The 232,370-nt window shown below is 42.7% G+C and overlaps 3 protein-coding genes across 3 annotated transcripts; 2 read left to right on the top strand and 1 right to left on the bottom strand.

The window, feature by feature from the left end:
- Nucleotides 1-97,611: 97,611 nt before the first annotated feature.
- Nucleotides 97,612-196,142, top strand: asic4a (acid-sensing (proton-gated) ion channel family member 4a). Its single transcript, XM_062457425.1, has 10 exons — nucleotides 97,612-98,659; nucleotides 174,992-175,136; nucleotides 175,743-175,870; nucleotides 187,737-187,890; nucleotides 188,727-188,780; nucleotides 190,156-190,309; nucleotides 191,146-191,237; nucleotides 191,892-191,971; nucleotides 192,773-192,874; nucleotides 193,350-196,142. Exons 1-10 carry the CDS (start codon nucleotides 98,084-98,086, stop codon nucleotides 193,470-193,472), a joined length of 1,608 nt encoding a protein of 535 aa, XP_062313409.1. The 5' UTR covers nucleotides 97,612-98,083; the 3' UTR covers nucleotides 193,473-196,142.
- An 874-nt stretch (nucleotides 196,143-197,016) lies between these two features.
- Nucleotides 197,017-232,048, bottom strand: chpfa (chondroitin polymerizing factor a). The gene is made up of 4 exons (XM_062457406.1): nucleotides 231,569-232,048; nucleotides 229,351-229,915; nucleotides 200,835-201,017; nucleotides 197,017-200,419 (listed from the first exon to the last, which is right to left on the bottom strand). Exons 1-4 carry the CDS (start codon nucleotides 231,856-231,858, stop codon nucleotides 199,157-199,159), a joined length of 2,301 nt encoding a protein of 766 aa, XP_062313390.1. The 5' UTR covers nucleotides 231,859-232,048; the 3' UTR covers nucleotides 197,017-199,156.
- On the top strand, nucleotides 210,384-211,896 carry LOC134016942 (E3 SUMO-protein ligase ZBED1-like). Its single transcript, XM_062456187.1, has 3 exons — nucleotides 210,384-210,456; nucleotides 210,736-211,331; nucleotides 211,444-211,896. The coding sequence occupies exons 1-3, from the start codon at nucleotides 210,384-210,386 to the stop codon at nucleotides 211,894-211,896; spliced, it is 1,122 nt and encodes a 373-aa protein (XP_062312171.1).
- Nucleotides 232,049-232,370: the final 322 nt, after the last annotated feature.

Below are 232,370 nucleotides of genomic sequence, written 5' to 3' on the forward strand. Positions count from 1 at the left end.
ATGCAGAAGGCATTACGCATATAGCATAGTGCATGCAGTTCCAATTGAGTTCCAGGGATGTATGTAGTCATAGTATATGTATACAATAAAGAATTATAAACAAATATAGTTTTGAACTAGAGAGGATACAATTTCTGTGGAAATTGTAGGGTGTGCTTGCTTGCGTCGGTTGCAGATGGGTCCATTTAATAAACAAGCTGAACCCCCTTTGAAACAAGCTATTCTAACCACGTTGTCACTGGCAGTATTTTTCAGATGGAATTGCGATTCAAACAGTACTAGTACCCAACTGCTGACTGAAAATATGCCCCCAAACACGTAGCCTAAATAATATTTATTTAGGGGGAATAGCTAATTCAAAAAAGGTTTGCTTGAAGCGATCATTGTCAGTAACAAAGCCAAAAGCGACTTTTTGGTCTCAGTCTGGAGCCCTGGAGAAGCTGAATTGAGAGAGTAAGATCAATTCACGTTTGTAAACGTTGTTTTGGTTCGCACCACATTGCATTAGGGACAAACGCTAGCGGCTAGCCTAATAACGTGCTTTCAAATACGATGATGCAGGTACAAGCCAACCTTACTGGTTCCATCTAAATAGGCCTAATGAAACGTAATAATAAATAAATAAATAATAACATTCATAGTTTACCCACCTCTAATTTGACCACTACACCACTGGCTACGAGCAAGCTACTGTAGCCTAGTGCTAGCTGCTGTTGCTAGCCAAACTACACTGGGGGGATTGTTTGAATGCGACGGAAATTAAAAACTTTCTTTTGACATAAAGTTTAGGCTGTGGCATTGAAGACAGCGATGCACCACACAAGCTTGAGTTACATTACATTTACATTTAGTCATTTGGCAGACGCTCTTATCCAGAGCGACTTACAGTTAGTACAGGGACATTCCCCGAGGGTAGGGTGAAGTGCCTTGCCCAAGGACACAACGTCATTTTGCACGGCCGGGAATCGAACCGGCGACCTTCTGATTACTAGCCCGATTCTCTAACCGCTCAGCCACCTGACTCCTGAGTTTAAATACATTATTTATTGTGACATTACTTACTGTACATGCAAGTCTTGAATTGCTTAAATGTATAATGCTGCTAGTACACCACGGCACGATACGATACTTGCTGTGCAACAGCAGAGAATGTCTAATATCCTGTAATGAAATGATGTTGTGTTGGTAATGGTTTGACGTGATTATTGTAGGGGGGAGGGATCTAAGGGAAGAGCTGGGGGTGTTAATTATTGAGCGACACCTGGTCAGTGATAATCAGCGAGGGAACAGGGATAAAGGACCAGGACAGCAACAGGTGAGCGGTCTGGGAAGCGGCGCTAGATTGCTCACGTCGAGCTGCACTCAAGGAGACAGGGTGGGTGCTGTCGCACGCTGTTTAGAGCTGCTGGCGGTGAAGATAGGCTAGTGGGGTGACTGATAGCTAAGGCGGGGAAAATAGGAGTGCATTTGCTGCTTCTCAGCTAGAGGTTTCCCGCTGACGTCACTCGCGGGGACCTACGAGCGCTGGATCGGTGGCTGCGGTCTCTCCCCTTACCGGCCAGTGCCCAAACTCAGACCCCGGGGGAGGGTCTTGTCACTCGGGCGAGTTAAGTTTTTAACCCTTACTTCTGTGTGTGTGTGTGTGTGTGCGTGTGTGTGGTTTTAACCGAACGGCAGTACCAGTTTATGATCCGGGGAGGGAGGGTGAACGAGGGGCGGTGGCTTCAGGTGTAACCCGGCTGGCGTCTTGTGTGCCTATTGCAGTGCCGTGAGTGTGTGCGGTGCCCTACGGGGGTGGTGTGTGGAAACCTATTGGTTGCGGTGGTTTGCAGTGTTGTGTGACCGGCCTGAGTTCAACGGGGCCTTGGGGGTAGTCGGTTAGTTGGGTGGCATATCGAAGCTTTCTGGGGCCTTTAGTAGTCTGTCCCTATCCGGCATAACTGGTAGTAGCCGCATGAATTTGACTACTTGTATAAACCCTGAATAAAGACTGAACCTTTTCCAAGGCCGTGGTGCAGCTTCTGTTTGTGCGCATTCTCCTGGCCGAAATTATCTGGCTACATTCTAGGTTTATTACATTGGTGGCAGCGGTGGGATTCTCTGAATTTCCATAATTGAATTGACCTAGACACTGTTGTAAAAATGTCAGTCGGGGAAGAGAATGCGCAAAATAGGGAGCCTAGAGCTACAGCTAGGCCAGTGTTCATGCCAGAGACATTTACTGGCGTAGGCCGTGAGTGGTCTGACTGGTCAGAACAGTTCGATCTGGCGGCAGATGTCAATAATTGGGATGAGCCCTTGAAGTTAAAATTTATGTCTCTGCTACTTTCTGGGCGTGCCAGAGACATTTATAGTGGTTTGCCTAGTGATGCCAAAGAGAACTATGCATTGTTGAAAGCAGCTATGGCAAGATGCTTTGAGCCCTGTGACAGTAATGACTGGAGTAGGGCTAGCTTCACGGCCCGACGCCGTATGCATAACGAGACAGCTAGGGAATTTGGTAATGCTCTACGGCGTCTTGCCACTAAAGCTTACCCCACAGCCGATAACCATACCCAGGATATGTTGGCGAGAGATCAGTTCCTTACCCATTTTGCTACTGGTGACTTTCGTATTAGCCTGCGCAGTGCAAAACCTACAACGTTAGAAAATGCTATTGATCTTGCTTCTGAAATGGAGCTTCTTAGGAATCTGGAGCAAACCCATCTGATGCCCGATGCTAAAGTTAGGGGAGTGGCGGAGCACAAACCGAAAAATGAGGAACAAATGGAAGTGCTGCTAGGGGTGGTGGAACAATTGAGGCAGGAAGTAAAACATCTTCGTACAGCAGTGACTAATCTCCAACAGTCTAGTAAAAATTCCACTTCAACGATGTTTTCTAGGGAGTCAGGACGCGATTCCCGGAACAATGTTGAACCACAAGGTCCCTTTACTCAAGCAAGGGGGGCGGGTGATGGCTGTTGGGAGTGTGGGTGTACCAGACACATAAAACGAAACTGCCCATATTTGCAGGGAAACGACAGGGGGCAGGTATCGTAGGCCCACTGCCTGCCCCCAGGCGCATCAGTACATATGCGGCCTCTGCAAGCGACAATGGTGGCTCCGGATACATCACAGCGAGAATAGGTGCGTCAGGCTCCTTCTTTTGGTAGATAGTGGAGCTACATTATCCGTCATCCCAAAACAACTTTGGCTCAAAATCACTAAGGGGGGGTCAGAACTGTCTGGACATCATGGCGATGTTGCTGCGGCTAATGGGGGGAGGATGAGGATCTTGGGGAAATGGCAAACAGTCTGCCAGTTTGATTCATTGGCATTAGTTGCTGAGTTTTTGGTGGCTGATGTGCCTTCCGAGGATATTCTCTTGGGTTTTGACTTTTTGAGTAAATATGGGATGATAGTGGATTTTGGTAAAAATGAGTGCCGAATAATGGGTAAAATGTTGCCCCTGATCGTCCCGGCAGATATGGATAAACCCCGGACCGTGATCATCCCCGAGGACACAGTAATTCCTCCACGTAGTGAGATAATCATTGCGGGCAAGGTGGATAAATCCTTCGGGCCCAGCTGTGAGGGTATGTTGGAACCATCGGACACATTCTCAAACCAATATGACGTAATGGTAGCTCGGGTGGTCTGTAGAGTGGAAATGGGGAAGCTGCCAATTAGAGTCATTAATGTAACCAAGGATAGGATGAGGATGAGGATTGCTTAAATGAGCCATGGACTGTGGACAAGCTCATAACTCATTTTGGGTTGCACCAGAAAAGTTTAGCCCCATCTGACTTAACAGATATCCGTGACTTGTTACAGAGGAATATACCTGTGTTTAGTGAGGGGGAGGGTGACTTGGGGAGGACTCACCTTACCCTACACCAGATTGATACAGGGGATGCAAAGCCTGTGAAGTTGCCGCCCCGTTGTGTTCCCATCCATCTACAGCAAGAGGTGGCTGACCATTTAAAACAAATGTTGGCAAATGACATTATTCAGCCCTCTCATAGTCCGTGGGCCGCACCAGTGGTTCTGGTACGCAAGTGCGGGGGCGGCCTCCGGTTTTGTGTTGATTATCGCAAACTAAATGATTTGACCCGGAAGGATGCGTATCCATTGCCACGTATTGACGATGCCCTTGACAGTCTGAATAAAGCCTGCTGGTTCTCTACACTTGATTTAGCCAGTGGTTACTGGCAAGTAGAGATGGATCCGAAAGATAGACCGAAGACCGCATTTACCACCCGGCAAGGGTTGTTTGAATTTAATGTCCTCAGTTTTGGCCTTTGTAATAGTCCTAGTACATTTCAGCGACTAATGGATCTGGTGCTGGCAGACCTTCAGTGGACCACCTGTCTGGTGTACCTGGACGATATTATTATTTTTGGGCGTACATTTCAGGAGCACTTAGGCCGCCTGGACGTGGTTTTAACCAAGCTACGCCAGGCTAACCTTAAAGTTAAGCCCACAAAGTGTAAATTGTTTGCAAGTCAGGTACAGTACTTGGGGCATATAATTTCATCCGAGGGTGTGAAAGCAGATCCGGAAAAAGTAGAGGCGGTGCGTCAGTGGCCGGTGCCGAAAAATCAGACAGAGGTGAGGAGCTTTGTGGGCTTGGCCTCTTTATAGGAGGTTCGTGCAGGGGTTTGCGGAGATTGCTCGCCCTCTGCACCAGCTCACTGAGAAAGGCAGGCGCTTTAAATGGACAGAGGTGTGCCAAACAGCCTTTGAACAACTGAAACTGAGTTTGATGTCAGCCCCGGTTCTCGCATACCCAGATCCCTCCAAAACATTTGTTCTGGATACGGATGCTAGCGATGCAGGTATTGTGGCTGTGTTGTCACAAGAAGAGGGGGTGTGTGAACATGTGATTGCATACGCCAGTAGGGCTCTAACAAAACAGGAGAGAAAATATGCAACAACAAAGAAGGAGTTGTTGAGTGGTTACTTTCATCAAGCACTTTAAACACTATTTGCTGGGTAAGGAGTTTGTCCTGCGGACAGATCATAACTCCTTGAGGTGGCTGCATAATATCCAAGGGCTGGAGGGACAATTAGCCAGGTGGGTGGAGCAGCTTGCTAGCTTCCAGTATAAAATTGTACACCGTCCTGGACGAGGGCATACCAATGCGGATGCCCTCTCTAGGCTGCCTGCTTACCTGTTAACTTCAGTGGTCTCTCAGCCAGCCGTACAGACACAAGGGGGGCCAGTGATAGCGGCGGTACAAAACATAACTCCTAATGCAAACACGGGGTGGGAAGGGGATAAATTGGCTCAGGCTCAGAGAGAGGATGCCGAGCTACAGAAGATCATTGCTGTAAAGTCTGAGGGAACAAATTGTTTGCAACCACCGGCTGATCTGCAGAAGTATGCACCGGTGTGGGCTCAGATACAAATGCAGGGACCCCGATTGGTGAGGTTTCCCCCATCAAATTCAGATGCCGCAAACCAGGTCCAGATTGTTATTCCCAGCCCTATGGTACCAAAAGTCTTAAAACAGTTGCATAACGATGCTACTGGTGGGCACCTGGGAATACAAAAATTACAAGCAAAAGTAAAGGACCGTTTCTATTGGCCGGGTTGGTTTGGGGATGTGAAACAGTGGTGTCGGGAGTGTAGGGACTGTGGGTCACGAAAAGCTGCGGGAAAACAGTGGCGTGCATCGCTTCAAGCGGTGGTAACGTCAAGGCCGTATGAGCGTGTAGCATTGGACATCTTAGGACCCCTCCCTGGAACCCCCAGAGAAAACAAATACATTGTAGTTATTGGGGACTACTTCTCAAAATGGACTGAGGCGTTTCCTATTCCTAATCAGGAAGCTGAAACGGTGGCGAAATTGTTGGTCGAACAGTGGGTGTGCCGCTTTGGAGCCCCCCGCACCATTCATACTGATCAGGGCCGTAACTTTGAATCTAGGTTGTTTAGAGAAGTGTGCCAGTTGCTGAGCATTCATAAGACCAGAACTTCACCTTATCACCCTCAATCGGACGGAATGATTGAGAGGTTTAACAGAACACTGGGGTCAATGTTGTCTCTCTTTGTAGATAATAACCAATCTAACTGGGATATCCTGTTGCCTTATGTGATGATGGCTTATAGGAGCAGCGTTCACTCGAGTACAGGGTTTACACCATACAAAGTTGTTTTTGGGAAAGAAATAGTCCTGCCGGTGGACGTTATGCTTGACCTTGGCAATGGGGAAAAATGCTCTTCGGCGTCAGAATATGTGGTTAGATTGTTGGAGACACTGTCTACAGTGGTAGATGCGGTAAAAACCCATCAGTTAAGAGCCTCCAGGAAGCAGAAGGAAGATTATGATTTCAGAGCACAGTTCCAGTATTATTCCGAAGGGGAATTGGTATGGGTCCGTGGTACAGCTAGGAAAAAGGGGCTTTGTCCGAAATTACAACGAAGGTTTAAAGGTCCTTATAAGATCATGGAAAGGATAACGGAGGTTCTGTATAGACTAACGCCAGTGGAGGGGGGGGGCAGAAACGGTGGTGCACTTCTACAGACTCAAACCATGTCTTTCTTCTGTGACAGAGGCTACCAACCAAGGGTGTGCAGCGAGACCACTGACAGCTGCCATAATCCCTAATGAGACCTGTCCGCGATCTCCATCCTCTACGACTGGTCGAGAGGGCGAGGTGGTAGTGCCAGGAGCCAGAGCCGGGGTGCCCCCAGCCAGACCTACAGAGGGGCCAAGCAGTGGTGCGGGGAGCTGCGCTGTCTCAGTTGAATTACAACGGCAAGGGGACCGGCACGCTCAAGCTACACAGGACCAAGGTGATCAAGAACCTTTACACACGGGGACCATGCAGACACCCACGACTAACCAGACTGCGACGGAGGAGACGCGCCAAGGCGTACCTCTACTCGAAGCGACACGCCATGGGCGACCAAGGAGGCCGCCAGGATGGTCTCGGGACTATGAGATGTTTTGATTGAGACTCGAGGGCGAGTCTGCTTTATGGACGGGGGGAGTGTAATGAAATGATGTTGTGTTGGTAATGGTTTGACGTGATTATTGTAGGGGGGAGGGATCTAAGGGAAGAGCTGGGGGTGTTAATTAATGAGCGACACCTGGTCAGTGATAATCAGCGAGGGAACAGGGATAAAGGACCAGGACAGCAACAGGTGAGCGGTCTGGGAAGCGGCGCTAGATTGCTCACGTCGAGCTGCACTCAAGGAGACAGGGTGGGTGCCGTTCGCACGCTGTTTAGAGCTGCCGGCGGTGAAGATAGGCTAGTGGGGTGACTGATAGCTAAGGCGGGGAAAATAGGAGTGCATTTGCTGCTTCTCAGCTAGAGGTTTCCCGCTGACGTCACTCGCGGGGACCTACGAGCGCTGGATCGGTGGCTGCGGTCTCTCCCCTTACCGGCCAGTGCCCAAACTCAGACCCCGGGGGAGGGTCTTGTCACTCGCGAGTTGCGAGTTACGTTTTTAACCCTTACTTCTGTGTGTGTGTGGTTTTAACCGAACGGCAGTACCAGTTTATGATCCGGGGTGGGAGGGTGAACGAGGGGCGGTGGCTTCAGGTGTAACCCGGCTGGCGTCTTGTGTGCCTATTGCAGTGCCGTGAGAGTGTGTGCGGTGCCCTACGGGGGTGGTGTGTGGAAACCTATTGGTTGCGGTGGTTTGCAGTGTTGTGTGACCTGCCTGAGTTCAACGGGGCCTTGGGGGTAGTCGGTTAGTTGGGTGGCATATCGAAGCTTTCTGGGGCCTTTAGTAGTCTGTCCCTATCCGGCATAACTGGTAGTAGCCGCATGAATTTGACTACTTGTATAAACCCTGAATAAAGACTGAACCTTTTCCAAGGCCGTGGTGCAGCTTCAGTTTGTGCGCATTCTCCTGGCCGAAATTATCTGGCTACATTCTAGGTTTATTACAATCCCTTGTGTTATCTTTGGGTCATTGTGACCCACCGTCGTATTGCGACAACTTTAACGCATACAAAAACAAAGTGAAGCATTTTCTTTTAACCGTTGGGCTGTCTCAGACCCCCCACATTGCGAAGTTTAAAAGAAAATTATTTTTATTTGTTTTTGTATTGGGTAAAATTGGGTAAACACAACGATGGTTTGTTATGAACCTTTGGGTCATGTGACCCGAAGGCAGCACAAGGAATATAGAGAGAACTGCCCCTCTCGGGAAACTTCCGGGTTCTGAACTGGTTGCAGTTCCACCCTAGTTCCATATGAGGGCGCTAACGGTCGAGTGCAGAATGACTGGAGGTCTATGGAGCTATACCCTTCAAAATCCACTTTTCTCAGGATATAATTTTTTTTTCTAGTAATTTGAATTTTGAATCCGAAAGGGGAGGCAAAACAAATACACACTGCTGGGTGTTAGATTTTTTTGAAGTTGCCTTTCTGTTCTAAAAAGCCTTTTTAAATGTCATTGACGTCATACACATCGTACGACCAGAGATATTGTTTTACGGCAAGCTCTGGTCACTTCCTTTTTTCTCTCGAGCTATCGACAACACAGCTGACAGGTTAGGCTCTCCTTGTCAATACACATGCTAGAAAGAGTTTTGGGTTGCTAATGTTGCTAATGCTCTGACATTCTGATTCTGCTTCGGATGCCATCAAGCGGGATCTCTGGTCGTAGTCAGTCCTTCACTAACCAATCAGCATTCATTAGCAGAATGCTAGCGTGTTATGGGCAACAACGACTCACCCAGTAAGAAATAGAAAGGACATAAGTGCTCGTTCATTCAATTTTCGACCTATAATCCATGTTTTACATATAAAAACTACAATAAAATCAGAGATTTCTCAACGACAATCAGGTGAAAGAGACAAATTTAGCCGTTTAGCTCCATAGACTCCCATTCATTCTGCACTCGACCGTGATCACTCCCAGTGGAACTCTGGTGGAACTGCAACAAAATTCGGTACAATGGGGCTTAATAGGGAGTGGCCAGGCTCTCCTTAAACAGGGTCTGGCAACAGTCTCTATGCACGTCGTATCTAATGCGTCGTTGCTAACGTGGGCCGACTTTGTGACGTAGGCTAGCACTGAGTACCCTTCGTTGACATAAGGCACTTTTTTGCCACAAAAACTTAATTTAAACTTAAACCATGCAACGGAACATAAATAAAAATACAAGCAACTCAATCGCTACCAAGACGAAACTTTTGACACCTACGCTGTCTATGTAGTCCAAATATTGACTGAGGCTTAGGGGTGGGTAAAAAAGAATAAGAATATATATGTGAGAGAACAAAGGTTGTGCCCACACCCAATAATAAGAATAGGTAGAAAGAAAGGTAGAAACACTTAAGGTGGCTTCGCCGCTTCGCGGCTTGGCCACCAATAAGTCATATCATTCCAACGAACTTATTTTTACTATAAATGTTTCTTTATGTTGAAAACAAAAAAGTCCTCTAAAATGTTCAGTAAATGAATGCAACGACCAACAAAAAACATTAAATCCCTTTTGCTGCCAGCAAAGATTTACGTCTAGATGCAGTACATAGGCTACAAATGTAGAATTGATACAGAATAATTCATTGAACAGAATATTTTAACTTCAACATGGTTTAAATCTTAAAGATCTTGTAAAGCAAATTCCATGATTTGCTTCTGAGTACATTATATACGTGTGAAATAAGTTCCTGAAAGCATGTGCAAAGCGCAAAAACTTTGTCGCACTGAAATGTGGAGTTAGACCGTTGAACAGTTTCTCTTCCGTTTTCAGCTCAAGTTTTGTATAGGCGGAGCTAAAACCCGACCGATCTACGTCACAGCGACCTATCTACGTCAGATCACAGACTATTGCATTCTGTTACTCAGCTGGTACGATGCAAAGACAAAGTAATTAATACATAAAACACTCAGAGACTGCAGGTAGGTCTGCAGGTAGGTCTGTTCTGATATCTGCAATTGATTTAGCTAGTGTTGCTGTTGTTGCTAAATTCAACAAATTAGAAGGGGCAGATATTCAGCTCCTTCAGGCGACACGCCCCCCCCCAGTCTCAAGCAGAGAAGACTGCTGATTTTATCGCGATTTCAAAGCCTAATTTAACATACTTGTCTGTGGGTTTTTTTCATTCGAATTTGGATGGGTAGTTAACAACACATTCTTCTGTGGTGTGATGAACTTAAAACTTATTTTCAATTTCACTTTACAGGATCTTTAAAGGAGTTAAATGAAAATTGTGTTTTGATTCCAATTATAGATTCAGTCTGTGTTTGTCAGTTAGTAAAGCTTCCTGACGCAGGTGAACAAGACTCCTGCTCTTAGCCCGCAGTGTTACTTTACCTCCTTAAGGTGGACGATGTGTGCAGAAATGTGTTCTTTTAAATTTCCGTATGTAGCCTAAAAGTGCTTCTGCAAATGCTCGTCTTCTTCTCTCTCTCTAACCTTCTCTCTCTCTAACCTTCTGGCCTGTAGAAGAGTAATTGGTCTCTGGATTAATCTTCTTTGGTGGTCATGCTGTGCTCATCAAGCAAGCCTAATTGACATATGGTAAATGCTGAATCACTCATTCACACACGAGGACCCCACTAAACCTTTTCTTCTACTTGTTAGGATGGACATCTGGATGTGCATGTGATGGTGGGCTCCTTTGCCTTTGTATAATTAACTCTAGAAACGGAATAGTACATTTTTATTTAGGTATTTTAGGCACTGTCACACCAGTTCAATTCAAGGCATCAGCACAAAGAAAAAGTACTCCTGAAACGCTCCATATTTGTGCAATATACAGTATCACAATTGTGGGCATTCATATTTGTCCTTGTGAAGGGCCAAACTACAATTTAATGATCCCAGAATGAATAAAATATCGACCTTTTATGAATGCCTATATTAACCATATTTCTATAGCTAGGTAGGCCTACTTTCCACACATCATAAACAATAATGATTCTTTCTTGGGATAGCTGTAGAGATCCACAGCTAATATAACTCCCACACCCATGTGAGCTTAAGAATTCCAGGAGGATTTTGCAGATAATGAATAAGATGGAGGTCCATCGTCTCTCCAGCCTACTGGCAGTCTTTGAGTTTTTAGGACAGATGTATTGCGTGTTTGCTTTAGCCCACTGGTAAAGAGCATAATGAATACATTTACGATGTTGTCATGCAGGGGGAGCGTTCCCGTGTCTAGCACGGCACGTATCCATGGCAACCCTAATGCTGCAGGTACAGCCAGATCACTGGTGGTAATTGCTTCAAACGGATGCATACTTTTACCAAATTGACCTTTATCAGAACCTTGAGCTGTATTAATCTTCCGTTTTGTCTCCATTTAGTCTGACGCCACACAGACTTGCCCTGATTTATGAAGGCGTCTGGAAGAAAGCGTGCACCAGACAGCAGCTTTTCAAACCGGCATGTGAATGGCGTCATTTCAACCTGTATGTCAGGTAGACTGAAAAATGCATCCCATCAGACAGTCTCTGATGCCTGGCTGGAGTGCAGTGGTCATTATGAAAGAGTCTCTGGGCCCAGAGCTTGATGCTGCAGAGGCTGTGGGGTGTGCATTGCCCTTAGATCATAATGACCAAAATATCATATCACCTTCTACAAACCCCATATTTTTACCGTTATGCACAACACTCATTCCTAAAAGTTTCAGTGTTTACTGTTTATCTTTACTGACTGTCATTCAACATAGGTAAAACTGTTCTCTGAGTTTGGGCAGCTTCCTGTTCTAAGGGACAGGACCACCTAATGGTACAGTGCTCCACAGTGTTCATCCTCTCAGAGCACCTATATTATCTCTGTGTTCCTGCTGCCTAAGGTATCAACGGGCAATTTTGCAGTATCAAAACAGCTTTTTGTCATCTTCTGATGTGCAATTACTTTTTTCCCCCGTTCACCAGAAGCAAAGTCCACTATTCTAATTTCTCTTGTACACTGGATATACTTTATCTCTAATACTTTCCACTAAGGTCAGTATGCTCTTGTTTGAAGATATATTTGTCTGAACATTAAGTGCGTCATCACAATGACTTTAGTCATAATAAATTGAAATAATTATTGCTTGCTATAGTGTGTAGTCCGGGTGTCCCCCTGACCCCACCTGTCATATGCTAAAATCTGGAGTTGCCGGATGGGGTCTCTACTTGAGGGGTCTCACACCTCATTGTGTAACTTACTGTAGCATTGCTAGTCATATGTTGATTGTGACGCAGCCTGACTCTGAGCTTTGTCAACAAACGAGGGAGACGGACGAGGGATGACCAAAATAATAGGTATTTATTATAACACTAAGTTAACGAATAGCGGAAGTCAATATCCCAGTGAAAAACAGCCGTCTGCAACCGGGAAGGGATCTCTCCCGAACTGGAAGAGTAGGCTTGATATAACCAGACCGGGCACAGGTGTGGCTCATCAGGCCTGATGACCCATCACTCCAACAGGACACCTGAAAGACAACCAGCAATAAAGAGAGAAGACACCTAGTGGAGGGGAGGGTCGTCACATGATAAGTAAGGGTCAAGATGTGGTGTGATTGGTTGTTCTTGTGTATATAGGGAAATGTGAAGCATTGTTCTGTGGATTCTTGATCTCCTGAGACCTTCTCCTCAGCTCTGGCTTGTCCTTCTCCTTCCTCACCTCTTGCTTTCTCTCTCTGGTTTACAATAATCATGGTAGAGTAGGTAAAAGTTAACCTTCATTTTGTGACATGTTTGCCTGATTTCATTCATTTCCAATGTTGTTAAATGTATATTTCATTTAACCTTACTTTGACCATTCTTGCTCTGATTTAACCCATAGAATAAAATAATTCTATTTGTATTGGCATTATTTGGTTAATGTTAATACACTGTTCAGTTTCCCATCTTCCTTTAAACCATAGGGGAATTCGTTTTGGTTGTTTGGCCAACATTTAACCCCCTACAAGTGTAAGAATCATTTCATTTCTGAATAACAAAAAGCATGTCTCTTCACCTTTACAAGTTAATGATTTGATATTCTTGTTGAGGGGATTTCAGTGAGGACTATATGAGTCAAAATGAAGATTTCCTTTTTCTAAAACATTAACTACAGACCCTCCAGCACCATTTGTGTTGTCTTTGTAAATAATTCAATTCTAGTCCTGGTTTCTGATCACAGCTAGGAGAGGCACATTATCTCTGTGTCTGTCCCACAAGCACCATTAGGGTGAGGGCCCCAGCTTCATTTCCAGTTTTTTATCTTTCACTGTGACCCTAAAGCTGTTTGCTAACCAGAGGAGTAGAGGGTATTCAATTAGCTGAAATGACTGGCTAATAGCGTTTAATGAGCTGTGTTTTGGCATGATGATGTCTTCCTGCGCTTGTTTGCAGAGCGAGGTGATCTGACACCGTCTGTTTGCGTTGTGTTTGTTGTGTTGTGCGTGTTTGTGATGTTTGCTGTGTATTTGTGGGGTCCTGTGTGTGGTATGTGTTTGTGGGCTTATGTGTATGTGTGTTTGAGGTTTTGTGTAGGTGTGTGGGTTGTGTGTTTGTGAGGATGTGTGTGATCATGGAGATGACAGGCTTAATTGTGAGAGATCTACGGTGTCAGGACCTCCCTGAGGGCCAGCAGCTCTCAGCCAGGCTCAGGGAGAGGAAGTCTGCAGCTAGACACAGGCTGTCTCACATCAGCTGTGGAGGAAGAATCTGCTAATATGGTTCTAGCAACACTGGCCCAAATGGACTACTTATTCTCCAAAATGAGCAGAAGTCCCACACAGTGACTCTGCAGGGTTAGCAAGCAGCTTTCTGCTCCACACTGGAAACTAGGGAAAGATCTAAGGATATTGCTGGTCTGTTCTGAAGAGTGTACCACATTAGTTCAGGGTACTGAATTGCATTACTTTTGACAGTGAAATTAATTCCTTTTGGGTTTGATGTCTCGGCGGTTAGTTACTTCGATAGTGTTGTTGACCTAAATGTTCCAACCTCTGGATAAGGTTTTGTAATGATTTTAGTGGTTGTTATCCTTACAAGGAGCCTTGTGAATTTATTTAACATTTCTTATCACTGTTAACTTATTTCTTTAATCTTTTGCCAGTGTGACACCAATTAATCCATCAATTGCCTAGACTTGTTTCCCAGTTATTTTATTTGTCAATACTTCTTACACCGTCGTAGCTACTCAGTTCTTAACCCTTGTGCTGCCTTCGGGTCACATGACCCAAAGGTTCATAATGAAGCATCGTTGTGTTTACCCAATACAAAAACAAATAAAAATTATTTTATTTTAACCTTTGCAATGTGGGGGGTCTGAGACAGCCCAACGGTTAAAAGAAAATGCTTCACTTTGTTTTTGTATGCGGTAAAGTTGACGCAATACGACGGTTGGTCACAATGACTGATGGGTCAGAATGACCCGAAGATAGCACAAGGGTTTTTGTATGCGGTAAAGTTGACGCAATACGACGGTGGGTCACAATGACTGATGGGTCAGAATGACCCGAAGATAGCACAAGGGTTAAGTGCATCGGACGTCCGGTGTTAGGGAGTGTAATCTGTGTAAGAAATGTATGGCCCCAAAATCAGATACCTGCTCACTTATTGTATGCGCTGTATCTATAGGTGGCACTAGTGACTTTAGTGAGTCTTTGGGGGAAAAAAGCTCTAAACTTGAGAAAGTTCCATCTGAAAGTGTGTTTACAAAAAACCTTTGTCTCACACTTCTCCATTTGTATTTTAGCAAGCAAAGTGACTGTGTTTGTCATGCTATTATTGGTACTGGTATATATAAATGTTACAGGAATGTCTGTGTTTTGCTTTAAATTAATTTTCAGAGCCATGGTGAACTTTGGATTTAATAAGCCATTATCACGTAATCTGTATTATGGTTAGGTGCTATAACTACTCCACTAGGCACACTAACAAAGGGAAGGCCTAATGACGTTTGCGTTACTTATTGTGTGTCTTGCAGTTGGTTTCATATATAGCCATGTTAAATTGATTTTCTTTTTTTTAAATTAAACCTACTGAACTGTCATTTTAACAATAATCATTGGATTATTTTGGTTCATTGGTCTCTCACTCAATCATTGGTTTATTTATATGGTTCTCCTCCTCCCTTGTGTGTGGACTGGAAGGAGACCCACATAAGGAAGGCCCATGCATGTGCCTTTGTTGATATTTAAGAGTTTAGTGTGCTGCTGAAGTAATGGACTGCTCGTGGCTTCACATCTAAACCCATTACTTTCCTGAGCTCTCTCTCTCTCCACACCCCACATGAGTGAACAACTCACTTCTGTAAAGGGAGACCTTGCAGTTTTAATGCTGCGATGTGTCAAATGTAATTACGATGCACTATACTGTACGTGTTGATTCTTTCTCCCCTCGCACCCCGTATTCACTTAAGACGTTAATAATTAATGTTCTGCGGTAATGAGAGCAATTTACTTTTAAATGTGGTGAAATACAAAGGATGCCACCAACTGCTTTTAAACAATTTCAACATGTTGAATATTTCACAATGTGAGGGAGCCGCATGTTCAGGGCTGGGCCGTGCGGGAGATGCACAGATGGGGCAGGCCTTGGGCAGTCTGGATTGGTTCATGTTGGGGTGTGGTGCCAACACTGCTGCTCTAATGAGGTCCACACACCCAACAGGAGAGAGGGAGGGGAAATGGACATGTCTAGAATAACCCATCACTCCCATGTCAGACATATGACATCAGACTCCTAGTCATAAAACCCAAGCTCTGTTTCAGCAGGTGCAAACACGCACGCACACACGCACATACACACACACACACCCAAACCAGCAAGCCTCAATAATAGATTTGAGGCTTCGTCCCTGTAATTCTAGTTGACGGACACTAATCACATTGAGTGACTCCTGCAACTATATCTCTCTCTTATCTGCACAGAATACTGCCCTGCATGGCGAACACCATTACAGCACCCTCCGCTGCCGCCGTCATCATTACTGCCGCCATGGAGACAGGAGGGCGGACAAGGTCTCACCCAAACACATCAGCAAGTCTGAGTCGTCCAGCCCCGGCCTGCTGTAAGGCTGCCAGCCCCGGAGGTCAGCCACGATAAGGGGGAGGAGGCAGAGCCAGACAGAATATTCTGCATCACAAGATAGGACAGTTTCAGGAAATCTATGTATCTAGGTGGTTAATGCCAAGTGGGGGGGCGGGGGGGTTTGGGGGGTGGTCAGTATATAAAGAGGAATGGATGGTTGAAACATTCAGGGGAAGAGAGTAAAGGAGGGAGGGAGAGAATGGGTACAGTAGGTGCTGTGTGAAATGTGTACGTGTGTGTTCCCCGGCGGGGGGGCTGTGGTGGGCAAGCTTCCATGCCTGAGCCCCCATGCTACTGATTCTGATCCTGCAACCCCCCAAACCCCTCTGACCTGGACGCCTGCTGTGCGATGAGATTAGCTGAGGTGCAGCCTAAGATCAGGGCCACGCTGGGGCTTGCGCTTCATCAAACAGGCCTGGTGGAGCTGGAGCTGGCATGAGCAGGGCGTGCTGGACCAAGGCGGCGCCAGACTTAGGCGCAGGTATCAGAGCCTGCGGCGTGACTAAAGACACCTGTCTGGACCTCATCCTCCCGCCACGAGGCCCAGCTGGCTGCTGACCCCGTGCTTTCAAATATTATAATAGTAAAAGGTTTAGAGTGAGCTCAGAGCAACTCAGCAACTAGTTATATGAAGGGAGGGTGGAGGAGAAGCGAGAGGGGGGGGAGAGGACAAGAAAAAGAGGAAGATGGGGACAGAAAAGTCTGCAATGGGCACAATTGTTTATTTCCCTGTGCCCGCCCCCTGATGTGAATCTGCTCCATTCTCTTTAGGGGGCTGAGAGCCCAACAAGCTCTGCAGAAGATGGATTGGCAGACTCCTGGTGGATTCTGGAAACAAACTAATGTGGAGTTCAGGCTTCCTTTGAGAACTGTGTGGTGTATTTCAGACATAAATATCAGCACGCTATGTGTCAATACGTGCTCCTGGTGTATGTTTAGTTTGAGACGGATGTTCAGTTTATTTAGTGGAATGAACTGTGGAACTAATAGGTTTTTCATACTTATTGATTCTTGTGGTCACACATATTCTCTCATTCATTTTGTGAAACTGTGTTCATCGATAACTTTCATGGGCAGTTCAAAACAGGCATTATTCATGTAATGCGTAAACATCAAACTTCCTTTCTTGTGTAGAGCTGTCATCTCTATTTTTACACATAATGTTGATTGTTGGTAGAAAAAAAGACTCGGCATCCTTAATTTTAGTTGCTTCTGTGAAGGTTCTATTTTCATCATCACCCTTAGGTGATGTAATTTACAGTATGAACAAAACAATGTTTGTCTTCCACTCCACTTGTCATATTACTAACCTCAGACCTGACTCTACCATAGATGTTTATCCTTCTTTATTTCCAACTGCGGGAGAAGGCTGTTTTTTACCCTTTTTTACCAGTGCTCTCCCGAGATGTGGACAAAGGAAACCAAATGCTGCTGTATGGCCAATACTAAATATTTAAACACACAATTATATTGGATTACCCTAACTTATTAAATAAGAAAAGTAATGTGATACTTGTTTGAATTAGAAATGCCTCCATTGCTGTGTCCAGTCATGACGTTGCTTCAGTGGATCTTGATAAAGTAGCCTCAGGGTCTGCAGTAAAGACGTGTTCAGGCAGCCAGACCGTAACAGGCTGGAGATGGGAGCTAGCAATACAGGCCATTTACTGCGCCAGTATTTACTGCCAGAGAGTATAACATGAAATGGAGGTAGGTTATGAAAAAGTCATGGAGGTTGCAGAGTGTTGAAACTGTAAGTAACGGAAAGTACTGACTATACATTTTCACTCAAGTAAAAGTAAAGAAGTATGGACTCTGACATATCTTAAGTAAAAAATAGCCATTACTACTACCTGTTTTAGTGTCACGATGGAAACTGGACCTCACATAGGGTTGCCAACTTTGTCACTATGAAATATGGGACAAAAGGTGACCTGCCGCAGCAGTGTGGGTAAGGTTTTGTGTGAATATAGGCCTACAGTGTATTGTTTTAAGACATTTGTACGATATTTGGTGATTTGGCGTATTAACTTACCGCATACTGATGCGCAGTGGCGATTCTACACGGGTGCCTACAGGGGCCAGTGCCCCTGTAAAAATGTCCCTGGACCACCCTGTGGCCCCCCCCTGAGCTGACTGAATAATATATATTTTGTAATTATGAATTAATTAATTTGGGCACTTATGTTAATGTTAATGATATTTAATGTTTAAATATCATTTGTTTCCGTTTTTTATGTGCCCCTCTGATTAACCCTTGTGTTATCTTCGGGTCATTCTGACCCATCAGTCATTGTTACCCACCGTCGAATTGCAACAACTTTACCGCATACAAAAACAAAGTGAAGCATTTTCTTTTAACCGTTGGGCTGTCTCAGACCCCCCACATTGCAAAGGTTAAAAGAAAATTATTTTTATTTGTTTTTGTATTGGGTAAAATTGGGTAAACACAACGATGGTTCGTTATGAACCTTTGGGTCATGTGACCCGAAGGCAGCACAAGGGTTAAACACTTGCCCCACCAGTAAAATGTGTCTAGAACCGCCACTGCGTGTGAAGCATAGACTTATATTTACATTTAGCAGACGCTCTTATCCAGAGCGACTTACAGTAAGTACAGGGACATTCCCCCCTAGGCAGGTAGGGTGAAGTACACAATGTCAATTTGAAATGGCCGGGAATCGAACCCACAAACTTCTGATTACTAGCCCGATTCCCTAACCTCTCAGCCACCTGAGTCCTGACTTATATACAGTAGACACAGCAAGCCTGCTCTTTAAAGATGGCGTCCCCATTCATTTCTATGGAAACTGCTCAGTGGCGTAGTGAGGCAAGCGAGAGTGCGAAACGGACCGTGCCATCTTTCCAGTTCTGGCTCGTCCGGTCTTGTGCAGAACAGTGGCTCGCCTTGCTCTGAGTTCCGAGACTCGTGCACGCTTGCAACTAGCTGTACACGTCATACCTGTCGCGAGCGTGTGAGCTAAGGCATTGCAGTAGAGTCAGAAAACTTGCAGAATGGAGTACAAGTCCAATTAAGAATCAGATACATGCACTATAGAGAGCATACTGGCTGGTTGCATCACAGTGTGGTACGGGAGCTGCACAGACAGGGACCGCAAGGCCCTACGAAGTGTGGTCCGGTCTGCTGAGTTCATCATCGGCAGGAAGCTCCCAGCCCTACAGGACACCTACCACACACAATGCCTCAAGAAAGCTGGCAGGATTCTAAGAGACTGTTACCACCCATCCTTCAATCTTTTTACCCTGTTGCCTTCTGGCAGGCGATACCGAAGCATTCGGTCTTGCACACGCAGACTGGACAACAGTTTATTTCCAAGGGCCATCAGGCTTCTGAATGGACATTGATATGAACACTGATACATTTCTCACTAGTCACTTTACACACTGTCACTTTCAGCTACTGGTTGCATTATCAGCAATATTGCACTATTGTACTTCACTTGTCTTAGGTTAGCATAGGTTTATAAGGTTAGTATAGGTTATTTCAGCTACTGGTTGCACTATCATCAATATTGCACTATTGTACTTCACTTGTCTTAGGTTAGTATAGGTGTATAAGGTTAGTATAGGTTATTATGTGTATTATGTGTATTTAGAGGTTTAGTATACTGTATTGAATATTGTATATTATTTGTATATTAGGTTTACTATATTTTAGCTTATCATAGATGTAATCTATGCTCTGTGTACTTATATGTTATGTTATGCCAGCTATGCTTTGCGTTGTCTTGTACTAAGAATTTCAGTGTCCAGTCTGACCCTGTGTTGTTTGTGCATCTGACAATAAAAGACTTGAACTTGAACTACATGATGCGAACTCAATCAAAATCAATGCTATGACTGTATAGTATTCCTTTCACTTGGTTTTTAGTAATATAAGCCTATTCTAGATGGAACATACATTCTACATGACTCAGACTCACCAAATATACGTTGTTCGTTTTGCTTCGTGTTTTTAGTGTAACTGCTTAAGTATTGTGTTGGATTAAAGAAACTGTAAACTTGAATATCTGGCTCCGTCGTTGTTCTAGCTCGGCAAAGAAAGCCAAGTTAAATAAGCCTTTATGTTACTATTATAATGATGATGAGTGTTGCTTTACTATTACTAGCTTAGTTATTTTTAATGCCATCATTGTGGTGTTAACTGACATAACGTTGCATAACCATAACAATATTGTTGTTATCAGACATGATTTATTAATCTTCGTCTTTGCTCCAGAAAAACATGTCAACAATCTATAACGACGCCTTAACATGCCACGATATCACTAATTACATTAGGCTATAATGACATTTGTCATGCCATGAACATAATAACGTTCATAAATATTTTTTAAAATATGCTTTAAAATAACGAAAATAAACTCTACAAACAACCGTCATGTATGTGTGCAACCATTTGTAAAACTGGCTACAGCAAGGCAGGGAACTGTAGATTATGAAGCCCTTTCTCCTTCTGCTCATTCAGCTCAGGTAAATCATCCATCCATCCATTTTCATCTGCTTAGTCCGGGGTCGGGTCGCGGTGGCAGCAGGCCCAGCAGGCTAACCCAGACTTGAGGGTTGGAATGTAGACTGACCAGTAAATTGAGAGCTTCGCCTTATGGCTCAGCTTCCTCTTCACCAAGACGGTCCGGTGCAGCACCTGTTTTACTGCTGTAGCCGCATTGATCCGCCTGTCAATCTCCCGCTCCATCTTACCCTCACTCATGAACAAGACCCGGAGATACTTGAACTCCTTCGCTTGGGGTAGGCACTCTGTCCCCACCTGGAGGAAGCAATCCACTGGTTTCCGGCAGAGCACCATGGCCTCAGATCTGGAGGTGCTGACTCTCATCCCCACTGCTTCACACTCGGCTGCAAAACGTCCCAGTGAATGCTGGAGGTCATGGTCCGAGGAAGCCAGCAGGACCACATCATCTGCAAATAGCAGAGAGACCCCCAAACCTGATGTTCTCCACACCACGGCTGCGCCTAGATATTGTCGTGGCTAGCTTCCGCTAAAACCAGGTTGCATCTTAAGAAAGGCTCGGGAGAGGCTGAGTTCAAGTTCAGATGCAAAGTCTTGTTTATTGACATCAACAAACAAGGGACACATTCGCTAGGATGCTCTGCCATGAGCCAACCCCCACTAATACATGAATTCAGCAGTCATTTATACCCCAGAGGACATCCCATAGTTCGTACATTGAACCCTAGCCTGTGTGGGTTAGTTCCCTGTTATTGATCTAATCAGTGTATGTCAGTTTGCCTCGGTCCCAGAAGACCCTCTCTTATCAGTCCTGACGTACAAAGCTTGGTTTTCCTTAGTTAATATCTCACTTATCTAATATCAGCATGACCCACTCAGGATCCTTCAATGGAAGATTTGTCTTTGTATGCTAATTGTCTCTTTACTCAAATATGTAATGTTCTCATGGTGACCTCTGATGCACGATCATTTCTCTTACATGATCGTGCAATCAATAGTGCTATTTAGTTTTTTATGCTTAGTGGCCTATATTTTAAGATAAACTCGTTCAATTGGTAGTTTTCCATCTAGTTCCTCAGATAGACCAAAATGGGGTGTTTCATACAGTTTTTGGCCCACAACAATATCCTGTCCATGAAAGTCACGAACAGGACCAGTGATAAAGGGCAGCCCTGGCGGAGGCCAACACCCACCGGGAACGTGTCTGACTTAATGCCAAGAATACGAACACAGCTCTTACTGCAGGCGTACAGAGACCAGATAGCCTGTTGCAACAAGTCCGGCACGTCATACTCACGCAGCACCCCCCACACAAACCCCTGAGGGACCCGGTCGAAAGCCTTCTCCAAGTCCACAAAGCACATGTAGACTGGTTCTGCAAACGCCGGTCCACTGTTCTACGACCAGGACAGAATCCGCACTGTTCGTCTTGAATTTGAGGTTCGACAAGCGGTCGGAGCCTCCTTTCCAGCAACCCGGCATAAGCTTTCCCCGGGAGGCTGAGTAGTGTGATACCACGATAGTTCAAGCACACTCTCCGGTCCCCCTTTTAGAAAATGGGAATCACCACCCCGGTCTGCCAGTCCACGGGCACTGTTCCCGACCCCCACGCAACATTGAAAAGGCGTGTCAGCCAAGACAGCCCAACAATTTGCCTTCAGCATCTCAGGACGGATCTCATCCCGGCGCCTTGCCACCAAGGAGCTTTTTGACTACCTCAGGGGCCTCTGCCAGGGATATGGGTGCAACCACCCCAAAGTCTTCAGGCGCTGCCCCCTCTCCAGGGGACATGTTGGTCGGGTTTAGGAGTTCCTCAAAGTGCTCTTTCCACCGTCCGACGATATCCCCCCTCTGGGTCAGCAGCTCCCCGCCCCCACTGGGAACAGCCTGGGGTAGGCCTTGCTTTCCCTTCCTGAGCCGTCGGATGGTTTGCCAGAACCTCCTTGAGGCCAACTGAAAGTCCTTCTCCATGGCCTCCCCGAACTCCTCCCATACCCGAGCTTTAGCATCCACGACCACCGCAGCTGCAGCCCTTCTGGCCTGCCGGTACCTGTCAGCTGCTTCAGGAGACCCCTGGGCCAACCAAGCCCGAAAGGCCTCCTTCTTCAGCTTGACGGCTTCTCTCATCCCCGCCCAATTGCCCGATCATTCTCAAGTGTCGGGAACTCGGGATCATTACTGCTGCTGTTGTATCGTCAGTGGTTAGATAAGTGTAGCAGTCAATAAATGTGACAATGGAGGTCATGTATGGGGACAAATTAATTAGGCCCAATATAAAGGATGTCCTGGCTAATACGGGACAGTTGGCAACCCTAACCTCACATCAGTGTGCGAATTATACAATGACAATCGGGGGGGTCAACTTTCTTCTCCAGGGCGTAAAGGGAACCCATTAAAGCGCAGGCGTGTGCTTCTATCATTAACATTCTTGTGAATGTTATTAATTTCCATTACAAATACAATCGTGACAAAAATATTATAGATCTAAATTATATTCTTTATTTCTTTTGGTATTAGCTAGCTAACTTACCTTTCTTGCACTTTCTCACTACGCGGTAGCTACACTGATTCAACCAGCTTCTGTATTGCACACTGGTCACTCACGCGTAGTGTTTCTGGAGTTGTATTGTGCACTTGTCACTTGCACGCTGTGTTTATGTGTGTGATATTCCCTGCCATAAAGTCAACATTTCTGTGTATCGCCAACCTGTTATTGAATTAATATGGTAAATATATTGTAATATTTACGATTACAGGTAAGAACGATATATAACTGTATCGACCCCCGATCTGTTGTTTTTACCTCTTTTGGGGGGGTCCAAGTCTTCATTAGGGGGGTCAGACCCCCCCAAACCCCCCTGTAATTCACAAACTGCCTCACATAATACATTAGGCTACAATACAAAAATACACTATTGACGCAGCACATTCACCATGGAATCCTTTTTGACGCTGACAATTTAGAACATCTCCCTCATATGGCCATGGTTGATCTCGAGTGTCTATTCTCAGTCATGTCAACATCGCTAACTCCCTCTGTCTCATCCAGAACGTTAGCCATTCTTCTTGTTGTCTTCTGCCTTGCTCCATGGTAGCTTCATAGACTAGCTTACGTTTGTTGCGCGTGATAGCAAGGAAATGAAAAAAGGCACGCAATGACAAATAATTATATTTATCATGCCACCAACAGATTAATACTAAAGTAACAAGCCTGGTTTGAAAATGCAAGAAGTAGAAAGTACATATATTTGTATAAAAAAATGTAAGGAGTGAAAGTAAAAAGTTGTAAAACAATGTATAGTGAAGTAGCCTAAAGTAGGCTACCAATACCAGAAAAATCTACTTAAGTAGGCCTTCCCATCTCTGCCGTATTTGTACAATTTGTACAATGGATATTTAATTATGATAATTCAATAGCAAATAGCCCTACAGTAATATTTTGAGATTGTAGATGTGTGTCTACATGTACAGAATCTTGAAGGTCTAAAAAGCTGTGTTACCTAAAGAACAGATTTTTCTGCTAGGCTCATGAAGTTAACTACCAACTTACTTCATCTTCTAAACGTCATTCTAGAACAGATTTTCCCAGTCAAAGCATTACTCAGTAAAAAGGACAATATTAAACGCTTCACTAACCTAAATGTCACCTCAGAACCAGTCAAATCTATATTAGATGACTTCACATAGCAATTACAAACTACAAAATGGTGCTCTGTCATATTCGACTTATTAGCTGCATGCAGTTGGGTTATTGTAAAGACACTGCTCATGTATATACGTATTTACTCTGATTGCAGTGGATGTACATGTGAATAGTTTTTGACATGCTGCCAGAGGGAGGAGTTACACTCCTGCATTGGTTATTCATGTCATTCCATCGCTGGGAGCTCCAGATGTTTTACATATGGGCTGCGAACACAAAACGCCCCTCCTTCTCTCCAAACCTTCAGTCTCGGTATTCTTTCTCATACATCTCCATCCATTCTGCTGTCCGGCCATTGGTCTGACAGCCAGGTCGGCACCAGCATCCGATTCCGATAACGGTCCAACCCTCGACCTCTGACCCATTGTCACCTTGACACGTGTTTACACTGCTCAAGTGTGGGGGAGTGGAGGAGCTGTCTGTCAGCGCTGCTCCGTCTGTAATCACAGCCTTCTTCACAGTCCTCCCCTTCCTCCTATGATTGATGGTAGGCTTCTCATTAACGCCAACGATGGCAGCCCAAGGCCTCCCAGTCAGATTCTTTCCTTCTTCCCTGCAAACCTCCACCCCACCTTCCCTCCACACCTCCTTCCCTATATCCCTCCACCTTTTCACCCCTCCACCCCTCCTCCCCCTACCTCTCCACCCCTTCTTCCCTCCACACATTCTTCCCTCCACCTCTGCACACCTCTATCCTTCCTCCCCCTGCTCCTCCACCCCCCCTTCCTCCTTCCCTCCACCCCTCCGTCCCTTATTTCTCCACCGCTCCTCCCTCCATGTGGGGTATGGAGAGAATCAGACCCCCAGAGTCTCTGCTTTGTTCTTCTGTCTGAAAACAGCGAAGATTATAAACAGAGAAAGAGGAGCAATGGGGAGAGAGAGGTGGAGAGGGAGAGGGAGGGTGGGGGCATAGGAGAGTTGGGTGGGTGTGAATGATTTATTAGTGCAGCCAGACACTTAATAATTACTTAACACACACACACACACATAGATCACCTTTACAGTATTCCTGTCAGGCAGGGAGCGCTGCGATGGAAATGACGTGTGATTGATGGCAGGAAGTGTGGGCACGGCCCTGCGGGGATGGAGGTGCAAGGTCTTCCTTATAAAAACATCAATCAGAGGCCAGGGCCTGTGAAGCCAGTGAGGTGGAACACAAGAGGTACCCCTCGCCCCACACACTGTGAACAAGACCTGTCCCTGGGGTGTCAGTGGGGGGCGGGGGGATCTGCCTTCTAATGAAGACACTGACAGACCACGCTGGTGCTCTACCTGCCTGTACACACCCCAGCAGGGGCTTGTAGTCACCTCAGCGTACCAGAGGAGCTTCTGCAGTCTTGAAGAGATGAACAACTTAGTTATGTAGGTTTTCACGTCCTACTGAAGGCTGTTCAGTCCTGCTTCGGTCTGTAAGGTGGCCCTCGACTTCATGGTTACCAGGAGCTGTTAACTTCTTCCTTGTTTCTTCAAGCGTATTCATCTTTTAGGTGATTTCCTGCTATGGCTGTTGGTTAGAGGATAGTGCTGGCCAGACAAACCTATAGAATAGCCCACTCTCTTTCTCTCTCTCTTTCTCACTCTCTGTTTTGCTCACCCCCCCCCCCCCCCCCCACACACACACACTCTTCATTTCACAGTCCTTTGATAATTAATTCAAATGGTTTAGGTTGTTGAGTCATGCTGTATTATCTCACACGACCATGCTGCCTTAACCAAAGCTTTACTGACTCTCACGCCAGGGATCACAAACAGTAGGGAATGAATCTGACATTAAAGCAAGGCTGAAACCATGCGTCCTAGGCACGTTGATAGTGTCACGCATGGCCTCCTGGTCCAAACTTTGTTTACGGAGAAGAAGGAAAAACATTTTCTGAGCCCCCATATTAGCAGAGCTTGTATCTGTGGCTGTGTCTGTGCTGGAGAGTTTTTCTTTGTTGCTTCACTCTGAGACCTCATATTCTTGCCTTTTGCTTAGATCTCAGACTTGTTTTCTCAGCAATGTTTTGTAATTTGTTAAACCAACTCTTGCTTGAGGAATTGTGAACACAGGCAATCTTAATTAATGTTTGTTTACATACAGTCATCATTTGACAGCAGAGAGGAATCGTATGGTGGGGCTATGTATCATGCACCACACAACCACACATTAGTCAAATGAATTATCTCACCTGCTGAATATACAGTTGTTTTGCCATTTAGAATCTTGTGTTTGTTTGTTTTTTTCCTCTCAACAGATGCACCTCCAGTAGAGACAGGGAACGTTGAAATGCAGACCTCAATTTATCTTTTTTTTGTATCATATTATGGTGCAGGTGACAGGAAGGGGTGGGGTGAGGGAGGAGGGAGGGAAGGAAGTGAAGGGAGGAAGAGTGTTGAGGGATGAAGGCTGAACCGTGAAAATGAACGTTCTTGTTTTAATTAACTTCAAGTTAAAATGGCGTGAAATTGAAAATGATTATCGCCAAAGTAAATATTCCTAATGAGGATATAAAGAGTGTGAGTGAATGATTTGATAACCATTGTTTATTTGGAGCTGTGAGGTACCTGGGCCAGATTTCAAATGAGGAATTAATCTATTTGCCAGAAACTGAAACTCAACCAATTGAAGGAAATCAGTGGGAGACAGCTTAGCTGTATTTGGCACAAAGCAAAGTAACATGGTATTGGCAAATGATTTATTTCCTTAATAAGTAAACTTATTTACAGTTTACTACTCAGTATAGTTTTCTAGTTTACCAAACATGAGTGAACATACTCAGTTAACATACTGAGTAGAGAATATTTCTCATAAAATATGTCCTTGTGTTATTGTTAGAATTGGTTGTCTCAAAGGGAGATTATATTAAAGGTGATGACTACATTTGGTAGGAACATTTAATTTGTTCAGAACACAGATTGTGACTAAACTTCTGAATTGATCAAATAATAGCACGACACTTGAATGGATTAATAAAATTGAATTGACCATTTCCACCATGCTAGTCCAGCAGACCAGAATGAGACTAGATGACAGGAAGGATTACACCAAGGGGTGATGAATGGGCCTGTCATATTAAGGACAATTAGATCATGCTCATTGGCCCTCCTGTTTAATCCCACTGATTGCATCAGAAGTGATGATGCCAACCCAAACATATGCTTGTTTTCTTTTTATGTCTGGTGGGCCCACAGACGTGTCCCCTCTTTGGTGGTTTCACTTTTTTAAACAGTGAATGCATGTATTTATTTGTTGGTAATTTTTAAGTTTTAGACTGCTCTTCTAAATTACGTAGGGATTCTATAAATGCATAGTCATGGTATTTACTGTTCATTCAAACACGAATATCAGAATATAATATCCATCATCCCTGTTTTTTTTCTTCTGTTTGGTATAAATTCTCTCAATTTTTGGGCGAGCCAGGGTGGCCTTCATTGTTTTCGTAGATATTTATGCCCTCTCCATCTGCAAAGAATCTCTTCTGTGGGTTCAAGAAGGGTGTCAGAGTACATGTGGAAAGTTCTCACCAGCGCTGGTTTCCTATAGATAGGACTGCAAACTTGCCATCAATCCTCTTTGCATGTTCTAACATCACACTCATCATATTGTTAGATCAGTTTTTTGTCCAGTGTTTTAGAACTTTACATCTTTGGAAGAAAAATATGTTTCCATTGACATCCTCAGCACAAAACACTCCATCCCACTCCAGTCTCCTTACCTTTTACTGAAGAGTCCTCGGTCTTTGAACTTGTTGGTTCTTGTAATGTTTTAAAAAGCTGTTATCTGGGAACAGATGAATGAAATAATCCCTGGATAGAATCAACACGGACGTGGTGAAATACATTTTGCCTGAGCTCTAAATGACAGAGTATTTATTAATGATCTGAAGGAGAAGCTCTTAGATGGAATCATCAAGGACCAGCAGAATGCTACCTTAGAGACCAGTGGGCAGGAGGACGCAACACTGTCAGATTGGAGCTCCGCTGTATAATCTAGTCCAATCAAGCCCTCAGTCTTTAGTATTATCTCTGAAGGTGGTTGTACGTTAGACTCCATCAAGAGAGGGAAAAATCCACAGTGTTGGCTAAATAAACAGTTTGTTGAGCACTTTGGTTCGATTTTGGTTAATGGGTGTGCTTTCAGGAACGAATAGGACCTTTTTTGTCCAACTTTCTCTCGTAAACAGGAATTAATATTGAGCAAATATGTGAAGTTTGACGAACAAAACAACCAACACTATGGAATGACGACTGTCCAATGACAGCAATTGAGTTATTTCCTCCTTTTCTGCTGTTGTTAGTTGTGCTCAAACCATCACTTCTGCCATCTGCTTCTCTGTTGTTGAACTTCACTCTGCGCCATAATTACGGTTCTAAACGGACTGCTTGTTGCTTTGTCTTTGATTGGGGTTTGTTGACTCAATACAAGTTATCCTTCGGCTACGGAGAAATTAGTGGCTTGCTTTTCTCACTGAGGACTGTTTGACTGCTGGAAGCTGTGTGTGTATCTCTGGTGTTCCTTTTACCATGTTCTCCATGGTAGCGAAAACAGAAAACAACACACTCCAATTCCCAACAGCCCCTTTGTAACAGGACGGTGCCAGATTCAGATGGAGGGCAGACGTGTACAGTGTGGCTTAATGAAATACAACTTGGTAACAGCCACATGTGGGGGGATTTGAGCATGTGCATCAGTTCATAATGCTGCAATCTGAAATGATGTACTGTAATTGAATGAAATAGGGACTCTTGGACTTGTGTCTGTGTACTGTAAGTTTCATGCCAGAATTCTCTCTTATTCTCTTCTGCCAGTGTTTTAAGTGATGTGTTGACTCAGCCAAGATATACATTCTCCAGGGACATTAAGGACTAAATACACAATTATCTTCAAATAGCCAGTAGAATTAAGCATGGATTTCCAAATTGGGCACAGTTGATGGTAACAACAAAGAGAAAAAAAAAAGGTTTGATTTTCTGCTAAATTCTTCTTTTGCAATAAGTATGTGTTTAATTGTGAGAAGGTCTGGCCATACCCAACCTTTACAGATTTCAATTTCCCCAAACTAGCCTTTCGACTTTGAACCTTTCGTTTGAAATAATCTGCTTAGGGCTGCAGTTGAATAGGGGTGAAGCCTAATTTTGCTATGATTTCTATCAGAGAAAAACTTCTTCAATAACAACAACAACTTCTTCCACACTTGTAATTATTTCTGTACAATTTGAGGGTTCTCTGCAATGAGGGAATACTTTTGTGAAGCTAAGAAAAGCTGACTGCTTAACCTGTTTTGTGTCCATACAAGAAGAGAAGCAGGTTTTACATAACGCTATTTCTTTCATCGTGCATATCCTTACCTAAAAATAGTTTTTTTTCATGCAAATGTATTGTGATTATGTACAATAAATGGAAGTTTATTTTCATGGTTAGAGGTTCCTCAAGCTGGCTTCAATGTGTGCAGTAAGACTTGTGGGAGTAATAAGGCTTGGATGTCCCTGTTTTTATTGCTGCCCTTCCCATTCAGCACTGCCTTCCCTCCCCCAGGTGTCAGATTTATGTTCACCTGGCAACCTTACCCACCAACCGGACGGAGATGTGACACACGGAAACACACCACCCTTCCTCTTCTCGGTCTAATCTGTCACATGCACGCAATAACTTGTATACACTTACACACCCTCTCTCTCGCCCCTTCTATCTTTCTTTCTTCACACACACTTTTAGGCCATTTGGGGAAAGGCACATTTGTCCCTGTGTGTTGTGCTTAGGGTTAGTCCTAGTGACATTTTTAACTCTAGTTTTTGGCTTTTGAAAGCCATCATCCATAGCTTTCTTTCTGCTGTGGTAAGATAAATTAACATGTCCCTCCACTCTTCGACCACTCAGGTTTCACACGTATCAAAAATGTAAACAGTGACGATTGTAAAATTTAGAATTGAAAGTATAATTTGATCTGACAAAAGGTTTGGAGTGAAAGGCATAGCCAATTATTCCACTGTGATCGGATGAGGTGTTGCTGCCCCTGGTGGTCATTCTGCTCACCAGGACCTTGGCGACCCCAAAGCCAGCTGGTTGCCTGGCCCCAGCTGTGGCTTCTTGGAAATCTGGAGCATTTCTCCAGGTCAAGAACTTACTATTCACAGACGCTGCTTCACTCATCACGACAGGGCTCAGAACAGCAGCACAGAGCTTTGGGGAGTAAAAGGTTATTTTGGATTTAACTGCCTGTTGAAGGCAGTTGCTTGATTTGATTTCAGTTGGAATGAAAATCTGAAATATTTTATTCCATGTTCTCCAAGTTTCTAACCTTTAAAACAACCTATGGATCCAAGCTGTGGTAAACTCGTACACACACCTCCCATCCCAAAGCTTCAATACCTCTTTATCTTATGTGCAAAACCGTATAGCTGCACTTCAGACAAGACCCAGCATAACAACTACCAAAATATCTTTAACATACTACGCATTCAGTAGGTTTTTGCAGTCATTTAAATGCAGCTTAATTTGGGAGAGACAAAATAAGGGATGGATTTACATAACTAACTGTATTTTAACACTCGCTGGTTCCAACCACTCCACCTCTAATTGTTTGCCAACGTGTCATTGTAGGATTATTGTCCTTTTGTGATTCTAATAAATGTTTCCCCAGCTGCTTTAATCACCACAGCTGCTATGTCAACACTCACCATTCACAGAGCAGCACTGTGCCTGCATGGTTGGAAGCTCTGTATGACCGGTTTAAGCTACAAAATTATACACCTTTCCCAAAAGCAATGTTTTTCCCATTTGCAGTCTTCATAAAATTTTGAATGAGTCCACCCAAACCAATTGGTGCGGTTGCAGCTGCTGATGTGTCAAAAATCAATGCTTCCAGAAACATTGTGAGGAAAGAAATCAATTATTGTTAAAGCACTGGGCTGTACCCTCCAGTAATCGATGTATGAGATGTATTACATCGCAGACACTCTTTACCACACTGAGAACCTGTTATTTTTATATGACTGAGACAGAGAACGGAGGCGGAGATCCTGGCCTTCCAGACTGTTACGTGAACCGTGGCGTTGCTGAAGTGGTTCTTCTAGCTACGATGCTGGCTGGCTTCTCTCAGTGCTAACATAATGTGTGGTCATGGCCTTCACCGCATTTCCAGACCTTGAAAGTCTCTGTGTCTCAAGGTGCTGAGAGAACAACAGCAGGGCCAATTGTTAGTTATGTTGTTGTAGTACTCTAATGGGTGAATGTATCACTTTCTCTCTTTCCCTCTCTCCCTCACTGTCTCCCTCACTTTTGCTTTCTCTTCCTCTCCCCTTTCCCATCTCTCTGTTGCTACCTATATATCTATTCTCTGTCTCTCTTTTCCTCGCTCTCTGTCTCGCTTTTCTTCTTGAAAAGAGAGATTAAAAACTGTTTCCATGCAGGTATTTCTGCATGGTGCACAGGTAAATGTACTGTAGTGTTGTTGGGAGACTGGAATTATTTCAACTGGCCATGAAAGACATATTACAAATAAAATCTAACTTTATTTATATAGCGCATAGAAGGCAACACAATGCACTTGTCACAAGGCCTTTCATTGGTGGCAATGATCAATTGCATCCTTCATAGTATGTTTTGAAAATCCAGTGGACACGATCAGGTTCTGTCACCATGTTGAACCTGTTTTTGCTCTCTCTGGCTGCCAGACTGCAGTGATTTATTATGTTGTCTAACATAACTAAACCAACATGCAAAAAATTATGGCTTCATTTTTGCTACAGTAAGGAGCTTAATTTGCTTGAGCCATGACATTTTTTTGTTCGCTGCCAATTGCTTTTTGATTTCAACAGCAATTTCTTACAATGTTACTTTTTTCTGCATCAGTAGGTAATTGTGTTTTTTCAACTGTTCATTTTGCCATTACGTGGTTTTAAGACTTCTGCTCTGCAGTCATAGTCAGTCACCTTTACATCACTAGCTGTTCCAGGTTAAGTTGTGAAACCTGCAGATTGTACTGATGAGGAGTGCCTGGTATTCTGCAGACGCCGTTCTTCGCTGTGCTGCACAGAGCATCTGCATTCCAGCCAAACACGAGTGTCCCAGTAAGCATGTTTTAGTCATAAAAAGGTATTTTTGTTGAGTAGCAAGCAGCATGATAAGAGAGGAGCTGTAGTCGTCTCCTGGATAGAGACATGGACTCAGAGCAGAGTCGGACTGGGACCGAAAATCAGCCCGGGACATTGAAACACAGACCGGCCCGCCCCCCCCTCCACTTTCTCCCTCACTTTCTTTTTCCATACTTGTCTCTGTTTCTGCATTTGCTATTTGATGTTGCAAAAGAACAATAATCAGTAAACTATATTCAAATATAGCTGCAAGCAGCAATGGGGTGGCCAAGCAGGTCAGATGACCCAGAAGAAACTTTCGACATCCTCAGAAGAGTGTTCCAAGTACATGCAGCAAGTTTGGCGTGAATCCATCAAAGATTTGCTGAGATACAACACAACTTTCTGTTTGGCGGCTCTGCTGCCGATTTCGATTGGCTGTACCGGACAAACGGTTTCGAAAATCTAAAATCATTTTGATAGTTTGTGTGAGGATTGCATTGACTATAGCTTGTAGCTTGACTACAGGTAACTAGCGACTGCGGTGTACCTGGCTTCCTTTGCAGTGGCTTACAGTCTCGCTAAACAGAGAATCAGAGACATGACAATCTCGTCGGCTTTGGCTGGATTCAAACCTCTGACGTTGCCGTTGCCAGGACACCAACTTATCCTAGTGAGCGATTCTCAGTGCTGCAAATCAAAGTTCAGTTACTGGGTAAAAATATAAGCAGTTTTTCCTGTGGCAAGCGGTTGTCCGATTTGGCCCAAGTTTAAACAGCTGTAATTCAGTCCTATGTTGACATGTCAAGGTGATTGTGGTCTGAAGATAATCTGTCCCAAATTTTGTGAATATTTGATACATTTTGTAGGAGGAGTGAACAAAAACGTTTCATTAATTCATTCAACATGGCGGCATCAATTCGGCTGGTATCACAAGCTAACATGTGTCAGACACGGGATCGACCCCCTAGAGGTTAGAGGACACATATCTACAAAGCACAATAAATCTGACTCTTCTTGAGTATAGATCCCCTGAGAATGAAACATGATCATTACCATTATACAGCTACTGTGGCATACCTGGCTTCACTAAACAAATAAACCAGTATCATGACATGCTTGATGACTGTGTTCGAACCTATGACCTTGCACATGAGAGGAACCCGTCTTATCCCAGTGAGCTATTCTCACTGCAGAGAAATGCTGTGTTCAGTTACTGTATAAAAAAAAGTAAGCAGTTTCTCCTGTGGGAAGCATTTTCAGATTTGACCCAAGTATAAAAAGCTGTAATTCAGTCCTATTTTGACATTTCAAGGTGATTGTGGTCTGAAAATGATTTGATTACATGTCCATGAAAATAGGAGCAACGGCGAACGAGGAGTTTGTTTTTATGAAAATTCCAAATGGCCGACGCCCAAAATGGCAGACACGGGACAGTGTGATATATTTCGACTTAGTATGCCACGTAGAATCAGAAGAGACCAATCTTGTGATTTATGACAAATCTGTTCAGAAGTTATGATGCAAGAAATCCGATGCACTGGCTAGATGTAGCATCACTATATCGACAAAGCACAATAAATCTGACTGAGCATAAATCCCCTGAGAATGAAACATTATCGTGACCATTATGATTATACTGCTCGACAGCTACTGTCGCATACCTGGCATCACTAAACAGATAAACCAGTATCATGACATGCTTGAGACTTTGGCTGGATTCGAACCTACGACCTTGCACTTCAAAGGAGCCCGTCTTATCCCAGTGAGCCATTTTCAGCACTGGGAATCGCTGTGTACAGTTACTGTATACAAAAAGTAAGCCGTTTCTCCTGTGGCACGCGTGGTCAGATTTGGCCCAAATTGTTGCCCCAACAGCTGTAATTCAGTCATATTTTGACATGTCAAGGTGATTGTGGTCTGAAGATAATCTGTGCCAAATCTGGTGAATATTGGATACATTGTGTAGGTGTAAGGAAAAAAGTTTCATTCATTCAAAATGGCGGCCTCATCAATTCGTCTGGTATCATGCGTTAACATGCGTCAGACACGGGATCTCCTAAGATATCACGAGACATAGGAATCACTTAAATACGACAAACAAATCAACAGTTATTGGTCAAAACACAGTTTTGCCTATTGTAGCGCCCCCTAGAGCTCAAAAGCCCTGCCTTTTTCGGACCTCTTAATAACAGGGTCATGAATCCATACACCAAGTTTGGAGTCAATGCATCAAAGATTCACTAAGATATGACCTCACTTAATAATCTCTGCTGAATTTGGTGAAGATTGGACAACATGTGTAGGAGGAGTAGAGAAAAAAAGTTTTTCAATTATTTCAAAATGGCGGCCGCATCAATTCGGCTATTATCACAAATTATGAGTCACACACGGGATGTCCCAAGATATCATGAGACAAAGGAATCACTTAATAAAGGCAAACAAATCAATAGTTATTGGCCAAAACACATTTTTGCTTCCTGAGGCCACACCCAGTGATCGCATGACACCAAATTGTGTGGACATCCTCAGAAGAGGGTTCCGAGTCATCATACCAAGATTGGTGTTGACATCTAAGATTTGCTGAGATTTGATCCAAATTCCTGTTTGGTTGCTTTGTTGCCAATTTTGATTGGCTGTACCGGACAAACGGTTTTGAAAATCAAATAGAAAAGTAATACCTGAGTGAGGGTTGCTCTGACCATGATGTATGCCAATTCTGGGGAAGATTGTAAAAAAATTGTAGGAGGAATTCAAACAGTACCATCTGCTAACTGAAAATATGCCCCCAAAAACGTAAATAAGCTTGACATTTATGTAGTGGAAAATCGCTCATTCATAAAAAGCTCACTGGTAGCGATCATTGTCAGTAACGCAAAATGCGATATAGCCCTGTGTGTAGAAGCTGCCCCGTAAATTCTACTACTACAGTACAGTACTAGACTACTGCTGTGTTCGTCTTGGTAGCGATTGCGTTGGTTGAATTCGATTCAACGTTCCGTTGTACGGTTTAGGCTGAAATTAATTATTTTCATGAACAGATTGACAAAGTTTATGCTGTGGCAATGAAGTTCAGGTTAGTAGTTAGATAGACTTTTGATTTAAGTAAGGGGAGTGCCGAACATGTTCTGTCGCCGTTTGACTTCCTAAACAGCTGTGTACTGTAGATGTTTTTGTAGTGTGTCTCGCGTAAGCTACAGCGTTGTAGTGAGCTACACTGGTTTGAAACCACAGGTAATGGTAATTTCACCAACAAATCGTTTACTAATGTCAGAATAAATCCTACAACGAAAATGTATATGTGAGGAATGTTTATTTTAACGATTGAAAACAGATACATCATAGACCACTGTAGTATGTGTTGCCCGGGCAAGACAATGACAAGACTAATGTCATGATGCTAATACTTCAGTGAAATAGTAGACTACTGTTTCCGAAAGTAGATGTACTTCCTTAATAATATCAGCTTATATTGTACATTACACATCACAATTGTGTGTCATATCACAAAGTAAAATGAGTAAATAGTTATCACCCTGGCCTCTTTGCTTGTGGCGTTTCTGCAGCTGCCTTGCAGTAAAGCTATAGTTAGCCTAGCTATCCCTTAACAGATGCGAAACGAATGTTCTGCCAAAGGTAGTCACGCGTGTTTTCGTGACGTTAGTGACGTTAGTAACGTCAGTGACTGTGGCTAGCAAATTAGCTGCCTTGCAGTAAAGCTATAGTTAGCCTAGCTATCCCCCAAGTTAACAGATACGAAACGAATGTTCTGCCAAAGGTAGTCACGCGTGTTTTAGTGACGTAGTGACGTTAGTAACGTCAGTGACTGTGGCTAGCAAATTAGCCACCGTTAGCTTCACTTTTCGCCAACAAAAACTTAACTTGAGCCTAAACCATGCAACGGAACGTAAATCCCAATAGAAGCAACTCAATCGCTACCAAGACGAAACTTTTGACACCTAGGTTGTCTATGTAGGCCAAATATTGACTGAGTTTTAGGGGGGCAAAAATAAATAAAAAAATAAATAATAATAATATATATGTGAGAGAACAAAGGTTGTGCCCTTGCCGAAGGCAAAGCACACCCAATAAAACTAACAATAACAATAGGTTTCCTCCTTACGGAGGAATCCTAATAAAACTTACAATAACAATAGGTCTCCTTACGGAGGAATCCTAATAATAAAACTAACAATAACAATAGGTTTCCTCCTTACGGAGGAATCCTAATAAAACTAACAATAACAATAGGTTTCCTCCTTACGGAGGAATCCTAATTATAAGAAAAGGTAGAAACACTTGAGGTGGCTGCGCCGCTTCGCGGCTTGGCCACCAATTATAAGAAAAGGTAGAAACACTTGAGGTGGCTGCGCCGCTTCGCGGCTTGGCCACCAGTAATGACAATCAATTCAACAAACTAATTTCCATATAATAAGCCTGTTAACAGACTGACTCTATTGTGTACAGTTGCAGTGCTGCACCTGTCAAAAGTCTCTCCACTGGCCCCTGTCACCACAGCAGCCTCCATCTCTTTCCCTGTGTCACCTGTGCCTGCTTTAATACACAGAACAGAAAATCAAGACAATTGCATTTGAGCCACATAGCACATTTATTATTTAAAGCCAAAAAACATGTTGTGCATATTTAGATGAGTGCCTTTTTCTCTTGGCCATTTCTTTTACTTAATTTAAAATGTATAGCCTATATATTTGCTAACAGTAATACCAAATGTATAATGTTTTTAGAAAAATTAAAACAAAATGGTTTGGAATGATATTTGAATTTTCTAAATGTCGAAAATACAGCTGCTTAGCCTACAGCTGCTTGCACCTGGCGCCTCTGGTACAGCCGCATCTTCGGGCTGCAAACTCTCTCCTCCTCCGTTTTGACAGCCTAAACATTTATTCTTTACTTCTACATTGTGCAGCATTTTCTTGCATTGCCCATTGTTTTTTTAAATCTCTAGCTTTTTCAGCGCCACCTTTTTCTCCTCTTCTTTTCCTTTCCATTTCTTTGCTAAAGAAACAATGATGTTAGCTAAAATAGCTCCAACAAATTGGCTGTACCCGGAAAACGATTGATTTTTGACCAATCGTGATCTGTAAAATGGACGGTCACGGACAAGTGCACCGTTCAAGTTTACACGGGGGAAATGCCTACCCCCACCCTTTGGATTTTGGATCGCTCCAGTTAAACAGTTGCTTGGTATTAAGGCCGTCCTCAAAGTGAGCGTAAACTATTAGGATTTTTTTTTTCTTGAATAGTGCCGTGGCCGTAGCGGCCGTTTGTTGGACCGGCCGTTCGGGAAATCTCCCGAGTCTCCCGATGGCCAGTCCGACCCTGACTCAGAGGTATGACATTATCTGTAGTACAACGTCGGAATATTGGAGTATACCAGAAATGGATGAAGTTTGTCCTCGTCTTGTCTTCTTCATGGTCTTGCTACAGTTATTTCCTCATTTTAGTCCCATGTATCCACAAGCTTTGACATAAATGCCTGCTTTTCCGTAAGATATCAATTTGATATTGGCATGTAGCTGTTATTATTGCACTTCTTTTTCAGGGCTTTACTTCTATGCAGGGTGTCAGCCTTATAGAAATGCTGCCTAGTAACCACCGACCGGCAATTACAATGTTCCAGAGCAGAGAGCTTCTACCCACAATTCCCTGCTCTCGTCTCTACTACCAGTCCTGCTGTGCTCAGTGATGTATAGGGCTGATTCATGCTGAAGTATGCACATACATCTCTTAGCTGAAAAACAACAACTTATACCTAAATGCATCCTGTGAAGGTCCGTGGATATGGATGCATGAGAGGGCTTGTTGGCTGTTTGTACAGTGCAGCCCCCCCATCTTCCAAAACATGTCTCCAGTGTGTCATCACAACAGAGCTCTGGGACTCAGCTGGGGGATCTAATGACAATCCTACTCACAGGGTTGACTCCCTGTCTGTGTGAAGAAGCCAGTCGTCCCTCTTCCCCTTACCGGCCTGCCCTCACCTGTCCTCTGCCACTCATATTAAAGTAGGTGCAAATTACCCATGATTGCATTTGAAATGCAAAAACGGGAGGGCGCCCTGAAGACTGGGGGACTGATGAGTTTGGAGGTATCTTCCTGTGTGGCTGGTATTGCAGAAGACATCTACACTGCCAACATCCTGTTGAATATTGTATAATGCACTTAAATAACTGCATGTCTGCATCCGAAAGCAGGGTGAGAACTCCTGCATCCGATTTAGGTCATTAGGAAGCATCCAGTAATTTCATTAATTACCCAATCTAAATTAGAAGGTGTGTGTGGGGGGTTCTAAAATCATGAAAGAAGGGAAAAAACATTACTGCGCTCTCATTTCTCTTTCTGGCTCTCTCTCTTTCCCTCTCACCTTTCTATCTCCCTCTGCATCAGTCGATTATCTCCTCCCACCCCCCTTCCCCTCTCTCTGTAGTCTCTTCTCATTCAGATCCCATGTTGTCAAGCTGGTGTTCTTCAGACTGGACCCAGAAGGGCTCTTTATTTATTGGAAACTTCCTAGCTGTGACACAGGATGCCATCAGAACAGCGTAACAGCAGGTGATCTGTTGAACGTTCTAGAACCCAGCCTGGAACGTGGAACACAGCAGCTGCCCCTCAACCATGCCAGTTTTGATGCCATCCATCATCTCTAATAGGCCTGCAGGCTGTGGAGTACTGAGATACAGAACAGCTAATCATTCCAAAGTGTCCCCCTTGTCCCTCAGCACCTAAAAAAAGAAATATTTAACAACTCTGATATTCATATTCTGTGTCTCAAATCAACCCTGAATAGAGAACTACAGTATTCAACCAATTACTTTGTGTTTAGCTGAGGTGCCAAGGTGTACTGTCCCATATACAAAGTAGCCCATTGGGAACAAGGTCATACTATTAGAAGGAAATGGTTTACTAGATTTATAGGTGTACAAATTACTTAACATTCTGCTGCCTGTATATTGGTGTTCTAATACTTTCATACAAATAGGTCAATTCAATTAGGCGTGTATTCCTCAAGCTACAGCTTGGTTTGAGTGGTGTGCTGGCTGATGCTAGCTGTAATCATGGCTTTGAGTCACACCTGGAGATGAGACAAGGAAAATGGTGACCCAAGGGCAAACCCCCCGTTTTTTGCCTGCCTGCCTATCTGTCTGTCTGCTTGTCTGTCAGCCTGCCTGTATGTCTGCCTATCTGTCTGCCTGCTTGTCTGTCTGTCAGCCTGTTTGCCTGCTTGTCTGTCTGTGTGTCTGTTTGTCTGTCTGTCTATCTGCCCTCTCCCCTGCCTTTCTGTGATAGTGGAGGAGTTGTAATGGCGCAAAGGTGCTGCACAAAGGTTAATCTTCTCAGACAAGCAAGACAAGACTAGGTGCACCACAACAAAACCCCCTCCTCCTCCTGTTTACTCATCCGTGTCTGCAGCACCTGAGGCTAAAACCATCTCGCCCCAGCAGTGCACGGTGCCCTGCCCTGCCCTAGTGTGTGTTTGGATGTGGATAGACACAAGCATTCTTGGAGTGGGAATTCAGGATGACATGTTGTTATGTAACTCCAATGTTACTCCCATTTTTGTTGCCTGAGCTTGCGTGAAAACAGTTTCATGCAGCGATAGTTCAGACTGTCGGCTGATACTGTCGCACTGTCTGCCTCTCTCTGTGCCAGACTCAATTCAACACATCCAGACTGTGATGGAAATGGTGTAGAGGTCTTAAATGGTCAGCTTTCTCTTGTGTTGCTGAAAGTATATTAACATCGTAATCAGTTATTGATGAAAAATCTACAAATGTCACCGACTATGTATTGTCTTGAACCACACAGTAGCACAGGCTGTTGCCTCCTCAGTTGAATGGGAGTGATCAAATGCTATAAAAATCACAGGTTTAGTGGCAACTCTGTGACTTCTGTTTGACCCCCCTCTCACATCCCCCTTGCACCCCCTCGATCAGTGTGTGTGAGCTGTATGGTAGACAGTCTTTACATATTTGGGAGGCGGCAGAGGTGAAGGGCAGCCATGTTGGGTGCTCTGACCCCTGGGCTTTGGGCGCAGGTCATTGTCAGGGTTTATTAAAGGTGGCTGTCCAATAAAGTGACAGTTTAGGGATCTCAGTCATTATGACAACTTATTGCTTTCCATGAACGCCTAGTATATTCATAGAACACTGTTGCCTCAATGCTGGCTAGAAATATCTGTTTCACCCCCGCGCCGGCCCGTTGCACAGACGGTGAAAGCAACCCCCCCCCCTTCATGCTCTATGGTCTCCATGACGACCAAACGTAAAAAATATTTGTATTCTCGTTTTTCCTCTGCGTTAAACTGAGGATGACAGAAACATCTTTACAGCAGCACATATAGTAAAAAATTGCATTTTTCCAGTGGCAAGAAACCTCCCCCTCTTCAACACAGACCACTCAAAATAAATCTTCACTGCACTGATGTCAGCAATTCACATAAACAGGAGCGGCTCTTGACCACCGGTTAAATTAATTTGAGCTAATTGGCGGGACAGATTGATTTGTGATGCGACACGTGTATGTATTAAATATTAACTTCCCTGGGGACTGGCTTGCATTTTAAAGGGAAACTCATACGCAGCCATTTACTTGATTAATAAGGGACTCCACTGTCTACTACAGGGATCCTTTTTTTTACCACATTTTTCCTGTCTTCTCAGACTGTCTTCCTAAATTGATAGTACGTGTTAAAACTGAAAATAAATTCATTGTACACTTTTTTATTACATGCCGTGTCATGTTCTTATTTCATGCACATATTTTCTACAAGTAAGGTCATGGTAACACCAGTTTTATAAATTTGTTCTCCTCACAGCTGGTTCACACCGAGGTGAAGAAAAGGCGTCACGTCCCAATTTCAGAACAAATGCCGAGGGTTAGAGAAGGCAATTTGATGCATCTGATCTTAATCTTCATCAGGTTAGTTGACTGCACACTCTGTTATCAGATATTGTAAATCAACTCTACTTGTATTTCATCACAATCTCATTTCCTTTTGAACTAAACAAAATAACTCTTCCTCTCAAAAAAAGATTAATCTTGTATTCTGTGCATGTTAGCTGTGTGATTCATGGTGACACAGACTATTATGTATGGAAGCTATTGTGTGGGTCTGTTAATCTAACACCTAATCTCCTCTCCAGATTCTCAGTGTATGGTTAATATATTTCAACATGTTTCCTTAGTGTAGAACTGGTTTAATCTTCCTCTCTCCCCATCTCCCCATCTTTTTCTTTCTCCCTCTGTTTCTCTCCATCTCCACCCTTTTCATTTACCTTCAACGGTCTCTGTTGATCTGGTCTCTCAAACTTTTGTGACTGTGATGGTGTCATCTATTAATAAGGCCACATACAGCATGGTTGGATGTTTCATCTCTAGGTAGTACTGGGTAGACTGAGGAATTAATCCGGCAAGGACACTGACAGTGACCCATAAAATGAGCTGAGTTTTGTTTCTTAATAAATACTGGTCCAAATACTTTCAGTCATGGTAGTTGGTAGGTGGGATTGTTATCTTTGTGTCAGGCAGGTTAAATAAAAGATGCCCCTCTGGGATCATTATCTAATATTATTAGTATCAAACAGTTTAAAGCCTAGACACAGACACACACACACACACACACGAGCAAATGCACGTACACACCACCTGCATCAAATTCACAATGGGATGCAATTTGTTAAATACATTAAAACTCCAATCTATGCTACAAAGTGGGAATAAATCATTCTGTCATGGCTGCTGAAGAAGCCGCTGAATATTCCTGTACGAGAGCAGACATAAGAGAGAAGATATTATTTCAAACGCTTTGGAGGAGAGCCTCTTACGCTGCCATTTGTGGATGTAATCTACCTTGTCCGTATTGTGCTGTGGATTTGCTTTACTAATCTTGTTTTGCCAAGGAGATGACCTCAGATCCTAGTCTGGTTTCATTTGAATGTTTGAAAGAAGTGTGATATCCCCCCCATTTTGTGGTGCAGGATATGTTGCTGTGTGGCATTGAGACACAGCTTGTCCTGCAGCTCCTCTCTATGAATGAATGTCTCTTACCCAGTAACACTGGCACCACTTTACAAAACTTTGTTTACCCATTCGGATCGATTATGAATTTTTGAATGTATAGTTGTATGCAAGGTAATTATGTTGATGTGCAGTTAAAGGTTATTGTTATTACAGTTAATCAGTTACAAGTGTATCATCACTTTTCTATCACAAAGCAGTGGGTTGCAAGGGAGGGTTCAGGAAAGGTTTAAGTGTGTCTTTCTTTACTGTTTGCTGCAGTCTCACCTGAACCTAACGTAAGCCAAGGATGTGACCTTTCAATGGTAAATGTCATGCTGAAATAGGAAAAGGTTTGCTGGCAAAGCTTAAAGAGCAACATAAAAATACAGATAATTCTCTATGTTGCAGTCCTTTCAAAGAATCACCATATATCAAATCATGTGAAGATAGAAAATAATTTGATGCAGTCTTTTAGCACTCTGCTGTGGAGAATCCTCACTGGTGACTGGAGTGAAAGGTGGTTGACAATGTAGTGAGAATAGTACTTTTTAATACTTTAATGTAGAGAGTACTGTTATCCTTTGAGGTGATTCAGATTAGTTAAAAACATATTAAATATAACATATTATTCTGTCCTGTTCTGATATTTCTGTGTCTTCTAGTCTACAAAGCGGAGTAAATAGTTATCATTAAATATTACAGCTAAGTATGTTAAGTAAGCAATAATGCCCAAGAGGGTGCAATTTATTGCATTTGACAGTAATATCCTTTTTACAAGCACTGCCTGGCCCAACATGGAAGGTGAAGGACATTGGAATGAGACTGAAATCCTGGCAGTATCCAATCCACCGTGGCAGTCACTGCAACTAGGGGAATGGTAAAAAGAATCACACCTGGGGATGGTCAACAACATTGTGACAGAGTAATAGAATACCATACTTCCTTTCACCCCCCCAAAATAATAAAAAAGTACAACTTTATATTTTATATATACGGAACGTCTATTTTGAGTCTTGATTTATGTTCTTGGGCACAAAAGAAGACTGAGTTATATTACCATGCGCAAACAAAGGTAATTTGGTTCTTGCCTTATTCTGCTTGTTTTAGGGAGGCCTGGAGCTATTTAGAACGCATCTACCCAAGTCCCTTAACTTAATCTGCCATTTATGGGCTGGGAAGTGGCAGAAAGCCAAAGGCAATATGCCCTATGATTGGATGGGGAAAAAAAGTTACCAAGGAAACCATTGTGCTTTAAGTGTCGGAAATTGGTTTAAACCACATTTAAACTCAACTTAAGCCGCTGCATGGGTGAGGTAAATATGATCAATCAGCTATAATGGAAGCAGTACAATCGGTTCAGACACCGAGAGACCTACTCGGGTATATGCAGGGTGTGTTAGTTGCCGACTGGCGACTGCTACGGTCCTTTATGGAAATTTTAAAAATAATTAACAAAAGCGTTTCAAACGTACCCTCATAAATAATGTAAATTCAGTGTTAAATGTCCCTGACAGGCAGTGCTGGCATTGCAGAAAGGAAGCAGGGGAAAGGCTGATGTAGTCTGTCTGGACATCAGGTGCTGTCCTTGGAGTACTATAAATTGACAGGAATTGGAGACACCGCAAAATAAATGGCTTGGCTTGAATGAGGAATGGTCCCTCTTAATAACCTGCCCAGTGCATGACACTACAAAGCCTATAGCGGAGCAGGAAAGGGCCAGGTTGGGAAATTAATTAATTAACACTTCTTGTGAAAGGACGCTCTTTCTTAGTAACCTACATCATGTGTCAGTCAGTCCGACACATCGGAGGCCTAGTTTATGGCTTTGGATTTTTTATCTTCATCAGTTACAGTTAAATTGTAGGCCCTACTGAACCCCTGAGAAGAGGCAGTGATGGTGCACAAGCAAAGTGTTTTTCCATCGATTATGTCAACTGTTGTCCAGTAGGCTATATTTGGAATATGTCCCAGACAACATTCTGATAATCCTGCCAAGCATTGTGGCTACTTGGAAAACAAGCTTTCAGATGATATTGCTACTTAGTTGTAAAATGGGTCTACATTTCTTGATCTAAAACAGCTAGACCTTAAAGCCTCGATAAACATTTTTTGGTAGCATGACGGCCCAGGTCAATCTGGTTCACCAGGCAAGTTTATTTTACAATAGGGCCTATTTACCAGCTTCTTAAAAATTTTCGTTTAATCAAATACAAATTTACATATCATAGAAGTTGGCCCGAACTTTCCCCCCTCACAGTTTTTCAGTCTAAAGCAACACAGCTTTACTCACTTTGAATAATACCTTGAGTTAAGAAGCCCAAGAAATGCCTGGCTTTTTTCCCCGTCTCCGTGAGTGCAGTGCAGCCTCTCTAAGTGTTGGTTCAGCCTACGGCCGTGTGACGGATGGGGCTCATGTCTTGGCCCAGATCTCCAGGAGTGTGTCCCCTTTGATATTCTCTGACTCCAGGGCGTGCATAAGCTCGTTGAGGGAAGAAGTCAAGGTCACTCCTCCTCTGTCGTCGGAGCCTCATGAATATTATGATTAATCAGTCCTTTGGCTCCAAGTAATAACAAACCGCGGCATTGTTGTGAGAAGTGCATAACCCCGAGATTTAATGCTGTTTTTTTGAAGAACTGTCTCTGTTGGCAAACCCTATCGGAGCTGTTTTCTTTCAGTCAAAAAAACCTGATATAGTATGTTTGTTCTAACTGATAACAATCTTTAGAAATGAACCTAGGGTTGTGTTGAAAACAAAGATATTACATAATAATTTGACAGTAATTACGTATTATTTGTTCTGACCAGCTTGCTCTTCTTTAATGAGATTTTATCTGTGTTTTTAATAATCATATTGATCATGTGTACTAATGACGCATGCAAAATGTGTTTCATGTGTTTAATTGTCATGGGGAAATTTATGTGGTCCAGTAAAGAAATTGATCTCAGGGCACATGATAAAATAGTCGTATGATCAATCAACCCCAGTTTTTTTAATTAGTGCTTTTAAATAGAGTAATTTCATATTATAGCCCCAGAAAAGTGAATCAATGAAGGTATTTTACATAGTGTGTCAATAGTGGTGTCGAAAAAAACACAGTAGATAGACTGTTCCATGGGTTATCCTTCGTAACACAATATTCAGACCAGGGGAACAGAGGAGTATCTTTATTAGCTGAGACAATGTTATTTATTAGTGTTCATTTAGCCATTTGGAAACACAACAACTGAAGTTTCATAGTTTCGTCTCCTAGTCTGTCTGTCTGCCCTCTGTCTCTGTCATGATGTGGACATTGACATTGAAAGGGCCTTTTTTCTACTGAGAGGTGGCCAACTCTCTCTACCTGTCAGCATGTTGTTCAAGTGGAAAAAGGTGTCTCATTCAATGCTCTCCAGGTCATTCATTTTCCTTATTCTCCTGATTGTCCCCTTTTGCAAATTGAGGTGTTCCTCCCTCAAGGGCTCCTTGGGAGCGTCTGACAGCCTCAGAGATGTCCTGGGGAGGGCTTCATAGGCACCAGACAAGATTTCACATGTTGAGAGGATCCAGGCACTTGTAAGGCCCTGCTCTCCCTGGTTAAGTTATTGTTGCATTGATTTTTATCAAGATAGTCAGAGGGTCCTTAGAGTATGCTAAGTCTGTATTCTGAGGTGTCATATCCTTTGCTGGCCTAAGTTCAACTATGGATAAGTACACAAACTAAAATTACAGTAGGTTACAGGCTCTCCAAATCCATCCAAATCCTATTTAGTTCCTAGACAGCATAAAAAGCTCCCCAGAATATGTTGTTATTTTTGTCACAGAAGATCATTAAATAAACACTGTGAACCAACAGTATATAGTGTGTATAAAAAGAAAAAAATCTACGGATTCAGGTTTCCACCTGGACAACCTCTCATGTGTTCATTTTGGCTTGTTGACATTTCCTTGGGGTTTCTGTCAGAACTCCCGAGCCCACAGCAAATCTATCATCTTCCCAAATTGATTTACAGTCCACTGTCAGAGCCACCAGCCTATCTCTTACAGAGGTGTTCCTAAAACATGAAACAGTCCCTCTATTCTTCCTCTTATTCATATTAGTGCTATCCCTTTTCCTCAAGTCCAATGTTGGCAATAAAAACTAAAAAAACAATAGCGGCAATGGAAGAATCCTAGAATACAATTGTTTTATCACCAGTGCTGACCTTTAATTACAAAAGTTTCACGACCTGGAACCCGGAGATTTTACTTGAGTTGACATTTATAAATACCGAACGTCCCTCTGAATTGCTTTTTCTTGAAGTCGCTGTATTGTAGAGCCAGATAGCATCAGCCCATTTGTTAAAGACTGTAAGTATGGGCTTTAAGGTCTGGCAGGCAGTGTGAGGGGCACAATGGTGCTGGTCTAAAGCCATCCATGTATGTGCTGGAAAAAAATGGTTAACCCCCGGGCTTCTCTGCACGCCTATCAGTCACATTGGCGATAGAAAGCAGAGATAAAGATGGTACTCTCCTCCTGTTCCTCTGCTTGTGTACCCAGGACAAGTAATCAATACTGCCTGTTTCTGAGACTATTTTACAGTCCGGGCACCTCTCAGCTTAAATGTTTGTCTGTTTTAGTCAATGACACTTCTCTGCAAACTATTACCCACTGGGAATAGAGAAAAAACGTGAAACAAATAAACTTGACGCTGGCCCATCTTGGCATTGTTTGCGCTTACAGATGGAATCCTGAAAGTGTGGACAAGATTTTGCACAGCGTAAATGGAAAAAACATCAGTAGCGAGATCAGAGCCATTATATTACCACCATGATGGAAATATCACTTTTCTGGCCAGCTTATAATATCCCTTAATATCTTACTGTCCACCCATCATGTGAGGAACATGGAGGAGACTAAAGGCAACAAAACAGTCCTCTGGCCCCCTCCCAATTAGAAATGATTATCTGTCAGCTATGTAGCAAAGGTTACCTGCATAGTAGACATGCCTCCTGTATATCAAACTACACAGACATCTAGAAGGAAATGTCTGGAACCGCGCTGATGATCCTTGTGGACTTCAACATCCACCTCAAAGGAACGCAGGCCGTCGACTTCATGTCCCTCCTGACTTTCTTCGACCTGACGCTGCTGAACACACCGGCGACCCACAAGGCAGGAAAACAGCTCGACCTCATCCTGACACATAACTGTATCACTGACTTAACCTCTGCAACACATTTCTGATCACTTCTTTATCCAGTTCTCTGTCTCTCTCCCTCCAAATCCTCCTGCCTCCCCACCCCTCGTAACTGTCCGCCGCAATCTCCGCTCCCTATCCCCTTCCCATTTCTCCTCCATTGTAACATCCTCCCTCCCATTGACGAGTTCACGACTCACCCCACCGACACTGCCACCAACACCCTGATATCCACATTAATTGCATCACTTGACACTCTCTGTCCCCTGTCAACCAGGCCTGCACAATCTTCTCCCTCCTGCCCGTGGCTCACGGATGTTCTTTGTGAAGAACAATCCACCCTTCAGCAGCTGAGAGGATATGGCACAAGTCCAAAGACGGACTGGACCTTGATAAGTTTCACTCCCTCCTTAAATCCTTTTCTGCTCACACAACTGTTACTAAAACCCACTACTTCCTGAACAAAATTAACTCTGCCTCAAACCCTCACAAACTTTTCTCTACCTTCTCCACCCTTCTTAACCCCCCTCCCCCCCATCCTCCCTGACAGCAGATCCCTGTACTTACTGTAAGTCGCTCTGGATAAGAGCGTCTAATATAGTTTTTTATAAAGTCATAAAATAAATATTGATTTGAATTAATTTCAGCCTATTGGTTCGGCCCGCCACAACGGTCCCAATTTCTCATGTGACCCTTCGGGAAAATTAATTGTCCACCCCTGCTCTACAACATCCGGAAGATCAGGAGATACCTGTCTGAGAATTCCACCCAACTGCTAGTCCAAGCATTGTCCACTCCAAGTTGGACTACTGCAACTCGCCGGTCTCCCAGCATGCGCAACCCGCCCTCTCCAGAGGATTCAGAACGCAGCAGCCCGCCTGATCGTCAACCTATCCAGACGCTCCCATGTTACTTTGCTCCTCATCTCCCTCCACTGGCTACCCATCACAGCCTGCATCAGATTCAAGACCCTGGTACTGACCTTCCGAGCGGTGAACGGGACTGCACCTGACTACATCCAGTCTCTCGTAAAGCCTTACACCCCCACCTACGGTTTTCTTCTGACAACCGTCTGGTGGTCCCACCTCTCAAGAGCGTCGCTCCCAACCCAAGCTCTTCTCCTGTCTGGCCCCCCAATGGCGGAATCATCTCCCCACCTCCATCAGAGATACTGACTGTCTCTCCACCTTCAAGAAAAGGCTAAAGACGCACTTGTTCCGGGAGTACAATGGTACTTAAGAAAGATTTGTTGGATCAGATGTTAGTTTATTTCTTCCAGGAACACAATTAAACTTATTGAGGGACTTGCTCTTGTTGGTTAGTTGTAACTGATTTAACTACTTGTACTCGCTGTGAATTATATTATTGGGTGTGCTCATGCCTTCGGCGAGCACAATCATTGTTCTCTCACATATATATTATTATTATTTGTTATTATTTTCCCACCCCTAAGGATCAATACTTGCGCTACATAGACAACGCCAGTGTCAAAAGGTTCATCTTGGTCACGATTGCGTTTCTTCTATTGGGATTTACGTTCCGTTGCACGGTTTAGGTTTGAATTCAGTTTTTGTGGCAAAGGGAATCAGTGCAAGCCTAACGTCACAACGTCAGCACACGTTAGCAACGACTCATAAATACGACGTGCATAGATGTAGTCAGAGCCTGTTTAAGGAAAACAGTTCTTTTTCTGGTTCTTCAGTTAGCAGATGGTACTGTTTCAATCGCGATTCCATCTGAAATACTGCCGGTTACAACGTTGTTAGAATAGCATGTTTCAAGGGGGTTCTATGGAAGCAAATCGTTACCAAAATTCAAATGCAAATGCATTTCCAGAAATGCATTTGCATTTTAAGAATGTGGCTGCATTATTTGACTCATAAATGAAATTAGTAATCAATCATCCTATTTGCATTTTAATTTTCTTCTTCAAGAGTGCTCAATCTTTCACTTAATTAAAATGAAAAAGAAATAGACATTTGAGATTTAATTTTCAAAACATGCCCCAGCAAATAGATACCAAAATTCAATTTGAAATGTAAAATTTGAAAATGAAAATGCATTTCCAGAAATGCATTTTCATTTTAAGAACGTGGCTGCAAAATCGTGACCACAATTCAAATTCAAATGCATTTCCAGAAATGCATTTTCATTTTCAAGAACGTGGCTGCAAAATCGTGACCACAATTCCAATTCAAATGCATTTCCAGAAATGCATTTTCATTTTAAGAACGTGGCTGCAAAATTACCACTCAATGAAGCCTGTTTGAGACAACAACTCTATCGGTGTTTTGGATGAAGGCTATCCTGAGATCGCCACTAAAGCACTGAAAACCCTGCTTCCATTTCCAACATCAAGCGGGATTTTATGCCGTGACAGCAATCAAACAAAATTATGGAATAGGCCTAAACTGGATATAAGGAACGCACTTCAGGTGTCACTGTCGTAGCTCAGTCGCACACATAGTCACACACAACAGTGGGACTGACACATCGAAAGCTAGCTAGTAACAATATAACGATGGAAAACCAGGCTAAGAAACTTAAAGATGGGGCTGAAAAATTAAGAGACAAAAATACATCACATTCACTAGACATGGTTTTGTCAATTGAAAAAACGGCTGTTTATTTTACATAAAACTCCAAAAACTATTTTTCGCTCAAATCAGCTAAACTATTTTTCTCGCATTAGGTGTGGAAGTCACTAACTAGGATCACATCAAACCCAGAATGTGCATGCATTAGCAGCGCAGCTGTCCAGGGCCTATCTTTCCTTCCAGTCCGTCCCTGCCGGTCCGTGAAAATATGTCTTACATGAAAGCGGTCCGTGGCGCAAAAAAGGTTGGGGACCGCTGCTTTAGAGGACGCATCACAGATCATGGCGCTCCCTCAAATTGTGCAAACACTGTTAGAATTAGCTGAGCAGGTAGAATCTAATAATATATCTGAGTCTGATGCCCGTGACCGAGTAGAACAAGTCATAGAGAGCTTGGCTGCATACTCTGCCGTCACAGATTTGCACATTAATAGTAGCTCTGCCACTGTTTTAGTCATTGTTTGACATCAAGTTGCTCAGTCTGTGATGCGTCCTCTAAAGACCCGGCAATTCAATCAATTTCCCGGCACATTTGCAATGTAATGCAATGCAGATGTGCACACCGCCCCCTACCGAACAAGATGGGTAGCTCGGTCAGCAGGGAGCTGAAGAAGAGCGGCTACTGACGTCACTGCTGCGCCGCTCAGAATGCTTTTTCGTTCATTTTGCATTTCTGCAAATGCATTTGAATTTGAATTGTGGTCACGATTTTGCAGCCACGTTCTTAAAATGAAAATGCATTTCTGGAAATGCATTTGAATTTGAATTGTGGTCACGATTTTGCAGCCACGTTCTTAAAATGAAAATGCATAATGCATTTTCATTTTCAAATTTTACATTTCAAATTGAATTTTGGTATCTATTTGCTGGGGCATGTTTTGAAAATTAAATCTCAAATGTCTATTTCTTTTTCATTTTAATTAAGTGAAAGATTGAGCACTCTTGAAGAAGAAAATTAAAATGCAAATAGGATGATTGATTACTAATTTCATTTATGAGTCAAATAATGCAGCCACATTCTTAAAATTTGAATTTTGGTAACGATTTGCTTCCATAGGGTTCAGCTTGGTTCTTAATACATTAATGCAATATGAGTAGGATAAATGCTTGAAAATATCACTGGAAGGGAAAAACTTAAGGTAACGTTTAAGTCATAGAGGTTAGGACCATTTTTACACCGGATTGCCCAATATCTTCGTTTGATCCAACTTTTCAACTAAGGCTGCTATATAGCTTATATCTTGCAGGGGAAATGAGAAGACAACCGTTTCATTCTACACTTCACTTTTTGTATTTTGAATTCTAAATGAGCAGCAACAAATGTATGCTTTTAAATCTATGGAATATTCATAAATAATAAGTTGGCATTTTTATCTAAAATATACAGAAATATCAGTTTTAAAAATTACAGTTAATAAACGGACCCATCTGCAACCAACGCAAGCAAGCACACCCTACAATTTCCCCAGAAATTGTACCCTCTCTAGTTGCTGCTTGCTTTCATCCAAGTACACTAGGGTTGCCACCCGTCCCTTAAAATACAGAATCGTCCCATATTTTAGAATAAAATAGCGCGTCCCGTTTTGAATCAATACGGGACGGGGTTTGTCCCGTATTTTCTGAGTTGTTTTCAATGCAGCATCCGGTGGAAATCATCCCACCGAATTCTGAGAAGACTCGTCCTTTTCTGCCCCTGATTGGGTAATACTCGCTGCCATTGTTGGTTTGATCGTTTTTTTCAGCTTCAGGGCCAATCAGAGTGAGAGAAGGGCGGGTCTCTTGGCTGAGAGTCAATTTGAAAGAATGTCGGAGGCAGCTCCAGATACCCCCCGCGTAATAAGAAGTACACTTATAAAAGGAAGTAGGCTTGACATGCTTCCAGGGGCGTAGCCAGGACATTATTTCTGGGGGGGGCCAGCTCTGGCCAGTCTTTTATTTGGGGTGGCACTTGATTGTCAAAAACTACTATTTTAAAACTCACACACTGCATCACTCAGAGCAGCAGTTTTCTAACGGTATCCAGTGGTTAGCTGCTAGTCTCCATTGAAGCGCTGTCAGAATGCAGGTACGTTGGTTTGCGTCTTGTGCTGTTGATGGGGGCGTGGCCCAACATGTTGCGAATATGGGGCTTATAGCGTAAGTGACAAATGACAATATAAGACGACTTTATTAAAAAAATACTAATGCATTTTTTCAGCTTTATACCGTTTCTGTTCAGGAGGGTTTAAAAAAAATGGAGGTTTTTGTGAGGTTGGGGGGGCCGGCAGGGTGGCCATTCTCTGACCAATGGTGGCCGTGGCCCCCCCTGGCCACCACGTGGCTACGCCCCTGCATGCTTCATTACTGCACACTACAACTTCTGGTCCACTGATGTTTAAAGCCTTTTTTTGTGGTCTCACTGTCAAACTTTGTTGGTCTATGTTTATATTATAGATATGACCACTTGAGTTGTGATAGAGACTGAGTGCATCTGTTCACACTGATTTCAATAGCAGATATCTTTTTATAATGTCCATTTACCAATCTTAATATTTTTATGAAAACAAGTTGTGATTTACCACCACAACTTCTGGTTCTACCCATTGGCACTTATTTGCTTTTCACAATGTATGCTTCATGTTTTGGCTACCCGCAATGTTTGGGGGCATGCCATAATCTCGTTTATGATCATTGACCTATGCACTTTTTGTAAAGCTCTTTCTTGTAAGTCGCTTTGGATAAAAGCATCTGCTAAATAAATAAATATAATGTAAATGTAAAACTAAGAAAACTGTTTAAGCTTCACTTATTGATGACAACTTAATTCTGTTTCCGGTAATTCTACCATTTATTTATGCCGTTTTCTGCAATGTTGTGCCTTACCCTGTTAGTTGTATCTTCATGTTGTTATTAAATGTAAACCTTTTGTTTTGCATTAGTATAAATAGTGCACAGTGCCCGTGATGCAGTCTGTGATTAAGATGTCAGTGAAACACGCAAATACAGATTACTTAAACTATAGATAGTGCCCATGCTAAAACTGGTGGCGCACACAGATTCCTGGAATTATAGATAGGGTACAGTGCCTGCGATGATGTCGGTGACACACAGATTTCTGGAATTATAGATAGTGCAGTGCCCCTGATGAAAGTTCTTCTCAGTTGGTACCTATATTTTTCAGATCACAATTTAAATTCTCTGTAATCTATAAAGTACTTATTCAACCTCCGCAACATCTATTCTAGTCAGTTATGCACAACATAAAAGCAAGTTCTCATTATTTTAAACAAAGTTGTGGTTGCACATTCATGCAAATTATTATGTAGCCATTTGTTTACTGTTTCCTACAATGATTTTATTATGTTATGTTGACAAAAATGTATTAGTTCTCTGTTAAATTGGCTTACCACAAACATCTAGACATTTAGTTCATAACAGAAGTCATTACATGCTCAATGGTTGAGCCAGTTTTCATAATTGTAGGCTTAATTTACCATAAAGCGCTTGCATGTACAGTTCTGCCTAAGGGGTGTTTACATTAATGTTTGTATTTTTTCCTTTGTGCTATGCAATGCTGTAAAATAGTCTTGCATTTTCTGTAGTGCATAAAGACACAACAACTGCCCAAGGAGACGAAATTTGTACAAATCTTGTTATTGTCATATGCCCGTTTGTGTATCGCTATATCCATGCCTCAAGAAACCGAACAAGAAGGCTTAAGTGGTAGGAATAGTGCCCATATCCGGGATGCAGCTTGTGATTATAATGTTGTCGTTGATTTGGTGTTGTTTGTGCACATTTACAATGTGCAAACAGTTTTGACGCTTTAATTTATGTAACAAAATTCACTTATCTATACTGAAAGTATCCACTTCATATTGTCGTTCTATTAGCTAGCCAGCATTTCATCCATAAGAAACCTCTTTGAAAGCAGCTGATTCAATGTTTTGCCAGCAGTCAGCACTAACCTGGGCTGCGTTCCCCGAAACCATAGTAAGCCTAAGTAGTTCGTAGAATCCATCTTACGATTAATCTTAGAGGCAAGCACACCCAATAATAAGAAAAGGTAGAAACACCTTACACAAACAAACAAACAAACAAACAAACAAACAGGCAAACACTGCAGAGCATCAACATTCTATTGACACCCTCTGAAACACATGAATCTGTTTTAAAGCACATTATTCTACCACAGAATGTTCTGTAAAAGTTTCATAGCAAACTGTCTGGTTTCTGACAAAGGAATTCATCTGACAATTCTCTGTTTGGTAGAGCGAATGGGGGGAGATGGGGGGTGAGCATATAAGCGCCTGAGGCTGAGTAAAGCAGACAAGCAACAGCCTCTCATCACTCACCTGGATCCATCCAGGACAGAAATAGCACTAAAAGCACCCACTCTCACTCTGTAAATGTTCCTTTGTTCCCCTGTCTCGTGCATTACCTCCATGGCAACATCCAGTCCCATGGCTTGTTTTCCCAATGGAGATTTTTCCATCACATCCTTACCTACAGTACTGCAGGCACCTCTACTCCTGGGTATCTGGGACCCAACCTCACATGCTAAGAGCTGTCAGGGTGGCTTTTTCCACTCACTTGTGAATACATAGGTGTAACATGTTTTTATTTTAATTGTTATATATATATAACTGTGCATGAAAAATAATAGTGTCAGTTTATACATAGCTTGAAAAGGTTGTAAGAATGTAGGATGATAACTTGATCGCACAACTGCGACAAACCTTCTGACTTTTTACACTTTCTTCACTTATATCCTCAAAAGAAGCTAACGTTGTTTTCAGAAATTAAATTAGAACTCTCCTCCGGTGCTGTACGTAGAAGCAGTCCTGTCTGAGAAGCATGTTTATGACGGGTCCAGAGTCTGTCGTGGGAAGCGCTCTGCAGTGACTCGTCCTGACAGGGACAGGGCCCCTCCCTCCCTACATCTTTGCAGGAGGCTGATTGATTGTGTAGGCAGGGCCAAGGGAGCGTCCTTCACCAGTGGCTGGAAGGACAACAGGGAGACAGAGGCTGGGTATTCTTTCTCTGGAGAAACTTCCTCCAAAGTGACTGGGATCTGTCCACTGGCATAGTCCAGTCACTATAATTGCTTCAGTTCACTGTGTACGACAGCTTCCACCAGTGCTACAATGATGGAGTGTAGTTTATATGTATGTCATATTATGTTGATTTAAAGTTATATGTATTTGTGTTCCTTAAGGAAATCAAAGTCCATTTTCTCCCAGTAATAGTCTAGAGAACCTGCTGTAAACAGTGGCACACAGGTCTCTCTCACCAAGTCCACGGGTAAACCATGTAATTATCTTCCAGTAATATACACATTTGCACTGATATATATGTGATTTTATGCTAGGAGCTCCTAACTACCCCAAACATTTTTCATTTAACAGGAAAAACATCCATGATGCGACTAACAAGCTAAAATACTGTGTTTTAGAATATGGATGGGCTGTTGCTTCACTTGTCGACATGAAATGCCGTCGCCCTGTGTTCGTTGATCTGTTTCAGTCAGGACCTTGTCAAATATCTGTGGAGTGACCAAGCACACAGGAGGCATGGCTCCATCCTCAGTACCAATGAGCTGGGCTCCTCTTTTAAATGTTAATTGCTTTCTCATTCCCCCTATACTAAATGATGTGCTGTAAGCGTTGCTGAAAGTGTTCCCATGTATTCTGTGGGATGACATTAGAGATCCACCGTGCTCCACAGCGATCATTCATTCACCACAGACTGAACTTTTCCCCACCTTTCCTCCCCTGCATTGTTATAGCTTCCAGTGTCAAGTATACTGGAGCCAGCCATGGTGTGAGTGACGGCATAACCACAGGAATTATAGGATGCTGTGTTTGGTCTCATTACGGTCCCCCACCCCCACCGCCCCCATCCCCCAACCAATTGTCTTTCTGGTGTTTTTGTTCACACAGTAGTTATTTTTGTCAGATATTCTAATTCCCCTGTTGAAAATCTCCCTCTAACCATTTTCAGAGGGATGGTGACGGTACATGCAGCAGACGGACCAACCTTAGCAGTGCTCTTTATTACATAAGCACACCTCTGTGCGATGTACCGAGGGAGGGGGGCGCTTTGTGTCAAACTCATTGCAGAAAGGAAGATGAGTATGCCAATCACCAGGGCCCACAGCTTCTCACGATCATCTTCAACATGCCTGCAGAAGCGGAACCTTGTAATGCCATCTGGCAGAAAGGTCAATATGGCCTGATCTCCAGCACTACACTAAGAGGTAAAAAAAAACCTAGGTTTTGGTGCTTGCATAATATTCGCACTCTGATGTATCACGTCTTCCTTAAAGGAGGGTTTGGCATCGGGGGGCGTCAGGGGAGGTCATCTAAACTTCCCTATATCAACTCTCAGTTACACCCACGCTATTTTACACACGCGTGAACACATACGAGTGTTGGTACATGTGTGCACACACACGTAAGCATTAACAAAGGAGTTAAGTTTGCTCTGACACATACACCAACACTAAAATGCACATTATCAGACCTGATAAATCTAGTAAGAACCTAACAGTCTTACTGTTTACCTAGTCTTTGGGATGGATGCTAGTTTCATGACATGGACTCCCCATACGATGCAGATCATGGGCCTGATGGGAGAGCTTTCTTCTGTCACTCAGATCACCCACTTTGCATAATCCAGCTCCAATTGATGCTCTACCCTCTGGCTGAAAGATATCTCTGTGACACAACCCAAGGAAGGAGCAAAGAAGCTGTCACACGTAGACACATCTTGTGATCCCTCTGACGTAGTGTTGAAGGGGCTTTGATTTAAGATATTGCCTGGTAGTTAGTAAAGTCAAATGTTGGCTGCATGCCTATTTATAAAATGTACCCCACTCACATTGGTTTGGAGATACATGGACAGAAGAATAATGAGCTTCATTATAGAAATCCACCCACTTCTCATGGTGTTTTTTGACCATTGCTGCTTGGTCTCTTTTATCTTTAATATGTAATTAACCTGGATGAAGAGCTGGAGTTTGAATCGACCAAGTTGGCAAGCGGCAGGAGCATCTCCATGCGTGTTGCCTTGGAAACCTTAAGCACCAAGCGTAGGGGAAAGTTGATGTTCAATGCTCACTAGCAAAAAAAAAAAGAAAAGTTAATTGGTTTTTGAGATTTAACCATAACTGACCAAGAGTAGCTTTTGTACAAACCAAGGGGTTGGAAGGAAAGAAACATAAAAATGACGTTTCTATAATCTGGTTTTAGCAGAAATAAGGATCTGTGAAGGCCATGTACAGGAATATGCTGCTCGAGCTAGGCTGGGAAGGCGATCCGGAGAAGGAGCTTAAGTCTGCCACAATGTTCCTTATACAATAGATGGATCTGAAGTCTATGGGATGTGGAGACGAAAGCAGGAACGTAACAGGAATCCCCACTACAAAGAGGAGAGGTGAAAAGGCAGTTATTTAACCAGATGCTGTAGTCAGCAGAGAAGGGATTAAAATGCAGCGCTTGCTTATCTGGCGTTAAGACCTTGACTTGCAAATTGCAGGTTCTCCTCCTAAAAACATCAGTGTGAAGGTCAGTCTTATTATTAGTGCTCGTTTTGTGTGCTAATGACAACAAGATTTAGGATGTCCTCTCGTCTGTTCTCCTAACCACTTGTATGACTCAGATAGATTTACGACAAGGAGCTTTCTGTTTTCAGAAATATGTGATCTCAGCCTTAAAGTATTTGTTTGAGGAGCACTTTTTGTCTTATTTGCCAAAATAAACTTCACATTTTGAGAGCAACATGACGGTAATATGAAATCAATCCGACATCTGTGGGTGTTGCAAGACTGTAATAAACACAACCAATCATTATGCCGTACCCTGACTAATGATTGGACGGCTACCTGTGAAAACCGTGAAACTCACTCCTCATGTATGTAGCAGGCCACCCGCATCAACTAAGAGCTAGCTTTTCGTTGGCGTAGTTGGTAGTGGTCGCGCTTGGCAAGTCAGAGGTCGAGCGTTCGAATCCCGCGAGTGGCGGACGATACTTTGTTGTGACGGAGCGTGGTCTGTTACATACCGTGACACCTGTCTGTCTACCTACTTACCTGAGCGCACTCTGCCCCTGCACTCAATGCGCGTAACTGTAGTTTTCAATCAGGCTACGCAGAGATATTCTAAACAACTGAGCTAGAGGCACAAGAATGGCAGAGAAACAGCAGGCAATAAATCCAGTTCCAGAATTCTCTTCTCTTAAAAGACAAAAGAGAAGTCAGAGAGTAGTTGAAAAAGCTACCACCAAAAATAAATATGAAGAGGGTACAATTTCTAAGGAAATTGTGAGGTGTGCTTGCGTCTGTTGCAGATGGGTCCGTTTTCAGAATCAGAATGGGTTTTATTCGCCATGAAAGTTTGCACAGACAAGGAATTTGCTTTGGCAGGAAGGTGCAAACATTAAACATATAGGAATCTAAAATGTAAATATGAGGACTAACTATACTAAGGGTACATAACTAGCATTACTAAGTGGAATTAGATTAAAATAAACAATACAATAAAATATAAAATTAAATATAAGTTGCAGTAATTTACAATATAAAAATACAAAAAATACAAATATTACAAAAAATACAAATGATACAAGATTGTATTGTGCAGTGCAAAAGGCAGTGTGTTTTAAGGGCATTGAGTCATGAAGTCAGTGTGAACCCTTGGCCTTGTTGAAGAGGCCAACAGCGGAAGGGAAGAAACTGTTTTTGTGGCGTGTGGTATTGGTCCTGATGGACCGCAGCCTTCTGCCGGAGGGGAGTGACTGAAACAGGGAGTGACCAGGGTGGGAGGAGTCGGCCACAATCTTCTCGCTTGCCTCAGGGTCCTTGAGGTGTGCAGGTCCTCGAGGGCAGGCAGATTGCACCTTCTCAGCAGTGCGGATGATATGCTGCAGCCTGCTCTTGTCCTTGGCAGTGGCAGCAGCGTACCAGATGGTGATGGAGGAGGTGAGGATAGACTCAATGATGGCTGTGTAGAAGTGCACCATCATTGTCTTTAGCAGGTTGAATTTCTTCAGCTGCCGTAGGAAGTACATTTATTACTTTTATTACTAATTTTACAACTAATATTTCTGTACATTTTAAATAATTATGCATAGGGCTATTATTGGCCCATTTATGAAGATTGCATCGATTAAAATAATAAATTTGTAGCTACTCATTTACACATGAAAATACTAAGAGTGAAGTGTAAAATGAAACAGGGTTCTCTTCTCATTTCCCTTAGTGCAAGTGATAGTCTTTCTGACAGCCTCACATAGTTGAAACGCATAAAAACGAAGAAATTGGGCAATCTCCTGTGTAAAAATGGTCCTAACCTACATACTTCTCAAATGTTTTGCTTCTAGTCATATTTTTAAACATTTACTCATATTGCATTTCATTAATATGGAACCCCTTTGAAACAAGCTGATTCTAACAACGTTGTCACTGGTAGTATCTTTGCTGCAATCGTGATTCTAGTACCACTTGCCCCCCAAAAAGTATATAGACTAAGCTTTAAATGTCCTGGAAAACTGGCTTATATAACAAGTTTACTGGAAACAATCATTGTCAGTAACAACAGAAAAATGCAACCATTTGGTCGCAGTCTACAGCCCTGCCTGGAGAAGCCAGTTGTGGTCCGTTTTGCTCCTGGTTTCAGACTTGTACAGCTGAGCAAGTTAACTACTAGACTACCGCTGTGTGGGAATCGCTGGAGCTAACCAGTTGAAGGGCGTACAAAATTACAGGGTGTTGAAATCATAGCCTGGAAACTAGCTTATGCGTTTCTGCAGCTGTCTTGTCGTTTTAGGTAGCTAGCCTAGCTAAACTACTACTATAGGTACTCGTGCGTGGGTTTGTGAGGTTAGTGACTGTGGCTAGCTAGTTAGCCACCGTTATCTTCACTTTTCTCCACAAAAACTTACATTAAACCTAAACCATGCAACGGAATGTAAAATCCAATACAAGTAACACAATCGTGACCAAGACAAACTTTTTAACACCGACATTGTCTATGTAGTGCAAAAACTGAAGGACGAGTTAGGGTGGGAAAAGAAATAATAATAATAATAAATATATATGTAGCCTGCCGAACTGAGACCCACACAGGACACAATTACTTTTCCCGAGTTTGTTTATTAACTGTTACTTTCGCAGAAAGGCCACCCCAAGAAATGATTTAAAACAAAATAATACAAAACAATACGGCAGTGGACTTAGGACACTGACATAGAAAACAAAACAATATAAATATACAGTCATGGAAACACTGGCGTTAGCCGCCACATACGAATCCATAGACATCCATCAAAAATCAATAATAAACACAAAACATCATCCAGTAAAAGATGAACAGGTATAATTCAAACCTTTTAACATACATGCTTTAAACAGTATTACAACATTTACCTAGATGTTTACAGAGTTTACTCCGGCAGTTTCAAAGGTGCTGCTTTCATGTTCGGACAAAAAAGAAAAGAGAGAACGACCAAGATGCACCGCGTCAACACCCGGCTCGCGACACCGCCACCCAGTGGCCGAAACAAACAACTCAAAATGTACCCCTCAGGTCTACAACAAAATACATATACATACACTGTATCCACCCAGAAACAAAAGCGATGGGGGTGCGACAACAAATTCACCACCCGGCTACATATATGAGAGAGAATATAGTATAGACCCTCCATGTTAGCAGGTGGGACATGAGCCAAAAATCTAAGTGCACATCTAATACTTTTTGTGGTTTCTGTCATTTTAGGTAGTTCTTATCACGCTGATGTCTGTTCAAGTGCTAATTTTATTTATTTTCTTGTAATGTAGTAACCTTTTGTCCTGGTAAAATTTTTAGCTTTCACAGTTTCAAGATGGAGGAGAAACTAATCGTCTGTGTGGCTGCATACCTATGGGGGGTGACAAGTGCCCTCGCACGCCCGAACAGCATACAATGTAGACAAGATTTGCCCACAATGTCTGTGTCGTGTCAGCCTTTTTATCTTTGGTTCCCAATGGGGGTGATGGCGGCTACGTAGTACGTGTGGGAACTTTGATAGCAGCGACGTAACCTTTGTAAACATTGTTTGACGTGTGACCCGTCTGCAAAGCTAACAATCACTGCCACCGCTACGTCTGTAAAGCTAACAATCACTGCCACCGCTACGTCACTACGTCTGCAATCACTGCCACTGTTTGCTTTGCAGACGTATGACGTCTTGCAGGTTTCGTTAATACGACGTAAACTGAAGTATCACAGCGTGCGCAATCTGCAGGTTGGCCATGGCGCTAATAATGCTACGTTTGTGAATGTACGTACATGAGGCCCTCTTGACTTTAACCCAAAAATCTGGGACGGCGTAGAGCTGTCCCTGATGCTCCTGATGGGGTTTTGTACTTTTAAATTCAGTCTCGTAACAGGGGGTGCTGCTGCTGCTTGTGTTTCTGAAAATAGGCCTGATGTTGCAGCAACTTTGCCAATATGTGCCTATTTGGTCACCGGCGACATTACCTTCTATGTTGTGGCGACGTCGTAGCAACGTTATAAAGTGAATGTTGCCAGTTGGTGCCGTGGTGGACAATGTTGCCGCAACGTGGTACCTTGGTCGGCTGGATACGTTATATTTGGTCCCGTGGACAACCTTGCCGCGACGTCGTACCTTGGTCGGATACGTTATTTTTGGTACCATGGGTTAAGTTGCCGTTACGTCGCTCTTTGGTCGTAGGACCACAACGGATCTCGAGTGCAAGTGGTTTATCCAGAGATGGAGATATCACACTTGACTGCTCTCAGTTCTGACACTTTTGTAATGTAATCTAGGCCTACATGAATTTCAATCACACACAATATTAATTCATGGGCAACTCAGCCCCTGCATGTCATTGGTCATCAATTTTCTCATATGCAGAAACGTAGCCTTAATAAATAAAATACTTAACTGAATTTGGAATTTAATTTAGTCTTTCATTCTTTACTATAAACATGTACAAAAGCAATCAATTGGTGATGTGTAACATGATTAAGCAAACATTCTTTGTACAGCACACCAAAGCTGTAGGCTATGCCACACAATGCTAATTTTTGTGGCATACATTCACAAAATACTATTTTGTGAATAGTAACAGGCCAATTCTGATGTATTCACTGTGAATACATCAGAATTTACCTGTTAAAGCAACTACAACAATTGCATAATAATATATATTCTATTTATACACACTGTAAAAAAGAAAACTTGAAATTGTTAACCTTAATGTCATTTTTTGAGTAATTTGAACAACATATTTTAATTTGCCATATCAACTATATAAAATTGGTTGTTCTAACTAGCTGTATTGATTTTTGTGTGAAAAGTTAGGCTTGCTACAATGTTCAAGTTAGGAAGACACATATTTATGTTATTCTGGTCTGGCCCTGAGCAAAAACGTTACGCATGCCCATTTCAACGTCTCGCTGAAACTGGGGTTTCGAAGAGATCCTGCAGGGGTTTTCAGCCACCGTCTTCACGCAACGGCTAGGAAAATAGGTACTTCAAGGCGAGTGTTTTCTTTACAGAAATAGTTTTAAATATATAAATGTATTTGCAGAAATTGAATGGGGCATGTTATTACGTAAAGGTTTGAAATGTAGGCTAGCATGTTTATTTGCTATCAGATTCACATTGTTTTAGTTAGGATTTGGCTAGCTAGAGGTAAAATAACTAACGTTAAACCTCCAGAAGGTTATGTTGAAACCGTGAAAATGCATATATTATATCAAAGTTTAGCGTCTCACAAATCCCTCACAAAAGAATCAGTGAAAATAAACGTTCAGAACTGTTAGACAACCTTGTTCCAAAATAGCTTATTTAGCCCTCAATTTTCTAGGACTGTAGCTAGCGCGTGGCTGATCACGGTCGGTCACGCCGGTCGGTCATGGTAAGCACAGCAATGGCGCTATACAACACGTTGTCGCTCCTTAGTAAGGACCTTATGTTTGAGCCGTCAAATTCAAAATCACCTGTTTACACCTGTCTATATTACTCCTATGTATTATAGCTAGCACAGAGGTGCAATTAGAATTCCCATGGGAGAAAAACAGTTTTCATGGCCATTCTTCATGAAATATGAGTATGTTAAATTATTGGAGGTATACTGTTTACACCGATGCAATAACAATTTACTGTAATAGCTTGACTTATCTCTTCTCTTGATAACAGGATGTATAATATGGTGGAGTTCTCAGAAGAAGGACTGGTTGGGATTGTAGCCCAATGCTAGCCTGGTCCTAACCAGACCCTCGTACATTTCATTTGTATAGAGGGTCTGGGATCGCTCCATTGACAAGCGTTAACTTCCTTGAAGGCGGGTACTCTTTTGAAGTTTAAAACTATTGGCTCTGGCAGAGCCACTCTGATCTGCCATAACCAATCGCTAGCTTTCGCCTTAGCCAACTCCTTCAACACTGTAACGGAGCTAGTTGCCGTAGCTGAAAAATCAAACTTTTCCCGAACCCCGTGGGGAGGGGGGCCACAACATCATGGCCACCAACAAAACTCAGCAAGGATTGTTCTTGCTCCGGCTTTAACTTATGAATATTCGGCAGCGTTGCCACAACCGCAGAATAGCTTCGCTCGCATCTTTTCCCGCCGCCATTACTGAACTACAACTCAAACTCAGAGAATGTCTAATATAGAGAGAACTGCCACTCTCGGGAAACTTCCGGGTTCTGAACTGGTTGCAGTTCCACTCTAGTTCCATATGAGGGCGCTAACGTTCGAGTGCAGAATGAATGGAGATCTATGGAGCTATACCCCTCAAAATCCACTTTTCTCAGGATATAATTTTTTGTCTAGTAATTTGAATTCTGAATTCGAAAGGGGAGGCAAAAAGACATATACATACAAAGACATTCTGGTTCTGCTTCGGATGCCATCAAGCGGGATCTCTGGTCGTAGTCAGTCCTTCACTAACCAATCAGCATTCGTTAGCAGAATGCTAGCATGTTATGGGCAACAACGACTTACCCTGTAAGAAATCGAAAGGACATAAGTACTCGTTCATTCAACTTTCGACCTGTAATCCATGTTGAACATGCAAAAACTACAATCAAATCTGAGATTTCTCAACGACAATCAGGTGAAAGAGACAAATTTAGCCGTTTAGCTCCATAGACTCCCATTCATTCTGCACTCGACCGCGATCACTCCCAGTGGAACTCTGGTGGAACTGCAACAAAATTCGGTACAATGGGGCTTAATAGGGAGTGGCCAGGCTCTCCTTAAACAGGCTCTGTCAAACTAGTGCATGACATCAACGTCATCGTTCTCAGCCACTCCCTCTGTTCGCTGATTGGACCTACAATTTTTTTTTCTGAAAACCGACTAATACACTGAAATCCAAGACCTAGTACAGAAGTCAAATTTAAAATGAGCGGAAGTACGTAGGAGGGCAGAGCCAGGCTAGCCCAATGCTGGACCTTTAAAGAAAATGGGGTAAGTATACTTTAAATCTGTAAGAGTATCATGTCACTAATTCTTACAAGCTGTACATGACATCTGTTTTTGGATTAAGTTTATTCCATCCATCATCTGCCGTTTTTCCGGGGGTCGGGTCGCGGGGGCAGCAACCTAAGCAGGGAGGCCCAGACTTCCCTCTCCCTGGCCACTTCCACCAGCTCTTCCTGGGGGACCCCGAGGTGTTCCCAGGCCAGCCGAGAGACATAGTCCCTCCAGCGTGTCCTGGGTCTTCCCCGGGGCCTCTTCCCAGTGGGACGTGCCCAGAACACCTCACCAGGGAGGCGTCCAGGAGGCATCCTTATCAGATGCCTGAGCCACCTCAACTGGCCCCTCTCGACGCGGAGGAGCAGCGGTTCTACTCTGAGCCCCTCCCGGATGACCGAGCTTCTCACCCTATCTCTAAGGGAGAGCCCGGACACCCTGCGGAGAAAGTTCAGAAAGACAGTGGTAGGTGTTTGGAGATGCCATGAACTATGGCTTCCACGCAGCGTTTAACATCCTTTTAATTCTAGTAAACAATTCAGCAATGTCTTGTAATATGTATCGTTACTTACCTGGCTGGCAACAGCGTTCAACGTTCAAATTGGTGCTGACAATAAGTTCATGACTTCTAATTGCAGACGCTGTGATGAAGTGGAAGACGGGACTGGGAGTGAAGGCTGTGGAGCTCCTCACAGCGGAGACACTGAAACACGCCCTGGCAGCCCATTCAAAACAAGCCAGGTGAATGACTCATGATTGCAGCTTCCATATCCAACCTTTCACATGGCTATGTGACAAAACATTTTTTGAAGAAGTATATTATTTTAGATGTGATTTTGTATGACTTGTATAGCCCCTTTTACATGTGCAATTATGTTAAAGGGGTCATTGATTGCAGAACCGAATTTACCTTGTCACAGTTGAATAACGACAGTTCAGTGGGTAAAATGGACATACAGTGACCCTCTAAGTCCATTGACACCTCTTTCCTATGTAAATCTCACAATTAAAAAATGTAGCTGTAAGACAGTCGGTTTTGAAAAATCCCCCACCTTTTTTGGCTCTGGTCTGTACTTTTGTCACGCCCCAAAATTTGAGAGGCAGTTAGAACCGAAACTGTACTGTACTGTAGCTAGTGGTACGTGCCAGTGGAGCGAGTGGTACGTGACAGTGGCTAGTGGTACATGCCAGTGGAGTGAGTGGTACGTGACAGTAGCTAGTGGTACATGCCAGTGCCTCCACTGGCACGTGACAGTGGCTAGTGGTACGTGCCAGTGCCTCCACTGGTACGTGACAGTAGCTAGTGGTACATGCCAGTGCCTCTACTGGCACCTAGTGGTACGTGCCAGTGGAGCTAGTGGTACGTGACAGTAGCTAGTGGTACATGCCAGTGCCTCCGCTGGTACATTACAGTAGCTAGTGGTACGTGACAGCGCCTCCACTGGTACATGACAGTTACTGTTCTGTTGATAGTGGTATGCAAGTGTCTCGTGGCAGTTGCATTGGGTGTCTTGCAGCTTTTGTTTACTGTCATGTAGCCTAACTGCCCCGCGGCCATTTTAGGATAGAATTGTTTAAGTATGTGTGGCGGCCTGCGGAAACCCGTGGATATCGCGGCCGCTCATTGTTGGCTATAAGCCATAAAAGATCGAAAATCGTTTTCTGTCAAAATTTAGATTTTTTATGTTTTGTATTGTTAACACCCTAAACTTCATTGTAATGTACAAAAAGTATATGATTACTTATGAAAAACTATTAATTTCAACGGTTTTTGGACATGTCAGCTAGCAAGATTTTCAAGCCATGTCAAATCAAATGCTTAGTTTGCCTGCTCTTTTGAGTGCTGCAGCAGCCCATAACAACTGATCAATGAAATAACTTGCTGAGAAGTTATTACTACAGTGTTATACTATTATATTATACTATACTATAGTAGTTATACTACAGTGGTCTATGATGCATCTGTTTTCAATCGTTAAAATAAACATTCCTCACAAATCCATTTTCGTTGTAGGATTTATTATGACATTACATTACAAGTAAACGATTTGTGGGTGAAATTATCATTACCTGTGGTTTCAAACCAGTGTTGCTCACTGCAACGCTGTAGCCTACGCGACACACTACAAAAACATCTACTAGTACACAGCTGTTTAGGAAGTCAAACGGTGACAGAACATGTTCGGCACTCCCCTTACTTAAATCAAAAGTCTTTGAATAGGTGAAACTAAATGACTACTAACCTGAACTTCATTGCCACAGCCTAAACTTTGTCAATCTGTTTATGAAAATAATTAATTTCAGCCTAAACCGTACAACGGAACGTTCAATCCAATTCAACCAACGCAATCGCTACCAAGACGAACACAGCAGTAGTCTAGTACTGTACTGTAGTAGTACAATTTACCGGGGCAGCTTCTCCACACAGGGCTATATCGCATTTTGCGTTGTTACTGACAATGATCGCTACCAGTGAGCTTTTTATGAATGAGCAATATTCCACTAAATAAATGTCAAGCTTATTTATGTTTTTGGGGGCATATTTTCAGTTAGCAGATGGTACTGTTTGAATCGCGATTCCATCTTCTACTGCCGGTAACGTCGTAGAATAATCTTCAAAGGGGGTTCTTTATTAATGAATGAATGCAATATGAGTAGGCTAAATGCCTGAAAATATCACGAGAAGGGAAAACTTAAAAGGACGTTTAAATCATAGAGATTAGGTCAATTTTTACACCGGTCTGCCAAATGTATTCATTTTGATTCAGCTATGAGGCTGCCTCTTGCAGGGGAAATGAGAAGACATCATATTTCATTCTACACTTCACTCGTATTTTGAGTTGTAAATGAGCAGCAAAAAAAAGATGCTTTTAAATCTATGTAATATTTATAAATAATAAGTAGGCTCTATGCATTTTCATATAAAATATATAGAAATATCAGTTGTAAAAATGTCATTAAAAACGGACCCCTGTGCAAACGACGCAAGCAAGCACACCCTACAGTTTCCCCAGAAATTGTACCCTCTCTAGTTATACATCTTCTTCTGCCATGGGAGTCTATGGCAGCCCCTAGAACTGTATTGTCAGAAGTTGTGAAATTTGCACACTCTTTGGTATGGAAGCAAATCATTACCAAAATTCAAATGCAAATGCCTTTCCAGAAATGCATTTGCATTTTAAAAATGTGGCTGCATTATTTGACTCATAAATGAAATTAGTAATCAATCATCCTATTTGCATTTTATTTATATTTTTGCTTCTTCAAGAGTGCTCAATCTTTCACTTAATTAAAATGAAAAAGACATTTGAGATTTAATTTTCAAAACATGCCCCAGCAAATAGATACCAACATTCAATTTGAAAATGAAAATGCATTTCCAGAAATGCATTTTCATTTTAAGAACGTGGCTGCAAAATCGTGACCACAATTCAAATTCAAATGCATTTCCAGAAATGCATTTTCATTTTCAAGATTGTGGCTGCAAAATCGTGACCACAATTCAAATTCAAATGCATTTCCAGAAATGCATTTTCATTTTAAGAACGTGGCTGCAAAATCGTGACCACAATTCAAATTCAAATGCATTTGCAGAAATGCAAAATGAACGAAAAAGCATTCTGAGCGGCGCAGCAGAGTGACGTCAGTAGCCGCTCTTCTTCAGCTCCCTGCTGACCGAGCTACCCATCTTGTTCGGTAGGGGGCGGTGTGCACATCTGCATTGCATTACATTGCAAATGTGCCGGGAAATTGATTGAATTGCCGGGTCTTTAGATGACGCATCACAGACTGAGCAACTTGATGTCAAACAATGACTAAAACAGTGGCAGAGCTACTATTAATGTGCAAATCTGTGACGGCAGAGTATGCAGCCAAGCTCTCTATGACTTGTTCTACTCGGTCACGGGCATCAGACTCAGATATATTATTAGATTCTACCAGCTCAGCTAATTCTAACAGTGTTTGCACAATTTGAGGGAGCGCCATGATCTGTGATGCGTCCTCTAAAGCAGCGGTCCCCAACCTTTTTTGCGCCACGGACCGCTTTCATGTAAGACATATTTTCACGGACCGGCAGGGACGGACTGGAAGGAAAGATAGGCCCTGGACAGCTGCGCTGCTAATGCATGCACATTCTGGGTTTGATGTGATCCTAGTTAGTGACTTCCACACCTAATGCGAGCGCGCGGAGCGCGCGAGAAAAATAGTTTAGCTGATTTGAGCGAAAAATAGTTTTTGGAGTTTTATGTAAAATAAACAGCCGTTTTTTCAATTGACGAAACCATGTCTAGTGAATGTGATGTATTTTTGTCTCTTAATTTTTCAGCCCCATCTTTAAGTTTCTTAGCCTGGTTTTCCATCGTTATATTGTTACTAGCTATCTTTCGTGTCAGTCCCACTGTTGTGTGTGATTATAAGCTACGACAGTGACACCCGAAGTGCGTTCCTTATATCCAGTTTAGGCCTATTCCATAATTTTGTTTGATTGCTGTCACGGCAGAAAATCCCGCTTGATGTTGGAAATGGAAGCAGGGTTTTCATTTTTCAGAATAAAACGTCTTTCAGACTCTGTTAATCAATTAAAAGGAAATAATGTTATTAATTCTTTTTTGTGCGGCCCGGTACGAAATGACCCACGGACCGGTGGGCACCGGTTGGGGAACGCTGCTCTAAAGACCTGGCAATTCACTAAATTTCCCGGCACATTTGCAATGTAATGCAATGCAGATGTGCACACCGCCCCCTACCGAACAAGATGGGTAGCTCGGTCAGCAGGGAGCTGAAGAAGAGCGGCTACTGACGTCACTCTGCTGCGCCGCTCAGAATGCTTTTTCGTTCATTTTGCATTTCTGCAAATGCATTTGAATTTGAATTGTGGTCACGATTTTGCAGCCACGTTCTTAAAATGAAAATGCATTTCTGGAAATGCATTTGAATTTGAATTGTGGTCACGATTTTGCAGCCACGTTCTTAAAATGAAAATGCATTTCTGGAAATGCATTTGAATTGTGGTCACGATGTTGCAGCCACGTTCTTGAAAATGAAAATGCATTTCTGGAAATGCATTTGAATTTGAATTGTGGTCATGATTTTGCAGCCACGTTCTTAAAATGAAAATGCATTTCTGGAAATGCATTTTAATTTTCAAATTTTACATTTCAAATTGAATTTTGGTATCTATTTGCTGGGGCATGTTTTGAAAATTAAATCTCAAATGTCTATTTCTTTTTCATTTTAATTAAGTGAAAGATTGAGCACTCTTGAAGAAGAAAATTAAAATGCAAATAGGATGATTAATTACTAATTTCATTTATGAGTCAAATAATGCAGCCACATTCTTAAAATGCAAATGCATTTCTGGAAATGCATTTGCATTTGAATTTTGGTAACGATTTGCTTCCATACTTTGGGGCCAGCCCCCTCAATTTCACCAAGTTTCATGTCTCCATTTCAAACCCTCTAGCGCCACCAATGGGTCAAAGTTGAAGGTGTGTTTACACACTTTACTTTTGAACCACGTCTCATTTTCGAAGATGAGGTATCGTTGTATTCTCTGGATCAAGACGAGTCTAACGCACTCTATGACGTCATACCCAGTTATATAGATTCTCCGCCATTTTGAATGTTAAGGAAAAGCGTTTTTTCGTATCTCCTCCTACAATTTTTGTCGAATCTTCTTCAAAATTACCACAGATGATCTTCAGACCAAGCCTCACAAAAGTTATTGTATGGATTGTTGATTTTAGAAATCGTTTTAGTTACAGCCAATCAAATTGATGTGGCCGCCATTTTGAATATAACGTTTTTTCGCTAACTGTCCTATAAAGTTTGTCCAATCTTCACCAAATTTGGCACAGATCATCTTCAGACCAAGCCCCACAAAAGACATCACGTTTTTTGATTTTCTAAACCTTTTGACTGGAACAGCCAATCAAAGTCGTCAACCAAGCCACCATGGATTTTTGATTTTCGAAATCGTTTGTTAGTTACAGCCTATCAAATTGAGCAACTGATCTGGAAAAAGGGAAGTGAGGTCATATCTTAGTCAATCTTTGATGCATTGACTCCAAACTTAGTGTATGGACTCAGGACCCTCTTATGAAGAGGTCTGAGAAGAGGTCTGAGAGGTAGTGACATTTGACCACTAGGGGGCACTACAATAGGCAGGATTATGTGTTGACCAATAACTGTTGATTTGTTTGTCTTATTTAAGTGATTCCTTTGTCTCGTGATATCTTAGTAGATCCCGTGTCTGACACGTTAACTTGTGATACCAGCCAAATTGATGTGGCCGCCATTTCGAATGAATATAACGTTTTTTCGCTACCCCTCCAATCTTCACCAAATTTGGCACAGATCCTCTTCAGACCAAGCCTCACAAAAGACATCACGTTTTTTTGATTTTCTAAACCTTTTGACTGGAACAGCCAATCAAAGTCGTCAACCAAGCCACCATAAAAGAAGTGAGGTCATATCTCAGCACCTCTTTACTGCATTGACACCAAATTTGGTATAAGGACTAGGGACCCTGTTCTAAAGAGGTCCAATAGGTCATGCCATTTCACCTCTAGGTGGCGCTGCAATAAGCAAAAATCTGGCACCAATTATCTTCAGATCAAGCCTCACAAACATTTTCACATGGTTTTTGATTTTCAAAACAGTTTTTCCGGTAAAGCTGATCAAAGTTGGCGATGAAGCCGCCAAAACAGGAAGTGAGATCATATCTCAGGAAATATTTGCTGAATTGACATCAAACTTGGTACAGGTGCTCCGGACCCTGTTCCAAATACCCCCTTTCCACCAAAGTGAACCGGGAGCTAGTTCAGAGCTGGTGCTAGAGCCAGTTCGGAGCTGGTTCAAGAACGGAGCCTACTAAGAACCGGTTCGCTTTTCCATGGGCTAAAGAGCCACCACAGAGCCACATCATTACGTCACTGTATACGTCTCATCTTTCCTAGCAACGCTAGCGCGGCAGCGCCAAACACAAAGCAGAGCCCGTCTAAAGGCTGTTTATTAATCCGAAGAACGTGTTTTCTTGGCTATTGCGCAATACCCTGGACTCGCAGCAGTATGACAACACTGGAATTATCAGCGCAACAGTTTATAAACTTTTGCTGTATAGTGCTTGTGTAATACATTTGTGTTAAATATAGGCTCAATAGCTCATAACATTTGTGTCATTTCACTCATTTGATAGGATTATGATAAAACGCAGCAACTAGTGTCTGCACTGCACTGCAATGCTAGCTAGGTTATCGAAAAGTCGGAGCAAATTTACAAATTAGTAGTTTCATCAGTAAAATAAGCACATTTTCAGCAACTACACTGCCCACTTCTCGTTACATTTTAATTCAGATGCTGATTTACAAGTACCGTTCAGCTGAAATATGAATTGTAAAAACTTACAGCAATGGCAGTCAAAGGATTCTGTTTGTCTTGTTGGTCACGGTAACCGCGCCTCCGCCCCTGACGCAAGCGGTTCTTTCTTGGTTCACAATCTAGCCCAGCTCCGAAGTGGTGCTTTTTGCGAACCACGTACGAACCACTTACGAACCACTTTTCCGGTTCTCAGTCTGTCGAAAGAGAAAGAACTGGTTCGCGATTAAGCACTGGCTCCGAACCGGCCCCCAAAATGCGTTGGTGGAAAAGGGGTGAAAGAGGACCATAAAAGGTTGTGTCATCTAACCGCTAGGGGGCGATCCCTTGTCTGACACATGTTAACTTGTGATACCAGATGAATTGATGCGACCGCCATTTTACGTTTTATAAAAAGTTTTTTCCCTATTCTATTCCTCCAACAAAATGTTCCAATATTCACCAAATTTGGCACAGATTATCTTCAGACCACAATCACATTGACATGTCAAAATAGGACTGAATTACAGCTGTTTAAACTTGCCAAATCTGAAAACCGCTTGCCAGTTGAAAAACTGCTTATATTTTTACACAGTAACTAAACACAGTAATTTCCAGCACTGAGAATAGCTCACTAGGATAAATTGGTGTCCTGGCAAGGGCAACGTAAGAAGTTCAAATCCAGCCAAAGTCAACGAGCCTGCCATGTCACTGGTTTTCTGTTTAGCGAGACTGTAAGCCACTGCAAAGGAAGCCAGGTACAACTAGGGATGGGTATCGAGAACCGGTTCTTGTTTAGAACCGGTTCCCAGTGAACCGATTCCTTGGAATCATCAGCCAAATTCTAACGATTCTGCTAACGGTTCTCTGTGCCGTTGCGCATGCGCAAACTTTTATAGTTTATTCAGACTGCAGCAAACATGGCAACTAGGCAGAAGCGTTCTAAAGTTTGGTTGTATTTCACACAACAAAATGACAACAACGCCACTTGTAACGCATGTAAAAAGTCTATTTCGTCGAAGGGAGGAAATGCCACAAATATGAAGAAACATTTCAACACACAGCATGGAATGAAGTTACTGGAATGTCATGTGTTCGATGCACGCAGCAGCGCAGCTAACGTTCGCGCTTCATAAAGGTGAGCTAAACTCCTCAAAAGTGATCACAACCACTTGTCACTGTGTGAAGCAATTTGCCTTTATTGTGTGTAGTCGATCAAGTTATCTTCTGTCCCGTCGTTTGAAGCATACATTTTTGCTCCGACATTCGTTTCCCATTATTGATCACTTCACGTTAATTTTCGGAGGGCGTTATCAGCAAACGTTCGCGTTGTCGTGTTAACCCAATATTAGCTAAACTGAGCGACACTGTCATAATATATGATTTGACCTTGGCTGAAAATTGAAGATTCTATAGCTAAGCTAGCGTAGCTATAACTGACATAGCTTAGCTATAGAATCTTCAATTTTCAGCCAAGGTCAAATAGAAGTGTAGAAGAAGAGCAACGACAAAATGTAAATGTGTATGTATACATACTGTATATGGTGTGTAGCATTATAGAAAATTATATAAAAGAAAATGTATTTAAATTAACCCGTTTGTGCTCTCCCCCCCCCCCCCCCCTGCCCAATAATAGAATCAATAAGAGAATAAGCAGGAATTGATGGAATCAGAATTGTTAAAATCTTATCAATACTCATCCCTAGGTACAACGCAGTCGCTAGCTACCTGTAGTCTAGCTGTATATAGTCATGGCAATCCTCACACAAACTATCAAAATTATTTTAGATTTTCGACACAGTTTGATCGGTACAGCCAATCCAAATCTGTGGCAAAGCCAGCAAACAGGCAGTTGGGTCGTATCTCAGCAAATCTTTGATGGATTAAAAGCTGCATTTACTCAGAACCCTGTTCTGAGAATGTCTAAAATGTTTTTTGTTCATTTTACCTGCTTTACCAGTTTGGCCACCTCATTACTGCTTGCAGTTATATTTATAGTTGTTATCCACCTCTCCTTTGTAGGTGACTTTGTACGTTTTCAAAGTTCTTGCTAAGTGTTATCTTTAACTGTTATGGATTATGTTTTAAAGTCTTTGTCTTTAAATGTAAGAGGAATGCGTGATACTGTGAAGAGGAAAGATGTATTTTTATTTTGTAAATGAAGCGAGGCAGACATTGTAATGCTCCAAGAAACTCACTCGACTGAATTGGATGTCAAATTTTGGAGATCGCAATGGGGTAATACTATACATTATAGTCATGGAAGTAATAACTCAGCAGGGGTTGCTATACTTTTACACAAATTCAAAGGTGAAGTGTTGGAACAGTGAAACCGTTCAGCTGAAATATGAATTGTAAAAACTTACAGCAATGGCAGTCAAAGGATTCTGTTTGTCTTGTTGGTCACGGTAACCGCGCCTCCGCCCCTGACGCAAGCGGTTCTTTCTTGGTTCACAATCTAGCCCAGCTCCGAAGTGGTGCTTTTTGCGAACCACGTACGAACCACTTACGAACCACTTTTCCGGTTCTCAGTCTGTCGAAAGAGAAAGAACTGGTTCGCGATTAAGCACTGGCTCCGAACCGGCCCCCAAAATGCGTTGGTGGAAAAGGGGTGAAAGAGGACCATAAAAGGTTGTGTCATCTAACCGCTAGGGGGCGATCCCTTGTCTGACACATGTTAACTTGTGATACCAGATGAATTGATGCGACCGCCATTTTACGTTTTATAAAAAGTTTTTTCCCTATTCTATTCCTCCAACAAAATGTTCCAATATTCACCAAATTTGGCACAGATTATCTTCAGACCACAATCACATTGACATGTCAAAATAGGACTGAATTACAGCTGTTTAAACTTGCCAAATCTGAAAACCGCTTGCCAGTTGAAAAACTGCTTATATTTTTACACAGTAACTAAACACAGTAATTTCCAGCACTGAGAATAGCTCACTAGGATAAATTGGTGTCCTGGCAAGGGCAACGTAAGAAGTTCAAATCCAGCCAAAGTCAACGAGCCTGCCATGTCACTGGTTTTCTGTTTAGCGAGACTGTAAGCCACTGCAAAGGAAGCCAGGTACAACTAGGGATGGGTATCGAGAACCGGTTCTTGTTTAGAACCGGTTCCCAGTGAACCGATTCCTTGGAATCATCAGCCAAATTCTAACGATTCTGCTAACGGTTCTCTGTGCCGTTGCGCATGCGCAAACTTTTATAGTTTATTCAGACTGCAGCAAACATGGCAACTAGGCAGAAGCGTTCTAAAGTTTGGTTGTATTTCACACAACAAAATGACAACAACGCCACTTGTAACGCATGTAAAAAGTCTATTTCGTCGAAGGGAGGAAATGCCACAAATATGAAGAAACATTTCAACACACAGCATGGAATGAAGTTACTGGAATGTCATGTGTTCGATGCACGCAGCAGCGCAGCTAACGTTCGCGCTTCATAAAGGTGAGCTAAACTCCTCAAAAGTGATCACAACCACTTGTCACTGTGTGAAGCAATTTGCCTTTATTGTGTGTAGTCGATCAAGTTATCTTCTGTCCCGTCGTTTGAAGCATACATTTTTGCTCCGACATTCGTTTCCCATTATTGATCACTTCACGTTAATTTTCGGAGGGCGTTATCAGCAAACGTTCGCGTTGTCGTGTTAACCCAATATTAGCTAAACTGAGCGACACTGTCATAATATATGATTTGACCTTGGCTGAAAATTGAAGATTCTATAGCTAAGCTAGCGTAGCTATAACTGACATAGCTTAGCTATAGAATCTTCAATTTTCAGCCAAGGTCAAATAGAAGTGTAGAAGAAGAGCAACGACAAAATGTAAATGTGTATGTATACATACTGTATATGGTGTGTAGCATTATAGAAAATTATATAAAAGAAAATGTATTTAAATTAACCCGTTTGTGCTCTTCCCCCCCCCCCTGCCCAATAATAGAATCAATAAGAGAATAAGCAGGAATTGATGGAATCAGAATTGTTAAAATCTTATCAATACTCATCCCTAGGTACAACGCAGTCGCTAGCTACCTGTAGTCTAGCTGTATATAGTCATGGCAATCCTCACACAAACTATCAAAATTATTTTAGATTTTCGACACAGTTTGATCGGTACAGCCAATCCAAATCTGTGGCAAAGCCAGCAAACAGGCAGTTGGGTCGTATCTCAGCAAATCTTTGATGGATTAAAAGCTGCATTTACTCAGAACCCTGTTCTGAGAATGTCTAAAATGTTTTTTGTTCATTTTACCTGCTTTACCAGTTTGGCCACCTCATTACTGCTTGCAGTTATATTTATAGTTGTTATCCACCTCTCCTTTGTAGGTGACTTTGTACGTTTTCAAAGTTCTTGCTAAGTGTTATCTTTAACTGTTATGGATTATGTTTTAAAGTCTTTGTCTTTAAATGTAAGAGGAATGCGTGATACTGTGAAGAGGAAAGATGTATTTTTATTTTGTAAATGAAGCGAGGCAGACATTGTAATGCTCCAAGAAACTCACTCGACTGAATTGGATGTCAAATTTTGGAGATCGCAATGGGGTAATACTATACATTATAGTCATGGAAGTAATAACTCAGCAGGGGTTGCTATACTTTTACACAAATTCAAAGGTGAAGTGTTGGAACAGTGAAATCCTCTTAAGGAAGATGGGTGATGATTGTCATAAGACAAGACAATGGCATTTTTATTGTATGTAATGTTTATGGTTATAATTCACATTTGGCCAAAAAAACTTTATTTGTCCAGATATCGAATAATGCCAAATTACTTCTTGACAAATATATTGACTCTTATGTTATCTTTGGGGGTGACTTTAACGATTCTAATGTTGATAGACCCCCCCCCCCCCAAAATGGGAGTTCTTTAAATACAAAACAAGATATATTGCCATTAAGAGGTGTACAATTATTAATGCCACTAGAAATCAATTGGAGTGGGGGGTCAGATGGCTGAGTGGTTAGGGAGTCGGGCTATTAATCAGAAGGTTGTTGGTTCGATTCCCGGCCATGCCAAATGACATTGTGTCCTTGGGCAAGGCACTTCACCCCAAGCCTCGGATAGAATGTCCCTGTACTTACTGTAAGTTGCTCTGGATAAGAGTGTCTGCTAAATGACTAAATGTAAATATATGGGATGCCCAGTTTCTCCCTTCTTATTTCTCCTGGTCACAGAATTACTGGCATTAAGTCTAGTTCATGATCTTGAATTTAAAGGTATACATATTTTTGACAGATGACACCATTTTGTTTATGCAAGACAAAGATCAGCTGTCTTGCGCTTTAACTTTGGTTGAGCAGTTCTCAAGTGCCTCAGGTCTTAAAATGAACATTTCATGACAGCGTCATGAAGAATATTGCTGTAAAACATACTGTTAAATATCTTGGAATTCACATAACTAAAAATGTAACAGATAGACAGCAGTTAAACTATACAGCGAAAATAGCCAAAACAAAAAGTATTTTTAACTATTGGTTGCAAAGAGACTTATCTACACTGTAAAAAAAACCATTGTAAAAAAAACAGGAACTATCTGGCAGCTGGGACGCCAGATTAAACCCATTAAATTACAATACATTTTTTTTTATTAACATTAATTAACCGTTAAATAATTGTAATTTTCCTGTACCAAATTTACAAGATATATCTGTGATATTACATTACAGGCTGTTCTTTGCCAGTAAATAGGACTTTTATTAATTGAACTTCTCTGTAAAAAAAACAGCATTTCTAATTTGAAATGGAAAAAAACGATTTGTAATTGTACAAACATGTACGTTGTGTACGTCCACATTATAAACCCATGTTATGACACGTTCCAGTACCAAATTTACAAGATATTACATTACAGACTGCTCTTTACCGGTAAATACTACTTTTATTAATTAAACTTCAATGTAAAAATATAGCATTTTCAATAAAAAAAACATTCAATAAAGCCAGAACAAGATATCCCGATTTAACATGTTCATTAGTGATGTGTCGTTCGTGAACGATTCGTTCATTTTGAACGAATCCTTACAAGGACTCGGGAGTAACGAGTCCTCTCAAAGAGTGATTTGTTCATTTTCTTGTGGCCGCGCATCGGGACTGTTGCATAGGCTCGTCCAAGTAAACAGAAATGATTCGTTCATTTCCCGACTCAGTCTTCGGGTACGAGTCTTTGGATCATTTTTCACGTGACCTGCATAGGCTCTGTACTGGTAGCTAGAGGAAACAAACGATTCGTTCATTTTCCGACTCGATCTTCGGGTACGAGTCTTTGGATCATTTTTCACGTGACCTGCATAGGCTCTGTACTGGTAGCTAGAGGAAACAAACGATTCGTTCATTTCCCATTTCGTCATGGAGGACTTTTTGTAGACAAGGGCCTACTAAAGATAGCCAGTATATCTGATTTTTCAAGGCGAGCCTGTTTCATTCGTCATGTGCCCTGAGAAAGCGACCTACGTTAGCCAGGCTAGTTTTGCCAATTTCAGTAAGTCAGGCTATTTAAAGGTATCTGACAGTCAGAATCACTGTTTACAGGCAAAGGTCGAGATGGTCTTTTGTCAGATGTGTATATATTGACCAGTTTAGAGCTAAATACTCTTGCCAGAGCCTGGAATCGAACCTGTGTTTTGAGTGACTTTGCATGGGTCTCCATCAGGTCAACACATTTGGATTCAGGTTCAAGTAATGCCACTGCATTTCACAGTCAAAACTGTAGTTTATGTCAAGTGTAGATGGAAAAAGCTTTGTTTTTCCCAACTGAACTGACATGGATCCTTTCTTCACTTTTACAGGTCTGGAGGGTCATGCAGAGGCCTGCTCAACAGAGTTCAATAGAGGATGCTGAGAGCAACAACAGAGAATGCCTGCAGGCCCTGCTTGCCCCTGCCTGCCAGCCCTCCAGAGACAGACAGTCACCCCACAGACACAGTAGCTCTGCAGACTGCTTTTTTGAGGACATTGATGAAAAAGGACAAACCAGCATTTTTTACTTTGATGAAAGTCTAAATGTTTAATCCTTTCCATGTCCCAGTATGTCAAGCTGCTGACTTTGAGTGTCTTAAGTGATGAAACCAGTTCAAGTGATAGACTTTTGACCTGAATCCAATGATTATTCATCTGAATAAAAACCACTCAAGAGAAGTACTGCTTCTTTATTAATAGTATTTATGTATATATAATTGCACAGCTCCCCCTGTCAATGATCTAGCACCTCCTCAGCACCTGTATTAAAAATTCTCTGGCGCCGTCCCTGTCCAGGGTTGATTGTAACTGGTGTTGGAAAACACATGTAGTAGGGCAGAATAGAGGGACTGGGAAAAGGCTGCTGGTGTGGAAAGTCCCCAAAAACTGTGCAGAATGGGCAGAAAATGATATATGACATTGTATCGAGGCCCAATTGGAGAAGAAGCCATAGGATATGTACAATTGTAGTAGGCCATTAGATCTGTTTTAAAAGTTCAGGGGTGTAATTTGTTAGATATGAACATGGGCGGCGCTAGGGAGGGGCTAGCAGGTGCTTCAGCACCCCCAAGAAAGACAAAAGCACCCCGATAGCACCCCCTAAAATATTGCTCATTTAGTAATAGTATTCAGGCCCGGAGTGGCCATCGGGAGAATTCCCGGTCTGCCCGGTCTGCCGCTCATAAATTGTGCCAGCAGATCGCCTGCTTTGTCTTTGTTTTTTCACACACCGAATAAAACGATTTGTGTTAAGTTTGTTACTGTGTGACTGATAAGTAAGCTAATAGGCTACACTAGGTTTTAATCTAAATAAACGCATGATCAGACCGTGCATTAAAAAGTGCCGTTTTCAGTTGTCGCGCATGCTCTCTTTCTCAAACACAGGTGCGTGTACCAAGACCCTAAACCATAATTTATTGTTGTGGAGGGAGTTTGCAAGATTAAGATGATGTCAAAAAAATAAAATGGATGGGAAAAAGATGCCAGGAGGAACTGAAAAAGACAGGTAAAAAAAGAAAGATCTGTCACTTCAGAAATCTAGGTTCCTGCAAGTGTGGGAAAAATATGTTTTCTCAAAAGCCCCAAATTTTTCAGGTAAAAATTTGGGTTGTAATTTCGAGAAAATATAACAAAGAGTCCAACGTAATGTTTATATTACATAAAGCTCAAAAAACTATTTTGCACTGAAATTAATGCAAAATATCTCGCTTGCGTGCTCGCATTAATGTGAAGTTCCGATTTCAGCTCACATCAAAACCTTGACTAGGTCCTAAATTTGGGTTATGCCCCGAATGTTAAACGTATGCCTCGGCCCCTGTTGGGGATGGGCTGGTTTTGGCCATTACACTCGCGGGCTGAAAATGGGTCCCACTCTGGCCCTGATAGTATTTATATATAATATATATATAATTGCGCAGCTCCCCCTGTCAATGATCTAGCACCCCCTCAGCACCTGCATGAAAAATTATCTGGCGCCGCCACTGGATATGAAGCCCCCACCCTCCACTCCAGAGACAGTTGGTGACAGAGAGGTGCAGACATTAAGTTAAACATAGTCATGCGTTAAGAGTAGAGTAAAAAATACAGATCCCCCCCTTTCTGAATAAAGTTCGACTGATCTGATTTGTTGATTTCTGTTGCTATGAAAACCAGTTTAGCCAAGCTAACTAACATTGTTTTTAGCTAGCTTGCATTACCATTCAATAGCTAACAAAACATTAGTAAAAATAGCTTGCTAATCGAGCAGAACTTGTTAATGCAGGAGACTCAGAGACCTTAGCGCGTCACTGGCATCTCGTCATTTCACGCAGTCGGAGCACAGCTAGATAATCAGCTGTCAGCGCTCTTGAGTACCCAGCATGCAGTGCAGCATGTAAAAAAACGCAAAGACTTGTGGAAAATAGTTTGGTTACAATGGCCATGCGAGGGATTTCAGTTGTTGTGTTCGTTCAGTTAGATGTTTGTAATGTTATTGTTTGTAAGTTAATATAATCTTGTTGGTCACCCTGAGTGTGCATGTCGTGTAGTTTAATGGGAACAGAGAGTCGGCAATTTCACTATCAAAGGCCACACTCGCAAGGAGTTGGACGTGGGCTGTACCCTAGCCAGTTGCCTATGAGGCTATTCTTGAGATCTACTCAAGGAGAAAGTGAATATCCGTGGTTTTCAAGCCATCTTTGAGAAAGTTTGAAAACAATATTGCGGTTGATATGTATTGATTGTGGAAGGTTATTTTTGGACTACATCTAAACCTCATGCGGCTGCTGCAGCATTTCTGCTTTGGCATGACCTGCGCTGGGAGAGGGAAACATCATGGATGGGGATAGTGTGCAGGCAGATGTGTCTTTATATAGGGTGAAATGGAATGAGAAATGCAATACAAAATGTCTGAAAGGGGTGTATTTATGTAAGTGTCCACATTGCCTCAATATCTTTGTGTCAATAAATCAAATATAATTTTGACTGATGGTTTTTCAAACCTTATTGGCTTCAAGGTGACATCATTCTGATGTACCATGCGCAATTTTATGCAATTTTACCTTGAAATGTCAACCGTTTCTTAACCCTTGTCCCAAAGCTGACCAAAGCTCATACTCTGCCCTTTCTACTCATACAATCTCAAGAGTTGGTGTGTAGCAGAGAGGATAGAGAGACTGACTTGTGCCCTTATGCTCATGACTTCAAATCCCCATTCAGCCGATTGTTGTTGGCCAAACATGAAGTAGTTTTGCTCTCTTGTTGTCCAACTCTCCATCTTCAACAGTGTACATGTTTATAATATTTTTCCATTTTGCGGAGGAACCCGCATCGCTGCTTGCAGCTATATATATTTTTTTTTACAGTGTATGTTTGGTAGAACTCTTTTATCCAAGGCAGACAGTCTCTCTCACTGTGTATATCCCTCTCTCTCTTTATTTATTAACTGGCAAAAAGTTTGGCTGTTACTGAGTAAATACTGTACCACAAATAAGGTAAAGGAGGTTCACTTCAAAATTCTACATAAAATATATAAAGTGAATGTCAATATAGCAAAATATACTGACAAAGCTCTACTTGTTCCTTTTGTGACAACACAGATGAAACAATGTTGCATCTCTTTTTTGAGTGTGAAGACAAAAACGTTTATTAATTAATTGAATTATTATCTTTTTAAATTATCGTATTCCCTTACAGCAAACCCTGTGAACTGCCCTTTGGAATTTGTTGTAAACGTTTTTACTCTGCAAGCCAAATTTTTCCTCCACAAACAAAAATGGCTACAAGGACAGCCATCCTTCCATGTCTTTAAACTAGAAATGGACTCGCTTCTTAATTCTCTTCGTTTGGTAAAAAAAAAAAAAAAAGAATATTATTATTTCCTCTTTGTTCTGTGTTCATTATTGATCATTATTAGACTATTGAATGAATTACACAAAGTTGACCGGAAACAGGAGTGGTTACTTATTTACATATTCATTTATTACTTTTTTGTATTCATTGTAACATTGTTTCAAACTGACTGGCTTGGCCAAGCTTTTTAGCATAGGAGTCTTGATCTTTTTCCAGCTGACAGACATTTTTGGAAAACGTTCTCCCCTGTAAGGGGTCCTGGCCCCCAAAAGTTTGAGAACCGCTGCTTTAATGTACTGCTGTACCGATATAATGTATGTTGTCCTTTGTGTTTCTGTATTGTCACTATGCATCACATTTTTTTTTAAGCCTATGGGCTAAGAACACAGCAATGGGTGATATGACGTGCGCTGCCAGAGTGCCATGCCTGAACTAGCTTTGCCCATATATCTATGGCAAGCAGTTTTAACATACAGTCAGGTCCATAAATATTTGGACATTGACACAATTTTCATCATTTTGGCTCTGTATACCACCACAATGGATTTGAAATGAAACAATCAAGATGTGCTTTAAGTGCAGACTTTCAGCTTTAATTTCAGGGTATTTACATCCAAATCAGGTGAACGGTGTAGGAATTACAACACATTTGATATGTGGCCCCCCCCTTTTTAAGGGACCAAAAGTAATTGGACAATAGGCTGCTCAGATGTTCCATGGCCAGGTGTATGTTATTCCCTCATAAAGGGAGTTCGTTATTTCATTGACAAGGAGCAGATAAAAGGTCTAGAGTTCATTTCAAGTATGGTATTTGTGTTTGGAATCTGTTGCTGTCAACTCTCAATATGAAGTCCAAAGAGCTGTCACCATCAGTGAAGCAAGCCATCGTTAGGCTGAAAAATCAAAACAAACCTATCAGAGAGATAGCAAAAACATTAGGTGTGGCCAAATCAACTGTTTGGTACATTCTTAAAAAGACGCACTGGTGAGCTGGTCAGCAACACCAAAAGACCCGGAAGACCACGGAAAACAACTGTGGTGATGACAGAAGAATTCTTTCCCTGGTGAAGAAAAACCCCTTCACAACAGTTGGTCAGATCAAGAACACTCTCCAGGAGGTAGGCGTATCTGTGTCAAAGTCAACAATTAAGAGAAGACTTCACCAGAGTAAATACAGAGGGTTCACCACAAGATGTAAACCATTGGTGAGTCTCAAAAACAGGAAGACCAGATTAGTTTGCCAAAAAACATCTAAAAGAGCCTGTACAGTTCTGGAACAACATCCTATGGACAGATGAGACCAAGATCAACTTGTACCAGAATGATGGGAAGAGAAGAGTATGGAGAAGGGAAGGAACTGCTCATGATCCAAAGCATACCACCTCATCAGTGAAGCATGGTGGAGGTAGTGTTATGGCGTGGGCATGTATGGCTGCCAATGGAACTGGTTCCCTTGTATTTATCGATGATGTGACTGCTGACAAAAGCAGTAGGATGAATTCTGAAGTGTTTCGGGCAATATTATCTGCTCAGATTCAGCCAAATGCTTCAGAACTCATAGGACGGTGCTTCACAATGCAGATGGACAATGACCCGAAGCATACTGCGAAAGAAACCAAAGAGTTTTTTAAGGCAAAGAAGTGGAATGTTCTGCAATGGCCAAGTCAATCACCTGACCTAAATCCAATTGAGCATGCATTTCACTTGCTAAAGACAAAACTGAAGGGAAAATGCCCCAAGAACAAGCAGGAACTGAAGACAGTTGCAGTAGAGGCCTGGCAGAGCATCACCAGGGACGAAACCCAGCGTCTGGTGATGTCTATGGGTTCCAGACTTCAGGCTGTCATTGACTGCAAAGGATTTGCAACCAAGTATTAAAAGTGACAATTAGATTTATGATTATGTTAGTTTGTCCAATTATTTTTGGTCCCTTAAAAAGGGGGGGGCCACATATAAAATGTGTTGTAATTCCTACACCGTTCACCTGATTTGGATGTAAATACCCTGAAATTAAAGCTGGAAGTCTGCACTTAAAGCACATATTGATTGTTTCATTTCAAATCCATTGTGGTGGTATACAGAGCCAAAATGATGAAAATTGTGTCAATGTCCAAATATTTATGGACCTGACTGTATATTAGCTAAATTTGACTATGCTTTTCTGTAGTAATTCCAGATATCAACGTCATTTTGCATAGTCAAAGCACCATAGTATTCAAGAGACTCCATGCAAAGCTGCTTTGTGGCTGATGTTTGCATCAGTAATGTGTAATGTGTAACAGGAGACAGCTCGTCACATAGAGGCCTGGCACATTCTTATTCTGCTAGTTTCCCCCCATCTTCCAGCCCAGTCTTCCCTGTGGTGAGGAACAAGAGGAAATAGCATCTATAACTCATAGTGGAGCTGGAGAAAGAATCCCTGATGGCCGGCGTAGGGTTGGTAGCTTTCCGCTGGATTGCGTATCTTGGCATCAGGGTCTTTCTCAGGTTTGTTTGGACCTGATTGGAGTCCTGTGGATATTATGGGGTCAAATCAGCCACCCCATTCATCATGAGCATTAGAGTCATTTCTATTTGACACCAAGGCAGGTCGGCTGGAGGTCGCTGGGTCAGGACATGATCTGTGCTGCAGCTGTGATTACGATAGTGGTCAAGGAACGCGATACTGCTCCTCTTAAAAGTTGTATCTACCATGTGTTTTATTTTTTGATATAACATTGCTATGTAGAATAGGGGTCTAATCATACATCAATAGTGGATCATGAGATAATGGATTTCAAAGTCTTGTTTGCTTCATTCTTATGTAGCATTATTGGTATTCTTTTATAGGAACTACAAATCACTCCACCTTTTTTTGACCTCTGAGTGACAGAGATGAACAATAAAAGATTCCCTATGACACGATCCAACTGTCAGAATCTGTCAGGATGACACATGGTACTTTACCTTGTTTTCCAGGGGACAAAACACTGCATTTGGGTTGTCTGTTGACCTGTTTGTGTCCATTTAGGTCTCGCAAAAACAAGTCAGTACAGGGGCTTTTCCCTCTTTTTGAGCTCTGAGCCCACTTCAAAGCCATTAGGCCCTCTGAGAGTGATTAGTATTCCTTCCTCGTGCCCGATTGGCTGTAAGCAATGTTGGTTGAATTATGGGAGAGCTTAATGCCGAAGGTAAGGCTAGAGAACACATTAATCTTTCATTTTCTGTCGATAGTGTGGCACAACAAATGATGAAGGAAGGATTAGGCAACCGTAAACACAAGTTTAACATACAACAGCAGCAGTCAGAACAGACAAGACCTCAGTTCCTGTTAATAAGGATGTCGAAACCGGATGCTGCAGCTATCTGGAAGATAACCGTGTTATTCATATGTAAGTCTTGTTGGGGAGTAAACAGCATGTTGAATTTTAATGACAACTATTTTACACTGCTTTTTTATCATTTTTCTTTAACTTACAATACTGCACTTGAGCTACGAAGTCTGGCTGTTCCATTAAGTAGGTAGACAATGTTATTTCACTATTCAATACTTTGATCCATAAAAAGACCCAGACTTGTTATCTCCAAAAACACACAATGAAGTGTGCCCAGACAGTAAAGACATAAGCAATGCAACTCACCAAAATAAACAACTTTCACTACAGTTTTTGTGGAATAATTTGTTTCCCACTCCTACTCTGAGTACTCTCTTGAAAAAGATTGAGTGCTAGGAGAATATCCACTCCAGTGTATTTTAGTAATCAGTGACAGTTCAGTCCCAGAAACCTCAACTCCTGCAGCTAATCTAAAGCTAAAGTTAACCTACAACCCCTCCTTCAGCTCCCCTTATGTTTGCCTTGCTGAAACAGGATTCCCTGGAGAGCGGGAAACCGCATAGGTCAGCCAGGCTGGTCACTTAGCAGAGATAAGAACGTATGAAACATAAGGCCAAAGTATTAGATGCGAGTATAAGACTTAAATACAGTTCAGTCCCCCTTTAGACAGTGTTGGGGTTAATATGGGGAAGTTTAGGTTTGTTTTGATCAGTAAACAATACCTTTTAGAGAGGTCACTTCAGGGTGATTGTTTGTTTCTAAATGGAATAGGCATTACAGGGTACTGCAGGTACTGTACTGATTTGGTTCAACAATATTTTCTACATTTGATCCATGACTCCGCTGTTACTGTAATAGGATGCTTTAGTAGAAGATTATTATTTTTTTGCCCCAAGTAGTTGTATGTGTATTAAACTGTCAATTTGTTGGCATAGGCAGCTTTCATAATGCTCTAAATTTATTGCAGAAAAAGAAAGAAAATGTTTTATATTCTAGTAAATATTTAGCTTCTCGAGACGTGTCATGCTAGGTTGCTGTCAGTGTCATCACCTTGAGGCAAGTCACGTATTCACAAACATCCTGGCATAACTTTAAGATTTTATATCTGTGTATGCTTTCTTCAACATCTGTGTTGGATGCCCTGTGGTGCCCCTGGTTCTCTGAATCTCCTTTCTCAGCTAAGGTCTTTGTAAACATTGTCAGGGTAATTGTCTGAATATAACAAGCTGCACTGACAGCATCAAGCTCTGGAGTGTCTCGAGACATCAAAGCATAATCCCCCACCCCCTTCATATACTGTATGTCTCTGTATTTTACAACATTACTTGTCAGTGTCACGTGACAAATCTCCTTTCATATTGGTCATCTGTACCTCAATGTGCTCCATATTATGTGCAAATTAGTTTTTTTCTGTATGTCTGCAGTGTGTTGCGGGGGTGTACATATAGTCTGACATTATTTGACAGTGTTGTGTCTGGTGTAATCTGGAAGAGAATGGTGCTGTTTGTCTGTCACACTCTGCCCAAGCTCCCATTACCTGTCCTCCATTACACCCTACAGCCCCAGGAACTCCCGTATAATCCATTACTTTGATATGGCCATTAGTAAAAGACATAACAGCAGCTGAATCTGCTGTCACCAGTGTTTCCTGTAATTTCCAAAGCTGGTACATATCTATTGATTTTTTGGCAGGGGAATGTGACTTGTGTGGTGTACATATTATACCAGAGCTAGAGTCCTGTCTAAGATATCACAATAAATACCCCATGCTGCAGGTAGCTTGTGTACCCATTATGGAATGCTTTCGTATTGAGTGTATCTTTACTTCTAAGGTCTGAATATAAATTCTTATTGACATTGATGTTGTGATCGTTTTGGGGTTTTGAGAAGGGTTTGCAATTTCAGAGACTTAAATGTCAAGTTTGATAGGGTTTTTTCACTTGAGAATAGTAATTCTGGTTGTGTAAGTATAAGTCTTAAAATGTAGTCATTCAGTTCAATGAGTTATCTTCCCTCAAGTCCCTGGCACTAAAGGGGAGCTCATGCAGAATGGGGTTACCTTATCCAACTATTGTACCTGTTGTGATGGATTTAGAAGGTAGCAGACGAAATGGCAAAAATAATCTCAACGTGTGACATGACAAGTGAATAGACATTAAAAAAAGAAACCAAGCTCACGGAAAATTTGATTTTTCCAGAGAGCCTCGTCTCACAAAAAATGACCAGTCAGGGGGTGTTAGTGAAGCAGTCTGGCTTTCATTAGCCCAGTAATTTGGTGGCATTGAACCGTGAAGATGGTTAAGTGATATTATGTTAACCTCCTGTTTTACATCTAGTGTGAAGATTAAATGTAATTAGACCAGCTTTTGTGCGTCCTTCACAGTCTCGGGGTAATTGACGAGTGATTCAAGTCATTTAGTGCGCGTCTATGCCATTGTTCTGCACTGGCTCCTTGGTGTTTGACATTTCACAAGGATTGATCATGAGCAAAGACCATCAGCATTTCTCTCTTCTTACCTAGGAATGTGACAGGCTCCAGGGTCCAGACAGAAGGGGAAAAACTGGGAATAGATCGTTAAAATGTGTTTTATTCCAGATCTTGATGTACAGACATGAACTTACAGAGCAAATAGAGAGATTAAACAAAGCAGGAGATGACAAATGTCATTTCAGTTGCATGGTCGATGACAAATTGCTTAGGAGCTATGGCACCCCATGGACCGAGGTGTGAACTGAATGACCTTTAGAAAGGCCTTAGATGACTATTGCCACAGTGAACTGTATGTTCCAGTCTATTCCTGTGAGGGCCCTCTATTCCTTTATTGCCTGTACGTCTGCTGTTGTCCGCAGATGTTGTTCTTGGGAGATGTTCTCTCTCTCAGACTGCAACACACAGCTGCGGCTAGCGCTGTCTCTATTGTTCCTGTAAATGTGTGATCAGAGTTTGAGTGGGGGAGATATGTTCTGTAAGTTGAAATGATAGAAGCCCAATAAATAAAAGATCCAAAAAACATGTTTCCAACATGCCTGATGTGTTTTTCTCTCTGGCCACCAGCAGAGTTCATTTCCTCTGTGGCGGGTAGTTTAGCTGTTTCTTCCTTGTGGTAGTCATGGTGACTAATCAACATAACAATTCCCCCTCAGGAGTGTTCACTTGCCTCTTCAGTCAACGTCATGTACATCATAAACGTCCTACAATACATGATGATGTATGTAATTGTAAGGGATTAGCATGTGTTTCTTTTCTGGTGTTGTTTTCTCAACCCTCTAGTTGTGCATGTGCTGAATGTCACCTTGAGCTCAGACTTCACAGTTTTGACTCAGAGTATGAACGTAGTGAACATATTGGCAGCTTCTGGCTAGCCCTCCCACCCCCCTTCTGCTCTTTGCTATGCTACTGTACTTGAGAGTGGTTTAGAGGCTAGGGAGGCAGATGGGCCTCATCCTCCACTCTCCACTGACAACCTGACCCCGATGTCCCCTGAAAGCTTCACACCGATGACTGGCCTGATTACACCCAGTCTAACCTGCCTCAGCCTCCAGGCCCCCACTGTGCCGCTGAGTGGGGGAGGAGAGAGGACGGGCTGTTGGAGTGGACGTGATTGACTCCCCTGCACATCCTGCCTGAGAGCTGCAGTCCAACCAGGAGAGAGGGTGATGAGGGGAGAGAAAGAGAAATGTGGAGAGAGAGGTAGAAAGGAGGAGAGAGAGGAAGAGAGGGTGAAGGGGGAGGGACTCCTCCTGTGTTTCCTGCTCTTTGGTAATTAAGTATTATTATCGGACACAGTGGGGAGTACCTGGGAGATAATTGTCCACAGTGACAGCTAAATGTCCCCAGTTTGTGGGTGAAGGCAGGAGCCAGGGACAGGTCACACATCATTACGTGTTCCACTGATCTAATTTATGGCACAATATGTCAAAGGGCATACTACGAATTCACATTCAAAAATATTTCTGTAATATTTCAACCCCCTTTTTGTCATTGCTCATATGAAATCCAATTTTGCTGGGGTGGATTATAATTTTAAAAATAATTGCTCCCTAAATGTAGTTCTGTGATTATAGGGACTTTTGTAGTTATGTTACATTAAAAATGTATGTGCTGGACATCTAGCTAGCCAGGACACTTTCATTCAATGTTTGTTTTGATATTTCCACAGAAAGAGAACACATCTTTCTTGTTTACTCTGATGTATGTTGTAAATCACAGCCTGTTCTTTTCATTGAAATATTATTTAATGGGTAGAAGCGCTTGTGATCCACTGTGGAGACAGGAGGCCTCTCTGGCTCAATAGCTTGCTGTCTAAAGACACACTCCACCGTCAGACACATCATGAAATAATCAACCAAGTACCAGAACCCTTATTCAAAGAGCCATGCACTTCATACTTCCGTAGCTTGTTATTACCTTCTTTATCTCCCTTTGTCTCTCAAAACGAAATAAAATGTCATGTCAGATAGCCAAACAGCATGCTCTCTGGCTGAATTCGGTTTTCTAAGAACCGACTGTTTGAACAAGAGTGGTGTATTGTTCTCTGTAAGTAATAAACAGAAGCAGCACACATCACATGGTTTGTACACAGCAGATGTTTGACGAAAGGAACTAGCAAAATTGTGTAAAATTGATCTCTGTTTCTCTCATTGCTGGTGTCAGAATCCTATTATTGGGTGACTGTTCTGCAATATTTATGCTGTTTACCCCTCTATGTCCCCAGACCCCCACCCTGCGCCCAGCCCCACTCCTCTGGTCCCAGCCCACCTCCCTGCCCCCGGCCTCCAGTCCCCCTCCCTACTCCCAGCCCCCCCCGCCTGTCCCCTGCCCCCCGCCCAATTTTCTATCCCATCCTCCTCCCTACCCCCCTTCTTGCCCCCCACCCATTCTCTATCCCTTGTTCCCCTCGCTATCTCCCCCCCCCCTCTCTGGATGCTAATCATTCTCTGGATGCTAATGAACTGCTCAGGTGTCTGGTTGCCCGGCTCATCCTCGGCTCTCATGGCTGGAGAGACGGCTCTATTGATCGCTGGAGATTGATCAGGACACAGATGATACAGCAACGTCGCATGATTTATTCAGGTTCTAATATCCTGCGTCAGGGTTCCCCCCCAGGGGCTGCTGGGTTCTCTGCCCCTGGTCTTACTGTATCACTGGAAGCATTGCTTTACAAAAGCTAGCTCAACTTTTCTAGCTGGAAGTGTCTGTGGTACTCTGCACTTACCAGGAAGCATGGCTGTTTTGATTAATTCCAACACTGACTCCAGACCGTTGTCATTTATATTTAATGCCTTATTGTTCTAGGTTTCCATCTGCACACTGTCTCTCTTAGTCCATCACGTAGGCTTAACACCAAACAACCATTTGATTTGGCTTCCCTAGTTTCCAAGTTAAGGAAATATAATGAGCTTGGTGTTTTTTTTTTTTTTCTTCTCAAAAACCAGACTATACATACTGAGCAGCTAAATAACAACTACCATCAGATCAAGACATTAAGACTGCAGTAAATCCTTAACATTATTACCCACCCTTACACACACAGAGCATGTTACTTGTTGACAACATCCTCATCCTACTCCCCCCCCCCCCCACGCCCACACACAAACACACACCACACACACACCAACTCAGGCACACACACATCTACGCACGCACACATACACAGGCTTGAGCTGGGGTGTGTGTTGGTCCGGACATCATGAAGGCGGAGTGCTGGTGATGATGTAGCGAGTTGGCGGGGGTGGATGCCCTGATGTTGTGGAGGCCGGAGGGCAGGTGGGTCTCTGTCAGAGCGCCGGAAGGTTCCGGACTGGGATGCTGGTGTTGGTGCTGCTGACGGGGAGGGGAAGCAGGTCAGCACTCCCTCAAGGGCTTCCCCTCCCTTCCTTCCTCTCTTTTTTACTCCCCACTCTCTCCCCTCCTCCCTCCTATCTTGCCTCTGATTTCCTTCCATCTTCTTCCCTTCCTTCCACCCTTTTCCCCTTCTACTGTCCTGTGTATCCTCCCTCTCTGTCACAGTCCCTCCCTCTTTCCCTTCTTGGTCCCTCTCTCCCATAATTCCTTTCTCTCTCCTCCTCCCTCCCTGCCTCTCTCCCATAATTCATTCCTCTTTCTCTTTGTCCCCCCTTCCTCTCCCCTCCTCCCTCCTCTTCCTTCCATCCCTACTTACCTCTCTATCTCACTTCCTCCCTGCATCCCATCTGTCCTGGCCATCCAGACTGTGAGCTGAATACCAAGTCAGCATCTGTCTTGTAATGAAGCCTCCCGCTCTGCATCAAGACATCAAACGCCAACAGGTATATAATCAAGGCGGTGAGGGGAGTGCAGCCCGGCTGAAATATAGCCCTCTCAATCCACTTAATCATCATGACTCCCCCTACAAAGTATACTGAGCAATAATTGCCAAATCACTCTGAGCTAAAGCTAACAATTATACAGTGCACAGGACCAACTGGGTGGGTATGTGTTAAACTGTACTTTATAAACTATAGGCTTTATAAATCTATAGGGTGGTTGTATTTCTCATCCCTTACCTGTTACCATCCTCTCCTCTGTTGTCTCTGACAAAGGTACAACTTCCTTCCTAAATGATTCAACCTGGGGACCCTTACATGTGCAAGTGGGTGAAGAGGTAGGATACATCTGAGATCCAGTTCTAATAGTGTTACCAAGAAACAGGCAGAAATAGACAACTGAGAGGATGCTTATAAAAAGTGCTTATCTAACAGTTTTTTCACATGAGCATCAATATCAAAATGGCTACAGAACATCTCAGTACGGTACGCCATGTGATTTTAATCAATTTCAAACATATTGGGTCAAACTATGGTTCTTGGTGTAAAAGTCGGGATTTCAACTCTGTTTGAAGTTAAACTGATATCTGCCTCAACCGTAGAAAACTTGGAGAGAGGGGATGCCATGAGAGTTCTGTCCAGGGTTAGATTTGCCAAAAACACTGACTCTGGATGAACTTTGGAAGAGAGGACAAGAGGGAGAGGGTGAAAGAAAAAACGGTAGAGGGGGAGAGACAAGCTATTATTAAGGAACTCTTAAAAAAAAAAAAACATTTATAATTTATAAGGGAATATGACATAATCAGGCCAGGTACAGTGGAATGTAGTCAGTACAAAAATACTGGGCGTTAAAACACACATATCTAGGATAAGTCAAGAAAGCCGGATTCCTGGAATTTGATTAAGTGCGAATAGGCTATTTTTTTATTTTCTTCACAGCGGTGAAATAACCGGCGCTCAACGCTTCTAATGATTAAAACAAAACCTTGTGATTCGTGAACAGGTCTAAAATCTTAACTGCCGAATATCTGGGCTAGACCTTTCCAGGTTTACCAACATTCATTTACGCATACCTTCTTCAACTATTTGCAGATTTCAATGTATGACACATCATTTGAAAGCTTACAATCTGCACTTTCACAATCTGTAAAAAACTGAGAAATGACCTTGACAACACTAACTGCTGTGACCAGACTGCTGCTGACTGAAGTTTATTGGCGTGCAGCAAGGACAGGGATATGGGTGGGGTGGAGATTACAGTTACCACAGGTAAATAGGGTCACAGGATTTCATCTTTCTGTGATGTAACATCATCACGTGTTATTTGCCTATCACTTGGTGCGTTGGTCCGAACCACTGCAGATCAGCTTGAGTAAGATGTTGCAGTGTGTGTATGTGTGTGCCTGTGTGTGTACTTAAATACAAATCGTCCACGGGTCTGTGAAAAAAGGAAAAAATAAATGTAAAATGTGTGAACCCTGTGCTTTCTGCTCATGTGTGCTGTGCATGTCAATATCTAAGTCTAGTGTGCCTAACCATAATCAGCCGTTTCCTTAAGGCTATACATATTCATACATATACAGCAAAAACATTATCCATGTTACCCTCCGTTGATAATCTCCTAACCTCCTTAATAATAAGAACTCTCATTAAGCATTGGAGCCTCTGCTTTTCATGTGCTGTTGTAGCATAGAAGCAGAATTTGTGCAAGCCCAGAACAGGCTAAGCTAGTGGACCATACCATGTCCAATCTAGGCATTACCAGAGAGAGATTCCCCACCACCCTCAATGCTACCGTTTTCTTTCCAGTTTGCTATTCACAGAGTTGAAACATCGGGGGGTTGCGAGTCGGGATGAAACGTCAGCTTGGAGTTTACAGAGCTCCTATGATTGAGTCTCCCAGCTGAGTAAAAGCCCTTGAGGAACATCTATCAAACGTCCCTCCTTGGTTACTTCCTGGTCTTGTAATTGTTCAGTTATAAAGAGGCACTTTCTGACGTTTTTTTTGTAATAACAAGAGCGACCTGGCTTGAGAAGTATTGTTTTTTGAGAAGTATTGATTGTTTTGCGCCATGTTGGAAGTGTCCCTTTCAGTAATTCCAGGAATCTGTACGTGTGTGCCACCAATTTTATCACGGGCACTATGTACTGTCTATAGTTCAAGGAATCTGTATTTGTGTTTCACTGACATCTTAATCACCGACACATCACGGGCACTGTGCAACTAGTCTTTTAAACACCACTGCATAGTTTCATACAAACACCATTTATTTAATCAAACTTCCCCGTACAGGCTGTGTTGCACCACAGGCAACCATAGTTGTTCTTTTCATTTAATCATTTTTAGTTCTCAGTCAAGGTAGTACTGGTTGATCAGTTCTTCAATGCCAGTGGGTTCTGGTAGCAAAAAAAAGTCTTACCAAAACGGGATATGCCAATGTACTTAGCTGTGTTGCTTCCTGTTCAAGCTGCCTGTGACACCGCCAGGAGAATCCAACCCTGGAGTGTGATTAAGCCCTCCCAGCACTTCACTTTGCAACTTCACTGTTAAGAGGGGTTTTCAATGTATTTAATTTTTCAGAAAGAAAATATGTTTCCCTTCAATCTCTGAAAAGAAAACAGAGGCAGGTTTCCACCCAGGTATTTTCAGTTGAATCCCAAGACCTCAAGCATGAGTTTGAGACACACAGACTTGGGATTACCAGCAAATAAACGTCGATACTTTGAGTTTATGTAATCACACTTAGGCAGATATTATTTATTTGACATCACTTAGAAGGCAGCTAAGCAGTTAGTGTGTATTATTTTCTTGTCCAATCTTCAGTCAAATTCTAACTTCAAGTTAAATTTCTCCTGGCTCTCCAAATGAAATAACACGAAGTTTGTAGCAGTTTCAAACACGTAAGCTTTAATTACTGATCAAAGCAGCGTGACATAGCTGCGGATCTATGCCCACAATTTCTCTTCCAAGTTCTGTCTTTTATTTACTTTATATTCCTCCTCATAGCTCCTCACTTGAGGACAAGAGGTATTTATTATTTTCTGGGGGACACATGAGAGACCCCAGTTCAAATCAGCAGACAGAAGGGAACTGATGCGGGCGTATGCTGTTGGTTTTTGTACTGTGGATGAAAACCACAACTTATGCAACGCCACTAATTATAGATAGGGCACAGTGCCCGCGATGATGTCGGTGACACACAGATTTCTGGAATCATAGATAGATTGTGCAGTGCCCGTGATGCAGCTGGTGATGACAGTTGTCTGCTGTTTCCTACGTTATAAATTGCTTATGTTATGTTGATGAAAATGTACTATATTGATTCTCTATTAAATTGTCTTGAAAAACATCTAAACATTTAGTTCATAACAGTCATTACATGCACCACAAATTAGCTAATTCACTTCTAAATAACGAAACTGAATGTCCCCATTTTCTTTACCTTGCTTAGTTTCATTTCATTGCGAATGCCTTTGTTAATCGCATTAGTTTAGTACTGCACTCCGTTTGATTATAAAAAGGACACCTGCAAAATATTTACTTTGCAGAGTGCCCGGTTCCCGAAACTCGCTGAAGACCAGAGGACCAATCAGAGTGAAGGGGCTGAGACACGAACAAAGCAATCCATACTAAATACCAAATATTTTCATTATTTGATGTCGTAATGCTTATCCAAACAACGTCACTCTGTTGGATTATAAAGAGGACACATGCAGAATAGGAACTTTGCAGAGTGCCCGGTTCTAATATGATCATGTGGTGGAGTCAGGTGGCTGAGCGGTTAGAGAATCGGGCTAGTAACCAGAAGGTCGCTGGTTCGATTCCCGTCCGTGCCACATGACGTTGTGTCCTTGGGCAAGGCACTTCACCCTACTTGCCTCGGGGGAATGTCCCTGTACTTACTGTAAGTCGCTCTGGATAAGAGCGTCTGCTAAAATGACTAAATGTAAATCATGGTAAACTAAACCCATTGTAATATGTAAATACTCACACACACACAGATTCCTGGCATTATTAGAGAGATGTTGTGTTGCCTCTGGCAAATGAGTGACATTTGCTAGGCTGGGCCATGAAAAAGTTCAATATGAAATGTTCCAAAGACACTTGGGTTTAACTCAGACTGGGTTTTAAAAACCTTTATTTGACATATAATTGCAATACAGTACAGTACAGGGACTCTGTAAATGAAGTTGCTGAATTTCAACGTACAATTACAACAGTGATACTGTTCTTCGATTTGTCCGAAAAATACATACTTAACATAGCCAGTGTCAATGTTAAGACTGTACCTAATAATTAGAGGTGACAATATTTTGTATTTGTCATTCATCCAATATTGTAGTGAACAAAACTAATAATCCTCAGTGAGGCTATGAGACACTTACAGATGGAAAAACCTAAAGGGGGGAGGAAACATCTTGGTTGAGCCAAATATAATATCATCCAATATGTGAAATTTCCCATGCACCAGATGTCCCCCCCTCACACACACACACACACACACACACATACACACAGATTTCACCCAAAATGTACATTTGTTTGTGGCCTGAAACAACCCTCCCTCCTCTTCTTCCAGCCTCCCCCCGCTTATCCTGTCCTCCCCCCCCCCCCCTCCCCTAGAATAAGCACCCTCTATAATGCTGTAAACAGCCGTGCTCAGAGCCTTGCTCAGATGAAGCACCCCGTGCCCTGCAGTCCAGGCTGCAGGCTGGAGCGTGGCAGAATCTCTCCCAGACATGAGAACATCCATGACGCACTCATACATACCATCATTCTGCCCTGTTCGAAGCTTGCAGCCGACTCAGATCACGTTGATCAATGAGACGTACTGTAAGCCACGATACAAACACTAAGGAGCTCAGATTCAGCTGTGGGAGTCGGTTTACGGGATCCGAGAAGGTACTATGCCTGAATCTTTTTTTTTACATGGTTTTTATCAAAGGATTAATCATTAAATTATCTATTTTTTACATTTTATCTCATGAGAACATTAAATGTATCCTGTTGTTTTCCGTCGAAGTAGACTACTTTACACAGATAAAAAAAAAACAAAGAAAGAAAGAGAGAGAATGAAAGAGAGGGGAAAAATGTTTTTAAAAAGGCCTGGTTGTCCCCGATGCTGTGTGTCGTGGTAATCTTCCTTTTTCTCAGCTCCCTCATTCCTGACTTGAAGGCGCTAGGCACGTGTGTTTTTAAAGCGGTTCAAATCACCTTTAAATGTGCCTTTTCTCTAAAGGTCCCAGCCCCTCGCGATGTGACCTGCATGACTAATCCCATTTAAAGGGAAATAACATGCACTTTTGCGCCTCCAATTTGCATAATTTTGTTTGGCAATCTGGAACAGGGCCATTAACGGAACAAAAGCATAGTGTTCAACGGGAGGGGGATGTAGGTCGCAGGGAGCACAGATCGATACTTTATTTCAACATATTTAGCGTCACCTGAGTTAAGAGCAGGAGGCCTCCACTAATTCAGATTCATGCTGGAGCCTCTGATGCTATCATTAATTCCCGATAAGAAAGGACCGTTGTACTGCCTTCTTTAATCTCTGACAGATCCTTCAGCATCGATCAATAGCCTTTCACTTTTTTGTTGTTGTTCCAAAGAGAAGATTGATTGCTGGGAGTAGCCCGGTGTTCAACTCCACTTCTCTCCAACTTCTCATTATTGCTCCAATTAAGCCTTCTCTAAGGATTTTAAGAGGGGGGAGACATACAAATATATTGACCCCCCCCTCACCCAGGTTCACATCAAGTTCCGTATGCTGGCCAGAACAACCTTGGCTCCAACTTTATTACAGTCAAGGCGTAGGACAGCGTTTGAAGCGAGAGGATTACGCCGGCAGGGACGAGTGTGTGGGAAACGGAGGGAAGGACGGAGTGTTGGGGGAGGAGTCGCAATGCTCGCCAGTGAGGAGGAAATAATCACAATGTTGCCTGCTCATGAATTATGAAGCAGCCCCCTTACGCTTTTAGCTCCAAATGCTGCATTTTCATGTGTGGGTCTGTAGCCCGGGTGCCTGTGTGTTTCCTTTTTTTGGACAGCTGTGTAACTGCTGATAGGCAAGACTGCGCAAGCTGATCAAGTACTGAGACTAACCCAGAGTAGAATGAGCAGAGCAGAGCAGAGCGGGTAGCAGCAGTCTCCTCTCTCGTAGCAGTGGCAGTAGAGGAAGCAGCAGCACTGGGATCACAGACAGAAGCAGCAACAGCAAAAACTCTCCAGCCTTTTAGTTATCCCCTCCCCTCTCTTCTTCTTCTTTCGGAGTAGTTGTCTGCACTGAGGAGCAACACGGAGGAACGAGCAGAGAGACAAGTGGACCCAGAGCTTGTAGCTGTAACCAAAAAAGACCCAAACGCAGACCTGGCTGCCCACATGCCGATCGAATTTGTTTGCAAAATCAAATTTGCAGAGGAGGATGAGAAGCAGAAAGACAAGCAGGAGGGGGACAGGGAGAGCCTGATTGAGGAAAGCTGCACACCTCCAGCCAAGGACTTGGTTGGCTTCGCCAACTCCTGTTCTCTCCACGGGATTAACCACATCCTCGTCTCTGGGCGCCTGGGCATCCGGCAGACCCTGTGGGCACTGGCCTTCCTGGCGTCCCTTGCCCTCTTCATCTACCAAGCGGCGAAGTGTGCCATCTCGTACTTGGAGCACCCCCACGTCACAGCTCTGAACGAGGAAGCCACGCCAGAGATGGTGTTCCCCGCCGTGACCATCTGCAACATCAACCGCTTCCGGTTCTCTGCTCTCACCGATGCCGACATCTATCACCTGGCAAACCTGACAGGGCTGCCCCCTAAAAACAAGGATGGGCACAAGCCAACTGATCTGGAGTACCCAGCCCCTGACATGCAGGACATCTTCAACAGGACGGGGCATCAGCTGGATGAGATGCTGAAGAGCTGTAACTTCAGCGGGCAGAACTGCTCGGCAGAGGACTTCTCTGTGGTGAGTTAGAAAGTTTCTCATAGAGTTCACTTGTTTTGCCTCCACTGTGTTTAGCTTGACTGAGGTTTCTCAGTAAGAAAAGGACAGGGAGGTCAGTACAGTATACTGTACTAGACATGCTGTTACCTTAGTGTCTCTTAGGGCACCTTTCCTGTGTTGATTTGAACCTTCCCTCTGGTGTAAAAAAAATAAAATAAAGACAACTTTTTGTCCTAAAGATAATTGAAATCCCATTCTTCGTGTTGTGGTAAATCTAAGAGTTGTGTGTTATTTCCAGAAGTCAATGTATTTTCCAAAAATAGAATTCAGGAGTGTTGTCACAGCAGCTTTCCGTTCTGAGAAGCAACAGTTTTCTCCTACCTTGTGAATTTTCATGGAACAACTACTTCAGCACTTTCCCTGAAAGGAAATAGAAAAGGCTTGATCTGCCTGTTCTCTTTTGTCTGACTAACTGTGGTTTTATACTGCCTCCAATATCAGAAGCGCAGAGTCCATGGCAACAAAATCATCTTTTTAAATAAGCAACTCTGTCTCGTTTTTTCCGTCTCCCTCTCACTAGCTTTTCCATGCCTCTTACTCTTCTTATTTTTCTCTTTCTCTCTCTTGCCGCTCTGTCTCACACTGCCTGTCTCTCTCTCACTACTCCTCTCTTTTGCTCTCTCTCCATGTCTCTCTTCCTCTCTCTCTCTCTCTCTCTCTCTCTCTCTCTCTCTCTCTCTCTCTCTCTCTCTCTCTCTCTCTCTCTCTCGCTCTCTCTCTGGCATTACAGAACGCCAACCTCTTTCAGAGCTCTTTTACCTTTCAGGGAGTGAGGAGTAATGTTCCACCAACGTTGTATTTCAATCTCACTGCTGTTAAGATAAAATATTTAGAGACAGACAGACATGATTTTTGCATTAGCTAGATTGACTAAAAGGAATGAAACAATTTCCATAAGCTTCTCACATCCGGTCAGACTGTGTATGTGTGTGTTTACTGTAAGACTGTTTGTGTTTGTGTGTGTTTAAGACTGTGTTTGTGTGTGTTTTTGTTTATGACTGTGTTGGGGTGTTTATGCCTGTTCGTGTGTGTGAGAGAGTGAGTATGAGTATGTGTAGGTTATGTATTACGTAAAGCCACAGTTCGGTAGTAGCTGGATTCCTCTCTCTCTCCCCAGCTAGAATCGCTCTGGTGATGATGGATTGGTGGTGTCAAGTCCTAATTGGGTGTGTTGAACATTGATAGGCACACCTTTCTGGGACCCAAGCATGCCTTCCTATCAGAATGAGAGCACAGTATAACCTTTCAAAATCCATGTCACAGAGACTTTTGTCACTGCGGTAACAATAGATTAACATTTATTAATACTCTTTATAGTATTTTATCTTATATCATTCTAGTTCACACCAGATTATCTGTAACTTCACAATATGATTTTCTAGGAAAGGTCTTTTTCATCATTCAGCAGTGTAGCATTACAAAGTTTTAAAAGCATTGGGGGAGAATGCGGCATGAAGTTGGTCTGTCATGCAGGCGTGACTGAATGTTTTGAAGGTTCCTTTGCAACCGGTTAGCGAGAATGTTCTCTGACAGGATGACAGTCTCTCTTCCTCTAAGTACACAAATTACGTGACAATTGTGACATCTAGGAATCATCTGTCTCTCCTCAGCTCCTGAAACCTCGGCAGGTATCCTTGGACAGTGGAGCACCTCATCACACATTCAAATCTTTCTGAAGTGTCCCAAGATGCTGTTTCATCTCTTTTGGCTATTTGCATGTGGGGTGGAGTGGGATGGGTTGGGGGGACATGCTGTCAGTTAGATTTGTTACAGGCTTCTTGCTGCCTCCACGCATGACAAATCATTTACTCCAGTCCCAAGGGCAGGGCAACTGGGGAGGCGTGTGGAGACGAGGTAGAGAACGCCGGAAAGAGAGAGAGACAGAGAGAGGACAGAGATGGACGTGTGCTGTTGTAGCTGTTGTAACGCTACCACACACAGCAGTGAGAACACGCGGGCTCACACGCAGCTTCCTCCAGTTCGCATGAGCGTGTGAGTCTCGGAGGGATTGTGGAGACAGATTATTGTCTATGGAAGGCTTCCTAATTAAACAAACCCCTTATTACAGGTGATGTGATATTAATCACACCCATGTGAATGCATTTACACACATTTGCACGGACACATGCACACACACGAACACACAACCACCATCATCGTTTTCTCACAACATTGAGTTGCCATGGATCAAACCACTAACTCCAGGGGCCCTATTTTAACGATCTGAAACGCAAGTATCAAAACGCAAAGCGCAAGAAACTTTGTGGGCGGGACTCCGGCACGGTTGCTATTTTGCCGGCGGGATAAATGACTTTGCGCCTGGCGCAAATCTAAAATGGGTTGGTCCGAAGTAGCTACATTACTAATGGGTGTGGTTTGGGCGTAACGTGCAATAAACCAATCAGAGCGTCATCTCACATTCCCTTTAAGAGCAGCGCTTGTTCCATGGCGGATTGCTATTATAACGGCGGATTTGCCAGGCGCACGCCAGGAGCGGTTCACAGCCGAGGAGACCGACGTTCTAGTCAGGGCCGTAACAGATAGAGAAGTGACATTGTATGGGAAAGGCAGAGCAGTTTTCTCATTGCACTAAATTGCCCGCTCATGCTGCTCATTCAAATTCTTATTCTTATTTTTATATATATTTAATTTTTTTAATTGTTATATTTTTTAATTGTTTAGTTCTTAGAATTAGTTTAACTATTGTACTTTTTTACTTAATTTAAGACCTGTATATGTTTATTGTTTGCACATTCCTGCCACAGTAAATTCCGTGTTTGTGTAACTTAGGCTACATGGCGAATAAACCGAATTCTGATTCTGATGGAGATGGGAGAAGAAACCCACCCAAATTAGCTTCGGTTAAACAGGCGTGGGAGGAAATTGCCACAATTGTTACAAATCAAGTTCACATACATAGAGATTTCTCATGAAAATCTTTTTATAATCATTGAAGAAATGTAACACGCCATAAATCAAAACAATGTAACGTAGCTTCGCAGAAAGAAGCCCCTGGCCTCGCCAGCAGTGCGCACGGACCAAGCTTGCGTCCTTAAAATAGCATCTGAATAACGCGCCATTGACTTTAGACTACGTTTTTCCTGGTCAGTGGCGTAATTGTTTTTCTGAAACTGCAAAATAGCACCAGGGAACGTTTGCGCCGGAACACGCCTACTTTTTTCGCTGAACCGCCCCCGGGAGTGCAAAGTAATTCCCTAATTTACCAACTTGCGTCTGTGGAGTGCAAACTCGGAATGATACTTGCGTCGTTGACAAAGTCAATTGCGCTGGGTGCAAGATAGGGCCCCAGATGTTTTCTTTAGGTAATGAGTGCAAAGATACCTTTTGGGTTCTGTATTATGAAGTGTCATTGCGAGGCTTCTTGTAATTTAGGCATTTGTAAACACATTGTATTTACATTCCATCCTGAAAATGATACCAAATTTAATTCCATTGTCATTGATGTTGTGGTTTACTTGTGTTACTGCGTGGCTATTGATCTCAGAAAAAATATTTTCTTTGGATTTATTTCCAGACCATTTGAATCACTGAATATTGAGAGAAAATACAATTTTGTTGAGGTAGAAATATATTCAATGACATTTATATACTTTTTGGTTGAACAAGAACAAGAATTGGAACAATTCTTCAGCTGTGTTCACTTTGTCATTGTACTTTAATATCCATCCATATTTGTTTAATTATGTGGTAAGTAGATATAATTTACATTATTCTTATAGATTCACCAATCAATATTAAAGTTGTGACGTTCAAATACAAAAAATCTCTCTGTAAGAAAGACAAAAACATCTAGACAGGTCTGATATAGTCACGTCTCCTAAATTTGCTTTCCTCTAAACACAACATTGTGAAACCTTGTATTACCTCACCATATAATGCCATGGTGTACAATTACAGATGATGTTATTGACAAAATCATCCTAATCCAGATAAATATGATTCAACAGGCGACTGAATTAATAGATTAGTTTTTCTTCTCTGTGTTGTCTCTCATAATAATGGTTAAGTTTTGTCTGGGCTGATCTGACTTCCACATCTTCGTGGTAGGAAGCCCTCTGGCTCTCTAAACTGTCGCGCCCGCTGTGTTTGCTCTGACTCTCAGCTCTGTTTGCACCTGCGTTATCGGATTTTCCTCTCAGATAAAACAGACATTTTCTGCATGTGCTCATGGGGTTAACAAAGTGGCTATTTGTTGGTGGTATATGTGTCTGTGAGAGTGTGGATATGTGGTTATGTCGCTATACAATCTTGCTTGATAGTGGCACCATTAAAGGTCCTGCTTCTGTTTTAAAGGCCTCGGTGAGAGTCTGTTTTAATAGATAATTGAATATTTTGCTGCTATGAAATTTGGTGATGAGTTGATTGAGATCATACATTCATCCAGTTTGATTAAGTCATGAGTGCTGGAAGAAGACTGTGGTCGATCAATAGATGTCATACTGAGCGATGTCACATAGTTATGTTTTGGGAAAGGACTGAAACCTTGTTGTTGTTGATTTGGGCATGGTTTTAAGACAAACATTACATTTCTTGCCATATGATCAATTTAGGTTTTCCTAGCTAACAGCACACAAGCAGTTGATATCAACAGATATGCTATCATCCACACAAACCCAAGGCTTTAAGATATGAAAATAAACACATTAAGGCCGTATGTTTTTATCCTTCTGTCTCTTAGATCTGCCTGTCTCGTTTGTGAAACATTTCCTCTGCACAGTTTTTTTGTGTGTGTTTGTATATAAGGTTGTATGTGTGATTACTTGTCTGTGGTCATGTGGTTGTGTGTGTGTGTGTGTGTGTGTGTATGTGGTTGTCTGTAGTCTATGTGTGTGGGTGGCTGTGTAGTTGTGTTTGTGGTTGTGTGTGGGTTTGTTTGTTGGTGGAGTCGTGTGAGGTTGTGTGTGCGTGTATGCATGTGTGTGTAGGTGTGTGTAGGGTTTTGTGTGTGCTGGGTTGGTTTGGCACCCTTGTCCCCCCTGCCTGTCTCTCCATGGCGACAAGTCTGTGGGAGGAGAGAGACTGCTGCACATGAGCAGATGAGTGTGAGAGGGACAGGAGGTCCTGGTGGACTCACTGTCTAGCAACCCCCCCCCCCCCCCACACACACACACACACACACACACAACCCTTCACAGCAGAGAACAGGGGACCGTGAAAGTGACTGCTTTTCTAGAGTGCTCTATCCCAAACAGCCTGTCAATTAGGTAGTGTAGAGCTCTCCCCCCATCTCCCCCACCCCCCTCCCACAACCCGGCCAGCTAGGTTCCACTTCTGATCCATTCTCAAAGCCTCGTCCCTCAGAGCTGCAGCCCAGAGGTCCACCAGTTACTACCCCTCCTCACCACCACCCCCTGCTCCTACAGATGTAAACTACACCCATGGCAGTCCCTGATGCTGCTCCTCTGATGGGGTTATGCATGAGCAAGGACCTTCTCGCTACCCTCCTTCTGCTAAATTTCCTTCTTTCCTCCTCTTTCTCTCTTCCTCTCCTACTCTTGTTCCTTCTTCTCCTCCTTCTCTCCTTCTTCTCCTCTTCTCCTCCCCCTTCTCCTCTTCTGCTCTTCTTATTCTCCTTCTCTCCTCCTCCTTCTCTCCCACTCTTCCTCTCCTCTGAGCCAGCCTCGGAAATGAATCCCAGTGCTTCATTTACCAGATGTGCATCTTCAACACCCAATCAGATAACCCCCACCTGTGACCTGAGGATGTCAGGGAAGCCAAGGACTGGAGAAAGATGATAGAGAAAGAAAGTTGTTTTATTTTGGTGGAGCTGATTTAAAGCTTTTACTGCTTGGTTTGTGGGCACATTCTAGATGAAGGGAATTTACAGCTTAAAGATGGCTTTTAACTCAACGATATCTTCCTCCTATGCTCTGATGCAGCTCACCCCCTCTCCAACCCCTGGGACTCCTTTACCAGCACAGACATTTGTCTCTCTCTGACAAGTAGAGCACCAAGTCGTTGGTGGTGTTAATGTGTGCATTTCGACCAGTGTTTAGGTGTGTGTTTGTAGAAATTGAAGTGTGTGTATGTGTGCGTGCACTCACATGCACCGGTATTTGTTCTTATACATGGAGTAAGATTTGGTTCACAAGATTGATAATAGCACCCAACTCTGCCCCCCCCCATGCCCCCAACCCCACCCGAATCAATACATCCTTCAGTCAGATTGCTTCCCAGCCCTTAAGCCTGGTGTGACTAATTATCTTGTGCCTTTGTCTTAGGCTGACTCTCAGCTGCATTTGTTAATGCCGTCAGAGTTGGGTAAGAGTTTGGTTCCAGTCAGGGCCTCATGTACGTACATTCGCAAACGTAGCGTTATTAGCGCCATGGCCAACCCGCAGATTGCGCACTCTGTGATACTTCAGTTTACGTCGTATTTACGAAACCTGCAGGTCATCAGGTAATCAGCGCCTTTCTCCGCCCACTATACCGTACATTGCGAGCATTTAAACGAGCAATTGAATGGGCCTCCTTCTTTCTCTCTATCATGGATCAGCCACCAAAGCCAAAACAGCAATGACTGTTTGAAGTGATCCTGATGCCAATATTTGTAATGTAGCGAAGAGTTTAACAACTGCTGGAATTGAATGTGAACGCTGAGTCGGACATTCGATGTAATCTTTGATTTCTTCCAGTAACTGTAATATTGCATGGCTGCTTAATCTGTAACGCGTAATGATTTCGTGTTCACTCAACTCAAAAAGTGTGATCCTTGTGGCAACAATTATTTTGCCTATGTCTTCGTCTTGCTCGGGTTACGGCTGCCATTTCACTAGGAGGCATATGCGCATCCTGGTTTACGCCTGCTTTTAACAGGCGGAGAATTTTCACCGCAAAATAGAGTTGCGCTTTCACAAGCGGGTTTTGTACATACCGCGGAATACATAATTAGGCGCACTTTACGCATCCCCTCCCATCTCTTTATGGGAAACTCCCACTTTCGGCTTGACCCTCCCGTGAATGCATATGCATGACACGGAAAAGCGCAATTTGCCATTTTCAGTTCCCGCGACAGGCAGTCTGCGCTTTTACCTCAGTGCGGCATGTTTGTACATACCTCGCCATGCTTTTACGCGCAAATTGCGAAACAAATACGCCTGAAGTGGGCGCAAAAGCGTTAGTACATGAGGCCCTCAGTGTTATATTGCAATTTATAATACGGGTGGTTGAAATCAAGCATTCTGATTGGTTGAGAGTGAGTCACGGGGTGTGCTTTATTAAGCATAAAGTACTGTACGGTTTACAGGTGTTTACAGAACGCCTGTTTACATTTGCCTTAAAATGGAGCGTTCCATATTAGTGCGCACTCAAAATAACGGTTACATTTTTGGTTGTCATTGGTAATTTTCGTTGTCACTTGGTTGTCACTTGGTTGTCGTTGTCATTTTGTTGTCATTTCAAGATTAACAGTAAGCAAACATGTTTCATGTTAACTTCGATCTTTTGGGGGGAAGAACTTTTGATGAGTGGTTAGCCGAAGATGAGAGAGCAAGAGTGAGCAAGAGTGGTCGAAAGCGATGTCATCAGAGACGAAGGGGACATGAGAAACGTTTTCCATGGATGCACAATTAGTGGAAATATCCAAATCAATATAAGCAAACCGTAACATGTTTAGACCTAATGTTTAAAATAAATATTATTTTATTGAAAGTGTCCCATTGTCATTGTTGTTATTTTAAAGGCAGCTTTTATGAAATGAGCAAAGTCAATTGCGAGATCTAGCTAGCTAGCTAGGCTAACAAACGTGAAGTTCACAATGCTGTTTGTCCGTTGCATAGTAGTGATGGGTCGTTCGCGAACGATCCGGCTCTAAGAGCCGGCTCTTGAAGGTGAACGTCGGGAGCTGGCTCGCATATATGAAGAGCCAACTCTATTTTTAATAGATTAATACAGCCTATAAAAACTAAATGATTATGAAATAATGAATTTTAATTGTATTTAAAATAATTGACTAATTCAAAGAACAACAAAAAAAATACTTGTAGGCTTAAAGGCGCACACGATCATCCTCACATTCTGTTCCTGTCAATCCTGCATGAGGGAGGGCCGAGCCAACTCACACACAGTCAGAGAGTAGTCAAAACTCGGAGGAGAGCCATGACAAATCAATGCATTTTTAAAGATATGTGGTTACGGTTGAGTATGATTTCATTTAATAATTTAATTCAAATTGTTTTCACACCTGTCATAGTCAAATTCATAGTTAAAATATGTATTTTTTAAAGAGCCGTTCGGGAGCCAAAAGAGCCGGCTCTTTTTAGTGAGCTGAGCCATACGAGCCGGCTCACGAAAAAGAGCCGGAATGCCCATCACTATTGCATAGCAACAGCCACTGTTTACAGGGACTATTTTCTCTCGGCTACTGAAATGTGATACACAATGTTTGTTGTCTATAACTATTTTGTGCTGAAAGGCAGCTCACAGGCGTAATGCTCAGAACAGACAGCTCTCCTTTCTTCACCTCCCATTGTTTGGAAATGGTTTTTGTTCTTTCTGCAGTTATACTGGTTGATGTACAGTGTTTACAATCTTGACGTTTGCAGTGTACATGCTGGGATTATAAAAACCTTTTGACCAAGGTTACCCAGGTATACTTTCCATACTTCAAGAATCCTGGGCAAGCTTTTATTTTTGTCCCTGAATACATTAGTGGAAATGGTAGTGAAAAATTCATCAAGCCAGCTCTTAGACCACTCGGATAGGCCTAATGGATGCGTGGCTCCGGATGCCTTTTACCCATATCGCTTAATTACTTTGAGAGACAGCATATGTTTAAATTTAAAAGACATTTCAAATACAAAAATCGTTGCGCAGTGATTTAGATGAAAATGTCAGTGATCGCTTGGGCTAGCGTTGGAAACAGCTAATGGAAATAGAAATGAGAAATGAAATAGCATCACAAATGTCACTGTGATTATGCTACCTAGACGCAGCTCAGTTTGCACTCACGCGTAGGTATCTGCTTTTCTGGACAACTGGCCTGTGTTCTGAATTATGTCGAATGTCACAAACATGGTTTGGACTCTGACTGATCTTTGGAGTGTGTGCTCCCGTAGTTGAATACATTACCCAACAACTTCCCCCAATGTCTGCATAATCCGCATACATTGTTTTTCTTAGTAGGCCTACTCAGGAAAACGCGTGAAGCAATTTTTTATTTTTTGCACGTTATTTACCCTTAGCTTGAGAAATATTGATGCCAACAAGGTATGACCTACTTCAGAGAAACATAAAAGTGTAATGACAGGTGTGAGAATCTGTCTGAACCAGTAATAACCGATCAAGTCCTGGGTCTTGGTAAGCAGCTCTCCAGCGTGTCCGTCACAAGGTACAGCCTTTGTGGCATTGCCTGGTTGGTCCCTTAGGAGTCGCCTGAGATGAATTGTCAAATGGTGTCTGAGTGTTGAGGCCACAGCAAAGACTCTGCCTCCGGCTGACCATCCACACCAACCACTCATATTGCTTCCTGGTAGGTCTCTATCACGACACGCTCTGCAGTCTGTATGCCTGTGCCACACAGAGGAGGATTGAGTTGTCATGTGTCAAATAATGTAGTTGTGCTTCAGTGGTCTCTCTCCAGTGTCCCAGTTGCCATTATTGCAATTAAGCAAAGTAAAATACATATGTGACTGTAGCATTGAGTACTAAATGTTACAAGGTCAAAATTACTAAACGTTGGCATAACTGCCATTACCTGCTGTGTGAAATATATTGACACAAATCCAGACAAAAAATAAATAATAAATTGGCCAATTATCCCATTATTCATTCTCAGAATTTTTTATAAAAAGAAATCTAATAATTTGTCCATACAGGTGAAATGTTTCTCAAGTACTAAGTGATAGAAAACCTGTTAGGGTAAAACGTTGACAGCAGGATGTGAAGCAGACAGCTCTCAGACTGTTTCAATACTGACTAACCACTCAACCTTCAGGTGCAGCAGAATGTCACCTGATTTATCTTGCAGTCTTGATTTGCCACCTCTCAAATCAAGACCCCCCAAGTGAGTAGGGAGGAGTTCTGAGGAAGAAATGTAATAAGCTGACGAAAGAAGAACCGAATTACTCGCACATTTGATTTTAATATGAGATGAGTACAGCATCTTGTATTTGTTTATTTAATCAGTGTTGAGCACCCATGCTGTTAAATATGAATGTGTATACAGGAATACACACTGATTTGCTCAATATGTATTATGCAAAATAAACTCTGAGAAACGTTTGAATTCTCAGTTCCTGGATGACTTGACGTTTGTCACCATGATGATGTAATGTCCTACGTTACTCAACAAGCAGACGAGGCTGTTTGTCAGGTCTTTGGAGGAATATTCATGAAAGGTATGGGACATGGAATATTTGTTTTTATTAGTGGTGCCCACATAGGCCCTAACCAGTTAGACTTTTCTGCTCCCTCCCAACTAAGGCCACTCAAATTCATGTATTTCATTCCCTACAGTAACTCCAGTTGGCAATGCTTTGGTGTCTGCGCAGTTTGTCTTGCACACTTTGCCCTTTAGTGGTAAGTGGTGTGCTTGAACCGCTATCTGTGCTGCCCTCCACCTAGAAAGTGTCAAGATGAATTCTGTTGTCCTAATGTATGCTAATGAGAAAGTTGTGTGCGTTTGGTTGTCAATAACCTGAAATACGGCCATGCTCTCTAAATGCTGGTTGTGTTCAATAACCTATTAAAGTTGAATCACAGATAACTTGGCCTGCATCAGGAAAGCAATCTGAAATTTGTGCTGACATTGATCCAGTGGAGAAGAGGGCCTATTGGTCCGATTAACACTCTGGCCCCGAGGGGGGAGGGAGAGGGAGGGGGAGGGTGGGGGGGCATTAATAGTATAATAGAACACTGTCCTAGATTTGCCCAAGCAATCATATAAAACATTCGTGTTTACATGCCCCACATGTTATGGAACTGTCAGTCCCTTCTTCAAATACAACAAGCATGTATGCTGTGTTGTATGTTGTTTGTTAGAAGTTTTTTTTTGTCACACATGTTACACTTAGATGTTCGTTTTATGATAGGATAATGTTAGAAGTTGGACATTTGTATGAAAATTTTCCAAAGAATGGAAATGGCCTTCTTTTTTACAATCTGCCAGCCACCCTGGAATAAAACTATGATGGCAAATTTGCTAATTCATCAATTTCATAAGATACACTGTGATGAAGGCATCATGTAGAATGGATATGGCGGGTAATGAGGACTGGCATCAGTGTTTGTGTTTACGTGTGCCCTTGACATTATCTCTGAGGATAAGGAACAGGGTAAAAGCATGCTCCTAAAACAGTCTTGAAAATCCAGTCCTGGAGAAAATGTCAACGGGACTCACTCACAAATCACCAGGCTTTTTTCTCTCTCTTTGACCTTCACAGTCTCCACTCTAAAGAGACTAAATGGGATGTTAAAATTTAATTAGTATGTATACCATAGTGAAAGGGACCCTGTGAGACCCGATATATATAATAAATATTTCGGCCATAAAGGCATATGCCTAAACTTAGAATTAATTGCCGCATTTAAGCAATGATAACTAATTAATTCCATGACACACAGCAATAGCGTGGTTGAAATGTGAAATATATACATAACTAGTCAATCCATTGTGCCACAACAAGCTGTACAGCATTAAATCTATTTCACTCTTGAATACCAATGTGTTCTAATAGTTATAATCATAGTTCTTGACAAGAGGCCTAGGACTGTAACATTAATTGTCTGCTCTCGAGGAAGTGCAGGATGAAAGGGATCGATAAAAGCTCAGTGTATTATGATATGATTATACACTACAAAGGGTAGCATTAAGTCGACATTGAGAGAGAGAGAGAGAGAGAGAGAGAGAGAGAGAGAGACAGAGAGACACCAGTTTGAGCGGAGGTGCCACACCTCCTGGCATGAACCTCACTTCGGAAAGAGTCTGTACTTGAGCACAGTGGGAGTTAGAGTGGTCAGCGAGATTGCCTTGTGTCCCTTGCTGTCCAGGCTTGTGCAGGACCAGCTGGCTACACAGCTAAATTGGAGTTCCCCCCCACACAGACACACACACACCACCATCATCTCTCGTTCCTACCATTCTACTGGGCATGCTCTTGCTACTGGAGGGTTCCAAATGCCAGGCGTTATCTGCCTCATTTCCGTGGCCCTGACTCAGATAGAAATAAAGTCATGCAGCTCTCCCACATGGAGGAACGCTGCAAAGCGCTGGATTGCCATCAAGACAGGATCAGCGACTACCCACCCATCGTGTGACTGCTGACTTCCATGCCTGTGTGGAGGTGGATGCATGTTCTGCTTCGTGGGAGATACAGTCCGCAAACAAGTTAGAAGACAGATCATAATATGGATACAATACATCAGTGCGTGTATTAAATATAACCATTTGATTTATAGTAACGATGAATAACAAGTTTATAATTCAAGCATTCTGCTACCTGTTTTGAGGCACATGCCGCTGATGAATAGGCTACCACCTCTTGCATAACCTACGTAAGTTTGAATAATGAATCTTCCTGCTGGAAGAATCAAGTTAAGATACCAGGTGAAAATAAATCATAAACTATGGTAACAAACCTGGTTTAATAATGCTCTGAAGAAGTCACCTTTAACCACTGCTATTTCAGATGCGGATAGGGTAGGCGGCAGAACAGATCTCAGTAGACAGAACATGTAGAAATGCCTAATGAATAAAAACTTTCCTCGTCCAAACACTGGAATACATTTCCAAAAATGTGCATCTTATTAGAAAAGGGGGCTGTGGGGTTTGTGGACAAAGGGGTGTGAAAGTGAGAGCAGAAGAGGGACTCAGTGAGATCCCTGTCTGAATATAAACAAGGCTGAGGATCCTGGGAGCCTCCCTTGAGTTGGTTTAATAAACATGCATTGACTATGGATGGAACTGCCTCTTTCAACCTCCATCCTGTCCTGGCTAGCCATTGGACATCAAATGGATTACAGCCCTATTTATAACAAAGACTACACCAAAACCTTTTTATCGCTATTTCGCTGACCAACAGTTGGACTCATGGAGTTAGGGGTATGCGTGGGTATACACGTGGGTGGGCCTGGAATGAGCCATGCGTGTGACCGACATGAACGAGAGATTATTGTTGAGACTTGTGCCAAGACTGAGTATCATCGAGCAGGTACTTAAGGTGACTGCTTGGCGACAGTTTGCCACAGAAATAAATTGACCAAAGCAGTATGCATCCACTAATGGTCAACCTGCATTATCTGCGGCATGAACATTAAATTTGCCTGATTGACAGTCTGTGCTCAGTCTAAAGCATATCTAAACACCCTCTGAGATTAGTTGAAAACTCTCAACTTTTGTATACACTAATACCTACACCTCGAAGCTTTGTGTCTCATTTTGCCCTGGCCTTAAGGGTTGAGTCATGTAATGTAAAACTTCCAGTCTGTGTTCCTCTCAAGTTTTTTTATTATCAGACATTCAATTGAAAGTAAGTTTAAAGTTGTTTTCCTGCTCTGTGGCTCCCCACACTCGGGTTAAACTGTATATATCCATAGCTGATTTCTTAGCCCTCAGGCGCTGTGCTGGATGAGAACGAGGGGAAACGCTTGAATCTGAGATAGCCTCAGTGACAGCCCATGTCCCATACCACCACTTCAATTTACCTTTACAAACAGGCATTTCACTCTCTGTAATATTGGGTTATCGTGTGAAGGTTGTGGCTGGAACTTGCATGGCTCGAAGCACAAAAAGCACCTGACCATACTTCTGTCAAAATGGCAATATAGCAATTTGTTCACCATATTTTCAGTCAAGGGAAACAGTGTTGATGCATTTCCAATAGCTGCATTGCCTACAGAATCGGGGCCATAGGTCAACTACTGTATCTCATCCCAGAGATATCTTCACACTCCGTTGATCTGCTGACATGTATCGTATATTCACAGTTGCTCTCCTGTCCCAAAATATACCAGCAAGTGTTTATCTGTAGGAGCTGATAGTACGCTAATCCCTCTACAGTCTCACAATCCCAGCACATTTAGTTTTCAGGATTACAAGTGGAAATATGGAGCATTATCAGGAATCAACCCAATGTGACCTTGGCAGATATGGTGGAAATAGGTGTTGTACATTTGGATAATACAGAAAAACCGGTCTCCATCATTGTGGGGTGTTGTTTGGATAACCAACCTGAATAAGAATCAATGACGTATTGTACTCTATGACATATCTACTTTCTGATGTCAGGAGATCAAAGTCATGGTATGGTTTACACAGGGACTTTGGATTTGGAGACAAGGGATTAAGATTTCCGGTCTGAAGAACATCCAAGAACACCTAAAGGACAAGCTACTGCTCCTCTAAAATATTGATGATGAGATCTTCAAAATATTCCTCAAGGATTCTCCCCACGCTCTCTACTTGAAGATATTTTTATCAGCCACCTAGGATCCATCCAGAGCAATGATTTACACTCCATCTTTTATCTGTCTCATCATCTGTCTGATGCCAGCCGACACACAGTCTGGAAGCTTCCCTCTGTATAGTCTATTGTCCAATTACAACAGGTTTGGGAGATGGCTGTCCTGCTTCATCCATTTATACGGTTTTGTAGGCAGGGCGACATGTGGTATGTAGTCTATCTGTGGAGGGTGGGTTGGGGAGATGGTTTTGGGTGACTGTGGTACATGGGTGAGGTTGTGGTGTTTGTCTGTTAGTTTAGGGGGGGTGTAGAGCTGGGCATGGAGATGGGGGGTAGAGTGTATGATGATGATGATGGTTTTGGTGTTTTCATACTGTAGTGGAGTTCAGAGCAAACACAAAAACAGCAAACATGGGAGATGAAGTGAGATTTAAGAAGATTAGCTGGGAATATAGGTATATAGAGTGGCTAGGCTGGAGTTGGCAGTTTGGAGTTGTGGTCAGATAAGCAGGAAGATGAGGAATTATCCTGAGCACAAGGAAAGATAGTACAAACTTGAAATTAAAACATTAAGAACTAAACACTATCTATGGAGGTCTAAAGCATGGTGTGCAGGATCCAGGCGAGTGAACAGCAGGACAGGAACACAAATGCAGAGAGACCAACGGGGCACAAAAGGAGAGGGAAGCCCATAGAAACACAAGGAAAGACACTGGAGCACGGTTGCGGTGCGTGCTAGTTGAGCTGGCATGGCTGTTGGTGGGGGGGTTGGTGGGTAGGTGTGGGAGGGAAGGGTAGTATTAATTTCCTTACTGTGAGAACCATGGTTCTGTGTTCTCCCTTCTCCCTCATGGTACTTTGATCAAATCCTTGTGTGATTAGACACTGACCCTGACATGACAGGCTTGAGAACTTGCAAAAGGAACCGGGAGAAAATAAAAGAGAGAAGAAAAAAAAACTGTGTCTGATCTGACAGGTAAACCTGGAAAAGAAGAGTCCGAATTATTCTGACAGCGTCTTTCCTCCACATCAGCAGTGTCTTGTGGGTAATAAAGATTTCATGTATTCATTTTATTCTGGCAAAAATTGCAATCTATAATGACCTGACATTTCTTTAAAAATACTAGCCAAGAGGCTCATGATTTGAATGTTAACCAGGATCCAGTCTGACTAAGGTATAACCTTGCTTTGCTTTGCATGTGAGACAACGTACATAACTGTGTTTGAATGTAAAGATAGATTAGTAATTTTGGAAATCTTCATGTAATAAAAAAAAATTATGATGTAAGTATTAACAGGTGAGCTGATACAGTTCACCATTTGTATAAAGCCACTTTGTTAGTCTTCTACATATTTGTGTTGATTTGTGTGTGTGCATCATGAATATAAGACGTTTGTGTTTTCCTGCATGTCTGTTGGCTCTCCTCGTCACCTCACTGGAAATACTTGGGCAGAAACTGCTGTGCCACAACTTCAGAAGCTTCCTTTGTCGGTGCATTAAGTTCAGTCTATCAGCTTTGCTGTGGCGAGTCATGGAGATTAGAGAGACGGAGGGAGAGCGAGGAAGAGAGAAACAAAGACAGAGGGAAAAAGAGAGAGAGAGTTGGTAGTTGATTATTTTTGCATTATGTTTGGTTCCTTCCACCATGCATGGAGATGCTTAGTATACTTTAAATGCCTGTCGAATTCTTTATGATGTAGCGTTGTACTTCCTCCGAGGGTACCTCTGTTTCTGGCACAGCCCCCTAATCTCCACTGACAATATCTGAAAGAGTCAGGTATGTCTCTCCAGCTACAGGTGAGGGCTAGGTGGACAACAGCTCCACTTCTTGCGAGGAACTCTCACAGACTGTATTTAGAAACTTCTTGAAGACACATCAAGATACTTACAAAAAAGAATGAATGATAGTGATGCATGAAATTACTGCTGTGTTCAACAAAATGTGTCCAGTATCCTCCCTGACAGAATTGTGAAAGGTTAATTTATGAGTAGCCTACAGAGTCGCTGGTTGTGGTCAGGGAGCTCTCCTCAACAGTTTTTTTATCAGCTCCCGACTACACAATGAATCGGCTGTTCACATGCCAAGTCTTCATGCACAGGCATGACTGATTTTCTGTGTAATGAGACTTTTCTGAAGACCCATAGTCCGTGGTAATGGTTCGGTCAGCACTCCTGGTCAAAATCCCAATACAACTGCTGATTTCTCCGTCGTGTAACAACCAATCGCAAAACCCAATTGGCACATAAACTCACATTGTAAATACCCTGCCTTAATATACATTGACTGTACATGATATTTTATCATATATATATATTTAGTCATGAAGCAGACACTCTTATCCAGAGCAACTTACAGTAAGTACATTCCCCCGAGGCAAGTAGGGTGAAGTGCCTTGCCCAAGGACACAACGTCATTTTGCATGGCTGGGAATCAAACCGGCAACCTTCTGATTACTAGCCCGATTCCCTAACCGCTCAGCCCTCTGACTCCCTATATATGAGTAATACTATATACAGTATATACAGTAATTACATATTGGGTACAAGGTCCACATCCTTTAGAAGAGGTGAGAGAGAGTGTGAGGCCAAAAAGTCTGCTACCAATTGGCAGTGAGATTGAAAACATAGATTTAAGATATTCTTCCTCGAGGCATCCCCCAACATTATCCTGGAATGAGAAAGAGGTGGCATGGAAGCTGGATGGCTCTCAGACGTGGTGATGTGAAACGAGAGCTTCATTTATCCTGAGGAAGTGTATTTGTCAGAATCGTAGAGGTGTGTCTGTACTATTTTCTCTGTTCTCGAGTGCACGTCAGGTTCATATTTCAGGATTGATGTGTAGAGAACATTAGGGGAGTTTTCTCACAGTCGGCCAACACTTCCCCTACATCTGCCTCATCTGCACCATGTTGTGCAGTGAATTCCACAGCATTGATTGTGGAAGCCTACTTAAAGAGATTAATGTAATAACACAGATCAAGTAAGCATGCAAGTTCATTATGAATACTGACCATTAGGAGAATGCAGCACATCTTGAGTTCAACAAGATGCTCTTTAAAGGCCATGTGACATGTGGTTGTCTTTTGCGTGATGCTCTCTTTGAAAAAAATGTCAGACAGTTTAATGCACCACATATCCACTGGCTCCCATCCTGCACTACAGAGAAGCCATGTTTGCCTAAACAAAACCTAACCAATATGGAGAAATGCAGACCGGCCCACAAACTACACATTTGTCCCTTTTTACAGAAAGCTGCTGACATTTCCTGATGTTCCTTTCCAGTTTCCCGCTGGATTATAATAACACTTTTCAACATCATATCCTAAATAACATTCACTCTCCCTCTTTATAAACAACGTTGGGGCGGGTCTCTGTCTTCTGTTGTTCAGCCCCCTGAGGTAAGTCAATCAGCAACTCCCAGCAGTGAGCCAGTCCACTGGCCTCAACTGACCATTTCCTTCCTGACATTCCGGTTGAGGCAGCACAGTCAATGTTGTTGAAAATAGCGTCCATTTAGTCTGGGAGCCGTGGGGAAGTGAAAAACACACGGAATTGATGACTTTGGGAAGTGTGGGAGTGAGGGGCAAACGTGTTTGCCCCTCACTCTTTAAACTTGTTTAAACATGTTTTCGTCACCCTCATCACAAACACATTTTCAATTCAAAGCGTGGCCCGGGGGTTGGCAGTGTTTATGACAATGCCTAGTGTGATGAAGGATCACATTTGTATCCTGTCACTGGACTGTCACTCAAGTCACAACAGGAGTAGCATTCAGCTCTCCTTTCAAACTCAAACACTGAAGATCTCTATTGTAGGCTTTTGCAGACAACTAGGGAGAGAGAGAAAGAGAGAGAGAGAGAGACAAAAGAGATGTATTCAGGTTTTTGAACTCAAGAGTAATTTTCTTTCTTCTGGTTCCCTCTCCCAGTGGCCTGACACCATCAAAGCAGGAGCTAGTATGGAAGTGCCCTTATCAAAAGTGGTGAGGTTGCACCCTTGCTCTCACAGTAGATTATGCGTTAAGAGTGTGTCTTCTATCTTAAACATCATGATATGAGATCGATACATCTAATTAGCACTTCTAAAGCACCCATCAGTAATCATCAGATTGTGAGATTATATTTTCAACCTCACCGATCAATTGGTTGTTTGAAGTGTCTTCTTAGCCATGCTACAGTAATTCTTGCTAATGATGACTGTGGTCTCTGTGGGACATATAGGTGCATGAAGATCTCCCTTTTCCCTGTCAGAGGGAACCTCAAATAGAAGCTTTAGAACTTGTCCTTTTGTTTGCAAGACCTATACTCTTCTCACACAGGACTCATTTTATGGGGCAAGTACATATTATGTAGGTGTGATCCAGTCTCACACTAATATTTTCTTTCATATGGAATTATTTCATAAGAGGGATAGATAAGTGTTTTTTCTTGAACTACCAAAGTCACATTACATAAACGTTTTAACCATGGGTAAACAATAAAAACATCAGTCATATCTATGATTTATGATTTACATTATTCTGTGCTAACGCACAATAGTGTTATTCTGTGTAAGGAACGCTGATGGGGAAATGCAGACAGTACGAAGCCTTGTACCATGCAGGTGGTGTGATAGCACATTTAGAAGACATGGGTGCTAAATGTTACTTGTCGGGTGAAGCTTAGACATTAGCATCTTATGCAATGAAAAGAGGCAACTGAAAGTTTGAGTGTTTTTCTTGTTTATTTTGCATCGTATTTGGTAAGAATTTGTGTTTGTGATGTAGTCTAAAAACATCAACTTGTATCAAATGTATTCATTTGTTTTTCTATGAATGTTTTAGGAAGATTTCCAAACGTTCTTCCAACTGAAATGACAATAGGAATAATTGTGTCTGTATGAATGTCGTGCAACATTTATAATGCTGAGTAATTGTGTGAGTTATAGAGGAGATAAAGCTGGTCCATGATGGCAGCATGAGAACAATGTCTGCTGAATGTTGTGTTGCCGATCTCATTTGTTCTGCACCAGCTTTGCTATAATGGCTGCTTGTTGCGTCTCTGTGAGTCCTATTAAGTCCAGTGGTGATCGTGTCTGTCAGCTTCGTTGTTATTTATGTGGTGTTTGTCCATTCCTGACCCTAATTATGCAAATGTGCAGTTAATCCTTAGAATCCTGGGGATTGTGAAGCTGAATTAGGGTCAGTGAGAGGTTAATGATGGTTTGAATTGTCTGGCTGGTTATCACCATACACTGATAACTTTCACAAGCTCTCATTGGGTTTGGCTTCTGTATTACTGTGTGTAATTATCAGTTGTACACAGTGCACGTGATTAGCTGCTTGCTGTGGTCTGTTTACGGGGTGTCATGTTTCGTAATGTTTCTATAGTCTGACTTGCACTGACTTCTGATTCTGACTTCCATTCTGACTCAAACGCACAGTGTCTGAGTGTTTACAGCAACTTACCTACATCTGGGGGGTATTCCAGGTAGTGGGTTTAGTGAAAACTTTGAGTTGTTTAACCCTGAAAAGAGGCATACTCCGGGTTTTCCGTTCCAGAAAGAGAGGTAACGAAAACATTTGGTCAGTGTCCATGGTAACTTACTCTGTGAACCTAACCTGCTCGCTAGCAGGTTTTCCATGACAAACTCTGAATTTCTACCTATCCCCTCCCACTTTCTGAGCCTGATAGCGTTGGCAGACATGGGATATCCTTTCCTGGTTCAGCCGACCGATCTCAAACAAAATGTAATTCGCCTAGTTATACGCCGGGAGAGGATTTTAAGACTCCGATTCGATGTGCTTTAATTCCCTGATGAATACCTAAGTTAACGTTACAATCTGTAATTTATTTTAGCAACATTCTCAGCCAGGGCTGGACTGGTCATCTGGCATACCGGGCATTTGCCCGGTGGGCCGTCGCATTTTTTGGGCAGAATTGCCCATTTTTTGGGGGACTGGCCCATAAAGAACTGACAGCGGCCCATTGGTAAAAATTGTTTTGGTCGGGCCGGCCCATAGAGAACTGACAGCGGCCCATTGGTTAATTTTCTTTATTGGCACTGGCCTGACCCAATCAAATCCAGGAACCCCCTTCCCCTGAATCATAATATCGCCTCCCGCAGGCCTTGAGACACAAGCTGTTGGCTAAAGGCCGAATTATACTTCTCCGACTCCGTTACGGAAAGACGGACGGACGGAGTCGGACGGATTGGTTGAATTTATAGTACTCCGAAGGCTGTGGGTGCTGAAAACACCTCACTGCCAGAAGAGTAGGTGGCGCTGCACTGCGATGCTAGCTAGGTTATCGAAAAGTCTGAGCAAATTTACAAATTAGCCGTTTCATCAATAAAATAAGCACATTTTCAGCAACTACACTGCCCATTTCTCGTCACATTTTAATTCAGATGCTGATTTACTGTTTAGCTGAAAAATGAATTGTAAACTTACAGCAATGGCTGTCAAAGGATTCTGTTCCGTCTTGTTGGTCACGGCAACCCCGCCCCCGCCCCTGACGCAAGCGGTTCTTAATACGGACCAATCACAGCCAAGGGGTAAGAGCAACACATAAGTCTTGAGACCCTTCTTCAAGGATCCAAAACTATCACATGAGCGCAGAACACTAGGCAACTCATATTATAGAATGCACGCATATTTTAAGGACTGTCTGCAGGGAATGTGTCTGACCAATCACGGTGGGTGTGGGCCGCCTGGGCCAAAAATGCCAGGGACGATTTTTTGTCCCAGTCCAGCCCTGTTCTCAGCCCTCACATCGCTAATGTTACACACCGTGGACGTGCACTCAGAACCGGCCAAATGCTTTTGGCACGGAAATAAAGACAAATAACTGAAATTGTATTTGGTGTTCTTCATTGCCTACAAATAGAAATCCAACAATGAGTATTTTTATCGGCTATTGTTCCTAAAATTTACATGATTCACCTGTGACCATGTACCGTCCTGTAACTGGTGTTTCAGTAAATCTTTTTCAAGATTAGCCTTACCGAAACTAATTCCCCTATGGTTTGAAGGAAGATGGGAAACTGAACAGTGTATTAACATTAACCAAATAATTCCAATACCAATGGAATTATAATTAATTGACTCTATGGTTTAAATCAGAGCAAGAATGGTCAAAGGTTAAATAAAATAATAATTTAATCATATTGCAAATGAATGAAATCAATGAAGGTTAACTCTTACCTACTTACCATGATTATTGTAAACCAGAGATAGAAAGCAAGAGGTGAGGAAGGAGGAGTAGGACAAGCCAGAGCTGAGGAGAAGGTCTCAGGAGATCAAGAATCCACAGAACAATGCTTCACAATTCCTTTTATACCCAATAATAACCAATCACACCACAATCTTGACCCTTACTTATCAACATATGACTAGCAATGCTACAGTAAGTTACACAATAATGTGTGAGAGCCATCAAGTTGAGACTCCATCCAGTAACTCCAGATTTTACCATATGAGAGGTGGGGGCAGGTTGATAGCCTTACAAGATCAGCCTTTATTCTTCTGCCCTAAGTACACCATCTATTGGTCAAAATTGAAATTCAGAAAATTCAACAATTAGTATTCATATAGGCTATTGTTCCTACAATTAACATCACCTGTGACCATGCACCCTCCTGTAACTGGTGTTCTAGTAAATCCTTTTCAAGATTAGCCTTTATTCTTCAACCCTAAGTAGGCCTACACCATCTCTTGGTCAGTTTTTGGCACTTTCTTCATGAGATGCAGTTTGTACAACTCATTTACTTGTAACTGGGGATACATGAGATTACATTACATTTCACAATTCCACATGCAGAATTCACCCTCCATTAAATGAACATCTCACTGTATACAGCATCCATGCTCTGTTCAACAGGATCAGAATGTGCAAATCGTTTTTTATATTCATTATTCTCATAATGACAGTGTAACTGACAATTCCACACAAGCCTGTAAATAAAAATACATGGGGAGAGAACTACCAGTAGCATACATAATTCTCTGCATCCTTTTCTGCGGCAGCAGTCAATGTCTCTTCGTCATCGTAATCATCATCATCATTCTGTGATCAAAAGCATAATGTTGGGGGTAACTGTTACTACAACATGAAATAGGCACCAACTGATATTTACTTTGTATCATGTCGAATATGATTAAAACCAAGGTGAAGTAGAGGCTACAATAACGAACGTATAGGCCTAAGCAAAATATGCCTTACCTGTTCGTAGTATGTTTTAATTTAATATAACATTGAACATGCTATTTTATGAAGTCCACCACTTTTTCTCCTGTAATATTAACGGACAGTGGGGTTAAATGTTCAATCTATGGACTAGCTATTGCATTCAAATGTATGCATTGATTTGGCAGGAATTGTCTCCAACGCCAATTGTATACGCTGCTACGTGTTGCTTTTTTCTGGAATAGGCTGTGTTCAGATTGACCATAAACATGTAATAAAACTTATATACTCCGACCCCCGACGCATGTGGCAAGGCATCCAGGCCATAACAGACTACAAACCCACCAACACCACTCCCCAAAACAGTGATGCCTCCTTCCCTGACGAGCTTAACAACTTTTATGCACGCTTCGACAGGGACAACCAGGATGCTGCCATCAAGGCTGTGCTCACTTCAGACAACCAGCCCCTAACACTCTCCTCCATCGACGTGTGTGCCGCACTGAGCAGGATTAATGCACGTAAGGCTGCTGGCCCTGATGGCATCCCCGGACGCGTGCTCAGGGCCTGTGCTGGGCAGCTAGCTGAGGTCTTGACTGACATATTCAACCTGTCACTGGCCCAAGCTGCTGTTCCCACATGCTTTAAAACCACCTCAATCGTGCCGGTGCCAAAACACTCCACTGCAGTGAGCCTAAACGACTTCCGCCCTGTTGCACTGACTCCCACCATCATGAAGTGCTTCGAGAGGTTGGTACTGGCTCACTTAAAAACCTGCTTACCACCCACACTGGATCCCTTCCAATTCGCCTACCGCAAGAATAGAAGTACGGAGGATGCCATCTCCATGGTATTACACTCCGCCCTTTCTCACCTGGACAACAACAACAGCTATGTGAGGATGCTGTTCGTAGACTTCAGTTCAGCCTTCAACACAGTCATCCCCTCCAAACTGATCACGAAACTCAGTGACCTGGGTATCAACACTTCCCTCTGTAATTGGTTACTAGACTTCCTATCCAACAGACCCCAGTCTGTTAGGGTAGAGAACCACACTTCCTCAACCCTCATCCTGAACACCGGCGTGCCACAGGGCTGTGTGCTAAGTCCTCTCCTCTACTCCCTCTTCACCTTCGACTGCACACCTGTACATGGTTCTAACACCATTGTTAAGTTTGCAGACGACACAACGGTGATTGGCCTCATCAGCGACAACGATGAGTCGGCCTACAGAGAGGAGGTCCAGCACCTGGCGGTGTGGTGCGCCGACAACAACTTGGCTCTCAACACCATAAAAACCAAAGAACTGATTGTGGACTTCAGGAAGAAAGCTGGCACACACATCCCCATCCATATCAACGGGATGGAGGTTGAGCGTGTCGCCAGCTTCAAGTTCCTGGGTGTCCACATCTCCAAGGACCTCTCTTGGACCCTCAACACCTCATCCCTGGTAAAAAAAAGCACACCAGCGTCTCTTCTTCCTGAGGAGACTGAAGAAGGCCCATCTGTCTCCTCAGATTCTAGAGAACTTCTACCGCTGTACCATAGAGAGCATCCTTACGAACTGCATCTCAGTGTGGTATGGCAGCTGCTCTGTCGTGGACCGCAAATCACTGCAGAGGGTGGTGAAAACTGCCCAACGCATCACCGGTTCCTCACTCCCCACCATTGAGGCTGTCCAGAGCAAGAGATGTCTGCGGAGGGCACACAGCATCAAAATGGACAGCTCTCACCCCAGCCACAGACTGTTTGCCCTACTCCCCTCTGGGAGGCGCTACAGGGTCCTCCGTTCCCGGACCAGCAGGTTCAGGAACAGCTTCATTCCTACGGCTGTCACTTTACTAAACTCCACGGGGATAGCCCCCCACCCCCACCTCCACCAGTGACTGTACTTCCCCCCTCCACCCTGGCTTGACTGTCATCACGCACTCCTGCAGCACTGAACATTGCACTTATACTACTACTACATTGCACCTGCACTTTGCATACTTATTTACACTTCTTATTCATTGCTGCTATTCTTGTCCCAATTGCTGTTTGTATTTACTGTCTATTTGTGTCTATTTGTTCACTTATTGCACTTTACACATGCCATGCTCTGCACTTTTTGTTGTTTTCCACTTCTGGTTAGATGCTAAACTGCATTTCGTTGCCTCAGTACTGTACTCTGTGCAATGACAATAAAGTTGAATCTAATCTAATATCTAAAGTGTGGTGAAGTAGGTTGTTTTTTGTCACCGGGTGCCATGGTGGATCCTAGTATCGGAGCTCCATTGATGTTGGCTTATAATAGTTCTCATGCCCACGCTTAACTCCGAGTTGACGCACTCCCGAGTTAACTGAAAAAATTCAAATCAGCTTTTCTGGAACCGAAAAGTCGGAGTTTCCCATTTTAGAGTAACTCAACTCAAAGTTCAGGGTTAGGCTCACAGTTTGTTAAACCCGCTACCTGGAATACCCCCTGACCTTTAAAAGTGCTAACACAACAAACAATCACATTTTTTATACATATTGGATAAACAATAAGAATGAAACACAGGTGTTGTTTTATCAGTTTGAGGTGGAGTCTTTAGTCATTATATTCATAGGCTTTGCCTGAGACAAACATTGTGTTGTTCCTACCCTGGCACACACCAGGGTTAGATGACTATCACTAGCATATTCTATCTCTTTAGATGGTTTTTTTTCAAGCTTAAAAGTAAATGCAAGCTTTTAAATGCAAGTTTTCTTTTGTTGTCCTGTAATCAATATGACCTTGGGTGGCCACTTTCATGTCCAGTAGGAAAACAGTTGCTTTGTTGCATATTCTTTTAAAGCAGCATATTGAGAGAAATCTATTATGGCTCTAACCCCTTTCAAGGAAGTGAAGAGTGTTCCTCCCTGGTACTCACCATGCTACTGAAGGCATCACCAACACCACTAACACCTCCTGGATCTGAAATTAGCATTTCAGTTGCAGAAATGCATAGAAATGACATAGCAACGGAAAGTGTGAAATTTAACACAGTGGTGTTTCTATAAATCCACTCTCACAAGGATAAACCTACAGTGCATCCAGAAAGTATCACAGAGCTTCACTTTTTCTACATGTTGTTATGTTACAGCCGTATTCCAAAATTAATTAAATTCATGTTACCCCGCAAAATTTGACACACAATACCCCATAATGATAACTTGAAAAAAGCTTTATTTTTGCTAATCTATAAAAGAATCACATGTATAAGTATTCACAGCCTTTGCCATAATACTCAAAATTTAGCTCAGGTGCATCCTGTTTCCACGGATCATCCTTGAGATGTTTCTACAACTTGATTGGAGTCCACCTGTGGTAAATTCAGTTGATTGGACATGATTTGGAAAGGCACACACCTGTCTATATAAGGTCCCACAGTTTACAGTGCATGTCAGAGTACAAACCAAGCCATGAAGTCCAAGGAATTGTCTGTAGACCTCCATACAGGATTGTATCGAGGAACAGATCTGGGGAAAGGTACAGAAGAATGTCTGCAGCATTGAAGGTCCCAATGAGCACAGTGGCCTCCATCATCCGTAAATGGAAGAAGTTTGGAACCACCGGGATTCTTCCTAGAGTTGGGAAAACTGGAAGACTAGTCAGGATTGAGGGTAAGATGAATGCAGCAATGTACAGAGACATCCTTAATGAAAACCTGCTCCAGAGCGCTCTGGACCTTAGACTGGGGCGAAGGTTCAAATTACAACAGGACAACAACCCTAAGCACACAGCCAAGATAACATAGAAGTGGCTTTTGGACAACTATGTGAATGTACTTGGGTGGTCCAGCCCGTTTTACAGCAGCAGTTTCAAATTGTGAGATTTGCATAGGAAAGAGGTGTCAATGGACTATGTCCATTTTACCCACCGAACTGTGGTTATTCAACTATGACAAGGTAAACTCGGTTTTGCAGTCAATGACCCCTTTAATTTTTTCAAATCAATAAATATTTCACGAGTTCAGTAATCACACCAGACATTGAATAGATAGCTTTTATTGAAGTAGGGCTGGTAGCAGAGCCGAGCCTGATGCAGTGTGGTAGAGGCTGGTAGCAGACCCGGTCCTGGGAGGACGAGAGTGTGATTACGGGATGCACAGAATAAGTGATGGTGGTGATGTGAATGGTGCATGCATAGTTACCGGACATGGACTCGGGTGTGGCAGAGTCCTAGTGGGTCACGGCCGAGCAGCAGCTCGAGCAGATCCCCCGGGAAGCCTGGATAGAAGACAGGGAGAAGCAGAGAAGAAAGGAAAGGGTGGGAGGGTGACAACAACATGCTAACACGAGGACCAGAGGCACGGAAGAGACTTTGTACAGAACTCGTAATTGACAACGGGGAGTTCGGTCGCATTCTTCCGTGCTTTCGCTGGGCTGTTGTGTATTAGTTTGATTGGAGTGAAGGAGGAGTCTTGGTGCGCTATCTTCCTCCCAAACTTTAGTTAATCTAACATCAATCTAATGGGTTTCACTTTGTCATTATGGGGAATGTGTGAAGAATTGAGGAAATTAATTGAATCAATTTTGGAATAAGGCTGTAACATTACAATGTGGAAAAAGTGAAGCGCTGTGAATATTCTCTGGATGCACTACTGTATGTTATTAGTAACATGCAATATAGGTATGTGAATTTCAACTGAAATGTGACAACATTGATACAAAGACTAATTGTAAAGTACCTTTGTGCAAATATGCTATCACAGTTGCATGAATTGTATTCAGTGAAAGTCAAATGATCTGAAAAAACAGACAAATCACATTTTCACCTCATTCTTCTGAAAGATTTCAAAGCATATTTAATCTCCAAATTGTTCAATCATCCATGCAGAGCTTAATTAAATAATTAGGGATCTGCCTGAATGGGCATAATAACCATGGAAAAAAACAGAATGCTTCTCCCTGGCACAGAGAGGAACAAAATACTTCAAACAATAAATAAATGATCAAATTCAATCATGGTCCATTTTAGTTTTGTCATACAGAACAACATTTATTTTTGTTGAGAGGTTCATGATGCTATTTGTGGGGCCACTTTTGCTGAAAACCCAGAGCATCCAGATCCTCGTTGTGGGCATCATATTAGAGCCAGGGTCGTACTGGGAGTAGCTTCAATCAGATGACAGGCAGATTACAGGTTACCATTGGTCCTAATACTATGGATTATTTTCCATGTGGAGGAAAACACCTCTGTAACTAAATCTAACCAGCATGGGGACAACTAAAAAGAGCCGTTGGACACCCAGGCTTAGACGCTTTGAGCCTTTTCTTAGAATATGTGTGCAGCCAGGATGACAGGACCTCATGGTCTCACACACAAAAGGTGAGAATGCCTGGCCATGGATGAGAAAAAAAAATCCATTCAGGGTTTAACTTGAAAGTCCATCAGTCCTCAACCATCAATCTCTCACATGAAGCATGTCTGCTGTAATCGGGCATATTGTATCTAGAAGATACATAGCTTGTTATGGAATGATTGTCGTGGCTGATATAGTCTATGCATCTTCCTACAGCACAAATAAAAAGAAAGTTAATACAATCACTCTAATACAAGTGGATTCATGACTTCCATGTATGTCATTTATAAAAACACAGGTCACACACCCACAACAATCATTACACAAGTTTGATACACATTTTTATAAATCATATATAGGGCTGTTATGCTTAAAAGAAATCGTTCTTGTGGCAATTTATTTTGAGCTAAAATTAGCTAATTATGATTATGGTTGGATCAAGTGGCGCTGCCTGCGGCTTTGTGGAGTAAAGGATGTGTTCACCCTCTTTATGCGAAGACACGACCCTCCTGATGGGAGCTATAGGTCACCGGTACTGCATACACCTAGGCTTATAGCTCTGACAGCTTCTTAATCAATCTCATCCTGCACCAGGCCCCTAATCTCCATGCCCTAATAGGTTACGTCGTCCTCAGGTAAGGTGTGACAACAGCGATGGTGAGTCGCATTCCGTTTGGAACACAGTCTACATATATAGATCAATTGTGGGGGTTGGTGTTCGTTTGTTTGTTTTGTCTATAATCTACACATCTCATATTGGTGGGTAGTATAATAATTGTGTGGGCATAATGTTTGTCATACAGAAAACCCCAAATAGCACATTGTATAGTGTTAATTTAACTCCAGGAGTTTTCATTTTACTCGCTGAGTTTTAATATACAGTGCATCCGGTAAGTATTCACGGCACTTCACTTTTTCGTATGTTACAGCCTTATTCCAAAATGGATTACATGCTGGAGGTGCACAGCCATTTTCAGATCTCTCCAGAGATGTTCAATCGGGTTCTAGTTTGAGTTCTGGCTGGGCAACTCACGGACATACACAGAGCTGTCCCAAAGCCACTCCGTTGTCATATTGGCTGTGTGCTTAGGGTCGTTGTCCTGTTGGAAGATAAACCTTCGCCCCAGTCTCAAGTCCAGAGCGCTCTGGAGCAGGTTTTCATCAAGGATGTCTCTGTACATTGCTGCATTCATCTTTACCTCGATCCTGACTTGTCTCCCAGTTCCTGCCGCTGAAAAACCTCCCACAGCATGATGCTCCCACTACCATGCTTTATTGTAGGGATGGTATTGGCCAGGTGATGAGCGGTGCCTGGTTTCCTCCAGACATGACGCTAGGCATTCAGGCCAAACAGTTCAATCTTTCTTTGTTTCATCAGTCCAGAGAAATCGTTTTCTCATGGTCTGAGTGTCCTTCAGGTGCCTTTTGGAAAACTCCAGGAGGGCTTTGATGTGCTCCTTTCACTGAGGAGTGGCTTCCGTCTGGCCACTCTACCATACACAGGCCTGATCGGTGGAGTGCTGCAGAGATGGTTGTCCTTCTGGAAGGTTCTCCTCTCTTCACAGCGCAACGCTGGAGCTCTATCAAGGGCGACCATCAGGTTCTTTGTCACCTCCCTGACCAAGGCCCTCTAAGGCCCTTCTCCCCCCATTGCTCAGTTTGGCCGGGCGGCCAACTCTAGGAAGAGTCCTGGTGGTTCCAAACTTCTTCTATTTACTGATAATGGAGGCCACTGTGCTCATTGGGACCTTCAATGCTGCAGACATTTTTCTGTACCCTTCCCTAGATCTGTGCCTCGATACAATCCTGTCTTGGAGGTCTACAGACAATTCCCTGGACTTCATGGCTTGGTTTGTACTCTGACATGCACTGTCAACTGTGGGACCTTATATAGACAGGTGTGTGCCTTTCCAAATCATGTCCAATCAACTGAATTTACCACAGGTGGACTCCAATCAAGTTGTAGAAACATCTCACGGGTGATCCGTGGAAACAGGATGCACCTGAGCTCAATTTTGAGTGTCATGGCAAAGGCTGTGAATACTTGTGTACATGTGATTTCTTTGTATTTTATTATAGATTTGCAAAGATTTCCAAAAAGCTTTTTTCACGTTTATCATTATGGGGTATTGTGTGTAGAATTTTAAGGAAAAAATAATATTTAATCCGTTTTGGAATACGGCTGTAACATAACATGTGGAAAAAGGGAAGCGCTGTGAATACTTTCCGGATGCACTGTATTCGTTTTCATGAGGTTAGGGAAAAATGTATTTATTGTGCGGTTATGTTCCGGAAAAAAATATCTGCTCTAGAATTGATGTGTTGTTTTTCCCCCTCAGTCCTTGAACGTCAGACAGTAGATCACATAAAGTGTCCGGCCAATGGCGCAGATTAAAAATGTCAATTTCAGACGTCACACAGAGATGGACGATATACAGCCTCTGATTGGTGGTTTGCTCAGCCCTGTCAAAGAGAGACACTTCGGCCTCTAACTTCAGAGGTGTTTAGTCATGCAGTTCAGAGAAGGCACATTCTCCATACTGTAGCTTGTTAAGCAAGTAGTTACGTTCATGAGCGCAAAATTCATGACCGTTGCCTATGCAACTCAAGGCTTCCAACTTATGCAACTCAAGGCCTCCTCTTTCCGTTCTCTCACCATGGAGGCTTCTTACTCGTTTGCACAGATGAGAAGCACAATGATGAAACATAGGCCAGATCGAGTCCATGGCTCCACAAGGCGTAACAAACATCAATATGATGGAGAGGACACTAATGCTTTATTATACCTGCCATCTTGTTCTGCATCCTGTCAAATAAAAAAAAACGCCTTAAACAAGGCATACCCAAAGTAACTTGAAAGCTGTTCTTGAACCATTTGGAGTACATGCATGGTTGTGGTCTCTTTTGAAAGGTGACACTCTGAAGTTCTTTCCCCTGTTTTCGGGACCCCTGTAAGTCCTACTGGTTTTGAGTAATAGAAGCTTGAACACAATGAAATTGAAAGTCTTTATTTCCGCCTAGATTTTGTTTTGCAAACAGAGGCCTGAAGAGACCTATAGGTGGGAGGTATTAGCTGGAAGACGCAATGGGACCATAGCATGAAGCCTTACCTGATCCAAGTAAAAAGTTGAATATAATACCACATTATATTCATATTTGAGACATGATTTTCTAAGAGTACATCCAGGCGTTTTCTTTTGGAGATTCCAAAAGGACCCTTGGTAACCAAGGTCAAATACTTAGGATAAAAAGGTATTACTTTGTCTCTAATGACAGGTGGTACTTAGAACTATCATATATTATCGCTAAATCCCCCATTAGTATTGCTGAAACACAAAAAATGAAGCATGAACACATTGGAGTGTTTTATCTGATTCACCAGGATTGACGCAGAAAAAACTCAGCTTCTGAAACTACCAAAGTTACCCCTAATGTTGCCTATTGGCGTCTGCAGAATTTCATTGGCTATAAGGCTAACAATGTCATTTGTGAACCAGCTGAAGCCAGTTTCAGTTTTGTACCAAAGAAAGAGTGTGGGGGGTGCCAGGACACACAGATTTTGGGAGCCACCTGGTTGGCTTTAGAAGGCTATGGACAGGGCATGGAAGCTCCTATTGGGTCAAATGAGGTGTCAATCGAAAATATCAGAGTGTAGTGGCCATTTTGACACCAAGATATCATAAATATTCCGAAGCGAATCCGAGTTAGGAGCGATTGTGCGTGAGTGACTGGTCTCTTCAGTTGCCGAAGTCAGAATTATGCAACAAGAGATCATGGCTATTTATGGATGTTATACATTGTTTTGGACTAAATACTTTACATGGTTATATAGTTTGGACCTTTGGGAATGTAACCAGACCATTTGTGTAAGGATGTTTTGCATAACTGGACAACTCTGAGCCTTATTAGGTAAGTAGACTCTTTCACGTTGTTGACATGTTCATGGTCGGACAGAGACGTTGATTGTTTACGTCAATAGAATCACAAGACTCGTAGCTTTCCAATGATGTATGGCATGTGTAGCAGTCTAAAAATATATTTTTAGAATTTAGTGCGCAGTCCCGGGACCGACCTCGGGCTTGGATCACTAAGGTTTTTAAGATGATACAGACCGGAGGTGATGAATACTCCTTCTAGGGACACACATTTACACCTGGGCCCCGTTTGTCGTAAGGGTTGAAGCTAAGTTAATCAATTGTCCCTTTAGCCCGTTAATATTAGCGGTTCCCACTCTCCCACAGTGAAACATATAAAAAGCACAGGCACAATAGACAAGACATTTCCTAAAACATAGCGTTACATATTCACATACAGCAGCATAAGCTCATAATAAAGCTTGCTGCGGCGTGTGATATTTGCAATGTACGGCCCGAGAAGGTCTTGCAAATAAATGAGTCCTTGTCCGCTGAATCAATATCGCTCAAACAAGAACTCATCCGTGTGAAATAAAGGATCTTGGCAATCGCGAAGACCTCTATTGGTAAGGAAAGCTAATCGAATTAAAATATAGCTCCTTGGTCAACTGGGTCTCTCAAAAAGGGAGCTGCCATGTTATTTTCCGGGGGTGTGGCAAGCTTATCCAGCTACACTTACGTTAGCCTGCTCTGGAGCAGGTTAGTGCTAATTGATGTTACTATGGTGATTTATCGAAAGTTGCTTCCACGAACCAAAAAGAGGGGCGTTTTTTATCTTAGCCTGAAAATTAGCTCGCTAAACCGCTTAACGAGCTACGACAAATACCCCCGTCTCTACCTTTTCTGATAGGGATTCTACTGACACACTTGTATGTACTTTGTCTTTAGGGGATTCTTGTGCTGGGAACCAGATGTTTTATTTCCTCTGGCAGATGGGTGTAGCTCTCCTCCTATTCAAACAGATTTTCATCCAACCAGAATCTGGTTTGGCCAATCCCAACCATTTATTTGTCATTGGGCGGGTTTGATATGATGACTCTACAGAGGAGCGCCATTGAAGCGTTTTTGTAAACAACCAAGAGGACATTTGATTGGTTTTATCCATCCAATTCTTTCCAATTGCACTTTTATCCAAAAGGCTTTGTGGTCTGCATCCGTTCATTACGCCCCTTGCACATCAAACATGAACTGAGAGGTTCCAGACAAGCATGCATTTGAAATTGGTCTGGCAATGCCTGGCTATGGGATTCTACTGTGGAGACTGTGAGAGTCCAGGGGGGTATTCCATCAACGTCGCTAACGAAAGCGGCGCTTAAACGAAAAAGCCTTGCTTTGGTAACCGTCAACTTAGACTTAAGCCTCAAGCTGTTCCACTATAGTTCCGTTCCACTAACAAGCAAAGCTAATTCAAGCTAGACCTCAGTAAGCTTAGATTGTGCGTGCACACAGAGAACCGAAGCAGCCCCGATCAGGCGATAATAAGAGTTATGTCGCAAAAAGTAGAGCATAAACCAGCAGAGCGGTGTTATTTTCAGCAGCATTTTTTTAGTTATCCCGAAAAATTGCAATACTGCCGCAATTAACGGCAAGGGAGACGATCTGGCAAAACATTGACCGTTTAAATTCGTAAATTGTAAGCCTACCAAATCTACTTAACATAACTAATGCATTTAGGCCTACTGATAATTAGCGTAATTTGATGAGCTGTCTGAAACCGTTCTGACAGTAATCACTGGCCGATATTCTCAACAGGAGGTTGAGAATAAGAGTTTTTCTATACTGTTTATATATATACAGTACTGTGCATAAGTCTGGGGCACCCAAGATTTTTTACACAAATAATGTCTTATACTGTATTTCTTCAATTAAATGCTACAGCTTTTCTTGAATTACATGTTTCGATGAGGGCGGTGTGTACACAAGGGCAGCTTTTATTATTATTATTTAATTTGTAATTAAGAACAACACAGGAATTGCACAAAGCAGTTTATTAATTAGAAGGTGACATCTCCGGTGTCTCGTCGGTGAGGAGGCAGATGAGGATACTAATAGTGATGCAGAAAGTTTTGTACCGTACCTATTTGTAGTAAAAAATAAATTAGAATTATAGTAAATCTAAATTTAATGTTGCTGCATTTTTTCGTTTAAGTTTATCAGATTTGAATGCAACGTTTAATCAAAGAAATACATGTAATATAATTTTTGGAATTCACTCGACAGAACTGTCTTGACATTCTGTTTCTGCCTGTTTGAAATTATTTGCAACACATCTTAATTTAGCTTGACTTTTAGCCTGACGCGGAGCAGGCTAGTTCAGAAGTATAAGTTACCTTGGTTAAGCCCGAAATAAGCCTGGCTTTTCCTAAAACTACGTTGATGGAACACCCCCCTGGAGCCCTTGGTCTTCGGGATGCCCCTGCGATGCTAGGGGTGGAGGGTAGGGTGAGGGAAAGTGTGGGGGGTAGTGTGTGGCCTTTGGGGAGTTGTGTTGGACACGACGGGGAAAGATGGACTAGATGGAGGTGAGAACACATGGAGAGGGTCAATAGGGGGACACTGGTGGGAGCTGGTGCTGTTGTGTGAGTGGACGGGCATCCATTGTCCTGTCTTATTAAAGAACAGACACACAACACCCTGGAGTGTCTTCTGAGGTTTAAACATACCAATTTACTCCACACTGTGAACTGTTTTATACAGTGAAATCTCTGGAAAACGTTGTACGCTTGTGCAGTTAAAGACATGAAGTAGGTTCTTTATCACGCAGCAGTGCCAAGACAAAATGGTAGGGAGAAAAAAAAACGTTGTGGTAATCAGATCAGCGAGATACGTTTCAAAGGGAAGGGACGATCTCGTTTCAACATGTAAAGTAATTATAATGTAGCAAGTTGACCTTCTCTGTGACCCTGTGTTAAGGGGTGCTCTGCTGACAAGCCTTAATTAACATTAGCCTCCAGCAGCTGACTGGTGTCTTCTGGGAAGTGCGGTGAACAATGCTGGCTGAGGCTGTCGTCCTGTAAAACACCACAAAGGCCATCGGTTCGCTTGTTCACATCCTGCCCTGAGCCCTTCTCTCCATCCCTCCATCCCCATCTCTCTATCATCCTTCCCTCTCTTCCTCTTCTCCACTCTGGAGGACAACAAGCTGTCCAGCTGCTCATTAATATTTCCAAATATGGTATAGGAATCTTCTTCTTTTCTCTCTGTCTCTCCCTCTCTTACTCTCTCCCCTTTATGTTCTGTTATTTATTCAAACCATTCACTGTTCAGTGTTATGGACATTTTTTACTCTACCATCTATAACAGCCATTGCAGTTTATCTCTGGATTAAATCCAGACTTCACATTTCAAAGTTAGTTGTAGTAATAGTGAGTTAGCCAGACTTAAGAATACCTGACCAATAAGACTCCCCCCACACACACACAACCTCTTACATCAGTACCCCCCCCCCCCCCCCCACTACCACCACAACACACACACACACACCCCTCTTCTCTCCTGCCCGCCATATTTCACAATAAAATCTATAGTGGTTCATCAGCTGTAGCAGAGAGCTTCGTTTTCATCATCACTTCATTGACCTTCTCCAACAGCCAATTTTCCTGAAGTGATATCTACTGGTCTTTCCTGAAGAGATTTCTACAAATCTTTATTGTTGAAATATCTACCGGTCTTTCCAGTGCTTATCGGCCTTTGGAATGCATGTCTAGTCCTCTACCGTCCATCTCACGGGATAAGGATCTTTCAGGGGCCTTTTAATGAGTGTGTTTTCTGCTCTTTGCATGTCTGGACAAAACAGTTATGTTAGCTGACATGTGAAGCTGTGAAGGCATTCGGAGGTTGCTGACAAAAGCGTTAGTGTGCTGTAATATGTTTGCTGGACCAGACAAGACCAGGGGGGAAAGGTTTTCTTGATATTAGCAACTTTGACACCTCCTCCCTGTCACCTGAGTTGTCCAGCAGAGGGAACCAGCAGTTGGGATAAAGGTCTCACGCTGAGAGCTTTTGTGGAGACACAGCACGTCTCTTCTTTTTTCTCTCGAATCGCTTTGATAGCGTCTCTTGATACAACGGTTGAAGCCTGCAGTGGTAAATGTCAATGCTTACTTTTTTCCAGCTTGTGTTGGCATTAAAATGTAATCTGCCGTTTTTCTTGAACAAACCTGACAAATACAATGAAATTGTCAACGAGCGAGAGAGAGCGAGAGAGAGCGAGAGAGAGGCGAGAGAGAGCGAGAGAGAGCGAGAGAGAGCGAGAGAGAGCGAGAGAGAGCGAGAGCGAGAGCGAGAGCGAGAGAGAGAAGAGAGAGAGAGAGAGAGAGAGAGAGAGAGAGAGAGAGAGAGAGAGAGAGAGAGAGAGAGAGAGAGAGAGAGAGAGAGAGAGAGAGAGAGAGAGAGAGAGAGAGAGAGAGAGATGAGAGAGAGAGAGAGAGAGAGAGAGAGAGAGAGAGAGAGAGAGAGAGAGAGAGAGAGAGAGAGAGAGAGAGAGAGAGAGAGAGAGAGAGAGAGAGAGAGAGAGAGAGAGAGAGAGAGAGAGAGAGAGAGAGAGAGAGAGAGAGAGAGAGAGAGAGAGAGAGAGAGAGAGAGAGAGAGAGAGAGAGAGAGAGAGAGAGAGAGAGAGAGAGAGAGAGAGAGAGAGAGAGAGAGAGAGAGAGAGAGAGAGAGAGAGAGAGAGTAGAGAGAGAGAGAGAGAGAGAGAGAGAGAGAGAGAGAGAGAGAGAGAGAGAGAGAGAGAGAGAGATAGAGAGAGAGAGAGAGAGAAGAGAGAGAGAGAGAGAGCGAGAGCGAGAGCGAGAGCGAGAGCCGAGAGCGAGAGCGAGAGCGAGAGCGAGAGCGAGAGCGAGAGCGAGAGCGAGAGCGAGAGCGAGAGCGAGAGGCGAGAGCGAGAGCGAGAGCGAGAGCGAGAGCGAGAGCGAGAGCGAGAGCGAGAGCGAGAGAGATTCTGTTTTGTCATTTGTGTTAATTATGAGGTGGCCGAAGTACCCAAACATTGTGGTGTCCTGTGGCACGAGGGGGAGCTGTGTTCCTAATGCACCCCTGTGTTAGCTGGGCTCTACTCACATGGCTCAGGGATTCCCACAGGCTCTGGGAGGCTGACCTTAAAAATGTGATGTGACATTCAAGTGTGTGCATTGGACAGCAGGGGGCCCATAGTTGTATTACATGGAAACAGATAAATACAGATTGTAAAATGGTTCCCCCACTTCCTTCATGTGTGTGAATAAGCGGAGGTCCTGGCATAACGTAGCAACCATGGTGAACATTTCTAGCTTTCAAGGTGGAGGAGAAACTAATCGTTTGTGTGGCTGCTTACCCAGTCCTGTATGATACATAGCTGTATTCGTACAGAGATGTTAATTTAAAAAATAGATGCATAGCGCAAGGTTGCCGAAGTTGTTGGTGCTTGTACTTTCAAATTCAGTCTAGTCACATTACGTAACTTCGTTCTGTGGTAACTAGCTAGCCTGGCTGGAACTCATCGTATCGACAGATTAGCAGACTTTGAGTAATATAATAAAACGTTTTTTTACACATGTCAACGTGTATGTCTATTAAACAGTTTTGTATTTTGTATACAAGTTGTATTTTGATCGATGTTGCGAGTACGTAAACCCAAGTCTGCACACTTGGCCATGACAACTACAACAGTGACTTTAGAGAACTAGCTACATTCTACATTAATCTGAAACGCGAGCGATGGCAAGCGATTCGCGTCGCTGCAGTGGACACGCACTGTAAGGCAGTGGGCAGTGTTCAACTCAAATACTAAAATATCCCTGCCACTGCTGCCAGGAGACGTGATCTGCTCTAATGGAAATCAATGAAACCATTGGCATTTTAAATGTGGCTTCATGAAATGTGTGAAGTGGGCTGAGAAAAAAGGGAAATAAATTGATCCAGGGAGCAGGAACATTGATGACTGAAAGACACAATGTGCCCCTGGTTATCGGTTTCTCCGTGACGAAGAGAGATAAAGAAACACATACAGTTTACAGAGAGATGGAGAAAGAGAGAAAAGGACAGACTGAATAGTTGATTCTGTGACCTGCTGTCACCTCTCTTGCTGGTGACCAATGAGTGGGCATCCTCTGATCACTTGTGTCTAAATAATAAATAAATAAATTCTCTATCTTTACCACAGTTTTTAAAGAGAGAGACAGAAATATAGGGGGGAGAAAGAGCGAGAGAGAGAGAGATGGGGCGAAGAGAGATAAAAGTGAGGGAATTATTTACAGATGTTGAACCCACAACCCAAACTCTTGTTTTGTTGCTATTCTTACCCTCCTGATGATGCAAAGTTTTGCTGGTTTATCGTTATTCAAATCTCTCTAGTCATATTTGTCATTATGTGTCATAGTTGCTGCACTTTAGCTTTTTCCCTGTTTTTCCTTTGTTGATACTCTTAGGGGCTTGACAATAAAAACTCAATTTAATGTTGATAGAGGACTGTAGTTTATCTCTGTTAGTGGCATTTGTATCAACACTGAAAAGTCCCAGGTAACTTACATTGTCTGCTGGCTGTGATGTATGGGATATATATTCATTGCCATAGTTCAATGCAGATGTGGAGGTCAATAAGAAGAGCAAAATATGTTTACTCTAAATACTCCCTTATCTTGAATATATATTTCAACAACAAAATATCCTAAAGACAGGGATTTTACGTTCAGTTTCACCTACTTTTGCACAAAAGCATGTTTAAAAAAAATGTAAATCAAGGGCTTACTTAGAAGTCTGAAAGGCTGCTATCACTTTGGAACTGCAGCTGAAATGTCTGCATCAGATAACACATCCGAACACTGTTCATAACACTGTTATGAAAGTGAAAGATAGAAACTGCAGATCTGCCTATTTCAATATTATGTTGACAGACAGACATAGATCTAATGAAGCCGGAGGAGTGACAATGTTTGTCAGAATGATTATTTGTACTTTCCAACTCAAAAAGTATGCTCAAAAAGAGATAGCTCTGACTTTGCAGATTCTGAATAAAACTGCAGATAGCACGCCGCAAACGTGTTGCATGGCAAGGTAGTGAAATAGTGCTGTATGATTGATCAGTGATTCCTCTCATATGAGCAGAATTCTACGAATTATCCTGTCATTCTGTGGGGGGACGAGGAGAGGCAAGAGCTAGCTTGTGCGCCTGGCAGGGAGACAGCAGTTCTCAGCACTGCCATGCTAACTCTCTTTGAGGGTCGGTGATAAGTGGTAATTAAAATCCCATGATCACTTAATCTACCTGTCATTAGCCATCAGCTGTGCATTAACACAGTGAGGCACATAACAGCGTGGTACAGATGGAGAATAAGAAAAGATTGACTTTGTTCGAAAGGAAGAGACATCTCAAAAAAACGACTCTCCCTACAACCAATACGACCCTTTTTCATTTCATTTGGGCCAAAACAAACAAAGCGACAGTCTGTGTCAAGACCTTGGTGAGTCAGTGGAATGTTCTCATTAACAGACTCATTAAAATGTAGCTAGCTGTATGTGTAGAAATTGATTTTCTAGTAATTGTTTTTGTAGCTGGGGGCTAGGGATGTGGATTCGTTTAGAAGGCCTGTTTATTTCTCTGAATATCAAAGCTGAGGGTAGGCCATTTCCCACATCAAGGTAGCGTTTGAACAGACTGGTTTCCGGCTATATTTAATTAGGCTGAAGGGTGAAGTCATTCTTTGGAAGAGGGAGAGACTGTGCTCCTACCTGGTGTCTTCACTGCTCTGCTGACAAAGAGCTAACAAACTTAACCCTTGAAAACAAATGTTTCCTCTTTGATTTAGAAGACTGAAACAAAGCTCAGCCCTGTGCTGTGTCATGTAGAATTACTGGATATTGTTTTATTTGTGTGTACAATCTTATATTAGTGGTGTACGAAATTCAAAGAGTAATTATTAAACATTTGTACAACACACTGAAACACTGAAGACTTATTTTTACATTAATGGAAACTATAGTTTAAAGTTGGTTTAACTACTGAATTCCATTATCTGCAACAGATGTCTTCGCAAAATCCCATTGTCAAGGCCTACAGAGTACTTTCAAAACATACTGTCCAGAGAGAAGCATTTAGATGTTGACCTTTTGTTTGATGCTTATTGACTGCACCCCCTGCTGTGTTGACAGCTGCTAAGTGAAGTCAGTCCATCTCACACCAAGGCAGCCAGACATACTCATATTATGCAGAAGACATGCAGGTGACACTTTACCAAAAGGTCCTTTTCAAAAGAGAGCACTTTTTGATCTGAGGCCAGGGTGAGTGCTGATCGGAAAGGTCAAATGAGAGACATCCACAAAAGAAGGTTTCTGAAATCATTTCGTCATTTTGTCTGGTGCCAGGTCGATAGTCCACTGTCCGGTCGACAGTGCAAGGTCTTTTCTTAGTGAATCACTGGTGCACATCTCAGACTGGAATGTTCTTAATGAACGATGAGTTGGGTCTGCCACACCCAGCAAGCCCCCCTCCATCATATTTCACATCCATCGACTAATCAGAGTCATCGAGAGAACCGCACGACCCAGTGTGCATTCCAGATGAACAGGCAATCCTTGCAGCTTGCTGGGAATTGATGTGCATTAAGTGCCAGTGGGCTGTTTTCCTCTGTGTCAGGTGGTTTGTTGACAGCTGTTGTTTTGAAGAACACTGTTTGCCCTTTTGAGCCGAACATCTGAACCAGGTCATTAGGCTTCAGTGTCCTACGGTGGTCTCTGTGGCACAGTTTAGCATCATCATCATCCCCACCCAAGGACATATATGTAGGTCTGCTTTGAACATAGATTTTGTTTTATTACCACCGTATAATGCTAACTCTACCTCTGCTCTGCTGGTTAGTATTGGTGGCAACGTTTCAGTAATCTCTTGACACTGGTAGGAACATGTCCCTACTGTCTGCTTCTAAATCTACGCCTGTGTCCCCCACCTTTAAACAAAGTGGGAGTGTGGAAGACGCTCACATCCACAGGGTGGTCAATAGCATCAGTAACTCTCTACTCTCCCTGCTCCCTACAATACTGCATGCCAGCAGTGGCAGTGACAGCGAAATGGTGTGTGTGTGTGTTTAGGGCAGATCTAAGGATGAGCATCTATCACCATGGTCACTGGACTGTAACCCCCCTCCCCCCCATCATACACACCACAAACACAGAGACTCTGCCACCTACTCGCTGCCACCCCGCCACAGTGCTGAGTGATCTCAGACAGTCAAGCCGGGTTGCAGGAGGAGAGTGCTGCAAGCAGCAGCAGCAGGAGAGAGAGATAAGGCCCCCACCACCATACCTCCACAGATTAAACAGCAGGATTAAACTCTCTCCTCCAACACCACCACCACTTCTTCATTCACTCCCTTATCCCCCCCCCCCTCCCACACACACCCAAACCCCCCCACACCCTTTTTTTCCTTCCAACATTTGCCACCATACATTTGTACAGTTGTCATGATGTAGGAAATTGCTTTTTAACCCTTTCTTGGTCTGTCTTTCTTCTCGTAATTGAAACATAAGAACAAATGGCTGAAAATGTAGCAGGGAGGAGAAAGAGAGAAGAATGTTTATTTTGCAATGTCTGTGAACGGAGAGCTCAAAGTATTTTGCTTGGTGTTTCCTCTCTTCCTCTCTCTTGTCACACAATGGATGTGGAACAGCACAAAGTGGGGAAAATTCAGAGGATTCAGTACCAACGTTTTGAGTTATTCTTGTTCAAAGGGAAAAAGGGTGCCAGCAGCTGTGCCACCCCAAAGCCATACTACAGAAATGTTTTGTATTTATTTATTTATTGTACACCCTGAGGTCCAGGGCTGTAACCACTCTCCACCAATGTCTCTGTTCTGAATGTGTGCATATCATTTCAAGGCTATAGGATGGCAATCAGAAATTATATTTTGAATGAGCCGACCAAAATGGAATGGTTTGTATTTGTTTTTCGCTACTGCCTCAGGTAGTTTTAGTCAATATCCATTCCTGACCCAGTGCGGTTCAAATGCCTTGTCCATTTGTCTTATCCAAGGCATATTATAAAAAGTTGAAAGTTAACTCAAACAGTTAGTTTTTTCCCTCAGATCTAGAGAGTTTTAATTGAGAGATTTTGACCAGTATGTGGTGTGGCAGGTTAGACGTAACTGACACAGAGGGAGAATGGAACAGAGCAAAAAAGAAACAATGACAAATCAGAAAAACAAACTTAAAGCCCTAGAATACAGTTTTTAGTTTTTTTTTGTTTTTGGCCACCAGGAAAGAGGCCAAAGTCGCCGCTCTGAGTATACTTCCCTTCAGTCTGGATGATTAGCATAGGCCCTCTTTGCTGTAGGTACCTGCGATAAGGGAGCTGGTGACCAAGTGAGCTATGACGTACCATTGATCCAGAAAATTGCTGCAGAGCCAGCCTTGAAATTAGTTTAAATTGCTGAATCAAAAAATGTTTATCCTCGATTCTGGCAAGGCCAGCGTAAACCCTTCTGCCTCTAATCCCCTGACTGATGTGAGAAGTTGTCAGGGATCGTGTCTCACTTCGCCTCAATTGATGGGGGAATTTGGCTTCCGTCTGACAGAGAGAGACACATGCAAGCAACTGGGATTTGACTTGGATGGCACTTATGGCTACAGGGTCGTGACTTGGTTTTCAATCGGTGGGCATGAGAAATTTCTAGTGTGATCTACAGGAGTGGTTTTGTACTTTTTCGATTCAATTACACGCCAACACTTTACACTGTGGCAATCTCCAATCCTTCTAGCCTCCTCTAAGTTGTGAGTCGAGTCATAACTTGTAGCCTTTTCTACACAGTTCAAGGACTGGTGAATAATTTTACGTCAATCATGTTTCTTATTTTATCCGGTGCTCTAGAAATAGCGACAACTACAGTGTTAGCTCTCCAAACTGATGTGAGGGAGGAGCAGGTGGGAATATGCCAACGGAAACGGCTCTAATGTAGAATAAGTGCCTCTAAGAGGATCACTGAAGCAAACACAGCAGTGGATTAAAGTCAACATGTTCTGTAATAATGACGATTATTATTCCATTAGAAAACAGAGGAGATTTCACTGGAGTGCAAAGAACAAACTTTTTGATATTTAAAATCATACATTTAGGCTTCCCACTCTAAATTGAAATAAATAATCATAACGTGAACGCTGACCACACACACTGCATCACAGCTCACGTAATTATAGCATTGTAATTGATTGTTATTATTTTCTCAATATGGACTCCCACACCAATGGTGTCCAAGATAGCCTACTCCTGTGGTGTGCATGCTGTAATTGTGCAAATTAAGAAAGGAGATAGAGTTCTAAATCCATTACACCTCGTTACCTGACCGAACCTTGCCAGGTTTTGCTTGAACAGGGGAATAATTTATGGTTTAAGAGCAAAAGACCCACAAGATTGCTCTGGCACAACCCAAGGTACAGATGTTGGCTCAATTGAATCTTGGGACAAAGACAGGTTGAAGCGTTTTTTCCCCCTCCTTTTTAAATTAATGTTTTGCTACCCGTGGGTTGTCGTGAATTTCAATCCAGGAGAATGGTTTCTTCTCCATGGAGAGCAGTTTCAAAATGTTTCCAGTGATGTTGACAAACTTTGGTAATAAAGAATAATAGATGGCTTTTCATCTGTCAGTTTGATGGGTGGTTTTTCCCACCCATTTTTTGTCTTCATGTCATCCAATGGGATGTCAGCAGTCAAAAACATTTAAAAATGGTTTTCTTTGGGGTTTTTCATTTTCACCTTTCCTGGCAAATGTTAGGGGGGAAGGAGGCTTAAAACCTCAGAAATTATGTTAATCCTCTTCGTTGCTGACAGGTATACCAAACTGTCCCAAAACACCACTCAACAAAATTTTACGTTAGCGTGAAAAATCCTTAAGGATAAAAGATTGCCCTTCCAGATACGTTAGCGTGTGAAAATCCCCACGGATAAAAGAGTGCCCTTCCAGATACACTAGGGTCCTTTGAGAGCCAATTGATCAGAGTCATCACAATGAACATGCAGTGAATTACAGGTGGATTAGAGGACAGTATCTGTCAACTTCCAAACCAAAGTCAGGGGGGATGAACAAGAATACACGTCCTTAAGAATGCTTTGTTAAACCACAAATAAATTAATGAGTAATCAGGGTACGTACCACTCTCACTATATAATTATTCAAACGATTATTTTTATATTAAAAGGCTAATGCTCTTCTACTCAAGCTAAAAGTTACTAACAGCTTACTAACAGCTAAATTGCTATTTATGCTTTTAATACAACTTTTGACAGTTTGGGAATATTTTTTGTTTTGGACATGTTGGAATGTTCTTCTTTTTTTGGCGAACATAATTTTCAATTCAGTTGAAGTAGTGAACCATCTTAGTAAACTTCAGGATCTTCATTGATTCTTAGAAGACCTCAGTACCTCATCTGCGTGTTGCTTTGTTTATATTATGGTAAAATTAAAGAGATTATATTACAAGTGTCAGCTAAATCAGGAAAACAGTTCATGAAAGACACAAGGACACAGGAGAGAAAAAATGCTTTACCTTTTGTTGCATTGAGCAGTGCAGCCTTGCTCCCATTGTTAAATAGTTGCCATGCTCTGGAGCCTGGGGAAATTAAAAACCTATTGTGCCACAGTTGTAGAATCCCAAGAGAGCCAACTTTTTACATTTTCTAATAAAGGAGACTTCAAATTACAGAATAGGGACTTGTCTTTAATTAAACTATGGATTAAAATGGGGTCAAGCTTTCATATGTATTTATGTTCATGGGTCAACCTTATAAAGCATCTTTTGAGTGTCAAGGTCACATCTCCCAGGTACAACAATCAGTTGAAACATTACAATGTTACTATAAGAAAGAATAGTATTAAAGCGATTTTTGTATTATAATAAAATCCCACAACGAGAGGATGATGAAATGTGGAGAAAGAAGGGAGAAAGCAGACAAAGGTTTGACCAAAATCACTTTTTTGTCATTCTTTGATTTTTAAAATAGGAATGTCCAACAAAGGATGGCCAGACAATTGGATATTTTGCTCTTTGGCAAATCAAAGTGGAATTTCATCACATCTCACAGGTCCCTCCTCATCCTGTTCCTTAGTTTAAAAGCTCTTCAGCACCAGTAAGACAGTAAGCTGGTTGTTCAGAAAGGTTCTTGTCTTCTTTGAAGATCCACTTCAGAGATCTGTTCTAGAGTGAAGATGTTTGTGAAGATGTCCCATTTGTGAAGACGTCCCGTATCTACCTAGCTAGTGAAGGACTGAAATTCTCTGTGTCTATTCCAATTTGTAATGATGGTATTCAATGACACAAATCTGTGTTCTAGAAAGAGTGTTCTGGAGTCGCAGAGGTCCGATAATATCAGCTTTAATGCAGCAGTTGGAAATCAACAAGTACAGAGCTCTGGGGTTGTCTATGTTTCCCTACCCGCAACAGAGTTTGGGCTGGTTCACGAAGTCCAACTGGCTATCTGTCCCTCCCCAGCATATATTTATACAGTGCAATTAAAACAGAACGATGAAAAGAGGGTTGAGCTTGTTCTCTCGTGCATCAGGGAGTTGTTCTTGCCTACGCGTCCCACCTGCTCGGGTGCCGTCTCCACCCGGTTTCAAGGTTGTTTCTGAAAATGAAGAGATAGAGACACAAAGAACAGCCTGCTTCCCACACCCTGTGCGAGACACCATGCCCAAGCCTGAGCACACTTCTCAGATCATAAGACAGAACTTTAATAAGCACAATATATTCTTTAATCCCTCTTTTGATCTCTGAAAACACCAGAGATCAATCAACATAGCCGGACCAACCACCGCCTCCTTGTCCTGGTCAGCCAGCCCCAGCAACGGCATTTGGAACCCTGTCTTTGGGTTCTCCACAGCCGAGACAATGATCCGGTTGCACAGGGACCTGATACACGGGATACAGCAACAATCATGTTGATATTGATATAGCACACTCTTAAGTAAAATAGCGGAAACCTTCTTAGTCCAGTACAATTCTAGTGTGGTCAAGCAGTATCACTCTTGACCGTCTCCGGACTCTCACATTCGTAGCAATAGCAAACGGTTCACTGGCCCTCCTGGCCCTTCTCCAGCAACTCCTGCAACGTATGACTGGATTCTGGAGCAGCAAAACACATGCGAAAATCACCAATGGATTTTCGTTTTGAAATTAGAAAACCAAAATCGGGAAAAGATCTGTTTCCCGACTACCATTTAGAAATAGGAAAACGGAAAACTACCCATTTTCCGTTTTTTGTTTCGATAATAGAAAACGGAAAACGAAAAAACAACCCGTTATCTGATTTTCTTTGATGTGCTTAAACATGGAAATCGGGAATTAAAATAGTGTGTGGAAATCTCCTTTCTCAATTTTGCATAGATTTTAGTGTTGTGACCCGGAAGTTGCTCCCACGAGCTTGACAGTCACAGTCAAAGAGACTCACTTTAAAATAATTTATAAAATATATCCGGTCGCTGACTTTCTTAGAAAAATATTCAAATTTGGTGTAGAACCTTCTTTATTTTGTGAGGTGGCTGATGAGACTCTGGAACCATGCTTCAGTCCGATGTAATCCACTTTTCCATTGAGTCTCGATTGCTCTGCGAGCAATTTTATCGTTCATCTGCTCTGCTATGCGCCCTCTGCTGACATCCTGAATGTGACTGTCAAGCTCGTGGGAGCAACTTCTGGGTCACAACACAAAAATCTATGCAAAATTAAGAAGATTTGTGTATCATTCGTTCTTTCATTTTTCAATTGATAAACCAAAAACCAAAAACGAGAAACGATTGTTTTTCTTGTTATTCAATTGAGAAACCAAAATCGAAAAAACAAATCGAAAAACGGGGCACTGACCGAAAATGAGAGAAATTATGAGTGCCACTGAATGCATTTGATCATTTTATTAACATTGTTGGCATGAAAAACATACAATACATACAACAAAATATACACTGAAAGTGCAAACATTCCATTTCAAGTTTGGGATCAATCTATCTACATTCTTCCTTGTGTTTTCTGGTGGACGCTCCGTTCGTTTTCATGGCTTCTCGCGCTGGTTACACTGCAAACTGCGCGCAGCCAACGGGCGTATGAGTAACAACTTCCGGGTCACCAAAAACACAATTTCTAAATCATTTTGGGTCAGTGCCCCGTTTTTGGATTTGGTTTTTGGATTTTGGTTTCTCAATTGAATAACAAGAAAAACAATCGTTTTTCATTTCTCGTTTTTGGTTTCTCAATTGAATAACGGAAAAACGAATACTTTTTTTGTTTTTGTTTTTTGGTTTATCAATTGAAAAACGAAAGAACGAATGATACACGGATTCACACACTATTTTAATTCCCGATTTCCATGTTTAAGCACATCAAAGAAAATCATATAACGGGTCGTTTTTTAGTTTTACGTTTTCTATTATCAAAATGGAAAATGGGTCGTTTTCCGTTTTTTGTTTTCCTATTTCTAAATGGTAGTCGGGAAACAGCTCGTTTCCCGATTTTGGTTTTCTTATTTCAAAATGAAAATCCATTCGCCGCAAAGTACACGGACCGTACACGGACCCGGACGCCATGTTGTCAGAGCAATCAGCTGCACTTGCACTGGTGACGTCACTACATCTCCAAGGCAACATATCAACAACATCAATTCGTCTTTTGTCTGCTTCAGATACTTCTTTAAAACGGGAAGCGATTGCGGGGCGTTTGCGGACCTGTGCAAAAACCATATTTGGTTGTTTTAGTTTTTTTTGGGGGCAATTTAGGCTACTTTGTTGCCGAGCAGATGCCACGTCGTTAAGGTCAATGGCTACATCTCCAAGGCAACCGCTTGTTGCTAGGTCCGTAAAAACGTTTATTTACCTCTGCGAACTTTCAAGAGGTATATAAACGGATTTATTAACTTTTGAGAACGTCTTCTGGACCAATAGGAACAGCGTATTGGTCCAATTATTACACTAGTATATAAGAAATGTTGTTAATGCATCTGGTACAGGACTGGGAAAGATTTCAATCCACTGTAAACATATCTATAATTACCAGGCAGTATTGACCCTTCAGTTTTCTTATTGTTGAGCAAACACATGTAACAGCATCTAATAAGACAATACATCATCATTTGATATTCAACTCCTATTAGTCATGCCTAGAAATGACAATCTGTTTCTTTGTTCCCTTCTTTAGAAAATCAACTGTCTAATTTCTTTCACTCCAAAAAAACTTTTCTGTCTTTTAAAACAGTTAAGTTTAAGACCAATATTGTTTTAGATTCTCTATTTTACCAAATCACAAATACAAATCACACCTCTATTTATCAAAGATATGATATGAAGCAATTTTCATTATGTCAAACCAGAATCCGTATGCTTCTTAAATGAAATAGAGACCAAATAATGTTCTTAATGTAGCTATTAACCAAACATTTTTCCCAACTATATTTTCTATAAAGGTCAGATAGGTAGAACTTCATAACTCGTTTTGCTGCAGTTCAAAACGAGCCAATTAGCTCAAACCATCATAACCACAATTTATCAGACTTGATGAGTCTTCCCAAATTATTTCAGAACTGAATGTTATAATAACCCTCTTCATGCACTAATACCATTTATTAATACAACATTATCACAGCCTAACTGTTTATCCCAAACAGTATGCCAGGCTCTGATAAAACTCTCAAATAAAACTTAAAACCAAATTACAATTAAACTCCAAATAAAAATACATTTAGTTTTTTTTCTTGCTCATTTTTAGCCAAATTACATCTAATACCTTTATCAAAACTCTTAAACACTGTAGATTTTACTATTTTGACTTGAAATGTTATCCCATATACTTTCAAAGTATATTCATAGTTTCCTCTTCAAAACATCAGTGTTTAAACCACCATCACCTCTTCACATCCACAAAACGTTCTCTTGTTTCATTTCATAACCTTCCATGATCCTCTCTAAACCAATCTTTTATGTAACTTTCTAATCGCTTCCTCATAATTTTTCACATTTCCTCAAACCATTCTTTGACCAACACAGCTGGTTAGCGTTTACTGTATTAGAACCAATTTATAAACCAGGGGTATACCCTCTGGGATAACCTTTGTAAGATCTCAACGTAACAGGACTCTTTTAGCCCCCACCTTTCTCCATCTCTCCTTGGGATTTCTGTAACTTCTTGGTCAAAGAAGAAAACCACACCACACTCCTCTCTATTTTTATTCAACACAATCTGACTCCACACAAATATTACTTGTTTAGAGACTCTAACTATTTTGAGGACACTTAACCTCAGGGAATTTAACAATTTTGAGGACACTTAACCTCTTTGAGGACACTTAACCTCAGGGAATTTAACAATTTTAAGGACACTTAACCTCTTTGAGGACACTTAACCTCAGGGACTTTAACAATTTTAAGGACACTTAACCTCTTTGAGGACACTTAACCTCAGGGACTTTAACAATTTTAAGGACACTTAACCTCTTTGAGGACACTTAACCTCAGGGAATTTAACTATTTTGAGGACACTTAACCTCAGGGACTGTAACCCTTTTGAGGACACTTAACCTCAGGGACTGTAACCCTTTTGAGGACACTTAACCTCAGGGACTTTAACAGTTTTGAGGACACTTAACCTCAGGGACTGTAACATTTGAGGACACTTAACCTCTTTGAGGACACTTAACCTCAGGGACTTTAACAGTTTTGAGGACACTTATTCTTTACTAGTTAGCTATTTATTTAGTGGAACCAGATAGTAGACCTGTATCCTCTTTCTGAAATGTTGCTGCATCATTGGGTGTGCTTTGCCTTCGGCAAGGGCACAACCTTTGTTCTCTCACATATATATTATTATTATTATTATTCTTTTTGCCCCCCTAAAACTCAGTCAATATTTGGCCTACATAGACAACGTAGGTGTCAAAAGTTTAGTCTTGGTAGCGATTGAGTTGCTTCTATTGGAATTTACGTTCCGTTGCATGGTTTAGGCTCAAGTTAAGTTTTTGTGGCGAAAAGTGAAGCTAACGGTGGCTAATTTGCTAGCCACAGTCACTGACGTCACTACGTCACTAACGTCACGAAAACACGCGTGACTACCTTAACTTGGGGGATAGCTAGGCTAACTATAGCTTTACTGCAAGGCAGCTGCAGAAACGCCACAAGCAAAGAGGCCAGGGTGATAACTATTTACTCATTTTACTTTGTGATATGACACACAATTGTGATGTGTAATGTACAGTATAAGCTGATATTATTAAGGAAGTACATCTACTTTTGGAAACAGTAGTCTACTATTTCACTTAAGTATTAGCATCATGACATTAGCCTGTGTTGCCCGGGCAACACATACTACAGTGGTCTATGATGTAGCGTTATCTGTTTTCAATCGTTAAAATAAACATTCCTCACATATACATTTTCGTTGTAGGATTTATTCTGACATTAGTAAACGATTTGTTGGTGAAATTACCATTACCTGTGGTTTCAAACCAGTGTAGCTCACTGCAACGCTGTAGCTTACGCGAGACACACTACAAAAACATCTACACTACACAGCTGTTTAGGAAGTCAAACGGCGACAGAACATGTTCGGCACTCTCCTTACTTAAATCAAAAGTCTATCTAACTACTGTAATGTTCATGATTTATAACATGTGATGTTAGAATTGTTAGAATATCTCCACATGTGATGTGTCTCAGTTTTTTAAGGAGACATTGTTTTATTTCGTCCACAAGAGGGCGTTTTAGTTTGGTTTGTGGTGTTGAGACTGCAGAAGCAGCGGGAGAGAAAAAGGATAGATATGGCGGTATTAGCATGAGACGCAAACTATTGTAACCGAGACTACATTTACTAAAGTATATAAAAGCAATTTTACCGTGCCTGAGATTTATTGAAACATTACACTGGCGACGAGGATCAACTTTTCAACCATGGCAACTGCACTACCGTCGTTCCCTGCTTTTGATGTCAACGAGGATCAAACCTCATCCATCCGCTGGAAGAAGTGGTTACAGCGATTTGAAAACGTCATAGTTGCTCTAGATATAAAAGATGATACGAGGAAACGTGCGATGCTTTTGCATTATGCTGGAGATGGTGTACAAGACATTTTTGACACACTTCCGGACACCGGAGAAGCAAAAGACTATAAATGCGCAAGAGACAAGCTAAGGGAATACTTTTCCCCTAAAATCAACATCGCCTATGAGACTTACAAATTCAGGCAAGCTCAACAACTGGCAGGGGAAACACTCGATTCTTACCACGTAAGACTACGGCACTTGTCAGCAACTTGCGATTTTACAGATGTCGAAAGAGAGATCAAAACGATGATCATCCAAACGTGCACGTGCAACAAATTGCGGCGTCAGGCTCTACAGAAACCAGAGATGACGTTGACGGAGCTCCTGTCACTCGGCAGAACCATGACGCTTGCCGAGACTCAAGCATCAGGTATGGAACAAACACGACAGGGTGCAGCACAAGGAAATTCACGGGAGGACGTTATGGCTGTTGAAATGGACAGAGGGGCGAGAAAGAAAAGATGCTACAACTGCTCCGGTACTTTCCCCCACCTTGAGGGAATGGTGTGTCCGGCACGGGGGAAAACATGCAATGCTTGTGGAAGACAAGGACATTTTGCCAAATGTTGTCTCTCTAAACGGCCACAAAACAGCATCAGAGACAGACATGAAGTGCGTTACGTACACACCAGTGGAAGCAGCAGCAATACACCCCAGGCAGCAGGTACAGTTGACACAGAGTCTTCTGAAGAATATGTGTACACAGTTAATCGACAAAAAACGAATCTCCCACATGCAAAGATAAAGGTCAGTGACTGTAACATACAAGTGATGCTTGATTCTGGGGCAACTGTAAACATAATTGATGAAGCAACGTATCTGAGACTGAGACATAAGCCCTCACTCACTAAATGCACAGTTCCCATCTTTCCTTATGGTTCAAGCACCCCACTGCCTACCCTAGGAAAATTCACCTCCCTGGTGGAATCCAAATCAAGACTCGCAAACGCAACTTTCCAAGTACTTCAAGGCAGCAACGGCAGCTTACTTGGTTATGACACTGCCAGTCAATTGGGATTAATCAAAGTGGCTAACACGCTTCATACATCTCCAGAGCGACCGGTGCAGCCTATGACTACCTCAAACCAAACGGAGATGAATGCAACGGGTGATCTCCTCACTGAATATGCTGACCTCTTTCACGGGATAGGAAAATTAAAGGACTTTCAAGTCAAGCTGCACATAAAGAAAGACGTTCCTCCAGTCATGCAACCTCACAGAAGAGTACCGTTTCATGTAAGGAAGCGAATTGAAGCTGAACTACAACGTTTAGAGGAACTTGACATCATAGAGAAGGTGGACGGGCCCACTCCATGGGTCTCTCCAATTGTTCCTGTTCCAAAGCCAAAAGACCCAGAAGCAGTGCGTATCTGTGTGGATATGAGGATACCAAATCAAGCCATTGAGCGAGAAAGACATCTCACACCAACAGTAGATGATATAATACAGGCGCTCAATGGAGCCAGATTCTTCTCTAAACTAGATTTAAACTGTGGATATCATCAGCTGGAACTGGAGCCATCATCATGATATATCACAACATTCTCCACTCATGTAGGACTGCGACGCTACAAAAGTCTGAGTTTTGGAGTTTCCTCGGCAGCAGAGGTATTTCAAAATACCATTCAGCAAGCCCTGGATGGTATCCCAGGAGTCATCAACCTGAGTGATGACATTCTGGTGTTTGGCAGAACGAAGGTTAGCCATGATCATACTTGAAGGGCCACATTTCAGCGACTTAAGGAGAAGAACCTGACTCTTAACAAGGCCAAATGCTCCTACGCACAAACCAATCTGGACTTCTTCGGTTATACATTCTCAGATGGTGGTTTCTCTCCTGATCCCAAGAAGGTTCAAGCGCTGCATGAGGCTGCTGCCCCAACTAATGCCAGCGAGGTCCGCAGTCTTCTCGGCATGGCAAATTACAGCGCTCGCTTCATCAAAGATTTTGCCACTATGACTCAACCTTTGAGGGAACTTACAAAAAAAAATGTTCACTGGACTTGGACAGAGGAACACCAGACGTCCCTTGACAAAATGAAACGAAGTCTGACAAGTGATGCTGTCATGACCTACTTTGACCCATACAAACTCACTGAACTGGTGGTTGATGCAAGTCCTGTGGGTCTTGGGGCCGTGTTGGCACAGAGAAGTGGCCCACATGAACCAGCCAGAGTGATAAGCTATGCAAGCAGAGCCTTGTCTCCCATCGAACAAAAATACTCGCAAACGGAACGTGAGGCTCTCGCCATTGTGTGGGGCTGCGAACATTTTCACATGTATCTTTATGGGGCACCATTTACCCTTATCAGTGACCACAAACCCTTGGAATGGATTTTCAATAACCCCAAATCCAAGCTGCCTGCTCGCATAGAACGCTGGAGTCTACGCCTTCAGCCTTACAACTACAGAGTCCGTTACAAGGCTGGCAAGGACAACCCAGCGGACTACATGTCACGGCACCCCGCACATGTTTCACATATCTTTCAGGAGATTTCAAACGTCGAACAACAAGCGGAAGAATATGTGAACTTTGTTACTGCAAACGCCGTCCCTAAGGCTATAACACTAACAGACATTCAGAATGCAACCACCGCGGACCCCACTCTCTGCAAAGTCATTCAACTCATCAAAGGAGGCACATGGGGGTTGCTGTCTGAGAAACAGGACTTTGCTGATGGAGTTGATGTTGCTGTGCTAAAATCATTCCATAGAATCGAAAATGAACTGACGATAACCGCCACTGATGACACTGTACTACGAGGCACGAAGATTGTTGTCCCCCATTCTTTGCAAGTCAGAGCAATATCACTTGCACACGAAGGCCACCAGGGGCTGGTCAAAACAAAGAAACTGATTAGGGAAAAAGTCTGGTTCCCTGGCATTGACCGACAGGTAGAGACCATGATAGCTGGCTGCATCCCATGTCAGGCTGTTGTGCCCGATCACAAGCAAGAACCTCTCTGCATGTCTGAGCTACCATCATCACCATGGGAAAAAGTCGGTGTAGACTTCTGTGGTCCATTCCCCTCTGGTGATTACCTCTTGGTAGTCGTTGATGAATACTCCAGATATCCAGAGGTGGAGATTCTACAGTCCACGTCAGCCAGAGCCACAATTCCCAAACTTGACAAAATATTCTCGACACTGGGGATTCCGCTGGAGGTCAAAACAGATAATGGCCCACCCTTTCAAAGCTCAGAATTTGCAGATTTCGCAACATATCTGGGTTTCAGACATAGGAAGATTACTCCACTCTGGCCTCAGGCCAATGCTGAGGCTGAACGTTTTATGCGCACCCTGGGGAAAGCTATACGTGCTGCACATGTTGAAGGACACCCATGGAAACAGACTCTGTACGCCTTCCTCCGCAACTACCGTGCCACGCCTCACTGCTCAACTGGAATGGCTCCTGCTGATGTGCTGTTTGGGAGGCCCCTTCGGATCAAGCTGCCTGGATCTCCTCTTTCCTTCCAGTCTCTGACTGATGCGCCGCTACGACAGGCAGATGCCCTGGCAAAGAACAGGATGAAACAAAATGCTGACCGGATGCATCGAGTTGCTCCTTCGGCTCTGAAAGTGAGCGACATAGTCCTGTGTCGTCAAAAGAAGGAAGGCAAGCTATGCTCTGCCTACAACCCCCACCCATACAAGGTTGTTGCTGTCAAAGGTTCCATGGTGACAGTCAAACGCAACAACCATGTCATCACCAGAAACTAATCTCACTTCAAGACCATACCATCATATAAACATCACCCATCTCAGTCATGTGATTTGAAAGGCATGAGTGGTGGACAAGATGTCATGAACTGGACCGAAATTCTTCCCGAACAAACCCCAGAACACCTAACCCCCGACCCCCCTGGGTCACAGTCGCCTGTTCGCAGATACCCAGTCAGGATCAACAGAGGACCCCCATCATACCTCACTGACTTTGAATAATGTGGACAGTAAACAAAAAAAAAAAGAGTAAAAATAAGGAGGGTTGTAATGTTCATGATTTATAACATGTGATGTTAGAATTGTTAGAATATCTCCACATGTGATGTGTCTCAGTTTGTAAGGAGACATTGTTTTATTTCGTCCACAAGAGGGCGTTTTAGTTTGGTTTGTGGTGTTGAGACTGCAGAAGCAGCGGGAGAGAAAAAGGATAGATATGGCGGTATTAGCATGAGACGCAAACTATTGTAACCGAGACGTACATTTACTAAAGTGTATATAAAAGCAATTTTACCGTGCCTGAGATTTATTGAAACATTACAACTACTAACCTGAACTTCATTGCCACAGCCTAAACGTTGTCAATCTGTTCATGAAAATAATTAATTTAATCTTAAACCGTACAACGGAACGTTAAATCCAATTCAACCAACGCAATCGCTACCAAGACGAACACAGCAGTAGTCTAGTACTGTACCGTAGTAGTACAATTTGCCGGGGCAGCTTCTCCACACAGGGCTATATCGCATTTTGCGTTGTTACTGACAATGATCGCTACCAGTGAGCTTTTTATGAATGAACAATTTTCCACTAAATAAATGTCAAGCTTATTTACGTTTTGGGGGGCATATTTTCAGTTAGCAGATGGTACTGTTTGAATCGCGATTCCATCTTCTACTGCCGGGTAACGTCGTAGAATAATCTTCAAAGGGGGTTCTTTATTAATGAATGAATGCAATGAGTAGGCTAAATGCCTGAAAATATCATGAGAAGGGAAAAACTTAAAATGACGTTTAAGTCATAGAGATTAGGTCAATTTTTACACCGGTCTGCCAAATTTATTCGTTTTGTTTCAACGATGAGGCTGCCTATTGCAGGGGAAATGAGAAGACATCTATTTCATTCTACACTTCACTCGTATTTTCAGTTTTAAATGAGCAGCAAAAAAAAATGCTTTTAAATCTATGTCATCTTTATAATAAATAAGTATGCATTTTTATATAAAATATACAGAAATATCAGTTGTAAAAATGTCATTCAAAAACGGACCCCTGTGCAACCGACGCCAGCAAGCACACCCTACAATTTCCCCAGAAATTGTACCCTCTCTAGTTCTCTCTGCTTTGGAACATGTGTTTTGAACATTTTAAGTTAATCAAATGGATTGTTATGAGGATCATTCAAATACCCAGCGTACACAAAGTATTAATTCCTTAAGTCTTAATTCCTTAAGGATTTCTACTTTCATGGCCCATGACTTTGAGTAGGTAATACAATTGAGCAATGAGACAATATGCCTCAAACCAAAAGACTAATTTCACACTTATAACAAAAACTTACATTTAGGGGAGTCAGGTGGCTGAGCGGTGAGGGAATCGGGCTAGTAATCCGAAGGTTGCCAGTTCGATTCCCGGATGTGCCAACTGACGTTGTGTCCTTGGGCAAGGAACTTCACCCTACTTGCCTCGTGGGAATGTCCCTGTACTTACTGTAAGTCGCTCTGGATAAGAGCGTCTGCTAAATGACTAAATATAATATAAATATATAATATTTACAAAACACAAGTCATTGCTCATTAATTTGTCAATGATATTCTCCTCTCAAAGTGTCTACATAAAGTGCTTAATTAGAGATAAACCTAACTTTATCTCCAGCACCAACATAACAGCAGGATGAAAGTGTGTGTGTGTGTGTGTATCTTGTGGTTAGTGGTAACTGACTTAAATTTTTGTACTCGCTGTGATATATTGTTTTATTATTGTTGCTTGCTTTTTTTCCACAGGTACACTTGCACTTATAGCAGTTCATGTTGTTTAATTGTAACTTGTTTAACTACATGATCTTATGGTTCTTCCCTTTGGCACTTATTTTGGTTGTTCACAATGTGTGCTTCATGTTTTGGCTACTCGCAATGTTTTGTGGCTATCTCGTTGTTATGATCAGTGACCTATGCACTTTGTAAAGCTCTCTCTTGGAAGTCGCTTTGGATAAAAGCGTCTGCTAAATGAATAAATGTAAATGTATGTGAGGAGGGGTTTGATGGATTGCCTTAAACAACTCTTACTCTTGTGGATGTTTGTTGATCCCTGACTGTGTTTAAAAATGACCCTTCAAACCAGTTGGAGGGAGGATGCTTGTGTTCCTCCCCGGGCGGAGGAAGTCCATGGCTGCTTGGGTAATCCTTTACCAAGGCTTTTAGAAGGGGTCTGACTCAACACCGGCGACCCTTCAAATATCAATATTTTCTATTCCCCTTGGGTGACTTCAGTGGATGACTTTCTGTCCCCACATGAGGCCTGATGGCTGGCATGGGGGCGTTATGGGAATCCACTGTCATTGATTTCTTCATCCCAATGCACACACCGACACCTTGAAAGAAATGCAATAACTTGGAGGTGTTCCATTCCCTTTTGTTGAAAGCCGACTGTAAAACGTTGGACACTGATCACTGGTATTAGTGGACTGGACCAACAGCAAACAAACTTAATTGTTCAATTGGTTCAATTAGTTATCTGAGTATTTTTTTACATCACATGACATTTCACATTTCATAGCTTAGCAGATCAAGCTAGGATGACTACCCATGTAGTCTGCAGCTGCAGTTTCTCATACATGCTCAAAATGTTAGAGTGGGACCATGTCCACTCTCATGTGGACATGGTCCCAGTCAGAATACTTTATATGTTGGGTTTGCTGGGTCTGTACTCTCTCCTGAATGTTTTCTCTTCACCTGAGAGACTTGTGTAACCACATAGAATTCCACAAAGGGGATCGAGGCAGGGGGGTGAGACACAGGGGCTGTAGACTCAACAGATAAACATGGAGTTTCTCTCCATGCATCTCCATTCAGTGGATATAATTCTGATTGGAACAAGTCTGACATGTCCTGAATTCTTCATGTCAATATGTGTGAGGATTGCTTTGGGATCTGATCTCTCGTGAACCTACTGCATGATTTACATCTGCCCAAGTGAATAAGCCATTTGAGGGCTTTTTCTGACTTAATTGCTTCTCAGATGAGATGTTTGAAATCACTGTTCACATTGCACTACTGGTTTCATATTTGTATTAGACTTAGGCATAGCTGAAAGGTAAATATATCACAGATGCCTCCCACCAGAATTGTGTCCTTTAATGTCAATATCCCCCTCTCTATCTTCCTCCCCTTTCTTCCTCTCTCTCTCTCTGTCTGCGTTCTCTCCATATCTTTCTGAATGACCTTGTAGTTTACAAGAGAAATAACCAAGTAAGGTAAATGGCCCCATATCAAAATAAAGAGCCTAGATGACTAATGGCATATCTCCATTTACAGCCCAAAAATCTATTAATCCTTGAAAATCCCAGTATTAAATCTGATTATACAAGACCTAAATATTCCATCTCACAACACTGACAGATATGTAAAGAGTGTGTTGGATCATCTTTGTGTGCCACACAATAACCTTGCTGAGAAGACAAGGAGAGACATGACTTGTCTTGGTATCTACTGTATGTGATAAGAAAATAAATTGCATCATATAAAGTACATATTATGGAGGACTAAATGTGCCAAAATTAAATACATAAATAAATAAATACATTAAATAAATAGACATCTCTTAAGTGATGTTAACATTTATGTTAACAGTTATGTTATTGTTAACATGTGGCCTGTTCTCAGTCACGTTCATTGAAGAATGCGCATGATCAGTTAGAGGGTCAGAGAAGTGTGTGTGTCTTGGTTGTGCCAGGCTGCCAGCACCTTTCAACAGCTCAATACCAGGCATAAACCTTTACAGGTTACGTTTTAGGGCCATTTAAACATTTTCAGGAAAATACAGTGTTTTATAAAGCATGAAACACTGCAGTTCCATGAGGACAGCTCTATCAAATGACTTATGTCCCACCCCTTTTCATTTAACATGAAATGCATCTTTTCTAGGAGTCAGGTGGCTGAGCGGTGAGGGAATCGGGCTAGTAATCCAAAGGTTGCCAGTTCGATTCCCGGTCATGCCAACTGACGTTGTGTCCTTGGGCAAGGCACTTCACCCTACTTGCTTCGGGGAGAATGTCCCTGTACTTACTGTAAGTCGCTCTGGATAAGAGCGTCTGCTAAATGACTAAATGTAAATGTTTTCTTTTCCTTTGCAAAGGGGCGGGACTTAACCAGTTTCACAGCGCTATCCTTCTTGGACTGCAATTTTTTACTCTTGGAGCACTGTGATTGGACACCTCTCCGGTCTCCTTGCACCCTATTGCCCCGCAAGGACACTTAGATCTCAAGATGCCGGCTATCTGGTGGTTCCCAAAATTAAGAAAAAAACAGCTGGAGGTAGGGCGTTCTCATATAGAGCAGAGCGCCTCTTCTCTGGAATAAACTACCCGTCTCAATTAGTGAGTCTGATACTGTTTCGACGTTTAAAATTAGGTTAAAAACGTTATTGTTTAGTCAATTCTACGACTGTTAAAGGTAAGTATGTTACTAGTTGGAGGCAACGGGGGACGGGTTGTTTCCATCCTTATTCTTTAAGTATAACTTATTTTAGAGTTCTCTTCCCCTGGAACAGATTTAATGTTCCAAATGAGGGGGGCTGTCGCTGTCTTGGTGTGTGGGGTTGCATCAAATTCCCCTTTTTTGCTCTGTTAAATTGCTGCACCAGTCCACACTTGACCGGTGGGGATCTCATTCTATTATGACTGTAACTGTTAGCTGCTCCTGGCATTCTCTAATCCCTGCTCTCCTCTCTCTGTCCCCTCCCACACACATCCCTTGTGGTGTGGGGGGTTTGAGTTGTCAGCACCTGCCTGGTCGTCGGTCAGCCAACGCTGGACCTGGTCGCGAGTCTCCCGGTCCTGTCCTACATCTATAAAGTTGAATAATGGATTTTGGTGTTTTGAAAACCCATCAACACTGTATGACTATGTTTAGCCTGTGTTCTGCTCCTCTCTCCCACCAACCGTCTCTGGAGGAGGGGATCCCTCTCTGAATTGCTCCTCCCAAGGCTTCTTCCATTTTTTTTCTACTGTTGAGAGTTTTTTGGGGAGTTTTTCCTTGTCTTCCTTGAGGGTTTAGGTTGGTTGAGGGGCAGTTCTATGGGCATATGTGAAGCCCTCTGTGACATGCTTGCGTGTAAAAAGGGCTATACAAATACATTTGATTTTGATTTGACTTACAGTAAGTACAGGGACATTCCCCCCGAGGCAAGTAGGGTGAAGTGCCTTGCCCAAGGACACAACGTCATTTTTCACGGCCAGGAATCGAACCAGCATTCTTCTGATTACTAGCCTGATTCCCTAACCACTCAGCCACCTGACTCCCCTTCCACATTTTAATGAGTGAAATAAATATTTGACCCATTTGTAAAACATGATTTAGTACTTGGTGGCAAAACGCTTGTTGGCAATCACAGAGGTCAGACATTTCTTGTTGGCCACCAGGTTTGCACACAGGGGGATTTTGTCTCACTCCTCTTTGCAGATCTTCTCCAAGTCATTAAGGGTTATGGTTTTGAGGCTGACGTTTGGCAACTCGAACCTTCAGTTCCCTCCACAGATGTTTTATCTATGGGATTATGGTCTGAAGACTGGCTAGGCCACTCCAGGACCTTAATGTGCTTCTTCTTGAGCCACTCCTTTGTTGCGTGGCCGTGTGTTTTGGGTCATTGTCATGCTGGAATACCCATCCACGACCCATTTTCAATGCCCTGACTGAGGGAAGGAGTTCTCACCCAAGATTTGATGGTACATGGCCCCGTCCATTGTCCCTTTGATGCAGTCAAGTTGTCCTGTCCCCTTAGCAGAAAAACCCCCCCAAAGCATAATGTTTCCACCTTCATGTTTGACGGTGGGGATGGTGTTCTTGGGGTCATAGGCAGGGCTGTACACTAACCTTTTCCACTGGTGGCACTTGCGCTACTAACTTTTTCAGTTACTGGCGCAAAACATGATTTGGTCGCACACATTATTTATAGTAAGCCGCTCTGGATAATAATGAACAATAATGAACCTGTATTGCATACAGATGTGCACTTTAAGGGTCCCATGGCATGAAAATGTCACTTTATGAGGTTATTTAACATTAATATGAGTTCCCCTAGCCTGCCTTTGGTCCCCCAGTGGCTAGAAATTTCGATAGGTGTAAACCAAGCCCTGGGTATTTTTCTCTGCCTTTGAGAAAATTAAAGCTCAAATGCTCCGATCTGAAAATCTTCCCCTTATGTCGTCATAAGGGGAAAGGTTCCCTCCCCTTTCTCTGCTTTGCCCGCACAGAGAATTTGGCCCACCAATGAGAAAATGAGCTACGACCGTGCGAGCGCGATATTGTTTTTTCCTCGAGAGACATCATGGCTTGCAATGGCAGTTAGCCCCGCCTCTCTGCTCCTCATAGCATTTAAAGCTACAGGCACAGAAATGGCATGTCCTAAGGAAAGCTTTTTGTGGAAATGCTCCTAGTGGCTGTAATTATGCACCAAGGCAGAATTTCGGGAATGAGACTTCAGATACATCATTAGGGGACCACTAAGGCCTATATAAAAGCATCCAAAAACAGCATGCCATGGGACCTTTAATTACTTGCCATCTTTTAAACCACATGGCTTCTTGTTTTCTTTAACATTTATTGGGATAGATTTACTGCAATAGAAAATACAGTAGGCCTACATTATGAAGTGCAAAATGAATTTATTTTAGATTTCAACATGCTATGGTTGGGGCCAGTGGCGGATTTAGTGATTTGGGGGCCCCAGGCGAAGACAGTATGGGGGCCCCTTAACTCCTATTCTCACTAATTTCAAGTGAGAATAACTCCTATTCTCACCCAATCCAACCAGCTAGCGTCGGTTGCAGATGTGTCCGTTTATTAACTGTAATGTTTACAACGGATATTTCTGTATATTTTATATAAAAATGCGTATGCCTATACTTTTTATGAAGATTGCATACATTTAAAAGCATACATTTGTTGCTGCTCTTTTACAATTCAAAATACAAAAAGTGAAGTGTAGAATGAAACGGTTGTCTTCTCATTTCCACTGCAAGAGGGAATATTGACAAGCTGTAGCAGCCTCAGTTGAAAAGATATTGGTCAATCCGGTGCAAAACAGTCCTATAACCTCTATGACATCTTAAGTTTTTCCCCTTCTATAGATATTTCCAAGCATAGCCTACTCTGAAATACTGCCGGTGACAATGGTGTTACAATAGCTTGTTTCAAAGGGGGTTATTTGCACTGGATTGACCAATCCGGACCAATCTTCCCTTCCGCTGTTGGCCTCTTCAACAAGGCCAAGGGACCACACTGACTCTAATGACTTCCTGCTTAAAACACACTGCTTTTTGCACTGCATTACAAAATTGTATCTTGTACATTTGTATTTTGTAATATTAGTATTTTTGTATTTTTATATTGTAAATTACAGCAACTTATATTTTATTTTATTTTATATTTTATTTTATTGTAATTCCACTTAGTACTGCTAGTTCATGTACCCTTAGTATAGATAGTCCACATATTTAAATTTTAGGTCCCTATATGTTTATTGCACAATACTGCACAAACTTATCAACCACTAACGTGCCACTAGCTAAAGTTACACAACTAACGAAACATTATGTTGAAGGGAACTTTTTAGTTAGTAGATCTGAAAACTCCGAACATCCAACTTGAACGTTACGTCGGTTAGCCTAACTTGTAAGGGCTTAGCACATGCAGTACCGGTCCTAGCACATCTGGCACCCCCGGGCGAAATGTATCAACAGAACACCCCCACCCGGGAGCGCAAATCGTAGTGCCGCCCCCCCCTCCCCCCCCCCCCCCCTCTGCACTTGGGAAAATGCCGCCCCCCTCTTCATGCTGCCCTAGGCGGCTGCCTATGTCGCCTGTAGGAAGGACCGGCCCTGAGCACATGCGTAGTATTTTTGAGCTACAGGTGCAGGCAGACACAACAAGACACACACACTTCTCTAAGCCCGTAACTGATCATGCGTTTTATCTGATGAACGTGACTGAGAACAGGCAAAATGTTACCAATAGATTTTAAATTGGCCCGTTTGTGTTTCAATAACACTGAATATGTCTACTACTTGATTGACAGCTCAGGTCAGACAGTTTGCTCTCAAGTGTCCAATCACAGTGCTCCAAGAGTTAAAAACATTCCCGCCCCTTTACAAAGGAAAAGAAATGTGCATTTCATTTTAAATGCAAAGGGACTGGACTTTGATAAAACTAGTTATGTCCCGCCCCTTTGCAAAGGAAAAGACATGTGCATTTCATTTTAAATGCAAAGGGGAGGGACATGAGCCATTTAGTAGAGCTGTCCTCATTGAACTGCAGTGTTTAATGTTTTATAAAACATTGTATTTTCCTAAACATTTTTGAATGCCCTAAAGGGTAACCTGTAAAGGTTTATGCCTGCTATTGAGCTGTAGAACGGTGCTAGCAGCCTGGCACAACCAAGATACACACACTTCTCTGACCCTCTAACTGATCATGCGTTTTATTCAGTGAACGTGACTGACAACAGGCCAAATGTTACCAATAGATTTGAAATTGGCTCATTTGTGTTTCAATAAGACTGAATAGGTCTGCTACTTGATGGACAGCTCAGGTCTGACAGTTTGCTCTCAAGTGTCCAATCACAGTGCTCCAAGCACATGAGGACAGCTCCATGTAATGGGTTATGTCCCGCCCCTTTGCAAAGGAAAAGAAAAGATGCATTTAATTTTAAATGGAAAGGGGCGGGACTTTGATTAAACTAGTTATGTCCCGCCCCTTTGCAAAGGAAAAGACATGTGCATTTCATTTTAAATGCAAAGGGGAGGGACATGAGCTATTTAGTAGAGCTGTCCTCATTGAAGTGCAGTGTTTTATGATTTATAAAACATTGTATTTTCCTGAACATTTTTAAATGCCCTAAAACGTAACCTGTAAAGGTTTATGCCTGGTATTGAGCTGTTGAACGGTGCTGGCAGCCTGGCAAAACCAAGACACACACACTTCTCTGACCCTCTACCTGATCATGCGCTTGCTTCAATGAACGTGACTGAGAACAGGCCACATGTTAACAATAACCTAACTGTTAACATAAACATTAACATCACTTAAGAGATGTCTATTTATTTATGTATTTATGTATTTAATTTAGGCACATTTAGTCCTCCATAACATATAATGTAGCATATATATATATGTATATACTGTAAGTAGACAGAGAAACAGAGAGACAAAGAGAGAGAGGAGAGAGTATATTATGAGAGGCCGTATAGGCCTTAATTCATACTTGATCTCACATACACGCCATGACCTCACATATATACCATTATACTCTCACATATACACCATTATACTCTCACATACACGCCATGACCTCACATATATACCATTATACTCTCACATATACACCATTATACTCTCACATATATACCATTATACTCTCACATATACACCATTATACTCTCACATATACACTATTATACTCTCACATATACACCATTATACTCTCACATATACACCATTATACTCTCACATATACACTATTATACTCTCACATATACACCATTATACTCTTGCACTTAAACTGGCATACTCTCTTACACACACAAAAATACCGTCTTATATGCACCATCATACTAAAGTATGACAATATATGTAAGAGACAAATAGTATGTGTGAAACAGAATGTTACTATATGTAAGAGAATAACAGGATGTGTAAGAGAGAATACTTATCTATGTGAGAGAGAATACTTGTCTATGTGAGAGAGAATACTTGTCTATGTGAGGGAGAATACTTGTCTATGTGAGAGAGTATACTTGTCTATGTGAGAGAGAATACTTGTCTATATGAGAGAGAATACTTGTCTATGTGAGAGAGTTTGATTGAAACGGAAGGCAGTTTGATTGAAAAGGAAGTAGTACTGAATTCTCAGTTCCTGATTGGCTTACACATGAAGAAGAAGGATTTGGGGTAGATGTAGCTAACGCCCACCTTCCCTATCAAGACGAGACTGAGTGACATGGCAAGATGGCAGAGAGTGGGCGGCTTAATGAAGCCATTGGACTTATTAATAACATTGTGAATACTCCAAATGCTGCGGCGTTAATGTAGGGAGGTTCAGACCCGTTCCTGAAATACGTTTTTACAGTTATTCCTGGAGACATTATGGAATTAAATTACATATTAACTATACTAAAATACTTGTGCACAATAATATTGGCTAAATGTCGACGTTTTTAAAGGTTTTTAATTTTATCTCGAAGCTTTTTGTGAAAATGAGGCTAGTTTCACGACAGCGACTTTGGATGTAGACTAGGCTACTTTAACATGTTAGCTGATTAGCCAGTATGAGTGAGATATGTATACAGTCACATTAACAAACCTCTTCTTTGTAAACTATTTCGTCTTAAATACGATGGGAACACATCACATTAACAATTCCAAAACGCACCACACGCCAAACACATTTTTTGTCAAGGCGTCTCAGCTCAGATTCCGAGTCGGATCCATTAAGCTATTTCGTTGCAGTGAATGGGTGCGGGCACTCATCGGGCATAGGGGCCTACACTCAAATAGGATCTTAAAAGTCCCAACTGGAAAATGTTGTGAACAGATTTACATCAAATTCAGGTTGTGGCATTGAAGTTTAGGTTAGTAGCCAAGGGTGTAAAGACCACTCGGCTAATTAAAGACGTCAACGGTTAAAACCCCAGTGCCACGGGACGGTATTCACACAGGCATTGGCTTTAATTTAAATGATAGTTTGTTTCATCAATTGAAAAACTGATCTAGGACTTTTGACTCAAGTAGTGGGGGTCGGTATAGCTTCCTAAACAACTATGGAATTCTACATTTGAGTTTTTTAGTGGATTTGCTTGAATCGTTGTCAGAAATGTTGGAATCAAAGACGACAGCCATCCACAGTGGCTATTTCTAACGCTAACGATGAAATGCGCCGGCTCTTCAGACCTGGATCAGGTGCATCACGGAGCGGCAGCAGCACTCTGTCAGGAGTTAGTCTTAACCGAAATACTGCGGAGTTTGATATTGGGATTGCGCCATCACTTGGCTGGCATTAAGACTAGCTCCTGACAGAGTGCTGCTGCCGCTCCTTGATGCACCTGATCCAGGTCTGAAGAGCCGGCGCATTTCATTGTCAAAGTTAACGTTAGAAACAGCCCCCGTGTATGGCTGTCGTCTTTGATACAACATTTCTGACAATGACTCCGCAGGATTTGGAGTATGCAAAATGTTATTAATGAATCCATCTTGTCATGTCACTCAGTCTCGTCTTGATAGGGAAGGTGGGCGTTAGCTACATCTACCCCAAATCCTTCTTCATGTGTAAGCCAATCAGGAACTGAGAATTCAGTACTACTTCCTTTTCAATCAAACTGCCTTCCGTTTCAATCAAACTCTCTCACATAGACAAGTATTCTCTCTCACATAGACAAGTATTCTCTCTCACATAGACAAGTATTCTCTCTCACATAGACAAGTATTCTCTCTTACATAGACAAGTATTCTCTCTTACACATCCTGTTATTCTCGTACATATACTAACATTCTGTTTCACACATACTATTTGTCTCTTACATATATTGTCATACTTTAGTATGATGGTGCATATAAGAGGGTATTTGTGTGTGTGTAAGAGAGTATGCCAGTTTAAGTGCAAGAGTATAATGGTGTATATGTGAGAGTATAATGGTATATATGTGAGAGTATAATGGTGTATATGTGAGACCAAGTAGTTTATGTGCAAGAGTATAATGGTATATATGTGAGAGTATAATGGTATATATGTGAGAGTATAATGGTACATATGTGAGAGTATAATGGTATATATGTGAGAGTATAATGGTATATATGTGAGGTTATGGTGTTGTATGTGAGACCAATTAGTTTATGTGCAAGAGTATAATGGTATATATGTGAGAGTATAATGGTATATATGTGAGAGTATAATGGTATATATGTGAGAGTATGATGGTATATATGTGAGGTCATGGCGTGTATGTGAGACCAAGTATGAATTATGGCCTATACGGCCTCTCATAGTATATATATACATGCATGCAACATGTGGATCAGCACTGTGTATTCAAACATGCTATAAAGGACCTGATTAGGTATCACATACTGGACAAGTAACTTGACTTCAACTGTCCTAAAGATCTTGTTGACCTCTGTGACTGTTCATCAACAGAGGTCAACACAGAGACAGCTCTGAGGGGTAGGCTGTACTGTAAATAACAACAAACAAACAAACAAAGCACCATTGGGAAACAGCCAGAGAGATCAGATCTACATTGACAGTTAGGGCTTGGAGCAAATGAACCGGCCCATATGTGTTTTCCCGTAGCGCACGGAAGGCAAGTTTCTCGACTGACAGCAGAACAGTCACCTGTGGCTACATAGACACCACTACAGGGGGGTTGTCATTGCAGCACATGTCAACATCCCAAGTCTTCTGTTAGCTGTGATGTTTCACGCAGTGCACCAAAAATAGCATTGGTTAAACGCATCCTTGTTCGCCCAGAACATTTGCAAACAAAGTCCATTAGCTGGGGAGGCCCACTCTACGAAACTTCGATAGTTGACCGTGTGACCTTGTAAGTAGGACATCAACTCGGGACATTATTGAGCTCGGTCTCACCCTTGATGTTTGGTCGCATCCAGGGGGACATCCCGTTGTGTACTGATCCCCATTTGGCAGCTGAGGTTTCCACATGCCCAACATCTGTGAGGATGGCAGCGCGCCACAGCCCTAATAGCTGGGCAAAGATCTGGCTCGGATGTCTTCCCGCTTCTCTCATCTGATGTGCTAACGGACATCGCTTCGGTAGGGATATAGTGATCCCACTGATGTTCTCATCCAGGGAACGTCACTCATACTTGAAGTGTCCTGTTGTGTAATCATTTTAACAGTGAACACAAAGAGGAATGATGCATGCTGTCATTTAGTTTTGTGGTTGTATTGGTCCAACCCCAAATTAAACACTTATATTGTTCACACTTGAGGTCAACACTGACAAAGCTTCAGTAATCAAAGAAGGACCACAGTTGGTCAATGATATGATATCAGTTGAGAGCAGGAACAAAAACATACATATTTGGGCCTGCAGGGACATTTTTTTATATATATATATTTGAAAAACGTGTTTTCTGTAGTGTTTTTTCACACTGAACAAGTAGCTACAACAGTCATCATTGCCTGTGTAACACACGCAGCTGGGTGATTTATAAACCATGGAACTCTGTGGTCCCTTTGCTCTTAAATATTACATGCTTGTAAGCGTAGTATTGTTTTATAGTTCTATTCCCCAAACTGAATTGAGTCTCGCATCTGTTGCGCTTGTGGCACCACCTTGTGAAGAAAGCAAGTGTTGCAGTGTCTCACTGGAGAAACAGCAATGTTCCACACCACAGGGATGTACACAGGAAACCCAATCAGGAATACGGATGTTGGGCTCTTATCTTTACTTGTTCATGTGGGTGTTTCTTGGTGTTTTGATAACTGCCAGTTATAGATCTCAGATGTAAGGAGCACACACATACACACACAAGACTGTATACTGATGATTTTTGTCAGACAATAATGCTCTCAGTTCTGCCCCTGAGGAAATCACGTTCTTCCCTCCGTCTGGCGTAGCTCCAACAAACACTGTTTCCCCAGAGCTCCAGGAGAAAGAAAAACAGCAGCACAGTTTTCTTGGTTATGATCAACACTGTATAAAAGAGCGGCCTGGATAAACTGGTTAAGCAGGGGTCGGGAAAATGCACTTGGAGAGGACCGGAGGATTAAGAGGTGAGGAAAAGAAGGTCTGCGTGAATAAGAATGATACATAATTAAACTAGAATATCTAAACAGCAGCTGAAAGACAACCAAGAGGACAAATGTCCTAGGCATGTGCATTGCTAGACATAAAGCTCTACTGGGGTACAGGCCCCTAGTCATTATACATACAGTTCAGGGACGTAACTTTTATATCATATATGGTAGGGACAACAATGGTTGTTTTTTTGCAATAACTTGAGCGCAAATACAGTTTGAGCTTCATGTAATATTATTCTTTGGACTCATGCTGTTATTATGTTTGAGTCAAAATAAGATGATTGGTTGGCCTATTATTTAGAAAATTTCTTTAGTTTCGTCATGTTTTCTTAGCCTACCTCAATTATGACTGTGCCGACACCTGAACTTCTGAAGTGGCTATTATAACAAGCACAGAACAGCGCGTGGACATGGAATTCTGTGGCATGCATCCGTTTGTGTTTTCGGTTTAAACTGCATAGATTTTGAAGTGTTGATAGGGATACTACATTTCTTTTTCCGGGATTATTAATCAGTAATGATCAATTACTGGGGCACAGCAGATTTATACTGGGGCACGTTCCCTAGTAATAAGGGTCTTGTGACGCCACTGGTCCTAGGCCTGGGTGTTTGCAACAGAGCCCATAGGTGATTCCCTTACAGGCTCCAACTTCTACCATCAGACAAAGTACAACCGAAAGTATGTTTACTTGAAGGGTATAGCAGCAGTTGGCACATACGATAAGCCTTTTTTTCAGTCCAGTGCGGACCTCCGCTACCCCAACAATAAAACGTAATCGGCAGCCTTACTCTAACTGTAACTGCTCTGATGTTCTCCTCCCATCCGTGAATGCAGTGGCCCTCTCTGGTCAGCCGAGTGGAAAACACGGATGCAGATTGTAACTATAGGCATACTGCCGAGGGCTAGGGGAGACACATTTGTCAGAGGCGGATAGTGCAGTTCAAACACGTTGCAGTTCAGCTAACAGGTTTGTTCATTGAGGATGCAGATCACTACTAACGAACACAGCGCAGTGCCACGAACGAAGGCAAGGCACTAACGTATTTTTAAATTATTTTATTACCCGGATCAGTCATCAATATGTGAATATATGACAGAGGCAGATTGCTGATTTTTGCCAGGGTCAATTAGTGGAGTAGTGTCCACGTTAAGGCTTGGTAGATCTTTGTGCTTCTATGGGGATTAAAACATTTCTTATCACACCTCCATACTGTCTTAGGCACAATAAAAATAAAAAAGGTTAATGAAAAATGCTTTAATAACTCGTATTGATGCTGTCACACTAATTTAAGACGTATTTATTATTTGAATGAAGTTTACAGCAGGGGCTGACCGCTAGACCCTTTTTACTGGGGCACGTGCCCCATAACATTTTACCTATTTACTTTATTAGTCAGTGCATTCATTTAGATTGATAATCCCAGAAAAAGAAACCCAGTATCATATTCAACACTTGTAAAATCAACGCAGTTTAACCGAAAACACAAACTGATGTGGCCCGCAGAATGTCCGCGCTCTTCTGTGCTTGCTATAATAGACACTGTAGCGCGCACACATAAGTCCGGGTGTCGGACTCTGCACGCAAGTCAGAATTGAAGTAGGCTAAGAAAACATCACAAAACTAAAGACAATTTATCAATAATAGGCCAACCTTATTTTGACTCAAACATAATAACAACAGTTATCCAACGTATTATAGCCTACATTAAGTTAAAAAAAAAAACGGTATTTGAGCTCAAGTTATTGCGAAAAATATTGTCGCACGCTCGCATTAACTATTGATGTCCCTACCAAATCTGATATCAAACTTGTGTCCCTGAACTGTATGTATAATGGAGGCCTGTGTCCCAGTAGAGTTCTATGTCTAGCAACGCGCCTGGTCCAATAGCGGACTGGCCATCGGGAGCACCGGGAGAATTCCCGGTGGGCCGATATCAACACTTCTGGGCTGGAGGGCCGCTTGCCTTATACCTTTTTTAACTAGGCTACTAATAAAAATGTCGGCAGAAGATTGAGCAACACGCCGTCCGGCCCCCATTTCCCCCAGGCCGGTTGGTCTATTTCAAATGAACGTCTATGCAGCATTAAAGATCCTGTAAAGTAAATTCCATGATTTGCTCCCAGTACATTATATACGTGTGAAATGAGTTCCTGAAAGCATGTGAAAAGCACTAAAACTTTGCACTGAAATGTGGAGTTAGACCGTAGAACAGTTTCTCTTCCGTTTTCAGATCAGGTTTTAATGGGTGGGGCCAAAAAGTTACCCATCTACTTCATTTCGACCCATCTACGTCAGATCACTGAATGGCTCCTCCTGCTGTACTGTTATTGTAGCCTACATCAGCTAGCTAGCCAGCTTCAGCATGTCTCCCTCCACCCGCAACTGCATCTTCCCTGGATGCAAAAACTTCAGCTGCGCTGCAACGCTATTTAATTTCCATATTGATGAGGAAAGGAAAAATAGGTGGATTGATTTTGTGAAGAGCCACGCTGATGGAAAGCTTAGGATAAACTCCAACAACCACCTCTGCAGTGACCATTTCACGGCGGATAGTTTTAACATGGACCAGAGACAGACGGGGTTCGTGGACACACGGCTTCTCTTGCAGCGCGGAGCCGTACCGAGCATCGCCCTCCCGGCCGTTCCTCCTCCGGTCGCACCTGGACCATCCACCGCCGCCAGCAGTTCATCACTCAGTTCTGTGTGCTTGTTATAATTATACTAGATAACTTTTCCAGAGGTATCTCTGCTATGAGTTAATGCAAACCGCTAACTTGATATTAGGCTACTCGGTGTAGAATGATGGTATTTTGGTAAAATGGTAGCTAATGTGCTAGAAGTAGCCTAGTTGGAGAGCTCACTGTCTGCTGTCTCTGGTGTCAATTTTTACTGTTACAGCTCAGGGAAAATTTCATTTATATACATCTGTATGTTTCACTCATTTAACAAATAAATTCTAATTCTATACGGTTTTGTTCGGCTTGACGTAGCGTCCATTATCTGGGTCGTAGGTAGGCAGCGAGGGGTGGAGCTTCAGCTCCTTCAGGCGACACGCCCCCCCAGTCTCAAGCAGAGAAGACTGCTGATTTTCTCACGATTTCAAAGCCAAATTTAACATACTTGTCTGTGTTTTTTTTCCATTCGAATTTGGATGGGTAGTTAATAACACATTATTCTGTGGTGGGGTGAACTTAAAACTCATTTTCAATTCCACTTTACAGGATCTTTAAGTCTGGAAGACCATCAAACACAGAAAGTGCATGCATTGGCAGGGCAGCTGTGGTGGCGTAGACAGTGGCCGGTTCTGGTGGGCCGGTCTGGATCAAAGTCCAGAGGCCTATTTTTACTCCCAGTCCGTCCCTGGACTACAGTAGCCTGATATCCTATGACAGATGTTGCGCCACTAAATGTTCGATTAATTATTATAGGTTCAGTGTGCAGTCCTGACCTTTACATTGGGAAAGGGAAAATCGAAAATAGTCTACATTCTTGATCTGATGACAAATTTTTATGAATGCAGAATATTATCCACATAATCAGTTTCCTTGATATGTTACAGGTTCTTGATTGAACCCACACTGATCAAAAGAGGTTATGCAAATGCAGACAGAATTTTCCTTTGGGTTTAGTCATTGCTCTACAGTCATTAGCGACTAAATCAATTGAGGCAGTGAACTGCATCGGCCTTGAGTCTGTTGGTTTATTCATCCTATTTTAGGTTTTATAACTCCAATTGACGTGATGAGGTTATGTAATATTTTGTTACAGCTGGTAAGACGTGGTTGACAATTTGTCATGTGAGCCAAGGTATGACTTATCTGAGGCCACTGCAAACCCTATGAGAGTGATGCAAGTCACTTAGGAGAGACCCCCACTTAGATTTTTAATGATGTTGAGAATTTATATTAAATAAATTGAAGCCTATGTCTTTTGATGCAATGCAATGAAAGATGCATTAAAACTACATAATATGCAGAGTGCCTTCATAGAAGACAGCGGTTAATAGTGCAAAACCTTGCATGACTACTTTCTTTTCACACCGGAGCTGCTGTTCCCTTGTTTAAAGGAAGAAGAGAATTAACAAAATGTCAGGTCTCACAGGGAGAATGTTTGCCCACCGGTATGTTGAGAAACATTGACCTGTGACAAATATTTTCCATAGTGCCTCATACTAACTACATACTTTGATACAGGATTATTCGAGGATTAAGTTACGAAAGTGGCTGTCGACCAGAGAGAGCACTTTGCGCAGTGAACTGGAACCATACCTGATAAACTGTTAAATAGAGTTATACCAGACTGGGAACATTGTTGGTCTATCTGGATCAACGGTGTAGCCTATACTGTTGTCCCACCAGAGTGGGTGCACTGTTCACCTTTAGGCCTACATAATGTTTAAAGTTTTCAGGGCCAATGGCGTTGTTTTGAACACACCAATACAAGTCCTCTGTTTTAGTGGTAGCATTTCAAATCAAAGTAGGCTTTAACAGGTAAGGGATTAGCAGCATTGTATGACCCTCAAACGTGTCGGATGGTTTACAATATGAGCCCGCACGTAGGCGTGTTCATGTAAATATTCAATCATTCTGTCAGTGGTACTGCCAGGTGTAATGATCCTATTAAACCCGAGAAGATCCAGTCCTCAACCTGCAGGAACCAGCCTTAATGGCTCTCACCTGCCAATCAGAGCAAGCAACAATGTTACACTACCATCGGGGAAAAATGACTTCAAACCGTTTCTTGTTTGTGTACACTGCATGTCATGCCAGTGACAGGCACATGGCTGCAAATGATTCTGTGCTGTAGGAACACGAGAGATTGTGGGGGTTATTTAAAAGGAAAAAGCACAGAGGAACTGCCACATGACTAGGTATAAGGTCACATGAGGACTGCCGAATTATAGCCAGCAAGTGGTGGACTTCTTAATGTCTTTAAAATTGCGGCAACGGGAGTAAAACAAGAAAGAACACTGCCAAAAGACTGTTAATGGCTTGACATTAAGCCCCAATTTGGTGCTATAAAAGGAGAGATTTATGGAAATGAGAGGTAGTTAGGCATCTTTCCAAAGCAAAGCTACTGCCACCGACCAGAGCTGCATGTTAATATGGAGAGCATGTTACTGTGCAGCTGCACAAATGATAGTTTAACTGTTGATAATTTGAGCCTTGGAATCTTAACAAATATCATGCAGCAAATAACTTATTGTATTGAGGGCAAATCTGTGCCAATGGGAGAGCAGGTCTGCACAAGACACAAACATGAACTCATCCATCATAAGCAGACAAGAAGTATTGCACATGATGTGTTGTAAACAGTAAATCCCATGATAACTTAGCTATATTATTCTTTTTTGCTCTCATCCTAACACATTAACAAACTAGGTTACAGGTGCCAACACAATAAAGCTCTTTTGTTGCAGTGCCATGATACTGCTCTGTTTCTCAACCCTGGGTTTCCCTCCTTGGGGAAAGAAAAAGCTCCTTGTGGAAAGAAAAAAGCCAGCTTACTTTTATCTGAATTTGGTGCAAGAGGTAATGAAAAAAAACACATGATCACTTTGCAAACTTTTTAAGAAAGAAGTAGAAATAAAAAGAATTAGATACAGTGAGAGAAAGAACGAGGGAGGGGAGAGAGAGTAGGAAAGAGTCAGAGATAGAGATACAAAAATAGTGGAGGAGTAGAGGTAGAGAGAGAGTGTGTCTCTGAAGCTAAGAAATTAATCATTTGAGGCTCTGCCAACAATTTCCTTGTAAAATGATGGGAGACTTGGTTGTGTCTCTGGGGACATGGTTTGTGAACAACTTGGCGTTCCCATGAGAGCCATAACTCTGAGATTCACTGCTGCTTTCTTTATCTCTCTCTCTCCTTCTTTCTCTCTCTCTTTGCATTTTCTAAAGTTGAATCCCTCTTTATCTTGGCTTCCGCATCAGATAGAAAGGAGGCAGAAGAGGCTTAAGTATGTCAATGAACTGGGCTAAGTCATCGATAGGTGCGGCTTACCTCCTCAGCCTCAATGTGTCAGCTGTGAAGAGATTAAACCAACCCTTACTATTAGTACACATCAGTCAGAGAGGTTCCTCAACATACCTCTGTACTCACACGACTGTTCAACCTCTTGGTCAGAGGTGAAAATTATTTACATGTGCATACAGCAAACATTATTGTACAATATCTTGACCCTTTGCCTTTAATTTCAGACCTACAGTACCCATGGGAAAATGTGTCCAAACTTTTGACTGGTACTATAATGGATGTGTTGTTTTTGTACTATGAATGTCAAGTCTCAAAATGACCGAGGTGGCCGTTTCACAAAGTCCTACTGATCAGGGCCTGAATGTAAATGTCATGCCTAAAACCTATTTTAAAAGATGTGCCACTGTCATTATGTTCTTAAATCCAGGAATTCTTGTATACTTGGCTTTCAAGTAGCTGACTAATGCCTTATCGACATACGTTCCATACACATGGACGCCCTCTTTTAAAGTGATGGCCACTTGTCACTGAAGTCCTCTTTCTGTTGAGAGACCCCCAGCCTGTGGCTTAAAACAAAAGGCTTAAAACAAAATGTAAAAAATGCTGTGATAAAGTCCAATTAAATTTGAAACCCTAACTGATGAGCCACATGTTGAAGTTCATAGGCAAGTCAAACATTATAGGGTTCTGCCCTAATTACAGTTACTAAGAGTGTAGAACAACTTTGCTCTATGGAAAATTACAACATAGGCTAAGCCCTCTACGTTGAACGCTGCAGTCGACGTGGCTTTGATATCTGTAACAGCAACAGAGATCAGAGAACTCTTGCGGACTGCAAATGACGGTGTGTGTCGTAGGCGGGTCTCATTTAACCATCTGACGGCTCAAATCCGTGTCGAATATAAAAGTGGCTTGTTATTAGTACTGAAAGTGGCCTATAGCCGCTGTTGAAGTAGGCCTACTCATAACTTCTATTGATATTTCGCTGTTGTTCCTCTATCTTTTCGTCTGATTTACCCTGTCATGTAATCCCGCAGTTGTCTGATTCATTCATTATACAACTCGCAATTTTTGGACCAAATCAAGTGTGTTGTTTAGGTTTGTGCGCAGATGAGAGGCAGACACACAGAAATTAGGCTACATGTTTTCCGAAAACACTCTTGTCATGGGCTGTACAAATATAGTTGCTTCTTCAGAAGTGCTTTGCGTAATTGTTTCCAAACCTTCTGCATAAAACATGTGTCGGCTACATTGGATTACTCTGTTCAACACTGAGGCTACATTTTAGTTTGTGGGTGTCCATGTCCCACTTTTTTGTAGACGTATGGCTCAACCATCCAAGATCAAACTGTATCCAACATAATTGGGTACTGTAATAATCAGTACAGGTATGTCCGGGTCTCTAGATTTGATACACATCCATAATAGGGGTGAGCATATGACCCTCTGGGTCATAGTTACATTTAGTCATTTAGCAGAGGCTCTTATCCAGAGCGACTTACAGTAAGTACAGGGACATTCCTCCGAGGCAAGTAGGGTGAAGTGCCTTGCCCAAGGACACAACGTCATTTGACACGTCCAGGAATCGAACCAGCAACCTTCGGATTACTAGCCGATTCTCTAACCGCTCAGCCACCTGACTCCCATATCCCTGTGCGTCAGCAATGTGATGGATGCTATCATGTTTATTGTGATATCTATGATAGACATTCGTTTCTCCTCAAGGTCTACACCAGATATGGAAAATGCTACACTTTCAACGGGAACAAAACAACGTCTAAGAAAACCAAGCAGGGCGGAATGGGGAACGGGCTGGAGATCATGCTGGATATCCAACAAGATGAGTATCTACCCATCTGGAGAGAAACAAGTACGACACATACGGATATATAAATAAATCAGTAGATCACACTAAAACCTGTATTGAAGAAAATGTCCTGTGGAATGGAATATGTCTTCAATGTCATCAGTCAACAACAAGCATGCCCCCCCCTTCTCTCTTTCTCCATTTCTCTCTCTCTCTCTCTCTCTCTGTGAAAAACATATCAGAATTTAGATTTAAAGGAAGCATGGTTTTGTCAGAGATGTGATGGTCAAAGCCAGCTTAATGGAAAATGACTGAAACAGAAGTTACAATAAGCATCCATCTGGAGAGGATATCTGACTGCCCTCCATGCTCTGTCCATTTCTCATCTCCTTTATTTCATTCCTGCTATCTCCCCATCTCTCTCTCTCTCTCTCTCTCTCTCTCTCTCTCGGTCTCCCTCTTTCTTCCTCTTTCTTCCTCTCTCTCCTTCTATATTTCCCTCCCTTACTCTTTCTTCCACTCTCTCCCTCTATCTTTCCCTCCTTTACGCTTTCTCTCTCTTACTCTATCTCCCTGTGTCTTCCTCTATCTTTCTCTGATCACTCACTCTCTCACCTACCCCCCCCCCTCCCGCCCCCCTCCTCTGATCCCTCTGTGTGTTGCTCTCAGACGAGACATCGCTGGAGGCTGGGATCCGCGTACAGATCCACAGTCAGGACGAGCCTCCCTACATCCACCAGTTGGGCTTTGGAGTCTCCCCAGGGTTCCAGACCTTTGTTTCATGTCAGGAGCAGAGGGTAGGTAACCTCCCTGCTCCTCAACCCTCCCTTCCCTTCTAATAAACCCCAGCCCTCCCTTCACCTCACCCAGCCCTTCCTCTCTCTTACATTTACATTTACATTACATTTATTCATTTAGCAGACGCTTTTATCCAAAGCGACTTCCAAGAGAGAGCTTTACAAAGTGCATAGGTCACTGATCATAACAACGAGATAGCCACAAAACATTGCGAGTAGCCAAAACACGAAGCACACATTGTGAACAACCAAAATAAGTGCCAAAGGGAAGAACCATAAGAGCATGTAGTTAAACAAGTTACAATTAAACAACATGAACTGCTATAAGTGCAAGTGTACCTGTGGAAAAAAGCAAGCAACAATAATAAAACAATATATCACAGCGAGTACAAAAATTTAAGTCAGTTACCACTAACCACAAGAGCAACAAGTCTCTAAGCAAGAGTCATTGTGATCCTTGAGGAAACTAACATCGGGTCAAGCGAACCATTCCTAAGTACTGTTGTACTCCCGGAACAAGTGCGTCTTGAGCCTTTTCTTGAAGGTGGAGAGACAGTCAGTGTCTCTGATGGAAGTGGGGAGTTGATTCCACCACTGGGGGGCCAGACAGGAGAAGAGCTTGTGTTGGGACCGGGCGGTCTTGAGCGGTGGGACCACCAGGCGGTTGTCTGAAGAAGACCGTAGGTGACGGGTGGGGGTGTAGGGCTGCAGGAGAGACTTGATGTAGATGGGTGCAGTCCCGTTCACTGCTCGGAAGGTCAATACCAGGGTCTTGAATCTGATACGGGCCATGATAGGTAGCCAGTGGAGAGAGATGAGGAGCGGGGTAACATGGGAGCGTCTGGGTAGATTATAGACCAGGCGGGCCGCTGCGTTCTGAATCCTCTGAAGAGGGCGGGTTGCACATGCTGGGAGACCAGCGAGCAGCGAGTTGCAATAGTCCAACTTGGAGAGGACAAGTGCTTGGACTAGCAGCTGGGTGGAGTGCTCAATTAACTTCTCCCCTAGCCCTCCCTTTAACTCATCAGTAGCACCGTCAGGGGGGGGGGCAGGGGGCCACCCTGCGAAAATTGCTGGCCCCCCACTGGCCCCCCCATCGCAAGTCGCATATTGTCAGTCATCCAGATATATTTTTTTTTTCATGAATGGAAAACAGGATTTCAACTTCACTGTAGGACAAATCAACCTCAAAAAATAATTTTAAAACATAGCCGATCGAAACCACAGTCTAGGATTGAAACATTTTGTCATAGAAATCCACGTATCTCCACACTCAGATCCTGTCATGTATCTCCACACTCTGATCCTGACACCCCTGTGTCACCCCTCCCCCCACAATATGTTGCACTGGGGCAGGTGAGAGTGCAGGCTATAGCCTAACGGTACATAGAAGCTGAGGGATCTTATCGTCGATGAAGGCTAGCCCAGTTGGATGCTGCTAAGTGCAGATACCAAGTTAAAGAAAAAAGATACCAAAAGTGGTTTGGGCGTAACGTGCAATAAACCAATCAGAGCATCATCTCACATTCCCAGGCGCGCTTGTTCCATGGCGGATTGCTATTATAACGGCGGATTTGCCAGGCGCATGGCAGGAGCAGTTCACAGCAGAGCAGTTTTCTCATTGCACTAAGTTGCCTACTCATGGTGCTCATTCAAATTCTTATTCTTATTTTTATATATATTTAATTTTTTTAATTGTTATATTTTTAAATTGTTTAGTTCTTAGGAAATTGCCACAATTGTTACAAATCAAGTTCACATACATAGAGATTTCTCATGAAAATCTTTTTAAATCATTGACATGAAAAAAGTGTAACACAGCCATACAATAAATCAAAACTATGTAACGTAGTTTCTCAGGAAGAAGACCCTGGCCTCGCCAGCAGTGCGCACGGGCCAACCTTGCGCCCTTAAAATAGCATCTGAATAATGCGCCATTGACTTTAGACTAAATTTTTCCTGGTTTGTGGCGGAATTGTTTTTCGGAAACTGCAAAATAGCACCAGGGAACGTTTGCGCCGAAACACGGCTCCTTTTTTCGCTGGACCGCCCCCGGGAGCGCAAGGTCATTCCCTAATTTACCGACGTGCGTCTGTGGAGGGAAAAGTCCGCTTTACGTCGAGTGCAAACTAGGAATGATACTTGCGTCATTGACAAAGTCAATTGTGCTGGGTGCAAGATAGGGCCCAACGTGTTTCTGGTTGATGAGCCTCTTCGTGCTCGCGGTTTTGTTATAAGCAGTCACAGATTTACGTGCCATTGAAGTTAAGCAATAAAGTTATTATTACAGAAAAACCTCTCTGCGTAGTGACTGAGATCGCTACAATATCTAGTCAACCTGTTGAAAACATTGTTGTGTAGACATAATAGATTTATTTGTACGTTTTTATTTCAAGTCTCCACCTTCGATGTTTCAGTGAGTGCTGTTGGCCGTGTTGCGTCTTTGCTCCACAGCTTCGCTCGTTGTAAACCAACTAATCGGCGCGCAGCTCATCTATATATTCATGAGCATACCATAAAGGAGAAAACCTAGCGTTTCATTCTAGGGCTATTTCACAGGATACATCAGGAGGCATAGAACAGCACCCGGGCCATTTTCAGCCCAACCAATGTTACATACCCTATTCGGAGACCGTAAGGAACAGTGTGAAATACCCCAAAAACCCAGTCAATGACCCCTTTAAACATTGCACTTAAAACCCCATTGTTTGCTATGGTACGCAGTGTGCGAATTACGGGGGGGTTTGACCCCCGGACACCCCCAAAAGAGGTAAAAACCACAGGTCGGGGGGGGTCGATACATTTATATATCGTTCTTACCTGTAATCGTAAATATCACAATATAGTTACCATATTCATTCAATAAGAGAGGTAAGGCTTTGAGATGTAAATTACAAACAACCTTCTCTACCACAACACTGGGCCCTCGGTGTAATCCCCAACAACTCAGATGAACACACAGAAGTAGCAAAAATCACTATACTTTATTTGGTACAAAAATTCATATTACAAGGCTTTGGTATGGTAAACTCCAAGAGAGCATACAACGCTGGAATAGGCCCAAATGTTCCTTGTGTGGCATAAGAACCGGGTTTTAGGATGGAACCAGCCCAAAGAAGCCCTAGCCCCTCATTAGCCACCTGCTGCCCACGAAGTGTGCTGCCACAATTAGACTCTCCTATGCACTGCAAACTGTCACACCCACCCAATGACTAGACTAAGAAGGTCACTGCACTCAATTAGAAGGCTAGAATATTGCACTACACCGCTATCATGCGCACACGTTAAAACCAAGGTCTGCACTTCACACTCTCCACACAGGGTAGGCCACAGGCCAGGCGCCGGGGTCTGTCAGGCCACAGTTTGGATTTATTCCGACCCCAATCCCTACCCCTATCCAGTTAGTGGAACCCTCTCCTGGGTTTAAACCACCCAAATCCCACACAAGCAAGTAATTACAAATATTTATCTAAAATATAAATGGAATTAAGGTCCGCTTCCCATGGAAGCAACCCCCCCCCCCCGGTAGTCAATGCCGCTGATAGTTCAGCTCCAACCTCCAACCTCAAAGTTCAGAAGCAGTGTCCTCGTCCTAGCACCGGCAGTTGGTCACCAATAAAAGCGTCTGTTGTAATCCCGAACCAAGTCGGCACTCCCACACCAGCTTGTGGGAGTGCTCTATAGCCCGAGACGATAGCTGGAACCTCCGATGCTGTTGCGGTCTGATGCGCGTCGCTCTCCGTAACTAGCAAGATATAATGGTAGTTCGGTTAGTACAGGCCACTTAAATAACATGCTTTTCACCAGCTTAAGTTGTGGAACGTCCCTTCGTCCGGCGGTTCTCGTTGCCACTGGGGTTGTAGCGTCCTTCGTCTACCGGAATCTCCCTCTTCGTGCTGCGTCCCTCTTTTCTGGCCTTGTGCGCCAAGCGACCACGCCCCCCTCCGGAGTCGGCACCTGTTGACAATCATCCAACCCAACACTCCCTCAACCAATTATCCCATCAACACCTTATGACCTGCGACATTACCCCCCCACTTTACCAGTGGTCGTCCCGACCACTACATTTGCCTAAAGCGGATAGGCCGCATCCCAAAGTTACTACGGTTGGAATGCCGCAAGTTAGTAGTAGTAGGAGCTACCGGCTGAGTTTCCTCCTCTAGGCTGCCCCCATCAGTGTCTAGGGTGGAAGGCTCAGGTAACAACAAGGAAGCAGTTGCAGGTGCACCGAGGGCTGAGGTTGATACTGGCCGGGGCTCAGGACTAGTGTGGTGAGACTCACTGTCTGGGTCAGGGGTAACAATGTTAGCTTCTTGCCGCTCGAGGAAGGGGGAATATGGATCAATCCGCTGGGTTTCTTTGGACTGGGGAATGGAATAAGACAGATTAGGAGACAACAGCAAGAAGTCCAGCGGGAAAACCACTCGCTCTGGGGGACATGGTGACGGAGGAGTCTCCGCCTCCGAGGGGCCTGGGGACGGAAATATGTCGGCCGGATAAGGCCTGAGATTGTTTCGGTGAAGGGCACGGGTGGGGGTGGGGTGGGGGGTGGGGTGGGGGGTGGGGCCCTCCCTGCCTTCGGGCCGGATTACGTACACTGGTTGATCTAGATGTACCTGGGAGATAACTACAAATGGCTTGGGAAACCATCGGGGTGCAAGCTTCCCTTGGGCCCTTCTTCTAAAGTTTTGGGTCAAAACGCGTTCACCTGGAAGCAAGAGGAGTGCTTGAGGGCCTTTGTTGTAGCGAGCTTGATCCCAAGCCTGCCGGCGGGATGCCTGTTCTTTAACCCTTGCGTAAGCGTCACATAGGGACCGGTGATGGTGGTGAACCCACCCTTCCAGGGTTTCCTTTTGTTGCGGGGGAGTGACCTCATGTAGCATGTCCAAAGGCAGACGGGCGTGTCGCCCAAATAGAACATAATGCGGGGTCATCCCAGTACTGGAATGTGTAGTGTTATTGTATGCCTGGACAAGAAAAGGCACCCGTGTGTGCCATTGGGAGTGTATCTCCGGATCCAACAAGCTTAGAATCCCCAACAGCGTCTTATTGAACCATTCGCAGGCACCATTTCCCTGAGGGTGATATGGGGTGGTACGTGCTTTCACACAGCCATACAAATTGCACTGAACTGAAGTAACAATGCCGACTCAAATGCTGCCCCTTGATCGGTCAGGAAACGTTCCGGGCATCCAAAGGACTGGATCAAGGAAGTCCAAAGGGCTTTCACTGTCGTTATTGCAGTCTGGTCCTTGGTTGGTATTGCCAGGGCATATCTGGAAAAGAGATCAGTGATGACCAGCACATAGGGATAACGATCGGTTGGTCGACCTAAAGCCAAATAGTCTAGCCCCACTACTTCAAACGGGTAACTGGTCTTGATGGATTTGAGAGGAGCATGAGGCTCCCTTCCCAGCTTACTGGCCGCACATATGGCGCAACCCCGGGTCCAAGCTTGCACCTCCTTACCCATATCAGCCCAGAAAAAGCGGCGGCGCAGGACAGATAGGACCTTTTCGGCACTGGAATGCCCAGTCATCTGATGGTAATCCTTCCACAGCCCACAAGAATAGGCTTTAGGGACCAGGAGTTGACCAGCTTGTGTCTGGGTGTCAGGTTCCTCAATGCATCTTACCAGGAGGCCATGTTGTTCCTTCAGACGGTCCCATTCCTGCAACAACCGGCAAAGTACAGGTGAGAAGTTCCGCCTTAACTCTTTGGTGGGTAACTCACCCTCTCGTAGGCAGAGGTCAGGGTCCTGCATTTGCCGTGCCTGCCATGAGTCCTTCGAAGGTTCCATACCTTGCTCCCCTAGTTCCGGGCTCACCTCTTCCTCTTGTAACTCCTGAACAGCCAGTGCATCTGCTGTCTGTGTGCCCGGGAGTCTGGACAACAAGTCTGCATTCTGATTTGAAGACCCAGGCCTGTAATTTATATTGAATGAGTAATTAGCCAGCTGTGCTACCCACCTCTTCAACCGCCCCCAGGCGAGCAGTGTCCAGGTGCACCAATGGATTGTTGTCTGTAACCACTGTGAACTGGGCCCCCCACAAATAGTCCTTAAATTTCTCAGTCACAGCCCACTTAAGGGCCAATAGCTCCAGTTTGAAGGAGCTGTAATTATGGTCATTACGCTCAGATGGGAGAAGGCTGCGGCTGGCGTAGGCAATGACCCTCTCGCTACCCCCTTGGATTTGGGCTAGGACGGCCCCTAGGCCCTCCAGGCTAGCATCTGTGTATACCTTAAACGGGTGGGCGAAATCTGCGAAGGCGAGTATTGGGGTAGAGAGCAATGCTTGTTTTAGCTTGTCAAAGGCCTCCTGGCATTCCTGTGTCCAAGCCACAGGAGCCACCCCACGCCCTGTTTTACCTTGTAGTAAGCGGTGTAAAGGGCTTGCCACTCTGGCGAAGGCTGGGACAAAGCGTCTGTAGTAGCCAGCAAACCCCAAAAAGGAGCGAACCCGTTTCACCGTGGTAGGCGTTGGCCAGTCTCGCACAGCGGCAATCTTGTCTGGGTCCGTCGAGACCCCCTGACCACTGACCACATGTCCGAGGTACTTTACCTCCCGTTGGAATAGCCTGCATTTTCGGGGCTGGAGTTTAAGGCCGTGGTCTCTTAGGCGGGTGAACACCATCTCCAGATGTTGCAGGTGACTTTGGAAATTGGGTGAATACACAATCACGTCGTCCAGATAGATTAGGAGATGGTCGTGTACATGCGCCCCTAAGCAGCGCTGCATTAAACACTGGAATGTAGCTGGGGCATTACACAGCCCAAACGGCATCTGTGAAAACTGGTAAAGTCCCACTGGTGTGGCAAATGCAGTTTTTTCCTGGTCTGCAGGGGCAACCTCGACCTGCCAGTAGCCACTCGCCATATCCAGCGTTGAATACCACTCTGCCTGTTTCAACCCAGTCAAGGTCTCCTCGATCCTGGGCAGAGGGAAAGCATCCTTATGGGTGACTGCATTAAGCTTACGGTAATCTACACAAAACCGCCACGAGCCATCTTTCTTACGTACCAAGACCACTGGGGCTGCCCAGGGACTGGAGCTTTCAGTAACCACCCCACTATCCAACATACCTTGGAGCAGGGTTTGCAGTTCAGAATACAAATTGGGCGGGATGGGCCGATACCTCTCTCTGATCGGGGGTGCAGTGCAAGTGGTAATTTGGTGCTGTACTACCGCGGTGTGGCCAAAGTCATCTTCGTTAGCCGCAAAGATCCCTGTCCATTTGTGTAGGACTGCCGCCAGCTGCCGCTGCTGGGGTGTCGTCAACCCTTCACCCCGAAGATCCAGTGCTGGGTGGTCAGCCAGTTGGCTCTCGGGCACCGGTGGGGTCTCTGGTACCAGTTGTATGTCCATCTCCACTTCACGTGGTGCCGTGGCCCTAAGCACCAGACAGTGACGTGCCCGCACGTCCTTGGAGTTGATTTGGGTCACACTGGCTAGTGCCCGTCTCTGTGGGAGTGTCACAGGGTGAGCATGGGGATTACAAATGCGCAGCATTACTTTACCTCCCCGAGTCCAACTTAGCGTCCGGGCCACACGCCACTCCTGTTCCCCCGCATCACCCCCGAGGTCTTCGATGAGCACCGGGCAATCACTCCGGTCGAGTCTTTGGGGGATATTGGCCCAGATCACGATCTCAGACTCCGCTGGCACAGAGACAGGGGCTTGTCGCTGGAGTTTGGCCACTCCCCACACCTGCTCGTCAACGGGCTCAACTTGCACTCGTCTGCAGAGGGTAAAGGCTTTATCCCATGCTTTCTCGGCTGCTGGGGGAACCATAGACTTGAAAGCCACCTCGCCCGGATGGCCCTTCTGAAACAAAGCCTCCCAACATTCCGAGATTACATTCATGCCCAATAACCCATATTCGGTACTCAGGCAAGCATCCTGGACTATGACGACACCCCTGGATGGTATCTCTAAACCCCCCACTATGAAATCCAACACTGCATAACCTACATAAGGAATCTTTAGGCCATTTGCAGCCTTGAGTGTTAGCCAGGGAAGGTCTCTCTTATCACGTAGTACCTCTTCCCCAAAGTATTTCTGAAACAGAGTGTGGCTAAAAAGGGTTACCTGTGAACCTGTGTCTAAAACACAGGGAATCTTCCTCCCTCGGATGGTAACTTCCACTTCAGGGCACCGACCCACTACTGCGGTCCTCTTAGGGGCCGCCATACAGGGCCCTGCCTCAGTCACTCGCCCTGCAGTGGCCGAGGCAGATGAAAACCCGCGGCAGTAGGCCGATGAGGGCAGTAGCGTTGGATGTGACCTGCCACTCCACAGTCTCTGCAAATTGGTCGCCCTTCAGCGTCCCACTGAAAATGTCCTGGGTTTTGAGGTGGTCTGGGGTTGGTTGGGCGGTCACCACCCTGCGGGTACCTCCGAAAAGGGGGGCCTTGGCTGGGTTCCGTTGGCCAGTATTGCCCTCTCAGTTCCTCCACCAGGGTCTTACTTAGGACGGCCATTTTTTCTTGTACCTCTTGTTTTAACTCTGCCCTCAAGGACTCACGAAGGTGCTGTAGATCCCTAGCAGGGGCCGGTGGTTGTGATGTGCCCCGTTCCGGGGGTTCTGTGCGAGTCTGACAGGCTAACGCCTCATCTTCACGGCCGGCTTCCCGCTCCACGGCCATTGCCTCCTTGCATGCCTCTTCAAACGTCAGTCCCGGTGAAGCACGCCTGATCAGCCTCATGATCTCTCTTTTCACTGGTCCTTCCCGAAGCCCCCGGGCGAGCTGAGTCTGGAGGATCCTTTCCATTGGACTGGCGTGGCGGGAGTCAACCTGTTGCCATCTGAAAAAGAACTCACGAAGACGAAGAATAAATTCTTCTACCCCTTCCCCCGCTGTCTGCCTACACTCAAAGAATTCGTCCCGTAAGCCATCAGAGGAATGGTGGTCGCCATACTTTTTGGACAGAGCCAGTAGGATCTTCACGTCAGAGTCTGCGTCATTGTGTGGCAGCAGCATTGCCTCCCTATGGGCCCTACCATCCAAAGCATGCAAAAGGAAATCAACTTTTTGTTGGGAATTAAGAACCTGGGCACGCAAAAATGATTCGACCTGAGCCTTCCACTTACAAAACGTGATCACATTTCCCTCCCCACTAAACTTGGGGATCCAGGGGGCACCAACAAACCAGGGTAACATAACATGACTCATTGTTAGGGAGCCAGGGGGTGGCTGCTCATTACTGACCCCTGGGGTGTCCGACCTAGCTCGTTGGCTTGGGCCTGGATGATTCTGCTCCTCTGTCATGATCTCTGACCGTGGGGGATCCTGCTGACTACGCCAGAAAAAACCCAATGTCGCGCAGAGAGGTAAGGCTTTGAGATGTAAATTACAAACAACCTTCTCTACCACAACACTGGGCCCTCGGTGTAATCCCCAACAACTCAGATGAACACACAGAAGTAGCAAAAATCACTATACTTTATTTGGTACAAAAATTCATATTACAAGGCTTTGGTATGGTAAACTCCAAGAGAGCATACAACGCTGGAATAGGCCCAAATGTTCCTTGTGTGGCATAAGAACCGGGTTTTAGGATGGAACCAGCCCAAAGAAGCCCTAGCCCCTCCTTAGCCACCTGCTGCCCACGAAGTGTGCTGCCACAATTAGACTCTCCTATGCACTGCAAACTGTCACACCCACCCAATGACTAGACTAAGAAGCTCACTGCCCTCAATTAGAAGGTTAGAATATTGCACTACACCGCTATCATGCGCACACGTTAAAACCAAGGTCTGCACTTCACACTCTCCACACAGGGTAGGCCACAGGCCAGTCGTCCTTCGTCTACCGGAATCTCCCTCTTCGTGCTGCGTCCCTCTTTTCTGGGCTTGTGCGCCAAGCGACCATGCCCCCCTCCGGAGTCGGCACCTGTTGACAATCATCCAACCCAACACTCCCTCAACCAATTATCCCATCAACACCTTACGACCCGCGACATTATCACACACTATTACACTGACTGCCATAGTAAAAATTCACTCAATAAACACAGCGTGAGTGACAAGTGCCCAATAAAACTCAAGAAACAATGCGCGCGAGTGACCAGGCAGTGTGCAATACAGAAGCTTGTTGAATCACCTCAGTGTAGCGGTGCGTTCTGCGTCGTGATAAAGTGAAAGTAAGGCAAGTTTGCTATCTAATACCACAACAATCTGTCACGAATGTATTTGTAATGGCAATTAGCTGTAGAATATTCACAAGAATGTTAATGATAGAAACATGGTTAAACACCAACTTAAAAGATAGCTACCGCTAGCTCTATATCAAGCAAGATAGATTCATTTGTCTGTCTCATTGCTTGTCAGAATCTGGAGAGATTTCCAACAACCTTATTTCGTGATGAACAGTCAGATATGTTACTCTGCAAATTTAGCAAAGATCAAGATTATTTCAGAAAGAAATGACTACAAACTAGGGATGCGTATTGATAAGATTTTAACGATTCCGACTCCTTATCAATTCCTGCTTATTGATTTGATTCCTTATCGATGTTCCCCTCTACAGCCAACTAGGTCTGTGCGTCCTGCACCCCCCCACACACACACTCGTTCTAAACAAATTTCTCAAACTGGCTTTGACTGGCTCTGAAATTAGCTAATACCTACCACCTCCTCTTCAGGCCTCTGTTTTCAAACAAAATCTAGTCGGAGATAGAAACTTTCAGTTTCCTTGTGTTCAAGCTTCTATTACTCAACACCAGTAGGACTTACAGGGGTCCTAACAACAGGGGAAATAACTTCAGTGTCACCTTTCAAAAGAGACCATTTACATGCATGTACTCCAAATGGTTCAACAACAGCTTTCAATGTACTTTGGGTATGTTGTTTAGGCGTTTTCAGGCACATTTAACAGGACTATTAAAAGGTTAAACAATTAAAATGCTAAGTTTAATAATGGATTAAAAATCGATATGCTCAGTTTAATAATGCGACACGCGAACGTTTGCTGATAACACACGCCGCCCCGATAACGTGAAATTATCAATAAGATCAATACTAATGGGAGACGAATGCCGGAGCTAAAATGTATGCTTCAAACGACGGGACAGAAGATAACTAGATCGACTACACACAATAAAGGCAAATTGCTTCACACAGTAACAAGTGGTTGTAATCACTTTTGAGCAGTTTAGCTCTATCTTAGATAGTTAGAGATGAAGCGCGAACGTTAGCTGCGCTGCTGCATGCATCGAACACATGACGTTCCACTTCATTCCATGCTGTGTGTTCAAATGCTTCTTCATATTTGTAGTATTTCCTCCCTTTGACGAAATAGACTTTTTACACGCGTTACAAGTGGCATTTTGTCGTGTGAAATACAACCAAACTTTAGAACGCTTCTTCCTAGTTGCCATGTTTGCTGCAGTCTGTCTTCGCGCATGCGTGCGCAAACTTTTATAGTTTATTCAGACAGACATTCGCGGCACAGAGAATCGTTAACAGAATCGTTAAGGAATTTTACTAACGATTCCAAGGAATCGATTCACTGGGAGCCGGTTCTAAACAAGAACCGGTTCTCGATACCCATCCCTACTACAAACAATAGTGTTTGTCCCCTCATCACCCCTCCAGTCCCTCCCCTCCTGTCCTCTTCACCTCCTTCCCCTTTTTACCTTTTCACCTGTTTTCCCATCTAATTTCTTCAGCCCCCCTCTTCCTCACATCTGCAACTCTTCCTCTCTTCACCCCTCCACCCCCTCTCCTCTTTACCTCTCCAACCTCCCCTCCTCACCCCTCCATCCCCTATCATCCTCACCGCACCAGCCCTCCCTTCCCCCTCTCCTCAGACTCCCTGCGTCGGGCCCACACCCAAGGCTCTAATCAATGTCTCTGTGCTCAGTTGACCTACCTGCCCCAGCCCTGGGGAAATTGCCGTTCCACCAGTGAGCAGGTGATCCAGGGCTACGACACATACAGCATCAGTGCCTGTCGCCTGCTTTGTGAGACCAGCGAGGTGGTCCGCGAGTGCAACTGCAGGATGGTGCACATGCCTGGTATGTTTTTTCTGTCTCTCTCTCTTTCTTCCTCTCATTCTCTGTCTCACTTATTTCTCTCTCTCTTCATTTTTCTACCTCTAAATAGCATAAAGAAACACACGTCTTAAAGTGTTTGTTCTGGTACATAAGTGAATTGAACTTATTGAATGTTGAGAACATTTCAGTAACATTAATGTTCAGTAACTCTCTGACACTCAATACAGCTGACTCCTTTGCCTCCCTTATTGTGATCCAGCTGAAAGGATGGAGACACAGCTTTACATACACACACAAACACACACACACACAATCACACATGAACAATCAAAAGGTAAACCCACATCATCATAATGGAACCTCTGTTCCTCTGAACACTGGCTATAATATTTGCTAATTCATCTCTCCTAATGAAAATTGAAAAGAAGAATGCTCCCCAAACATTAACTCTGAGGGCTCCTTGAGCAACTGTCAAAAATGTTCCCATATTATCCACAATTAATTGCGTTCCTGATGAGTTATTGTCATTAGGAGCTCCCTCTCAGTGTTGTTTGGGTAAGGAGGTGAACCCTGATTGGATTTTAAAGGCTTTCTAAATATGCCTTTGGGGCGGGGCTGTTGCATTTCGCTCTGCTGTGCAATCAGGACTAGACGTCCAACATGGTCGATGCGGTGTAGAAGACACTCATCTTCCCCCACCACTCTACGCCCTCCAACCCCTGACTTTCATCAGGAGACAAATGATCAGAGGAAATGAGTGCTGTTCTCAATGGGACGTCTCTGTGTCATCAGAGATGCAGGGAGGCTATCATTATGGATGTGATTGATCTGACTCATTTTCAGTTTTTCCTCTGCAGGAAACGCTGATATCTGCACTCCCAGTAAAATAAAGTGTGTTGACAAAGCGCTGGGTAAGACATGTTTGTTTACGTTCCGCTCATTGTCGCAGATGCCCTGTGATCAGTAACGTTTTCTGTGTGTGTGCATGTTATTTTGTTCCATAATTAAGTCATTTGGGGCTTCGATGTTTTGAATTGGAGATTGCAGGAAGAGATTTTTTTAATGAAATTGCTTACTTATTGATGTTTTACTGGAGGTTAATTTGACCCAAATGCCAGGGCCACTCACTGCAGTCTCTTTTGTCTTCTCCGGACATTGCTATTCTGTCACTGGCCTGAATCCTACAGCTCCTGCCTCACCTTCCTTCTATCCCAATCCTCCTCTCTCCCTCTTTTCTCTCACTCACCTTCTCTCCTTATCTCTCCCTGGCCTTTCTCTACCTCTCTCAGCCAACTCCCTCTCCCATTCTTCCCTTCCTCCCCCTTATTTTATCTCCCCTCCCTTCTCTCTGTCTCTCTCCCTCTATTCGTTTCCTCTCTCTCCCTCCCTCACCCACAGTCGTTATCAGTATGTGGAGGTGGCATGTTTCAAAGACATTATGACGGCCGTAAAAAAGAGAGGGTTTATTAGGTAATGGGAGATGTATCAGTACAATTATGATCTCCAAGCCAAATAAGCCAGAAACGTAATTATCTCTTCAATGGAATCCGACCCCATTTAATGGGTGGGTGAGCTAAATGTGAGTTATATCTTACATGAATGGTCCATATTTATATCTGCCGCACTCCTCTACTCAAATAATATGAATACATTCACTCCTTGTGAAAGGTAATAACTTAAAAGATAATTTATATATTTCTATTATATAGGTAAATTATTTCATCCTTCTGTCCGAAAATAGATGCTATGCTGGTCCTGCATACATATAACCTCATTATAATACTTAAAAAACACACAACTCATCGCATTAAAATTGCTATTATCAGTTTTCTATTTGTTCTGGGTTGTATTGAAAAGAGGGACGATGTGAAGTAATCTATTGTGGTCTGTTTTTATGTATTTGGCATTCCTGAATTTTTTTATGCATGTACTACATTGACAGTCTGTAACATTTATGCATGTCAGATACAGAAAAGTGATTGTAATTTCCCATGAAGTATGGTAAGGAACATCAACCTTAAAGGGTTAAAACAACTAAAATGTTTAACTGTACTATCTGTCTGAGTGAGAAATATACACAAAGCCTATTGAGGCATACAATCATAACCAAACACCTGCAGCACAGACGTGGGACCAGCACCAAGGAAAACAGGGACCTCACATTGTTTAGCTATTTTGTAATCACCTGAGTATATAGTTCTTGTACGTTACCCTGACGCTACACTGGTCCATTCAACCAGGCTCATTGACCCAGACCTGGCTCTCTGTTGGGCCTTTGTCTTCCAGCATTGCTCCAGAAGAGCACAGGAGACACCTGCCTCTGTGAGACTCCCTGTAACCTAACCCGCTACGGCAAGGAACTCTCCATGGTCAAGATCCCCAGCAAGGGATCCGCCCGCTACCTCTCCAGGAAGTACGACAAGTCTGAGGACTACATTAGGTAGGATGTTGTCTGCCCGGCTGCTCTGTGAAGCTGAGGGGAGATGACTGCTCTGACACTACCTCAGGATCCACTGTTCCCATGTATGTGCCGCTAATACGTAAACACCCTGTAATCTGACAATCATTTAATTAATTTAATTTAACATGAAAGTGCTACTCTGGTTATTTATGGCAGACATTTAAATGACATTTTACAGTATGTGCTTTGTGGTATAGGGGAGAAACTGTAATCATTAGTTGTTCTCTTTGATGGTATCCAGGCATGTAAGTGAATCAGTCTTATGACCATTGACTGTAATAAGAATGGACAACGCGTCTCCGCTTCCTCCCACTGTACAAAAATGAAGCCAAAATATCCCAGATAGGGGTGTTGCCATCTTGCACTGGTGATGTCATTTGGAGCCATAGTCTGCACAATAGTGATTGGGTGGTGGAGCCGCGGTGTCAAGGTCCCACCCATACACTCGCCCGACCCAATTACAAGCACACAATAACCCCTTTTTAAATCAAAACAAACTGATCAGAAAAATTAGCACTTGAACAGACATCAGCGTGATAAGAACTACCTAAAATGACAGAAACCATCTTTGGGAGAATTCTTTTTAGACATGAGTTTAGATTTGGCATTTAGGTTTGTCTGTCCCATTCACTAACATGGAGGGAATTTATGACCTATACTGCAGCCAGCCAACAGGGAGCGATCGAGATTTTTCGGCTTCAGTTTTCAGAGCTGTAGTACCGTCCATTCTTTTTACAGTCTATGGAAATGACGCAGACCAATACATTCTTCTGTCTTTTATGAACCTTCTTTCTTACTTTTCAAAATGTTTCCAGAGACAACTTCCTTGTTTTGGATATTTTCTTTGAAGCTCTCAACTATGAAACGATTGAACAAAAGAAAGCCTACGACGTGGCTGGTTTGCTGGGTGAGTTTTTTTCTCCCATGGCCACTTTATATTGTATATTCTCTCCTTATTTGAGAGTAATAATTTGTGTTTCATGTTGTTGGAGATAAGGTTTTATAATTGGAAAGCTGTTTGCGACAGGTTCTTTTGGTCTGAGCGAAATTTCAAGATAATGACCAGATAACATAATTTTTTTATTTGTTGAAACGTGCAGGGCCACAACAATGAAAACAGTTAACACATGAAACTTTTAACTTGCTTTGGATTGTCTGCAGCTGCACACCTTTTTTCTCCTCCTTTCTATATTTACAATGGACTCAAATCAGTTTCAACCGAAAAAAAAAAATCAAACACAACAAACAATGAAAATTGTCTAGACCAAGGCCGTAGCCATGGAGTCAACTTTGGGGGGGACAAATTAAATTTTTGTTATGATGATTTCGGACAGCGTGCTTGGTTGCCTGTCGTAGCGTAGCACATTTATATTTTATATCAATATATTGGGGAGGACATTTTGACCAGATTTGAATATTGGGGGGGGATGTGTCCACCCCAATATATATTATGATTACGGCCTTGGTCTAGACAATGGTTTATGAGCTTTGAAAGTACCGAGTGGGTGGATGTTGACCCCCTTCAGCAGGAAAGGGCCCTGACATTGTGAATTATCTACAGGTGATATTGGTGGCCAGATGGGCTTGTTCATCGGAGCCAGTATCCTGACCATCATAGAAATATTGGACTACATATATGAGGTGCACTGTTATTTTACTATGTGTCCCAAACATAAAGGCCCAAATGTAAAATGCTGTACAATTAAAAAAAAAAAAACATTTATAGGTAACACATTTAGACTGGAATGAACCATTCCTAATTTAAACCAAATATTTCCACTTGCATTTTCTACCCTCGGAGCCCATTCATCTGTAGGAATTATTTAGCTATGTGGAAATATGTCAAGCAATCCAATTAATTCTTTTGATCCTAGTAACAAGTGTTTCAGCATTTTGTTTTTACATTGTGAACTCCCTGTAAGCCTCCATCACCATGAGTGGCAACTTGAGTCTCTCAAGGTTCAGCTTCTTTCCATCTCAGGCCTTCCATCTACACCTTTTCAAGTGTGATACAAACCTGTAGATGTGTCAGTCAAGAGTTTGAGGGGCAAGGCCTGCGTGTACTAGGCAAATTATATGGAAATCCTCCCCTGATCCCCCCCGGGAGTCAGGTGGCTGAGCGGTTAGGGAAGCGGGCTAGTAATCAGAAGGTTGCCAGTTTGATTCCCGGCCGTTCCAGATGACGTTGTGTCCTTGGGCAAGGCACTTCACCCTACTTGCCTCGGGGAGAATGTCCCTGTACTTACTGTAAATCACTCTGGATAAGCGCGTCTGCTAAATGACTAAATGTAAATGTGAACTCTGCAGATATGTTAGCTTCTGTTATGATGGAGTCAGCTTCTGACTTGCTCTCTGTCACCCTGCTCCCTTCCACACACACACGTTCACCTGCATTCACACACACATTCACCCCCCCCCGGCTGGCATTTTATGTTACCCCAGGTAATCAAGCACAGGCTGCAGCGCCTACTGAGGCCTCGGAAGGAAGACAGCAACCAGCAGCAGACCAGCGCTGTGGCAACGGTGGGCCTGGAGAAGCCCAAGGTGAGGCTGATAGAGGTAGAACACAGGTCAGAGTGTGCAATACATGTATGGCGTTATTTGTGCCAAGAGATAAGGGAAATTAGTTGGTTGAGATTTCAGAGGTTTTGTCAACATACTCATAGCAATAATACTGCAAAGACTGATTTGATCCAAAAATTTGAAAATCTGTAGTTGGCCAGATCAAAGTTTTCTGTTATTGAACAGGATTACAGAGCAGTCTTTAGCTATAGAGCACACCAGGTTTCGGTTTACTGAGCCAAGTATAGACTGTCTGACTGTTCCTCTTGCTATACTGTAGATGTCATTGCATTGTTGCACTTGCCTGGTAGAAATCCAGATTGTTTCTTGGCTCTAACCACTGAAGTACTGTTAGATCTTTGCACTTGAAATCCTTGATAATCCGTTATCTATTTATATGTTGCTTTGGATGAAAAATGCCTGCAAAACAAATTATTATATATTTTTGGCCCAACAGGAATCCAGCGACATGTCAGGATTGACAAGGAATCATCCGGAAGGGGCCTACGCCAACACCATCCTACCGAACCACCACTCCCACCATGGTCGCCACGGTGTGTTCGAAGATTTCGCCTGCTAAAGCAGACCGTCTGACCCTGATGACAACAAAAGATGAGGTGCCTTCTCTGCTATGACGGGACACAATAGCAGACCCTCTGATCCCAGTTTGACCCTTCTTTGCTGTCACCAGTGAAAGCTACAGCCAAAGTCGAACACTCAGCCTGTGCTGCTTACAGACCATTTGTATGTAGGCACAGAATAAGCACCAATATTGCAGTTCAGTACGAGGACCGCACCTATTTTTCACCCCTCACGCTCTGAGCCAGCGACTCTGTGAATTCTAGGCTCATCGTTTCGGTATGAGGTCACCACATGGGGAAAAAGAAGAGGACTGCATGTCATCTTAAACTGGTTTATATGAATAATCAGTTTAATTGATCACTTCTCGTTATTGTTTCCCACTCACACCGCCCTCAAATGATTTCTCTGTCTCTCTCTCTTAACACACTATCCCATAAAGAACATTTCTATCATTGTAATTTATGTATGTATTAATTAAATAGGATAAGGACCCCTCTATACTGTGTACAAGATGAGAGAACAGAGTAATACGCAACACAATGGTGTTGCGTATTACTACAGATCACCATCTGACCAATGCATTAAGGTGCTTTAGACAAAGGAAATGTCCTTTATCGTGAAAGGCCATGTCTTAAATTACCAATATCACGATTAGCTACTATATCCTAACAGGGACTGCAGTTTTGTGAAGGGGGCAGAAACATTATGTCTGTACATACCTCTCACAGCAGAGAGAAAGTACTGTTTTTAACAATTTATGACTTTGTTGAGCTAATATGTATGTATGTATGTATATATACGTTTAACCCTCTGTGATTCTTATTTGGTATATTTATTTATTTATTTTTGGAAGAGATGGTTGTAGGGTATAAAACACTGACAAGTACTTGTCTATTAATGAGGAAGAAGCAGACTTTTTCTCTGACCAACAAACATGTATAGACATAATACATATTGTGTTTTTTTATAGTTTTATTTTTACTCACCTGGATCGACTAAAAACCCCAAATGAAAATAAGAAAGATGCTGATACTATAAAGAAACAATTCCGATTTTTTCTTTTGACCCAAGCTAAAGCAAGTAACAGAATGCTACTTGAAATATGCCCCTCAAAAATGTAATGACATTACTTAAGCATTCTTCAAGTCTTTCACAGTTCAATACAAACCATCCTAGGTAGAATACTGTTCAGCCCACTGTGATCGTAAGCAGGCGCAGAAGGAAAAAACTAAGTAAGGAAAGGTGACAGATCAGAGATAGGTACATGATTTTGTGTGTGCACTCTAGCACACATCGGTGAGCACACTGGACAGTGTCCTTTCAAAAAGACGTGTTTTTTTAAAAGACAAAGCCCAAAAGGGAGTCCTTTCCAAACTGAAAGTGAGGAAGTTAAGTGACTTCTAAAAGTAATATTTATGCCCCCTGTTATTGCTGAGGTTGTGATGGGAGTGTCTGAGCCAGGAGCCAAACAGCTGTCAATTCTCCGAAGAGAGATGCTGAGCTTCGTTGAAAGACCCATCACTTTTACGGCTCTTTTTCTGACAATCCACAGTGGGGGTCCAGGACCTAGACCATGTGGAGGGAACTCCACAAAGTGATGAACTGATGATACCTCACAGTAGTAGTAGTAGTAGCATACGGTTACGTTATAATCAAACTTTTGAATCTAATTTTCTCTGAATATTTTTGTGTTTCATCCCGTTTCTTTGGTTGATAACAACCTTGCAGATGAACTGGGTCCGCAGTCTGAATATAGATTTGTTAGACCACCAAGTCCACAAATGAAATTCTACATCCATTAGCCTTTGAGAGGACCTCCCCTCCATGTCAAGCAATCATAAACCTTACATCACTATTTAATATTCATAATCATGTCTCACTATGACATTTTCAAAGGTTCCCAATCACAGTCTCTGATGGCAGGCTGCACTGGTTGTGCATAGCAAACTTCCCTTCTGTCATCAATAATACTATCTTCTGACACATTCATAGGCAGTGCTGTGCAACTGTGAAAGCCCTGTGTCAATGTAATTCTTTGACAGTTGTCTGAAGCTAAAATATCTAGAATGGATAAGGAGGATTCTCCTCATAATAATCGTTAAGGAAACAGAGAATAAGTTTGCACTTTGTAGCATGTACATGTGCACACAGCACTATGTGACAAAGTGGTGAAGCTGCTGACTAGACTGGTATTTCCCCTCTTAACAAGCTGTAACCGACACATATTTAAAAATATTTTTCAATCAGTCTGAATCTGATACTCCTCCTTTTTTTTTCTTTCGTTCCACCAAATTAAACCAGTTCAGATCAAATTTTAAATCTTCTGTGATCCTGTTAGTATACTGTATATTCACAACATGTACGTTAATCAGTCTATGAGGTCTATTTGTGTATTGCTAATTTGTCTCATTTCCACTGAATGTTCCACATAAAGACAGCAAGGGATGACCTCCTGACTGCTAACATTTTCCAAACCAAGAATGAATCCACGAAATTCAAAGAAACAGTTGTATGACGTGGAAATTGGATAGTTCACTCAGTTACTAAGGAACACCTATGACATTTTGTACAGAAGTCTGAAATTGTGACAGTTTCCTCTGTTAGAACACATTTTATAAATGTTATGGTAAGTACAATAAATATTGAAGTTTAGATTGGTAAAATTAAATGCCTCCTATATTATCTCCTGTGTAGAGTTTTAATCTCCATACAATCTCCTTCCTTTAACATGGATTTCAGCAGATCTAAGGATCTGAGGATTGATGTTCTGCACTCATATCAGAAATTGCTAAACACAAAAGTGTTCACACAACACTTAAGTTCACATTCGAGTACATTCAGTCCTTGGGATACATTGAAAAGCTAGATCGAGTGAGAGAAAGAATTCCTAAAAACAAGTTAATTGTCAATGGTTTACACTGACTGACGAACTGACCTAAAGTAGCCAACAGCACCAACTATAAACTGTTATAATACATTCAATGTTGAGGCATACATTTTTAAGACATTAAATGTCAGTCCTCTGAGTTTTTATTTTTTCTGAGGAATTCTTGAGTTGACATTGTGCCCCTGTGAGTGGAGAAAGTCCTGGATTGTATGCAAAATGTAGCACAAAAAAATTACATACCATTTACAACCCACTGCCGTATAGTTAGGTGGTTTTACAGCATACCTCAGTGGCGTGTATAGGTCCTTAAAAGACTATAATTACTCAAGGCAATTTCCCTCTCAAGTCCAAAATACCTCTGACTCTGGTAAAGGCATTCACCTACAGTACTGCTCTCAACCGAATCTTGTTAGAATTGACTAGTATAATATTTAGAAGAAACTCTTAAATAGGAATTAGGGACATTTTGCCTTTCTTAACTGTTGTCCAGCCAGTCCAGAGGGTTGACGATTTAACCACACTGGTAAGGGCACTGTGGATGAACGTGCTCATCTGGTGACACCTAAAGGACAGTGTCGTCAACTTCACGGAAAGTTACATATAGCCACTTACTCCTGCCTCAACATCAAACAATACAGAAGAAAACCAAGACATGTTCATAATTAAATTTGGTTTATTTTATATTTACAATAAGTCACAGTTAATTTTTCATTTATAATTTAATGTTATATGCATGTTCAAGATTTATACGTTACTCTTTATGCCTCGTAACTCTAACTTTTGAAGCACAAAAGGAACCAGTAAATGTTTCTCGTTGATACAAGAAACAGGACCTATTCAGCCTGTACAGTCTTAGTTTGGCTGCTTTAAAAAAGAAAGATACACATTTAATTTACAAACTGTCAAGGTCGACGAGTAATGGCCATCATTAACACTATAATTGGAAATGCATTGTGATACGCTGCACATTTCAAATGGATGATTCATAAATGAATCCCATATTGGAATTCTACTGGTAGTAAAATACTACCAGTCAAACTTAACAAACAAAAAGTTAAATCCAGAGCGTAGTACACTTAGAACATATATATTCATATATATCCTACATACACACTGGGAATACTGCGGCAATCTATTTGAGTTTCTGCTCTCAATTTGCATAATGTAATCTCATTCGGTTTTAGTGAAATTATGAACATAAACATACAGAAATCTGTATGCAATTACACTTATACAATATAGGCTGATAAGAGTAATTTATATATTTGCATTCATTTCATGAAAGATTAAAAGTATTTAGTGTTTTTCTCAACAAAATACAATATTGTTTGAATCAAATACATTTACAGTGTATTCAAGTGTATCAATTAACACAAAACAAAACGGTCATTGCGAGTTTAGTTTTAATGTAGGCCATGTCACAGTCAGCATTGAGTGACAGAGTACATTGCTATTGTAATCATTTGATAAATATTTATCATGTTACTATACTTGCTATACATTTTGAAATTAGCCCTGTCCTCAATTGGACATTTATCCGATTTCACCATCATCATCATCTATACAATATTGCACATACTTGCTTAAAACATCTAGTACCAGCTACATCCACTCCCCTGAAGGCATCTGTCTGGACAACACTGAAATAATGCAGAGCTGTTGGTTGCATGGAATACATTTACACACGTGCCCACAACCCATTCTATGTAACAATTTTAACATTTTATGGGTTCAAATGTAAATTGGATGAAAAGTTTGGAAGAAAGTGGTCATGGCAAAGACATTTATGACATAGGACATGAGGAATATCCTATTCCTTTGGTTGTTCTGGACAGATAACATTCATGTAATGTATACATTATTAAACTAGCCTACATACAAAATTTCAACCATGTTCAAATATTTATTTAAATAAATATTTATTATGGTTTATTGTCAACAAGTCCTTTCTTTTGCGTAATCACTAGGACTATACTGGTAGAATATCTATGACCACATCTATGTGCTCGGTTAGCACCACAAACTTGACCTTCAGCGATATACAAGACTTGTCCAGACAGTCTATTCTAAATTCTGAAGGTCATATGTGGACCTTGCTATGGTAACAACTTTTCGTATAATATAATAATCCCTTCAACATGTCAGTGCTAAAATTACAACATGCTACCAACATAGTACCATTTCAAAATGATTAATCTCTCACTGCATAATAAAAAAGGGTTTGATGTTAAATAATATGTCTGATTGAAAAGTAAAACTGCATATAGTGTGGGAAATGTAAGGAAAAATATGATAACAATTGTTTTAACTTTTAATATTCTGTGCAACTATTGACATATGTATCAATTATGAAATGTTTAATTATGACAATATAACTATAAATATGAAGGCGTGACAGAGTGATCATATTGAAGGCATATCTACAGAAATGTGCTTTGGTAAGAGATTACTTAACTGGCTTACTTAACTTACAAACAGGCAAGTATCAAAAGCTGTACATCTTAAAGCCATACCCTTAAGAATCACATTGCCTAAGGAATCTTTGTAGTGTAAAACAACCATGTCAAAGGTGACCTGTCATAACAAAGCTTAGGCTCCTCGCTCGATAATGTGGAATCATGCACACATTTGGTTCCAACATCTCTCTGATATGGACAGCACATTTGCACTGTAAACATTTAGCAAAAAAGGTTTCTTTAGGAATGTATTGCATCTGATTTTATACACACTTTAATTTGCACATATAAACTCACACATGTACACTTGGGAGTTTATCAAGAGTTTCAGGAATAGGCTCAAGTGCTATTCCCTTGCTCTTGTTCAAACAACAGCATGGCAAGCTGTGACCGTGACCCCATGCTGACCAGGTTGCTCTGGACACACCTGTGGTAGATGTCTTCACTGAGCCTCGGGTTGCAGGCCTGGTATCGGTACTGCTGGTGCAAGGCGGGTTCCACCGCCCTGAACACGTGCAGGACTGAGTACTTGACGAACATGTCATAGATATCCAGGGTTTCCAGGATCTCCTCATTCTCCTGCACATCGGCGGCCATGTGTGTCCGTGTTGTCATGTAGTCAGAGTTGTAGAAGCAGGCTTCCTCGAAGGAGCTGCGGTCGAAGAGGCCTGCGTCCTTCACCACGTCAATGGTGGCTGGGGGCTGCGTGTTGTGGTAGGCCAGGTCCGGGTTGTAGTCCTGGAAGTGAATGGGGAAGAACACCTGCCAGTTGTTGATGGAGTTCATTCGGCAACGGTTGAGGAACTCAGCATTGACATTGGTGTTGACGTTCGCGATGAAGAACAGAGTGTCCACCGGGTGCTTCTTGGAGATTATGTCCATGAACTTGATCTGGGAAGGGGTTTCTGTCTTCACACTGATCCATGGGATCTTCACTGTGGGGTACTTGTGTTCATAGGCATTGATCTGGGCCTTCACGCCTGCAAATATGTCGTTCTGGTTGACCTGCTGGGCCTCTAGTGGGTCATAGATAAACAAGAACGTTAGGATGGTGTTTTCGCTGGTCTCGAAGGCATTCGAGGCAAACACTTCCAGGAAATGGTTGACGTAGTTTCGGCCCTGAAGGTTCAAAGGTAAGATGATGTGGATCCTAGTAGCCTCCGTGACATAGGGCATGGGGATGATTTCAATACGGCTCAGGGGACGCACCAGATGGACCCTTTTGGTGATGGATCTGCTACGGCCTTTCTGGTTGACCACCTCCAGCTGCAGGTCCAGAGTGTACTCCATTCCTCGGGTCGGATCGAAGCGCCTGTAGCCATTGACGAGATGCTGCTTCTTCAGATGGAGGACCGGCTTGTACTTCTTGTTCAGCTCCCCCATTGCCACATCAATGACATCCGCCACATCTAGGCGGTCAACCCCACGCAGCTCGCACTTGGGGGAACCGTCGATGCAGGAGTAGATCTGCTCCTCTGTAAAGTAGTCCCACCTGAGAACCTCAAACCGAGACTTGGGCTCAAAGGGAGGGCTGATCCCCACTGGCCACTGGGAACTCCGGTTTCCATCGAATGCAACCTTACTCACATTCTTGATCTCGGCCTGTGGAGACATTTTACAATACATGGACAGCAGGTCTATGAATGTCCTGGAAGAGTGATGACACAATACAACACACTCAGACACTTTGAACTATTCAAAAGAATCTTCAGCTGAATCTGTGAAGACCTAATGATAGCAAAGAGAGGGCTTTAACCCTTGTGCTGCCTTCGGGTCACATGACCCAAAGGTTCACAACGAACCATCGTCGAACCAATTTTACCCAATACAAAAACAATAAATAGCATTTTCTTTTAACCTTCGCAATGTGGGGGTTCTGAGACAGCCCGACGGTTAAAAGAAAATTCCTCACTTTGTTTTTGTATGCGGTAAAGTTGTCGCAATACGACGGTGGGTCACAATGACTGATGGGTCAGAATGACCCGAAGATAACACAAGGGTTAAGGGCATGGTTTACCTGCAGCTTGGTGATCTCGTCGTACGTCCTCCGAAGTTCTATCTCAGTGAAGTGTCTGTGCAGCCGGTACATCTGCTCTGGGTCAGACACTGGGTGAACGGTTAAGGCATTTTTGAACTGCACGTTCTCCTCTGTACTTGGATCAGCATTCTTGCCCAGTTCGTAATGGTCATACTGCAGACCCTGAAATCAAAACAACATAATGTTGGCCAGTCGTAAACATGCATTGGAAGAAAACACACAGGTAAAATGTCAAAACATGACTTTCTTATAAAGTATTGTTTTCTCTGACCTTAGAGACCCAACACATTTCACAGCTCTCATGGAACAGAATACAGACTTGGTGTTACTGGTGGATATGTAAGACATTTTAAACCACTGTACATGAGTGCCAAAAACAATTATGAGCCAGGTCTCTAGACTGCGACCAAATGGTTGCATTGTGTCTAAAAAATAAGTTTAATTGGTTATGTAACATTGGATAGAACGGTGGACCAGTCACTGTATGAGCTCAAAGCAGGCACATACTACTGTGCAATTAGCAAGCATTTTGTAGAGAAATGAAAACATGACGCACCACAACAGATATTTGCACTCGCACAAATGCTTCTGTAAGGAGTATGAAAGACGGAAGGTCGGCAGACTTTTACCTTTTGGCACACAGACAGCTTTGTGTGTCGTTTATTCAAGTGGGCCTACAAAGACAATACTTTAACAGAAAACGTAGCTAGCTACCACAACGTAGCCCACACCTCACTACGCCCTTCAAAGGTGCAGTGTCCACTTAAACCTGTCCAGTGAATTATGAAGCCTACAAAGTAGTCTGCTACTCTCCCAAATATATTTTGAGGTCTCACAGATAAAATTTCAGGAGCATATGCGACCAAAATGGTCGCAATTCTTTGACTTACATTTTTTTTTTATCAAATATGAGTAAGTACTTTTTATTTGTCCAATACATTTTTTTATATAAGAAATTGGCTTCTCCATGTAGACATTTTAAATAACTATATATTCATTGAACTTTAAGAAAATGTTCCATATCGTGCTATGTATCTTATCGGGATATGAAAAGATCTATATCAGGATATGAGCGATTTTTTTAAACGTTTCAATTAAGAACATGGTTGCAAATATATATGTACAGTGTAGAGCACAAATCAAGACTGTCATAATTTTGAAATCAATTATTTAAGCCAAAAATATTACATTTATCGGACTCTCTGGATGATCTGGCCGCCATTGTTGCCGGTTGTGCAGTGTTCACATACCCCTTGGTTTCAAGTAAGCTCCCGAAAACACTTAGTTTTAAGGGGTATGTACCCCTACCCCTCGATCAAAACGAGTATTGGGACAGCCCTTACTCTCACGTGAACACGCAAAACTAAGGGGTAGGAGTAGGGATAAGACAGAGAATTGGGATTCGGCCTACGTATCAAGAACCGGTTCCAAATTTCCAAGAACCGTGGATTCGATAAGACACGCACATTTCTATTCCTAATTTTGGTTCTCAACTCACCCAGTTGAGCCTTTCACATGGCGACAGGCTGATTGGTTGACTTCACAGTTCAAATATAAAGCCATAAAGTTTCTATCTTACTGCCTCTCCATCAAATGATCGCCCGACAAAATGAAATGAAAATGTGCACAAAAAAGGCAAAATTGCTCAGACAGCTCAGAAATAGCCTATTTTGTGGTGAAATATAGCCAATAGAAATTAATGGATGGATGTTGAGGATTGGAGCATAGCCACAGACAATTTTCTGGGGCCAGTTGTTCAGAAGTGATCTGATCGGATTTTGGTTATTGGATTGGATCAAATTTAAAAAATGGGTTGTTAAAAAAAAAAAAAAAGGATTCTGAAATTGGATGAGATCACGTAATCCAGTCTTGGTTTTGATCTGGATCAAACCTTCAATATGTGTTGTTCAAAACATTTTAGTAGGACTGGGATACCTTTGATATAAAAAATCAAGATCATTCTGATCCCAGCAGAAGGGTGGATTCAGGGTAGATTTCAGGATCAAAATTTAATAAAACTAGAAATTTGTCAAATAAAACTGTATTTGTATCATGTAGTGCATATACATTTATTTATATGATGATTTTGTGAACTTCAGGACATTTAGCCTTTTTCAGATTTTGAAACACGTTCAAAATATTAATTGTATTTATGAAAAATGTATATTTGTTTGTTTTCAATCGTTTGTGGGTCAAATGATGGCTCTGACTGTTTGGATTGTTTTATTAGATTTTTTTCTGTCTGTTCAAATCAAAAAACTTAAAAGTGAGCCCATGCTGGCTATTGAACCTGTTCTTTACTTGGCTCGCCTACTACATTGTTATACGTAGTCCCATTTACAACACTGGGAATACATATTTGGTATCTGGATCAGGGTGATCCAAACCAATGTTGCCAATGTTGCCAATGTTAAAAAACCAGCACAAAAGTAAGATTGATTACTTGGTCCTGGATAGCAAAACATGGGATTTCAAAATTCTGATCCAGATTAAACTTTTTGAACAATTGGGCCCTGGTGACCAGCTTTGATGTTCTATGATGGAGTATGGGAGTGCAACGGTACTTAGGAAAGATTTGTTGGGTCAGATGTTTGTTAATTTCCTCCAGGAACACAATGACACTTATAGAGGGACTTGTTGCACTTGTTGGTTAGCTTTAACTGATTTAAGTACTTGTGCTCGCTGTGAATTATATTATTGTTGCTTGCTTCCCTACAGGTACACTCTAGCACTTTCAACGTTCATGTTATTTAATTGTTATTTGTTTAACTACATGCTCTTCTGGTTCTTCCCATTGGCACTTATTTGCTTTTCACTTATGTATGCTTCATGTTTTGGCTACCTGCAATGTTTTTGGGGCTATCTCGTTGTTTATGATCATTGACCTATGCACTGTAAAGCTCTGTCTTGGAAGTCGCTTTGGATAAAAGCGTCTGCTAAATGAATAAATGTAAGATGTCAGAAAACAATTGAGTCTTGATAAACGTAGAAGTTAACTAGCCATGTGTGTTCTGATAGTAGGTTAGCTGGCTAGCTTCAGAGCTGTATCCGCAGTGTTCACGTTAATTTGGTAATTGATAGACCGTTCGGACAGTACGCACTAATGTGGCAGCCCACATGTGTGAAATTGTAGATTAGGGTTAGGGTGAACCAGAAGAGAAAAAAAACTGAATCGGAATCAATAAAATTGAAACAATACCCAACCCTAGTTGCAGGTCAATTTAAAGGGGTCATTGAATGCAAAACCGAGTTTACCTTGTCATAGCTGAATAACGACAGTTCGGTGGGTAAAATGGACATGAGGAGTCCGTTTTTGAATGACATTTTTACAACTGATATTTCTGTATATTTTACCCAGAAATTGTGAAGTGTAGAATGAAATAGATGTCTTCTCATTTCCCCTGCAAGAGGCAGCCTCATCGTTGAATCAAAACGAATAAATTTGGCAGACCGGTGTAAAAATTGACCTAATCTCTATGACTTAAACGTCATTTTAAGTTTTTCCCTTCTCGTGATATTTTCAGGCATTTAGCCTACTCATTGCATTAATTCATGAATAAAGAACCCCCTTTGAAGATTATTCTACGACGTTACCCGGCAGTAGAAGATGGAATCGCGATTCAAACAGTACCATCTGCTAACTGAATATGCCCCCAAAATAAGCTTGACATTTATTTAGTGGAAAATCGCTCATTCATAAAAAGCTCACTGGTAGCGATCATTGTCAGTAACAACGCAAAATGCGATATAGCCCTGTGTGGAGAAGCTGCCCTGGTAAATTCTACTACTGTACAGTACAGTACTAGACTACTGCTGTGTTCGTCTTGGTAGCGATTGCGTTGGTTGAATTCGATTTAACGTTCCGTTGTACGGCTTAGGCTGAAATTAATTATTTTCATGAACAGATTGACAAGGTTAAGGCTGTGGCAATGAAGTTCAAGTTAGTAGTCAGATAGTTTCACCTATTGAAAGACTTTTGATTTAAGTAAGGGGAGTGCCGAACATGTTCTGTCGCCGTTTGACTTCCTACAGCTGTGTAGATGTTTTTGTAGTGTGTCTCGCGTAGGCTACAGCGTTGCAGTGAGCAACACTGGTTTGAAACCACAGGTAATGATAATTTCACCCACAAATCGTTTACTTGTAATGTAATGTCATAATAAATCCTACAACGAAAATGTATGTGAGGAATGTTTATTTTAACGATTGAAAACAGATGCATCATAGACCACTGTAGTGTGTGTTGCCCGGGCAACAGAGGCTAATGTCATGCTAATGCTTCAGTGAAATAGTAGACTACCGTTTCCGAAAGTAGATGTGGGCCTACTTCCTTAATAATATCAGCTAATATTGTACATTTCACAATTGTGTTTCACATCACAAAGTAAAATGAGTAAATAGTTATCACCCTGGCCTCTTTGCTTGTGGCGTTTCTGCAGCTGCCTTGCAGTAAAGCTATAGTTAGCCTAGCTATCCCCCAAGTTAACAGATGCGAAACGAATGTTCTGCTACAGGTAGTCACGCGTGTTTTCGTGACGTTAGTGACGTTAGTAACGTCAGTGACTGTGGCTAGCAAATTAGCCACCGTTAGCTTCACTTTTCGCCACAAAAACTTAACTTCAGCCTAAACCATGCAACGGAACGTAAATAAAAATACAAGCAACTCAATCGCTACCAAGACGAAACTTTTGACACCTAGGTTGTCTATGTAGGCCAAATATTGACAAAGATTTAGGGGGGCAAAAATAAATAATAATAATAAATATATATGTGAGAGAACAAAGGTTGTGCTCTCGCCGAAGGCTTGAGCACACCCAATTAAAAAAAGATGGCAATAAATATATAAATATAGCATCATATAACTAGAGAGGGTACAATTTCTGGGGAAATTGTAGGGTGTGCTTGCTTGCGTCGGTTGCACAGGGGTCCGTTTTTGAATGACATTTTTACAACTGATACTTCAGTTTATTTGATATAAAAATGCATACTTATTATTTGTAAAGATTACATAGATTTTTGCTGCTCATTTACAATTGAAAATACGAGTGAAGTGTAGAATGAAATAGATGTCTTCTCATTTCCCCTGCAAGAGGCAGCCTCATCGTTGAATCAAAACGAATAAATTTGGCAGACCAGTGTAAAAATTGACCTAATCTCTATGACTTAAACGTCCTTTTAAGTTTTTCCCTTCTCGTGATATTTTCAGGCATTTAGCCTACTCATTGCATTCATTCATTAATAAAGAACCCCCTTTGAAGATTATTCTACGACGTTACCGGCAGTAGAAGATGGAATCACGATTCAAACAGTAACATCTGCTAACTGAAAATATGCCCCCCAAAACGTAAATAAGCTTGACATTTATTTAGTGGAAAATCGCTCATTCATAAAAAGTTCACTGGTAGCGATCATTGTCAGTAACAACGCAAAATGCGATATAGCCGTGTGGATAAGCTGCCCCGGTAAATTGTACTACTACGGTACAGTACTAGACTATTGCTGTGTTCGTCTTGGTAGCGATTGCGTTGGTTGAATTGGATTTAACGTTCCGTTGTACGGTTTAGGCTGAAATTAATTATTTTCATGAACAGATTGACAACGTTTAGGCTGTGGCAATGAAGTTCAGGTTAGTAGTTAGATAGACTTTTAATTTAAGTAAGGGGAGTGCCGAACATGTTCTGTCGCCGTTTGACTTCCTAAACAGCTGTGTAGATGTTTTTGTAGTGTCTCGCGTAGGCTACAGCGTTGCAGTGAGCTACACTTGTTTGAAACCACAGGTAATGATAATTTCACCAACAAATCGTTTACTTGTAATGTAATGTCATAATAAATCCTACAACGAAAATGTATTTGTGAGGAATGTTTATTTTAACGATTGAAAACAGATGCATCATAGACCACTGTAGTATGTGTTGCCCGGGCAACAGAGGCTAATGTCATGATGCTAATCCTTCAGTGAAATAGTAGACTACTGTTTCCGAAAGTAGATGTACTTCCTTAATAATATCAGCTAATATTGTACATTACACATCACAATTGTGTGTCATATCACAAAGTAAAATGAGTAAATAGTTATCACCCTGGCCTTTGCTTGTGGCGTTTCTGCAGCTGCCTTGCAGTAAAGCTATAGTTAGCCTAGCTATCCCCCAAGTTAACAGATGCGAAGCGAATGTTCTGCTACAGGTAGTCACGCGTGTTTTCGTGACGTAGTGACGTTAGTAACGTCAGTGACTGTGGCTAGAAAATTAGCCACCGTTAGCTTCACTTTTCGCCACAAAAACTTAACTTGAGCCTAAACCATGCAACGGAACGTAAATAAAAATACAAGCAACTCAATCGCTACCAAGACGAAACTTTTGACACCTAGGTTGTCTATGTAGGCCAAATATTGACGAAGATTTAGGGGGGCAAAAATAAATAATAATAATAAATATATATGTGAGAGAACAAAGGTTGTGCCCTTGCCGAAGGCAAAGCACACCCAATTATATAGCTGAATCTATTTACCTACACCCATAAATAAATACATTTACTTATTTCAAAATGTTTTTGTAAAGACAACATTTATTTATTTCATGGGACTTTTATTTCCTAATGCCACATTTATTTATTTTTTGAGACTTTTATTTCCTAACGCCACATATATTTCCGAACACCACATTTATTTCTGTGCTGTATTTATTTCCAATCCAACATGCAAACGAGAGGGTCGCGGTTATCTTCAGACCAAAGCAGCTGCACAAGATCGAAGGCAGACGGGGACACCTATATTCGAGAGAATATGGAAGTCATAAGTAGTGTTAGAGATGGCATGCTGGCCTTAGTAGATCAAATTGATCAGCATGGCTTGTCTGGGGATATCATTTTGGCCCACATTGTAGATTTTGTAGAGGTACTTGGGCGGATAAGTGCTCTACAGAACATATACATTGAAGTCTTAAATAGTTTTAGACTTATTGAGCACTGTGTTCGTGTGCAAGATGTACAGGTAGTATGGGGGGTGATTAGTGCCAGGTAATGTTAGCTAACAAAGCTAGCAACCGTCGTTACGCCTAACAAAGAAGAAAATTACTGGGCGGATAAGTGCTCTACAGAACATAGACATTAACCACAAAGTCTTAAATATTTGAGACTTATCGAGCACCATGTTCGTGTGCAAGCCGGCAAGTGTAGAAAGCCACTATGGGGCTAAAAAGAATCTTCCTTTAGGGTTAGCGTATTTTGATCATAGTCTATTTGTCTGGGTTCACAGCGACGATCTAAGTATTAATTTGTAAGATGTAGTTTCATAAGGGGCTGTGGTATCGTGGGAAATTTGTCTATTGCCTAGGGCGACCAGATTTGAGTTTGTGAAAAAGAGGACACTTCATCACGGCGGCGGGGCAGCGGGTAGTGTAGCTTATTGCATGCTGCCCCATGACCATGTGAATGCATACAAATGTCACAAATGACATAGGCTATATGATTGTAGCCGCGGGTTTCTTATATGGTCTAAGCTTATGTTTGGATTTGAAAGAAGGACACAGGCTTCCAATGCCTCATCCAAGACGGCACTGCACGTTATTTCACTCAACCCAGACATAGGCTTACCGTCCGAATCAAACCCCCCACAATAAAAGCTCTGTTAAGTATAACTTCATATTAACCGTCAACTGAGAGGTTTCACAATAAAATTCCTTACATTATCATTTATTTATTGAACCTTAACAAAATTGCAAAGTGCAAATGTAAAACAAATATTTTTTCGTGGCATTTAGTCCAGTGCTTCTGTGGCTTTCAGTGGTTATTTAATGTATTTAATGTCTTTAATGTGTCTTGTCCATATATTAAAGCAATAATGATAAGTGCCTGCTCTGCATGTCATGCACTGAGCTTCCGAAGGATAACGGCCGAGGCGAAAACATGGGTATTTTTTTTTTTGTTTGTCTGTGAACTTACATTTACGTTTCGGCATTGCTGCAGATGTCATGCTGTTGTAAACAATGCAACTAGTGGAGGCGGCAAGGTTCTCAGTGTTGCCATATTGGAAATGGCGAAGTATCGTACCAAAGGCTCAAAATTGTCGTATTTGGAGGATAATTATCGTGCATCTGGCAACACTGAGAAGGCGGTCGATCAATGACAGTTCTCTCTACAGTCATAGCTTCCGCAAGAAGGTGGAACATAAGGGAGATACCCTTTCCAAAACTTGTAGGGGCGTAATAACTAGTTTGTGAAAGACCCAGAGAAACACAAATATCCGACAAGTCAAAATCCCGGATGATTTTGGAATCCCTGCTGGATGCATTTTTTAGGTCTTGAAAAGAGGACATGTCCGGGTAAAAGACGACGTCTGGTCACCTTTATTGCCTCAAGACAACCCCAAATTAGGAGTGGGCGATATACCGGTTTGATAGTAAAAACCGGTATTGTGCCGCGCCATGATATGGATTTAGCAATATCATGGATACCGCGATTTATTCAGAATTCATAAATTCGAATTTTGCATCAATATTTTTTTGTTACAAATTTCAACTGAGTGATAGTACTAAGTAGCTACATCTTTTTTTTATTTTTTTTATCCAACCTTTCTTGGTTCTTACGAATAAAAGAATGTATGTTAATATGTTGACCTATTTTTATGAGCGCACGTCGCATGCACTTGTTGCACGCATGTAGTGCTAGCAACAAAGAAGTGTGCAGGCAGCTGCAGTTAGGAGGCAGGTTAACTATTGGGGGAAAAATTTACAATCCAGGATGAGCAAAAACACAGAAATTGATGTTGCTCAAGAGCAGGAGGATAAATTGGTTAAGAAGAAAGGGGGCACCTCTGTTGTTTGGAACTGGTTTGGCTTTAAAATCTCCGACCCCGACCAAAACACTACCCTATGCAAGTTGTGTCGTCGTGTTGTCTTAGCAAAAGGTGGAAACACGACCAACCTGTTCAATCACTTAAAAAACATACATGTCCGTGAGTATGAACAATGCACCAGAATGCGTGAGACAGTAAGCCCAGGAGCTCGCCCGAAGACAAGCCAGACTCCCACTCAACAATCAATTATATCATCATTTGCTGCCGGTACTTGCTATGAGAAGACGAGCAAAAAATGGATAGACATCACAGCTGCGATTACAAATCACATAGCGAAGGACATGGTACCGATTCAAACTGTGGAGAAAGAGGGGTTCAGAAAGTTGATTCAAACTCTGGACCCAAGATATGAGATCCCGAGCCGCAAATATTTTAGCCAAAAATGCCTGCCACAGCTTTACACAGAATGCTGGGACAGAGTTTACAGTGAGATAAATAACATTCCATTCTTCTCCACTACTGCCAATCTATGGTCAAGTCGTACCACAGAACCTTATATAAGCCTCACAATCCATTACATAGACGGTGACTGGAAACTGAAAAGTAAGTGCCTACAGACGTCTTATTTCCCAGACGACCACACTGGGGAAATAATTGCAGGTGGGCTGAGGGACATACTGTCGTCCTGGGGATTAAAAGAGTCGCGTCAAGTTTGTATGACGACCGACAGCGGATCGAACATGATCAAGGCATTGCAGCTGAACAAGTGGGCAAACCTTGGATGTTTTGGACACAGGCTGCACAATGCTATTGGTAAGTTTCAGGACTGTAGCCTAGGCCTACCCTGTATGATGCTTATTATTAAGAAAAAATACAGCTCACATCAGCCATGTACCGTAGGCTAAATCTAAGCACATCAGATTTGTAAAATGTGTAACAGTTGAATGTAAATGCCGTAAATCCTCAAACAAAGATTAAAAGTTATATTGTATTGTGATTTCTATATAAAAATGCATTATTATTAATTATTATTGTATTGTGATTCGATTATTTTTCACCCTATTATTTTGATTTCTTATTCCCAATTTCCAGAGAGGAGTGTCCAAAACGCTCCCGGGCCACAGGGGTGTGCGATTTCCCGGGCCACAGGGGTTTGCAAAAAGGTGGTTAGCACGTTCTCATACAGCTGGAAAAAGCAGAAGGCCCTGATGACAGCACAGAATGAACTAAGCCTGCCCCTGCACAAGCTCATCACAGAATCTCCGACAAGGTGGGGATCTCGTCTGAAAATGATGGAAAGAGTCCTGGAGCAGGAAAAGGCCATTACACAGGTCCTGGCAGGGGACAAAAAGACACGGCATCTTGTACCTACCTGGCAAGACATCCAGGTCTTGGAATCAGTCACAGCAGCACTGAAGCCACTCCAGGACTTTACAGATGCCCTGTCAGGAGAAGCGTATGTGAGCGTGTCCTATTTGAAGCCTGTCATCAATCTGTTAAATGCAGAGGTTCTAAATCTGAGCAAGGACGATACAGAACTGACCAAAGAGATCAAGATCAAGGTTCTTGATTACTTGAATAACAAGTACACTGACCCTGCAACAGATGAGCTGCTCTCCATGGCTACCTTTCTAGATCCAAGGTTCAAGACCAGGTACATGTCCGCTGAGAAACTGGAGGACATTAAGGTATTTATTCATTTGTTCTTGTTTTATTGCTTCAAATGTAAAGCACTTTGGGCTGCATTTTATGTATGAAAGGTGCTATACAAATAAAGTTTAATTATTTTCATTTTTTAAGGTGAGAGCTGCCTCAGAGACCGAAGCCCTCCTGGTGGAGAACACAGCCCTGGGAAAATCGTCTCTTGCAGAGGATCACACTGACAGGGAGAAAGAAGCTTCCACTGCTCATCAATCAGGCAAGAAGCCCAAGAAGAGCCTTGGGAGCTTCTTTAAGCAGACCAGCAGTGCACCTGCCTCATGTTCAGAGAGGCAGATCATTGAGCAAGAGCTGAATAGCTACATTCTGGCAACGGCAGCAGACAGCGAGTCTGATCCTTTGGAGTGGTGGCGATTTCACGGATCTAATTTTCCACGTGTGAGTTGTCTGGCAAAGAAATACTTATGCATCCCTGTCACAAGTGCCCCCTCTGAGAGGGCATTCAGCACTGGGGGCAATGTGGTGACATGTCACAGGGCAGCACTAAAGCCAGAAACAGTCAACATGCTGGTATTCCTGGCACGGAACTTGTGAAGAAAGTTCTTGTGAAGATTTGTTGATAATTGATGGTTGAGGCTTGAAAGGTTTAGTTTCAAACGGTTACAGTTTTTTACATATCTACGGACCGTAGCCAAAACAAACAAACACACGTATTGGAATTTGTAATGACCTTATTTTCTTTATCTCCTGTGTTATTTTTTATTTAATTTTACATAATATTTAATTTATATATATAGGCCTACCTACCTCATGTTCCATGTTTGTTGATAATTGATGGTTGAGGCTTGAAAGGTTTAGTTTGAAAATGTAACAGTTTTTTACATATTTGAATTTGTAATTACCTTATTTTCTTTATCTCCTGTGATCTTTTTAATTTAATTTAACATAATATTTAATTTATATATATAGGCCTACCTACCTCATGTTTACGGAATGCATGTTTGCACAATACAAATAAAAACTTTTCAGGTCCATACGGTCCAATGCCTCACTCTTTCTGGTTATATAAGGTTCAAATACATATTTTTCCTTAACTAATGTAATTTAACCAAGAAGGGCTATTAAAATGTGATTCAGATTTGTTTCCGTCATATTTCGTGATATCATATCAATATCGTCTGGACAGTTGAAAATATTGTGATATGAATTTTAGCTCATATCGCCCACCCCTACCCCAAATACGTGATTAGCCTACACATTCGGGTATTTTCTGGTGTGCCCTCGGTAACCAGTTGTTTTCGATGAACCCACACAACATTTTTCCTGAATGCCAAATTGCCAATCAATTCTAGCCTGGTCCTAACCAGACTCTTGTACATTTCATATGTACAGAGTCTGGGATCGCTCCATTGACAAGCGTCAACTTCCTTGAAGGCGGGTACTCTGTTGGTTTAAAACTATTGGATATGTCCAGAGCCACTCTGGATCTGCCATAACCAATCGCTAGCGTTTGCCTTAGCCAACTCCTTCACCACTAACGGAGCAAGCTGGAAAATCAAACTTTTCCCGACCCCAGTGGGGAGGAGAGCCACAACATCATGGCCACCAACAAAACTCTGCAAAGATTGTTCTTGCTCCGGCTTTAACTTTTGGATATTCGGCAGCGTTGCCACAACGGACCGAATGGCTTCGCTAGCATCTTTCTCCACCGCCATTACTGAACTACAACTCAAACTAGCGCACGACATCAACGTCATCGTTCTCAGCCACTCCCTCTGTTCGCTGATTGGACCTACAAATCCCAGACCTAGTACAGAAGCAAAATGAAAGTTGAGCGGAAGTACGTAGGAGGGCAGAGCCAGACTAAATAAATTTGTGACTGAAAGCTCCTTTTCTCCATGAGCCTGAATGGCTCGCATTGTATAGCAACGGACCAACAATCATGTGTTTTTGCTCTAGTGCGATCGAATCCCACTTCATGCCAGCTTGCAATTTTATTTTCTTAGCCTACAGCAGCAAATATGAGATGCGACTTGAAAGTCGCCAATAATGTTGAATGTTGTGTGAATTTATGACGAATCTGGTGATAGAGGCCAACGGCAGCTGCTGCTGTTAGGTGAATGCACAGCTTGCATGCTTACGGAAACCAGGTAGTCTGGAAACCAGGGCGATAACACCTGGTGTCCAGCACCTGTGCTAGGGGGATAGCTCTACCTGTATGGGGGGTGACAAGTGCCATCGCACGGCCGAAAAGCATACAATGTAGACAAGCTTTGCCCACAATGTCTGTGTCGTCTCTGCCTTTTTATCATTGGTTCCCAATGGGAGTGATGGCAGCGACCTAGTACGTGTGGGGACTTTGTCTTTGACAGCTGCAACGTAGCGCTGAAGTTACCTTTATAACCATTGCTTTAGCTTGTGTGACGTGTAACTCGTCTGCAAAGCTAACAATCACTGCCACCACTATGTCTTCCTAGGTGGTATGTTAGCTATAACCGGTCTCAAGTCGGCAACTGTAGGCTAAGTGGTCGGCTAGCTATCAATGGGAAAAATAATAAAAGGACGACATCAGTGTGGCCATGCCAACTACCTAGTGTTGGGCTGTATTGGCACAGACCTGAAAAGCCAAACCCGTTTTGTCACTGACTGGTCATTAAAATGAGTCGAGTGGTAGTGGTTTTATTTAATATTGAAGAATTACATAAATTATAATATCTGGGTTTGGGTATTGTGTACCGTGTTGAATGGGTCTTGGTCTGTACACGTCTTGGTTGCAACTTTTCATTGCCAATATTGACAACGAGGTTAAGAATCTTGACTTCAATTTGAAGCAGTAAATCCAAAGGTGTGGGTAATGTCTTGAATGGTCTGGCTTTACGTCAGGTCTCGTATCACTAAATGATAATACCGGCATGGCATAATGATGAGGCCAGATAGTTATAGCTAGCTGCCTTCTTATCGACCTAGCTATCCACATAATGGCAGAGTGACATAGCGGTGGCAGTGATTGTCTTCTTTGTTAGGCGTAGCGACGGTTGCTAGCTTTGTTAGCTAACATTACCTGGCACTAATCACCACCCATACTACCTGTACAGCTTGCACATGAACACAGTGCTCGATAAGTCTCAAACTATTTAAGACTTCAATGTCTATGTTCTGTAGAGGACTTATCTGCCCAAGTACCTCTACAAAATATACAATGTGTGCCAAAATGATATATCTTGACAAGCCATGCTGATCAATTTGATCTACTAAGGCCAGCATTCGATCTGTGACACGACGAATGTCTTCAGTCATCTCTCGAATCTAGGTGTCTGCCCTGTCTGCCTTCGATCTTGTGCGCTGTGTTGGTCTGAAGATAACCACGCCCCTCTCGTTTGAATGTTGGATTGGAAATAAATACAGCCAGAGAATGTCTAATATGGGGAGAAATGCCACTCTTGGGAAACTTCCGGGTTCTGAACTGGTTGCAGTTCCACCCTAGTTCCATATGAGGGCGCTAACGGTCCAGTGCAGAATGAATGGAGGTCTATGGAGCTATACCCAGACCCCCACCCCTCGGCTTGAAGCAACAGCCCCGGTGGATGTAGGTGGTATTGCATTTACGGTTAGGCACCCGGCTCTTCCGGTCTTCTACTAGCTTTTTCATAGAATAATTTTTCCAGATTTTTGCTAAATTTGAAACTAATCCGAAATGGGTTTATTTGCTTACGTCAAGAAAAGTTGCCTGGAAACGTGCTCGTGGATACGAACAGGGGACGAGCACAAAAGGGAACATTAGCAAATCGCTGATTTACCTGAGCTGAATGAGAACAAGGAGAAAGGACTTGATAATGTACAGTTGCCTGCCTTTATTGTAGCAAGTTTTACAAATGGTTGCACACATACATGACGGTTGTTTGTAGAGTTTATTTACGTTATTTTAACCATTTTGTAATGAACGCATATTATTCTCATGGCATGACAAATGTAATTATAGCCTAATATAATTAGTTATAATATCGTGGCATGTTAGGGCGTCATTATAGATTGTTGACATGTTATTATGGAGCAAAGACGAAGATTAATAAATCATGTCTGATAACCACAATATTGTTATGGTCGTTATATTGTTAGAACTTGGCATTAAAAATAAGCTAGTAATAGTAAGCAACACTCATCATCATTATAATAGTAACATAGGTAGCCTGTAGGCTTAATTAAGCTTGCTTTGCCGAGCTAGAACAACGACGGAGCCAGATAGTCAAGTTTACAGTTTTGTTTAAACCGACACAATACTTAACCAGTCAAACTAAAAACACGAAGCAAAAAGTACAACATATAGGCCCTGCACGTATAATACTACAGTACCAATAGTATTGATTTTCGTAAAGTTCCCATGTGCTTCTTGATCGGACTTGTACCACATTCTGACAGTTTTCTGCAATGCCTTAGCTCCAGCTCACAAGCTCGCGACTTGTTGTCGCAAAGTATGACGTGTACAGCTAGTTGCAAGCGTGCATGAGTCTCGGAGCTAGGGAAAAAGCGAGCCACTATTTAACGCTAGACCGGAAGAGCTGGAACTGGAAAGATGGCGCGGTCCGGTTTCGCGCTCTCGCTTGCCTCACTGCGCCACTGAGCACTTTTCATAGAAATGAATGGGGACGCCATCTAGGAAGACAAAAGTAGCTGCCTCTAGTAATATAACTCTATGGCTATACCCCTCAAAATCCACTTTTGTCAGGATATAATTTTTTGTCTAGTAATTTGAATGTTGAATTCGAAAGGGGAGGCAAAAAAAATACACACTTCTGGGTCTTAGATTTTTTTTAAGTCACTTTTTTGTCTTAAAAAGCCTTTTAAAATGTCAATGACATCATACACATTGTACGACCAGAGATACTGCTTTGTGGCAAGCTCTGGTCACCTTTTTTCTCTTGAGGCATCGACAACACAGCTGACAGGTTCTCCCTGTCAATACACATGCTAGAAAGAGTTTTGGCTTGCTAATGTTGCTAATGCTGGCATTCTGGTTCCGCTTCGGAACAAGCGGAATCTCTTGTCGTAGTCAGTCCTTCACTAACCAATCAGCATTCATTAGCAAACTGCTAGCGTGTTATGGGCAACAATGACTCACCTTGTAAGAAATCGAAAGGACATAAGTACTCGTTCATTCAACTTTCGACCTATAATCCATGTTGAACATGCAAAAACTACAATAAAATCAGAGATTTCTTAATGACAATCAGGCGAAAGAGCCAAATTTAGCCGTCATTCCATCCATCCATCATCTTCCGCTTATCCGGGGGTCGGGTCGCGGGGGCAGCAACCTAAGCAGGGAGGCCCAGACTTCCCTCTCCCCAGCCACTTCCACCAGCTCTAGTCCCTCCAGCGTGTCCTGGGTCTTCCCCGGGGCCTCTTCCCAGTGGGAAGTGCCCAGAACACCTCACCAGGGAGGCGCACAGGAGGCATCCTTATCAGATGCCCGAGCCACCTCAACTGGCCCCTCTCGACGCGGAGGAGCAGCGGTTCTACTCTGAGCCCCTCCTGGATGACCGAGCTTCTCACCCTATCTCTAAGGGAGAGCCCGGACACCCTGCGGAGAAAACTCATTTCGGCCGCTTGTATTCGCGATCTCGTTCTTTCGGTCACTACCCACAGTTCGTGACCATAGGTGAGGGTAGGAACGTAGATCGACTGGTAAATAGAGAGCTTCGCCTTTTGACTCAGCTCCTTCTTCACCACGACGGACCGATGCAGAGGCCGCATCACTGCGGACGCCGCACCGATTCACCTGTCGATCTCACGCTCCATCCTTCCCTCACTCGTGAACAAGACCCCGAGATACTTGAACTCGGGACAAGATCTCCTCCCCGACCCGGAGATTGCACTCCACCCTTTTCCTTACCCTTTTTACCATGGCCTCAGATTTGGAGGTGCTGATTCCCATCCCAGCCGCTTCGCATTTGGTTGCGAACCGCTCCAGTGAGAGCTGAAGGTCACGGCCCGATGAAGCCAACAGGATCACATCATCTGCAAAAAGCAGCGACCCGATCCTGAGGTCACCAAACCGGACCCCCTCAATGCCCTGGCTGCGCCTAGAGAATACAGAATCGGTGACAAAGGGCAGCCCTGGCAGAGACCGGGAATAAGTTCGACTTACTACCGGCAATGCGGACCAAACTCTGGCACCGGTCGTACAGGGACCGAACAGCCCCGATCAGGGAGTCCGGTACCCCGTACTCCCGGAGCACCCCCCACATGAGCCCCCGAGGGACACGGTCGAACGCCTTTTCCAAATCCACAAAACATGTGTAGACTGGTTGGGCGAACTCCCATGCACCCTCCAGAACCCTGCCGAGGGTATAGAGCTGGTCCACAGTTCCACGGCCAGGACGAAAACCACATTGCTCCTCCTGAATCCGAGGTTCGACAATCCGACGGACCCTCCTCTCCAGAACCCCTGAATAGACTTTCCCAGGGAGGCTGAGGAGTGTGATCCCCCTAAAGTTGGAGCACACCCTCCGGTCCTGTGGTGGAAATTTACAATACAGTGTTTTAAGAGAAGTTTAAAGTTGGTTAAGAAGCTTGATACAATGAATGTTGAATCAACTCCATTTGGTAGAGATGCCATTTGCAGTTTATGACACCTGGGGAGGATGAGACAGCTGGTCTGGAGACAATGTGGATTCAATTGTATTGTTATTGTGATCTGAGGGAGTCGTTTAAGATAGATGAACTGATCAAGCTGCTCTGACCCTTCCTGTTGCATGGGTGGTGTTAATTAAATACTTGTTTGAAGATGTCCACACAAAGGACAGTTGACCATTTGACTGGTGAACTCCTGTGGCTTTAGTATCTACTGGTTTGGGGAGAGATGCCACATCAAAGAACTGTGGGACACTTGGTATGGAGTCAAACTGTCACTGAGCAGTGCTGACCAATCACAGAGTTTGCTACATTGATGGATTGACCATCAGAAGAACCATTTGATCTAAAGTTTATATAAGGCAGGGTTTTAGGGTTGTGTAGTGGAAAAATTCTAGTGGTACTGTGTAGATTTGAATAGTCAAGAGATGGCGGTTTCAATAAATTTATTTTGCTTGTACAAATTAAGAATTAACAAAGTACTTTGTGATCAGTCAAAACGAAGGAGGTGCTAGCCACAGGTCGTTCGCCAGAGTGATAAAGAACAACCCTAAAACCCTGCCTTATATAAACTTTAGATCAAATGGTTCTTCTGATGGTCAATCCATCTATGTATCAAACTCTGTGATTGGTCAGCACTGCTCAGTGACAGTTTGACTCCATACAAAGTGTCCCACAGTTCTTTGATGTGGCATCTCTCCCCAAACCAGTAGATAGTAAAACCACAGGAGTTCACCAGTCAAATGGTCAACTGTCCTTTGTGTGGACATCTTCAAACAAGTATTTAATTAACCCCACCCATGCTACAGGAAGGGTCAGAGCAGCTTGATCAGTTAAACTGCTCCCTCAGATCACAATAACAATACAGTTGAATCCACATTGTCTCCAGACCAGCTGTCTCATCCTCCCCAGGTGTCATAAACTGCAAATGGCATCTCTACCAAATGGAGTTTATTCTTCTTAACCAACTTTAGACTTCCATTAAAACACATTCCTCATATATGAAACACACACATTATAACTGTATTCCAAATTTCCACGACAATTCCACTATTATTTTTTTTTACAATACCATAAACCCAAACAGTTAATCAAGAAAAATAAAATTCAAACATTAACATAAGAAATGCTAGTCTCAAGACAAAACCCATTGTACCCCGTACACCACAAAGTCCAGGTTGTCGGAACGGATGCCATGATTGTGCATCCATAGTGACCATCTTCAGTTGGCTGCAGGCAAACTTCTTTCAGTCAGTGTAGTCGAGTCGAACCAATTACAAACAATGATCAAATTGCTCAGCGCAACTTTCAACGACACTGCACTTTGCGAACAGCTCGGAAATTTCCTTGGTACTACGCAGAACGCGTATCCTCTGTTTCCGTCTCCAGACAAGGTGCACGCAATGGTTAGCGTGTATCCACGTTTCTCTTCCCTCCGATCTTAACCGCCGGATTAGTCGTCAGGAGAATCTGGTATGGCCCCGTCCACCTTGGGTTTTACCAGGCGTTTCAGGTCCTTCACCACGATCCAGTCATCTGGTATCAAATCATGCAGCGGTCCAGTCATAGGAATAGCCTCCTTCACCTGCCTGTGAATCTCACACAAAGTAGACTCCAAAAGGTTGCACAGTGATAAACAAGCACATTCTCACAGAGGTCAGTTAAAGGTAACTGACTTCTTGTCGTCTGACTTAGTCTTCAAAGTTCTGTTCTCTCATTCAACTGAAGCGATTAACACAATGTTGAATCCTATCATCACCAAAATAACTTCCATAAACAAGTGTGACCCATTATCATTACATATCCTCAAAGAAAAATCCCATCGAAGAATAATCTAAATCAACAAAACTTGACCACTGAGCCCCTGAGAAGTCTAAAACTTCTACCCATCCAACAACCATCAAACAGTATCACTTCTCCAAAAATTTAACTCTACAAAACACACAAACTGTAGAGGCATGATCTTTCCATGTGTTAACTTAGCAAAATCTCAAGATAAATGTTTTATGCAGACCATACAACCTCCATTTTTATTCTCATATCCTTCCTTTTTCCAAAACATATTTTCTTGTGGATTAGTCCAAGTTCGAATCTCCATTCCCCCATTCCTTTCTCCATCTGTCCGCTGTATTCTGTAATTCTTATCAAATATACTCAAACAAAACAAAATTCTCACTCTGGGTTAAATACAGTCCAATATTTTCAACTCAGCAGTATCATATCAAACCCTCACAGTCCTATCACAAATCCAAACTACTGAAGCTAAATTCATAAAACCATAAAACCCCCATAGTCACTGTTTGGATCAGTCAGTCATCAGTCAGTCATAAATTCCTAAACGTCATCTCTTCCTCTCTAAGAAGCCTGCGCTTCCCTTAAAGAATCTGTAACAAATGTTGTATCAAGGTCACACAACAATTTTCCTCAAAAGAGTCCTGTAAGCCCAAATTTGTCAAGTTAGGCTCATCCGGACAGCAACATCATCTCATCACTTCCTGTAAACATATCAACATCAAAAACATATTCTAGTTAGTTCATCAATGCATGCAGGCAATCTAGAAACTTCTCCAGCTAGTATCAGCACTAGCATTTTCCCTGTGGAATAATCATCATTGTTAGAGTGAATTCCACATTTGCATACAGCAAGTTGTTCTATAAGTAAAAATAAGAAACTTCCTGTTTCCATACCTTTCCCAAAATCATATGTAACACCAATGATGTATTTTACTATCAGTAAATATTTTAACTATTTTCCCTTTTATGAATTAACAAGCTTACTCTGAAGCAACCAACTTTTGAACCAATTTGTATAAAATAAAACTATTTTAGAAAACAACCAAATTACCCCATATTTTAGTCTCTTATCTTTTCTTAAAAAAACCTTTAGGAACAGTTCAAATGAATACCTTTATATTTCAGATTCCCTTTTTTAAATTCACCAAATCAAATCTCTCATTTTCCAAGACATGTAGAAAACTAGCATCACTACCCTAAACCAGAATTTAATCTGTATGATTCCAAAATGAAACATAGACCATAAAATGTTCTTAATGTAACCATTATCTTAACTTATACCCCATCTATATTTCTATATAGGTTAGATAGGTATAACTTCATAACTTGCTTTGGCTGCAGTCCAGAACAAGCTACTTCGTTCCAACCATCACACCACAATTTATCAGACTTAATGAGTCTTCCCAAATTATTTCAAAACCAAGTTATAATAACCCTCTTTATGAACCAATACCATAATGAAACAACCTCATCACAGCCTAACTGTTTATCCCAAAACATTGTACCATGCCCTGATAAAACTCTCAAAGAAAACTTAAAATCAAATTACAGTCAAACTCCAAACAAAAGTACATTGCAATTATTTTCTCTTTCTCATTTCATAACCACATTGCATCTAATACCTTTATCAAAACTCTTAAAAACCTCTAGATTTTAGTATTCTGATTTAAAACGTTTGCCCATATACCTCTTCAAAGCATATGCATAGTTCCCTTTTCAGAACATCAAAGTGTTTAAACCAATCATCTCTTCACATCCACAAAACGTTCTCTTGTTTCATTAAATCCATGTTCGCACACTTAAAACTGCTCTTAGAATAAGTAATTCATGCTAGAATTACGCTACGACTCGCAATCACACCAATCAAACAATGCCCTTAAGACAAAAGAAAATATTAACTCTCCCTTTTTCTTTTTAAACCTTTAAATTCACAATTTAACATAAACCCGTAAAACAAAACCTTATTCTTTAACTCCTCAAACGTTTTATCAAAGCATGTAATGTATACACCTTTGAATATTCCTATATTTACCAGCTATCTCAATTACTCTTTGTTAGTACTTAATGACTCAACTCAAATAAAGTCTATCAGCGCTCTGGAACAAAGCGAAAACTCTCCCCTTTTTTTTCTCTCTCTCTTTTAAACAACACAGATGGTTGGCGTTTACCATCTATTCATCCCGGGTTTCGGCACCATGATGTAGTGGAAAAATTCTAGTGGTACTGTGTAGATTTGAATAGTCAAGAGATGGCGGTTTCAATAAATTTATTTTGCTTGTACAAATTAAGAATTAACAAAGTACTTTGTGATCAGTCATAACGAAGGAGGTGCTAGCCACAGGTCGTTCGCCAGAGTGATAAAGAACAACCCTAAAACCCTGCCTTATATAAACTTTAGATCAAATGGTTCTTCTGATGGTCAATCCATCTATGTATCAAACTCTGTGATTGGTCAGCACTGCTCAGTGACAGTTTGACTCCATACCAAGTGTCCCACAGTTCTTTGATGTGGCATCTCTCCCCAAACCAGTAGATAGTAAAACCACAGGAGTTCACCAGTCAAATGGTCAACTGTCCTTTGTGTGGACATCTTCAAACAAGTATTTAATTAACCCCACCCATGCTACAGGAAGGGTCAGAGCAGCTTGATCAGTTAAACTGCTCCCTCAGATCACAATAACAATACAGTTGAATCCACATTGTCTCCAGACCAGCTGTCTCATCCTCCCCAGGTGTCATAAACTGCAAATGGCATCTCTACCAAATGGAGTTTATTCTTCTTAACCAACTTTAGACTTCCATTAAAACACATTCCTCATATATGAAACACACACATTATAACTGTATTCCAAATTTCCACGACAGTTGTTCTTCATCACTCTTGCGAACGATCTGTGGCTAGCACCCCCTTCGTTATGACTGATCACAAAGTACTTTGTTAATTCTTAATTTGTACAAGCTAAATACATTTATTGAAACCGCCATCTCTTGACTATTCAAATCTACACAGTGCCACTAGAATTTTTCCACAGCAGTCCCCCTTTTTAAAGAGGGGAACCACCACCCCGCACGCGATGTTGCAGAGTCGTGTCAACCAAGACAGCTCTACAACATCCAGAGTCTTAAGGAACTCCGGGCGGACCTCATCCACCCCAGGGGCCCTGCCACAGCGGAGCTTTTCAACCACCTCGGCGACCTCAGCCCCAGAGATAGAAGGGCCCCCCCCAATGTCCCCAGACTCTGCCTCCACATCGGAACGCGTGTTGGTGGGATTAAGGAGGTCTTCAAAGTATTCCTTCCACCGATCCAGGACTTCCCCCATCGAGGTCAGCAGCGCACCATCCCCACCATATACAGCGTTGACAGTGCACTGCTTCCCCCTCCTGAGTCGCCAGATGGTGGTCCAGAACCTTTTCGAAGCCGTTCGGAAGTCATTCTCCATGGCCTCGCCGAACTCCTCCCACGCCCGGGTTTTTGCCTCCGTGACCGCCAAAGCCGCATTCCGCTTGGCCTGCCGGTACACATCAGCTGCCTCTGGAGTCCTACCGGCCAACAAAGTCCGATAGGCCTCCTTCTTCAGCTTGACGGCTTCCCTCACCTCCGGCGTCCACCACCGGGTCTGAGGGTTACCGCCGCGACATGCACCGACCGCCTTGCGTCCGCAGCTCCGGTCAGCCGCCTCAACAATGGAGGCCCAGAACATGGCCCATTCGGACTCCCCGAGGAGGCCGGGGACATTGAGATTCAGTTGACAGCTCCGCCCCTCTCCTCACCCGAATGTCCAAGACATTTGGCCTCAGACGACATGACTACAAAGTCTATCATCGAACTGAGACCTCGGGTGTCCTGGTGCCAAGTGCACATATGGACACCCTTATGCTTGAACATGGTGTTCGTTATGGACAAGCCGTGTCTAGCACAGAAGTCCAACAACAAAACACCGCTCGGGTTCAGATCGGGGGGGCCGTTCCTCCCAATCACGCCCCTCCAGGTCTCACTCCCACTCACACCCCTCCCAGAGACTCCAAAAAGAGTGGGTACTCTGCGCTGCCGTTTGGTGCGTAAGCACAAACAACAGTGAGGACCCGTCCCCCCACCCGAAGGCGGAGGGAGGCTACCCTCTCGTCCACGGGGGTGAACTCCAACGTACAGGCGCCGAACCGAGGGGAAACAAGTATTCCCACCCCAGCTCGACGCCTCTCACCGAGGGCAACTCCAGAGTGGAAGAGAGTCCAGCCCCTCTCAAGGAGACTGGTTCCGGAGCCGATGCTGTGCGTTGAGGCGAGGCCGACTATATCTAGCCGGAACTTCTCTACCTCGCACACCAGCTCCAGCTCCTTTCCCGCCAGCGAGGTGACATTCCACGTCCCTAGAGCTAGCTTCTGCAGCCGAGGATCGGACCGCCAAGGCCCCCGCCTTCGGCCGCCGCCCGTCTCACACTGCACCCGACCCCCATGACCCTTCCTGCGAATGGTGAGCCCACTGGAAGGGAGTCCCACGTTGTCTCTTCGGGCTGTGCCCGGGGCCCCCGGGCACACCCGGGGGCCCCGGTGACCCGCTTCTGAGAAACCATTGTTTGTTTTCTTCATGGTAGGTTTTTGAGCCACGCTTTGTCTGGTCCTTCGCCTGGAACCTGTTTGCCTTGGGTGACCCTACCAGGGGCATAAAGCCCCCGACAACATAGCTTCCAGGATCACTAGGACACGCAAACCCCTCCACGCAAACCCCTCCACGTAAGGTGGTGACTCAGTAAATGTATTTATTTATTGATGTAGGTAAATGGATTCAGCTATATAATTATATGAAGCTATACTTTCAGGGTTTATTTCATAGCCATAAAACAATTTATTTATTCATGTATTTATTAGGGCTGTCAAAGTTAACGCGTTAACGCAATCTCACTTTAACGCGATTCCAAAAAAGTGCCGTTAACACAGGTTTCTTTTTTACCCTGGGAATCACCCGTCATCACATGACTTTGACTGCCGTCGGTAGCTGAATGATGGAGAAAGGGCTTTTAGATGGGAAGTTCCATTTCAAAAAGTTGCCAGACGGCCCGGTTGACAAAACCAAGGCTGTGTGTACAGATTGTCAGGCTGACTTTAGTTATCACCACAGTACTTCCACCCTAAAATATCACATGCAAGCAAAGCACACAGCTACAGCGTTAACAGCGTACAGCAGCAACGTTCGCTCCGGTAATATACGGCAGACAACACTCGACAATGTTACATTTCAGATTACATTTCCTAAATATATATGTTCAATATTGTACAGCCTATGTGTGAGTGAATAAAACTCACTCACAATTTCCTCTTGTTATCCTCCAGTTATTTGAAGTTAAGTACACCCCTTTAATGTTATTTCACAAAGAAATCTTTTATTGGGTTAGAATTTGAACAGATTAAATAAATTTAATACATTTGCGATTAACTATATGAAATAATGCGATTAAATATTTTAATCGCTTGACAGCCTTAGTATTTATCTATTTACTTATTTATTTAATTTTGACTGACATACATTGACACCTCTTTCCTATGCAAATCTCACAACTTGAAACTGCCGTTGTAAAACGGGTGGTTTCCAAAAAGCCAACGAGTTGCTCCACCTTATTTGGCTCTGGTCTGTACCTTTGTCACTCCCCAACATTTACATACATACATCCGACCGTATTCTCATCACAACCGCAAGCTGTAAGTATGATTTTGTCGCTAACAGTTATTAGCAATGCTAACGTATCCTGTATCTAGCATAGGTAGAATCAGAATCAGAATGGGTTTTATTGCCATGAAAGTTTGCACAGACAAGGCAGGAAGGTGCATACATTAACCCTTGTGCTGTCTTCGGGTCACATGACCCAAAGGTTCATAACAAACCATCGTTGTGTTTACCCAATTTTACCCAATACAAAAACAAATAAAAATAATTTTCTTTTAACCTTTGATATGTGGGGGGTTCACTTTGTTTTTGTATGCGGTAAAGTTGTCGCAATACGCCGGTGGGTCACAATGACTGATGGGTCAGAATGATCCGAAGAGAACACATAAACATATAGGAATATAGGTTATAATATAGGTTAAACATATAGGAATCCTAAAACTTAAATATGTTGTCTAACTATACTAAAGGTACAAATCTACCTAATACTAATAAAATATAAAGTAGCCAAATAATTTACAATATCAAAATACAAATGGTACAAAAAATACAAATAGTACAAAAGATACAAATTATGTAATATAGTGCAATTGCAATGTGGCAAGGTGTCATTGTGCAGATTGTGAATTAAGTCAGTATGAGCTCTTGGCCTTGTTGAAGAGGCCAACAGCGGATGGGAAGAAACTGTTTTTGTGGTGTGTGGTATTGGACCTGATGGACTGCAGTCTTCTGCCGGAGGGGAGTGGCTGAAACAGAGTGTGTCCAGGGTGGGAGGAGTCGGACACAATCTTCCTTGCACGCCTCAGGGTCCTCGAGGTGTGCAGGCCCTCGAGGAAAGGCAGATTTCAGCCGATCACCTTCTCAGCAGTACGAATGATACGCTGCAGTCTGCACTTGTCCTTGGCAGTGGCAGCAGCGTACCAGATGGTGATGGAGGAGGTGAGGATGGACTCAATGGCTGTGTAGAAGTGCACCATCATTGTCCTTGGCAGGTTGAATTTCTTCAGCTGCCGCAGGGAGTACATCCTCTGTTGTGCTTTCTTGATGAGTGAGCTGATGTTCAGTTCCCACTTGAGGTCCTGGGAGAGGATAGTACCCAGGAAGCGGAAGGACTCCACAGTGTTGACTGGGGAGTCGCACAGGGTGGTGGGGGTGAGTGGGGCTGTGTTCTTTCTAAAGTCCACAACCATCTCCACTGTGTTAAGAGCATTGAGCTCTAAGTTGTTCTGGCTGCACCAGGTCGTCAGCTTCACCTATAGTCAGACTCATCCCCACCAGAGATGAGCCCAATGAGGGTGGTGTCGTCCGCAAACTTCAGGAGTTTGACGGACGGATGACTGGAGGTGCAGCTGTTGGTGTACAGGGAGAAGAGCAGAAGGGAAGGGACACAGCCCTGAGGAGATCCGGTGCTGATGGACCGGGAGTCTGAGACTTGTGTTCCCAGCTTAACGCACTGTTGCGTCTTTGTTCCGCAGCTTTGCTCGTTGCAAACCAACCAATCAGCGCGCAGCTCATCTAAATATTCATGAGCATACCATAAAAGGGAGAAAACCTCGTTTCATTCTAGGGCTATTTCACAGAGTTGCATTAGGGCGCATAGAACAGCACCCGGGCCATTTTCAGCCCAACCAATGTTACATACCCTATAGACCAATTATTTGTTTGTAAACATTCGGGATGCGCGTGCAACATGGTGGCAGAAAACCGTGAAAAGATAGCTTTTATAACGGCTAGAGAATTACATGTACAATACAAGTAGTTAGATTTAAAAAGACCTAAAAGGTCGAGGAGCACAGCATTTAAGAGAGAAAGCGATTTCCCATTGATTTGTCACATCTGTGATGTAGCGCCGCTGTGAGTGGCAGCTGTCTCAGCAGCTCTTCGTTTTTCGTTCGTTTTTCTGCTGTTTTCTTGACTTTTTCTTGATTTTGTTTTTGTTCTGTTATGGTGGGTTTGTTTGTGTTGGGATGGTGTGCTGATCTACCTGCATGAATGTTTTTTTCGTGGTCTCGCTTGGCCGGTTGGACGTGTTTTTTTGGGGGGGCTATTTTTTTATCAATTATTTAAGCCGAAAATAACTCTCCGAAAATAAATAAAAAAACTCTCTGGATGATCTGTCCGCCATTGTTGCAGGTAGCGCAGTATCAACATGCCCCTAGGTTTCAAGTAAGCTCCCGAGCTTACTTGGTTTTAAGGGGTGTATATCCCTTCGTCTTAATCTTACCCCTCAATCAAAAAGAGTATTGGGACACCACTTACTCTCACGGGAACGCGCAAAACTAAGGACTAGGGGTAAGGGGTAGGGGTAAGACAGAGTATTGGGATTCAGCCTAATGCGTTCTGCAGAGAAGGGAGACTGGCATTGGTCACGGTTTGGAATGGAAGGGAGAAAAAAGGACAACGGCGGATATCGCCGTTTTTGACAATGTAGTTAAGGCGGCAGGCGTGTGTTGCTTGACTGAAAAAAAAAGTGCTGCGGGAAACCTTGCAATAAGCAATAAGATCCCACTTAAAGATCCTGTAAAGCAAATTCCATGATTTGCTTCTCAATACATTATATATGTGTGAAATGAGTTCCTGAAAGCATGTGCAAAGCGCAAAAACTTTGTTGCACTGAAATGTGGTGTTAGACCATTGAACAGTTTCTCTTCCGTTGTTAGCTCAGGTTTTATGTAGTCGGAGCCAAAACCCAACCGATCTACGTCACAGCGACCGATTTATGTCAGATCACAGACGGTTGCATTCTGGTACTCAGCTGGTACGATGCAAAGACAAAGTAATTAACACATAAAACACTCAGAGACTGCAGGTATGCCTGTTCTGATATCTGCAATTGATTTAGCTAGTGTTTCTGTTGTTGCTAAATTCAATAAATTCGAGGGGGCGGAGCTTCAGCTCCTTCAGGCGACATGCCCCCCCAGTCTCAAGCAGAAAAGACTGCTGATTTTCTCACAATTTCAAAGCCTAATTTAACATACTTGTCTGTTTTTTTTTTCAACACATTCTTCTGTGGTGTGATGAACTTAAAACTCATTTTCAATTCCACTTTACAGGATCTTTAAAGACAGAACCATTTAGGATCGAAGGAGTGAAGGGGTTAAGCAGCTTGGTCAGGGTCTGGTGGGGGCGAAAGTGAATCCAATCTTATCAAGCTATTAAAAGAACAAAGAATTACATCGCTGCTCCAATGGCCACAGAGGTCACCCACAGACTAGGAGTGTTTCCCCAACAGCTTAGCATCTTAGTACTGCTCTTCAAAAGTGCACCCTGTCTGTCCTGCACGCCACTGACATGTTATCTGCACCAGTGTTTCCCCTACCATTATATTAGGGGCGCCCCGGCCCCCCAACTGCACCCCCCGCCCCCCTGGAAGATCAAGTTAATTGATCATTTTATTTTTTATAAACTTTTTTATATAGCGCCAGATCACAAAATAAGTCATTTAAGGTTACCTTTCCTATAAAACAGGTCTATAGCTTGCTCTTTTATTAAACAAACTAAATGGCCTTCTGTTATTTATCTTATTTGCATGACGGCATGTAATTTCTGTCTCTACATGGTTGCTAGCGATTGCTAGCGAGCACAGCTCTTGCATAGGCAAATTAATACACAATCTCTTACTATAGCATTTTGAGTGACAGGCTTACATGTTGCACCGCAATCTTGCATCAGTGTACTTGTAATCTCTGCAAGTGGTTAAGCACCACTTTCTCTGTTGAGCTAGCTAGCTGTCTGGCTGTCCTCGGATGGGTTCCTGAAGAAGAGATAGCTCTCTGCTGTGACAGCTCTGCCTTCCTCTGACAGTTAAGGTCCCTGCAGAAAACTGTCTCATCTCATCTTAAAACATATTTTTTTTGTCTAGTTTTTTAATCTGTTCCTTTCTTGTCAGTATGATTAAGTCTGGGTGGCTGCATACTTCAAACAAAAGGAAAAACGAGGGTGGTAGCAGATGAGATGTCTACCTACCTCGTGTTCATCAACACAGTTGGTGTTGGCGTAGTCAATGAGGCATCTCCCTAGCCACTCATCAGGCCTGGAGCTCTGGATGTCGTTACGACAGTTCTCCAGGAAGGGCTTGAGCCGGAGCAACAGGGTTCGGGAGAGGAGGTATCCAAACCCCCCATAGCAGTACCTCCCCTCCATCTCCCCGCCGATGAACTCCTCTGGGCTCCCCATGTACAGCTCCTGGTCCATGCTCAGGTGCCCCACCAGGGCTTTGACCCGGTCTGCCTCAGTGTAGGTGTCGTCCTGGACGAGATAGAACCAGTCGTACTCGTTGATGTAGTGCTCTAGGATGTACTTGATGGTCTGGAACATGTTCCATATAAGCCTCTCGTCACCGTGGGTGACAACGAACATTCCATGGGGAACTTTGCGGTTGCGTGTGCCCGTAAAGAAGACCACTGTGTCCAGGTGGTGGCTGATGGTGCGGTTTACAGCCACACCCAGGGTGTTGATGGTGTTCTTGGACGTCAAGACCCCGACGAACAGACGCTCACGGATCCCCAGCTCTGTGCTAATGTACTTGGCCCTGGAACACACACACGGTATTAACTATTTTTACACAAACTACAAGTGCAAACTAAGAAACAAGCAACACACAGTAGGTTACTTAAACATAGGTTGACACCTGGTTAATAGATTAATATGTTAATTCTATTCACTGGTCTGTGGAGGTTTTGTCTACAAGAGTGTCCTTCTGGGATATGATTAAGAGTATGCAGTAGTCTTTGAAATCTGGCCGTGGGCCGTGTCCAGGATTTAGGGGTTAGTCTAGAGCACAGGGTCGGCTCCTTGGGGGGGGCAATACCCCCCCAAATGGAATGCTGTGCCCCCTCAAAAAATAATTTTGTTAAAGTATAAATACGAAATACTGGCATTGGCTATAAATTAAATATCAAGATGGCTACACTTTCCTGCAGAATATGCAGGTCTGCTCTTATTTTGACTCTCATACATGCTTTGAAAAGGCATGCCCCCCTTGTGGAAAAAAATGCCCCCCCCCCCCCCATTTAATTCGTTCTGGAGCCGAGTCTGGTCTAGAGCCTGAAAAGGGCCCGGCAGTATAAAGCTGTGTCTGAGCCAACGGAGATACCTATCTGAGTGACAAGGTGAGTGGGAAAACATAGTAGTTACCCTGTAAATCTCTTTAGATGCCTGTCTGTTCAGGTATTTAAATAAACTTATCGGGCAAAAGCAGAGGCCAAGTTCCTCAAAACTGCCTCCAGTACATACCCAAATATAGACCGACTTGAAAATACCCCTGACATCAACCAAACAACTATACTGACCTCAGAGAGTTGCATTTTGAATACCAGGCTGACAAGATTGAAGTGTAGATAAACCATTGGGCATTAACACTGTAATGACACACTTTTGAAAATACTAATAAAAAGAATAATGTGGTTTCCTGTTAGTAAAAGACTGTAGCAAACGTCTGCCATTCTTTCTACTTAACCAGGCACCACTATTCAAAACATGTCTACACAAGTTACAGTAAAGACATGCAAGTCATCATGGCAAGCCATAGACCTACTTATGAAGCTTCTGAAATATATCAGGAAAAGACTGGCCTTTGATTTCCAGGGTTAAAACTAGTATGTACAAATAGAGCAAATAATGTATGGCATTCCGTGGGGATGCTGTTTCTATTTATGTAGCCTTAGAGGAGAAATGTTTAACTTCTCCAAGGCATTCTAGCAATCCAGTGAAGCCTGACAGTGTTGCCATTTCAGAGGAATTCACATTCCACCACCATATTTAATATAAACAATTGTAACATAAGTCAAGAAAAAAAAGGGACCACACAAGAAGATAAATTGTAACAACGTACTGTAGGCCTGGTTGATAACTGGCCCTGCTGCTGAGGGATACAAGTTGGTCCCAGTCACATTTAAACCATCAAATCATATTATATCTATTATTGAGTTTGTGCTATGGTCCATTGTCCGAGGAGCCTTGAGCTTGGTGCTGGACTGAAGGCACCCTCGTGGAGTCTTGTGTGGTTTTGAAAAACATTGCTGGTCAAAAACAATAATTCGTATTTAACATTATTATCTGAACACAGTTTAAAAACAGTAGCGATAAAGGTTATTTGGCTATGCCTAATTACAAGAAAAAAGTGAAAGGAAATTTCGCATTACAATTCAATAGCCTTGCCTATGTAGGTGTTTTGCATGTTTACCTAAAAAGTTTCTTTGGTTGGCTTTGTTGAACTGGTTTATATGGAACAATTCTTGGCTCGAAGTCTTCCCTGTGTTCCCAATCGTTGGCCGTGGAGATCGAGTTCGGTTTTCTGGCACCTTTAAGATTAACATCTTGGACTAAATGGAGTTCACCACTTGATTTAGCATCGAGAACGCAAGATTCTTCTACCCAATTCACACTAAGTAAACTCAAGGTAAATCCCAAAGAGATACCGACGATGACTGGGCCGATGGGCCGCAACAGAGATATAAACATTGAAAATCTCATTTTACGGGTCGGCTGTTGTCAGTCCTGAGTCGCCTACAACTGACCAAATGTATGGATGTCTTACGGCCAATACATCAAGCCAGATACGTAAATAAACCTAAACGATGTTGCTTCTTCCTTAAAATTAATGCAAGATCCTTACGTGTCAGTAGTCTCTCTAACTAGCTCCGCCCAAACGAAATGGACGTCAAAAATGGATTACGCCGACATTGCAGCAGTGCGCAGCGCTGTGTGAGTCAAAGATCCTGCTACTCGTTCTGGAACTCACACACAACCAATATTTACGGCATGCAGTTCCATCCAATAATACAAATAGACTACTAATAAGAGCGTGGCCTTTATGACTTTTGGAAATTCAGCATTTATCATTATCTTTGACCGGTTATAATCAATAAGCTGAATCAGTTATGACATGAGAAACCGTACGGATAGAAAAAGGAACTGAAAGGGGATTGAAGAAAAGACCCATACGACCCCAAGGTAGTTGTGTCATTGTCTGTTATCTCAGTAGC

The sequence above is a fragment of the Osmerus eperlanus genome, chromosome 3 (genome assembly GCF_963692335.1).
Source record: "Osmerus eperlanus chromosome 3, fOsmEpe2.1, whole genome shotgun sequence".
NCBI classification, from domain to species: Eukaryota; Metazoa; Chordata; class Actinopteri; order Osmeriformes; family Osmeridae; genus Osmerus; species Osmerus eperlanus.

Excerpts from the sequence above, each read along its gene's own strand:
- asic4a (XM_062457425.1), top strand. The coding sequence starts at position 98,084 with ATGCCGATCGAATTTGTTTGCAAAATCAAATTTGCAGAGGAGGATGAG. Across the intron at positions 175,137-175,742 it reads ACCCATCTGGAGAGAAACAA|ACGAGACATCGCTGGAGGCT; the intron begins GTACGACACATA and ends TGTTGCTCTCAG. Across the intron at positions 175,871-187,736 it reads TTTCATGTCAGGAGCAGAGG|TTGACCTACCTGCCCCAGCC; the intron begins GTAGGTAACCTC and ends CTCTGTGCTCAG.
- LOC134016942 (XM_062456187.1), top strand. The coding sequence starts at position 210,384 with ATGATCAAGGCATTGCAGCTGAACAAGTGGGCAAACCTTGGATGTTTT. Across the intron at positions 210,457-210,735 it reads CAGGCTGCACAATGCTATTG|AGAGGAGTGTCCAAAACGCT; the intron begins GTAAGTTTCAGG and ends CCCAATTTCCAG. Across the intron at positions 211,332-211,443 it reads AGAAACTGGAGGACATTAAG|GTGAGAGCTGCCTCAGAGAC; the intron begins GTATTTATTCAT and ends TCATTTTTTAAG.
- chpfa (XM_062457406.1), bottom strand. The coding sequence starts at position 231,858 with ATGAGATTTTCAATGTTTATATCTCTGTTGCGGCCCATCGGCCCAGTC. Across the intron at positions 229,916-231,568 it reads CAACCAAAGAAACTTTTTAG|GGCCAAGTACATTAGCACAG; the intron begins GTAAACATGCAA and ends TGTGTGTTCCAG. Across the intron at positions 201,018-229,350 it reads ACTGTGTTGATGAACACGAG|GGTCTGCAGTATGACCATTA; the intron begins GTAGGTAGACAT and ends TTTTGATTTCAG.